The sequence below is a fragment of the Scyliorhinus torazame genome, chromosome 10 (assembly GCF_047496885.1).
Source record: "Scyliorhinus torazame isolate Kashiwa2021f chromosome 10, sScyTor2.1, whole genome shotgun sequence".
In the NCBI taxonomy this organism is placed as follows: Eukaryota; Metazoa; Chordata; class Chondrichthyes; order Carcharhiniformes; family Scyliorhinidae; genus Scyliorhinus; species Scyliorhinus torazame.
In genome coordinates, this window is record NC_092716.1 from 26,599,882 (window position 1) to 26,827,932 (window position 228,051).

The window sequence follows — 228,051 nt, forward strand, 5'->3', positions numbered from 1 at the left end:
TCATATTGCTGTGGGTCTGGAGACACATGTAGGCCAGACCTCCTTCCATAAAGGACATTCGTGGACTGGACGGGTTTTTACCACAATCACTGATAGTTTCATAGTCGCTATTATTGAGACTAGCTTTCAACTCCAGACTTGTTAACTGAATTTTGAATTCAAATTACTGCCGTGGGGTGAATTTCAACCCATGTCCCCAGAGTATGAGCCTATTGGATATTGGTCTGGTGACATTACCAGTCCACCACCATCTCTCATTAGAATTAACGTTTCAAACAATGAGAATAATCTTTATTATTGTCACAATTAGGCTTACATTAACACTGCAATGACGTTAGTGTGAAAATCCCCTAGTAGCCACACTCCAGCACCTGTCCGGGTACACTGAGGGAGAATTCAGAACGTCCAATTCACCTAACAAGCACGTCTTTCGGGACTTGAGGGAGGAAACCGGAGCACCCGTAGGAACCCCACGCAGACATGGGGAGAATGTGCAGACTCCGCACAGACAGTGACCCAAGTCAGGAATCGAACCTGGGTCCCTGGTACTGTGAAGCAACAGTACTAACCACTGTGCTATCAGAACATCTCTACAGTATGATACAAGATATATTTTCTGAGACGAATGTTGAGAAGTGGGTTTGAGGATTTTAAGGGTTATTCATAATGTTGCCTCAAGTCAGGGATGAATTTAGTGTTCCTTAAAATAGTGATTCAAGAGGTGAAGTGATAGGGAGAAAGGCATTGGAATGATCAAGCATGAAGTCTGGAACAAACATGCTTGATCTTGCCTTATCCCACTTTGAGTTTTGTTCAGGTCTTGTATGCTTATAGAAAGGCGGGAATATAACACCAAAGCAGTAGGTTTGCATTGATGCTGGAATAGTCTGGGAAAGGGGAGGAGGTCAAGGTCATTGTATAACTGGCCTATGGTCACTGGGTTGGAGACTTTGCTTGAGATTGGCATTATCCAAAGATTATGCTGATAGGCTTTGTTGAAAAGAAGTGGGAGGATATTTGTGCAAAGCATAAACTTCAGCACAGAAATAATGGGCTGCATAGCGTGTTGCTTTCAGATTATGTAAATTTTCAGAAATAATATAGTGTGTATGTGCGTGTGTGCTTGTTCCCCACTGATCACGTGTAAAACACATAACTGGCCGAAATCTCTGGTGACTTTAATGGATAGAAATGTATGTAGTTCCTGGAAATTTAAGATGCTTCATGCAGCCTTGGGTTTCAGTTCAATTTATCACGGTGGAAACAGCAAAAGTTAACTTGAATCTTGATTTGACATAAAAGTGCTTTTCTTTCAAAGTTATGAGCTATTGAAGGTCAATTTCAGGGTTTGCCAAAGAGGTAGGTTCTGTAAGTGGAGCAACTTCCCTCTCACCCTCAGTGAATTACCTCCTCTTTTACATGTCAGGCACTGACTGGACCATCGCATTGAGTAGAAGGAGCCAGCTCAATGTTTCAATACTCTTGTCTATGTCGTTAAGCAATCATTACCATATATTAGACACTGGACGGAAAGAATTACACACCCTGGCCAGTATGATCAGTCTATTCTTGCTCGTGTCAGTCTTCCTTTGCATCTATGTAGTAAAGAATCTGCTACAGGAAGACCCAGAGCCATTAAATGGAAGGTATTCTGTTCCAGGGAGATGGCATGCACTGAAAGAATTATTTTTTGTAATCCTATACCATATCAACAGGAGGAAAAATGGAACTGGTACTAAAACTGACCTGGAGAGAGAGAACATGGGGTTGGGTCACAATAGAGCAGAAGAATTCGGCATTGGAAAAGATGGAACAGAAAGTAGAGAGCCTGGAACATTTTTAGGATCTTCATCCAAAGAAATGGAATGTGTTCCAAATTTACTGAGCCACCCTCAGGTAAGGCTACTAATTTTTAATGTTGCATTAGTAAGTTTCACATTATCTGAACCAGCCTGCACTCTGAACCCTCGGAATATATGTTTCCAAACTGACCGTGTACTATATCTTCTAAAGAATAATGATTGTCTTTTGTAGAGATTGCAGGAGCCTTTAATTTCATAACAGTTTTATGTGAACGGTTTTACACAATTAGATATAGTTGTAATGGTCAACTAATGTATAGGTTAGACATGTTTAAACTTTGCTCATTGATTGGCCGATTGATATTTAGATCTTGGGTTTATAATTCAACAGTAAAATGCTGTTGAAGGTTGGCTTCAACTTTACCTTTTCATACTGATAGTATCCAAAGTTACTCTAGCCCATATCCAGCAATCTCCGCAGTTACATTATTCTATACCTACACTCTCCACAGAAATTCCACTTTCCTTGTTACCCAAACATTCCAGCGGTTATACTATTGGGGATTTACGACTTTTACATTTCTACCTACATTTTCTTTTAGTTAGATTATCCTACAGATCTGAATACAACTTAACTTATCACAATTGTGTTTCACAGACCAGATTCAAGTAAGGTTGAGAATGAGTTGAGGAAATTGCAAGAAAGCTATGAAATGCCATTGATACTGCTGTAAAATAAGGCAGGAACGTTTGGAACATTTAAAAAAATTGGCAAAAGATTATTTTGGAAAGGGAATAAACAATAGAAACAATTCAACCATTTTATTCACGGTGTAGTCTAAAGTTGTTATTTTAATTGTCAATAGTTTATGTTTATTACCTTCAGGCATGATGCATCCAAACACTATTGCCACGAGTGCCAATATTGCCACTATTGCTTCGAGACCAAGAATAACTTTCCTATGTTTGAAAGTTCTGTACTCAAACATGGTTGGTTTTTCAGCCCAAGATCATAATAAGGCTATAAGCTATGCTTAATCAGATCACGTGTATGGTCTTCAATGTAACATAGAAACATTTGTGGTCCAGAAGTAGACTGTTCAGTCCATCAAGTTCTCAGTTTTCAGAATTGTAACATAATCAATGTTGTTATAATAACTTCAAATAAATTCAGAGGCAGTGTATTCAAGTCTTTCTTACCTAAAGAGGAGAACACTGGAATACTGGAGCAGTTAAAGCAACGAGCATAACTGCCTTTAAGTGATAACTAAACAAGTACATGGGGAAGATATGTTGAATTTTTTCTGTAAAATCGTTGTATTGATACATACATATAAATAGTTTCAAATTTGGCACATATTCACAACAATAATGATTAAACCCTTTCTACTCGACATTTGTCCAGGCTATCAATTCAATTCACTTCATAGGATTCACGGAAACAGATAAAACCCTATTTGTACTACGTCTTTGCAGAAGACCAAATGGCCTGTGTGAAATCTGGCTGTTCCTCCGAGTTGAAGGCATTGGAAACTTTGAGGTAAAGAATTTTGATTCTAGGCTACAAATAATTGTAAAGTCTTTCAAATTGGTGTAATAATTCACTTTTATTAAACAATGCAATTTTACATGAATAATTGCATGTAATTGCACAACACTGACTTTAATATATCCGTTAACAATATGCATGTACCTTATTTATTGTTATCTTTCAACATTATTTCACAATGCCAAACCTCAGCATAACTAATCCTGTTATTGTAAATGCTTTGTTCCTGCTGAATGTTCATTTCAACGAGATCAGACCAAACCACGATTAAAAAAAGGATGGAAATTACTGATCTGCTTTCCTTTGATTTCACCAAAGAACTCCTAAAAATATTGTTTTTGTAACACTTGTACATCTTCGCAGGCAACAAATTCCTTTTGCAGTGTTAAATGGTCAAACACCACATACATCTGTGCATAGCAGAATCCTGTCAACTTGCAAATTATATCAATTACTGGATGATCTTTCTTTTTGATGATGATGGTTGAAGGCAGAATGTTGGCCTGGATGCCAGGAACTTCCCGTTTTTTTTGCATAATTAAGTTATACCTTCTATATTCGCCTGACAGGCAGATGTTGTGATTGTTTAATGGTAGCTCCTACATTGTAATACCACTCAGTACTATATTGGAGTGTCAGTCTGAATTACGTGCTGCAGTTACGGGGATTGCGGCTTTAACACCTCGCAGGGTTCAGAAATGAGAGTAGCACCAATGGTGCGAGCTGACACTTACGGGGGAGATTTGCATTAGCAGGCCATGAACAATAAAACTCCACTGTATCATATGAAGTAGGTTATTTTTAAGGACATTTGAGATGGAAGGAGTACACTCCCAAGCATATAGTCAAATTGTACCTTAATAGTGTACTGTGCGTCAGCGTAAATACTTCAAACTCAAATATATGAAGAACGTTAATGGAATTTGTCAGCAATTTGGGTTCTAATTCATTGAAATAATACTGAACTTTCAGAAATATGGGGCGGGATTCAGCAAACTTGAGTTGAACTCTGCTGAACTGTGCATTTAGCAGGGTGATTCTTAACATCTGTAGAGCCAAGATACACACCATTTCAACAGCACGTTGCTGTTTGTTTTGGACTTGGCGAGGAACTCACTGCCAAGGCCACTCTCCTGCATTGCGATTTCTACTCTGGGTGTAATTTATAGAGGCAGCCCTGACCTTTCGACACCGCTCTGCGCCCCCATCCGCAGCTTCAGGACCCCCCCACTTCACCCAACCTACCTCTTCTGGGGTCCTTGAACCACACACCCCCCCACCTCCTCTTCTGGGCATGGCCTGACCCCCTAGCATGGACAAACTGGCACATGGGCACCTTGACACTGCTAGCCTGGCAGTGCCATCTTAGCACCCCATCAGTGTCAGAGTGGCAGTGCCAGGGTGCCAGTGTGGAAGTGCCACGGTGCCAGGCTGTGAGTGCCAAGGTGCCCAGGTACTAGGGGGAGTGCCAGGTCACCACTCTGCCCAGTGCCCGACCACCCAAGGGTATCAACTCCGCAGCGAGACTCCCCGAGGGTGCCATCACGATTGATTCACGACTCTGCGAACCAGTACCAAACGGCGCCTGGTTGAGGCCTCGCTGGGGAGGCCGGAGAATCCCGGACCCTGGGTGAATTTGGCGAGCGCATATTTAAATGAGCCTAATGGCCCATTTAAATATGCACGCATGAATCTCACCCAGCAAGAGTGAGATCCTGATCGCAACATGCCGCGAGATTCCGTTGAAGCTCACGAGACATTTTGGTCGTTGCGATTCCCGATGAAGGCCAAGTCTGACGCGATGAGATCGTTGAATCGCACCCATGGTGATTCAGGGAATTCAAAAACGGCACATGGACCAAAGGAAAAAGGCTGAGACAAAGAAAAATTAGAAAAAAATGAAGTGCCCTATTGTAGTCAGGATATATTTTGTCAGGGCCTTCAAACTTTACCCTGTACTGTAATCCTCAATCAGAGCAGATGTAATTTGCATAATAAATTACTACACTGCTGCAATGCCTCAATTTATGAAGACTATGGTAATGGTATAGCTCTCAACCTTTCAGCATCCTGTCCACCCTGATGCAATCGTCCGCGAAGAGAGTGAGAAATGCTGGAGCGGAGGAGGTCTAAAACTGGAATGTCTTGAACCATATCAACGGTGGAGGATTTTCTTTAACGGGCTTCTGAGGTCAGTACTGGTTAAAACCTAACAGTTTTCAATAGTAACATAATGTTGTTCACGTTGCTGGAGATACTCAAATTGAATCTTTTACATCCAACTCAATAAGCTGATAGGAAAGGTTTTCCATTTGATTCGAAATAACTTGTGTGCTTTCCTATACAGATACATAAACATTTATTTGATATGGTTAGCAGTCAACTACACCACTTACTGAAAGTGTGATGATAACAGGCTTAATATAGGGAGCGATGTTAATGGCTGCCTGTTGTTCCGTTTATCTAATTTTATACTTTTGTTCTACAGAAAGGGGTCATGCAGACATGAATGGAGTGAAGAGGAAGGGGAACTTATCCATGTCAAGTTTGGATTTATGTATGTTAAATAAATCATGAACAAAATGATTTAAAGAGTATTCTTTATTTCTCTGCGATAATAAATAGTCATGGGGCTGGATTCTCCCATGGGCGGGATCCTCCGTTTCGCCTGCAGCGCACTCACGCCCGCGGATTTCCCAACAGCATGGGGGTGTCCACAATGGGAAACCATTGGAGGATCCCGCTGCTGGTAGGGGTGTACCGCACCAGAAAACATGTGCGGCAGGATGGAAAATCCCGCCCATTATATTTCTGATCTTGAAGCCTCATCTCCACTACTTTATTTTATAATGGGTTTCAGTGAGGACCATATTGAATCCTTTTTTAATGTTGAGATGGAGTTTAAATATTTCCGAACCTGAAGATCCCACCTACTATTTAGCAATAAACATAGCGCAGTAAATTGTGTTGAGAACAAGTGGCAGTGAAGCTTTGTCTGTACAGCAGCTATTAATTATCAAACAGAACTCAAATGGATATTGAGGGGATTTCCCCCCTGTCTTTGGTTGGCGGGAAAGCTGGTGAGGATGGAGAATCCAATGGGAGTCCCCAAATGCCTTTTACGCTAGCGGGAATTCCCCATTGAGATTGTCCCTAACCCACCAATGACGTAGTTGGGTTGCCACCATGAAAGATCGGAAACCCCATTACTTTTTATTTCAATATCATTTGCGGGCTTTGCCACTGTATTATTCCCCCCACGTAAGGATTTTCCTTACCGCCAGCATGACCATGTCGGTGGGGTTTCCATCAGTTTATGACGAATGAGGACCTGGTGGCTTGTCCCCGCCAGGGGCACACAGCTACGTACAGCCCGCAAGGGGAAAAGGTTCATGCCCTGGAAGTGCCCTGGCATTGCCTGCTGACAGTGCCTGAGCACTGCCCTCTGGCACTACCCCGTGGGGGCCATGCCTGGTTACTGGCATGGGGCAGTGCCAGGAGGGTTTCTGTTGGGGAGGTCCATGGGGGATGGTCCCGGGGGGAGGAGTGGGGGGGGGGGGGGGGGGAGGTCAGGGTCCATGGGGGAATTATTTTCTCAGGGTAAAACATAGGCTTGATGTCTAAAGCAATCCAGGAATTCTGAGGGCAAATTTGAAAAAATGGTGGCAGTGTCCCACGAGAGCAGCAGCAGGATTGAAGGGCGAGTAGTGGTGATTTAAACTAGCGGTTAACTTGTAGGCTAAATGCATGCACTATTAGAACCTGGAGAACTTAAACAGTGGAAGGGAATAGATTGGTGGAGAAAGGCAATGGATTGTTGGAGCCTGACCAAGAACAGAACAAGAAGGAGCCCCCGAGGGAGCTTCCACTGCCCAAGAAGCATCTTAAACTCTTTAAACATTCACTGGAAATGAGTTTCTCTCGACTTCGACCGCCCATGGCTTGTGACTTTAAGAACTGCCAAACCAACTTGGGTAGAGGACAAATTGCCTGAGTCATAGCAAAGGCATTTGCTTCTAATTTCATATACTAAAAAGGCTATTGCCTGTTTCCAGATGTATACTACTTAAATCCAGATCCACCTGATGGTCAGGGTGACCTGCAATCCAGCAGTAAGTTGTTGAGTTAACCTCCATGCAATTTGCCCTGGCCAATTCTCCATTTAAACCGATGAGGTAACGGGTCAAAAGTCGCCCTCAATGGTTAAACGATGAAATGGTTCAAAGCAACTTGGTCAGGTAATGTTTCCATACTAATAATAATCTTTTTTGCATAAAACAGACGTGCATTGCTTCACAACTTGATCTCAGTTTTTCCTTTGAAATTATACCTGAAACTTTGCCAGTTAACCCTCCATCTGAAATATGTACAGCTGTTAATATTAATTTTCAAAACATTGTAATGAAACCTTCAACACCCCATGAAATGTATCGGTTGGCAAATTAATTTTACTCCTTTTCTCCTCAGCTGGTCAGCTTTTAGCCGTGTGTTTGATTTTGAGACTGATATCCATCCTCGGGCACTTGCTCGGGCCATTGCAAAGGAGAAATGGAACAGAAGATTCATTGGAAACATGAATATGTGAGTACAGGTTATTAGAGGTATTTTGATACCAATGAATCAACCCTATTATGTGTTCAATGACTGTTCATACAATCACTCCTATATGCCCCACTTTAACTTCACCGTTTCACATGGTCTTTCTACTTCCAACATGTCAAGCGTCGATAAGATAATCTCCAACACTTTTCTTTTTAAATTCTTTATCATTTCTGATCCCCCTTGCCCCTCTGAAGACCACTTCATTCTGTATTCACGCCTGGTGAAAATTCAGTCAAATCACTTACAACTGCACTCTCAAGCTAATGACCCTCCATTCACCATGTTATTTCCACAGTTATTGATCTATTCAATCAAACCCTCTCCTCTGCCTCTGATGCCCTTGTCCGCACTAAAACCATTAATCATCCTCATCCTCGCATAGCCCTCATCTCCACTGCTTTAAGCTCAAGAAATGTTTATGGTGAACAACTTGTTTCACCATTCAGTGCTAGATCTGGTTGGATCAGATAAAGCAGGCATTGTCAAAGTCGGGGGCGCGACCCGCGGGTGGGTCGCGGGCGGGTGTCGGGAGGGTCCGCGGCGCTCCTGATCGCGCAAATTCGGGAGCAACAGCCGCAGCAGCCGGCTTTTAATAATGCCGGCTGCAAGTGGCCTTCAAAATGACCACGAACATATTAAAAAAAATGCGCCCGCACTGCGTATGTGTGTCCGCTTATCAGTGCACAAGCGCAGAGTTTTGTGCATGCGCACCAATGAGTGCCGCGTGTGCAGTGCGACCGCATTTTAAAAATCTGGTTGCAGCCTTTTTGAAGGCCGTTCGCAGCCGGTATTGCTAAAAGCCGGCTGCAAAAAGTTCGGGGAGAATGATGTGATTGGTTGCTTTCTGAGCTTTGATGCTGATGAAGTGGAAGTCTCTTACTCCAAGAATGGTGAGTGATCCAACGATGGTTTCACCGCAGCTGTAACTTCAACCGAGAGATGTCAACTTTTTTAATCTTGATTTTTAAACATTCCAAAACAAAGTGCCTGTAGGTCGTATTTGGAAGCTTTATCAATTAATTGATTTTTAAGTGTGTTTTTTTAAAATACATTTTTAATTGTAATGTTTAGGTGAAATGTGGTGAACCTCCAATTTCTAGAGGATGAAAACATTTTCAGTTTCTGCATTTTTTTCCTGTAAAATTTTATCAAATAAAACTCCTCCTGAACTTGTAAAAAAAAAGCCGGGTGCTGCGGCTTGGTGCCCGCGAATTTGCGCAATCGGAGATGCAGAAGATTTTTTTTAAAATTCTATGTAATCTTCCTGCCGAAAGGGAGGCAGAGAGCAGGTCACGCCCCCCGAAAATTGACATCACATGCTTTGGGCGCGATTGCGATTCCTCCATTTTGTCAGCAGCAAATAAGGTAAGAGAAAATGGTGGGTTGCGAAGGTCGGCCAGCGTGGGTCGCAAAGGTCGGCCGGCGTAGATCGGCCGGCGTGGGTCGCGAAGATCAGCCGGGTTGGGTCGCAAAGGTTGGCCGGTTGGTAAAAATGGGTCCCCGGAAGAAAAGTTTGAAAAACACTGCGATAAAGTACTATTGGGGCCTACTAACCTCAGCCAGGCTGCTCACTGTTCCAGGGTAATTTGGGAATGCCTTCAGCTGCATGGGCACTAAGCCCTGGAATTCCCTCCCCAAATTAATTTGCCTTTTATCTCTGTCCTTCAGGATGCTCCTGAAATCTCTCCCCATTATAACATCTATAGGAGAAAAGGATGCTAATTGGTTGGCAAGTGCACTCTGATTGGCAAAGCATTACCATGGAGAAACCAAACAGGAGCCAGACGCTCGCCTACACTTCTGGGCAATTCAAAAAGGCGCACGGCTTGAATATATAACTTTTGTTTGCAGAGAACGGGTCCCAGTGAATGAATGGATGTCGCATCTAGCAAACGTAAATGAGTCTCATTGTGAGCTCGACTGATTATCTAAAATTGTTGGTGTAGCTATTAGCACACTCAGGGTTGCCGCTAAATCACACAGAAGCCTGGTGAGCCTATAATACCGCATTGCTTTCCCCATGCCAATAAGACGGCAAATCAGAGACTTGCTTACCGTTTTCTCATGTAGCATAGATAGCTGTGACCGTTTGAAATTTGGCATTTTTACATTTTGTCCTGAATGATGAGTGCAAGATGTAAAGATTCAACAACATATCTCTCTTTTCAGTAATATCCAAGTTCTGTACTACCAACATAGAACATAGAACATTACAGCACAGTACAGACCCTTCGGCCCTCAATGTTGCACCGACCTGTGAAACCACTCTAAAGCCCATCTACACTATTCCCTGATCGTCCATATGTCTATCCAATGACCATTTGAATGCCCTTAGTGTTGGCGATTCCACTACTGTTGCAGGCAGGGCCATCCACGCCTTTACTACTCTCTGAGTAAAGAACCTACCTCTGACATCTGTCTTATATCTATCTCCCCTCAATTTAAAGCTATGTCCCCTCGTGCTAGACATCACCACCCGAGGAAAAAGGCTCTCACTGTCCACCCTATCCAATCCTCTGATCATCTTGTATGCCTCAATTAAGTCACCTCTTAACCTTCTTCTCTCTAACAAAAACAGCCTCAAGTCCCTCAGCCTTTCCTCATAAGATCTTCCCTCCATACCAGGCAACATTCTGGTAAATCTCCTCTGCACCCTTTCCAATGCTTCCACATCCTTCCTATAATGCGGCGACCAGAATTGCACGCAATGCTCCAAATGCGGCCGCACCAGAGTTTTGTACAGCTGCAACATGGCCTCATGGCTCCGAAACTCAATCCCTCTACCAATAAAAGCTAACACACCGTACGCATTCTTAACAACCGTCTCAACCTGGGTGGCAACTTTCGGGGATCTTTCAGGGGCAGGTTGCATAAATAGTTGGGTAGCTAGAGTGGGGGGAGGGTGGCGAAGGAGTTGGCAGCAAAGGCACGACAGTGGCTTTCAGCACCACTTTCTGCAGTGTACAAAATTATGAAGTACATCTAAAGGATAGATAATAAGAAACTGTTCCTCTTAGCAGAGGAGTCAATAACCAAGGGACATAGATTTAAAATCAGTGGCAGGAAAATTAGAGGAGATTTGAGTAAAAGCTCTTCAATGTTGTCAGGGTTCCTGTCTCTACCACCCTTTCAGGAAGTGAGATCCAGATTCCCACCGCCATCTGGGTGGCAAAGAAGGATTTAGATGAGCACTTGAGATGTCGTAGCATACAATGACACGGACCAAGAGCTGGAAAATGGGGTTAGGATAGATAGGCTCCTGATGGTCACATAATGGGCTGAAGGGCCTTTTTCTGTGCTGTAAAACTCAATGACCATTCAACTCCCTTCCTGATACGGGGTTCCTCGACTAAGTGCCTTTGAACAAGGAACCCCCCCCCCCCCCCCCAGCTCGCCCCTGGAGCCTGCAAGCACACAGGGTTTACTTGTTATTAAGTCTGTATGATGAGCCCCCTGCCCACTGTTGCTTTGGTACCAGCAGCGGCTGGATGAGGCCTAGCCAGCGACGCCCACTTTCTATCAATGAATTTTTAAAAACGCCCGTAGGTGGGCCTTACTTGCCCATTTAAGGGTCTCAATTGGCGGTGAGGTGTGAAGGACGTCCACCGAGCCTTTCTGCCACAGGCTTAATGGAGGTGGAGGTGGAGGGGGTCAATGGCGGGGTCCCGTCAAGGGGGGGGGGGGGGGCACACAAGATCACACGCAATGTTTCAGGTATGTCACCTTTCATCAGTTCCTTGAAATAACATTGAATCTAGTGCAATCGAGACAAACTGTGGATAACATTGCATGCTTTGAGATATCATCAGTCTACGAGAGACACAGGGAGATAAAAGATTTACAGCAAAGAAGGAAGTTATTTGGCCCACTGTGTCGGTGTCAGACAAACAGGTTATCCAGCCTAATTTCATTTTCCTGCTCTAAATCCATCACAGCAGTGAAGGTTACAGCATTTCATGTGCGTACCCACATATTATTTTTCAATCCAATGAGCGTTTCCGCCTTTATCACCCTTCCAGACAGAAAGCCTTTTGTTACAAAATTCCACCTGTGGAAAAAAAGATAAACTTTCAAACTTAATATCTAATTTCACCAGGTCAATTTGTATTGCCACGCAGGAGCGGAAATTCCTGCCCGATGTCAGGCGACCTTAGACTGGTCAGCGAAATTTCCCATCCCACTCACAACGATTGCCATCGCTGGCAGGAGCAAGACGCCCAGGCCAATGACAATGTTCTTTAACAACAAAATCAAGAAACACCTTTATCACAGAATTTACAGTGCAGAAGGAGGTCATTCGGCCCATCGAGTCAGCACTGGCCCTTGGAAAGAGCACCCAACTTAAGCCCACGCCTCCACCTCATCCCCGTAACCCACTAACCCCACCCAACCTTTTGGACACTAGGGGAAATTTATCATGGCCAATCCACCTAACCTGCACATCTTTGGACTGTGGGAGGAAACCCACACAGACACTGGGAGAACGTGCAGACTCCCCACAGACAGTGACCCAAGCCGGGAATCAAACCTGGGACCCGGAGCTGTGAAGCAACTGTGCTAACCACTGTGCTACCATGCTGCCCACGAGCAGCAGCTCACTTCATAGAATGGTTCTGGGACAAAATTTGACTTTGTACTACCTAAGGAGATATTTCTGCAAACATTGTTTTCATAAAACAAATCCTGTGAGATTCCGAAACGCTGTCTCTCTCTTCGAAGATGCTGTCTTTCCTGAAGGGTACTTCCAGCATTTTGTGCATTCAACGGTGGTACAGTGGTCAGCACTGCTGCCTCACAGCACCAGGGACCGGGGTTGAATTTCGGCATTGGGTCACTGTCTGTGTTGGGTTTGCACTTTCTCCCCGCGTCTGCGTGGGTTTCCTCCGGGTGCTCCGGCTTCCTCCCACAGTCCAAGGATGTGCAGGTTAGGTGGATTGGCCAAACTAAATTCGCTCTTAGTGTCCAAAGATGTGGAGCTACGAATAAGGGCGGGGGAGTGGGCCTCAGAAGGAAGCTCTTTCAGAGGGCCAGTGCAGACTCGATGGACTGAATGGTCACCTTTAGCACTGTAGAAATTCTATGGATTTCAGAATTCTAGCATTCACAGTATTTTCATTTTGTATTTAATGAATTGCCTGCAGGCTGCTGCCATAATTACATATATTGCAGGGTTCTGAAGTGTTTGTGTTAATCACAAATAACCATAATCTCTCTGGTTACTCCTTCTAAGAGGGTCTATCTGCTGTGGTTGTGGCTGATGACGCCACCTCAGACCAACGAGGAGACTTGCTACAATGATGTCCATGCTGCGACCAGGGCTTGATCGCTTTGGCACCTTGAAGATGCGGTTCAGGTCACAGGACCGCTCTGAAGGGGCCCTCCAGTATAGCGCTAGGAAGGTCTCCCACATCATGGTAGCCTGCTGCATCCTCCGCAACATCATGCAGCAGAGGGGTGATGTGCTGGAGGCGGGGGATGAACACCAGGCCTGGGTTGGCAGTAACAGCGGTTCAAGTTCATGGGGAGATCAGGTCCATGGGATGGAGGATGATGACGGGCCGCTCCACGATGAGCTTTGGTGCTCCGCGTCGTTCAACAACGTCTGACTCCTAACCACTGAGCACTTTCCACCGTCCACCTGGGTGATCCCTGCATGCAAGCTGGCCATTCCATCACACAGTCCCACCAAACCCTTGGGGTGGTGGAGGGGGGAGGACATGGTGCGGGGTGAGGGGGGGGGGAGGAAGAGTTGGGGTGAAGAGAGATGAGGACGGCCCACCTCCAACGTATTGCTGTGATTCCCGCGCTGTGACCTGGGTCTCCTTTGGCAGCCGTCTTCTGGAGCGACCGGGAATGGATGGCCGGCCAACGCTCAACAGTCCCAGTTGGCATGGTGCCAGTCTGTTATGCCGACTGCCATCAGATGGGCCAGGAACTGGAGGGGGTGAGTCCGAGGCGTTGTGATGTTCTGGCACCTCCCTTACAGGTGTCACTGGCATGGGCCTCATCACCTCCTCCTCCCTCGTGATGCCTAATGGCCCCCATGATACTCCATGGGACAGGGTTGCAACCAAGGCAAACTCCTGAGGGTCTCCCGCCACCTGCCATCATCAGTCCTGGAGGCCCGCTCTGGTCACGACCAGGATCTCGATGCTTACGGCCATGGAGCACAGGACTGGGCCACCATCCTCTGGGACTGTGCCATATCACTCAGGGACTGGATCAGGTCAGCCAGTGCCCAGGCAATGTCGACGATGCCCTTAGCCAGAACCCATTGCGACTGGGCCAAACTCCGGAGTGCCATGTCCATGTCCAGGTGGCCTTGGTACATAGCTGCCTGTGACAGGGCAGCCCTGTCCTGCGCCTCAGCCACCGCCCGCACAGAGTGCCCCAGGCCTTGGACATCCTGACCCGTGGCTGATGCTTTCACCCCCAAGGCCATCACTGCAGATGCCACACTATCAGTGTTGGCCTGGGTGGCACACAATGTTGGCACCGCCTCCTGCTCCTACAGATGGTTGGACGTCTCCGAATGCACCTGCAGACACTGGATGGTTGCTGACAACCGCTCATGTAGTCCGTGGCTCTGTTTTCCATCTACATTATCAATAGGACCACCCTTTCCAGAAGCCCGAGACCCGTCTGGGCGGTAGCTGGTTCCCGGTGTCAGGCCACCCTCAGATTGTCCACCTCCTCCGGAGTTACTGCCTCCACCTGATGTAACATCAGTCGCCCCCGGACTGGTGCTTTGGAGTGAGTTTTCAGGGGTCTCCTCGCTATCTGTCACCTCCTCGCCGCTGGGACTGCTTGGGGTTGGGGTCGGGGGACACCAGAAGGGCCTGCCTCATTGCCAAGCGATCCTGCAAGACACAAGACGCCTGATTGGATCATGGATCGGGGTGGTGGGTGGAAGTGAGGGGTGATGAGGGAGTAGTGGATGATAGTGAGGGGCTGATGATGGGTTGGTGAGGGGGTGGTGTGGGGAGGTGGGGTGGGGATGGTGACGGTGTGGTGTGGGGGGGGGGGGGTCATACCACCCATGACATGGGAAACTGAAAAGCAGCTGGGTCTCACTTGGTCGCCTGATGCTGACCTTTGCCTTGGCCCACAGCGAAAACAGCGCGAGAGGAGAGAGAGCCGAGACAGCGAAAACAGCGCGGGAGGAGAGAGACGGGAGATTTAAAAAGCGCGGGAGGAGAGAGCCAGGACAGCGAAAACAGCGCGAAAGGAGAGAGAGCCGGGACAGCGAAAACAGCGCGGGAGGAGAGAGCAGGGAGATTTTAAAAGCGCGGGAGGAGAGAGCCGGGACAGCGAAAACAGCGCGAGAGGAGAGAGAGCCGGGACAGCGAAAACAGCGCTGGAGGAGAGAGCCGAGAGATTTAAAAAGCGCGGGAGGAGAGAGCCGGGACAGTGCTGGGAGAGGTGAGTGCACAAAAGGTGTGGCAGGAGTGCCTTTAGACACGGAGTGCTGATTGGAACAGAGTGCATCTGAGTTTAGGTGAGTGAGTGAGTTCGGGTGAGTGGCGAGAGAGGGCTGTGTTTTTGTTGGTGTTCGGGTTTATCCTTGAGGTTATATTAAAAAAAAAAATTTAAATTATTATTTAAATTAATTAACTAATTGAATATGGCTGGACAGGTGATGTGCTTTTGCTGTATGATGATGGAACTGGTGGATCCCATTGAGACCGTCAGTGACCACATCTGCAGCAAGTGTTGGCTGCTCAAGGAACTTCGGCTCAGAATTGATGAGCTGGAGACAAAGCTGCACACACTGCGGCACATCAGGGAGGGGGAAAATTACCTGGACGCTTTGTTTCAGGAGGCAGTCACACCCGGTAGAATAAGTTCTGTTAATTCGGACAGTGGTCAGGGACAGAGTGGTGTGACTGCCAGGGAGGCAGGTAGGGGGATCCTGAGTTTAGGAGTTGAGGAGCCTCAGCCCTTGACCTTGTCCAACAGGTATGAGGTACTTGCTCCCTGTGTGGATGAGGAAGAGGGCTGTAGGGAGGATGCGTTGACTGACCACTGCACCGTGGTACAGGAAGCCATTCAAGAGGGAGGAGCAAAAAGACAAGTGGTAGTTGTAGGGGATTCTATAATTAGGGGGATTGATGACATCCTTTGTAAGCCAGATCGAGAGTCCCGCATGGTATGTTGCCTGCCCGGTGCCAGGGTGAGGGACATCTCTGATTGGCTTGTAAGGATATTGGAGAGGGAAGGGGAGGATCCAGTTGTTGTGGTCCACGTTGGGACTAACAACATAGGTAAGACTAGGAAAGAGGACCTGTTTGGGGATTATCAAACACTAGGGACTAAATTAAAGAACAGGTCCTCCAGGGTTATAATCTCTGGATTACTACCCGAGCCACGTGCCAATTGGCATAGGGTTGAGAAAATTAGGGAAGTTAACACGTGGCTAAAGGAGTGGTGCGGGAAAGAGGGATTCCATTTCATGGGGCATTGGCATCAGTACTGGGGCAGGAGGGACCTGTACCGTTGGGACGGTCTTCACCTGAACCATTCTGGGACCAGCGTTCTAGCGAATAGGATAAATAGGTTGGTCACAAGGACTTTAAACTAGCAAGTTGGGGGGGAAGGGAAGTGTAAAGCTATGGACAGTATAATGGTTAATGGAGATCAAGGCAGCAGGTTACGTGACAGGTTAGTATGTAGAGATATGGGTTCAAAAACAAGGAAAATTAGGAGAAAGGGTAAGAGGAAAAATAATCTGCGATAAGTTACTGATCAAGGTGTTAGGATTCATAACAAAGACATAAAAAACAGCATAAGTGTACTTTACCTGAATGCTCGTAGTATACGAAATAAGGTAAATGAGTTGATGGCGCAAATCATCGTGAATGACTATGATTTAGTGGCCATTACTGAAACGTGGTTAAAAGATGGTCACGACTGGGAGTTAAATATACAAGGGTACCAGACTATACAAAAGGATAGAATGGACGGTAAGGGCGGTGGGTGTAGCTTTGTTGTTTAAGGATGGCATCCGGGCAATAGTAAGGGATGATATTGGTGCTATGGAGGACAAGGTTGAATCAATTTGGGTGGAAATCAAGAATAGTAAGGCAAAAAGATCACTGATAGGAGTAGTCCATAGGCCACCAAATAGTGACAGGATGGTAGGGCAGGCAATAAGCAAAGAAATAATGGATGCATGTAGAAATGGTACAGCGGTTATCATGGGAGATTTTAATCTGCATATCGATTAGTTTAACCAGGTTGGTAAAGGCAGCCTTGAGGAGGAGTTTATAGAATGTGCCCGGGATAATTTCCTGAAACAGTATGTAATGGAACCTACAAGAGAACAAGCGGTCCTAGATCTGGTCCTGTGTAATGAGGCAGGATTGATTAATGATCTCATAGTTCGGGATCCTCTTGGAAGGAGCGACCACAATATGGTGGAATTTAAAATACAGTTCGAGGATGACAAGGTAAAATCAAACACTAGTGTTTTGTACTTAAACAAAGGCGATTACAATGGGATGAGAGCAGAACTAGCTAAGGTAGACTGGGAGCAAAGACTTCATGGTGAAGCAGTTGAGGAACAGTGGAGAACCTTCCGAGCGATCTTTCACAGTGTTCAGAAAAGTGTTCATACCGACAAAAAAGAAAGTCGGTAGAAAGGGGAAAAATCGACCGTGGATATCTAAGGAGGTGAGGGAGAGTATCAAATTGAAGGAAAAAACATACAAAGTGGCAAAAATTAGTGGGAGACTCGAGGACTGGGAAGTCTTTAGGGGACAACAGAAAGCTACTAAAAAAGCTATAAAGAAGAGTAAGGTAGACTATGAAAGTAAACTGGCTCAGAACATAAAAGCAGATAGTAAAAGCTTCTACAAATATATAAGACAAAAAAGAGTGGCTAAGGTAAATATTGGTCCTTTGGAAGATGAGAAGGGAGATTTAATAATAGGAGACGGGGAAATGGCTGAGGAGCTGAACAGGTTTTTTGGGTCAGTCTTCACAGTGGAGGACACAAATAACATGCCAGTGACTGATGGAAATAAATATATGATAAGTGAGGACCTTGAGATGATTGTAATCACTAAGGAGGCAGTATTGGGCAAGCTAATGGGGCTAAAGGTAGACAAGTCTCCTGGCCCTGATGGGTTGCATCCCAGAGTGTTAAAAGAGATGGCTAGGGAAATTGTAAACGCACTAGTGATAATTTATCAAAATTCACTCGACTCTGGGGTGGTCCCAGAGGATTGGAAAGTAGCAAAACGTGACACCACTGTTTAAAAAAGGAGGTCGGCAGAAAGCGGGTAATTATAGGCCGGTAAGCTTAACTTCGGTTGTAGGGAAAATGCTGGAATCTATCATTAAGGAGGAAATAGCGGGGCACCTGGAGGGAAATTGTCCCATTGGGCAGATGCAGCATGGGTTCACAAAGGGTAAGTCGTGTCTGACTAATTTGGTAGAATTGTTTGAGGACGTTACCAGTGCAGTAGATAATGGGGAGCCAATGGATGTGGTATATCTGGATTTCCAGAAAGCTTTTGACAAGGTGCCACACAAAAGGTTGCTGCATAAACTAAAGATGCATGGCATTGAGGGTAAAGTGGTAGCATGGGTAGAGGATTGGTTAACTAACAGAAAGCAGAGAGTGGGGATAAATGGGTGTTTCTCTGGTTGGCAACCTGTAACTAGTGGGGTCCCTCAAGGATCAGTGTTGGGCCCGCAGTTGTTCACAATTTACATAGACGATTTGGAGTTGGGGACCAAGTGCAATGTGTCAAAGTTTGCAGACGACACTAAGATGAGTGGTAAAGCAAAAAGGGCAGAGGATACCGGAAGTCTGCAGAAGGATTTGGATAGGTTAGGTGAATGGGCTAGGGTCTGGCAGATGGAATTCAATGTTGCCAAGTGTGAGGCTATCCATTTTGGGAGGAATAACAGCAGAATGGATTATTATTTAAACGGTAAGATGGTAAAACATGCTGCTGTGCAGAGGGACCTGGGTGTGCTGGTGCACGAGTCGCAAAAAGTTGGTGTGCAGGTGCAACAGGTGATTAAGAAGGCTAATCGAGTTTTGTCTTTCGTTGCTAGAGGGATGGAGTTCAAGACTAGGGAGGTTATGCTGCAATTGTATAGGGTGTTGGTGAGGCCGCATCTGGAGTATTGTGTTCAGTTTTGGTCTCCTTACCTGAGAAAGGACATATTGGCACTGGAGGGAGTGCAGAGGAGATTCACTAGGTTGATCCCAGAGTTGAGGGGATTAGATTATGACGAGAGGTTGAGTAGACTGGGACTGTACTCATTGGAGTTTAGAAGGATGCGGGGGGATCTTATTGAAACATATAAAATTATGAAGGGAATAGATAGGATAGATGCGGGCAGGTTGTTTCCACTGGTCGGGGAAAGCAGAACTAGGGGGCATAGCCTCAAAATAACGGGAAGTAGATTTAGGACCGAGTTTAGGAGGAACTTCTTCACCCAAAGGGTTGTGAATCTCTGAAATTCCTTGTCCAGTGAAGCAGTTGAGGCTCCTTCTTTAAATGTTTTTAAGATAAAGATAGATACCTTTCTAAAGAATAAAGGGATTCGGGGATATGGTGTACGGGCCGGAGAGTGGAGCTGAGTCCACAAAGATCAGCCATGATCTCATTGAATGGCGGAGCAGGCTCGAGGGGCCAGATGGCCTACTCCTGCTCCTAGTTCTTATGTTCTTATGACTGCCCTCTCTCCAGGCTCATTGACCAGGTCCAGTACCCGCTGCTCCACTTCGGTGAGAGGCCGCAGGTCCGACGGTCCCCCTCCAGTCTTCACTCTCTCACGATAGCTGTGGGTAGCCTTCTATTGCGGGGGTGGGGGTGGGGAACAGACAATGCGCAGTGTGAGACACGGGCAGCACAGGGGTTGGGACGTTGGTGGCCATTGTGGCCAGGACACCCAGCCATGGCAGCCGATATGGGTGCTGGCATGTGTTGGAGGGTGGGGAGTGAGCACACTGCCATTGGGTGGGGTTTGGTTGCCCTCCACGTAGGGGGGGGGGTTACAGGTGTGCAGGACGTGGTTTGGTGCCAAGGGCACAGTGCTGCCTACTGGTCGCCCTGAAGGGGTTGTGCAGCTTTTTCCGGCACTGCTGTCCGGTCCTTGCAGTGGGGCCCACGACCCTCAAGGCCTCTGCGACCAGTGCCAGACCCGGGGAAACGGCGGTGGGTGGCAGCCTCCTTCCCACCCAGAGGTACAGGGTGGCCCACCTCTCCTCCACGGCGTCCAGACGGCTCACAAGTTCACCGTCTGCAAACCGGGGTGCTGCTCTCCCTGCTGCCATCCTGTTGGCTGGGGTGAGAGTGAATGTGGGGGAAGGGGGTGGGGGGTGGGTGGGGGGGGGAGGGGGGGGGGGGGGTTGCGGTAGAGTGCTAATAGGTGGCTGCAGCTTGTCAGCCTCTTGAGCGGCAATCCTGACCCTGGTAATTCTGACACCATTTTTCTTTGGAATCCATCGTATTCCACGTGGCGCTGGTGCTGGCACATTACCGGATCTTGAATTTCTCCGGGACTGGCGGCAATTTAGTTGTCGTAGAAGTCCACCGATTCAGTCCCGGAATCAACACTTCGGCTGAATTCTCCGCCGTAGGGATTCTTCGTTTTGCTGGCAGCCTGGGGATTTCCTGAAATCGGGTGAAGGGGAAGAAGAAACCCGCCCTTAGTTTCTGAAACGGAGAATCCCGCTTCATGTTATAAGCCAGTTTTTAAACTCTCCATTTTTACAGTAATGTGCTGTACTACATTATAATTTGTTACACGTGCTTACTGTGTTCGTGATGCATTGTTCCTCGTCGCCTTTCTTGATCAAATCTATTGTCTTCACCATTCCATTTATTCTCTACACCCTTGTCCATCGCTCTCCCATCTCACTGTGGCAGGCTGAATAATAATTAGGGCGGCACAGTAGCATAGTGGTTAGCACTGTGGCTTCACAGTACCAAGGTCCCAGGTTTGATTCCCTGCTGGGTCACTGTCTGTGCGGATTCCGCACGTTCTCCCCGTGTCCACGTGGGTTTCCTCCGGGTGCTCCGGTTTCCTCCTACAGTCCAAAGACGTGCCGGTTAGGTGGATTGACTAAACTAAATTGCCCATAGTGTCCAAAAAGGTGAGGAGGGGTTATTGGGTTGTGGGGATAGGGTGGAAGTGAGGGCTTAAGTGGGCCGGTGCAGACTCGATGGGCTGAATGGCCTCCTTCTGCACTGTATGTTCTAAGACTTTCTATGATGTCACTTGGACACCAGACCATTACCCATTTCCGTACTTACCCATGCACAAGTGCTGCGCAAGCCCTCAGTTATGTCTTTGGCACTTTCAGATTCAATTATTCTAATGCTCTCCGGGAGGCGCCTAACCTCCTTGTCCAGAAACTTCACTTCATCCAAATTGCTGTTACTGGATCTCTTCTGTCTGCGATTCTTTCCACATCTTTAATATATCGACATTGGAAAATCATGAGCACTCAAGTCGTCTGACCTCACTGATGTATGGAGATCACCCACAACCTCATTCCACCCCACAAAGTCTTAACTTTAGCATATTCTTACTTGTGCTTAAATCCCATGTCATTGCCTATCTTGATAATTTGTTTAACCATCTAGGACTTTATGTGTATCACTTCCCTCTCTTTGCTCTGCAATTGTCAGTTACGTCCAGTTTCTAGTCTCTGAAATTCCCTCCCAAGCCCCTCCACTTCCTTCTGCTCCTTCATCGCCACGGCCGCAATTGAACCGGAAAAAATTTATCCGATTTAAGCCGATATCGATCGGCTTAGCGGGGTGTTTCTCGAAGGCTTCAGTGCAATGGCAATTTGCTATTTTTTTGGAGGCGCGGGGAGTTTCTCTCCACCAAGGCCCCATGTAGAGCCATTTCCCGATCTTCCTTCCCACTTCAGCACTCTTTTCCCCCCCCTCCCCCCCCCCATTTCTGACCGCCCCCCCCACCCCCCCCCGGCAATCTTGGGAAGGCACCAGGAACACCAACACACCCCACCTCCAACTGGTAAGGACCCCCCAGGCCCTATCCCTGGCAGTGCCAACTTGCCACCCGAACACCCCAGCACTGTCACTCTGCCATGCTGCCAGCCTGCCACCTTGGCAGTGCCATCTGGGTACCCTGTTAGGGTGCCACACTGGCAGTGCCAAGGTTCCCAGGTTCCAGAGAGAGTTCTAGAATGCCCCCCAGCTCTGTCCCCGACCACCTGGCGGTCTCCAGTGGCCTGGGAATTACCCCCAGCTGCCATTACAGCGGGTCTTACGGGGGGGTGTACGAAGCTTCCCTCCCAACAGGAATTCCTGTACCGGATTCAACTCTTTCGGAGCAACCAACACGTGCCGTCAAGTGGAAGCCGTACAATACCTGCAAGGGAATTGTGTGCGACCTTTTATTTCTTCCCTCCATTGCCAGAGAAAGTGTGTTCGACCACAGGATTGGGGTCACAGTGCTAGGAAGAGCCGACACTGAGGGCTTCCTCCGGAACCTGCCTGTTCCGGGGTTCACTATATTGCCACTGGGATTTTCCAAGTTAATAAAGGCGCCCTGTCGCGGTCTCATTGGGGAGGTAATTAGTCCCTAACGCAGGCGAGATCTTGCGAGGTTCAGTTCAAACTTGCAAGACGTCTCGAGCATCACAAATCCAGCGAGAGGCCTCTCGCGAGATTCAACGACCTCGTCGCGACATCAAGTCGGGGCGCGATGTACCCCATCTCTTTGACCAAATCATACCCCATCTCTTTGACCAAAGTCACTCTTCCTAAATTGTCTCGTGACTTGGCATCCATTATCCATCTGCCGCTGTGAAGCACCAGTGGATATTATTCCCCTTGCTCAATGATGAGGGAGATTCACAAATTGCTCACCAACCTTCTGCTGCCAGCCAGCTCCTTGTAAACCGGGTTTCAGATTTGTCAGTCAAATTAACATCTCTCAGATTTTCTGTGATAATAATAATAATCTTTATTAGTGTCACAAGTAGGCTTACATTAACACTGCAATTAAGTTACTGTGACAAGCCCCTAGTTGCCACACTCTGGCACCTGTTCGGGTACACAGAGGGAGAATTCAGAATGTCCAATTCACCTAACAAGCACATCTTTTGGGACTTGTGGGAGGAAACCGGAGCACCCGGAGGAAACCCACGCAGACACGGGGAAAGCGTGCAGACTCCGCACAGACAGTGACCGAAGTGGGAATCGAACCTGGGACCCTGGCGCTGTGAGCCCCCACTCCAGACTCGAGCAACACAGTCTGGGCTGTGACTCCAAGGAGTTTTGTGACAGGGATCAGAAAACAGCATTCGAAGTGTTGAAGAGGCAGGTGTGATTCAATTGGCTGTGCTACAATTTCTATCACTATGTAACTCACTGTACTTTTAGGTGTTGCCAACAATTGTCGCACCACGAACAGTGGGGTCAGTTTGTCGGGAAACTAGAAATTGAGGGGCATGACAGGAAGGAGCTTTTGCTGAGGGGGTTGAGGAGCCATTCTTCTGGTAAGAAAATGTAACTGTTTCATTACCCAATGCTTTAGGTTCAACATTTTAACGAATTGTATTGGTTGTTTAAAATCTGCTGAATTACATTTAAATTCTTCTGTAATTTTACTGGAAACATATGTCATATAAATGTAAAAACGCTGACCCTGAATATATGGTCTATTTTCACATAAATATTGTGCTTGGATTATTCATATTATGCCAAAACTTGATTTTAATATTAGATGCAATAATGATCTCATACGGCCTTGAAGAAACGTTTTCTGTGTCAATATGTTGAGACTTTAAAGTTGTTCCCAAAACGTCTTAGGTATTTGGAAGTGGACTGATATCTATCGCTACTCTGCGTTTATTGTACACTTTGAGGTAAGAGATTATAATTTTTAAATGGTTGGTTTTAGAGATAATTCAGAGAGCTGCTTCTCATTTCCATGTTGAGTTTAATTTCCGCCATTGTATAATTATTCCCTCTTATCATTATTTGTGCCTTGCATATTAAACTCTCATGTGCATAATTTAAACAGCCAATTACTTATTTTAAGTAAGGAAGTTAACAACTAATTTAAAATAACTGTGCTTATTGTAGGGATCAAAGGGATATAGGGGGAAGGGGGATCAGGGTATTTAACTTGATGATCAGCCATGATCACAATGAATAGCGGAGCAGACCCAAAGGGCCGAATGGCCTCCTCTTGCTTCTATTTTCTATGTATGGATTGCTCTGAGACTCTTATTCCTGCTGGGAACTACAGATATCGTCTGGTCTTACACCTGTCCAGCACCGGGGCAGCACGGTAGCACAGTGGTTAGCACAAATGCTTCACAGCTCCAGGGTCCCAAGTTCGATTCCCGGCTTGGGTCACTGTCTGTGCGGAGTCTGCACGTCCTCCCCGCGTGTGCGTGGGTTTCCTCCGGGTGCTCCGGTTTCCTCCCACATCCAAAGATGTGCAGGTTAGGTGGATTGGCCATGCTAAATTGCCCTTAGTGTCCAAATTGTCCTTAGTGTTAGGTGGGGTTACTGGGTTATGGGGATAGGGTGGCGGTGTGGGCTTGGGTAGGATGCCCTTTCCAAGCGCCGGTGCAGACTCGATGGGCCGAATGGCCTCCTTCTGCACTGTAAATTCCATGATACCATTACTCGCAGTCAAGCAGTAAAACGATTGAATTAGAAAACAAATTTAACATAGAAGTAGACTTCATACGAGCACTTTGAGACATTAATTATATTATTTAATCTTAATTATTAACAAGAACAAAATGATAATGAAGCAATAATAACCCGATTTGATTTAAGAGTTTACTCTCCTCTCATGTTGAAGAAATTATTTCAGTTAGGTTGCTCACCTAACGTAGGCTTGGGTGACAAATCAGGAAAATATAAAAAGTTTCACATCTCTGTTAACCACAAGAGTTAATTCGGTTCAGCTGAAGTCTGTGTTAGAATTTGTGTCTGCTCTGCTTTGCTGGTTTTCACTTACTCCCAATTGTTTCTGACTCCATTCACCCTTGAGAATGAACCCCTGTGCCACTTTTCATTAATTGGAGTGGACTGGCTCCTCAAACCGCTCCTGCTGCACTCCTCCCACCATCAGAGAACAGTGGGCAGCAGCGTCTACCATTTACAAGATGCTCTGCAGGAAATCACCAAAGGTCCCGAGACAGCACTTTCCAAACCTACGACCGCTACCATCGAGAAGCACAAGGGCAGCAGACTCATGAGAACACCACCCCCTAGGTTCTTGAACATTAACTGCGTGAAGGTTACCTTGCCTAATAACCTGAGATGCAATTCATTTATTTTAATGAAGATGTTTAACTGTTTAAAATACACAGGTTAACAACTATGTTCATGTACATATTGGGCAAAGAAGTTGGATCAGAGTGAATTAAGCATGAGCTACTTTACAGACAACACAATTTCAAAGCGCAAACCTTTCTAGAAGATTGTGAAGAATTTGAAGCATGTATATAATTTTACCTTTCCTGCAGCAGTACTTAATTCCAATTGAATCATAGAACCCTAAAGTGTAGAAGGCGACCATTCAGCACATTGAGCCTGCACTGACCCTCTCAAAGAGCACCCTACCTAGGCCCAATCCCCCACCCTATCCCTGCAACCCCATCTAGGAGCAATTTAGCTTGGCCAATCCACCTAACTTGCACATCTTTGGACTGTGGGAGGAAACCGGAGCACCTGGAGGAAACCCACGCAGACACGGGAAGGAAGTGCAAACTCCATCCAGACAGCCAAGGTCAGAATCGAACCCAGGTCCCTGGCGCTGTGAGGCAGCTGTGCTAACCACCGCGCTGCCCCCAATTGTTTAATATCCTTTCAAAACCGTGAGCATCTCAAATGTCCCTTTTCTCCAACATTCTTATGAAAACCTTGTTGTCACTTAATTTCTCTTATCATCTCTCCTGCCCTTTATAGCCCTTATGGTGTCCTGTGCTACAGTCACTTCACTTGGGACTCTGAACAGTAAAAGAACAAGCTATTTTTCTCTCCACAGACTGGGATATCAGTAAATTTGCTGTGCGTCTCCTTTCAAACAACCATCACACAGTAAGTATTAGACATACTCTAAAATATATCTTGTATTTCACTTCAAGGATCTGCATGAACCATGAAATTGGGAGCAGCTAATGGATCTTTAATGTTCGGCACGCTATTTTATTGCTGTTACATCTGTTGACAGTGATATTTTGATATTTATCAAAAGAGAACAGTTTGATTCTCCACTTCTACCTCCTTTAGGTTGACACATTTTTAAACAGATTCTCCCAACATTTTAAATTTTCCATCTTCTCACATTCTGAGGGAGAAGGAATATGTTAAGGGGTGTCAGTCTGACATTCCCAGGATTTGGCTTCAGTGTCTGCATAAGGTAGATCACAGCCGAAAGGATAATTATCTGGCAGTCTGAAGCGAGAAGATAAATTGTATGAATTGTCTGATTGGTGCCATTTGAACTTTGTTATGTTTAAGTTTGTTGTTTGATTCACTGTCGCTGTCTTCTATTCCGGCGTCGGACCCTGAGTAAGAGGCACTGGCCTATTGTTTCAGAAACCAAGGCTGAGGGTTTTGCCCCCATTGCCCCCCACCCCTCACCCACCAGGTGGTGTGTTTTGCCAAGGTGGCTTGTCATTGGTTGCCAGTAGGGTCTTCTGGCCCCACCGCTATTTACGGCGGTCTTGCGTGCTTCACCAATCCCACCGTTGGGTAACTCGCCATGGTGGGTGGGGTGGGGTGGGGGGTTCTGCCTTCAGCAGAACCAGAAGATCCCCCCTGTCTGGAAGAGCCAGAACATCCCTCCCCAAATCTTGATTAACATTCCTTTTCCAAGTCTCTTGACATTGATTAGTGTCAAGACATCGTGAAATCCTTCTGACTTCTCTTTTAACAGTGCAGATATACGTGTCGGGAATGACTTGCATTTTTTATAGTCCAGATAAACTTCAAAAGAGGATTGAACCCATTCAATGAGTAAATATCCGATGATGTTCTTCCAGTATGAATACAGGTTATGTGATGTTTCCAAATGGGAGGAAGGCCGGGATTGACTGGTCGGACGCCTCTTTAGCAGAAATCGCTGATGACGGAATCATTGACGACCTGTACAGAATCAGCTTCACAGCAGGTGAGAAGAGGAGGGTGGGATTCTCTAACCATGCGCTGGGTCGGAGAATCACCGCGGAGGGGGTGGGGGCGCGATTCACGCGACACGCTTTGCCGCCGGTCCGCCGATTCTCTTGCAATGATTCCACTCTACGCAGCCCCCCCCCCGGCGATTCTCCACGAGCGTTGGGCCGAGTGACTGTCGAGATAGGCCGAGGCCCGCCGGTGCCGTTCACGTGTGGTCCTACCCGGTGGGACCTCAGCGTTCATCCTGCGTGAGGTGGGGGGAGGGGGGATCCGACCCTGGCGGGGGGGGGGGGGGGGCGGGGGGGGGGTGATCCACCGTGGCCTGGGCCGCGATTGGGGCCTACCAATCGGCTGGCCTGCTTCTCCTTGTGGGGGCCTATGTTCCTCCACGCTGGCCCCTGTAACTCTCAGCCATGTTGCGCCGGGCCAGCACGGAGAAGGCAACTAGCGCGCATGCGCGCTTTCTCGCTGGTTGTAACGCACATGCGCGAATTTGTGGCGGCCGCAGCACGCATCCGCAGACCCGCGGCGCCCGTTTGACGCCAGTATCGGCAGCTGGAGCTGTACGAGTCGCTCCAGTGCCGTGCTGGCCCCTGTGAGGCGCAGGATCGCTGATCCTGGGGGCCTGTTGACGCCGTCGTAAAACGCGATGGTGTTTACGACGGCGTCAACACTTAGCCTCAGGATCAGAGAATTCCGCCCAAGACATATTGGCACTTGAATTCACTTGTAATTTTCAATAATTGAACAGCATTTTTGAGAATACAGAATTCATCCTTTCGAGACAACAACAACAATGTCCAAGTTTCTGTCATGTCTTCCTTTACCAAATTATTCCATCTTTTGTTTTCTATATTTCTAAAATGTGAATCGGCATTTATGGCTAAATTCATCAACGGGCTTTATTGAGCTGAATGATTTTCTCTTGTTCGTGAATTTCTAAATTCTGATGCGGAGAAAGTTGTTCGTTCACTTCACCCTTCCTAATATTCTGGACAGTTTAAGGCTGGGATGTTCCGCCTCGCTGCGACGGGTTCCGTCACAACGGATGTGGTGAGGTGAGCCAGTCGAAAGTCCATTCACTTCAGTCGGACCGGAAAATCCTGGACTTTCAGTTTCTAGGAACCAGTACCCATTTTTTAGGAAATGAAACCGAGTCCCGTCATTTAGCCGAGTATTCCTGGCACCAGCGGCGCCAAAAACAATCTCACTAACAAACGGGGTGCTGTTTCATTTCGGGGCATCGCCGAAGGATGCCCCGCCGAGGCCACACTCAGCCCCATTTTCTGCACCAACAAGGTCCGCGCGCCAGTGCAGGAAGTGATAAATGGTGCCCTGATTTTGAGATCCCCCGCCGCAGCCTCCGGACCTCCCCAAACTCACGCATAAGAGGGTCATCGTGCCCCCGCACCCCACCTCATAACGGCAGGGCACCCCCAGGACCGATCCCTAGTGCAGGCAAAATACCACTCAAGCACCTGGCATTGCCAGCCTGACACCCTGGCAGTGTCAGGCTGCCAGGGTAGCACCCTGCCCAGAGCCCAACCACCCAGGGGCCCTCGATTGCCTGGGAAAACCCCCCCAAATGCCGGTACGCCTGGTCGATGTTGGTAGAGATCTTGCGAGATGTCACGATCTGGATCTTGCCCTCACTGGGCAAGATCCAGATCTTCATTAGGCCATTGGAGACCCTGGGTGGTCAGGGACAGGGCAGGTGGCATCCTGGCTCTCTCTCTGGCACACAGGCAATTGGCAGCATCAGGCTGGCACCTCGGCACTGTAAACGTGCCCAGGTGGCACTGCCACTCTGGCAGGGGTGCCACCAAAATGCCATGGTGGCAGTGCCCTGGTGCCGGGGTGACACTACCAAGGGCCGGGGCCTGATGGAAGCCATGCCCATGAAAGGGGGATGAGGGGGATATGAAGGGGTGGGGGAGGGGGGGTGCTGAAGTGTGGGTATGAAGGGGCCTCTGAAAGATTGATGGGGTGAAAGTTGGGGTCTTGAAAGGGGGGGCTGAAAGGGGAGGTGGAGAGGCCTGAAAAGAGGGCCGCTAAGTGACCTCATAGTGGCTGTCCTCCCTTTGGGAGATGTGGGGTGATGCCCATGGGTGGGGGGTACCCACACGCTCACATGGAGACTAGGACACCTTTTCAAAATGGCGGCCCGGTCTCTGAGGGGCCGGTTTCACCAAGCAGTCCATCTCCCATTGCTGCAAAACATTCGCAGTGTGGGATGGACCGGGAAAAACTGACCAAGGCCCAAAAAATGATGAAGGATTAAACTGCTAGAAACTAGAAGCATGTCATCAGCTGGAGCCATTTTGAAAACTGTCCATTTTTAAAAGCGAGAAAAATAATAATTTTACGAAGTAGCAAGGCTGACAGAGTTTTGCATTTACTTTCCGTCCCATTTCGACCGGGATATTAACAACTAAAAAAAAAGTTCTTTGTCCAATGGCCTAGTGGGTAAAAGTGCTACCTAAGAGCTGATGGTTTCAGATTAACATCCCTGCCTGCGTTAGTCAAACAGCCGGTTAGTTGGGCACCAACTGGGTTTAATTGCTCTGGGTTATACAGTGAGAATGGGGACAGTACTTCCAGCTCCATATGACGAGCACAGAGTTGGGCCATTTTCCCAGAGGTGTGATTGACGTTTAAAGGGCTCACCTCATACAATCAGCAGGTAGCTAATAAAGACGATTCAAAGGCTATTTCAGATCTACTGTTTGAGGCTGACTGGAATTGCATTGAGCCTATGCTGCCCCCAACCCCCTGGCTGCTGAGTTGTCCTCAAGGGTGTCAACCATCCAGGAAATAAAGACATATCTATTGCACTGCTGCCTGTAAAACCATGGCCCAGGATCTTATGGCCCCTCCTGCCTGGTGGGATATTAGGGTCCCGCCGAAGTAAATGGTAATTTAAATGGCTTGCTGCATCCTCCGGGAGAGACACACTGAAATGGGGCCGTAAAATCCTGGCCACGAAGAAAGAAACTTAGAAGCTCTAAAATAAGGTGCTCTTCACAATTTTGCCACTTTTCATAGTTTCGTAATTACCGGAGATGGAGGATAAAAACAGCTTTGGATTAAGTCGAGCAGTCGGATTTGGGAGGTGTGGAGGACCAGCAAGGAGTCAAGCTAGAATTTGCAACCCTACATGGCTTCCTAGTGGCAGATTGATTGGGGAGTTAGGTGGAGGGTGGGTTGGGGGGCAGCTTTGCAGAAAGACTTTGAGGTGCTCCCCCTCTCTGTACCCCCGCCCCCTACACACAGCTCCTCATCGCACCTCCCCCCCCCCCCCCCATCCCCCCACACAGCTCCTCATCTGTATGGCCACAGAGTCCTGTGGAGGGGATTCTCCTCTATCATGGTGGCTTGGCTGCTAAATCCATTTTTAAACATTGAATTTTAAACAGTTGGAGACAGGGTGCTTCAAGATGGAAACAACCTCTCTCTTACTTTCATGAAATGTAAGCGCAATTACTTAATAATAATAACCTTTCATTGGCACAAGTATGAAGCTACTGTGAAAAGCCCCTAGTCGCCACATTCTGGCACCTGTTCGGGTAAGCTGGTATGGGAATTGAACCCGCACTGCTGGCTTTGTTCTGCATCACAAACCAGCTGTCTAGCCCCTGAGCTAAACCAGCCCATAAACCTCCAAGCTGGAGGGCCCACAATTTTTAATTGGGCAATAAGCCCATCACCTGGGTCACTCATTGGACAATTGAGGGAAGACCGCTGCCAGGCCCCTGTTTCCAAACAGTGCAAGCTGCTAATCCCTCCCAGAGCCTCGGCATTGGGGTCCTGACGCAAATGACAAAATCCTGCCCTTGATCTCTGTCCAACGTCCCACGGAAAGTGCACGTCCAAGCAGTATAACAGGTGACCACAGGAACTTCCTCTGGGCAAAAGGTATCCAAGGTTTAATTGCCAGGCAGCTCTGAAGTAGTCCATGTCAATAGGCAGCAAGAAAACATTCAAGCTTGGACTGATAAGTCGCGAGTTATATTCACAGGTAAAGACAAGAGCAAATCAACCATCTCTCCTTGACTTAGTGGCATTGCCATCATTGAATTACCACCCGCCCTCTCCCCCCCAACACCCTAATAACATCCTTGGGGGGTACCATTAAACAGAACTGAACTGGACTACCCATATGAATACCGCGGCGAAAAGAGAAGGTCAGAGACTGGGAATTCTACAGTGAGTAACTGACCTCCTGACCCCCCCCCCCCCCCCCCCCCCCACAAAGCCTGTTCTCCATCGACAAGGCTCAAATCAGTAGAGTGATGGAATACTCTCCACTTGCTTAAATGAGTGCAGCTCCAACAACACTGAAGAAGGTTGACAAGATCCAGGACACAGCGACCCACTTGAAGGGGACCACCTTAAACATCCGCTCCCTCCACCACTGATGCACAGTGACAGCAGTGTCTATCTCCTACAAGATGCACTGCAGCAACTCACCAACAACGGCGTCAGCATCTTCCAAACCACTACGATCTAAAAGGACAAGTCGCTCACCACCACCTTCCCAAAGGCAACTGGGATGGGTAATAAATGCTGACCTAGCCAGCAGTGCCCACATACTGTGAAAGGATATTTTTTTAAACTCTTCCTGACACTCAACTTCGAGATTCGCACGTGAAGAACAATCCGCTGAGCCAGGCGATGGGAGGGCTGCAGAATTTCAAACTGAGAAGAATCAATGCTGTCAGGAGAGAATGGATGCAAACTTTCCCAGAAATATATAATCAAAGGGTTGACTTTAACTCCACACAGCCAACCATTATGGGAAGACAAGAAGTTAAAATCACCAGACTTACCCGCCAGTAGTTGGAGGTTTCTGGTATTCACACACTCATGCCCAAAACGCGTACGGTTCCCTCTAACACCTGCATGTTGTGCCTCGATGATGATATGGGCACTCTGTTTGAAGGCCATTTTTAGCAGACAGGAGGGCATCAGTGATTTTCTTTCCACCAGGCCCAACCCATCATATGGAGTGGATCAGGACTAGAGTAAGCCCAAAAAAGACATGGGCACGATCTACTGGCCTCTTCGCCCCCAACTTGGGATGTGACGAGACCGTTAAATCTCGTGAGAGGCCTCTCGTGAAATTTACCAGCCTCGCCACACCTCGTAAGGCGTCGCGATCTCGATCCCGCCCATTGAGGTCAGGATCCAGATTTTCTCTGTAAGTGAACAGTTAGTCTCACTTGAATATTTCTACACTGGTTCTATCCTGTGCCTGGGACCTAACGGCCTCGCCTCAGAGACCCTGAGCCGGCCTCGTTTCGCACTGGTTTCCACAAACGTGGACCAGGTGTACCCGCGCTTTGGTGGGGGGGGGGGGGGGGGGGGGGGGGTGTCCGAGGTGATCAGGGCTCTTGGGTGGTCAGACTCCAGGCAGGGCGGTACCCTGGCACCCCGATTCCAGCTGGGGACTGCCAACCTGGCACCCTGACAGTGCCAAGGTGCCCAGATGGCATCTTGCCTGTGCCAGGGATCGGTCCAGGAGGTGCCCTACCCTTCTGCATTGGGCTGGCCCCTTATTGGTGAGTTGGGCGTTGGGCAGGTCCGGAGGCCAAGGTGGGGGGGGGAGCTCTAGAGATCGGGTATCATTTAAAAATGACACCCCCATCGCTTCCTGCACTGACGAGCAGGGCCCTTTCGTGCAGGAAATGGGACTAAATGTGACCTTGGCGGGGCGTTCCTTCCGAGGCCTGGAATTAAAGCAGTGCACTATTTAATAGCGGGGTAATTCTCGATGCCGCCAGAACTGAGAAACACTCGGCTAAATGCACCCGGCATGGGACTCTCGTTCATTTTCGTTATATCGCGCTCCATGTTTAATTTTGATACAAGGTTTAGTGTGGGTGCTGAAGGAAAGCATTGACTTTTCCTGCCTCAAACTCCGCAGCTAACCCAGCTACCATGGGACCCCGACAGGGATGGCCCAGCCACTGATCTGGCTCCCTCCCTACTTCCTGGGAGTGGCCCCAGGCCACAAAACCTGCCTCAGCTCAACATCGACTGCCTGCCTGGAACGGGTGGGAGATTAGCTGCTGCGATTTAAATGGGTCACAAGAGTAAAAATCAGAGATATCTGATCATCACGTGAAAACGGTCAAAATGTATATGACATGCTTACAATTTATAAGTGCAATGCATTTTTCAGACTTTGAAACATCAGTGCTAATGCACAAAAATGATGATTTGTTCCTGTGACAGATGGAATGCGTTTTAATCTGACAGTAAGAACTGACAAGAGTGCTTGTCCTGCGCTGTACAGTGGATTGGGCTGGGAAAGCAAAACCGTTGTCTGTGTGGCCAACTATCATTTGAACTTAACTACCCAAGGTTGGGGTTTAATTCAACTATATTACAGGTAAATTATTTCAGTAAACCAAAAGATGTGTACATTGTTCCTGCAAAGAATAATTCACCACTTTTGAATATTTAATATTTTCTTTGATTAGAAATGTAAGTGGCCGACAGGTTCCAGACGTCGTTCCGACTGGAAAGTTCCAGGAACCTGTGGTGCCGGAGTGCTTGAGGTTGGTGCTGGCACTCTCCGAGGAAATGTGCCAGTGCGCTGCATTAGTGGGCAGTAAAGGAGCTCAGCTGGCACAGCTGATAGAAATTCAGAAACGCTTTGGGTATCAGGTAGGTAATCAAATAAAACTCTTTGTTTCATCTTACGATGAAAATTTCTTGAGCGGTGTTAGCCAGGAATCACTGATAAATAACAGGTCACAACAGGGAACCCATTTCCCTCTTGTCCTGCAGTGTGGCGTATCCTGAAGAGAGGATGTCGCACTGGTAGGATTCATGACCAGGTTATACCAGCCAGTTGGCTCTGTGTGGCAGATGGGTTTTAGTGACCCAATAACCCATCCTGAAGGGAGGCAGCCATACACGCACACCAGAGACAAGTGCCTTGTTGGATAACCCAAAGCTGAGAGACAGAGCTCCAATATCTATCCATTTGCAGGGCCTGTCTGGAACAGATTTAAAGCCCTGCACCGACTGACTTGGAGGCTGACTGGTAACCATGGCCAGGATTTTCTTGATAAAGTGTCAACTCAGGCGGAAAAAGCGGTGTTTAGACCACCCACTCCTCTGCCGGCTTCCCTGCCCCCCCACCCCCTCACACTTCTTGACACTGGGTCAAAAAAATCCTGGAGGCGGGTCTAGTGCAACAGCCCACCCCACCCATATCGTCAGCCTTCAAGAGATCGGAAGGGCTTCCCAATACAAACAAAATAAAAATAACAGAGAAGCTCCTCCTTATGGACAGGGGGAACCCCCTCATGCCCACACCCTACTAAGGAAAGCCCACCCTCCCTGCCTCCACTGTGGGGGCACTGCCCAGGCATGTCCCTCTCCCCCATGGGGGTAGTACTTACCCGTTTGCCTACGGTGGGTTTTCTTTACCAGGTCCCCACTTGTCAAAAGTTGTGACCCCCACTGATGTGACGTCACCATCGGTGGGAGAGGGGAAATGCAAACATGGGGAAATAACAGAGTGGGGAAGCCCCTTAATGATATTAGAATGTAAAACCTTTCATGGCGGGAATCCCATTACATCATTGTCAGGGATTTGGGGCAATCAGAACGGGAAAATCTCGATGGCATAAAAGCTGTTTGGGGACTTCCATTGGATTCTTTGCTCCCACTGCCATTCCCAAGAAAAGAGTGGTGGAAAACCCCATCCCATGAGGCTACCTACTGCTTAGTTCTTCCCCAGAACTGTCCGGTGGGCTTTCCCCGATGTTTCCATCTACTCACCTTTCTGTGGTTTCCGTCAATATTCTCTCAATGTTAAGACAGCCACTTGGGACAATTCCTGAGGAAACACCTGCCGTACAAAAGAGCGGGAGTACTGAGAACCAGTACATGTCATGTGAAATGATATCCTGTCTGTTTGTCTTCCAGTTTTCTGTACCCTCTGGCCTTTGTGTCACCATTGCAGCTCTGAAATACCAGATGAAAATGAATGGCAGTCTCCAGGAAGTCGTGGCAGAGCTGAACAACGTGGTTTGGTATTGCCATTGTTTTACCACAAGTAGGAACTTACACTCGCATCGCAAAAAGAAACAGAAGATGGTCACAGTCAGTAGGATACTTTGTCAGGGCTAAAAGGGTCTACACATGAATTCCTCACGGGGAAACCTGACCACAGAAGCTGTGCAATGCAACTGGTAGCAAATATGATACTTACATTGAGGTCAATGACAAAGAAAATGGAGTCAGATAACATGGCAGCCATGTTGCTAATGTCACTTGCGCATCCGCACTGAAAATTAGGGGCTGGTTTAGCACACTGGGCTAAATCGCTGGCTTTTAAAGCAAACCAAGGCAGGCCAGCAGCACAGTTCGATTCCCGTACTAGCCTCACTGAACAGGCGCCGGAATGTGGCGACTAGGGGCTTTTCACAGTAACTTCATTTGAAGCCTACTTGTAACAATAAGCAATTTTCATTTCATTTTTCATTTCAAATGGATTTCACCTCCATTGACATCTGTTCATGCAGCAGAACTGGCTGACCGGCTCAATGGTTCCACCCTCTCTGCTTGTTTCACATTTTCTGCACCTGCGTTCCATTTCATTCTTTGTTCTGTCATATTTCCAAAGCACCACTCACGCCTAAGGAGGGGGATGCTTTCCTGAGAGGAGGTGCGCTGAAGTTGCCCTAGATTGACTCCGAGAATGAGAGGATTATCCTATAAAGAGAGTTTGAGTCGGATGGTACTATGCCCTCTGGGGTTTAGAAGAGTGGGGGTGGGGGGAATCTAATTGAAACATAAGATCCTGAGGAGGTTTGACAGAGTAATGGGCAATCTAATCCAGTGAGTGGGCCGCATGAATGGTCCTCCTTCACCTCAGTGGGCTGCAAGATTGAAATCAGGCATGTTTACTAACCATGACCATAAGATTGAATACATTCAATACATCTCAAATATTTCATAACAAGTTACAGAAAATGCTACGTCATGCATATATTACTACACCACATCAACATCAAGTGGTAAAAACAAAATAAATATGGCATGACTTGACTGAATGGTGGAGCTGGATCATGGCCAGACTCCTGCTCCTTTGTTTTACTGTTCTTACATCTCAAAACACTCACGGTTGATATTACTTATAAGATGCAGGCAGCAATTGTTAATCGGATGCCTAACAGCCAACTTGCACAGACCGAGGGCCTACAAACCTTAGATGATGGCTTAATCTATCTCACGTTGGTTGATGAAAAATCACAAACATTGAGGTAAAGGGGTCAAGTACAGGAGGATAAGAGTTCAGAAGAGTGGGAAATGCCAAAACAGCATCAGACGTCAAGGGAAGGAATGCTTCCCTTACTCACATTATAAGAGATTTTACATTTATTCCATTTTCTGTATTCATGTATTTCAACAGCAGAAGAAAGAAAGGAAACCTTCAGGACTTTTGCAAAAGGTAAAAAGAAAGCTAAATCAAGAAGGTTTTACCGCATGGTCACGGTTTATTTTACAACAAGCTGCTATCTCCATAATCGAAAATGTATCTTTGGAATTCTTTTGCATGTAAAGTTGTAGCAGGTCTTATTTTCTACCACCTACAAATATTTCCTTAAACAGCTGTCTGTAAAGCAGCAAGGTAAGTGCTGCATGGACAACTGTTATGAAAAAGGACTACATATTCAGCGCAATGTTCCCAAAAATGCCTGATGAGTGTTGTTTCGGCGTCTTTCACGGGATGATTCCCGCTGGGTGTTTGGGCACAATCCAGGGGTGAGATATAACGGAAATGAAACAGAGTCCCTCGTCAAGCGCGTTTTGCTGAGTGTTTCCTGGAGCTGGCAGTGCCAAGAACGATCCCGCTACCTTTTATTTCTGGGCCTTGGCGAGGAACGCCCTGCTGATGCTGCATGTCCCGTTTCCTGCACCAAAAAGCTCTGCTAGACTCCTACCGCAGCCTTCAGACCCCGCCAACATCCAACTCACCAATAAGGGGGTCATCGAGCCCCTGCAGCCCACCTCATAAGGGCAGGACACCCCTAGGCCCAATCCGCAGGGGGGTGCAGTCAGAGGAAAAAGGACACAAAGATGGTTTTCAGCACCCTCCACTGATGCCAGATTACTCAACTGGGCACGGTGCCTGATAGCAGGGGAATCCCCTTGGGGGGATGATGGGAAAGCTGACAAGATTTGTTGGTCAGCCATTGGGAGGTAGAGGAACTCCCATGTAAGTTTCATTTAATCCCCGAGTCACCGGGATAACGGGTGTCAATTGGCTCATTAATCAAGTTCAGTGACATCCCCCTGTTGTCAACCAGGAATCCTGTACCAGCCTCTTCTGTCCTTTGCCTTCTAATCATGGGAGGTTTTGGAACTACCAGGAGACTGAATGTGGTCTTTCCCATGATTAAATGGGCCTGGCGCCATGGTGCTCACCATGATGGACGGCATTAAATTCCACCCCTTATATTCATATCTGGTCACTAATATGATAGTTGAGGCCTTCTTTAACTTTGTTTCTAACAATTTGTTAGGCTAAAGACAACTGATCAGTCATATAAATGGATTGAAAAATACCGCACTATCAACATTGAGAAAAAGGGGCGATTCACGAATAGCCAGGAAGAGTTCTTGGAGGGCCTCACCTCTCATTGAACTCTAGAAAAATAATTTTGAAATCAAGTTGTCAGTTAACCAGGAGCCAATGCAAGTCAACAATATAAAATAAAAGCAAAATACTGCGGATGCTGTAAATCTGAACGAGAAACAGAAAATGCTGACTAAACTCAGCAGGTCCGGCAGCGTCTGACGAGAGAGAAACAGAGGGCTGGATTCTCTGTTGGCGGTATCCTCTGTTTCGCCAGCAGCACGCCCGCGGGTTTCCCGACGGTGTGGGGGTGACCACAATGGGAAACACATTGGGAGCGAAGAATACCACTGCCAGCGTGCCCTGTCAGAAAACCGGGCTGACGGGATGGAGAATCCCACCCAAAGTTAATGTTTGAAGTCCATATGACTCTTCTTTTGAGCAAATGTAAGCTTCAATTTGCAAGGATTAGGATATGAACAGCAGGATTTTGGATGAGCTCAAAATTAAGGAAGGTGGAAGATGGAAGATCCGGCAATAGAGATTGGAATAGCTACAGTATATGAAGATGCTCTGGTCAATGATGTTAATGGCTTAATCCACTACACAGTCCATCACAAGACACCTTCATGCAACATATATATGAGTAAGAGAAAGGGGTTGAAGGAAAGATAAAATTGAGAACCATGATTCAGCATGGAAGAATGGTATGGTAAGGGAAGTGGGATTCCAAATAATAGATCAAACTCCATCAGAAAACACCAAAAGACCTGTAAGGAAAATTGATTAACCGAAAGAGACTTTTTTTGAACCAAAAATCCACCTTTGAATGTCTCACCAATGCACTGCAAATTGTTGTGAGATTTGGCACATGACCTGCCTATTAATTCTTCTCTAGATGTGTTGAATTGTTCAGGAAAACCAAACTGGCTCCAGAGATAGAAAATGCCATTCATAATCAGCTTGAAGAGCTGAGGCTGCTGGGAGCAGAGGAACGATTGGCCGTCAGGTCCAGTGCAGTCTGGGAGGACACAGAGGACACGTCTGCTGCTGGGCAACTCGAGACTAAACTGGGATTGAAAGGCTTTGAGCAGGTAAGTGTAAAGTGCTCAGCCAAAACAATGATTTGCACTCTGGGAGGGGGGGAAGGGAAGGGCACACTTGATCCCATGCTAATCAGCTCATTTGATATGCATGCGCGAGGAGTACAGTGAATGTAACAGCGGGATGGGCATCAATATACCTTGACTTCTCTCCACCCGACCATGGTGAAGCCCATCCTGAAGGACTACAGCTGAGTTCTCCTCTCATTTATACATCCATGTGATGAATGAAGACTACAACATTGACCAGGGTAATGAAAGCCATGCCTGCGCACCCTGCCTCAAATATTATGGGCTTCCCTCCATCACTCTCGAAACACATTTGAGAGACCCTTGCCATGCCATCATAGATGTACCACTCACCCCATTATCAGCCATGACCATCTACCCGGGACACTCATGGTTCCAAACCAACATATGATTGTCGTCCCACAATTTGATTTGCTCCATGTGGCATCAAGAATCCTGAAAGCGCGAGATACAGCAAAAGGCTACGGGCCCTGACAATATCCCAGCAAAAGTACTGAAAACATGTGCTCCAGAACTTGCCACACCCCTAGCCAAGTTGTTCCAGTAGAGCTACAATATTGGCATCTACCTGGCAATGTGGAAAATTGCCCAGGTGTGTCCTGTACACAATAAACAGGACAAATCCAACCCAGCCAATTACCGCCCCATCGGTCTACTCTCCATCATCAGGAAAGTGGTGGAAGGAGTCAGCAACAGTGCTATCAAGCAGCACTCCGCAATAACCTGCTCACAGACACTCAGTTTGTGTTCTGCCAGGGTCACTCAGCTCCTGATTGCTGTGTTATATCACTACTGCTGGTAGCATGTTATATTATTTGGAGTAATATATGTTACTCATTTGTTTATGCTGAGAAGTTCTTAACTTTGATGATGATGAATACCCAAAGACGTCCAGTGATAACAAATAATTTATTGAGCAACTAATCAATTAACTTATGAGTTCGATTCTTTAATACTTTTGCGAGCTATAAAATTAAACAAGATAGAATTAGATTAAACTATGTATATTATACTTGCACTCTGAGCTAACTATACACTTCTGTTCTCTAGTCACAACACATCCAAAGAGAGCGGGAAACAGATTGAGCGTGTATTTAAACCCCCTAGCGTTGCCCTCTAGTGATCCTGTGACATTAACCCTTTATGTATATCCATATACAGAAGATCACTACACTGACCTCATTACAGCTTAGGTTCAAACATGGACAAAAGAGCTGAACTCCAGAGGTGAGGTGAGAGTGACTGCCCTTAACATCAAGGCAGCTTTTAACCAAACATGGCATCATGGAGCCCTAGCTAAACTGGATGCAATGGGAATCAGGGGGAAAGTTCACTGCTGGTTACCTAGCACGAAGGTAGATATTGTAGTGGTTGGAAGTCAATCATCTTCAGCTCCTTCATCAATTACCTTCCTTCCATCATAAGGTCAGAAGTGGAGATGTTCACTGATGACTGCACAAATGTTCAGCACCATTCATGACTCCTCAGATACTGAAGACGTCCATGAACAAATGTAGTAAGACCTGGACAGTATCCAGGGTTGGGCTGCTAAGTGGCAAGTAACATTCAAGCCACACAAGTTCCAGGCAATTACCATCTGCAACAAGAGAGGATCTAACTCTCGCCCCTTGAGATGCAATGGCATTACTATTGTTGGATCCACCACTATCAATATTCCAGGGGTTACCAATGACCAGAAGCTGAACTTGACTAGCCATTTCAACACTGTAGCTACAAGGGCAGGTCAGAGGTTAGGAATCCTGGGGCGAGTAACTCACCTCCTGATTCCCCAAAGTATGTCCATCATTTACACAAAGAAAGAGGATTCACGAGCAGGTCACCCTATCATCCCAGCCCATAATGCCAATGTTGAGTGACAGACTCTGCCATTTCAATGGCCTCAACCATCTTTTATCAACATTGCCACATAATGTGCAGATTAATATCTTTCTGATTTGAAGACAATGACAAAGTAGTCTTTGCTTATAATTTTCATGGTCACAGGATGAATCTTTGTTTCCACAGGTTTATGATGCTGTGAAGGAGTGCTGGGCCTCTCTCTACTCATTCCAGGCAGTACAATATCGCCACCAAAGGGGGCAACTAGTGCCATCAAGCATGGGTGTGGTAATCCAACAGATGGTATCAGCTCAGGCAGCAGGTAGGGTTTGCCACTTCTCCTCGGGCAGACATTGAAGTCGTAGCAACTTTAGGTGGCAAACTGGCAGAACAGATCATCCACACAATATGTCTCTGTAAACTACGCCTCTTTATTGCTCAAAGAGTGAAGGTGACAATTAGCCACCAAATATGTCAAAGTTAGCCCAGTTAGGACTTACCACCTTTAAACTGAATGTTTCTTCCATTGGATTCTTTCAAAAACTGAGAGGCACAGATTATATATGTATTTGATTTTCACAAGTAGTACCTGACTGGAGGACAGAGGTTGATAAGCCTCAAGCAAAGATAGAGAATAGAAATATTTCTCCCACAGTCTACACTATTTAGGATGCATTCAACTAAGCAAGTGGCAAGTGAAGCCGTTTTGACTTGCTCTTTGCACCAGCAGAATAAGTGTGAGGGTGGAGGTGGGGAAGGTCAGGTGAATCATAGAAATCTGCGGACGGATAAATATTCTGGAGTTTTCGCTTCATTATTTCAGGATCTGGAAGTATTTCAAGTGGGAAATTACGTAGAGTCAATAATAATATTGAGGGAATAATGAGAACCTAGTGGTGTAAGGGATGGAGCTGGTTTGGTAGCCTTTATCTGAAAGGTTTTTTCAGGTCATGATATGTACAGTTTTTCCTAGGCTGTTGAAGGAACAGACCTAAAGAGCTTCAGTCTCTAAACTTATCCATGCTTTCTTCTGTCGATATGTTGCATGAGGCTAAGTGCTGATTTGGCACATATAAATGTAATTAATTCCGGTTAAATCTCTAACCAGTTTAAGCATAACATCCTGATGTAGTTCAGTCACTTTCTAAATCCCCATTACTCGAAGGCCTAAGTTTATTACTGTGTTGAAATATGTACTGTTGTTCGAAGCAAGGCTTTTCCCCCAAAAAAAATCATACTTTACAACACAAGTGTAGGACTTTTGTTTGAAATGCTTTCTTGACAATATTGTTCCAGGTGTGTTATTTACCTGTGATCCTCTCACTGGCCACCCAGGAAGGCTGATTATCAATGCAAACTATGGACTCGGAGAGGTGAGACACTGCAACGTATGTTCTGACTTTGGAGCTCAATGTAATTAATTTTCTTTTATTTGTTCATGGGACATGGGCATAGCTGACTGGGCCAGCATTTCTTGCCCATCCCTTGAGGGGGCAGTTAAGAGTCAACCACATTGCTGTGGGTCTGGAGTAACATGTAGGCCAGACCAGGTAAGGATAGCAGAATCCTTTCCCTCAAGGAGATTAGTGAACCAGATAGGTTTTTACGACAATCGGCAAAGGTTTAAGTTAAGGGACAGCAGTATGACCCAGAGCTCTTTCTGTAAATCCAGACTGCCAGCATCCTGACCTGTGCATGTATTTCTAAATAACAACATACAACAGTCTGGTTTAGCTCAGGTGACTGGATGGTTGGTTCGTGATGCCAAGTGAGGCCAACAGCGTGGGTTCAGTTCCCGTACCAGCTGAGATTATTGATGAAGGCCCCCGCCTTCTCAACCTCACCTCGCGCCTGAGATGTGGTGACTCTCGGGTTGAATCACCACCAGTCAGCTCTCCCCCATCAAAGGGGAAAGCAGCGTATGGTCATTTGGGACTGCGGAAACGTTACTTACAACTGGGCGGAACGATAGCACCGTGGTTAGCACTGTTGCTTCACAGTGCCAGGGACCTGGATTCAATCCCTGGCTTGGGTCACTGTCTGTGCGGAGTCTGCACGTTCTCCCCGTGTCTGCGTGGGTTTCCTCCGGGTGCTCCGGTTTCCTCCCACAAGTCCCGAAAGACGTCCTTGTTAGGTAATTTGGACATTCTGAATTTTCCCTCTGTGTACTGAACAGGTGCCGGAATGTGGCGACTAGGGGATTTTCACAGTAACTTCATTGTAGTGTTAATGTAAGCCTACTTGTGACACTAATAAAGATTATTATTAATATCAGGAGTTCCTTCAATCCATTCAGTACTCTGTTTATAAGGTGCCTCTTCATTCACCTGAGGAAGGAGCAGCGCTCCGAAAGCTAGTGACATCGAAACAAACCTGTTGGACTTTAACCTGGTGTTGTAAAACTTCTTACTGTGCTCACCCCAGTCCAACGCCGGCATCTCCACATCATGGCTACCATCGACACCACAAACTGCCGGCTCAAAGTGGAGAGAATCTCCAGGAGGATTGCGCATATACACACTGACATTAAGTTTCTACAAAGATACAAGAATGCAGACAAGATCCCGAAAGGGCTACAGATCACAAACCCATTCAAGTTGACCTACAACACAGACTACGCTGAGAGACTCTGCCGTCGCACCTCTCTCACACTCCTCAACCACTTTGTACGCCAGCTCTACAGCAAACGACGCAACCTGGAAACCAAGATAGAGGCCATATTCTCAACTTGCGCTCAGGATGCAGCAGACCAGCCAAACAGATGAGACAACAATACTATGCCACCTATATGCATACTAAGAACAGGAAGCTTGAGAAACTCGGCATCACCACCAGCAGCAACCAAGCCACCCCCGGTGCCACAGTAGAAAACAATACAGGGAAATCTATTGTCAACTTGTCGGAACTACACCCTTCAACCAGACAAAATCGAAGTCCTCAGCAGAGGGCTCAATTTCTGCACCACCACCAAAATGGACCCCATCAGTCTCGCGGCAGACACGGAGGAATTCATCAGGCGAATGAGGCTCCGGGAATTCTTCCACAGAACCCAAGAGGCCAACAGCGAACCCAAGCAGACTATCAATGAACCAGAACAGCAGGCCGAGAGGTCTGTGGTGCGGCAACCGAAGAGGAAAGAGTCGAATTGGACCCCTCCGGAAGGCCGCTGCCCTAGACTCGACATGTATGCTCAAGCCGTCAGGAGTCGCGTCAATGCCAGATTCATCAGTCGCATTCACAAGACAGCCCTGAACGTCACCCAAGCACAAGGCAATGCCATCCGTGCTCTCAAGACCACCCACAGCATCATCATCAAACCAGCAGACAAAGGAGGGACCACTGTCATACTGAACAGAAAGGACTACTGCAAAGAAGTATACCGACAACTGAACAACCAAGAACACTACAGACAGATACCCGCAGATCTGACCAAGGAACACATATGCCAACTTAACAGACTAATCAAGACCTTGGATCCAGATCTTCAGAGCACCCTACGTGCTCTCATCCCACGTACTGCCAGCATTGGAGATCTCTACTGCCTACCGAAAATACACAAGGCCAACACACCAGGTCACCCTATCGTTTCAGGCAATGGGACCCTGTGTGAGAACCTCTCTGGCTACATCGAGGGCATCTTGAAACCCATCGTACAAGGTACGCCCAGCTTCTGTCGCGACACGACGGACTTCCTACAGAAACTCAGCACCCATGGACCAGTTGAACTAGGAACATTCCTCGTCACAATGGACATCTTGGCACTCCATAACAGCATCCCCCATGACGACGGCATTGCTGCAACAGCCTCGGTACTCAACACCGACAACTGCCAATCTCCAGACGCAATTCTGCAACTTATCCGCTTCATTCTGGATCACAACGTCTTCACCTTCGACAACAAGTTCTTCATCCAGACACACGGAACAGCCATGGGGACCACATTCTCACCCCAATACGCCAACATCTTCATGCACAAGTTTGAACAAAACCTACTCACCGCACAGGACCTTCAACCTACGTTATACACCAGATACATCGATGACACTTTTTTCCTCTGGACCCACGGCGAAGAATCACTGAAACGACTACATGATGACATCAATAAGTTCCATCCAACCATCAGACTCAGTGGACTACTCTCCAAAATCAGTTGCTTTCTTGGACACACTCATCTCCATCAAGGACGGTCACCTCAGCACTTCGCTTTACCGCAAACCCACGGATAACCTCACGATGCTCCACTTCTCCAGCTTCCACCCTAACCACATTAAAAAAGCCATCCCCTATGGACAAGCTCTCCGTATACACAGGATCTGCTCAGACGAGGAGGAGCGTTACAGACGTTGAAAGATGCCCTCGTACGAACGGGATATGGCGCTCGACTCATCGATCAACAGTTCCAACACGCCACAACAAAAAACCGCACCGACCTCCTCAGAAGACAAACATGGGACACAGCTGACAGAATACCCTTCGTCGTCCAGTACTTTCCCGGAGCGGAGAAACTACAACATCTTCTTCACAGCCTTCAACACGTCATCGATGAAGATGAACATCTTGCCAAGGTCATCCCCACACCCCCACTACTTGCCTTCAAACAACCGCGCAACCTCAAACAAACCATTGTTTGCAGCAAACTACCCAGTCTTCAGAACAGTGACCACGACACCACACAACCCTGCCATGACAATCTCTGCAAGACGTGCCAGATCATCGACATGGATACCACCATTACACGTGAGAACACCACCCACCAGGTACGTGGTACATACCCGTGCGACTCGGCAAATGTTGTCTACCTCATGCACTGCAGGAAAGGATGTCCCGAAGCGTGGTACATTGGCGAGACCATGCAGACGCTGCGACAACAAATGAACGGACATCGTGCAACAATCACCAGGCAGGAGTGTTCCCTTCCAGTCGGGGAACACTTCAGCAGTCAAGGGCATTCAGCCTCTGATCTCCGGGTAAGCGTTCTCCAAGGCGGCCTTCAGGACGTGCGACAACGCAGAATTTCCGAGCAGAAGCTTATAGCCAAGTTCCGCACACATGAGTGCGGCCTCAACCGGGACCTGGGATTCATGTCGCATTACATTCATCCCCCACCATCTGGCCTGCGAAATCCTACCAACTGTCCTGGCTTGACACAATTTACACCTCTTTAACCTGGGGTTACCCCATCTCTGGATCTGTAAAGATTTAATCACCTGCTAATGCTCGCATTCCAAGCATTGTCTGGCATCTTTGAATCTGTCTATCTATATGTTTCTGGAACATACCTCTTCATTCACCTGAGGAGGGAGCAGCGCTCCGAAAGCTAGTGACATCAAAACAAACTTGTTGGACTTTAACCTGGTGTTGTAAAACTTTCTTACTGTTTATAAGGGATTAAGCTTCAGCTAATGTGACAGGTTGGCTCGGTTGAAAGCTTTCAGGTTCTAGGTCAAAAGGTTGTGCTTCAAAGCCTCACTCCAGAACATGTAATCTGGGATTATACTTCAACACCATCGAAAAAAAATTACAGAAGAGAATTCTCTTGGTATCTGAGAAAGTGAGAGTGACTGCACTTGGCATAAAGGCTGCATTTGACAGAGTATGGCATCAAGGAGCCCAAGAACAACTGGGCTGGATTCTCAGTTTGGGAAAACCCTGGTGTCACTGTCGGTGGTGGACCAGAGCAGCGTAAATGGATCGGCCCCCTTTTCCCCGACATGGGATTCCCTTCTCATAGAATTTACAGTGCAGAAGGAGGCCACCCAACCCATCGAGTCTGCACCGGCCCCTACAAAGAGCACACCACTGAAACCCACATATCTACCCTATGCCCGTAACCCAATAACCCCCACCCAATATTTCTTTTTGGACACCAAGGACAATTTAGCATGGCCAATCCACCTAGCCCGCACATCTTTGGACTGTGGGAGGAAACCGGAGCACACGGAGGAAACTCACGCAGACACAGGGAGAACGTGCAGACTCCGCACAGACAGTGACCCAGCTGGGAATCGAACCTGGGACCCTGGAGTTGTGAAGCAATTGTGCTAACCACTATGCTACCGTGCTGCCCTGAGACTCCACTACCGACTATAGTCAATTGGAATCAGGGAGAAAATACTCACTGGTTGCAGTTACACCTTGCACAGAGGAAAATAGTTGTGCTTGTTGGAGGTCAATCATTTCAGTAGGACATCACTGCAGATGTTCCTCTTATGGGCAGCATGGTAACACAGGGATCAGCACTGCTGCCTCACAGCACCAGGGACCCAGGTTCGATTCCAACCTTGGGTGACTGTGTGGAGTTTGTACGTTCTCCCCGTATCTGCGTGGGTTTCCTCCTGGTGCTCCAGTTTCCTCCCACAGTCCAAAGATGTGCAGGTTAGATAGTTTGGCTGTGCTAAATTGCCCCTAATTGTCAAGGTTAGGTATGGTTATGGGGATGGGGCAGTGAGTGGGCCTAGGTAGGGAGCTCTTTCAGAGGGTCAGTGCAGACTCGATGGGCTGAACATCCTCCTTCTGCAACGTACCGATTCTATTCGATGAATACTCATGAAGCATGAGGACAACCAAGACAAAGCAGCCCACTTGGCACTTGCAACATCCAATCCCCTCATCACTGCCACACAGTGGCCGCCATGTGTAACATCTACAAGATACACTGCAGGAACTCACCAAGGCTCCTTAGGCAGCACCTTCAAACCCGTGTCCTCTACCACCTAGAACGTCAAGGGCAGCAGAAGCATGGGAGGTTCCCCATCCTGACCTGGAAATATATTGTAACTTTTTAAGTGTCACTGGATCAAAATCCTCTTTGCACCAGCAGAATAACACTGTGGGTGTACCTACATAACATGGGCTGCAGGTGTCCAAGAAGGCAGCTCACCACCAACTTCTCAAGGGCAATTAAGGATGGGCAATAAATGCTAGCCTAGCCAGTGACACCCATCCCATGAAGGAAGTTTTAAAAATGGATAAATATTATTGTCAAGTGCACCCATCAGCATTGAGCAGTCTCTCCCTCATATGGAAGATGCATACACAACATGAACATGCTCTGTAATGAGTAATCTAATCCAGTATTGTATCGTAAAATAAAGTCGCCATAGACCCAGATGACCAAAGGCTGCTTTCCCCTTTGAGGGGGAGAGCTGACTGGTGGTGATTTAACCTGAGGATCACCCCACCGAAGGCAGGGCCTTCACGACTAACCTTAGCCGGTATGGGAATTGAACCCACGCTGTTGGCCTCCTTCTACATCATGAACCAACTGTCCATCCAACTGAGCTAAGCCAGCTGCCAATATTTAAAATGACCCTGACAATAACCAGATCTTGGAGGAAGTGAAGTCGAAAAAATCTGAATTTATCTTCAGTGATTCACGACTTAATGAATTCTTTAGTTGCATTTTTCCATCTTACTGGATTTCAGGCTGTAGTCCAGGAATTGATAGTCCATTCCATGCCAATTTGGGCCTTCAGCAGAAGTCTTAATAATCAAATGGAACATTCCTGAAATCTAAGAATACTCCCAGAAGAGTACGCTCTGCTGAGTCATTCAATGTTGGAAAGCAAGTGTATTTGAAACAAATTATTAAATTGGGATACGCAGTTGGAAACTTTCAGGCTGTAATCCAAATGTGTTATTGATTAACCATAAGCTCAGTGGAAAAGAGGATGCAGGGAGAAAAATAAGTTATGAAATGTATTTACTTGAAATGACCATGATAGAAACATAGAAAATAGGAGCAGGAGTGGACCATTCGGCCCATTGCACCTGCTCCAGCACTCAATGTGACCCTGGCTGATCCTTTATTTCAATGCCATACTCCAGCACCGTCCCCATCTAGTCATGCCGTTCATGACTAGAAACATATCTATTTCTTTCTTAAGTACATTCAGTGATTTAACCTCCATAACCTTCTGTGATGGTGAATTCGACAGGTTCACCACCCCCTGAGAGAAGAAATTTCTCCTTATCTCAGTCCTAAATGGCTTACCCCCATATCCTGAGGCTGTGACCCTTTGTTCCAGACCCCACCCCCAAATGCCAGCCAGAGGAAACATCATCAGGGCATCTAATCCATCCAGCCATGTCTGAATTTTATATGTTTCGATGAGATCCCCTCTCATTCTTCTAAACTCCAGAGAATACAAGCCTAGTCCATCCAATCTCTCCTCAGTCCTGCCACCTCAGGAATCAGTCTTATGAACCATTGCCGCTCTCCCTCTATGGCAATTATAACATTTCTTAGGTAAGGAGACCAAAACTGCACACAATACTCAAGGTGTGGCCTCACCAAGAACAGCTGCAGTCAGATATCCTTGCTGCACTATTCAAATCCTCTTGCAACGATGGTCAACGTATCATTTATCTCCCTAACTACTGCATGCTTTCTTTCATTGACTGGCGTACATCGGCACCCAGGTCCCTTTGTACATCAACATTTCCCATCTATCAGTATTTAAGTGATACTCTACCATTCTGTTTTTCCTCCCAAAGTAGATGACTTCACACTTATCCACGTTATACTGAATCTGCCAAGTATTTGCCCATTCACTCAATTTGTCCAAATCCCCTTGAAGCCACTTTGCTTCCTCCTCACCGCTCACAATTCCACCTAGTTTTGTGCCAATTTGGAAATATAGGATGGGATTCTCCGGCCGTGTTCGCCCGGCGACCGGAGAATCTTGCTTCAGGCCAATGGAGTTCTCCATTGTACGCAGCTTGCCCGTGGCGTTCCTGCAGCGGGTAGAGTGGGAGAATCCAGCCCATAATATTTGATTGCCTCATCCAAATCGTTGATATGAGTTGTGAATAGCTAAGGCCCAAGCACTGATCCCTGTGCTGCTCCACTAGTCACTGTCTTCCAATCCGAAAAAGGCACATTTATTCCTACTCTCTGCTTCCGTTCAGCTCACAAATTCTCAGTCCATTCCAGTGCATGATCCCCAACCCCCATGTGCTTTAATGTTGCACGCTAACCTCTTTAAAAAAAAAAAAAAGTTATTGACAGATTATTGACTCTATTTTCATTATCCTTTTCTCAGTCAGTGGTGAGTGGCAGCGTAATGCCAGACACAATCACCCTCTCGCACAGTCGCAAAGGGCCATGCCAGATCATCAGGAAGGAAATGGGAACAAAGAAGCAGCAGATAAAGCAAGCAGGTGAGCAGAATTATCTATCAGAGTGCCCACGACTGACTTTCAAGAGCTGTAAGACTGAACCATGTTGAGGGAAATGTTGGTAGCCTGTCTGTAATGTTGCTTGATATTGGTGAAGTCTAAAATCTGCAATGTAGCTTTGTCGTGAAAATTGATGGGATTCATTCTCTTTAATTCTAGCTGAAGGTGGAATCGTGTATGAAGATATTTTAACGTTGCAAGCTGCGCAGTGCTGCATTAGTGAGGATATCATTCTGAGATTAGGACAAGTGGCTCTTCAGGTTTGTATTTCGTTACATTTAAATTCCGAAACTTCTTTTGATCTCTCTGCAGCAAATATTCAGGACTTAGAAAATTTGCGTCAAATCTATACTTGGAATGCCGCGAAGCAAAATACACTGGGCGGGCCTTTTCCAGCCCTTCCAGCCAGCGGGATCTTCCAGCGCCCCGCTGAAGGCGACCCCCAGCGACGGTTTCCCCGGCTGTGGGGCAGGCAAGCCCTGCAAAAACATCCTCGACATCAGCGGGACCGGAAGGCTGGAAAATCCCTTAAAATGCGTCACGATTAGAATTCCAGGTACAAGGGTGCAACGAGCAATACCTGTTCAGTTCAGAGGGTTTGGGGTGTATCATGACGACTATGCTCACAAAGACTACAGCAGCCTGTGATCAATCTTTCAGGTGTCATGTTCTGCAGACTGGCCGAAGTGAATGATGAACTACAGAACATCTAGTTTAAATAATGTTTTTATGGAACAACTGGTTGATAGGATAACTAGGATGAATAAAGTAATAAACTACCAACACTAATTAACTGTTGTAGAGCTACTGCAATATACGTCTATCCTCCAGCACAACCTACTCCCAAATCCCAGCCATGGGGGGGTTTACACTGCCACCTAGTGGTCAGAGGTCATGTGTTACATTATGTCCAAACTTGCTTTTTGCATATCATCACATAGGGCACTTGAGCCAAGGAACACCTACAAGGTTCACTGAATGCACATTCGAGGAACTGGTCAGAAAGACCACATGAGTGAGGAAGGGACGTGTATGGCCATCCATCAGATTAGGAGAAAATAGCATTAGCAGAGATGTGGCAGGACTGAGAGCTGAATGTTCCTGATTACAAAATATTCAGAAATGAGTTCAGTAGGCAAAATAGAGGTGGTGTATTAATGTTAATCACAGATTCTATCACAGCAATGGAAAATGGAGCTGAGATAGGCAATGGTGCAAAAGTAGAATAGAGTCAATGAGTAGCAAGGGAGCAGTTAATTTGATGGAGGCTTGTTATAAACTGCCAAGCTGTCGAAACTGTGGAAGAGCTGTGTATGACAAATTACTGACAAATGCAGAGATGGTCAGTTTAATTAGCCAAAAATAGGCTGGAGCAAAAGAAATATGAAAGGTCTGTGAAGAGGAATTTCTTATCTATTTGCATACTGGGACAAAAATAATCAAGGAGAAAAGCAAATCCCCTTGTAGAAAAAAAAAAGCAAACTTGCTATGTTAAACCTATAATTATGTTATGCCGTCATTTGCTTGATCTTTCATTCCCACCTACCGATCCTTGCTTATGAACATTTCTCCATAGAATCCGTACAGGACATAATTAAGCCATTCGGCCCATCGAGTCTGCAAGACCCTTCGAAAGAGCACCCTATCTCGGCCCACTCCCCACCCTATTCCACTAACCCCAATGAACCTGCACATCTTTGGACACTAAGGGGCAATTTATCATGGCCAGTCCACCTAACCTGTACATCTTTGGACTGTGGGAGGAAACCAGAGCACCCGGAGGAAACCCACCCAGACACAGGGAGAATAGACTAACTCCACGCAGACAGTCACCCAAGGCCGGAATTGAACCCGAGTCCCTGACGCTGCGAGGCAGCAGTGCTAACCACTGTGCCTCCATGTCGTGCTCATCATAGTAGCTCTGTTCTCAACTAATGAGATGTGCGCACAACTTTCATGGGATTACCTTGGTCCCAACAGATATGAGAGTACTAAAACATTACTGAAAGAGTACTTCTCCTCAATTTTACACATGAGCATGACAGTCAATTTTTAAATCGCACAAAATTGAAGGTCAGGATTTTTAGGATGGCAGGCAACTTCCCTACCCGACACCTGAAGAGTTAGTCGTGAATACATCGAGACAGATACTGGCTGCCTCGCAGCTATTTGAGGGTCCACAGGCATTTATTGACTGGAGATGGGCCTTCTACCCCTCAGTCAAGTGCAATCCTGCCTCGCAGAGCTGCCAGCCAAACTAATTGTTTGGCTGCTCTCTAGCCCCAGCAGCGCCTGAAGCTGCAGTGGACAGAACTGGAACTGCAAGCGGTCTCCACAGTATAAGTCCCAAGAGGAGCGATACTCAGGATGGAGTGAGAGGAAGTGAGGCCTGGGGGGAGGGGAGGGGAGGTGTTGATGGAGGAACCCACACCCCTTCCTTTCCATGGCCTGAGCAGGGTCACATTCCAGGCTCCCCCCAACCCCTTCCCCTTCTTTACCCTTTTTAAAAAATATATATTTTATTGAAGTTTTTCAAACAAAGATTTTCTGTTTTTACAACTTAATAAAGGAATATACATTAAACATTATTTAAATAATATATTAAACTAACAACAGATGGAAAAAGAAATAAACAAAAAGCCATTATCGACAACTAACTAAGAAAAAACAAGAACACGGAATAATCCGGGACGAACCTGTGGTTATTCCTTATCGGGGACCACACCGAGGCACTCGTCACTCCCCTATGTCGTCTCCACTGCCCCCAGACCTTCAAGGTCGCCACCACCACTGGGTTTGTGGTGTACCTTTTCGGGGAGAACGGTAGCGACGCCGTCGCCAGCGCTTTTAGGCTCGTTCCCTTACAGGACGCCATCTACAACCTTTTCCACGCCGCACCTTCTTCTTCCCTCATCCACTTACAGACCATCGACACATTGGCGGCCCAATAGTACTCGGCAGTGCCAATCCCCCTCTGTCCCTACTGCGCTGCAGGAACCCCGTCTTTACCCTCGGGGTCTTTCCCGCCCACACGAAGCTCATAATGTTCCTGTCCAGTTTTTTGAAGAAGGCCTTTGTAATCAGGTTGGGGAGGCACTGAAACATGAAAAGGAACCTCGGGAGGACCACCATTTTAACCGCCTGTACTCTGCCCGCCAATGACAGGGGCACCATATCCCACCTCTTAAAGTCCTCCTCCATCTGCTCTACCAGTCGCGTCAGGTTAAGTCTATGCAGGGTTCCCCAGTTCCTGGCCACCTGAATCCCCAGATATCGAAAATTCCTTGCTATTCTCCTCAGCGGCAGAGCATCTATCCCCCTGCCCTGTTCGCCGGGGTGCATCACAAAAAGTTCGCCCTTTCCCATATTTAATTTGTATCCCGAGAACTCTCCATACTCCCCGAGTATCTGCATCACCTCTGGCATCCCCTCTACCGGGTCCGCCACATATAGCAGCAAATCGTCTGCATAGAGTGACACTCGATGTTCCTCTCCCCCTCTAAGCACCCCCCTCCACTTCTTAGATTCCCTCAGCGCTATGGCCAATGGTTCAATTGCCAACGCGAACAGTAACGGGGGCAGGGGGCACCCTTGTCTTGTACCCCTATGTAATCGAAAGTATCCCGATCTTTGCCTGTTTGTAACAACGCTTGCCACCGGGGCCGCGTACAAGCGTCTGACCCATCTAATGAACCCCTCCCCGAACCCAAATCTCTTCAGCACCTCCACAAATAGTCCCACTCTGCCCTATCGAATGCCTTCTCTGCATCCATCGCCACCACTATCTCTGCCTCCCCCTCCGGTGGGGGCATCATCATCACCCCCAGCAACCTTCGTACATTGGCATTCAATGGTCTCCTCTTAACAAACCCTGACTGGTCATCATGTACCACCCCTGGGACACAATCCTCTATCCTTGTCGCCATCACTTTGGCCAGCAGTTTGGCGTCTACGTTTAGGAGGGAGATGGGCCTGTATGACCCGCACCGCAGCGGGTCTTTGTCTCGTTTCAGAATTAGCGATATCGTCGCCTCCGACATTTCCTTAGCCTCATTAAAGGTTCTCGCCAAAAGCGGGGCCAACAGGTCCATATACTTCCTATAAAATTCCACCGGGAACCCATCTGGTCCTGGGGCCTTCCCTGCTTGCATGTTCCCAATTCCTATGATCACCTCATCCACCTCAATCTGCACCCCCAGACCTGCCACCTCCTGCCCCTCCACCCTCGGGAACTCTAGCTGGTCCAAAAAGTGTATCATTCCCTCTTTCCCCTCCGGGGGTTGGGACTTGTACAGCCTCTCATAAAATGTCTTGAACACCTCGTTCACTTTCCCTACTCTCTGCTCCATCTTTCCCGTTTCGTCCCTAACTCCTCCGATCTCTCTCGCCGCTCCCCTCTTCCGAAGTTGTTGGGCCAGCAGCCGGCTCACCTTTTCCCCATATTCATACTGTATCCCCTGTGCCTTCCTCCACTGTGTCTCTGCCTTTCCCGTGGTCAGCAGGTCAAACTCCGTCTGTAATCTTCGTCTTTCCCTGTATAGCCCTTCGTCTGGGGCCTCCGCATACTTCCTATCCACCCTCAAAATTTCCCCTACTAATCTCTCTCTTTCTTTACCCTCTTGTTTCCCCTTGTGGGCTCTGATGGAAATCAGGTCTCCTCTAACCACCGCCTTCAGCGCTTCCCATACTACTCCCACCTGGACCTCCCCATCGTCATTGACCTCCAGGTATCTTTCGATACAGCCCCTCACGCTTCGGCATACCCCCTCGTCCGCCAGTAGTCCCATGTCTCATCGTAGGAGTGGGCGCTGGTCCCTTTCCTCTCCTAGTTCCAGCTCCACCCAATGCGGGGCGTGATCTGAAACGGCTATGGCCGAGTACTCCGTTCCTGCCACTTTCGGGATCAGTGCCCTTCCCAAAACAAAAAAGTCTATCCGGGAATATACCTTGTGGACGTGGGAGAAAAAGGAAAACTCTTTACCCATCGGTCTGGCGAATCTCCACAGATCTACTCCCCCCATTTGCGCCATGAATCCCTTAAGCACCTTGGCCGCTGACAGCCTTCTCCCGGTCCTGGATCTGGACCGGTCCAGCCCTGGGTCAAGCACTGTGTTAAAGTCCCCCCCCATTAACAAGTGTCCCACCTCCAGGTCCGGGATACGTCCCAGCATTTGCTTCATGAATCCCGCGTCATCCCAGTTCGGGGCATATACGTTCACCAGCACAACCGCCTCACCCTGCAATCTGCCACTCACCATCACATACCTGCCCCCACTATCCACCACTATGGTCTTAGCCTCGAACGATACACGTTTCCCCACCAGTATTGTCACCCCTCTGTTTTTCGCATCCAACCCTGAGTGGAATACCTGTCCCACCCATCCTTTCCTTAGTCCAACCTGATCCGCCAACTTCAGGTGCGTCTCCTGGAGCATAACTACGTCCGCCTTCAGTCTCTTTAAGTGCGCAAACACCCTTGCCCTCTTAATTGGCCCATTTAAACCTCTCACATTCCATGTGATCAGCCGGGTTGGGGGGCCATTTACCCCCCCCCCTCATTGACTAGCCATCCCCTTTTTTAAACCATCTCCTCACCCAGGTCTCACGCATCCGTCTGTCCCCCAGACGGCGCCCTCCCGTCCCGACCACCTCGTCTCGTATCAGCTCCCCCTTACTCTCAGCAGCAGCAACCCAGTTAATTCCCCCCCCCCCCTTAGATCCCCCTTTAGCTTGATTATTCCCCCCATATTGCTTCCGGTAGTCAGCTAACTCTGGCTGACCTCGGCTTCCCCCGTTCATCCTTTGACCTCCCTGCGTGTGAGGCTCCCTTCCTTCCTGCGCCCTTTTTCCCGCCATAGTTTCCATAGCGCGGGAGAATACCCGCGCCTTCCTCTCAGCCCTGCCCCTTCCTCTCGGCCCCGCCCCTAATGGCGCAGTTCCCTCATTCCCCTTCCCTGTCCCCTTTTCCACTGGAGCCCACATTTCTTCATGTCCCCCACATCGGGGGGGAGAAAAATTCCCCGTCCAACATTATTATACATTAGCCCTCCCCTCTCCCCACTTTACATTTCCGTGCCACCACCTCGCTACCCCTCTCTGGACATCAATTTCTCAAGTCTAGTCGAATTTCTCTTCCTGAATGAATGTCCATGCCTCCTCTGCCGTCTCGAAGTAGTGGTGTTTGCCCTGATGTGTGACCCACAATCTCGCCGGCTGCAGCATCCCGAATTTGACCTTCTTCCTATGGAGCACCGCCTTGGCCCGGTTGAAACTCACCTCCTTCTCGCCACCTCCGCACTCCAGTCTTGATACACGCGTATCACCGCGTTCTCCCACTTGCTACTCTGTGTCTTCTTAGCCCAGCTTAGAACCATCTCCCTGTCCCTGGAGCGATGGAACTTCACCACTATTGCTCTTGGTGTTTCCCCTGCCTTTGGTCTTCTCACGAGGACCCGGTACGCTCCCTCCACTTCCAGGGGGCCCGTTGGGGCCTCCGCTCCCATTAGTGTATGGAGCATCGTACTCACATACGCCCCAGCATCAGCTCCCTCTGTTCCTTCGGGGAGACCTAAAATCCGTAGGTTCTTCCTCCTCGAGCTGTTCTCCAGGGCTTTCAGCCTTTCTATGCACCTCTTGTGTAGTGCCTCGTGCGTCTCCGTTTTTACCACCAGACCCTGTATCTCGTCTTCGTTCTCAGCTGCCTTTGCCTTCACTCCACAGAGCTCCATCGCCTGGACCTTTTGTGTTTCCTTTAGTCCCTCGATTGCCAGTAACATCGGCGCCAGCACCTCTTTCTTGAGCTCCTCCACACATCGTCGGAGGAACTCCTGCTGTTCCGGGCCCCATACCATCTGGGCTCCCTCGGCCGCCATCTTGCTTCTCCCTTCTCTTCTCTGCCGTTGCTCCAAAGGATCCTCCGCAATCTGGCCACTACTGTCGCTCCTTTCCATCCACACCCGGGGGGGACTCCTTCCTTTGTCACCTCACACTGGGTTTGGCCGCAAAAAATTTCTGTTGGGGCTCCCGATAAGAGCCCAAAAGTCCGTTGAAACGGGAGGTGCCGAAACGTGCGGCTTAGCTGGTCATCGCCGCAACCGGAAGTTCCCCCCTTCTTTACCCTTGAACTCCTCCCGCCTTCCTGAAAATTGAGGCTGGATGGCAAATTGATTCTTAAGTGGTCATTGATTGGTCAGTTAAGGGTCTCAACTGAGGCAACAGTGGGTGGGCCAGCCCATCAATCCAACCACAGAATCGCAGAGATTGGGGCATGGTGGAGCGCGTCGGGAGGCTCGTGTGAGGAATTTTAGAGATCCCCCACTACCGCCCAGACCTGTAAACCCACTGATGTGGAAACATTGGGCTGAATTCTCCATCCCGCCGCGCCACATTTCTGTTTCACCGCGCCGGCGGGATGCTCCGTTACGCCAGCCAGTCAATGGGGTTTACCATTGTGGGGCAGCCCCACGCCGTCGCGAAGCCCCTGGGCGCCGGCAAAACGGAGCATCCCGCCGGCAGAGAATCCAGCCCAAAATTCTTCCCAAAAAGTGTATTTAATTGTGGAGAGCATTATAGGATACAGGCCTGATTAACATATTAGGTGAGTAGATGCCAAATTGAATTTAACGTGAAAGAATGTGAGCAGATAGAGTTTGTGAGAAGAAAAATAGGAGAAAATGTATACACTAAATTGTAAAAAATTTAGAATAAGTAAAGGGGCAGAGAAACTATTGGTTTCGAAGTGGGAGAACTATAAAAATGTATATGGTGCATTAGTCTTTATAAATAGGGGTGTAGTATGCAAAGGCAAATGGGTAAGGCTAAACTTACTAGTTAGGCGAAGATTAGAGTATTGTATCCAGTTTCAGGTTGTGAAATTTGTTTGAGACAATAAGGTCATATAAAGGCAACAAAGGAAAATCATTAAGATGATACCAGAGATGAGAAGTTTTAGTTGGTTTTAGTATTGAGGACAGAAACTATAGCTCCTTTTGTTAGACTAGAGAGGGATAACAGATTATCTAAGGTTTGGATAAAACAAGATCACGTTCTTCCCAAATAGGAAAAGAACAACATCTGCTGGCCAGCGAGCTGGTAATGAGAGGGTGTCAGTTTAAGATTGTTATAAACCCCAGAAGACCCACCGGGATGACCCGATTAATCTCAATAATCTCCCCGTGAGCCTCGTGGAGCACAAGCTCCCCCGCTGAGGGCCGGAGGCTCATTAATTCCACAGGAGAAAATCCAGCCCAGACAGGAGCTGAGCTACAGAGTAGTGCTGGCTGGGACCGAGACTGTTACTTGTAAATGTGGTGAAATGTATGTGCACAGTAATGTATATAGTTATCTATTAATGTATATAGTTATCTATACAACCTCCGACCATCAGGTGGTGTTAGAGATCCACCATGTGACTCCAGTGATCCGGCAGTTCAAAGTAAGTATTAGAGGACAGTCGCATTAGAAGTAGCTCCATGAGGATGCATTTATTCCTTACCGTTTGTATTATGATCCGTTCGTTATTTTTCCACGTGTTCATTTTGTTAATAAACTGTCTTACTAGTCAAAGAAAGATGTTCTAAGTGCATCTTTACCATGGCCACAACACACAACATAGCAGCAAATACTTTCCTTTTGGAATGAAACCATCTTTTGATTCTCCTTTCTGGACTCCACCTTGACGACCAAAACGATCATCACCAAAAGAATGAAAGGAGTCTTTTTTCTCATTCAAAAGGTTGTTAAGGCCCGGAATATTTGACCAGAATCAGAATCCATCATTGATTTTAAAGGAGAAGTGCCTGAACATCTGAAAGGTGAAGATACAGAAGGATAAGTAGAGAGAGTGGGAATAGTTATTTCAGAAAGGCATCACACGTTTGATGAGCTGATTGGTTCCCTTCTGTGCTTATGAAGTTTTGTGATTCTAAGATGGCCAGTTACGTAATACCTCATTTATAGTCTCACACTGTGTTATAACTCACACGAGACCTATGGGTCAATCAGCCTCCCCATGAGCCTCGTTGAATACAAGCTTCCTCAGCACGGTAGCACAGTGGTTAGCACTGTTGCTTCACAGCTCTAGGGCTCCAGGTTCGATTCCCAACTTGGGTCACTGTCAGTGTGGAGTCTGCACTTTCTCCCCGTGTCTGCGTGGGTTTCCTCCGGGTGCTCCGGTTTCCTCCCACAAGTCCCGAAAGACGTGCTGTTAGCTGAATTGGACATTCTGAATTCTCCCTCTGTGTACCCGAACAGGCGCCGGAATGTGGTGACCAGGGGCTTTTCACAGTAACTTCAGTGCAGTGTTAATGTAAGCCTTCGTGTGACATTAATAAAGATTCTTATAGATGGGATCCACGCCAGGTAGTTTCGACCGGGACCTGGAGAGTATGGGTAAATTGTTTGCATTGCAATAAAATAAGTTTCTTTACGTCTCTCCTTTTGGTTCCTCTGTGGCCACCAAATTGAAATTCAAAATTTGGCTCTTCAGGCAGCAAAGGACAATAAACCCACTGCCCACCCGAGGTAGGCGTCAACCCAGAGCCCACACTTTTCATTTGGAACAGCCCGATGACGAATGTATGCAGCTGAACTGCATTACGGCACCGAAGTTGCCCCCATTCAGAACACCGTTCGGGTAAACGGTCACCCTCCCGTAATGGAATTGGAACCTAGAGGCACAGTCTCGGTCATCATCAAACAAATGTTTGAGAAAATTCAGTCAGGCGTACAATGGTTGAACTTACAAGATACTGAGGCAAGACTGGTAAGTTACATGGGGGAACCACTTGCCATAACCAGGACCACGATGACCCGATTGGCAGTGAGTTTTTCAGACGGGCGCTGGAGGCCTTCATGAAGTATTGAGGAAATACCCAAAAGTTTTCAAAACTGGGCTGGGGAAAATCAAGGGAGCCATGGCTAAAGTACATGTCGACCCTGAAGTGTAGACTGTGGTGGTATTTATTAAGGGTAATACAGTGCACCATGAATGCCGAGGAGCCATTGGAGGACAGATGCTGGATCCCGATTGGATCCGTCGCCTACTGGGCTCCACCCAGATAGGCGGGGTATAAGAACCTGGGTTTAATCCCCGCAGCTGCATTCTGTGACTGAGCTGCTGGGGAACGAGTCTGAACAAGTCTGCTCAATAAAGCCTCGATTGACGTTCTTTACGTCTCGCCTCGTGTGTGATCGATGGTGCTACATAGACTAAATATTTTTGGGCCGCCCGGACCCCAGTGCACTTCAGGTGAAGGTTGAGGCAGAACTCAGCCAATTAGAGGGCCTTTGGATCATTCGCCAGTAGAATTCGCTGATTGGGTAGCACCGGTAGTCTCTGTCCTCAAACCGACAAAACTGATGGTGAATAGGGCCTTGTGATATCCAATGCCTCACATCGAAGATTTATATGCAAGATTGGCTGAAGGTCATGCGTTTACAAAACTTGATATGAGCCGTGGGCAGCACGGTAGCATTGTGGATAGCACAATTGCTTTACAGCTCCAGGGTCCCAGGTTCGATTCCCGGCTTGGGTCACTGTCTGTGCGGAGTCTGCACATTCTCCCCGTGTGTGCGTGGGTTTCCTCCGGGTGCTCCGGTTTCCTCCCACAGTCCAAAGATGTGCAGGTTAGGTGGATTGGCCATGATAAATTGCCCTTAGTGTCCAAACATTGCCCTTAGTGTTGGGTGGGGTTACTGGGTTATGGGGATAGGGTGGAGGTGTGAACCTGGGTAGGGTGCTCTTTCCAAGAGCCGGTGCAGACTCGATGGGCCGAATAGCCTCCTTCTGCACTGTAAAGTTCTATGTAAATCTATGCATACCTCCAACTGGAATTAGAACTGAGTCCAGACAATACGTAACTGTAAATACCCACAGGGGCCTTTATGAGTATACGATATTGTCATTCGATGTGTCGTCAGTCTGTGCCATTTTTCAACGCGTCATGGAAAACATTCTGAAGGGGCTGCCACATATGATTGTTTATTTGGAAGACGTGCTGATGATGGGGATGATGGAACGAGAACACTTGAGCAACCTGGACAAGGTGCTCTGCCGCTTTTCAGAGTTGGGCGTCCGCCTCAACAGAGACAAGTGTCCCTCCCTCACCAGAGAAGCCATTTGCCTGGGGTACCGTGTAGACCGGGATGGACTGCACCCGGCAGAAGAGAAGGTGCGAGCAATTCAACAGGCCTCCGTGCTGAAGAACACAACTGGGCTATGCTCTTTTCTGGGCTCATGAATAGATTTGGAGTATTCATTCCTGGATTCTCAACTTGCAAGCTCCCCTGCACGTCCTGATGGAAAAGAATCTACAATGGGCATAAAGAGCATCACAGGAAGAGGTGTTTAATTAAGTAAAAAGACAATTGACTTCATCCGGCCTGCTAATGCACTACAATCCCGCCAAACCACTGGTAGTCACATCCAATGCCTCATGGAATGGCATTGGTGCCGTGTGGTCACATCATATGGACGAGGCAAAGAAACGGCAATTGCATTCGCTCCAGGAAACTGGCAGAGAAAACTGTGCACCAATTGAAAAAGAAGAATTGCCCGTAGTTTGAGCAGTCAAAAGTTCCAACAGTACGTGCACCAACGTTGCTTTCCGAAACTAACGGATCCCAAACCGTTGCTGAAACTTTTAAAGGAGGCCAAGGCTATCCCACCTTTCACGTCCGTCCAGGTCCAGACATGTGCTCTCTTGTTGGTGCCGTATGAGTATACGTTCGAGCACCGACTGGGCACACAGATTGTGAATATAGATGCATTGACTAGACTTCTGCTGCTAACACGACCACCAACTCCCCCTAGAGCCAACAAAGTAGTAGCCACACTGAACTTCATGGATGCATCGCCAGTCACAGCAGCCCAATAACATGAGTGGATGCAAACCGATCCTTTATTGTCCCAGGTCCGGAAACGGCCTAACGGGTTAAAGGCATTTTCGAACAAGATAGCAGAATTCAACGTCAAAGGCGGCATCCGTCTATGGGGAACTTGCGTCATGGTCCCATACAAGGGGCAGGTCCTTGTACTGCGGGATGTACATAACGGGCACCCAGGCGTAACAAAAATGAAAATTCTCATCTGAAGTTAGGCTTGATGGTCAGGCCTGGATGTGGAGAGAGAGAGACTGGCTCATCAGTGAAACGTTTGCCAAGATCCCATGGGAGTGGTCCAGACGGCCCTGGGTGCGGCTTCATGCAGATCCTGCCAGTCCCTGCCTGGCCCCCATGTTTCTGATTATTGCAGATCACCATTCAAAGTGGCTGGAGGTCCACAGGACGTCGCCCACTACTTCGAAGGCGCCGATTGAGAAACCGCCTCTCGCATTTAGTGCACACGGTAGTCCAGAGGATTTGGCCACCAACAACGGCACGCCATTTACCAGCGAAGAGTTCTGGGGATTCATGAAGGTGAACGGGGCACATCCGCATAGTCCAGTGCCACCGGCTTCAAATGGGCTGGCCTAAAGGTTGGTGCAAACTTTTAAAAGACACTTAAAGTAGCAGACCTGGGGGTCTCTCGACACGCGGCTGGACAGATTTTTGTTTTGTTACCATATCACCCCACATGCCGCGACCGATGTGGTGCCGGCAGAAGGTTTAATGGGCAAAAGACTCCGGACCCGCCTCAGCTTTACATTCCCAGATATTGGCGGGAATGTACTCCTCAGTCAGGAACAGAGGGGCGTTGCCCAGACAGGTGCATGCAGACCAGATCGGTTCCGACCGGGTGACGCAGTTTCCAATCGAAACCTCGGTGATGGTTCCAAATGGGTCACAGGAACGGCAGTTCGACAGGGCCAATTTCGTACCAGGTTCGGGCACAGGTCTGAGTGCTGAAGAAGCACGCAGACCACCTCAGAAGCTCCATGCAAGACTCCTCCGAGGAACCAGTTTCTAATCAGTCAGCCCCTGCACCAGCGCATCCAAGGGTTTCGCTCCCTGGGGGACCCAACACAGAGATGCGGGAGGTCGAGGACACTGACTCCGATATGGAGATGCAGGCATCAGAGGTTTCTGATGGTGAACATGCCAGAGGGCAACCACCAGTAGTGGTCACCCCATGGCAATCAACAAGGAAACTGCATTTGCCGTCCAGATGTACGCCTCCTGATCGGCCCCATAGGTGCATGAAGTGCAGCTATGGGTGAGAAAGTGCAGGCGCCCTCCTACTCCACCTTCCTCGGAAGGGTCTTCAGACTTTGGGGGGGAAAGGGATGTTATAACCCACACAAGACCTACTGGGACGGACCAATTAGTCTCCCCGAGAACCTCTTTGAATACAAACTTACACGATGAGGGGTGGGGGCTACGAGCGGAGTAATGGACCCTAACATAAAAGCTAGCCCAGGTGAGAGTCGAGCATGAGTAGTTCTGGCTGGAACTTGGTGTGTACTGTGTAAATAGTTTGCTTTGCAATAAAATAAGTTTCTATACGCCTCTCATTTTGGACTCCTGTGCAGCCACTAAACACCGTCTTTAAATTGGCAGTCGAAACATAGCACAACCGTCTTCAGTTTCTGACTCTTAAATCTATAATCACAAGAGATGAATATAAAGTTCATTGTGTCTGCTTCGCACGTTCCGTACGGTAGCACAGTGGTTAGCACTGTTGCTTCACAGCGCCAGGGTCCCAGGTTTGAGTCACAGCTTGGGTCATTGTGTGGAGTCTGCATGTTTTCCCCGCGTATGCATGGGTCTCCTCCGGGTGCTCCAGTTTCCTCCAACAAGTGCCAAAAGACGTGTTTGTCAGGTGAATTGGACATTCTGAATTCTCCCTCGGTGTACCCGAACAGGCGCTGGAGTGTGGCGACTAGGGGATTTTCACAGTAACTTCATTGCAGTGTTAACGTAAGCCAACTTGTGACACTAATAAAGATTATTGTTATTGTTCAGTGTGGAGCATCTGCCACTATGAATGTTGCCTTTAATGAAATTGGTTTTTAGGAAGTTTTTGCAGGAAAAGTGATGGTTTAGGTGACCGTTTGTTGCACAGGGGACACAGTCCTGGTTCAGAAGTTTATGGAAATTTCCTCACTTTAATGAAAGAGTTGATTCCAAAAAAAGTTACAGAATAATGTTATTTTGCTTTTATCAACACTTGCAGGTCGATTGAATTCCTTTAGGAGGTGGTGCTGAGCTACTTAAAACTGAGTTCAGCTATCATTGCTGGTCTGGACTCGATACCAGTATGCATCCAAAACTATTTGTCTTGCAATGTTGAATTCATTCAGAATCCGTCCACTTACACAAAGTTGCAATCAGGCCCTTTGTGTATCTGGAATATGAAACAAAAAAACGGACTCAATAAAGAAACAGAAAAGCTCCAGGTCCTGCACCATTTAGTTCCGCCAGAGGCAGGGGCTGTGTAGGTGAAGGAATTATCATAGACTTATCATAGAATTTACAGTGCAGAAGGAGGTCATTCGGCCCATCGGGTCTGCACCAGCTCTTAGAAAGAGCACCCTACCCAAAGTCGACACCTCCACCCTATCCCCATAACCCAGTAACCCCACCCAACATTAAGGACAATTTTGGACACTAAGGGCAATTTATCATGGCCAATCCACCTAACCTGCACATCTTTGGACTGTGGGAGGAAACCGGAGCACCCGGAGGAAACCCACGCACACACGGGGAGGATGTGCAGACTCCGCACAGACAGTGACCCAAGATGGAATCGAACCTGGGACCCTGGAGCTGTGAAGCAATTGTGCTATCCACAATGCTATCGTGCTGCCCTAACCTGAATCTGAAGCAAAAGTGGAGTTTTGGTTTCTGTTCGGCCAACGGGGTATCATCCATTGGCCAAGAGCTGACGGCCAGTCAGAGGCCAGCAGCTGACCATTGCCGCTGATGTTGGTGGGACTGGTGGCAGTTGGCGGCAAAGCACCCATCAAAGGTCAGGGATCACCAAGGGGGACCCCAGACTAAAGGTGAATGAAGGCGGGATGGGGATTACTAAGTGTGAGTCGCAGGAAAGGGGTGTAGGAAGGTCGGAGGGGAGGGCAGGCGGAGTGGCTTTCAGCATCTTCCCGCCACCCACCTACTCGATGCGCCATCCCTCGACTTGTGCCCATCCACAAAGGACCCCCAGGCTCTACTGGGCAGTCATCCGAAGGCAGGGGGAAACTGCTGGACCTCCATTTAATTTCTGAGCCACCACTAAATTGTGGCGAGTTCATGGATAATAGGTGTCAATAGGCTCATTAATGAGCCTAATTGATATCCTGCTGCCCTGGACAGGAATCCCGTGTCAGCCCCTTCTGCACTCTGACCTAATTCGGTGCCGTTTTACCATCACTGGGCGAGTGACATGGGGTCTCTTCCATGATTAAGTGGATCCAGCAACCCACAGTGACAGGCCGTGTTAATTCCAGCCCAGTAGCTTTTCAGTATTCAAAATGTTCAGCAAGGCCCAGCTTTCATCTTTTGCATCCAAGTGTTGGATCAAGAACATGATTTTCATTCATTTAATTTAAACCCTTATTTTTATTGCAGTTGAATGTCTTGAATGATAAAATAATATTATTGGAATGAAACAAGTATGCATGAATTGAACACCAAATTAGCAACATATTTAAATCTGACTACATAATCTCTCAAAACAATTAAAAGCCATTTTGACTGAGACAATGTTGTTTTTATTCACCAGATACAGAAAGCATATGGGAACCCAAGGGATATTGAGTGGGCAATAAAAGACACAGATATTTATTTACTGCAGGTAAAAAAAAAACTGTATGTGATATGGAGGTTAAATCAGGCTAATCTATGTTATTTTTCATATATATATATATGCATTTTTCAAACTTTATTTGTCTACTAATGATTAGCATTTCCGAGGGTAGGATATTTCAGCGTCAATTGTCCCCACTTATTTCATGTATGTTCACTAAAGGTTCATGGAAAGTATGGAAACTTGGCGTCAATGGTGTCCATGACATTTTCCTGGGGTTTCTACATCCTTCTGCCCAAGTTATGGAGTTGAGCAGAGAGGGCATGTAATCGGCAAATTAACTTTAATATAAATATGTGTGAGGTGGTGTTTTTGGGCAGGAAGAATAAGGAGGTGACATATTCCTTGGAAAATACGAATCTCAATGGGGTAGCGGAGCAAGGGAATCTAGTGCTGCAGACACTCAAAATCACCAAAAGTAGTGACACGGGTCAATAAAGCTATTAGAAAAAGGCACACATAAGGTTTTATTGTGGAGGAGTAGAATGGAAAAGTAGGGAATTAAACCTGACTAGAACCATGGTCAGACCACACTTGATGTACTGTGAGAAGTTCTAGTCTCTGTATTATAAAACGGACATCGAAGCAAATAGTTGTTTGGTAGTGCAGAACTTGAGTATTGCTGGAAAAAAAACTTTTTTGTCAAAGTTTTAAATTTTGCACTCATCAGGACAGTTCACAAGAATACGAATCCAACAATTTTTCGATGTAAAAATAAACTGTTCAGGAAAAAGTTATTGTCTCCTTTGGATTTGTGTTCTTGGGAAATGTTCTGATGAGTGCATGACAAAAAGCTTCGACAAAACAACATCTCCTTTTTTTCAGCAGTACTGGTTAGAGAGGCACTAGAGAAATGCAAGAACACCAGAACTGCAATGGTGGGCGGGATTCTCCATTCCGGAGTCTAAGTTCTACCATCAATGGAGAATTGGGCCCGGTCTTCGCTGGCGCTAGGAGCGGCACGGAGGTGCGATTCACAGTCCTTAGCCATGCAAATTTATGCATGGTGGAGACCAGCCCTAATTTCATCTAATCCTTGGTATCAGGCCGTCATTTTGAGAGGGTGGTCCGACACCAGCGTCCAGCAGTAGGCCCCCGATCCCCACTACACAAATCTTGATGCCCCTGCTGACAAGAAGGGCACCCTGAACTCCTCATCAAGGACTGCTATCTCCCCACCCCCACCCCGCCCGCCCACACCACAGGAATAATGGGTCAGGCAGCTCACTGAAGAATAAATGCAGGAAGACTTTCCCTTTCGTAACATTTTTAAAAGAGCAGCTATTATAAGTGTCTGATGGCTTCTCGAAATCCCACAACACTTGAAAAGGCCTCAAATCCCCTGACACCCTTTGAAATGTTAAGCATCCATTCAATTTCACAGAGCAATACCTCAGTAGCCTGTGATTGACAACTTAATGGTTCAGACACAGCTGCTTAGGGGGTTTGCTTATTTATCTTCCTCTTCACGCTTGAATGCATCTAAAGTATACTGCTTTGATGCTAACCACAATGTTTATATTGACAGCTCCCACTTAGGTGCTTTGATGTGGTCAGATGAACAAGTGAATAATCCATTTCACCCTTTTGAATCCCAATCCCCTTGAGATAAAGACTAACATTCTATCAGTCTGCTTAATTACTTTTTGAACCTGAACATTATTTGGACTGATTTATCTACATATTCATCCAAATCCTTTTGCTTCTCCGCAGCTCCAGTATCTCAAAATTAAGAAAATATTCCAATTTGTCTTTCTAAGGTCCCTGAGGAACATGTGTTGTCACATGCTGTTAATCGGTGATTATTTTATCCCTAAACTCTGTCTCCTACCTCCCAAACAATTATCAGTGCACATCGCAAGGTTACCTCTGACACAGAAATTCTCTACAAATTATTCCAGCATTAATCACCAACTAGGAAATCTGTTCACAATCACAATGTTTTAATGTTTGAATATACAAAGAAATTACTGTCCTGAAATGATTATTCCGATGATTATTATGCTAAAGGCACAATATAAATGCAAGCTGCTGTCACATCATTATTTATTTTAATCAGGCGAGACCAGTGACGACCCTTGACATTGAATCCGAATTTGAGCTGATGCACGAGTTTGACTCCGCGTTGTGCACCAATTTTGTCTGGATGACGACCTCCAATGTGAGGTATGGAGCTGCTTCTTCATTCAAAATTTTTTTTCCAATTAAGGGGCAATTTAGCGTGGCCAATCCATCTACCCTGCACATCTTTGGGTTGTGGGGGTGAGACCCATGCAGACACGGGGAGAATGTGCAAACTCCACACGGACAGTGACCCAGAGATGGGATCGAACCCCGGTCCTCGGCGCCATGAGGCAGCAGTGCTAACCACTGTGCCAATGTGCCGCCCTGCTTCTTCATTTTATTGTTCAGCCACTCTTGCTTAATTAACTGCTGTAATTTTAATCTGGTAATTAAATGAAAATCACTTATTGTCACAAGTAGGCTTCAATGAAGTTACTGTGAAAAGCCCCTAGTCATCACATTCCGGCCTGTTCGGGGAGGCTGGTACGGGAATCGAACCGTGCTGCTGGCCTGCCTTGGTCTGCTTTTAAAGCTAGTGATTTAGCCCAGTGTGCTAAACCAGCCCGAGTTAATATCAAAGTGGAAAATCCAAACCTCAATGACTGGCCGCGATAGCTTTTGTGATTATCTACTTTCAAGTATAAAGGCCAGTTGTAATCAGAAGTAAATGAACTGGGATGCCTGCCTCAAAAGTAGAACATGCTGGACAATCTCAGCAGGTCTGGCAGCGTCTGTGGAGAGAGAAGGGAGCTAATGTTTCACGTCTGGATGACTCTTTGTCAAAGTTGACAAGGGATTGTTGGCGAATAGTTCCTGCATATTAGTGAACCTCATTTCGGCACCCCCCCCCCTCTGGTCTGCCATGTTTCACCCAAGGTTTCTGGCCTCTTTAGCAGTTTGGGCAAGTGTATGTGGGACACACACATGACAGAAAGCCTATTCCTCGTGGTTCGTCCTGCACATTTCAGCAGGGTTGTTGGGAACAAGAATGCGGGCCTATGAATTTTTAGGGCTTGTAACTCTGCATCCAGACCCTTTGTTGACAAACAGCAACACTATAAAAGATGAATTAGTGCCATACGTTGCTATATTGAGGTGGGACTATGACAATTGCAATCTAAATAAATGCTTTAATGGTGTAAAATACTGGTCTGATGTTTACCATAACAAAACCTTTGAGTGACGTATGAACGTTTTGGATGTTGCAGTGAAATGTTGCCAGGAGCTGTTACACCTCTAAGTATGAGCACCTTTATCCGTGCTGTCGACTATGCTCTTCAGGTGAGTTTAGTTGGTATGTGTAAAAGATTAGAAGCTCAATGGAATGCATTGGAAAATGTGATCAAATAAGGAAGGCCTGTTACCTAGTGTGGTTAAATATTGACTGAGTTGAAACATTTGGAAGTAAGTTATACAGTGGGTTCAGCATGGTGGAAGATAACAGCTTGGGATACTGCTCCAACAATACCTGCTGCAAAAGAAAATCTAAGAATTGAACTTTCGCCCAACACTTTAAGCTTGCGCTGAGGCAAAAGGCAGTTTCCATTCGGAGACCGATTCTCCTCCAAGAATCAATGCAATTTTTTTGAATAGACAGAACAGAATTGCGTATAATTGAATTAACATTTACAATGAGACTAGGATGTAATACTCTGGAGGCCAAGGGGGATTTCCGCAACATGACCCTGTCCACTCTTCATCGGAAGGATGATTCTAATGGGCCAGGAGTCCCATGCGACAGAGTTAAGGGGAACGAGATGGGAGGAGAAACAGAAAATAAACTGACAATTAAACATGGGCATGGTTGAGTTTTTTGTGCAAAGAAACGTTTGAACATACTTTTGTTAAGATTATTTCATGGGATGTAGTTGTTGCTGGCAAGATGAGCATTTGTTGCTCATTGTTAATTGTCCCTGGTTTGGAAAATGTTCTTCTCAAATAATATGTCACGTAGCATCAACCACAAAATGTAACAATGCAATGTTTTGTCCTGTATTATCCAACCAGGAAATAATGAGTAAATTTGGAACTGCACACCATGTATTCCCTTGTGGTTCTTCATTCATTATGACCTGCTGTGGCCATTTGTTCATCAACCTATTGGTAAGTTTTGAAGTGATAATGGGTAAAATTGTTTTTGTACTGTCCAATGCCATACTCAGTTTATGATCGTGGTTGGACTATCCAGATTCAGGGGTTGTCATTTTATGTGCATTACTGAGGAGTAATGTCAATTAACTGGAATTCCTCAATTGCATTTTTTTTCCAAATGGAAGTGTTTGTTGTGGTGATATATATCACTGTAAGTACACAAAGGGTTAATGTACATACACTACACCTAGCTAGACACTAGAGGGAACACCAGAGACATGACACACAGTCAACCAATAGGTCAGTAAGATAGGACACGACCAATGGGCAGTCACGATACACATAGAGGTGACACTACCACAGGAGGGCATTACACCAACCCATATAAAAGGACACATCACACATGCTCAGTCTCTTTCCAGTGGAAACTCTCAGTGAGTACAGACACAGGGTTGATTGAACATCACTCCCACCACATGGACTGTAGCAGACTGGTTCGTCAGTCTGAGTAGCAATAGCAGGATTAACAGTAGCGTCGAATCCAAGTAGGAGAATTGTTAATAGTTTAATAAACGTGTTAAAGCTATCTCCAAGTCTGAACCTTCCTTTGTCAGAGTGCACATCAAGGAAGCAGCTTATGCTACGTCAAGAGCATAACAAAACATTTGTCAATTCACTTCAATCGAAATTAATTGAATCAAAATTCTTTGTTACATTTTGAGATCGGAACTTTCTTACTGGATGCAAATTAAGTAAATGTAAACATTTGGCTGTAAGAAGGTTGGAGCAGCAGTTAGATTACAAACAGGAAACAATAGGTTAGGGTTAATGTGCATTGCTCAGACTGAAGAAGGGTTAACAGTGATTTATTCCAGAGGTCAAAACAGAGATTATTTTCCCTTGGATCATTTGGACCTGGGTGTAGGAAATACATTTCTGATAGTCTACGGATGACACAAAGGGAACAGGGAAACCATTCAAAAGCTTCTGGCCTGTGTTCTTGGTAGAGAGATGGAAGATGCACGAGGTAATGCATTTTGGAAGAAACATGGAATCATAGAATCCCTATAGTTCAGAAGGAGGCCATTTGGCCCCATGAATCTGCACTGGCCCACTGAAAGAACACCTCACCTAGGCCCCTCCCCTTCCCCATCCCCATAACCCCACCTAGCCTTTGGACACTCGGGGGCAATTTTATCATGGCCAATCCTCCTCACCTGCACGTCTTTGGATTGTGGGAAAAAACCGAGACCACCAAGAGGAAACCCACAGACGCAGGGAGAACGTGCAAACTCCACACAGATAGTCACGCAAGGCCTGAATGAAACCCAAGTCCCTGGCGCTGTGAGGCAGCAGTGCTAACTACTGTGCCACCCAAGTATAAACTCCGAAGAATGATCCTGAAGGATGTGAAGGAGCAAGGAGAAACTCAGTAAAACAATTAGTATAATGGGTCAGTATTCACCATTTGATCACCCATTTCCTCTCCTCTTATAGTATTACTTACCTGGAGGCAAATGAGAAGAAACAGCAAGAGGTTTGGTATCTACTGAAGCTATCCCCCCCCCCCCCCCCCCCCCCCCCCCCCGAAGCCCTTGTCAGCTTTTCCTCTATCACCGAGTAAATGTCTCCGCCTCCTCCGATCAAATAATTACTCCAGGACACAAAGAGATGCATCATAAACCGAACAACAACATCCTATAATATCATTCTTCATGCCAACTATTGTTTTCTCCGTTCATTCATCCACTGCTGATCACCGTGGTTCTAAGAGGCGCCGAGACGACCAGTTGGGATGGACTGCAATTCTCAACAAGCGACAGGACCACAGTTATATTCACCTGAGTAGGGAGATTAAAATAATTGGGTCGGCCAGGAAGCTTCATATTTGGGGTTCCAATTGACATAATGGTTTGCAGAAACGTGTATTTCTCTAGTTGCTTTAACTTAGCAAAACATGCCAAGGCAATTCAAGAGTTCCATGAAATTAAATTTGACTCTAAGCCACATGAAGTAAGTAATGGACAGGCACTGCTTGGATGCAGGCGATAGATTTTTTTTAAAATTGAAGTACCCAATTATTCACTTTTTTCCAATTAAGGGGCAATTTAGCGTGGCCAACTCGCCTAACCTGCACATCTTATGGGTTGTGGGGGTGAAACCCACGCAGACACGGGGAGAATGTGCAAACTCCACACGGACAGTGGCCCAGGGCCGGGATTCGAAGCTAGGTCCTCGGCGCCGCAGTCCCAGTGCTAACCATTGTGCCACCGTGCTACCCAGGTGTCAGATTTTAAGGGGCCACTTCAAGGAGGAATGGGAGGCATGGAGGTAGAAAGGTTCAGTGAGGGAATTCCAAAGCTTATGGCCAAAGAAGCTGGGAATCAGGGAAACGCTAGAGGCCGGAATTAGAGGGGTGTAGGTTCCTCAGAGCGTTGTGTGGCTGACGAGGTTAGAGAGAAAAGGGGGCAGGAGAGGGGGATGGGGTGGTGCCAAGGCCATGGGCAGCTTTTAAAGCAACAAGGAAAATGTTAAAATCGAGGCATCACCACACTGGGAGTTAATGTAGGTCAGAAAGCACAGGGTGATGGGCAAACCGGACATGGTGCAAATTGGAACAACACTTCCAATTACAAATGCATAAAATATACAATGAAAATAGCCTGAAGTGCTGCACTATTGAGAAAATGCTTTTTAGAAAACAAAATTTGCAATATTTTTTGGGTTCCCAGGATCCACCAATTTTGTCACTTCTGCTTTATCGTAGCTAGCGATATTTCACTAGATTTCAACTTGCTGTCACATTTCACTTCCATTAGAATATCAAGTTGAAAATCTACCTCAGGAATTACTGAAATGACATTAATACCATGTGGGTTCCCTATTGACTGTTGCTCTTTCTGAATGACAACTATTGGATCTGACTCGCAAACACCTTGAAGCGCTGATCCAGCAATACAGAAATAAGTGAAAATACTTCATAAGTGCAGGAAAGGCTGGCATGTCACCACATACTCTCTTTCTTCTGTGCCTATCCTAGAATGCCACCACCTGGAGGTTCCCCTCCAAGTCACTGACTTGGAAATATATCGCCGTTCCTTCACTGTCGCTGGGTCAAAATCCTGGAACTCCCTCCCTAACAGCATTGTGAGCGTACCTATACCACATGGGACTGCAGAGGTTCAAGACAGCAGCTCACCACCATCTTCCCAAGGGCCATTAGGGATGGGTAACAAATGCTGGCCCAGCCGGCAACATTAATTTCTTGTGAATGAACACAAAAAGCTCTTCAATACAGTCATAGAGGTCTGCAGCAATAAAAGGCCCTTCGGCCCATCACATCTGCGCCAGTCAAAATCAACCATCTAACTATTCTAATCCCATTTTCCAGCGCTTGGCCCATAGCCTTGTATGCCTTGGCGTCACAACTGCACATCTAAATGCTTCTTAAATGTTATGAGGGTCACTGTCTCCACCACCCTTTCAGGCAGCGAGTTCCAGACTCCTATTACTTTCTGGGTGAAAAAGCTTTTCTTCACGTCTCCTCTAAACCTTCTACCCCTTACCGAAAATCTGGTCATTGATCCCTCCACCAAGGGGAAAAGTCTCTTCCTGTCTACTCTATCTACGCCGCTCATAATTTTATACACCTCCAACAGGTCCATCCTCAGTCTCCTCTGCTCCAAGGAAAGCAGCCCCAGTCCATCCAATCTCTCTTCAGAATTAAAACTCCCAGGCGACATCCTGGTAAATCTCCTCTGTTCCCTTTCCAGTGCTATCACATCTCTCCTATAATGTGGATTCCAGGACTGAAACAATACTCCATGAATGCCCTGCCTTCTCAACCTTACTCCTCACCTGAGGTGTGGTGATCAAAGGGGAAAATGGCCTGTGGTCATCTGGGACTATGGCAGCTTTACTTACTTCCAGTTACTTCAGTGTGAAATCAGCAGTAGAACAACCCCATTAATGCATCATAATGCTGCCTTGAAAATTGCAATGTCACACAATATCCTCCATTAACAATCATTGTCCATGCACAATAAAGGCTCAAATGTAATTCATGGTAATATTGTTTTGTTCCCTAGACCAGCTATAAAGTAGTGGAGAGTCATCTGCTTACTGAGAAGAATGAATTTGACCTTTCTATACGGGGAAGTGTAAGTTTTGCATTACTGTAGTTTAAACTGATACTTCCGGTCACTTGTTAATGAACTGAAATGGATTTGTAGCATAACTTGTTCAAGTCATCAATAACAAAAAGCCGCTCAACTATTGAATTCAGACTTGATAAAACCTACCAGGAATCGGAAATTCAATAGAACAGCTGTTTATGACTAGCTTCCCAAATAAGATTGAACGTTTACTTTGAGAAAGAGCAAAATTTGATTGCTTTCTGTGTGATCCAGAAATGAACTGTTAATCTGTGTTGTTTTCAATACCCCATTTTCACCAGCTTTAATATTTGCTAGTGCAATTAATGCAGTATTATCTTCATTCACTAGGTGTTAAAAGAAGCCACTGTAGAAGATGCTATTTTCATTCATGGGCGAACATCCTTTTGGAGAAAAATGATGAATTCAGTGAAGGTTTTCAAGGTAGTTTGTACACATTATTGTATTTTACAGTGTCTAGCGCTGTACAGAGTAAAACCAAGTCAAGTCCCAATCCTTCATTGGAAACTACGATTGGAAGTGGTCCAGCCTGACAGATGTATCCGTTCCCTGGAACAGATTGCCAGGGTGCTTAAGTAGCTGCCTGCTGGTGATGGTGAAGCGCCAGTACAAGGTGATGAAGGCGGTATTGAAATCACCTTGACATACGGTGCTAATAGTGGAGGTCATGATGTCAGTTCACTGCGCACAATGGGATCTTTGCATGAAAGGGACTGCAAGGATGGGGTTGCATCAATGGCAGCACCAGCATGGACAAAGCATGGATGTTAATAGTGATATAACGGGTGTTCCGGTTTCCTCCCACAGTCCAAAGATGTACAGGTTAGGTGGATTGACCAAGCTAAATAACCCTTAATGTCCGAAAAAAAAGGTTAGGTGGGGGTTATGATGATAGATATGGGGCATGGGCCTTGGCGGGGGGCTCCTTCAGAGGGTTGGTGCAGACTTGATGGGCCAAATGGCCTCCTTCTGCACTGTAAAGATTCTATGATTATATGATTCGAGGAGAACTTGCCGGTGGTGGTGTTACCATGCACCTGCTGCTCTTGCCCTTCGAGATGGAAGAGGTCACTGGTACAGAAGGTGCTGTCGAAGCAGACTTGAGGAGCAGGAGCAGGTGCCAGAGTCAGAGACATCTTCACACAGTCTCACTCAAATCAGGGAGGAAAGTCACAATGCTGCTCCAGCAGACAGGAATGTGGAGCCTCACGTGTCACCTTTTGAGCCACAGTGTTTAGAGAATCAGCAGCTGAGGTGTGAACCTCTGGTGCAGTTCACTGAACCAGTGAGAGCTCTTGAATCGTGTTTCAAGGGGTCCATCACCATTGTGAGCTCCACGTTAACCCAGGGACTCAACCGCATCAGCTCTGACCATGAGAGATCGGCCAATCATGGAGAGTCATGCGCAAAAATACCGAGTGCGGATGCAAGAACATTGTGTTGGCCAAGAAAAGGAGCGAGCCTCCCTCAGTAACCTGGATCAGTCTATCCAGAGTATAAGTTCTGACATCCATGAATACATGAGGAGTTGTGTACTCTCAACAGGACAATGGCACTGCTGACCCAGTGGCTGCAGGTTTGCTGACTTCTACTCTTCCAGAAGCCAGCTACATCAACCCAACCTGAAGGTCAACCTACAGCTGTGCAAGGTCAGTGAGGAGGTCCTCAGCACCCTCATCTTCCTTCACATCCCCAACCCCTCCAACAGAGCCCTTGTCTGCTGCACGTGCCAGTGACCATACCTGCCCATGCTCCGCGCAGAGGTCACAGTCTGATGTCCCAACGGGTGCCTGCAAGACGAGGCCAGTCTTCATGCTCCTTATTGCCCTTTGGAGAGGGAAGTGGGCAGTGTCGTGTGAAGCACACTGAGATAACACGGGCTGCACCTGGATGCAGCTTTAACTGAAAGATACTCCAGACCTTGAAGTTAGTTCAATCTGATTTATTGAACCTGTCACACAGTTGGCACAGTTCTCTGTGAGTTCGACTCTCTGTTAACCTAAGTGTGATTACTCTGTCTGACTGAACCAGACTAGCTCTTAGCCACGTGCTGGAGGTGTTATGTGATATATACGCCCTGACTCACTCTGTAGATGTCCCCAGTGGAAAGAGGCGGAGTGTGAGTGCCTCCTGCCTTTTATGGTGGGAAACCACCCCCAAGTGTTCTGCCTGCTGATTGGTTATGTCCTGTTCTCTGTGTTCATTAGCTGCCTGTCTGTATCTCATTATGTGGATGTCTGCATATCATGACAGGCAGATGAGGGAGTTGGTAGCTCCTTACTATGAATGCAATTCTCAGTAGCTTCGTTCAAATTTCCAGGTGTTAATCACCTAAGCATTTATTCCATCATGGCGGAGTGCTGAAGGAGTGCTGTACTTCGGGAGCTACCACGTTTCAGATGTGATGTTGAACCAAGGCCCTGCCTGACATCTCTGGTCAATGTAAACAACTCCTATTAGGAAGAAGGGTTGGGGAGTTATTCCCAGAGATGCAGCCAATCTTTCCCTCTGGACCAACAACTGAAAGCAGATTACTGGTCATTATCACTTTGCTATTTGTGGGACCATCAGTGCTCGCAAAATTGGCTGCTGCTCCATTACAACAGGGACCACTCAAGAGAAGTACTTCATTAGCTGTGGGGCACTCAAGGAATTCCTGACATTCAGATCAGGATTTTTTTCTAAAAACCTTTTCCTTTTTAGTGTTCCCTAAACTGCTAGTTAGGCTGCACGGAGACCTTCGTACAATAGTCACTAGCTGCATAAATTCATACGTGTTGCAACTATTTCTGCCTGAAAAATAGATGGGGCTCAAAACAATTTCTGCCCCAACAGTCAGGAATAAATTTGACAGATTTCCCTGAAGTTAAAAGGTTGTGCATAATGCAGTTTTGGTCAGTTAAAAGATTCACACGTTTTATTCATAAACTGCACAAAATGCCCCAGAGATCAGATGGCGCGAAATAAAGTATCCCGATCAGGAAATGCTGAATTGCATGAATCTAAGAATGTAATCATTTATTACTACTTCCTAAAATGCTGGTAAATTATGTATATTACATTTACTTCAATCGCTGAGCTGCAATTTTCATATATCGCAAAATCAATTATTTGAAGTTAAATACCGTCAACTGTTGAATTATAACAATAAACCACTCCGGTCATTTTGACCAGTTGTTACTGAAGTTGTAAGTGTCACCGTATCTGCATTTCAATCGCTTCTAGTTTCTGCTAACGGGCAAAAGAAATGCCAGGTTTTTGGAGAAGAAACTGAAGATATATCAGGTTCCACCTGCAAACACAGCCAAATTATTTTACCGTAACATAGATCGAGAACTCCCCGAGTTTTATAAGGTAAGGGAATGTTTCTCAGTTAAATTCTTCAAATATGTGATGGAGATTGAGTGAAGACTCAATAATCCAAGCGGCGTACGAAAACTAAAGGCGAGATAAATGTGCCTGTTTGGTTTTGTTTCCTGTCGTGATAATATATTACATTTGACCATAGTTTGCACGTCATTCTTGTTAAGAAAATATATCAAGGTACAGGGGATTAAAGGAGGTAAAAGAGAATTGACTAGCAAAGCAGGCCTGAGGAGGTGCACAACCTGATTCTGTCCCTCTACTCTTATGTTCTTATCATAAATGTGGGGAACAAAGAATCTGTTGCTTTACAGGGTATTTTTTTGGAGGGAATACAGTTTGAGCACATCGAACTAGGCCAAAATACACCAATATATCTTGTTTGGACTTTCTGAATGGCCTTTATGTGGTGGAGCTTCTTTCTGTCTGCTCAAAACATGTCCATGAGAGCCAGGAGCTCCCAATCTGCAGGACTGCAGGGGGCGGCCAAGAGCAATCAGGCGCATCACCCTGCTGAACAGCAGATATAGGGCCCCACAGTGTGTGGGTGTGTGTGTGTCCGTCCAGATATTCCAGTTCAACCTGACCCACAAGGAAACAAAATAAGACGAAAATGACATAAAAACAGAAAATTCTGGAAAAATCGGCAGCTTTGGCAGCATATTTGGTGAGAGAAATGAGCGTGATTCAGCGGACTTGAAACAAAGTCAATTTGGGCCGCCTTCAGCCACCGAGTTTCAGCCCGCTATTCACTGGTACTATGCCGGATTTTGGGGCCTTGCAAAGTTTCTCCCTGCCAAGGCCACACTTTAGTCAATTTTCCTGCACCAGCAAGACTCGCCCCTTGCAGATCGGGGGGCTATTTGACCAGCAGCCCCAATTTCTGCAGCCGCCCCCCTCCCCCATTCAGGCCACTTCCACTTTCTGGACACCCTCCCTTCACTCCCCAGATTTCTTGAGGTCTCTGGGATCCCCCCTCACATGCCCTCTAATGGGCAAGGGACCCCCCCCCCCCAACCCCCCCCCCCATCCCAGGTCCGACCCCTAAAAGTACCAACCTGGCAGCCACGCACCTTGGCACTGCTAGCCTGGCACCATGGCAGAGCCTATGGCACCCTTGCAGTGACACTTGGGCACCCTGACCATGCTGGGGTGGCATTGCCAGGGTCCCATGCTGGCAGTGCCAAGGTGCCAAGGGAGTGCCAGGGTACTACCCTGCACTGTCCACAATAATCCAGGGATCTCTAATGGCCTGCAAGACCACCCCCCCCCCCCCCCCCACCCCACTCCCTCGAGATGCCAACATGCCTGGCCCAACTTTGTGGAAACCAGTACTAAACGGTCAAGCTCTCGTAGTTGCAACCGTTGACTCCCAGGCACTGGGTGAAAGTAGCTTCCAGGTATTCAAATGAATCTAATAGCTCATTTAAATATGCTGATCTCATATTCATGCAGATCACATCGAGCGGAGCGAGTCGGGTGACTCGCAATCGGCCCGGCGCGGAACCCGATTTGGGGAACACGTTGCACCTGGCTCCACACCGCTGGGTGAAACACGGTGGCTGAATTTCGCCCAAAGTTAACGTTTACAGTCTGATATGGCTCTACACCAAAACTCTTCAGGTGAAGGGCCATATTAAACTAGGAAACGTTGGGTGCGGTTTTCCCACCACATTACGCCTGACGCCTGCATGTTCCCCACTTAATGCAGGTGCCGTTTCATAGCCATTTGTTTCTCGGCGCTGCGAGCACTGGGAAACAGGCAGCTAAGCGTGCTCGCTATGGGACTTTGGTCCCTTTTAGTTGAACTGCGCCCAAGATTTTTATTAAAATTATTCTTGTCAAATCTCATTAGGTGGGATTATCTGTCAGCGGGATCCTCTGCTTCGCCGGCAACGCACTCATGCCGGCAGATATCCCGACTGCGTGGGGCTGCCCACAGTGGGAAACCCCATTGGCCGGCTGCCGGGATGGAGGATCCCGCTGCTGGCAGGGGCGTGTCGCACCAGAAATTGGATGCAGTGGGACGGAGAATCCCACCCATTGTGTTGCTTTTCCTTCTTCTGCAGCTACTGTGTCAAACTATTTCTGTTTGAGGTTTAGGGCTTGAGATTCTTAGCCATTATGACTCTACTTATCACATATTTTTAATTGCACTTGTTTTCTACATTCATTTGTTACAAGATCAGGGTCTTTGGTGAAAGCATCAACGGGCAATAGTGAACTGGCAACCTGCTTCATACCGTGACTGATAGTATTTATTTAGAATGGCATAGAGGTTACAGCACCGAAACAGGCCATTCTGGCCCTCAAGGCCTCTGCCATGTTTCTGCTCCACAAAAGACCATAAGACATAGGAGCAGAATTAGGTCACTCGGCCCATCGAGTCTGCTCCGCTATTCAACCATGGCTGATATTTTCTCATCCCCATTCTCCTGCCTTGTCCCATAACCCATGATCCCCTTATTAATCAAGAACCTATCTATCTCTGTCTTAAAGACACTCAGTGAATTGGCCTCCACAGCCTTCTGCGGCAAGGAGTTCCACAGATTCACCACCCTCTGGCTGAAGAAATTCCTCCTCATCTCTGTTTTAAAGGATCGCCCTTTAGTCTGAGATGGTGTCCTCTGGTTCTAGTTTTTCCTACAAGTGGAAACATCCTCTCCATGTCCACTCTATCCAGGCAATGCAGTATCTTGTAGTTCCAATAAGATACCCTCTCATCCTTCTAAACTCCAACGAGTACAGACCCAGAGTCATCAAACGTTCCTCATACGACAAGTTCTTCATTCCAGGGATCGTTATTGTGAACTTCCTCTGGACCCTTTCCAAGGCCAGCACATCCTTCCTTAGGTATGGGGTCCATAACTGCTCACAATACTCCAAATGGGGTCTGACCAGAGCCTTATACAGCCTCAGAAGTACATCACTGCTCTTGTATTCTAGCCCTCTTGACATGAATGCTAACCTTGCATTTGCCCTCTTAACTACTGACTGAACCTGCACATTAACCCAAAGAGAATCGTGAATAAGGATTCCCAAGTCTCTTTGTGCTTCTGCTTTCCGAAGCATTTCCCCATTTAGAAAATAGTCTATACCTAAATTCCTCCTTCCAAAGTGCATAACTTCACATTTTTCCACATTGTATTTCATTTGCCACTTCATTGCCCACTCTCCTAGCTTGTCCAAGTCCTTCTCCAGCCCCCTTACTTCCTCGATACTACCTGTCCCTCTACAGATCTTTGTATCATCTGCAAACTTCGCAACAGTGCCTTCAGTACCTTCTTCCAGATCATTAATATATATTGTTAAAAGTTGTGGTCCCAGCACAGACCCCTGAGGCACACCGCTAGTCACCGGCTGCCATCCTGAGAAAGACCCCTTTATCCCCACTCTCTGCCTTCTGCCAGTCAGCCAATCCTCTATCCATGCCAGGATCTCACCCTGAACACCATGGGCTTTTAACTTATTTAACAGTCTCCTATGCGGCACCTTGTCAAAGGCCTTCTGGAAATCTAAATAAATTACATCCACTGGTTCTCCTTTGTCTAACTTGCTTGTTACCTCTTCAAAAGCCTCCTCCCATTCTACTTTGATTTCTCTAACAGGAAATCCTTCTACTCTTTCTCTTTCTTGTACTTGTCTAACTTCATCTTAAATGCATTTGTGTTTTCTGCCTGAACCATTCCATGTGGCAGCAAGATCCACATTCTCACTATTCTCTGCACAAAGAGATTCCCCCTGAATTCCTTATTGGATTTATTGTCGATTATCTTATATTTATGACGCTGAGTTTTGGATTGCCTCACAAGAGGAAACATCTTCTCTATATCTACCTTATTAAACCCTGTCTAATTGTAAAGATCTTTATATAAATTAGGTATAATTTCTTTTTCATTGAAAGCAAGCGTGCTGCCAATTCACGATTGCTCATTCCATGCTTTCGCCCAAGACCAGTTTCACTCCAGACCCTATTCAATTTCTGCATAACTGAAGACTAATTACAATTCTGTTAGTGTTCTGTTGCTATTTGTGTGATTGTGACGACGCAGCCTTCTGATATCTTCTCAGGGTTGGATCACGTCAATCTCGGTATCAGCCAAATCTACAGTCTGGACGAATATCGTGATGCATTGTTTCCCAAAACAAAAACATAGTAAGATACAAACAAATACTTTGTCAATATGTGAGGATCTCTTGTGGTGCTGCTCAGAGATAACAGGGTCAAGGCAGAATTTCCTCTCTCGGGGAACCTGTGGTGGAAGTCCTGGAGAATTGTTCGAAATGTCAATTTTCAGATGTTTTTGCTGAAGTTGGGCAGGAGAGTGGGAGAGACCCTGTAAATTTTCCAGGCAGCATGTCATTCCCTGTGATTGCATTTTTTGTTTATTTCCCTTTCTCAATTGCCCTTTCTCCGTTACTGCTACATATATAAATATGCATATATACACATTTTTCCATTTGAATCCCACTATTTCTCACTTTCCACTGTCCACATGGCTGTCACATGCTTCTCTCATCTTTTTGTCTGGCTTTGATCTTCCTTGTCAACATTATTAACCAGGACAATGCTCATTAGCAACGCAGTTCTACTCCAACAAAGAGCCACGAGTATTTTATTCCCAGAAAGCTGCTCCACTCCCTTTAATATTCTTTCCTCGACCCATGTGGCTAACAGAGGAATATGTAGTCACTGCTTTATTCACTAACTCTGGCAGCACATTATACAACCTCAAAACTGGGCAAAATGTAATTCCTGTCCTACATCTATTACATTTACTGACCGTTGGGATTCTCTGTTACAGAATGCAGCACACCCTGCCTACGGGTTTCTCAGGAGGGTGGGGGGTCATCAATGGGAATTCCGGCGAACAGCACACCGCCTAGAAACCCATGGCTAGGGGACCGGAGAATGGTGCCCTTAATCTTTCTTGCTCCAGATTGCCCCACAATCACTGCGAGCATTCTGTTTCTATCTAGTCTTCACATCATAATTCTTGACACCCCAATCAAATCTGTTCAGAATCCAGCTTGTTCTAAAGAAGAACTGACCAACACCACCCTGAGCCAGGAAAATCTTGGGATTTGCTCAATTTAATCATACTGAGCAAGTTCAGGGAAATTTTAGATTTCCATCCTAGTTTGTGTAGCTCAATCATCATTGATTTAAACTGTGACTTGGACGTTTTACACGCCTCAGACACACATTTGTCTCGAAATTTGTTGACGCTACAGCTGATTTACAGGCAAAATCTTTGATGCCCTAACATGGTGCATCTGCGTTTTCCACACCAGAAGTGTGTGGCCCATCGTATGGCTGAAGCCTGAAGTATATTAGTGAGTAGCATTAGTCCCTTAACAAATGCAAACAGGGTATCTAACATCTGTCTCAAAACCAAAATTCTGAAATTGGCAAGTCCTAAATGCAGCTGGCACCAGGTTTCATTAAAAAAAAATACCAACCTAAACATGGAGATACAAGGGGCAGAAGTGTTTTGCCCAGCTCCACAGCAGTCCTGAAGACCATTGCTGGCCACCCACTTCTCGGATTGCTGCCGACCTATCTCCCAACCCCGAGGACCGACCTGAAGGTTCCTTAAAATTTACACCCTATCAGAGAAAGGAATAATGATGTAAAACCATTGCGTGTAATGAAAATGGTTCATCTAGAAAATGCAATGACATTCATTTCTGAGCACTATACTTCCACAGTGTACAACCCTGAAATGATGTTGGATCTCGCTGTGCTTTACAGCACATGTCCAGATGTTTTGTCTGCTGACATTCCAACATATCTGGAGGTAAGAAAAAACTATAAATAAGCAGAACCATATCAACAGCAACAAAGATTTTGAGAAAAGTGTCTGCAAGGAGCCTGAATGTCCAATCTTGAAACACATCTGTCAAGATGCCTGATATCAGGGGCTGGATTCCTCGGTTCCCCGGCTGTGTGTTTCTTGGATTCTTTACTCCCGCCGCCCGCTCGTCAATGGGATTTCCTATTGAAGCCATCCCACCGGGAATCCCAGGGGCTGGGATGCGCTGCCAGCGAGAGAAGTGAATTAAAATAGCCGGAGAATTCTGGGCCCGATTTAAAGAAAAGTGGCGAATGTGGAAATCTTAAATGTGAACAGAAAATGCACGCAGGAGTGTCAGCATTTGTTTATCATTACATCATAAGACTCCATTAGGTATATCAATGGGTTGCAATCCAATATATTTCCTGACCTGCTAACCCTATTCCGCCATCCTGGCTGTTGTAGGCAAATGGTCACGATTGTGACACGTGTTTTATTAAAAATTTCAAGAGCGAAGTTGCAGGATCTCTGCAAGTGCGCTGGGAAAATTACACCAACCAATCTGTCTGAGGAGTAGGTGATGTGCCTGCCGCACCTTCCAAGATGGCGCCGGAGCGAGGCGACTCTCTGCGAGCTCTCCCAAACAGATTCACTTTTTACTTAACCTATACTCGTTCTAATCTTTTAAATATTAACTCTAAAACTAACATTATTACTCCAGTGCTTATGTAGTTACATTGTATATGTTGTGTTGCCCTATTATGTATTTTCTTTTAGTCCCTTTTCTTCTCATGTACTTAATGATCTGTTGAGCTGCTCGCAGAAAAATACTTTTCACTGTACCTCGGTACACGTGACAATAAACAAATCCAATCCAATCCAATCCAATACATTGCGATTTTGAAAATGTTTGGAATGTTTGACGTAATTTCTGATGTACAATACACTTATCCATTAGAGCTCACAAATCTAAGACTATGTGAGCCAGGTGGTGGGGATGGGGAATAATAGGAGGGCATGTAAAAGTACAGGGAAAAATAGTTCCCTACCTGGAATATCCAGTGGCTCCGGCACTTACCTGAAGTAGCCCTATACGTTCTGGCGGGTAAGGATGGAAATCTTCTCCAAGGCCCTTTTTCACTCCTTTCAGCTTGTTCTCTATTGCCAGGTCTGAAGGAGGCAATGCAATTATTCATAGGAATCATCTGAGGGAAGTGAGAGGCAGCACATCACAGATAGAACAAAATAATAATAATCTTTATTGTCACAAGTAAGCTTCATTAACACTGCAATGAAGTTACTGTGAAAAGCCCCTAGTCGTCACATTCCGGTGCCTGTTCGGGTACACAGAGGGAGAATTCAGAATGTCCAAATTACCTAACAGCACATCTTTCGGGACTTGTGGGAGGAAACCGGAGCATCCGGAGGAAACCCACGCAGACACTGGGAGAACGTGCAGACTCCACACAGACAGTGACCAAAGAAAGAACTTGCATTACTATAACTCCCTTTCACGATCTCAGCACGTCCCAAAATATGGGCAGTATTTCAAAATTTGCAGACGACGCCAAACTTGCAGTATTCTTCAAGCGGCTATTAGATAGGTACATGGATTACGGTAGAATGATGGGGTGCAGATTAATTTGTTCTTAATCTCGGACAAACGTTCGGCACAACATCGTGGGCCGAAGGGCCTGTTCTGTGCTGTATTTTCTATGTTCTATGAACTGAGGTGAATGATGATAGGCTTCTACAGGGTATAGATAGGCTGGTGGAATGGGTAGATATATGACAGGTTAAATTTAATGCAGAAAATATGAAGTGATACATTTTTGTCACAAGAACAGGAGAGGCAATATAAAGTATAATTCTAAAATGGGTACCAGCAGTCACATGAACAGAGACCTGTAGAAGCATGTGAACACATCATTGAAGGAGGCACAGTGGTCAAAAAAGCACTTAATAAGGCATCCGGAATGCTGGGCTTCATAAATAGAGCACAAAAGGAGGAAGTTATGATGAATCTCTACAAAACACTAGTTTGCCCTCAACTAGAGGATGTGCATTTTGAGTTTGGGTAGTTTTTGAAGTTGCAATTCCTTCATTATGACTTAATTTTAACGTTTGCTGGCCTTGTTGTATTTAATTTAGGCTATTGTTGAACTGATCAAAACCCAAGGAAAGGTGAACACATTTCTGGAGATGGATACTCAGGTGAGAGACATTCATGTAGTTATGACAGACGGTCTAAGACTATACAATAATCCTGTTAATGCTTGGATGCTGACACATTCCTTTGCAGAATCAGGTCATTTCCAATGGCAACGTAAGTTTCGGGATTGATTTTATGAATTTGCACTCCAAGTCACAAATCAGGAGACCTATAAGGTGTCATGATATGCACTCATGTACAGAATGAGATACAGAAAGGCAGTGACAGACACCCAGTACAGCCAATCAACACACAGGACAGAACACAACCAATCACCAGGCAGAACACTAGAGGGTGGTCTCCACTATAAAACACACGAGGCATAAGCACTCTGCCTCTTTCCACTGATGACAACAGTGGTGGCAGTCAGGGTATATATATCAGTTAGCACCTTCTACACGTGGCTCAGAACTAGTTAGTTATAACAAGCACACTTAGATTAGTAGAGTGTCAAACCCACACCGAACTGTGTGCACTACTTAACAAGTTAAATAAGGTGTATTGAACCAACGTCACAGTTTGGAGTCTACTTTCAAGTACAACTGCATCCAGTTGCAGTCCGTGTTACCCCAGGGTGAATAACACGACATGATACCAGTAGTCTACTTTCTCTAAATCGCTTACCTCGAGTGAGTCCGTGACGACCAGCAAATGCCTTCCAGCGGCATGGAGAATATCCAGGCCCCTCCAAGCTACGGATCTCCAGCAATCTCGGCGCCAACTGGCAGGTCTTCAAGCAAAGGTTCCTTCTCTACATTGAGGCCGCAGGCTTCGAGGATGCGTCCGATGCCAGAAAGATTGCGCTGCTCCTATCAACTGCGGGGGACCAAGCCATACAGATTTTCAACTCGCTTAATTTTACCGACGGCCAGGACAAGACCAAATTCAAGACCGTTTTAGAGAAGTTCGACAGTCACTGTGAAGTCGAAACAAACGAAAGCTTTGAGCGCTATATCTTCCAGCAACGCCTTCAGGGTAAGGATGAACCTTTCCAATACTTTCTAACTCATCTCTGTATACTAGCGCAGTCCTGCAATTATGGTGACACCGCTGATTCCATCAGGGATCCGATCGTGTTTGGGGTGCACTCCGATTCCTTGCGGGAGCAACTCCTCAAAATTAAGCACATGACCCTGCCAGTCGCAATCGAGACGTGTATAGTGCATGAGCATGCAAGAAATCGGTACTCCCGTCTCAAATCGGCAGAATACGAAAAAAGTGCCTCCCACGAGACAGAGTGTGTACAGGCCATCGCCCGGATGCAGCGCCTCAGTATCGATGATAGCGGCCATTTCACGCGCTTTTCCCGGGGCACCACACATGCACAACACGAACGGGAGAACGAAGCGGCCGAAAACCAAACTGCGTAGGTGCGAACATCGGCTGACCGCCCTGCGCATGTGCGATGACGCACGGAGCGTAACGACGTCAACGTCATGACGTGCCCGAACTGCGGCACCGCCCACTTAAAGTGGCAATGCCCTGCAAAAGGCAGGCGATGGTTAAGTTGCGGGAAGCCTGGACATTATGCAGCCTTGTGCAGGTCAGCACCACATGTCAAGGGCCAGCGATCCCAATTTCAACGCAAGCGCGTTCGAAGTAACAGCAAGGTTTACTGGATTCTGATCCTGGTAGCACTATGGATCCAGAGGACGACTACCTGGTGTCCCCCTATCATGTGGGCATCATCACTACATGTGAGTATGCCTCCTCAAATTCAGCAAGACGCCTATCTATCCTCAATGTGGATTCCACGGACGAATGGCGTGCTGTCATACACTTAAATCAATGCGTGATTCAACAGTTCAAGCTGGACACTGGTGCTTCTGTCAATCTCATCTCTCAAGCTGATTTTGACCGCATTAAAAAGCAACCCAAAATTCTTCCGCCAGCCTGCCATGTCCTCGATTATAATGGCAATGCCATAACTGCACTAGGATCTTGTCATCTATTCGTCTCCAACAAGACCATCAATGCCACACTGCGATTCAAAATTGTCAAGCCTGATAAGGCATCCCTGCTTGGTGGCCATGCATGCCAGCTACTCAACCTCGTACAGTGAGTCCATGCCATGTCTTCTTCCAATGTGGATCTTCAGGCTGACATTGATGACATCCTTGCTCAATATCCGGATGTGTTTGATGAAATGGGTACTCTGCCATACTGCTACAAGATCCTACTCAGGCCTGATGCCACGCCTGTAATCCATGCACCACGCCGGGTGCCGGCTCCTCTGAAGGAACGTTTAAAGGCACAGCTACAGGAGCTCCAAGACCAGGGCATCATCTCCAAAGTGACAGAACCGACTGACTGGGTCAGCTCGATGGTCTGTGTGAAGAAGCCCTCAGGGGAGTTGCGGATATGCATAGATCCCAAAGATCTTAACCAGAACATAATGCGGGAACACTACCCGATCCCGAAGCGGGAGGAACTGACCAGTGAGATGGCACACGCCAAATTCTTCACGAAGCTAGATGCATCGCGTGGTTTCTGGCAGATACAACTGGACGAGTCCAGCAGGAAGCTCTGCACATTCAACACACCATTTGGCAGGTACTGTTATAACCATATGCCGTTCGCCATTGTCTCAACCTCTGAAATCTTCCACAGGATCATGGAGCAGATGATGGAGGGCATTGAGGGTGTGCGTGTCTACGTCGATGATGTAATCATATGGTCCACGACCCCCGAGGAACACATATCTCGTCTCAAACCAGTCTTTCGACGTGTCAAGCTGAACAAGGCCAAGTGCTCCTTTGGCATGTCATCCATTAAGTTCTTGGGCGACCAGATATCCCAGCAGGGTGTGTGACCAGGTTCGGTCAAGGTCAAGGCCATTAACACCATGAAGACCCAGGAAGACAAAAAGGCGGTACTACGCTTCCTCGGAATGGTGAACGTCTTGGGAAAATTCATTCCCAACATTGCCTCACACACCACGGCTCTCAAGCATCTGGTGAAGAAGTCCACTGCATTCCAGTGGCTACCCACACATCAAGCAGAGTGGCTCGAGTTAAAGGCAAAGCTCACCACTGCTCCGGTACTAGCGTTTTTTGACCCGGACAGGGAAACAAAAATCTCCACGGACGCAAGCCAGGACGGCATTGGTGCGGTGCTCCTCCAGAGAAATGACTCCTCGTCCTGGGCTCCAGTTGCTTATGCGTCAAGGGCCATGACTCCTACTGAACAGAGGTACGCCCAGATAGAAAAAGAGTGCCTGGGCCTCCTAACCGGCATTGTAAAGTTCCATGACTACGTCTACTGTCTACCAATCTTCACAGTGGAGACTGACCACAGACCCTTGGTCCATATCATTCATAAGGACTTGAATGACATGACGTCCAAGCTTCAGCGCATTCTCCTTCGACTCCGAAGGTACAATTTTGAGTTCGTATACACACCAAGCAAGGAGCGGATAATTGCGGATGCCCTGTCCCGCTCCATCACCTCGCCTTGTGAACAGGTTGACTTCATCCGCCAGATTGAGGCACAGGTGCAGCTGTGTGCCAGCAACCTCCTGGCCTCAGATGAAAGAGTGATCAGCATTCATGAAGAGACTGCTAAAGACCCTCTCCTGCAGCATGTAATGCACCACCTCGCAAATGGCTGGCCAAAAGGGCAATGCCCTCAGTTTTTAATGTGAAGAACGACCTGACAGTCGTCGAGGGGATCCTCCTCAAACTAGATCATATCGTTATTCCTCACAGCCTGCAGAGGTTAGTGCTCAAACAAATCCACGAGGGACACCTAGGTGTCAAAAAGTGTAGGCGCAGGACCTGGCAGGCTGTCTATTGGCCTGGAATCAGCCAGGACATATCCAACATGGTCCTCAATTGTGCGACCTGCCAGCGTTTCCAGCCTGCTCAAACAAAAGAAACACTCCAGCAACACGAGATCGTGACCTCTCCGTGGTCCAAGGTGGGAATCGACCTTTTTCACGCCAATGGACTTGACTATGTGCTCATTATAGACTTCTTCTCAAATTACCCGGAAGTTGTGAAGCTGTCAGACCTCACATCAAGGACAGTCATCAAGGCCTGCAAGGAGACATTTGCCAGGCATGGTATTCCACTCACTGTCATGAGTGACAATGGTCCCTGCTTCCACAGCCAAAAGTGGTCCACTTTCGCAAAGTCGTACCAATTCAACCACATTACCTCAAGCCACACTACCCGCAGTCCAACGGTAAGGTCAAGAGAGGAATCCATATAGTGAAGCAACTGCTCTGCAATGCTACGGACTCTGCTTCTGACTTCAACCTTGCGCTGTTGGCGTACAGGACAACCCCTCTGTCCACCGGTATGTCTCCGTCTCAACTCCTCATGAATAGAGGCCTGCGAACGACTGTTCCGGCCATACACTTACCAGACCTGGATCACCTCCCAGTGCTGCAAAAGGTGCAGTAACTCAGGAACCGGCAAAAGCTGACGTACGATGCTCCTGCTACCGATTTGCCTGTGCTATGTCCGGAAGAATCTGTTCGCATCAAGCTACCTGATGGAGGCTGGTCAGCTCCAGCTGTTGTTGTTCAACAGGCTGCTCCCAGATTGTTTGTAGTTCGTATGGCTGATGGCTCCATTGTCAGGTGCAACAGAAGGGCACTGCGCAAAGGTGCCTGCCTACCATCAGATCTTACTTTCCAGATGTTATGCCTCCTCCGGACACCTCGCACCATGAGGCCACCAATCTGGCAGTAATGCCGCCTGTCAAGGCACCGTCGTCCCCACCTCCACCTCTCAGGCGGTCGACAAGAATCCGCGCAAGCCCCAAAGATTGGACTTATAGACATTTATCTTATAAATTTTGTTCTGTATCTGCACGCTAGACACCTCTTATGTATATATTCATCCACTCGCCATTTAATGTAAATAGTCATATATGTAAATACAGTCGAATATGCTCCAAGCAACCAACATTTTTTTTTTAAAAGGGGGTGATGTCATGATATGCACTCATGTACATAATGAGATACAGACAGGCAGTGACAGACACCCAGTACAGCCAATCAAAACACAGGACAGAACACAACCAATCACCAGGCAGAACACTAGAGGGTGGTCTCCCACTATAAAACACACGAGATATCAGCACTCTGCCTCTTTCCACTGGTGACAACTGTAGTGACAGTCAGGGTGTATATATCAGTTAGCATCTTCTACATGTGGCTCCGAGCTAGTCTGGTCTAGTTAGTTATAACAAGCACGCTTAGATTAATAGAGTGTCAAACCCACACCGAACTGTGTGCACTGCTTAACAAGTTCAATAAAGCGTATTGAACCAACGTCACAGTTTGGAGTCTACTTTCAAGTACAACTGCATCCAGTTGCAGTCCGTGTTACCCCAGGGTGAATAACACGACATACGGCTTACTCCTAATCCTCACTCTGGTCAACTCTGTGTGGAGCAGCAGTCACAGGAACTTACACAACTGTAGCCCCTAGCTTTCTGTCAGTAGTTAGGTTAAAAATTGGGGGATGTTTATGATTTTTTGACCAGAACTTCTTGCTTTTTTATTTCCCACAAGGAATCATCCAAAGTAAGCGATGATGAACCTACTTCTGGTTTTATTCCTGAGATAGTGTAATAAGAAAGTGTAATGAGGTAGAACCACAGAACCATCGAAAAGATACAGTACAGAAGGGGGCCATTCGGCCCACCATGTCCATGCCAACCCAAAAACACCCAGGTGCCCTCTCTAATCCCATCTTCCTGCACACGGCCCAAAGCCCTGCCGCTTACAGCACTTATGGTGCAGATCCAGGTAGTTTTTTAAAAAGCTTAGGTTCTCTGTCTCAACACCAACTCAGGCAGATAATTCCAGACACCCACCACCCTCTCCTCACGTCCCCTCTAATCCTTCTGCCACTTAGCTTGAATCTATGACCCCTGGTGTTTGAACTCTCTGCCCAGGGAAACAGGTTCCTCCTGTCTACTCTATCTCTACCCCTCACAATTTTGTATACCTGAATCGTGTCACCCCTCCGCCTTCTCTGTTCCAAGGAAAACAATCCCAACCTCCCCACTCTCTCCTCGTAGCTCCAATTCTTCAGCCCATGCAACATTCTAGTAATCTTCTCTGCACTCTCTCCAGAGCAATTATGTCCTTACTGTAATGTGGTGACCAGAACTGCACACAATACTCCAGTTGTGGCCTCGCCGGTGTTTTGTACAGTTGCATCATTATGTCCCGATCTTTGTATTCTATATCTCTGCCAATGAAGGAGAGCATGTTGCTCCTCTCTTCCACCTCATTCAGCATCTTGGTGGAGGCTCCCTCTGAAAGCTTTGGGCTGGATTCCTGCGATCGCCCCTGGGGTCCTTCTCCCCCTTTTTGCTGAGATCAAGTGATGCCAGAGTGAGCGAATCAGAACCAGGCCACCGCGAGCACAGCGTGGAACCCGTGAAAACACTTTTTAAGGTGGTTGAAGATACGGCGACTTTTCTCACTGACAAATTCGGTGGGATTCTCGCCAGTTTTCTCGCTGAAACCAACACTAAACAAATCCGGAAGATTCCGCCCGTAGTTTCTGGGCGAATGACCCACTTTTGGAGAGCAATCTGTGCGAATGCACTGAGCCTGCACATATATTCCAGCTGTCATTTTAGGAAGGATTGTTATGCACTATTACTATATAGTATTACGCAGATAGTTGTTAACTGATGCACATTTTGAAGTTCAATATTAATTTTGAATGCAATTCGAGTGAAATATTTGAACCCTTTCTTCTTAATCAGAATGCAGTATCCTGGCTTTTGTCTCAACAAAGTGGAGTAATTGGTCAGAAGTTTCAAAAGTTCCTGGAAAAGCATGGCTATCGCTGTCTCAGAGAGGTAAGTTTATTGTTCTTTAATGGAGTTCATTCAAATGTTTTGAGATCCGACAGTGCAATTTAAAGTTGTCATAAATACATGGCTAAAAACGTTCCATTTTATTTTTATGTCCTGTGCTTAATTTTATGCTCATGTTTAATTACCTCCTCTACTGAAGGTGGGCGGAGATAATGCTTGTGCCCCTTTTGTTAGCCTGTTTGTCCATTTGCCTGGAAACAATACATCTCACAAAATGATTAGATGGATTTAAATGACGCTTAGTGCACGTTTAGGGTTTGGCACGAAGAACAACTGATCAGTTTTTTGGCACAGATGCAGATCTGGAACCTGGAATTTTTTAAACGATCAGTTCATATTGGGCGGATTGATATTTTTTTTAAAGAATGTTGTAGGCCACTTTATTTCAAATGTTTATGACCGATTTGTAAATTTGTGGATTCTCTCAGCTGCTGTGGTGCAATTTGTCATAGATATCAAAATATGAGCAGAGTTTTCAGAGCAGGTTGTTAGACGTGGATTTTTCTGAAGTCCCTTCAGTGAGTTGGAAGCTCTTAATAATTTTTTTCAGCTTTGTGGTGACAGAGCATCGACCAGGCAAGCAAAAGCCTCAAAGAAGAGCTGTGTCATTGTAATAACATTGAATTAACACTGTGTCATGCACAGTAAAGGCATGTCATACACATAAATTTACAAATGGACTGAAGTTGTGTGGAAATTTCTGTCACTGTATTTTATTTATTTAACATGGACACTGATGAATGTTGTGACGGCTGCCAAGGGGTCACGTGACATTTGCGTTACAACATAGGCAACAAAGCTTCCAGAATGTTCTAAAATAAATCACCCTAGGTGGGGATCTACTCCTGGAATGCACATGCGAAGACGAATGTCATCTGTGGAATTCATGCTGCCTGCATTGTCCAAAGCTTGCTCAAAACACAGAGTTAATGGACTTTGAGACTTTATGGGCTGGATTCTCTGTCCATTCACAGCAGTGGGATACTCCAGTCCCAGTGCAATGAATGGGAGATTTGGCTGAGGGGCACATTCTCCATCCTTGCTAGCAGTGGTAGTGGGACGCACTCACAATGGAGAATCCTAGCCTATGTCTCCAGGTTCATAATTCAATAAAGGATATCTGACTCGACTGGTAATCTACAAATGTGGAATACCACCAACCGTCGTCGCCTGTTGTATATCAATGGCCCTTTAACTTTAAGCCACCCTGAGTGAACAGCAACCACTGACTATGTGACCAGAACTGGCTTCTGACACTGAGAGACTTTATTAACCCAAGATCCAAACTTAAGCTGACATTTGGCAAGTTACATTTGTGCCACACAAATGCCAGGCAATGACAATCTCCTGCAAGAGAGGATCTAACCACATCCCCTTGACAGTCAATGGCATGACCACTGCTGAATCCCCCACAATTAACATCCCAGGGGTTACCATTGATCAGAAACTGAACTGGACTAGCCACATTAATACTGTGGCTACCAGGGCAGGTCAAAGGCTAGGAATCTTACAACGAGTAACTCACCTCCTGACCCCCCCAAAGCCTGTCCACCATCTACAAGGCACAAGTCAGGAGTGTAATGGAATACTCTCCACTTGCCTGGATGAGTGCAGCTCAAACAGCACTCAAGAAGCTCAACATCAGGCAGCACGGTGGCGCAGTGGGTAGCACTGCTGCCTCACGGCATCGAGGTTCCAGGTTTGATCCCAGCTCGGGGTCACTGTCCATGTGGAGTTTGCACATTCTCCCCGTGTTTGCGTGGGTTTCGCCCCCACAACCCAAAGATGTGCAGGGTAGGTGAATTGGCCACGCTAAATTGCCCCTTAATTGCTAAATTAAAGAAAAAAGAAGCTCAACATCATCCAGGACAAAGCAGCCCGCTTGGCTGCTCCTCCTTCCACAAACATTCAAACCCTCCACCACCGACGAACAGTGGCAGCCGTGTGTACCATCTACACTCACTGACAACACCTTCCAAACCCACGATACTTCAGGACAAGAGCAGCAGATACCTGGAAACCCCAACCACCTGGAGGTTCCCCTCAAACTCCCTCACCACCCTGACTTGGAAATATATCATTGTTCTTTCACTGTCGCTGGGGCAACGTCCTGGAACTCCCTCCCTAACAGCACAGTGAGTGTACCTACACCTTAAGGACTGCAGCGGTTCAAGATGGCAACTCACCACCACCTTCTGAAGGGCAACTAGGGATGGGCAATAAATCCTGCCTAACCAGCGATGCCCACGTCCCGCAAATGAATTTAAAATACCAGAAGAAAGCTGGGCAGATGCAGAAGAAGATCACGAAGGCAGCAACTGTACAGAACGTTTGTGCATATTTTCCTTATAAGGGCCAGCAGTTTAGGCCTGAGAACAAGACTCTGAAACTAGCTGAAATTCATCAAGCGGCCAAAGAAATTGACCGGTTCCAATTTCAAAGTTCAGTTGAGGAGCAACCTCCTAGATACTTGACTGCAAGAAACCCCACAACCTGCTGTGAACCCTTCCTCACTTCAACTTTAAATCATCAAATCTATTGTTATGAAGATGTGCATAAAATATTAACTTATAATGTAATTGACTTAACATCTATTGGCTGGATGTACATATATATGTATATATATTCAAATAATTAACATTTTATATCTAAAGAACACCTTTGCTGAACAAGACACTCGCCTACAACTATGTTCCATTTGTGAAGGACAATAACTGCTTTATTGTCGGCCTGGGTTTTCACCGTGCTGGGCTGACATTTGAAAATAGTGGGCAGATTCCTGACCTCATTCCTGGGCTGCTGATTTTTGGAAGTTCCTTTCAAGGGTGTGGGCAGGTTCCTGTCAGAAGCCCACACCCAGCACTCTTGACCTGGCTGACTCCATGCCCTACGTCTCCGCAATTTTCGTGGAGTTAGGTCAGGTTTTTAAAGAGTCGTGGTTCACAACCTTTGGAGTCTTAGTCTACATGAAGAGGCTTTTAAAAGGTAAGTTCAAAAGATTGCCCTCATGCCAAGTTATGCCCCCACCCACCTCCTCAGGCCCCTCATGCCACATGCTGAGCTCTGCCCCTTTGCCCACCGCCTATGTCCCCTCATGCCCCCTTATGGAAAACTCTAGCACGTGGCTGCCAATTGATTCACTGTACACTTTCTTGAACCAATATATTTTTTTAAAAAGCTTTGAAAAATGTTATCCATTGGTAACATTTTCCAATGCTTGAAATATAAGTCTGGACCAAGTCAACAAAATCATTCAGGCTTTTGGAAATTTCAACAACCATAAAGCACAAAGCCTTGGATCAACTTAACTTGTGAATGAACAGCGCACAATTTACCGCAGAGATCAGAAAGTCTGAGCTGTCAATCAAATAATGCTTCCTCTGGGGAGCAGTTGTTCTCATATTGCAGTAGCTGTCCAGGCTCTCAGCCAAGCCTCATTATGTATTCTTGGTTGAGATTGTGCCGTTGTATTAATTCGAGTTCGTGTATGAGAATAAATATCCGTGTTTAATTTAAACTCATGTAAGCTTGCGACCAAATTATTTAATTGGACGACACTCACGAGAAAAGACAGATCCCTTTCCATACAGAAAATGCTGATTACTGAAGGAAGTAAGAAAGCAAATGCATCCTGCCTGTACCAACTGCATGGTGGAGTTTTGTGTTCCATTGTGTGGCCTCTTCGCTTTAATTAATGGGCTGAATTTCTTGAGCTCAAAGGTGTTGTATTATGTGGGACATTACAAAACTGCACTGGGGGAAGCCCTTTGGATTTTCTCAGGTAAGGTATGCATGATAATTGCGCTGAAATGCAAACTTCCTCTGGGCAATTACCTTGCACGGGGAAACATTTGAAAATTAAATTTAAACTGTAAACTTCAGGTGGCTGCAGTAATAATCACCTGGAAAAAGACAGAAGAATTAAAATCTCTTCTAAGTTCTGAGCAACTGTTGTACAGACCCACACCGATGCCGCAACAACCCTCCCCCCCCCCCCCCCCCAAACATTCTTTCCATCATCTCCAAACCGCCTGGGATCTCTCCCCATACCCTCACGGTGTGTTTGTACCTCTTCACTCGTCCCTTGGAGAATAGTGTGAAATACTGGAAGGAATGGTAATAGACAATGGGCAGGATTCTCCATTCCCCAACGCCAAATTCTTAATCGGCGATTGGCTGGAGAATCCCTTTTTACGATAGAATCAGGGGCAGCGCCTGTTTCCGGATGCTCCACCCCCTCCAAAACGGCATCATCAAGGAGCACGCCGCCCACCATTGGGACGGCCTCCGCACACCATCGGGACGGCCTCAGGACATTATCTGAAGACCCACCCCCGATGCTCCGCCCCCGAGGGCCGAGTTCATGACGGGAGATGTGTGGTCTCAGCGAGCGGGAACCCGGCGTGGCAGCTGCGGACTGTGTCCAGCGCCGCCACAGTCGGACGGGAGCCATGCTGCTGGCCGGGGGGGGGGGCCTTCAGCGAGTGCCGGGGGGACTGGTGGGGGGTTGGAGGGGTGTGGCGAGCGGATGTCCAAGGGGGCACTATCTGGCAGGTCGGGTTCTCGCGCGGCCGGCGCCATGTTGACTGGTGCGACCGCTGCAGGTCGTCGCTGTACACCTACGCGGCCACGGACTCGGCAATTCTCCAGGCGTTAATTTCATGAAGGTCGGGCGTTTTGCGTGGCGCTGCTGCTAGCCCCTCATTGGTCAGAAGATTGGTGCTGGGGCGACGCTGATTCTTTTGACGTAAAACACCACGGATCCTCCAGCATAGCCTGGAAATCGGAGAATGCAGCCCAATGTACATGCACCTTCCATGGTTGTCACCATCTTCATACAATCTGATAGAGTGGTTCATCCCGAAAGGCTGCTTTATGTGCTCTTGCATATCATATTGTTAGTGGGACCATCAACACCCACCCAACATACAGTACCCCAATGTTAACAAAGGGTTAAGAGGTGGCACAGTGACACAATGGTTAGCACTGCTGCCTCATGGCCCCCGGGTCACTGTCCGTGTGGAGTTTGCACATTCTCCCCGTGTGTGCGTGGGTCTCACCCCCTCAACCCAAAGATGTGCGGGCTAGGTGGATTGACCACGCTAAATTGCCCCTTAATTGGAAAAGAATAATTGGGTTCTGTAAATTTATTGAAAAAAACAAAGGGTTAACACCTGTGCAAAAACTGTGGACAGGAGAAAGTCTTGAACATCCATCGGTTAATAACACCAACAGTAACTTCTAGGTAACAGGAAAGACAGCCATCTATTTTATAACATCTGCATAACATTGAAATTTGCAGGTGAATATTTACTTTTATGTTCACTTATAACCAGGATTGTTAATTAATAGGTTATAATAATTTAGGCATTGGACTCATGCATGCGATTATAAATTTACAGCTTTATTAAGGAAACATGCTTGCAAGCTTTTCTGGAAATACACTGAAAGGTTTAAGACAAAAATGTTTAAATTGGATCTACGAAGAGAAGTTAAAGAGAACATTTTCACTCATTGAATGGTTATTATCCAGCATATTCAGAGAGAATATTTCCACTTGTGGGGAATATCAAAACTAAAGGCCATCAATATAAGATAGTCACCAAGAAAGTAAATTGGTAATTCAGAAGAAGCATCTTTCCCAGAGAGTGAGGCATGTAATGAGATGTATAATGTAGGGAGTGTAAAGGGTTAACAAGATGATGTTCATGTATCTCAACACTAGATGACACCACAAAGTAGTCATATAAATATACTGTGACTCCTAGGATTCGGGAGAAGGTGTTAGTGAAGGGTTGAGATAGGATGTTAGTTGTATGGAGAGATATTATAGATTCTGTAGCATATATTTAATACTGTTATGTTCTTAGCTATTACTTAGTAAGGTGTGCAAATCATTTAAAGTAGTGTAAAGAAACTAGCTTTGTTTGAAATACATGATGGTCTTTCTCAGCACTACGACTTTTAACCATCTTGAGGGAATCAAGAAGGAATATCCCAACAAAGAGTATAGATGCTTTAAAGTGGAAGCTAAATATATGTCTGGTACAAAAGGGAATAATGTGTTATGTTACCAGACTTGGATGAGGAAAGGGGTTCAAGAGAAGCATAAATAATAATAATAATCTCTTATTGTCACGAGTAGGCTTCAATGAAGTTACTGTGAAAAGCCCCTAGTCGCCACATTCCGGCGCCTGTTCAGGGAGGCTGGTACGGGAATTTAACCAGTGCTGCTGGACTTGTTCTGCATTACAAGCCAGCTATTTAGCCCACTGTGCTAAACCAGCCTCTTATTGAACACGTTAGTCCAATTGCCCTTTGTCTGTGCTGAATTTGCTGTGTCATTCTGCTAAGTGCTTTTGAACATCCCAACAATCTAAAAGGTGCTACATTAATTGCAAGTTAATTATTTTTTTAAATTTAGAGGTAACTGGACATACCTGGAGTGAAAAAGGAAGGAGAAATATAAGAGTAATTTCAAATCTCTGTTTGTGTTGGAAGACCGTTTTAAACAAGGAGCATCATTTAGAGAATGTCTGTGACAAGGTTCTAACCTTATCCCCGATCCACATTTACTTTAGGCAAGGTGTCCCCACTGGGTCCAAGTGACCATAGAGTGACCTTCATACTGATCTATCAGAAAATGATGAACTTATTGCCTAAAATATTCCTAAAAATTCTGTGTTTCTTCTATGAGCCCCCAGCTTCTTGGTCCTTTCATTAAGATCGCCAGGTGAAGAGCCAATAGACATAGTGCAGAATGCCACCAAGAATGAAGGGGTAGGAGGGAAGACTGGGGAAAAAAACAAGAACTAGTATTTAGGAGACATCTGAACCGTTTTGAAGCTTCACTCTCTCTGTGTCTCTTATGCAAATCTTCTGATCACAATCATCTCGCACTTTCCCAATTGCCTTTTGTTTTTCCTCTGATAGGCTGAATTGCATGAGAAATCATGGGCAAGTGAACCAAGTAAAATCATTCCCGCCATTCAGGCAGCTTTACAGAAGAACAAACCCATTGCCAAAAAGATAAAGATGTCTTCAGACGATTCTATTGATTCCATCAAGTCACCACTTTCTGAAATCCAGAAGTATGTAAAACTACCATCTCCATTTCAGTAGAATATGAATGGTTGGAATATGGTGACAGAGCTCTCTTTCTGTTGTAGGTTGATCCTGCGCTTGGCTTTACCGAAGGCAAGGAATGCTGTTGCTACCAGAGAATTAGGAAAATCTATGGGAATCAAAATGACTGAAGTCTTTAAAAGAGCCTATTGGAAACTGGCCAATTTAATGGTACAAGAGGTGTGTATTAACGTTTACGTATTTATTTGTTCATGGGGTGTGGGCATCACTGGTGAGGTCAGCATTTATTGCCCATCCCTAATTGCCCTCTTGAGGGAGTGGTGATGAGCTACCCTCTTGAGCCACTGCGTTCCATGTGGTGAAGCTGTTCTCATCACGCTGTTAGACAGGAAATTGCAGGATTTTGATCCAGTGACAATGAAAGAATTACGATGGTGATACATTTCCAAGTGACTTGGTGGAAAACTTGCAGATGGTGATGTTCCTATGTGCCTGCTGCCTCTGTCCATCTGGACAGTAGAGATTGTAGCTCTGGGAGGCGTTGTTGGGAACACCTCAACGGGTTTCTGCAGTTCATCTGGGAGATGGCACACACTGCATCCACGATGCACCAGTGGTGAAGAGAATAATTTTTTTAAGAGGGTGAATGGGGTGTCAATTAAACGGGCTGCTCTGTCCTGGTGGAGTCCAGTGTTGCTGGAGGCGTATTTCATTCTAATACTGACCTACTAGGGTTCAGTGCAATGAATGAGTAATATTCTTTGTTGGAGAAGCATATTCCTAGCTGTTGGATCTCATTACCATGGGTTAATGGTTGCCAATAAAGCAATGTATTGGGCTGACCATTTCGTGAATTTTTCCGCTTTGATATCCACTACAATTCCGCAACTCATGCACTAATCATTTGTGCAGGACACATAGGAATAAACACTTATGGGACTTAATCGGACATAAAAGATGGGTGGAGGTCAGTGACCAGCAGATCTTCACTCATTTGGACATAAAGTCATAAGATTAGGTGGATTGGCCATGATAAATTGCCCTTAGTGACCAAAAAGGTTAGGAGGGGTTATTGGGTTACGGGGATAGGGTGGAAGTGAGGGCTTAAGTGGGTCGGTGCAGACTCGATGGGCCAAATGGCCTCCTTCTGCACTCTATGTAAGACCATAAGAAATAGGAGCAGGAGTAGACCATTTCGCCCATCGAACCTGCTCTGCTGTTCAATAAAATCATGGCTGATCTGATTGTGGTATTGATTCCACTTGCCCATCTGTCCCCCATAACCCGTGACTCCTTACCTCGACTTCTGTCTGTGGATGATGCTCCTCGGAGCAAAGAAATCCCTCCTCATCCCCAGCTTGATTGGGAGATTCCTTATTTTTAAACTGTGGCCCCTGGTTCTAGATTCCCCATGAGGGGAGACATCCATCGGGGCTGGTTTAGCACAGTGGGCTAAACAGCTGGCTTGTGATGCAGAACAAGGCCAGCAGCGCGGGTTCAATTTCCATACCAGCCTCCCCGAACAGGCGTCGGAATGTGGCGACTAGGGGCTTTTCATAGTAACTTCATTGAAGCCTACTTGTGACAATAAGTGATTATTATTATGATTATCCCTCAGGGTCCACCCTGTCAAACCCTCTCAGAATCTGAGTTCAATATGCTCACCTCTCATTCTTCTAAACTTCAGTGAGTATAGGCCCGACCCACTCAACCTTTCCTCAGAAGACAATCCTTTCATCCCAGGGATCAGACCATCGAACCTTCCCTGAATTGCTTCCAATACAAATATATCCCTCCTGAAGTAAGGAGACCAAAACTGTACACAGTACTCTCGGTGCGGTCTCACCAATATCCCACATATTTGTAATGTGGAGATGCCGGCGTTGGACTGGGGTGAGCACAGTAAGAAGTCTTGCAACACCAGATTAAAGTCCAACAGGTTTGTTTCAAATCACTAGCTTTTGGAGCACTGCTCCTTCCTCAGGCTACATATATTTGTTGCAAGACTTGCTTACTTTTATACTCCATTCCTCATGCAATAAAGGCTGATGTTCCATCTACCTCCTTAATTACTTGCTATAATAATAATTAATAATAATAGCTTATTGTCACAAGTAGGCTCCAATGAAGTTACCTATATGCTAACGTTTTATGATTCATGTGCAAGGAGATCCTAATCCCTTTATACCGCAACATTCTGCAGTCTCTCTCCATTCAAATAATATTCTGATTGTCTATTCTTCCTGTTAAACTGGCGAATCCCATGTCTAATAATAATAATAATATTCTCACATTGTACTACATCTGCCAATTTGTTCCCAGTCACCTAACCTATCTCTATCAATTTGCCGACTCTTTGTGGCTTCCTCACAATTTGCTCTTCTACCTCACTTTGTACCATCCGCAAATTTGGCTACAATGCAGTGGTCCCGTCATTAAATGTAGATTGTAAATAGTTGAGGCCCAGCACTGGCCTGTTTGCCAAGTTAAAGGTGATCCATTGGACAGGGCAGCATGGTGGCACAGTGGGTTAGCACTGCGGCCTCACGCCGCCGAGGTCCCAGGTTCGATCCCGGCTCTGGGTCACTGTCCGTGTGGAGTTTGCACATTCTCCCCGTGTTTGTGTGGGTTTCGCCCCCACAACCCAAAAATGTGCAAGCGAGGTGGATTGGCCATGCTAAAGTGCCCCTTAATTGGAAAAAATGAATTGAGTACTCAAAATTTTTTTTAAAAAGATGATCCATTGGACACTCTGTTTCCTGTTAGTTGACCAATCCTCTATCCATGCCATATCACCCCCAACACCATGAGCTCTTATCTTGTGCAGCAAACTTTAATGTGGCACCTTATCAAATGACTTTTGGAATCCAAACACACAATATTTACTGCTTCCCCTTTAACTACCTTGTCCGGTACAAAAAGCGAAGTACATTTTTGGGGGTTGGATGTTCTCGATGCCCACAAGAGACCCCCAAAGGAGGTATACCTTTCCTTCCCACCCTTTCGGCAACTTTGTTGAAAACGCTTTGTTGAAAAGCTTGCACACTCCGGCCTGCCTGCCAGCGTGCAGCATTTTATGCGAGTGTGGGCAGCTTGAGGTCCTTAAGTGCCTATTAATTGTCTTGGAATATCATAGAATTTACAGTGCAGAAGGAGGCCATTTGGCCCATTGAGTCTGCACCGGCCCTACCTAAGCCCACACCCCTACCCTATCCCCATAATCCAGTAACCCCACCCAACCCAACCTTTTTGGACATTACGGGCAATTGAGCATGGTCAATCCACCTAACCTTCACATTTTTGGACTGTGGGAGGAAACCGGAGCACCCGGAGGAAACCCAGGCAGACATGGGGAGAAAGTGAAAACTCCGCACAGATAGTCACCCAAGCCGGGAATCGAACTTGGGACCCTGGAGCTGTGAAGCAACTGTGCTAACCACTGTGTTACAGTGCCCCCCCCCCCACATAGAATCATAAAATTCACGGTGCAGAAGGAGGCCATTGGGCGCATCGAGTCCGCAACTGCCCTTGAAAAGAGCGCCCTACACAAGCCCACACCTCCACCCCATCCCCATAACCGAGTAACCCCACCCCACCTCTTTGGTCACATAAGGGCATCAATAGGCATAAGGGTGGGTGAACCAGTGGCCGCCTTACCCATCTCATGTATTATTGGGCGTGGGTGGGAAGGCAGTGGGCTAGCCACCTGTCAGCATTTACACGCCACCCTCCTCCACCAAAAATCCAACTGGCCCGGGGGGGTTGCCATGAAATCCAGTCCGGGATATATAATGGGTTATTCCATGGCTTTAACAATTGTTCTATGGTAGTAAGTAATTTAGATTTGTAATAGCAAGTAGTTGATTATTATATAAATAATTTGCTCATCAACTATTAATATTTCAGGGATTTCTGCCTGATGAGGACTTGCTTTTCTTTCTGACCCACTCAGAAATTGGAAAACTGCTTCTACACAGATCACCTGCCTTAATCTCCAGGTATGTGACACACGGCCGTCGAATGCATACTATTTATAAAGGAATTGAAATTAAAAAGTCACAGTATTGAGTTTTCCAGTGACTGGCCTTTATCATCCATGAACTAAACTGAAAAAAAAAATCAGTGTTTATCTTAATTTTGTCTCTCATGGCATTCAGGTGGGGGTGGGCAATGCATTTTAATGCATCAATTGTGATGCACAGGACATCGCAAAATATGCGAAAGGCTGCAAGGACCAATGAGTCTTTTTTTGTCTGCCACTGTTCACACGTTCATCCAATTAAGAGTTAATTGAATTTATTACTAAAAGTAATCAATATTGTTAGTTAATAAAATTGAAAACTATAACTGCAATTTAGCGGCTGCACTAGTCATGGGTGCAAATCCCATTAAATCTCACGAGTGGCCAAAAACGGGATTAGCGCTGGTGAGATTTCAGTTCAGCATCTTTCTCGTCCATACTGTGATGACGTGATCAGGTTGAAGCCCAAGAAGGGAGTGAGCCGGATTAGCATATATTAACATAGAATAAAGTATAATTAGCGGGCTCGACGCTAATTATACTACTTCTGCCCTCAACACATCTTCCCACCCTGCCGGTGTAATGTCACATTGGCGCTGGTTTAAAAAAATGAAAAACAGTCATGATGACCACACAAAGAGCGGTAAGTGTATTCCAAGCACTAAGTGCATTCCAATCACTCAAGCATGTGATTTCACTGCACTACCTCTCTTTGATGAGGTCAATGCTTACAAACATTGTGGTTTCACCACTTAGACCACTGTATCATGAAGGGAAATGAATGAATCAAACCTGCAGATGGTTTGTAGAAGCTGCCATTTCACGGACCATTACAGAAAGCTATGAATGGCTTGCAGCTAATGGATCTGTGGGAACCAGGCGCAGGTCACAGCTGGTCTCTTTTGATGAATGAACACATGGAGCTGCAAGGTAAGTATAACAGTTGGAATTCTTCTCACTGTCCCTGTCTGGACAGCTCGCTAGCTTACAGATAGGGGTCTCTTTTCTGGAGGGGTTGGGGTTTGTGTGTGTGTGGATGTCTGTTGGGGAATCCCTTTAGGCAGGGGGTCCCTGTGGTGGCTCCCCCTGTTTCAAGGGTCCCTGTGGGAGGTCTCCCTGTAACAGGTGTCCCTGTGGGGAGTCTCCCTATTACAGGGATTCCTGTGAGGATCTCCCTATTATGGGGTCCTTGTGGGGGTATGGGGGGGAGATCTGATAGAGGAGGCGTGGGCAGGCAGTGCATTATTTTTGGGGGTGGCCCTCAAAAGGGGTTGGATGGTCTCTACCAGCAAGCCCTGGGGTGGTGGACCTCACTATGGACCAAGGGGGCAATGTTACCCCCTTGGCTCTCCGCGACATCCAACCTGCCAGGGTCAAATGAGTAGAGACCACAAGTGATCTATGCCCACATGATTCCCGACTGTGGGGCTCAGAGACTCATGAAAGGCTGGAGTGTAGGGGCTAGGCCCGCTAAATGGATGAAAATGGGTCATTAAGACCCATTTGCATTTATTTACATGCTCCCGCTGGCGTGGGGAATGGACCTCGTTCCCACCAATGCTGCCCCCCCCCCCCCCCCATTTTGGAGCATCCCCATCGGGTCGTTATCCGGCATCAATCCCGATGTTGCCCAACACCCAATTCTCCAACCCATCGGGGAACGCAATCCGGCCGTCCCGGATGGAGAATCCCACCCAATAAAATAACATAAATGGGAACAAAGGGAAATCAAAAGGAAGGTCTCTAACACTGCACAAAGTGCCAGAGAATCTGGAGGGAAAACATGGCTGTGCAGTTGGAGAGCCAAATGCTGGTTTTCAGTCTGAAACTGACACTGACAAGTTTTGGGATGATTCCGTCCTATGAATAGATTCAGCAAAGTAAAATTTCCACAATATCGTGTATAAATTCAGGGAAAATTCCAAAGAAATGGCCAGAATCACCATTTCTGCTGCTTTCCCAAAAAATTCCACCAATCGTCTGCTGCTATGAAAAGGGTGTGGAGAAGATGAATTCAGAGAAATTGTGCAGAAATTCAAGGTGATGATTTTTAAAGTAATATTAATCCATTTTGAACCTAACTGGTCAAACTAGCACAAAATTCAGAGAATTTTAACAATGGCTGTCTTATGACGATAAATTGGACAGACTGGGCTTGTTCCCTCTAGCGTTTAGAAGAGCGAGGGGTGACTGGATGGAAGTATATAAGGTCCTGATTTGGTGTTGACAAGGTGGATGTGGAAAGAATGTTTCCTCCTGTGGGTGAGTCCAGAACGCAGGGAAATCAGTTTTAAAATTAGGGGTTGCTCTTTTAGGACAGAGATGAGGAGAAATTTGTGATTTCATCCAGCACCTCTCCCCCTTCCCAGTGACCCCCTCCCCTGCCACCAATGCACCCTGCTTCCCCCCCTCCCCCTCCGTCCTACCCTCACTCACCTTTGGCCTGGGATCCCTCAGTGATTCTAGGCCTTTGAAGGGTGCATTATTGACAGCTGTCTCCATTTCCACTGATATTAACAACAATTGTTTTTAATTTAAAATGCCCCGTTATTTTTTTTTCAATTAAGGGGCAAATTAGCATGGTCAATCCACCTACCTGCACATCTTTGGGTTGTGGGGGTGAGACCCATGCAGACACGAGGAGAATGTGCAAACTCCACATGGACTGTGACCCGACGCCGGGATCGAACGTGGGACCTCGGCGCCGTGAGGCAGTAGTGCTAACCACTGCGCCACCCAGCCGTCCTGATATAAACAACAATGATTGGCTGCCAGTTCTCTGAGCCGGTGGGAATAAAGATGCTGAATCCCGGGGCTGGCCAGTTAAGTGCCATATGGGTATTTAAGTCCCTCCGGCCTGCCTCAAAGGAGGCCACGCGGGGCTCCCGCTGGTTAAATTCTGCTCATTAAGTCTGTTCTCTCTGTAGATGCTGCCTATTCTGCCGAGTATTTCCAGCAATTTCTCTCTTTATACCAGATTTCCAGCATCTGTATTTGTATTAGTTGCTCTGAATTAAACAGTCCTCTCAAGGCACCTATCTCTTAACAGTTTCGACAAGGGGCCTTTGAGAGCTTGATTTCTGTATCACAGTTCTGTCTCCATTAAAAAGAAACGTAAAGTTTAAAAAAACACATCGGTATTCTTCCACATGCCATTGAAAAGATTAATAGTTCAGTATAATTTTAAGTCATTTCCAGTGATCTTAAATCAGGTTACTCACAGATGTGGAACTGGATATCCTGTTTTAAAATGCCTATCTTTGGTGATTTATCCTAATTTCAGCTGCATTAATAAACCAACACCAGGTTACCTGCGGGGAACCCGGACACAGCTGTGGTGCACCCCAATCAATGACTCAGATCATTGAAGACTGCCACCTGAAACAATTCAGTGGAACGCTCAATTAAGGAATACTTTTTAGTGGAAAGAATAAAACAGTTATGTTCTATCATACTGCCAATTATGACCATTCATGGAAGATTTTACATTTACGAAGATGTAAATGAATTATGGGAAATCTCAAACTGTGACCTAACCAGCACAATTCCCGACGTATTTTGACTCAATTTTCATAGGTCACTTATATTTTATTAAGTTAAAGGGTTTATACACAGTATTAACTTTCTGGACGAGTAAATCAAATCCTACAATGAGGCATCTATTGCCTAATAAATGTTCATGCTTTTTCAGAGCTCAGCGTCGAAAAAGACTGCTGGGGAAGCAAATGCTTTTAACATTTCTGGAGGTGAACAGCGGCAAACCTGTTCCTATTGACCATCATCAGAGTGGAACCATTGGGGACCATGAGGCCGGTCTCACACTGACAGGTAAGCAGATATCACCAAGTTTGGCAAAAGGTGCAATTACTGGAGAAGTTTCCTTTTAAAGATGGGAGAAATTGAAGGATAAGACTGAAATCACTCAGCACTTGGAAATGCACGGGTTAATCAAAAGCATCCACCATGGATCTGTTCCGTGAAAGTTGTGATTGATAGAGAAAGGGATACAATAGATGGAGCGCCAATGAACTTTCAGGAGAAAATGAATAACGTTCCTGGGAACGTGGGATAGAGGAGCAGCCGAGGCACTTAGCCCTTTGAGTCCACTGTGCCATTCAACCATTTTATAAGCTGATCTTACAAACACATATTTGAAACTTATTAAAAGTGGCAGCATGGATAGAAAGTTGGTTGACAGGTGAGCAAAGAAGCTTGTATGTGCCGTTTGGACACCCAATTATAGATGGTAGAAAGCGTCAAAGTCATGCTCACCAGGTGCTACGTCCATTGCTGTTTTCAGTGTATATCAGTGATTAAAATTTAGATTTGGGGAAAACAATCTCAAAATGAGCTGAATAGGAGGTTTGGAAAATGTTGAGGACTATCAAAAACTTCAGGGAGAAGAGACAGGCTATCAGAATTGCAAGCAGAATGTAGTGTGGTTAAGCCTAAAGTAATGAGAAAAACAATCAATGCGAGTTTACATTTGGTGGAAAGACATCAAAGACCAACCTATAAAATTAAACATGCAACTCCTATAACAACCCAAATGCAGATAACTAAACAGACACAATTGTCAAAAGAATATTGCCTTTTATAAATAGAAATTTAGAATTCAAGATTAAAGAAGTAGCTTGCAGGATTTAAAAAATTCATTCATGGGATGTGGACTTCACTGGCTGGGCCAGCATTTACTTCCCATCTCTAATTGCACCTTGTAGATGATGGACTGGCATTTGGGAGTCAGGAGGTGATAGTCAGGAGGCTGTCCATCATATCCTACTACAATCTGTATCCTCATGACCTGGCATTTCCCTCACCCTACCATTACCATCAAGCCAGGGGACCATCCCTGGTTTTATTGGGCATGCAAGAGAGTTTGCCAGGGCACCACCAGGGATAACTAAGAGATGTCAACTGGTGAGGCTACAACACAGGACGATGAACATGCTGAACAGCAGAAGCAGCACACTATAAACTGAGATCATCCCACAACCAACAGATCGGATCAATGCTCTGAGGCCCTGTCACATCCAGTTCTGAATGGTGGTGGATAATTAAATAACTAATAGAAGTAGGAAGTCCATGAATATTTCCATCCTCAATGATGGCAGAGTCCATCCCACGAGCGCAAAAGACAGGACAGGAACATTCGCAACAGTCTTCAGCCAGAAGTGCCGAGTGATGAGTGGATGACCTAATCCGTCTTCTCCTGAGATTTCCAACTTTACAGAAACCAGGGGCGAAATTCTCCGTTATCGGCGGAAAGTCCGCCGATCGGCGCAAAAAACGGCACAAATCCGACTTGCGTCACGTCGGAAAAATGGTTCGAAAGTCTCTGGCCCGAAATGGGCTAGCAGCGATGTAACGGGATCTGCGCTTGCGCAGTGGTTCACGCCGTGCAGCGTCATACGCGCTGCACGGCGTGACGGCTCATAAGGCCGCGCTGCTCCCCCCCACCCGACCGGAACACCCGACCGGAACACCCGACTGGATGGCTGGCCGCCGCTCAGCCCCGAGGTTCGAGTCACGGGATGTGGAGGCGCTCCTGGACGCGGTGGAGCAGAGGAGGGACGCCCTGTATCCTGGGCACGGCCGCAGAGTTGCCCCACGCCACAGCCGGCGTCTGTGGAGGGAAGTGGCAGAGGCCGTCACCGCTGCGGCCCTGACACCACGAACAGGCACCCAGTGCCACAAGAAGGTGAACGACCTCGTCGGAGCAGGCAGGGTGAGCCTCCCCATATCCCCCCTCCACCATATCCCCCCCTCCCCCATATCCCCCCCTCCCCCCATACCCCCCCTTCCCCCCTATCCTCCCTCCCCCATATCCCCCCTCCCCCATATCCCCCCTCCCCCATATCCCCCCATATCCCCCCCTCCCCCATATCCCCCCTCCCCCATATCCCCCCTCCCCCATATCCCCCCTCCCCCATATCCCCCCTCCCCCATATCCCCAAGTGAATCCAGCCCTAACCTTAACCTCTGCAATGCACGCGCAACCGATGGCGTGCATTCATATACCTGCCTAACACTGTTGCCTTTTACCCCTGCCACCCCCCCCCCCCCCCCCACAGGATAAGCGCGCACACAACAATAGGGAGCATGTGAGGACTGGAGGAGGCCCCGCTGATGAGAGGCCACTGACCGAACACGAGGAAAGGGCCCTGGAACTGGCAGGCGGACCTGACGACCGGGAGGTTGCTGGTGCAGAGGTCGGGGGCGTAGTAGCAAGTGAGCCACCGACAGCCCGTCCCCATATCCCCTCTCCCCTATATCCCCCTCCCCCATATCACCTGATCACTGCCTGATGTCTAACCATGCATGCTTCATTGTGTATCGCAGGACCAAACGTCCAGGCACTCATCCCCGCAGATGCAGGCCGCCCGCAGGATGCCCCTCAGAGGCCATGGGAGACGGAGAGACCCGCACCCTCCAGCATGCGACGCCCGCAGGATGCCCCTCGCACACCACGGGAGACGGAGAGACCCGCACCCTCCAGCATGCGACGCCCGCAGGATGCCCCTCGGAGGCCACGGGAGACGGAGAGACCCGGACCCTCCAGCATGCGACGCCCGCAGGATGCCCCTCGCACACCACGGGAGACGGAGAGACCTGGAGCAACAGGGAGGCGACACCCCCGTCACGTGCGGGAGCGACCACCCAGCGACGAGGGGGGCAGCCACAGGCCCCCGTCACATCTGAGCCAGGACACCACTACCCAGGACACCACTACCCGGGACACCACTACCCGGGACACCACTACCCGGGACACCACTACCCGGGACACCCCTACCCGGGGCACCCCTACCCGGGACACCCCTACCCGGGACACCCCTACCCGGGACAGCACTACCCGGGACAGCACTACCCAGGAAGACGAAATACCGGACAGTGACTCCAAGTGGATGGGTGGAGACGAACCCCCACCCCAAAGTGCCATGGACTCAGAGTGGGACGAAGAGCACGACACAACGCCACTGCTGTCACCAACACCCTCCACCATTGCAGAAACACTCACCACGGTTGGGCACTTTAGTGATGAGGCGTCTGGTACACTCACTGGTGCGCACAACACAGCCGTCCCGGTACAGCAGGTGGAGGTAGGAGCAGCAGAGGGGCCGGGCGGTCGGAGGGCAGCGCAGCCCAAGCGAACATCTGCCGCCCAGATGGATCCCGGGTTCCTGGAGTTACCACACCCACACATAGATCCGATGCAACCACCGACCCGGAGACGAGCGAAGAGGGTGACGGGCGGCTTGCGGCGGCTGCAGTCGCAGGTGGAGGAGTCCACCCGCGTCCAGGAGCTGGGAGTGGTCCCGGTCATGCGTGCCACCCAGGCCGACACCGCACGGGTGGCGTCCGCGGTGGAGGCAATGGGTGCGACAGTGTCAGACATGGAGAACGGTTTGCGAGGCCTGGGGCATTCCGTGCAGGCGGCGTCTGTGGCCCAGGACATGGCTGCCCTCTCACAGGAGGCCATGAGCCAGTGCCAGCGCCAGATGGCAGAGGCGCTCAACGCCATAGCCCAGTCTCTGCAGGCCATGGCCCAGTCTCAGCAGGCCATGGCCCAGTCTCTGCAGGCCATCGCTGAGGGCATCGGCGCCAGTGGCCATGTGCGAGCCGGCATCGCACTGTCACAGACAGGGTTTGCCAACCCCCTGGGCTCCATGGCTGCAAACCTGCAGACCCCTGTCGATACCAGCACGGGCCTCCAGGACTGGCAGCGCCAGATGTCGGGGGGGTGTCGGATGGCCAGTCCGTTCGCATCCCCCACCCATGTAGAGGCCTGGGGGCCACGGGCACCCCGAGGGAGGAGGAGGTGGTGTGGTCCGTCCCGGCTCACCCTGTAGGGGAGGTCCCGGTACACCGCGACACCTCGGACTCCCCCCCCCCCCCCTTCCGTCCCAGGTGCATCGGGTGGGCAACGGGCAGGACAGGCTGGCAGCTCGCTATCCCAGTCGCCCGGGCCGCAGCCTGGCCCATCTAGGCCAGGACGCCCCAGGAAACGGCCGCCAAAGGGATCCAGTGTCAGAGGGCAGGAATCACAGGAGTCCACCTCCAGTTCTGCTGTACCGTCTGGGGAACCACGTAGACGTAGTCAAAGGGCCCGTAAGGCCAAACAATTAGACACCGAGTAAGTTGGCACGGGTGCAGGGCACAGATGAGTTTTAGGGGCTAGGGCACGTGCATGAACTCCTTTGGTTATTAAAGTCAATGTTACACCTACAGAAGCTGCCTTTGTGCTCTGTCCAAAGCGTGCGGGGGTGTCATGTACGTTGAGCGCAAGTGTGTGTGTGAGGGGTGGTCTTACCTCAGCCCCAGGTGCGTCTGCCCCCTTCCCCCTGGGCCGCCATCAACATCCCCCGGGCAGAGGACGGGACCGTGCGCTGCAGTGTCACAGCCGCATGCAGGGATGGTCCGGGTGGATGGTGGTACTGTGGCCATGGGTCAGACATAGTCCAACGATGTGGAGCCAGGAGCTCACCGCAGGGCGGGTTGTCATCATCCTCCATGGCCTGCAATAGACACGCGTCCACCCGCAACTGTGTGAGCCCGGCCCGTTGTGCCGCAGGTGGATCGGCAATGGGGGGGGGGGTGGTGTGCATGCGGGTGGGGTGGTTGGGGAGGGGGGTGAGGGTGCTGGGTTGGTGGATGGGTGGGGGGTGTGGGTGGTCGGCTGTTGCCATGGTGTGCGGTCTGTGGCCATACTACCCGATTCCCACGCCCATCTAGTCAGTGAAGCGGGCGGCTATCAGTCTGTCCCGTGCCCGCTGGGCCAGCTGGTAACGGTGGACAGCCACCCGCCTGTGTCTACCCCGTCTGCCCTGACCATTGCCCCCATCCCCCTCATCTGGGGAGGACTGCGCCCCTTCCTGCTGCTCCTCCACTCCACCCTCCTCTGCCTGCGGCACATCGCCCCTCTGCTGGGCTATGTTGTGCAGGACGCAGCACACCACAATGATGCGGCCGACCCTATCTGACCGATACTGGAGGGCGCCCCAAGAGAGGTCCAGGCACCTGAAACGCATCTTCAGCACGCCAAAGCACCTCTCTATCACTCCCCTTGTCGCTACATGGGCATCATTGTAGCGGTTCTCCGCCTCATTGCGTGGCCTCCGTATAGGCGTCATCAGCCACGATCGCAATGGGTAGCCCCTGTCGCCCAGCAACCAGCCCCTCAGCCGGGGATGGTGTCTCTCGTACATGCCGGGGATGGATGACCGCGACAACACGTATGAGTCGTGTACACTGCCTGGGTAACGGGCGCAGACGTGCAGGATCATCATGCGGTGGTCGCAGACCACCTGTATGTTCATCGAATAGGTCCCCTTCCTATTGGTGAACACGGCCCTGTTATCTGCAGGTGGCCACACGGCGACGTGCATCCCATCGATCGCGCCCTGGACCATGGGGAACCCGGTCACGGCAGAGAAGCCCACGGCCCGGGCATCTTGGCTGGCCCGGTCCACGGGGAAGCGGATGTAGCGGTGCGCCATGGCATATAGGGCATCTGTCACTGCCCGGATGCACCGATGCACCGATGTTTGCGATATGCCGGACAGGTCCCCACTCGGTGCCTGGAATGACCCCATTGCATAAAAGTTCAGGGCCACCGTAACCTTGACGGACACGGGGAGAGGGTGTCCCCCGCGGGTGCCACGCGGTGACAGGTGTGCCAGCAGGTGGCAGATGTGTGCCACGGTTTCCTGCCTCATCCGGAGTCTCCTCCTGCATTCCCGGTCCGTGAGGTCCTGGTATGACTGCCGGGGCCGGAACACACGGGGCGCCCTCGGGTGCCTCCGTTGCCGTGGGGCCGCGACGTCCTCCTCCCCCGCCTCGTCCTGTCGGTCAGGTGTCCCTCCAGCCTGGGCGGCTGCCGCCTGTCCCTCTGCGGCAGCCTGCGCCGCCTCTCTGGCACGCTCCTCCTCCTCCTCATCCAGGGCAACATAGACATTAGCGGCTGCCGCCACGGCGGCCAACATCGCTGGATGATCGGAAAACATGACGGCCTGGTGGGGGGGAACGACGACATGTCATCATTGCCCATATCCCCTCCTCCCCCCAGCCAGGTAGCATGGACCGCATGGGTCCAACTGTTGGAGGCTGGCACCTGGCCAGGTGCACCAACTCACTTGCCCTCGCATCCCCCTCCCCGGCACGGACCCCCCCCCAACCTCCACCCCGGCACGGACCCCCCCCAACCTCCACCCCGGCACGGGCCCCCCATCCCCCTCCCCGGCACGGACACCCCCCAACCTCCACACCGGCATGGACCCCCCCAACCTCCACCCCGGCACGGACCCCCCCCCCCCCCAACCTCCACCCCGGCATGGACCCCCCATCCCCCTCCCCGGCACGGACCCCCCCCCCAACCTCCACCCCGGCACGGACCCCCCCCCAACCTCCACCCCAGCACGGACCCCCCATCCCCCTCCCCGGCACGGACCCCCCCCAACCTCCACCCCGGCACGGACCCCCCCCAACCTCCACCCCGGCACGGACCCCCCCCCCCCAACCTCCACCCCGGCACGGACCCCCCCAACCTCCACCCCGCCACGGACCCCCCATCCCCCTCCCCGGCATGGACCCCCCCCCCAACCTCCACCCCGGCACGGACCCCAACCTCCACCCCGGCATGGACCCCCCATCCCCCTCCCCGGCACGGACCCCCTCCCGGCACTCCCCCGGAGCCCAGCCCACTCTAACCGCCCCGCACCCCCCCGCCGCGCACACACACACACAACCTGAGACACACCTCTCCTCACGCATTCAGACTGCGGCCACGCCATCGCCTGCCCAGAGCCAACCCCCCAGGCCGTCACTCACCTCCACGCTGGTCGGCGTGAACCTGGAGCACAGGGCCACGTCGATGAAAAGGAGGTTTAATTTACGTCGACGTGAACGGTCATCACGTCGACGGGACTTCGGCCCATCCGGAAGGGAGAATATCGGCAGGCTGAAAATCGGCTGCCTTGCGCAGACCCGTGACATTCTCCGACGGCAGCGGCGACATTAACGCCCCGCCGACTTTTCTCCCTTCGGAGACTTCGGCAACCGGCGGGGGCGGGATTCACGGCAGCCAACGGCCATTCTCCGACCCTCTGGGGGGTCGGAGAATGACGCCCCAGTTTTCAGACAATTCAACTCACCCTATGTGATATCAAGAAATGGCTCAGTGCAGTGTAATACAACAAAGGCTATTGACCCGGGTAACATCCCAGCTCTAGTTCTGAAGACTGGTGCTCAAGCAGTGATGTTCAGTTTGGGTTCTGATACTTGGTTCCAAATCTCATTCTAACCTTGGTCACACATGAATAAAATGAATGCCAGAAATGAGAAGAGAGTGATAGCCTTTGACAACCATGCAGCTTTTAACCATGTGTAGCACCAAGGAGCCCGAGCAAAATGTAAGTCAGTGGAAATCAGGATGAAGCTCTCCACTGGTTGGAGTCATAGCTCAAAGGAAGATAGCTGTGTTTGTTGGAGGCCAGTCACCTCAGCCCCAAGACATTGCTGCGGGAGTTTCTCAGGGCAGTGACCGAGGCCCAACCATCTCACGCCATGTATTGAATGACCTTTCCTTCCATCATATAGTAAGAAGTGGGGATGTTCACTGATGATTACACAATGTTCAGCCCCATCCACAATTCTTCAACTAATGAAGCAGTCTGTGTTCAGGTACAGAACGAGCTGGACAATATTGAGGCTTGGGTTGATAAGTGGCAAGTGACATTTGTGCTATACAAATACCAAACAATGACCATCTCCAACAAGAGAGAATACAACCACTAAATCTTGACCAAATCTGTCACTATCGGCATTTTGGGGATTAGCATTTACCAGAAACATGGCTGAACCAGTTATACAGATGCTGTAGCTAAAAGAGCAGTTCAAGAGGTTGGACTTGGATTGGATTGGATTGGATTTGTTTATTGTCACGTGTACCGAGGTACAGTGAAAAGTATTTTTCTGCGAGCAGCTCAACAGATCATTAAGTACATGAGAAGAAAAGGGAATAAAAGAAAATACATAATAGGGCAACACAACATATACAATGTAACTACAAAATCACTGGCATCGGATGAAGCATACAGGGTGTAGTGTTAATGAAATCAGTCCATAAGAGGGTCATTTAGGAGTCTGGTGACAGTGGGGAAGAAGTTGTTTTTGAGTCTGTTCGTGCGTATTCTCAGACTTCTGTATCTCCTGCCCGATGGAAGAAGTTGGAAGAGTGAGTAAGCCGGGTGGGAGGGATCTTTGATTATACTGCCCGCTTTCCCCAGGCAGCGGGAGGTGTAGATGGAGTCAATGGATGGGAGGCAGGTTCGTGTGATGGACTCGGTGGTGGTCACGACTCTCTGAAGTTTCTTGCGGTCCTGGGCCGAGCAGTTGCCATACCAGGCTGTGATGCAGCCTGATAGGATGCTTTCTATGGTGCATCTGTAAAAGTTGGTAAGAGTCAATGTGGACATGCCGAATTTCCTTCGTTTCCTGAGGAAGTATAGGCGCTGTTGTGCTCTCTTGGTGGTAGTGTCGACGTGGGTGGACCAGGACAGATTTTTGGAGATGTGCACCCCAAGGAATTTGAAACTGCTAACCATCTCCACCTCGGCCCCGTTGATGCTGACAGGGGTGTGTACAGTACTTTGCTTCCTGAAGTCAATTACCAGCTCTTTAGTTTGACTGGCATTGAGGGAGAGATTGTTGTCGCTACACCACTCCACTAGGTTCTCTGTCTCCCTCCTGTATTCGGACTCATCGTTATTCGAGATCCGGCCCACTATGGTCGTATCGTCAGCAAACTTGTAGATGGAGTTGGAACCAAGTTTTGCCACGCAGTCGTGTGTGTACAGGGAGTAGAGTAGGGGGCTAAGTACGCAGCCTTGCGGGGCGCCGGTGTTGAGGACTATTGTGGAGGAGGTGTTGTTGTTCATTCTTACTGATTGTGGTCTGTTGGTCAGAAAATCGAGGATCCAGTTGCAGAGTGGGGAGCCAAGTCCTAGGTTTTGGAGCTTTGATATGAGCTTGGCTGGGATTATGGTGTTGAAGTCTGAGCTGTAGTCAATAAATAGGAGTTTAATGTAGGAGTCCTTGTTTTTGAGATGCTCTAGGGATGAGTGTAGGGCCAGGGAAATGGTGTCTGATGTGGACCGGTTGCAGCGGTATGCGAATTACAGTGGATCAAGGCGTTCTGGGAGTATGGAGGTGAAGCGCTTCATGATCAACCTCTCGAAGCACTTCATTACGACTGAAGTCAGGGCCACTGGTCGGTAGTCATTGAGGAACGTTGCCTGGTTCTTCTTTGGTACCGGTATGATGGTGGTCTTCTTGAAGCAGGTGGCGAACTCGGAGTGGAGTAAGGACAGGTTAAAGATGTCCGCGAATACCTCTGCCAGCTGGTCCGCGCAGGCTCTGAGTGCACGACCAGGGATCCCGTCTGGGCTCGTCGCCTTCCGAGGGTTCACTTTCAGGAAGGCCAATCTGACTTCGGAAGCTGTGATGGTGGGTATGGGTGAATTATGGGCTGCTGGGGCACTCGCCAGCGGATTGTTGGTTACCTGCTCGAACCGAGCATAGAATACATTGAGTTCATCGGGGAGTGGTGCGCTGCTGCCAGAGATACTGTTCGGCTTCGCTTTGTAGCCCGTTATGTTGTTTAGTCCTTGCCACAACCGCCGAGAGTCTGTCTGTGACTCTAGCTTGGTTTGATATTCTCTCTTGGCATTCCGGATGGCTTTGCGGAGGTCGTACCTGGATTTCTTGCATAGGTCAGGGTCGTCTACCTTGAACGCCTCAGAACTGTCCTTCTCACGATTGAGCCATGGTTTCCGGTTGGGGAACGCACGTACTGCTTTCTTTGGCACGCAGTCGTCCACACATTTGCTGATGAAGTCTGTGACGGTGGTGGCATACCCATTTAAGTTGGTCGCTGAGTTCTTAAATATGGACCAGTCCACTGTCTCTAAGCAGTCACGTAAGAGCTCTTCTGTCTCCTCGGACCAGCACTGCACAACCTTCTTCGCTGGATTCTCCCGCTTGAGTTTCTGCTTGTATGCCAGGGAATCATCTTTCTGCAAGGGAAGCATCTCTTGGCTCCTCAAAGCCTTTCCACCATGTGGAAAAGTGCAAGTTAGTAGTGTGCGCGAGTATGGTCCACCTGCCTGAATGAGTGCATCTCCAACAACACTCAAAGCTCACCACTATCTGGGACATAGCAGCCCTGCTTGATTGTCACACAATCCACTGCCTGAAATATTCAATCCCTCTACCAGTGAGCACTGTGATGGCTGTTTGTTCAATCTACAAGATGTAGTGCAGCAACTCCCCAAGTTTGACAACACCTCCAAAACCTGAGCACCTACTGCCTCGAAGGACAGGTGCTCTGATGCATGGAAACTCCACTAACTACAAGTTCCTCTCCAAGTCACACGCCATTTTGACTTCAAACTGGACCACCATTCCTTAGTTGTCGCTGGGTCAACCTCCTGGAACTCCCTGCTGAACAGCACTGTGGATATATCATCATCATATCGACTGTAGTGGTTGACAAAGGCATCTGAGCCTTTGCAAGAGCAATTCAGAATGGGTAATAAATGCTGGCTTTCCTCTCCAAGTCACACGCCATGAATGAATAAAATAAAATAAAATAAAAAATTGTTAACAGGATCAGGCTGTTTCCTTACAAAAGCAGGGGCGAGATTCTCCGACCCCCCCGCCGGGTCGGAGAATCGGCAGGGGCTGGCGTGAATCCCGCCCCCGCCGGTTGCCGAATTCTCCGGCACCGGATATTCGGCGGGGGCGGGAATCAGGCCGCGCCGGTTGGCGCCCCCCCCCTCCCCCAGCGATTCTCCGGCCCGGATGGGCCGCAGTCCCGCTGCTGGAATGCCTGTCCGGCCGGCGTGGATTAAACCACCTCTCTTATCGGCGGGACAAGGCGGCGCGGGTGGGCTCCGGGGTCCTGGGGGGGGTGCGGGGCGATCTGGCCCCAGGGGGTGCCCCCACGGTGGCCTGGCCCGCGATCGGGGCCCACCGATCCGCAAGGCGGGCCTGTGCCGTGGGGGCACTCTTTTCCTTCCGCCTTCACCACGGTCTCCACCATGGCGGAGGCGGAAGAGACCCCCTCCATTGTGCATGCGCGGGGATGCCGTGAGCGGCCGCTAACGCTCCCGCGCATGCGCCGCCCGGCAATGTCAGTTTCGCGGCAGCTGGCGGGGCACCAAAGGCCTTTTCCGCCAGCTGGCGGGGCGGAAATCAGTCCGGCGCGGGCCTAGCCCCTCAAGGTTAGGGCTTGGCCCCTCAAGATGCGGAGGATTCCGCACCTTTGGGGCGGTGCGATGCCGGACTGATTTGCGCCGTTTTTGGCGCCTGTCGGCCGACATCGCGCCGATTACGGAGAATTTCGCCCCAGGAGTGGCCAAGGGTATGAACCACATTCCACCCCCACCCCCGCCCCCATCTCAGATAAATGGCTCAAGGCTTTTTCCTTCACCATTTAAGTTTTGAACTTCCTATTCAGTTCTTTCAAAGCTAGAATGATCATATGAATCATATTAATCTGAGAAACCTACCACCCAGAAGGGAAGATCTGCAGGTACCAAAGTCTAAACTTATTTTTATTACAGGTTTAACCGTGAGCCAGGGGATTGTGAAGGGGACAGCGCGTGTTGTGAAAACAATCCTGGAGGCTGACTGCATCCAGCAGGGGGACATTTTAATTGTTACAAACACAGACATTGGCTGGAGCCCATACTTCCCTTTGTTAGGAGGACTAGTCACTGAGATTGGAGGATTAATCTCACATGGTAAGAAGCATAAACAAAGCTTTCTTCAATAGTTAAGACAAAAATAAATTACACTCTATTGTCTCAACTATAAAAAGAGACCCCACCTGTCACGTACTCCCCACTCTTCATGCCTTTCCATGTCATTTCATTTTCCCCACCCACCTATGGTCCCTCATACCCTCCATGCCAACCTATTGCCCTACACCTGATAAACCCCTGTGCCAAATTAATGCCAGCTCATGCTGTAATAGCCCTTATGGGGTCTACAGGGTGGGAATATGGCTTTTTCATCGTATGAGCTCCCCCATGGGGGTGGAGGACCTTTATTAACCTCTGTGTAAAAGGTTGGCCAGTAAGGCAGCGACCCAAACAGGAAGCCAGTAAGGATTTAACGTGCTGTAAATAAAAAGTGTCTTTATTTTACTCGGTGTGGACTCCCCGTGTCCTTATTAAGCATGCCCCTTCCATCCACCCTTTGCCTTTATACCCACCATGTCATCTCACCCAATATCTAGTGTAGATACACAGGACTCATGCTGAGATGAAACAAAATAAAGTTGTGTGAAGAGATCAGTTCAGTCCATAAGAGGGTCATTCAGGAGTCTGGTAACAGTGGGAAGAAGCTGTTACTGAACCTGTTAGTGCATATTCTCAGACTTTTGTGTCTCTTGCCCGATGGAAGAAGTTGGAAGAGATAATAACCCGGGTGGGAAGGATCTTTGATTATGTTGCCTGCTTTCCCAAGGCAGCGGGAGGTATAGACAGAGTCAATGAATGGGAGGTGGGTTCGCGTGGTGGACTGGGCTGTGTTCATGACTCTCTGTAGTTTCTTACAGTCTTGGGCCGAGCAATCGCCATACCAGGCTGTGATGCAGCCAGATAGGGTACTTTCTATAGTGCAGCTCTAAAAATTGGTAACAGTCAATGCGGACATAGCAGTAGAGGCGCTGTTGTGCTTTCTTGGTCGTAGCGTCGATGTGGGTATACCAGGACACATTGTTGGTGATGTGCACACCTAGGAATTTGAAGCTTTCGACCATCTCCACCTCGGCACCATTGATGCAGGCAGGGGTGTGTACAATACTTTGCTTCCTGAAGTCAATGACCAACTCCTTAGTTTTGCTGATGTTAAGGGAGAGATTGTTGTCGTTACCCATGCCACTAGGTTCTCCATCTCCCTCCTATACTCTGGCTCATCATTGTTTGAGATCCAACCCCCTACGGTCATGTCATCGGCATACTTGTAGATGGATTTGGAGCCAAATGTTGTCTTATCGGGCTAAGAACACTGCCTTGCAGGGCCCTAGTATTAAGGATTATCATAGAGGACGTGTTGTTGTTTATCTTTACTGATTGTGGTCTATGGGTCAGGATGTCGAGGATTCAGTTGCAGAGGGAGGAGCCAAGCCCTAGGTTTTGGAGTTATGATATGAGCTTGGCTGGGATTATGGTGTTGAACTTGTTGTCATGATACTCCAGGGATGAGTGTAGGGCCAGGGCTATGACGTCTGCTGCTGGCCTTTTGTGGTGATATGCAAATTGCAATGAATCAAGGCATTCTGGGAGTATGGAGTTGAGATGTCTTCTGAGCAACCTCTCAAAGCATTTGATAATGATAGATGTCAAGGCCACCACCAGACAGTAGTCGTTGAGGCACGTTGCCTGGTTCTTCTTTGGCTCCGGTATGATGGTGGTCCTCTTGAAGCAGATGGGAACTTCGGAACAGAGTAGGGAATGGTTGAAGATGTCCCTGAACACACCCGGCAGTTGATTCGTAGAGATTCTATAAATATATGTTTCCAGGACAAGGCTGTTGAGTTTTTGTTTCCAATGTCCATACTTGGCTATCTTTCTCTCCAGCTGTGATTCCTGACCTTGATCTCATCAACTCATTTGTCTTTCTTTCCATCCAGCTGATTCTCAGCAGCCTCCACCAAACCCACATTTTAAAAGCTGTTCTCCTCTCTCATCCTCTTTCTTCAGAGTTCAGCTTCTGCATCCAGAGAGTGCAACACTCCGTATTAGTGACTGGACCCAACATTTTTCAGTTTTTGAGCCAATGCTTTTGGACTTCCAGAGGCTACTTAAGTCACTGATCGTGCCTGCTGCCATAGCTCACCTAACCTGGAGTTCAATCTTAGATATAACATGGGTGCGAAAGTAACTTACAAACTTTCATGATCATCGTTTAGTCAGAGATCGATAACCAGTCTATGTAATACACGCTCACAGCATCTATTATGTTTAAAATATCAGACTGTCACAATGGAAATTTTGTAATCTGACCTAGATATGCTTGTAGTTATTTAATTTCTAAGTGCAGACAACTGTTTCCGCTGATTACTATGTTCTATTCTTCACAGGTGCTGTAGTTGCACGAGAATATGGATTACCATGTATCGTGAGCTGTGTGCATGCAACAAGCCTGTTCAGATCAGGTAAGTGCTTTACAACACTGAATAGTTCTATTTATTTACCAGCATGACATTGTCCCTATGGTTTACATTAATCCACATACTGGTCACAGTGAAGGTGTGCTTGTAGCTGCTCAGTGCTGCAATGCGTTTTAAGGCATTGTTACTGACAATGGTCCCTGGAGCCTGACTGGCATAACTGAGGCAGTCGGGTTAAATACACCTCATTCATACCACTAGCCTGAATATCCATTCTCCTTGCGAATTATTGCCCAATCTACAACTTTCCTTTCCTGTCCAAATTCATGAAATTTTTAATCGCCCAAATAACATGCCCAGCTTTCCTGGAATTACATGTCTGCATTCCTCCAATCAGGTTTCCACCTCTGCCATAGTAGTGAAAAAGCTCTTATCAGAGTCACAAATGTCATCCTATGAAACTAAAAGTAAACGTTTCCTCCTCGTTCTTCATAATCGTGGTTGACCACACCATTCTCTTCCAGTGCCCCTCCACTGTCATCCAGCTGGGTGGGACAGCATTTGGACATTATCCAAAATTCTGTTGCCCATGCCCTTACTTGTTCCAAGTTCCACAGAACACTCTGTCCTGGCAAGCAGGCTGATTTTTAAATTCAGTCTTCTTCTGAAAAGCCCATCCCAATTATGGGTGCACAGACTACAAATAATAAATTAAAATAAATGGGAACAAAGGAAATAACAGAAAGGACTCTTGAAATGAAATGAAATGAAAATCGCTTATTGTCACAAGTAGGCTTCAAATGAAGTTACTGTGAAAAGCCCCTAGTCGCCACATTCCGGCGCCTGTTCGGGGAGGCTGGTAAGGGACCTCCCGCCCGCTTACACCGCCCCTCCCTTTTTCACAGCTTACATTCAATCACATTTCTACCTCATTCCACTTCTGAAGAAGAGTCATTTGGACTTGTAATATTGGGCGACATTCTCCGCCTCGCACCACTGGTAGCGGAGTCCCCAGTGAGGTGGGGAATTCAGTGTTGGGAAGAAAACCACGCTGATCCGTTTTTGATGCTTTGGCTGCACCACTGACGCGGAATCGAGGTTCGCACGGCAGCGGGAGGATGCAAATTGATCATTAAGACCCATTTGCATCCACTTCTCAGGGAGAGCACCATATTCTCCGGGCCCGCATTATTCTCCAGTCCTCTGGGCCAGGAATCACAGGGGCAAGAATTACTACAGGTATTCACGAGCGTGACCCTGACATGCTGGACCTCGCTGTGGGCTAAAAGAATAACTCCTTAAGGGAGATGCCCCCAAAGTCCATCCAAGGGCCACCCTCCCCCCCCCCCCCCACAATGCAAGACCTGCCCACCCCATCTCTACCAGACCTCCTATGCCCCTCCTGTGATCTCCTAAATAAAGAAACCCTCCCAGATATCACCTAAATAGCAAGACCCTCCAGAGACCCCCAAAATAACAAGACCCCTGAGATCCCCTAAGTAAAGAGACCCCCTAAAAAAGGAGACCCCCAGAGACCCTCTAAAAAAGGTGACCCCCAGTGACCCCCTAAATAAAGAGACCCCCACAGTGGCCCCCTAAATAAGGAGGCCCCCTGAGACCCTCTAAATAGAGTCTCCCCCAGAGACCCCCTAAATAAAGAGAGCCCCCACACAGAACCCCTCCTCCCCCCAGAAAAGAGACCCCTGTTAGGAAGCCCCCTCCGAAAAGCAATGCCTGTCAAGAAGACCCCCCCCCCCCCCGCCCCACCAGAAAATAAATTCCTGTCTGGAAGCTAGAGAGCAGTCCAGGCAGAGGCAGAAAAAAATTACTGTTGTAACACTGACCTGGGCAATATACCTGCTGGCACTTACACAGGAAACACCACGTGTCAATTCCTGGAAAGGAAAAACCAGTCTGCTGGTTGAGCTGCAAGCCATTCATTCATTTCCCTTATTGAGGCTGTGATTGACAGCTTCCACACACACACAGCTGTCAGGTTTGCCCCATTCACCTTCCTTCACGGTTGAGTAACTCTAAAGTACTGTAACCACAATGTGTAGAAACATCAATCGTTGATTGACAGCTCCTGGACCACTTCAAACAGAATTAAGTGCTGTCAATTTCCAACCAACCATTTTAAAATCACTGAAGCGTGTGGTGTTAAGGGAAGTGATTGCGATGTGTGGGTGGGGAGTGGCCAGCTGCGAGACCTCGCTATCGGGCCACCATTTCGAATAGGTTGCCCGATAGCAGGAATCCCTCACAATCCTCGCCATGCAAATTTATGCTTCCTGATTTGTGCAAATCACATGCAACTCAATTCCGGCGGGAGAACACATAGGGCGCGATCTTCCCAAAAGGGAACAAAGTCCCCGAGCGAGTGCATATAGCCCCATGTTTCGTGGCACTCGCAGTGCTGAGAAGCACATGGCGATTCAACGCGACTCGCTTTGAATAAGGGGCCTGAACGGGGAACGCGCGGCCGAATAAAATTGACTTTATCAGCGGATTGTGAACATTTTTTCCCCCTTTTTATAGGTGACTTTGTGATTCTTAATGCAGAAAAAGGATTTGTTCAGAAAGTTGAAGCGACTGAAAATGCTTCTTGTGGCTAGAGGACGTGGCTTCACTTCTATCAGCTTCCAAAGGGTGCTACCAATTTTCATTCACATCGGTATAAGTTGGCAAAAGAACCGGAGGGAGATTAGGTTTTCTTTTTTCTGCAGCATATAATTGATCTGAAAGGATCTCCTGAAAGGGCGATGTAAGCAGATTCAGTAGTAGCTTTCTAATGAGAATTGCATATAAGATTGAAAAGTATTAATTTGGGGGGCCACTGGAGACGAGCAGGAAAGCGAAACAAATTGGATGAATCTTTCTCCGATTTGGCAAAGTTATGACAGGCCAAGTGCTTCCATTTGTGCTGTAAGTGTCCCAGCTATAAATACCCCAGAAATTAAATGATATTTATCTTCTTTAGCTTAAGGTGAATTTGCCACCTGAATGAATATGCAAGGATTATATAAAGCAGGTCTTAGTCCAATCATACCTATTAATTCATGAATCTCATAACCCTCTGATTTGATTCTTTTTTCATCATTCTTCAATTTAGGCGAAATAAGAATTAATGGAACTCTGTTTTACTCAATAAAGAGCTGTGCATTTTCTGTCACTCTTAATAAAGTATCATTAATGACCACGCCAAAATAGATTTTAAAATAAATCCACGTATGATTAGATTACAGTTTTTTCAGTTCCTATGATTTAAAAAATTTTTTTAGACATAAAATGAGGAAAAGAAATGTGAATAGACTTTAATTCTTATACTTCTTACAGTAATCTCTTGCAGATCTTGCTGCATTATATTTTTTGAATCATTTAATGCCGTGCTACTTTTTGTACTGTTTTTGCGTCCCCTCTGTCTTTTGTTAAATGGATTAGTATGCACTTGGCTATCCTAATATCAATGAGTGAGTAGCTAAGACTAATGGTTGGGCGCAACCCAGCATTAAGGATGGAAGGAAATGGGCATTGGGGGAAATGGTTCCAGTGAGTTAAGCTTAACTAACAGAAAGAAAGATGGTTGCTGGGAGCTAATCAATTTGGCACAGCCCATTCCCGCAGGCGTTCCTGAGACCAGCTCCGAGGACCAAATCTCTCCTGCTTCATCAATGGCACTGTCACCATCAGAAGGTCAGATGTGGGGCTGGACTCTTATGATTGTACAGCGTTCAGTTCCATTCACAGTTTTTCAGATAATGATGCAGTCCATGCTGGTATTCAGGAAAACCTTGACATTAGGCAAGGGAAAAAAACAGACTGTTTGATTGCAGCCTGCTCTACCCATCACCTTTTTTTCATCATTACTGAGTTAGAAGCTTGGGACTCATTACCTAACAGCATTACGAAACTATCTTCACCACAGGAACCACAGCTGCTCAAGAAGACAGATCACCTGGCCGGTAGCACAGTGGTTACCACAGTTGCTTCTCAGTTCCAGGGTCCCAGGTTCAATTCTGGCCTTGGGTGACTGTCTGTGTGGAGTTTGCACATTCCCCCCCCGTGACTATGTGGATTTCCCCTGGATGCTCCGGTTTCCTCCCACAGTCCACAGATGTGCAGGTTAGGTGGATTGGCCATGCTAAATTGCCCTTTGTGTCCAAAAAAAGGTTAGGTGCGGTTAATGGGTTTGGGGGATAGGGTGGAGTTGTGGCCTTAGGTGGGGTGCTCTTTCCAAGGGCAGGTGCAGACCCGATGGGCCGAATGGCCTCCTTCTGCATTGTGAATTCTATGATTCACCGAGAACCAGAGAAAAATTACAGCCGCAGAAAGAGGCCATTCAGCTCATCGTGTCTGTGCCGGCCAAGAAAGAGAAAAAAGAAATCAGCGGCTCATTTTAATGCCACTTTCCAGCGCCTGGTCCGTAGCTTTGAAGGTTACAGCACTTCAGATACAGATCCGGTATCTTTTAAATAAGTTGAGTGTTTCTGCTTCAACCACCCAAATTTGGCAGCGCATTCCAGATGCCAAACACCCTCTGCTGAAATGTTTTTCCTCATGTCCTCTCTAATCCTTCTACCAATCACCTTAAATCTATTTCCTGTTAACTGATCTCTCAGCTAAGGGAAACAATTTTAGGGGCCGGTTTAGTTCACTTGGCTAGACAGCTGGTTCGTGATGCAGAGCAAGGCCAGCAGCACGGGTTCAATTCCCGTACCGGCTGAGGTATATTTACGAAGGCCCGGCCTTCTCAAACTTGCCCATCGCCTGAGGTGCGGTGATCCTCACCACCAGTCAGCTCCCCACACCCTCAGGAAAGCAGCCTATGGTCATCTGAGACTATGGGGACTTTAACTTATCTTACTTAGGGGAGAAAAAGCAAACTCCATACAGACAGTCACCCAAGGTTGGAATTGCAAACCATTGTCCCACCGTGCCACATGGACAAGCAAATTAAAAGTACCAAACAATTGGGGTATACTAATTGAAGTTGTACAAAATACAGAATGTTGAAAATTATCAATAGGGCAGTCAGCACCTGAAAGACGAAGGTGGATTAGTGTTTCAGTTGAGATCCTTAATCAGAATTCAGTGGCAGCAGGACTTCAAACAGAAATCTAAGGTTAAGTTGGGTGGCAAGTTTCCTTTCAGGTTAGATGAACAGCCATTGAGAAAGTTCCTGATTTACAATTACAAGGAAAGTTTAAAATGTCTAACACAGGTAAATCATCAGGTAAATTGTTATTAACTGTAAGTATACAATGATGATATATATTCATGTTAATTTGTGTTGCATTCTCCAACAATAGATTTTGTAAAAGCTGTTGGGCCATGAGAAAAAGAATAAGTTTGATATTCAGAAATAAACACAAGATGCACTGTAGGAACTCACCAAGGACCTTGGGTAGCACCTTCCAAACCCACGATCACTAGTGCAAGGGCAAGAGCAGCAGATAGCTGGGAACACCAGCACCTGAAGATTCCCCTCCAAGTCACTCTTCATCCTGACTTGGAAATATATCGCCATTCCTTTACTGTCGCTGGGTTAGAATCCTGGAATTCCCTCCCGAACAGCATAGCGGGTGTACCTACACCACAGAGACTGCAGTGGTTCAGAAAGGCAGCTCACCACCATTTTTTCAAGGGCAATTAGGGATGGGCAATACATACTGGCCTAGCCAACGAAGCCCACATCCCACAAATGAATTTTAAACCAATAGCTGCGGAAATCTTTGGCGATTGATCTATTTATTTTTAGTTTAACTATAAGAAAACAGGAAGCTAGGAACAGTTCAGACAATTGAGGCTGTTCTGCCATTCAATTGGATCATAGCTGATCTTTACCTCCGCTCCATTCGTCCCCCTGTGTTCCTTACCCCTTGATTTTCTTAGCCGATAAAAATCTCGCAATCTCAGGTTTGAGATTTTAAATTCACCCCGTGCCCGCAATCTTTTTGGGGGTAGATGCCATATCTCCATCATCTTGTTTTGGGATGTGGCCATTTATTATCTATCCCAGAGGCTACTCTCCCCTTCGCGCGCGAGAGAGAGACCTGATCGGTGGTGATTTAACCTGAGGGTCACCACACCTCAGACGATAATATTAATCTTTATTGTCACAAGTAGGTTTACATTAACACTGTAATGGAGTTACTGTGAAAAGCCCCTGTTTTGCTAAACCAGTCTTATAAGCACTATAATACACTAGCTTGATGTTGCTGATACACATATCATGAGTTAATCCTAAGTGTAGTATGCTAATCTCATCAATTCATTTTCTGCTTTTACGCTTTGATTAATTGGACAATTTATTTATTGCAAGTGCAATTTGGCCATAACTCAAATGACTCTGGATAATCTAATTGAACATTCTTCTTTTGTTTCTGATTTTATGAGTCAGAAAATCACAGTTGACACAACAGGACCCTTTCCTGTTGTGAACAGTAAGTTCATGGATAAGTGAGAAAAATATTGTTATAGAAAATAAATCACAAGTCAGCTTACTAGAATTATAATAATAGGGAGCTCATCAGGTCTGTTTGTCCATCCCAATGCTACTCTGGTTATAATAAAATTCTAGCTCTTTTACAGGGCATTAGACTGGACAATTTGCATTGCTGGAAAGTGGTTATGCCTCAGAGGAACTCAAATCAGCTGCCTTCTTGTCATCTCAGAGGGCGGAATCTTACCAGAATTTGGCAAAGTGTCAGGCTCAGACAGAATACTGCCGTTTAACTCTCCAGTTGCACAGACCAGCGGCCGAATTCTCCGTCCTGAGACTGTTAACGCCGGGGCAGGATTTGTGGAGTTCCACGACACCAAAACTGGCGCCGCACTTGGTCTGATTCAGCGACCGTTGAGCGGCGAGCACCAGCGCCACATGGAACACAATGAATTCCCATGGGAAAATGGTGTTGGATTCACTGGGGTTGGGATTGACACTCAAGACGCTGACGCGCTGCAGCCGCATATTAGCACTCCACTCCCTGCACGCGCTCATCCCAGCCAACAAGATGGCACTGGTTGCGCCGGAGTACGTCCATCCTGTTGATGGGTCGGCTGCGGCCAGAGGGTACCTAGGAGGGGTGGCCTAGTGGTGGGGGGGGGGGTTGGGAGGCACTCATACGGCCCATGGCGCTAGATTAACAGTGGGCTGTCAGAGGCATGCATGGCCGTATGGCTGCCTGGCAGGCTGCGGCAATGGTGTTCTGTGCCCGTCCACCCCGACCCCATAGCCCACCTCCTGGCCGCCCCCCGCAACTCCAGCCGGCCCTGGCAGAAGCCCCCTGGACAGCGGCATAACTGTCAGCACACCGTGCTGATGTTGGACACTTTCCGCACTCACTCTCTCCCCCTCAGCAGCCACGACGCCTGTTTCACGATTTTTGAAAGCACAAGTGAACCTCTTGGTTCGCCGTCGGGAAATCCCCCCCGGTGGAGGTAGAGAATCGTGGAGGCCCCAGGGAATACCGGGTCAGGCCAGCTAATGATATGCCAATGGCGTTTACTGTACGTGCAGAGTGGAATGCATTGATGCTGCTATCGAGGCAGCGGAGAATTGCGATTTGGCCTGAACCTCGGCACTGGCCACGATTTTGGTGTCAAAACCGATTCTCCACCCCAATCGTGATTCCGGCGTTAGACAACGGTGAATTGCATTCCAGTTTTGACATGGAATCATGAGTCTCTTATGAAAAAAAAAATGAGTGCCCGTGGTTGACGCTGTCACTCTGACAGGGCGGAGCCTCATAGAACCAGGGAACCGGCACCAAAGACGTCAGCCCACCATCTTTAAAGGGCGCCCCGACCAGCACTGCAGCCCAACGGCCCCTAGCCCCCATCAAGGAGGCTGGGAGACCTCCCCCCCCCCCCCCCCCCACATGACTTCCCTCACTGGCATACCCCCCCTCCGCCGTAAATCTACAACCGCATTACAACCCCCCCCCCTCCACTAACACCGCAGAAATATAGCTGGTACTCCCCACCCCCCCTCCCTCAGTGTCTGTGCTCCCCCTGCCCACCACACATCAATGATTCACCCCATGGGTCTGCCCCAGTGCCAACCTGGCAGTGCCAACCGGTGCCAGGGGCAGTGCTGGGTGCAGTGCCAGGGCACTACCCAGGTATGCCCCTCTACCCCCCTCCCGGGGTATAAATGTTGTAAACCTCGCCGGTGTGATGTCACATCAGCGCGGTATGAATATTTATTGCGGGGGATCATTTGGTGGGGGTTGCTAATAACATTTAAATCAATTCAAATTTATTAAAATGAAGCGCATGCCTTTTGTGGGCGTGAATCTCATGAAGCCACTGGCCAGGGGCAGGGAACTCGGGAAATGCAAACTCTCCGGCGAGAATCGCGTTTCCCAATTTTCGCAAAATCTTTCCACTCGCGCCTCTGATCCTGCAGACGCCAAGCGTGCGCGCAAGATCGCGCCCTGAGTCTCATATTAGCATCTGTAGAAGTGATGGGCAATCTAGTCCAGTGAGTGGGCTGCATTAGTGGCCCTCTTTTACCTCAGTGGGCCGCAAGATTGAAATCGGGCATGTTCACTCACCATGACCCTTGAATAAGGTTGAACACATTTAATACACGCCAAATATTTCACAACGTGTTAGAGAAAATGCTCAATCATTCATATATTATAGAACTCTCATTGACTTCAAGTGACTAAAACAAAATAAATATTTGAGCTTGATTGGAAGCAGAGGGAGTGAACGACTCGCCCAGTCAATATTGTGAGCAATCAGTACCCACCTCACTTCCCTTGCCCTTGTTTAACATATGTATCACTTCAATCATACGGGCAGGAAACAAACAATGTGGATTGAAACCAGCAGGATGTGGCAACTCTGCACGTGGCAAACAGTCAACAAAATGTCTTGTGGGCTGCACTAAGAACCTTGATGGGCCGCATGTTGCCCACAACTGATCTGTAGAGAAGTGCTTTCACATGCGTACATCATTTTAATGTAAGGGCTGATTGTGGAATCAGCAGAGCACTGCCAGCGAGGACTGAGTGCAGAGGCAGTACCTTTCAATAAGTCTGGGAATTGCAATGTACTTTTCCACCCAGTCATTTAATACATCGGGAAATCTGAGATTGTGTGCATCTTAATGACCACAGCAGATGTTATTTGCTTTTAAAAAGAAAAACATTTAGAGTACCCAGTTCATTTTTTCCAAGTAAGGGGCAATTTAGCCAATCCACCTAGCTTGCACATTTCTCGGTTGTGGGGGCGAAACCCACGCAAACATGGGGAGAATGTGCAAACTCCAGGTGGACAGTGACCCAGAGCCGGGATCGAACCTGGGACCTCGGCACTGTGAGGCCACAATGCTAACCCACTGCATCACCGTGTTGCCCTAGCTGCTGCCCTAATGACCACAGCAGATGTTATTTGCTGAACAAGCCAGATCCCAGAGGGAAACCTGTCTTACTGATCATAACCCTTATTTTTGTATTTTAAAACAAGGAGGAAAAGCTACTGATCCCAGAAGCACAGAACACCATAATAACAACCTTTATTATTGTCACAAGTAGGCTTACATTAACACTGCAATGAAGTTACTGTGACAAACTCCTAGCCGCCACTCTCCGGCGCCTGTTCGGGTACACTGGAGGGAGTATTCAGAATGTCCAATTCACCGAACAAGCATGTCTTTCGGGACTTGCGGGAGGAAACCGGAGCGCCCGGAGGAAACCCACGCAGACACAGGGAGAACATGCAGACTAAGCACAGACAGTGAACCAAGCCAGGAATTGAAACCGGCTCCTTGGCGCTGTGAAGCAACCACTGTGCTCTTGTACTGCTCATGGTCCAGATGAGAGCATGAAGTGTTATTGATATAGTCATCGATGTAATGGAGGAAGAATTGTAGGAGAGGGCCTGAGTAAGACTGGGACAACGAAATGGGAAAACTTGGGCACTCCCAACACATGATCTTTTTTGTAGTCTCATCTTCACGTGACTCGATTTACAGTAATACCATCAGCTATCAAGGGATGGTGGTTAGATTCTCTTTTCCTCGGAGATCTTGTGCAAGCATCATTCAGCACAGGTCCCCACAAACAGGGACCGGACGTAACGGCACTCATGGGGGTCTCCCAGGGGATTGAAGGCCTCCAACGACATGTCCTACGGGCAGGGTATTGCCCTGCCATGGCTGGTGCCACCTTGGCAGTGCCAGCCTGATACCTTGGCAGTGCCTGCCTAGCAGTGCCACTTGGGTGTCAGCCTGGCACTGTCAAGGTTCCCAGATGGTACTTCCAGCTGGCATGGGCACTGCCAGGGTGCCAGGTTGGCACTGACAAGGTGCCAAGCTGGCAATTTCTGCATGCACAATTGGGCCGAGAATCTCCTGCGTGAGTGTTGGGGTGCACCCCCGGGAGACGCCCTCGGAAATTCAGCGAATGGAGCTCCCCAGTGTACAAAATGGGACTATGTGCAGCCTTGTCCACGCGTTCCCCGCTGAGGCCCCTTATACAACACAGGTTGCGTTGAATAGCCAGGGGTTTCTCGGCGCTGTGACCGCTGGGAAACACGCGGCTAAATGCGCTCACGATGGGACTTTGTTCCCATTTGGCTGAATTGAGCCCCAGGTTACCTCTTCGAAAAATGTAATCAATTTGGTCAGACATAACCTCCCCTTAGCAAACCCGTGCTGACTGTTCTTGATTAATCCTTGCCTCTCCAAATGCAGATCAATTCTGTCAGAATTGCTTCCAATAGTTATCCCACCACTGAGTTTAAACTGGCTGGCCTGTAGTTTCCTGGTTTATCAATTTCTCCCTTCTTGAATAATGACGCCACATTGTTTATCCTCCAGTCCGTCGGCATCTCTTTTGTGGACAGAGAGGAATTGGAAATATTGCCAGCGCCCTTGCTGCTTCCTCCTTGTCTCACTCAACAGCCTATAATACATTTCATCTGGCCCTGGAGATTTGTCTACTTTTATGCCTGCTAGATCGCTGAGAACCTTCTATGTTAATTTCTTTAATTTTCTCCCAGTTTCTATACCCACACTCTCCCTCTCACGAGTGAACTTTGACACAAAGTACTCATTTAGAACCCTACCTTCATCCTCCAGCTCCACACAAATTATCTCCCATTATCTGCCATTTATCTGCCATTATCCCTTCATGTCCCCATTTTGCCCTGCTAATTTCCTTTTTATGTTCCCTCTTGCACATTCTATACACTTCTTCTGCTGTTTTGAGCCCTCAATATCTGCCATAAGCCCCCTTCTTCTTTTTCTCTAATGACATATCTCTTGATATACAGGGTCCACTGGATTTGTTGGTCTCATCCTTTTTCTTTATTCGAACATTTCTGCCCTGTACTCTCCCTATTTCCTTCTTGACTGTGTTCCACTGTTCTGTCACAGATTTACCTAAAGGTGTTTGCCCCCAGTCCTCGTTGGCCAAATCATGACTGATCGTATTAAAATTGGTCTTCCCGCAGTTTAGAACTTTGATTTCAGATCCATCATTGTCCTATTCCGCATCAATCTTGAATCTGACGGAGTTATGATCGCTGTCTGCAAAATGCTCCCCCGTTGTTACTTCAACCATTTGCCCAGCTTTGTTACCTAAAATGAAGTCCAGGACCACCCTCTCTCTCGCAGCACCTTCTACGTAAAGAGTTCTCCTGGACGCATTTGACGAATTCCGCTCGATCTAAACTTTTCACATTATGACTATCCCAGTTACTGTTGGGGAAGTTGAAATCCCCACTATCATAGCCTATTACTTTTACCCTTCTCTGAAATTTGCCTACATAGCTGCTCTCCTATTTCTCTTGGACTTTTAGGGGGCCTATAGAACACTATAAGCAATCTGATTGCCCTTTTTTGGTTTTAAATTCTAGCCATAAGGCTTCATTTGAAGAGTCTTCTAAGATTTCATCCCTCCTTACTGCCCTAATTGATTCCCTGATCAACACTGTAATATCCCCCTGCTCTTTTGCTTCCTTCCCTGTTTCGCCTGAATAGCCTTGAATATTGAGCTGTCAATCATGCCCCTCTTTCACCCATGTCTCAGTTCCAGCAGGATATATCATACCCTCATGTTTTAATTTGTGCCCTCGACTGATCTGCCTCGTTCACCAGTCGCCTTGCATTAAAATAAATACCATCCGGTCTTGCCAAACTCCCTTGTGATTTAACTGGCCTATAAGTTCTATGACTTCCTGACTCACTTCTTTCTCTTCTAATTTTGGCTTTGCAATTCTCCCCCGGATGAAGCGTCTCTCAAGATCCCACTCCCTTGCCTAGTTAGTTTAAACCCTCCCCAACAGCACTAGCAAACCTCCCTGTAAGCACACGTTGGTCCCATTTCGGTTGCGGTATAACCCGTCCATCTTGTACAGGTCCCACCGTTTCCAAAAACAGTCCTGAAACTGAGATGATTGACCTCCAACCACCACAATCACCTTCCTTGTGCTAAGTATAACTCCAACCAGTGGAGAGGGTGCAGAAAAGATTCACAAGAATGGTTCCAGGGATGAGGAACTTTGGTTATGGAGGTAGATTGGAGAAGTGAGAACTATTTGTTTTGGAGAGGAAATTTGATAGAGGTATTCAAACACATGAGGGGTATAGAGACAGACTAAATATAGAGGCAGGAGGCATTTGGTCCTTCAAGTCTGCTCCGCCAATCATTATGATAATCAAGTTCAATACCCGACTCTGCCACCACCACCCCATATCCCTTGATCCCTTTAGCCCGGAGAGCGATATCTAATACCTTCTTGAAATCACACAACGTTTTGGCCTCAACTACTTTCTGTGGTAGCAAATTCCACGAAGTGCATTGGTCATTCCGAGAGCCCTGCAGACATAATAATAATCTTTATTGTCACAAGTCGGCTTACATTAACACTGCAATTAAGTTAATGTGAAACTCCCGTTGTCACCACATTCCGGCGCCTGTTCGGGTACACAGAGGGAGAATTCAGAATGTCCAATTCACCTAACAAGCACGTCTTTCGGGACTTGTGGGAGGAAATCGGAGCACCCGGAGGGAACCCACGTAGACACGGGAAGAACGTGCAGACTCCGCACAGACAGTGACCCAGCAGGGAATCGAACCTGGGACCCCAGCGCTGTGAAGCAACAATGCTAACCACTGTGCTACCCTGCTGCCCATGATGGGCAGAATGGCCTCCAGCTGCTCTCCCGGAACGGGTCTGTGAATCTGAGGCCAAACAACTCTCCCCAAGACACCCCTAATCCCTGTCCCCCAGAGTCCCTATTCCCGAGTCCCTGTTCCCGAGTCCGCCCGAGTCCCTGTTCCCGAGTCAGCCCGAGTCCCTGTTCCCGAGTCAGCCCGAGTCCCTGTTCCCGAGTCAGCCCGAGTCCCTGTTCCCGAGTCAGCCCGAGTCCCTGTTCCCGAGTCAGCCCGAGTCCCTGTTCCCGAGTCAGCCCGAGTCTCTGCTCCTGTTCTCGGGTCCGCCCTCTCCCCCCTCCCCGCCGCCCCCCCCCTCCCCGCCGCCCCTCCCCCCGCGCGCCGCCTCCCCCTCCCCCCCGCGCGCCGCCTCCCCTCCCCCCCTCCGCCCCTCCCCCCGCGCGCCGCCTCCCCTCCCCCTCCCCCCCGCGCGCCGCCTCCCCCTCCCCCCGAGTGCAGCCGAATGCTCCCGAGGCGCTTGCGGAAGTGCGGCGCTCGGTGTCGGGCTGGTCGCTGTGGCAGGAGCCGAGTCCCCTCCCTGGCGCGCGCCGAAAATGGGAAAGTGGCGGCCGGAGCCGGAGTAATTTCTTCTCGCTGGGTTTGCCCGCGGCTGCTCGGTAGGTGCAAGGTGTTAAGCGTTGTTTTTCCTGCCAAGGGGTTGCCTGTGTTGATTGCCACCCTGTGTCTCTCTGCATTGCCCTGTCCGGCCTGACCGCTCCTTCGCCGGGCATAGGCCACTGTCCTATCAAAGAGAAATCAAAGTTACCTTACTCCCATTCTTTAACCCCCCTCCTCAAACCCGCAGCGGTGCTGAACAGGGTCTTTTCTGGAGTGACTTGTATTAGAATTATTTTTTCAGAGCTCTCCTGAACCTTCAGTAATCCACTTCACTTGCATCCTTCCCTCCCTCCCTCTTATAAACTGTTGGTGCTTACAGCTCAAATCCTGGATCTGCTCTTAACATTGACCTGCCTGCAGGGAGAGAGAGAGCTGACCTGACCTTCCTCACATTCAGCAGCAAGCAGATGCAATATTTTCAGGTGCTCACCCTGTTGGGAGACGTCAGTTGAACCAGGGAAGGAAATTCTTCAGTTTTTGGAAATAAACATGGGCAAGGAGCAGTGATTCATAATTTGATGGATGTGTGTGTTAAGGTCTTATTTCTAGGGCTTTCACAATGCATATAAAACATCATCAATGAAAGCCAACCACTTTGGCTCGAGCGCTGCCAAAGTAAGTCTGAATTCTCAGTCAGCCATCTAATTACGTTCCGGGGTAAACCTGAGCATATTGCCTTTTGCAAATCAACCATAGGCAGTAACAATTGAGAATGCTGTATAGCTCAGTGGATTTACAGCAAGAATGAGCACTGGTGAACTGCCAGTCATTAATAATGTCAATCTTCTTGCGCGTTATCTGGGCAAAAATTAAAGTAATTCAGTAGCAAGCATTTGGAATCAGTAGGCATGTCTTGTTGGCCTGCCACGCTGCACATCCAAGATGGCATCTTAGAAGGAGATTATTGTATGTCGGATAAGCCGAAAGGGCATGAAGACATTGGTTTGAAAATGAACACCAGTGGTGAATAACCCTGAGGCAATTGAGGCAGCGAAGAGTTTGGAATGGTGACATTTGCTGTACAGTGCTCCCACACACTTCTGTTCCCTGGCTATGGTTCCATAGCCTTGACTTTGAGTTCTGTTTTCTGGAGTGTTGCACTAGATGTTAATCATTCAGAATCATAGAATTAACAGTGCAGAAGGAGGCCCATCGGGTTTGCACCGGCTCTTGGAAAGCGCACCCTACTTAAGCCCATGCTTCCACCCTATCCCTGTTACCCAGTAACCTGACCTAACCTTTTGGAAACGGTTTGGCCAATCCAGCTAACCCCTCATCTTTGGACTGTGGGAGGAAACCGGAGCCCCCGGAGGAAACCCACACAGACAAGGGGAGAACGTGCAGATTCTGGACCAAGGCCAGAATTGAACCTGGGACCCTGGAGCTGTGAGGCAGCAATGCTAACCACTGTGCCAAATCTGCCGCCAATTTGAATAGAACTCGCCAACATCTTTATTTCATTTCCTCTGCTACTCTTTTGAACGAAAGAAATGCCCATCATACACTCTGGTGCATTCACCTAGGTTTGTCATTTATAAACAGAGGGTCAGCACGTGCACAGCATGCTCATTGCTTCCTTCTGTGCTGTAAGCTTCTTTGATTTTGGTGGTGCTTGAACACATGAGGAAAAAAAGTTCTTCGTGTTCGGAATAATGATCAACTAAGCTGGCAGGTCAGAGGAGCCAAAAATATGTAGTGCGGTGCGTGGATGTGAAATCTGTGTTCAAGCTTCCCATTAGTGAGAAAGATGATCAGAAAAATAATTAAGGACTGGTTATTTAAAATGGTGTAGAGTTTTCGCTTTGGGCTTTATAAACGATCTTGGCCAAATTGTTGATAAGCCATCTCATTTTACACAGTCCTCAAGATCAAGGATGACTTGCTTCCACTCTAGTTCAGTGAGTTCTGCGATGGCTGATAAGACTCTGCCACATGCAAACTACTTGAAGGGTTCTGTAAACGGGTTGTTTGGAGGTCTGTTTGCTCCCTCTGATGCTTCCACTTTGTCTCGGCACATTCCCAGAAAGTGTCTAGATATGTTCAGTGCTTTCTCAAATGAACCTTCTCCACTTTATTCAGTCACAGGCCAGGAGGATTATTGACCTCTTTGAGGATGCTTTGATGACATCCCTAAAGCGTTTCCGCTCTCCTCCTGGGAGTCTCGTGCAGTGACCGAGTTCCCTGCCGGTCCTGCTGAGTTTTTCCAGCTTTTTCTGTTCTTCTAAGTAGAGCAGTTGCTTTGAGAATCTGATGTCCGGCGTATGAAGTACACCTTGCAGGGTTGGTTTTGAGTGACTTGCAGCTCAATGCTCAGCAAGTTGGGTTGGGACAAAACGGTGCTGTTGGACCACCTTCTTTGCCACCAGATTTGGAGAATCTTGCAAAGACACTGCTGGTGGTACATCTCCACTGCTTTGAGATACCTTCTGCAGGGTGAAGTCTCCGAAACATAAAGAAGTTTGGGGTTTGTCATATCCTGGGCCCAATGAAAACCTCCAAAGCCGGGGATCTGGTTTTCGCAGAAGCCTGCTAAAAGTGGAGGAGATTCAGAGGACTTCCATGGATAGCCAGCCGTCTCCGAATCAGCCGGCACTCATTCAGAGGAGTAACTTTTTCGAGAGTCTCTAACGAACTTCAAAAAACCTGTTTATTCTGCATCCCGATGTGGACTCCTTCCTTTGGAGGAGTTACAATCGGGATCACTGCTGCCCAGTAAACCATGACCGTATAATCTTGGGTTTGAGATCCTGGCTGTCAAATATTCTTTTCCTCAATTGACCGAAGGCTGAGCTGGCACATTGGAAGTGATGATGAATTTTGTGATCTTATATCTACCTTCGTCAAGAGGAGGCTCCCAAAATACAGAAAATAGTTAATATTTTCCAGGATCATACCATTGATCGATTTTGGTAAGCATTCCTCGCACCCAATTTCCCCTCATTCCTTCGTATTTTTCCTAATGCATAATCTACTATCAACCAGTGCAGTCGGGGAGTGTTTAAAAATGTAATTTTGACAAAAAGCTTTGAAATATATTCCTTGTTATAATTAAGGATGATAATTTGGTTAAGTAAAGTTTGATTAACACAGCTGATAATGGGTTTATCACTAAAATCAGGATTTTAAATCACAGCGGAAATTCATCACTTTGAGTAACCTGATATTAAATTACTGAAAATAATTTTACAAATTATATAAAGCTATCTTCTGGTTAGCTTGAGGTAAAGTAGTTCATTTCTTAGTAAATTAATAAAACATTCAAAACCTGTCAAGTTATATACTTAAAGTATCCTTGCATCCCAAACTTCCACTTTAATTTCTGGAGATTCCTCAAAGCCCCATGAATGAGTTCGCAGAGTGGAAAATCTCAATGGTGGGTAATTCATCCTGGTTATGTGGACAGTTTTGTGGGCAGGGCTGGCTCCTAGCGCAGTATGTTTAAAACTAGCACAAAAGTTCACATTAACTCGACTTATGTCAAGCACGATTTGTACATAAGATTCTGCAATCTTTTGCACCATTTATTCCAATATCGCTGGAATGAAACCTAGTGCGGTGGAGAAAATAGTCTGGGCCTATGGGCGGGACTTACCCACCAGCCCACTGAGTTTTTTGGTGGTGGATTCAGGACGTCAGCGGGATCTACCGGTCCCGCCATTGTCAACAGGATTTCCCCGTTGACTGCACCCCTCATTGCCAGGAAACCAATGTGGGACCGGAATATCCCGCCGACATGGACAGCTGGGAAATCCCTATATCTTTGCACGAAGGTTGATTTAAAAAGTATAATTCTCAGCCATACAATAAAGTGTAGTGTCTGTAAGTGGATTGCAGTTAAATAATTGTATAAAAGTGACAGATATTAAAGGGAATGGTAAACCGACAGGAGAATTAGATTAGAAGAACATCAGCACAGCCTATTTAACTGGTGTAGCATTTTGTAATTTTACCTTCAAGCACATTGCAGAGTAGATTTTTAAATGATAACCTTATGAATAGAGATCAGACGCACGGCAGCAGAGCGCAGGGCAGGATGAGCGGCGGCACTGACCAAGGCAGGGACCGAGCCAGCAGCAAGGACTGACCGACCCCCCCCCCCCCCCCCGGCAGCGACCACCACGAGGCAGGAACAAAGAGGGACTCCCGGCCAAAAGCCTCTCTCTCGACCCTGGATGAGTGAGGGAAAAGAAAAAATAACTTCCCATTTTGCAAAAACAAAACTTTGAAAAGAAAACTTTTAAAGAGAAAGAAATGTTATCACTTTTTTTTCCCATTAAAAAAAAAAAAATTCTCTTGAAAAGAATTTTATTTTTAAAAAAGTGGTAAAGGAGAGAAGGGAGGGGAAAAGAAAAAGGGTGAAAAAAAAGGGGGGAAAAGAAAGTGGGAAAAAAAAGGAGGGGGGAAAAATGCCAGAATGGAGCCAAAGCAGAGGGAGAAGGGGCACCAAAAGCAGACAGAGCAATGTGCGAGCCCGTTCAGATGAGCTAATCAGCGCACGAAGCGGCGGAACAGAAGGTTCGTCGCAACAAAAAGAACTGGGCAGACAGGAGCATTTCCTCCTGGGCCGGGGGGAACTGGAACTGGAAGGCAACCTTTGCCGAGCCGCTGAGGGAACATCAACAGGAAAACAAGGCAGAGGCTAGGGCAGACATAGAGGCCGCAGTGCAGACAGCAATGGCCAAGGCCCTGACGGAGGTGCAGCAAGCCCTGGGCAGAGCAGAGGCAAAACTTGTCATGATATTTAGATCAGCATATCATGGTGCAATCAAACACACACTGATGGACATGCAGTAGCACTAACCAACACATACACATTGCAGCCAATCACCAGTGAGAGCATACGCACTATAAAAACGGGACACTGCAGTTCCCGCGGATTCCAGCAGCAGCCAGCTCAGAGCACCGAGCTCAGAGCCTGCCACTCAGACATTCACCATGTGCTGAGTGCCTCACTCAGATAGTAATAGGACAGGGTTCACAGATTAGCTGGTAATGCATGTACCCAAGTTAGCAGTGTGCTGTTATAGTTAAGTAGTAAATAAAACTGAGTTACACCATCTCCAGCCGTGTTGGATCGTTTGTACACCAGAACACCCAACACGACATGATACCAGAAGTGGACGCAAGCCAGCGCCTGTGAGACCTACCTGCAACGTATCAGCAATCCGCCGTCCTGCACCATGGAGAACATCAACCTGCCGCCGCTGCTCTGAATTGCTGGCAATCTCCGGGTCAATTGGAAACTGGTCAAACAGCGCTTTCAACTCTTCCTCGAGGCCACAGACCGGGAGAATGCATCGGACACCAGGAAGATTGCCCTTCTCTCCACAGCGGGGCAACACGCCATCCACATCTTTAACTACGTTACATTTACGGACGGCGAGGACAAAACCAAATACAAGACGGTGCTCCTGAAGTTCGACGAACACTTCAGCGTTAAAGTAAACGAGAGCTTCGAGATGTACCTGTTCCAGCAGCGCCTGCAAGGTAAGGACGAACCTTTCCAGTCTTACTTAACACACCTCCGCATCCTCGCACTGTCCTGCGGCTTTGGGACCACCTCTGACTCCATGATACGTGACCAGATAGTTTTCGGAGTCATGTCGGACACCCTGCGCCAGCAGCTCCTTCGGGTCAAGCAACTCACCCTGGCGACTGCCGTCGAGACCTGCGACTCCATGAGAGCGCCACCAGCCGGTGCTCGCACATCTGGGCGGCCGAGGCGGCGCGGCACGGGCCGCATGAGGCGGAGCGGGTCCAGACAATCGAGTACCTCCCGGGCCGCGGCCTGGAGGAGTCCGGCCATTTTGCGCGCTTTCCGAGGGCTCCCGCGCTTGTACGCGCCAAAAGAGGGGACGCTGACGCAGAGGAACGCGATGCGCAGGCGCGCACTACGCAAGACCGCACCGCGCATGCGCGGTGGTGCAACGAACGCACTGCCATCACGACGTGCGGCAACTGTGGCTCCGCCCATTTAAAGCGGCAATGTCCTGCCAAAGCGCGCCAATGCCTACGCCCGGATGTGCAGGTTGGGCCACTACGCTGCCTGCTGTCGAGCAGCTCACCCTGCCAACTCGTACCCGCTTAACCAGCCTCGCAGAAACGTTCGGGCAATTCAACCCACGTTCACCGAGTCCGTTCCCGATGTCGCACAGACCAATGACACTGAGGACAGGCAGCCCTTCCGCGTTGCTGTCATCAACAAGAACAAGCAGTCCCCGAGTCGAATGCACCAGCCACTGTCAGTGCACAGCATTGATCCGGACGACGAGTGGTGTGCCACCCTGACGGTCAACCCGAATTCATCGCCCACCTGAGAGACTTAATTTATGAACCTTTTCATATTGGACTCTCTGACTTGTTCTGACATACTGTTTTTGACTTTTTGCCATACTGTTTAAGATTTTGTTATTGTTTGTTAATGACATTGATTTTGTTCTTGGTGTAACATAGTTAGTTTCTGCACCTGGCACCTTCCTGTGTACATAGTATAGCCACATGTACATATTGTTGTAAATATTGCACACACATGATTAGATGCACTCACCACACTTCTTTATTTATTATCATGTAGGCACATATTCTTTGCGAAAAGGGGGATGTCATGATATTTAGATCAGCATATCATGGTGCAATCATACACACACTGATGGACATGCAGTAGGACCAACCAACACACACACAACATCGCAGCCAATCACCAGTGAGAGCACACGCACTATAAAAACAGGGGACACTACAGTGCCCGCCCATTCCAGCAGCAGCCAGCTCAGAGCACCGAACTCAGAGCCTGCCACTCAGACATTCACCATGTACTGAGTGCCTCACCCAGATAGTAATAGGACAGGGTCCACAGATTAGCTGGTAATGCACGTACCCAAGTTAACAATGCGCTGTTATAGTTAAGTAGTAAATAAAACTGAGTTACACCATCTCCAGCCGTGTTGGATCCTTTGTACACCAGAACACCCAACACGACAAAACTGGAAGCCCAAGAGGAGAAACTGGAAGCCCAAGAGGTGACCATTAAGGAGCTGGAGGAAGCCGCGATTGACATGAGCGACCGGATCACGGCCCTGGAGAAGGAGGTGGCGAGACTGGGCGCAACACAGGGGAGCCTGAAGGGTAGAGTGGATGATCAGGAAAACCGCTCGAGAAGGCAAAATGTCAGGATCGTGAGCCTACCAGAGGGGATCGAGGGTAGAAACCCCACAGCATACGTGGCCAAGATGCTGGGCAACTTAGTGGGGAGGAAAACTTTCCCCAACCCACCAGAAATGGACAGAGCACAGCGGTCACTGTGTCCGAAGCCCAAGGCAGGGGACCACCCGAGAGCAGTTATAGCTAAACTGCACCGGTACCAAGACAGTCACTTTATGGAACAGATGGGAGCGGTGGACCCCTGGAGGTTCACCCACCCAGGGGAGAAGGAGTTCTCCCCTGTACATAACGTATGCACCAGAATTGACTTCTTTGTGGTGGGGAAAACGGTGCTTACGGGGATAGACAAAGTGGAATACTCAGCAATTGTGATATCAGACCACGCTCCACATTACATGGACGTGAGGCTGGAGACGGGTGTTGCTCTATTTGCTCTGTTTACGTCACCTTTGCTCATGAGTCGCCAGGTATCTTTATGATACCGCCACGTGGTTCAAGTTCAGGTTATGATTAATAACACACCACACCGCTTAGTAAGGATTAAAACAACGGTCATTTATTATATACAACAAGCAATATTAATACCCTAATACTACTTTCTATATAATAAACCTATCACTACTGGCCAATACTTAACTTAGGAAGAGCCCACCAGGTCAGGGAAACGAATGGCTTGTCCAATCAGTTCTGGCCCGCGGGATTCAAAAGGCTGCTACAGGTCGGTGGCTAGGTGTCTCTACCGGATAGCGATCGCTGGATTCAAACTTACAGTTGCCGGTGGCTGGTCTTGCGAAGGTCTCGAGCAGGCGAAGATGAGAGAGAGAGCGATCTGAACTTGGACCTTCACTTTTATAGGGCCCAGGGGCTTCCCGCCTCCCGGGGCGGCCCTTGACCCTGAGTCCCAAGTGATTGGATTCTGTCCCCAATCTCTGGGGTCGATGTGTCCAATGGTGAGGCGATTCCTCGATCGGGGGGTGGTCGCTCACCTGTCTTTGTTTCGGCCACTGCAGGTGCCGACAGGTCTGGCCCGGTATTCAATTGCTAATATGTTGCAATTGTTCCCGGGGATAGCCGATTTAACTGCGGATGTCTGGATAAATGGGCTGCAAACAGTCCTGAATGCAACTGCGGATACCTGGGTTGATGGGCTGTTGATAGCCCTGAGTATCGATCTGGGCTACCTTCCCAGAGCCGAATATGCAAAACTGTCTGCAGCTGCCTGCTTGTGTCTTCTTGGCTGCTTTTCCCAGCAGTCTTTCGGGTGAGCCGTTTTAAACTGGGTTTTGGCCAGATTAATCGGAACGCAGCCATTTTACATGGCTACACGGGCAGGGCCCAACGCCCCACGTGGAGGTTGGACATTGCCCTACTAGCTGACAAGGTCTTCAACGAAAAGATATCACCGTCCACAGCAGAGTACACGGAGAACAACCAGAACGGGGAGGTCTCACCCTCCACGTTGTGGGAAGCGCTAAAGGCCGTACTAAGAGGGGAAATCATCGCTTTCAAAGCACAAAGAGATAGGGAGCAGCTAGGCAGCAGCTGGTCGACTCCATACTGGAGGAAGACCGTAAATACTCCGAGGCCCCAACCGTAGAGCTCCTGGTGGAGAGGAAAGAGCTACAAAGGAACTTTGATCTGCTCTCCACCAGGAAAGCAGTGCACCAACTCCGCCTGGGACCCTATACGAACATGGAGACAAAGCCAGCCGCCTGTTGGCACACCAGCTGAGAAAGCAGGCAGTCACCAGAGAAATTGCACAAATCTGGGATACCAGAGGCACATTAGAAGCAGAACCAGAAAAGATCAACAAAACCTACAAGGCCATCTACAAAGGGCTGTACACCTCAGAGCCCCCAATAGGGGAGTCCGGGATGAAACGGTTCCTTGATGGACTGGGCATTCCAGTCATGGGGGAGGGCAGAAAACGGGGCCTGGAACCTGGAAGCACCACTAGCAGTGGGAGAGATCATGGACCGCATTAGCTCCATGCAGGCGGGGAAGGCGCCGGGACCAGACGGGTTCCCGGTGGACTTCTACAACAAATTTGCACCAGCACCGGCCTCGCACCTGCGGGAGCTGTTCACAGACTCGCTAGCTAGGGGCACACTGCCACCCACGCAAACACAGGCCTCAATCTCGCTGATACCTAAGAAAGACAAAATCCCAACGGAATGTGGGTGATACAGACCCATCTCACTGCTGAACGCAGATGCCAAAATACTGGCCAAAATCCTAGCCAAAAGGCTAGAAGACTGTGTACCAGAGGTGGTCGCAGAGGACCAGACGGGCTTTGTCCAAGGTAGACCGCTTACCTCAAACATCAGGCGCCTGTTGAACGTGATAATGACCCCCTCCGGGGAGAGAACACCAGAGGTGATCGTCTCCCTAGACGCAAAAAAGGCCTTTGACCGAGTCTAATGGAAATAATAGAGGTACTGGAGCGGTTTGGGCTTGGAACAGGGGTCACTTCCTGGATAAAGCTCCGATACAACGCTCCCACGGTGAGCGTATGGCCCAACACCACCAACTCCCGATACTTCCAGCTGCACAGGGGCACCAGACAAGGGTGCCCACTGTCCCCGCTGCTGTTCGCTCTAGCGATCGAACCACTAGCAATCGCGCTCACAGCAGCAAAAAGCTGGAGGTGGATCTGAAGGGGCGGCAGAGAGCAGTTTCACTCTGTGCAGATGACCTGCTCCTCTACATTTCGGACCCACAAAGCAGCATGGACGGAATCATCGCGCTCCTGAAAGAGTTTGGCGCCTTCTCGGGCTACAAACTCAACATGAGCAAAAGCGAGATCTTCCCTGTACACCCACAAGTAGGGGGGGGCAGCACTAACGGGACTGCCGTTTAAACAAGCCCGAGACAAATTCCGCTACCTGGGGATCCAAATAGCCCATGACTGGAAAAGGATCTACAAATGGAACCTCACCAGTCTGATGGAGGAAGTAAAAAAGGACCTGCAAAGATGGAACACACTCGCAGGGAGAGTCCAGATGATCAAAATGAACATACTGCCCAGGTACCTCTTCCTACTTAGTTCCATTCCGATCTACATCCCCAAGGCCTTTTTCAAAGCACTGGACAATCTAATCATGGCATTCGTATGGGGGGGGGAAAGAATGCTAGGATCCCAAAAAAGATCCTACAAAAAACAAAATCCAGGGGGGGGGCTACCCCTCCCAAACCTACAATTCTACCACTGGGCGGTATGGCCGAGCGAATAAGGGGATGGATCAAGGAGCCAGAAGCCAAATGGGTGCGCGCGGAAGAGGCCTCCTGCATGGGGACCTCCCTCCGGGCCCTCGCCACGGCGACAATCCCATCCCACCCAAAAAACACTCTAGCAGCCTGGTTGTGATAGCCATCCTCCAATCCTGGAACCAACTACGGCAACAATTTGGCCTGACAAAAGTGCTGGACAAAGCTCCTGTCTGCAACAACCATAGGTTCCCACCAGCACTGACTGATGCCACCTTCAAAAGGTGGGGGCAGGACGGAGGGACACTGACGAGTCAGGGACCTATACACAGAGGGCAGGATCGCAACACTGGACGAACTGACAGAGAAATTCCAGCTAGCCAGGGGGAACGAGCTAAGGTATCTACAACTCAAAAACTTCCGATGAAAGGAGACAAGGACGTACCCACAACCGCCAGACAGACATTACTGGAAGAGCTACTGGACGCAAGCATACTAGATAAAGGAATCTGTATCGACATGTATGACCGACTGGTATAGAGGGCCGGCACCGTACTGGACTCAACAAGAAAGAAATGGGAGGAGGACCTGGGGATTGAAATAGGGCGGGGTCTCGAGCGAAGCACTGCACAGGGTCAACACCACCTCCACGTGCGCAAGGCTCAGCCTGACGCAGCTAAAAGTGGTACATAGAGCCCACTTAGCAAGAACCCGAATGAGTAGTTTCTTCCTGGGGGTGGAGGATAGATGTGAATGGTGCCAAGGAGGCCCGGCCAACAACGCCCACATGTTCTGGGCTTGCCCCAGACTTGCAGGGTACTGGACAGCCTTCTTCGAGGCAATGTCCATAGTGGTGGGGATAAGGGTGGAGCCATGTCCGAAAGTGGCGGTCTTCGGGATTTCAGACCGGCCAGATCTATTCCTGGGGAGGAGGGTGGACGACCTTGCCTTTGTCTCCCTGATCGCCCGCCGTAGAATCCTGTTCGGCTGGCGGTCAGCAGCACCACCCAAAGCTGCAGACTGGCTGTCCGACCTCTCGGAATCTCTCCAAATGGAGAAAATCAAATTCGCCATCCGAGGGTCAGACAACGGTTTCCTCAGAACGTGGGAGCCATTCACCCAATTGTTCCGGGACCTGTTTGTGGCCAACGAACAAGCAGAAGAATAGCCAGGTAGCCAAGAATCAGGGGAAAGTAGCCAAAGCATGAGAGGGAGAGATAGACCGGGAGAGGAAGGGCGGGCGGGGGGGGACAGCTAAACCCAAGAGGAAAGAAAGGCGAACCACAGGAGGGGGGTGAGGGGGGAGGGGTGGGGGGGGAGAGGGTAGGGACAGGGAACAAGAGAGGAGAACCAGGGAGGTGAGGAGGAGGCAGGGAAATGACAGCCGGAAGGAGGGCACAGGATACGATAAAAAAACTTGGCATCTCTAGGAACAGAGAACAAGGAGAATCCAGGTGAAAGACTGGAGGAGCGGCTGAAGCCTACCAGTTATTCTATTTTATTTTTTTAATTTTATTTTTTATTATTACTTTTTTTTTGGTATGTTTGTGTGTGCCCTTTTCTTCTCTCTCTCAAATATACGGTAAATATACTTGTTCAAAAACCCAATAAAAACAATTTTTTTAAAAAATGAATAGAGATCAGTGTATTTCTATATATAATATCTTTATATAAATTCTTGTTGGTGATAAGTCTGCAATTGCTGTAGTTTAGCTGTAATAGATTGGGTTGTATTTGGGCTGGATGTTCATGGAGTCGGGGGAAACTCGGGGTTATGTGTAATTGACAGCTGGGACTCGATTCTGGGATTCTTGACCCCATTCCCGGGGTTTTCAATTTTCACTTGTGATATTTAAAGGCGAGGGCTCGTTCAGGTGGCGAGCCCTCACCCTGCACTACCGGCTTGGCTGGCTTTATCACTTGAGATGGTTTATTAAGTTAAGGATACTTTTTAAATTCAATTTATTGTTGCATTCAAATGCTAGTATAGGAAGATGATGTCGTAGTTTAATGTCAATGGAACTGGTGGTCCAAAAGTCCAGGCTGTTGCTGTGGGGACGCGGGTTCAAATCCCACCATGGCAGCTCGTGGAGTTTGATTTCCATTACTAAATGTGGAATATAATGCTAGTCTCGGTAATGATGACCATCTTTGACAAAGGGTCATCTGGACTCGAAACGTTAGCTCTTTTCTCTCCCTACAGATGCTGCCAGACCTGCTGAGATTTTCCAGCATTTTCTTTTTGGTTTCATGAAACCATTGTCCATTATCACAACAACCCACCTTCTTCACTTTAGGGAAGGAAACCTGCCACCCTTATGCAGTGTGGTCTACCTGTAACTCCAGACCCACAATCTGGTTGACTCTGAACTGCCCTCTGAAATGACCCAGAAAGCCACTTAGTTTCAAGGGTTGTTAGGGATGGGAAACAAATGCTGGCTGCACCAGCGACGGTCACACCCTGTGAATGAATAAAGAAAAAATACTCAATGCGTAACCTATGAATGCAGGCTTTATCCCAGTTATTCAGAAACATCCTTTAATAAACACTCCAGAAATGAGAAAGCTCTTTTCATTTTTTTTATCTGTCAGATACTGCTTCATTCTTTGATTCTAACAACAACAACATTTATTTATATAGCCCCTTTTACATAATGAAACATCCCAAGGTGCTTCGTGTGAGCATTATAAAGTATGACCGGGAGCCACAAGCAGATGTTATATCAGATGACCAATAGCTTGGACAGAGGTATCTTTTTATGGATGGTTTCAGGAGAAGAGCAAGGTAAAGAGGCAGAGAGCTTGCAGCTTTACTCCCTGGAGGCACAGTCACCAATGGTGGAGCAATTATAATTGCGAATGCAAAAAGGCTAGTATTAGAGAAGCATGAATATGTCAGAGGGTTGTGGGGCTGGAGGAAATTACAACGATCGGCGAGCAGGGCGAGGGGCAAGGCCATGGAGGGAATTAAAATTGGGATGAGAATTTTAAAATCATCGAGGCCTTGTTTGATCAGGAGCCAATGCAGCCCAGTGAGCACAGCTGATGTGTGAACAGGGCTTTCTGCGTCTTAAGATACGGTCAGCAGAGATTCGGATGATCTCAAGTTTACGGAGGATAGAATGTTGGAGAGCAGCCAGGAGTTCATTAGAATAATTGAGTCTTTAGGTAACAAAGGTATTTTTCAAAAAAAATAAAATTTATGAGTACCCAATTCATTTTTTCCAGTTAAGGGGCAATTTAGCCTGGCCAATCCACCTAACCTGCACATCTTTGGGTTGTGGGGGCGAAACCCATGCAGACAAGGGGAGAATGTGCAAACTCCACACGGACAGTGACCCAGAGCCGGGATCGAACCTGGGACCTCAGAACAAAGGCATTTCTGAGGGTTTACCCACCGCAACACTCATTGACCAGATGGTTTCACTTACTTCCCGGATGCATCGATTTTTATGCAGCCGCATCTTGTGTTATTTCAAATGTCCAAAGAGCAGAAAATTTCAGCTTCAGAAATAAACTTAAAAGCTAGTATAAGACAATGCAGCTTTACCTTATAGTTCCCCTATTATAGATAATAGTCAACATGTCTGTGTTCAATGAACAATGACAAACATGTATAACTTTGTGATTTGGGTGAAAGATATACAATATACGCTATTTCAAAGAGAATGTGGGTTGACAGAGGAACAACATTGCAGTGCTCAAAATGATATTCTTAAAGACTTTTGTCTCACTTGAAAGCCTAAGGTTCTTCTCTTGGGAGGAGCTCTCTTTAATTGGTTAGTTATTATTGCCTTCTGTTTCTGTAGAGGCAGACAGATATATTGCAGCTTTCTTGGCTGAATCTGTTGTGCAAGAACATTCTCTTGCCTGCAGCAAAAAGGTTGGGAGGGCTGGTGCTCACTTGAGTTTAACATCTGCCTGCTGGGTTTTTCTGGAAATGGTAAATGCAATGAAGCAGGTACAGACAGCCTGAGTTATGGAAATCTCTTTCTGTTGCTCATTTTTATTTCTAGGTGGTTTTTCATTTGGTGCGGTTGAGACAGTGGCAGGGCATGATAATATTGCTGGTCAGATGGCAAAGTTGCATCCGTGAATTAAAAAATCAAGCAGATATTGAATATTTGGATGTGGTTTTGAGACAGTGATCTAACTAAAGAGATAGGGGTGATTTTTTTAAAGTCAAAGAAAGAAGTTAAGGAGGTTTATAATTTTCATATCAACCCAAGGCAAAATGATAAATGTTTTTGCAGAGTAGCTTTTTTAACAGACATTGAACAAAAGTGACTTAAATATTTATTTTTGGAGATCCCTCACACTGAAGTGCACCCTTAATGTATATTGTTTCAAGGCTTAACCACGTTTTCTTACTTCTGTGCACTCAATACCAGCTACTTGACATGCCTGCAATGTCTCTCACTAAACCCATAAAGATGGAGCAATTGAAATTGGCAAAATAAGAATAAATTGTAATAGAATTAGTCATCCCTGTTGGACAAGTACAAAAAAGGGTTCATTACTCTTCACAGAATAATTTTGAGTACTGATATAAGTGTGCCCACCTGTAATATTTATGAATTATTCATTCTGCTACAGCTCATACATTTATTTTCTGCAAGTAATACTACCTTAATATTAATATAATATATAAGGAGTCACACTTTCTGATCTGTTATGATAGAATTTACAGTTTCAGCTTCATGCAGGGATTTTATTTTGCATTTAGTCTGTGAGCATCAGTAGGCTCCATCTCCTTGCCATTAGGTGACATTCATCGAAGGAGAATAATGATTGTGCTATTATTGCTCACCAGAGGTAACTGACAGCGATCCACTAAGATAATAAAGTATTAATTTGTATTAAAATGTATGTGTACACATGACTCTCTCCCTTGGATAGTCCCTCAGTCGAGGATGATTTGCTTCCACTCCGAGGAGGTGGGTTATGCGGTGGCTGACTAGTCCGGTCCTGGATCCACAGACTCTGCCACAGGTTTGGCAGGTAGTGCTTGATGAGATGGGTGGGTGGGATGCTCTGGATTCTGCAATCTCCTTCCGCTGTTTACACTTTGCCTCCGTGTGCTTCACCTTGTGTCTCAAGGTGATTGACGGATTTGCGGATGCATCGTCTCCTGATTGTGTGATCAAAGGCAAGCGATTCCCACGTGTCAGTGGGGATGTTGCATTTATGTAGGGAGGCTTTCAGAGTGCCCTTGCAGCGTTTCCGCTGCCCTCCTAGTGATTGCTTGTCATTGCGCAGCTTGGAGTAGAGCACTTGTTTTGGGAGTCTTGTGTCGAGCATGCGGGTAATGTGGCCAACACATTGAAGCTGTGACCAGTGCCTCGAAACTGGGGATATTGGCCTGGGAGAGGACGGTCACGTTGGTTGGTACGCCTATCCTGCCAATACATTTGCAGGATTTTGCAGAGGCAACATTGGTAATACCTCTCCATAGATTTGAGATGTCTGTTTACATTGTCCATGTTTCTGATGCATATTGAGGGTGGGGATCAGGGCTGCTCTACACCATGAGCTTGATGCTGGGTTTGAGGTCTCGGTCTTTGAATACTCTGGCATCCGAAGACAGCACTGGCACATTGGAGCCGATATTCGATTTTATTGTCAATGTCTGCTCACACAGAGGAGGCTCCCGAGATATAGAAAGTGATCCACATTGTCCAAGGGTTCACTGTACTGGGCTAATGGTAAGATTCTTGGCAGTGTGGATGAGCAGAGAGATCTCGGTGTCCATGTACGTAGATCCCTGAAAGTTGCCACCCAGGTTGAGAGGGTTGTTAAGAAGGCGTACGGTGTGTTAGCTTTTATTGGTAGAGGGATTGAGTTTCGGAGCCATGAGGTCATGTTGCAGCTGTACAAAACTCTGGTGCGGCCGCATTTGGAGTATTGCGTGCAATTCTGGTCGCCGCATTATAGGAAGGATGTGGAAGCATTGGAAAGATTTACCAGAATGTTGCCTGGTATGGAGGGAAGATCTTATGAGGAAAGGCTGAGGGACTTGAGACTGTTTTCGTTAGAGAGAAGGTTAAGAGGTGACTTAATTGTGTCATACGAGATGATTAGAGGATTGGATAGGGTGGACAGTGAGAGCCTTTTTCCTCGGATGGTGATGTCCAGCACGAGGGGACATAGCTTTAAATTGAGGGGAGATAGATATAGGACAGATGTTAGAGGTAGGTTCTTTACTCAGAGTAGTAAGGGTGTGGAATATGCTGCCTGCAACAGTAGTGGACTCGCCAACACTAAGGGCATTCAAATGGTCATTGGATAGACATATGGACGATAAAGGAATAATGTAGATGGGCTTTAGAGTGGTTTCACAGGTCGGCGCAACATCGAGGGCCGAAGGGCCTGTACTGCGCTGTTATGTTCTGTGGATCTTGATGTTTGGGAGGCAGTTTTGTGTGACAGGAGGGGGCAGGTCGAGAACCTGTGTTTTTCGGATGTTTAGTCTGAGTCTCACATGCCTCGGTGAATGCATCGACAATGGTTTGTAGCTCGACCCCTGAATGTGTGCATACACAGGCGTTGTTTGCGTATTGCAGCTGGATGACCGAGGTTGGGGTGGTCCTGATTCTGGCCTCGAGGTGTTGAAGTTTGAACAATTTCCTGCTTGTCTGACAGGTTAGCTCCATTCCAGCAGGGAGCTTCAGGATGATGGGGTGGAGTGTTGCTGTGAGGAAGATGGAGAAGAGCGTTGGTGCGATGTCGCAGCCCTGTTTGACCCCAGTTTGCACACATATTGGGTTTGTGATAGTTCCGTTGATGAGGAGCATAGCTTGCATGTCATCGTGGAGCAGAAGGAGCATGGTGACAAATTTCTGTGGGCAGCCAAATTTGAGGAGCTGACAGTCAAAGGCCATGTACAGAGGCTGATGTTGCTCGCTGCACTTTTCTTGGATTTGTCACGCTGAAGATCATGTCCATTGAGCCTCTTGATGGACGGAAGCCTCACTGAGACTCAGGGAGGAGCTCAGCCACTGGGAGGAGGCGGGTTGTGGAGTATTCGCGCGATGACCTTTCCCGTGGCGGAGAGTAGGAAAGTCCCTCTGTAATTTCAGCAGTCGGACCTGTTTTCTTTCTTGTAGATGGTCACAATTAAGGCATCTCTGAGATCATTTGGCATGCCCTTTTCCTTCCTGACAAGGGTGATAATGATTGTCGATTCTTGTCAAGAGTGAATCTCCGCCACATTTTAGTACTTCTGCAGGGATTCTTATCTGTGCCAGAGGCCTTGCTGTTCTTTAGCTGTCGGATGGCTTATTTGACCTCATGGCGAGGTCGCACTGAGATGGTGGCGGGTAGTGTGTTGTGGGATGGTGCCGAGAGTGCTTGTGGCGAAGGCTGTGTCTTGGTTGAGGAGGTCCTCGAAGTGCTCTCTCCACCAGGCGTTGACTGCCTCTCTGTCTTTGATGAGCGTCTCTCCATTTTTGGCTCCCAGTGGGGTGGGTCCCTGGGTACTCGGACCATAGATGGTTTTGATTGCGCTGAAGAAGCCGCGCACATCGTGGTTGTCGGCACGTTACTGAGCCTCCTGCCCTCTTTCTGCCCACCATCTGTTCATTCGGTCACAAATTCTTTGCTGCACCTCAGTCTTCAGATGCCTGTAGATTTGTTTCCTCTCACTCGAGTTTCAGTGGAGCTGCCAGTTCAAGAACTCCTTGCGCTTGGGGTCAAGCAGACCCTGGATCTCCTAATCGTTCTCGTCGAACCAGTTTTGCTGTTTCCTAGACGAGAGCCTGAACAGCTACAGACTATGATGGATTTTAAGGTGGACCAGGTGCTGTGGGTATTATGTGGCCCAGGTTCGTTGGTTGTCGCCAGGTTACCGGTGATGTGCCGACTGAGTAGCTCTTCTCGGGGTCTTTGAGTCCAGCAACATTGAGTCTCCTGCAGCAGAGTTTCTTCTGCATGGGGCCAGGGTGATGGAAATGTTATGGTATGAAATGTGTGTGTACACATGTATATGTGAATAGAATGTATGGCAAGATCCAAACTGGTCTGCGAACAACCAACGTTGAATGATGTGATCAACATGAACCATCAGTCATGTGATTAACCCTCTTGTAAGTTCAATTCATGAAATTATTTAATGTGTATCATTTTTTAAACTGGAAGGAGTGACTACTGGGAGATCTGAAGATTGATGTCGACAGATTTAAAGTAAATAAATGTAACGTAACTTTTGATCACGTGCACAAATCTTGTATTTTTTCCTTTTGAATAGATTGTGCATGATGTTTTAATTTATAGAATCATAGAATCGCTACATTGCAGAAGGAGGCCATTCAGCCCATCGAGTCTGCACTGACCCTCTGAAAGAGCACCTGCCCTATCATCGTAACCCCACATAGCCATTGGACACTAAGGGGCAATTTATCATAGCCAATCCACCTAACCTGCACATCATTGAACTGTGGGAGGAAACAGCAGCACCTGGAGGAAACCCACGCAGACATAGAACATAGAAAATACAGCACAGAACAGGCCCTTCGGCCCACGATGTTGTGCCGAACCTTTGTCCTCGATTAATCATAGATTATCATTGAATTTACAGTGCAGAAGGAGGCCATTCGGCCCCCTGAGTCTGCACCGGCTCTTGGAAAGAGCACCCCACCCAAACTCAACACCTCCACCCAACACCAAGGGCAATTTTGGACACTAAGGGCAATTTATCATGGCCAATCCACCTACCCTGCACATCTTTGGACTGTGGGAGGAAACCGGAGCACCCGGAGGAAACCCACGCAGACACGGGGAGGACGTGCAGACTCCGCACAGACAGTGACCCAAGCCGAGACGCGGGGAGAAAGTGCAAATTCCACACGGACAGTCACCCAAGGCAAGAATTGAACCCGGGTCCCTGTCGCTGTGAGGCAGCAGTGCTAACCAATGTAATAATTATATATAAATTAAAATATGACAGGCTTTGGGGGGTCAGACAATGAGTTACTCACCGTAAGATTCCTAGCCTTTGACCTGCCCTGGTTGCTACAGTATTAATATGGCTAGTCCAGTTCCGTTTCTGATCAATGGTAACCCCCAGGATGTTGATTGTGAGGGATTCAGTGATGGTAATGTCATTGAATGTCAAGGGACGGTGGTTAGATCTTCTCTTGTAGGAGATGGTCATTGCCTGGCACTTGTGTGGCGCGAATGTAATTTGCCACTTGTCAGCCCAAGCCTGGATATTGTCCAGATCGCGCTGCATTTGTACATGGACTGCTTCATTAACTGAGTCACGAATGGTGCTGAAAATTGTGCAGTAATCTGCAAACATCCCCACATCAGACCTTATGATGGAAGGGAGGTAATTGATGAAGCAGCTGAAAGTGGTTGGGCTTAGGGCACTACCCTGAGCAACTCCTGCAGTGATGCCCTGGAGTTGAGATGATCGACCTCCAGCCACCACAACCATCTTCCTTTGTGCCAGGTATGACTCCAACCAATGGAGAGTTTCCCCCCTGATTCCTGTTGACTCCAGTTTAGCTAGGGCTCCTTGATGCCATATTCGGTCAAATGCTGCTTTGATGTGAAGGGCAGTCACTCTCACCTCACTGTTGCCATTCAGCTCTTTTGTCCATGTTTGAACCAAGGCTGTAATGAAGTCAAGAGCTGAGTGACCCTGGCGGAACCCAAACTGAGCGTCCGTGAGCAGATTATTGCTGTGTAAGTGTCGCTTGATCTCACTATTGATTTAGAAATTATCATAGAATTTACAGCGCAGAAGGAGGCCATTCGGCCCATCGAGTCTGCACCGGCTCCTGGAAAGAGCACCCTACCCAAGGTCCACACCTCCACCTTATCCCCATAACCCAGTAACCGCACCCAACATTAAGGGCAATTTTGGACACTAAGGGCAATATATCATGGCCAATCCACCTAACCTGCACATCTTTGGACCGTGGGAGGAAACCGGAGCACCCGGAGAAAACCCACGCACACACTGGGAGGATGTGCAGACTCCGCACAGACAGTGACCCAAACCGGAATCGAACCTGGGACCCTGGAGCTGTGAAGCAATTGTGCTATCCACAATGCTACTGTGCTGCCCCTCCGTCACTTTGCTGATGATGGAGAGTAGACTGATAGGGTGCTAATTTACTGGGTTAGATTTGTCATGTTTCTTGTGTACAAGACACACCTGGGCAATTTTCCATATTGCCTGCTAGATGCCAGTGTTATAGCTGCATTGGAACAGCTTGGCTAGTGGTGCGGCAAGTTCTGGAGCACGTCTTTAGTACTATTGTTGGGACATTGTCAGGGCCCATAGCCTTTGCAGTATCCAGTGCCTTCAGCCGTTTCTTGGTATCACGTGGAGTGAATCGTATTAGCTGAAGGCTGACACCTGTAATGCTGGGGACCTCCGGAGGAGACCGAAATGGGTCATTCACTCGGCATTTCTGGCTGAAGATTGTTGTGAATACTTCAGCCTTGTCTTTTGCACCTATGTGCTGGGCTCCTCCATCATTGAGGATGGGGATATTTGTGGAGCCTCCTCCTCCAGTGAGTTGTTTAATTGTCCACCACCATTCACGGCTGGGTGTGACAGGACTACAGAGCTTGAATCTGATGAGCTTATTTTGGAATTGCTTAACTCTGTCTATTACTTGCTGCTTATGCTGTTTGGCACACAAGTAGTTCTGTGTTCTAGCTTCACCAGGTCGATATCTCATTTTTCGGTCTGCCTGATGTTGTTCCTGGCATGTTCTCCTGCACTCTTCATTGAACCAGGATTGATCCCTGGCTTGGTGATAATGGTAGAATGGGGGATATGCCAGGCCATGAGGTTGCAGATTGTGGTTGAATAGAATTCTGCTTCTGCTGATGACCCACAGTGCTTCATGGATGACCAGTCTTGAGTTGCTAGATCTGTTCAGTGGTAGTGCCACACAACACAATGGAGAGTATGCTCAATGTGAAGACGGGACATGAAGAAGTGCAGTGGTCACTTCTACTGATACTGCCATGGATAGATGTAGATTGGTGAGGATGAGGTCAAGTATGATTTTCCCTCTTATTGGTTCCCACCTGCTGCAGTCCCAGTCTAGCAGCTATGTCCTTTAGGACCCGGCCAGCTCAGTCTGTGGTGGTACTACGAGCCACTCCTGGTGATGGACATTGAAGTCCCCCACCCAGACATATTCTGCGCCCTTGCCACCCTAAGTGCTTCCTCCAAGTGGTGTTCAACATGGAGGAGTGCTGATTCATCAGCTGATGGTGGCCGGTACGTGGTAATCAGCAGCAGGGTTCCTTGCCCATGTTTGACATGAAGCCATGAGACTTCATGAGGTCCAGAGTTGATGTTGAGGACTCAGAGGGCAACTCCTTCCAAACTGTATACCACTGTGCCGCTACCTCTCTTGGGCCTGTCCTGTCGGTGATACAGTACATACCCAGGAATGGTGATAGTGGTGTCTGGGACATTGTCTGTAAAGTATGACTATGTCAGGCTGATGTTTAATTAGTCTGTGAGACAGCTCTCCCAACTTTGGCACAAGCCCCCAGATGTTAGTAAGGAGGGCTTTGCAGGGTCAGCAGGGCTGGGTTTGCCGTTGTCATTTCCGGTGCCTGGTTCGATGCTGGGGGTGGTGTCTCCAGTTTTATTCCTTTTTTGTGTTTTCATAGCATTTGAATACAACTGAGTGACTTGCTAGGCCGTTTCAAAGGGCATTTAAGGAACAACCATATTGCTGTGGTCTGGAGTCACATGTAGGGCAGACCAGGTAAGGATGGCAGATTTCCTTCCTTAAAGGGCATTAGTGAACCAGGTGGGCTTTTACAACAATCGCCAATCATTTCATGGTCATCGTTAGACTTTTAATTCCAGATATTTTGTTGAGTTTAAATTCCATCACCTGCCGTGGTGGGATTCGAACCCGGGTCCCCAGATCATTATCCTAGGTCTCTGTAATACTAGTGCAGTGACAATACCACTATGCCACTGTCTCCCCAGCTGGCCTCCAGGTACTCCGAGGTGTATGGGAACAGCGTACCTTCCTGGAAGTGACAGACTGGCGGGTGGGGGACAGTGCTCTGGGCAGGTGTAGCGACCCTGCCTGTTGCTTGGCTTCACCTACAGCCGCAGGCCGCCCTGTGCTGCAGTTCATGGCTCAGCTGCTGAGGGTTTTATTTTTATTTTACGTTTCTAGAAGTTGGCAAGCGGGCACCTGCCTCTCGGCCACCCGCTCCTCCACCTCACTGCAAAGGCGTCCTGCTGCTCCTCCAATGGTGAAGGGCCTCCTATTGGCCTTCCAGCTGCAAGAGCCCGGCGGTTATTCTGAATTCGCGGCAAGCCTTCCCGCTTGCCCATACTTTGCCAATTCGGGGAAAATTGCAGCTGGGAAGTATGCTGCTGACCCTCATTTGAGTTTGACTGTTGAGTTTGTACCTCAAGATGTCTCAATGTACTCACAATTAAGTATCATTGAAGCATAGTTACAGTGTAAGAAAATATGGCGGGCAATTTGTGCATAGCAAGGTCCCACAAACAATAATAATATGAGTTTTTTTACTGATGAGATTATATCGCCAAACCCTGGAGTGGGGCGTGAAACCTTGACCATCAAACTCTGAGGCAAGAGCACAACCAGCGGGCTGATCTATTCCTCAGAAGTGAAATCCTGAACCTCAAAGAAGGGGAAAAAAGCCCTTGCTTTTGAAAATCATTTGTGGTGTTCCTGTATGACAGAACCTTTTTCCAAAAACGCTATTTTACATTTAAATTAGTTGTCAATCGGAAAATCGCTACCTGATTTGAGCTACTTAGTCGGTGTCTGCTAAAGTTTTAGAAATAACAAAGAGCCCATTATATCTATCCCACACTGCCGATAAATATGTTCGAGCTGTAAGTCAACCAGGAGAAAGGTAGAAGTGAATACAAGATAGTAAGGTTATTGGAGTCCCAATCTCATCAAAGATCATCAATTGCGGATAGAGTTATTAGCTGCTACTTGAACCTTGAGATGAGCTCTGAAGTCATTGCTGGATATCCATTCCTTTAACAATCTATACAATGAAGTTCATGTGAATTTTTGTGATTTTGTTGGGGGGGAAAAAATGCCTGTGTTTAGGTAGCTCACTTCTATTGATGTGTGATAGTGCGCATATGGAAGGTTAAATGACTAAATATCGAGATGCATGTTTAAAAAAAAAAAACACGAATTGGCAGCAGCCGGCACCGCTTTCAGAAGAGAAGATCATACATTTAGAAAGAAACTGATGGAATTCTTTGAAGAGGTGACAGGTATGGCAGCTGGGAATGTGCGGCGGATGTACTGAACTTGGATTTTCAGAAAGCACTTCACAAGGAGGGTTTATTGGAGGAGATTAAAGGATACGGCGGTGGGGCAGGAAAGAAGGAATGGGTGTTAAAGGAAGCTTTTTTGGGGTGGTTGAAAGTGGATTATGATTTCCCACACAATCTGTTATGACAGTTGCCTCTCAATGTATACGTCACTGATTCTTGTACAGGGTGAGACTTGCAAACCATAGGAAGCAAAATGGCCCAAACCTTTCAGTCAGCAGCTCACTGCTGACCAGATTTCTGCAGAAAATTGCATATGTTTGGACGTCAGAAGTTGCTGTCAGTTTTGCACAATAATAACCTTGAGTTTTGACAGTTTTTATCATCTTTACAACTGGCATATTTTGTGCCAGTATATCATCTTGGGGAGCAAAGAGATCTGGACGAGGATATTGATAAGGTGGTGGAGGGAGGAAAATCTGTTAGATGGAATTTGATGTCAGTAAACATGAGATGATAAATTGTGGTTTTAAAGAGTAATAATCATACCGTGGACACTTTGGATGGGGGTGGCACAGTGGTTAGAACTATTGCCTCACAGCTCCAGAGACTGGTGTTCGATTCCAAACTCGGGTGACTGCATGTGTGGAGTTTGCACATTTTCCTTGTATCTGCGGGGTTTCCTCCGGGTGCTCCGGTTTCCTCCCACAGTCCAAAGATTGTAGGTTAGGTGGGGTTATGGGGATAGGGTAGGGGAGTGGGGATAGGGTAGGGGAGTGGGCCTAGGCAAAGGTTCAGTACAGACTCGAGTGCCTGATGGCCTCCTCCTGCAATGTAAGGATTCTATGATATGATGCTGTGAAACTTTGGGCTCCACTCTATATGATAGAGAGTACAGGCAAATGCAGTTGGATACAGTTCTGATCAATGGCCATTGATTTGAAACATTGGGCACAATTTACCATCTGCGTTGCACCTGGCGCGGAGATGCGCACGCCGGTTAAGTCGCAGGAGATACCGAAATCGGCATCCGCACCGGCCAGTCTAACTGGCCCGCTCCCATTGGCGGGTTCCGGATCCCGCCTAGACGTGCTGAGATGCCAATTGTCACCAATTAAGGGCAATCTCCATCTCATTAATGGGATTACCCCCTATCTAACGGCCTCCTGGGAATTAACCAGCTCCCCTGCAAGAGGACACATGGGCATCATTTAGCACTAGTCCACATAAACGTAGACCAGGCATAACAGCACCTGGGCTGGGGGGGGGGTGTCTCCCAGGCCATTGGACAGCCCTGGGTGGTAAGGAACAGTGCAGGGTGGCACCCTGGCTCTCCCTCTAGCACCTAGGCACCTTGGCACTGCCAAGAGCCGGGGCCTGAGGGGTCCATGCACATGAAATGGGGGATGAGGGGGCTAATGAAGGGTGGGGGTGTTGAAGGGCAGGCATGAAGGGACCTCCTAAAGGTTGGGGGGTGAAGAGCAGGGGTCCTGAAAGGGGAGTGCAAAAGGATGGATGGGGAGGCCTGAAAAGGGAGGGGCCCTCAGCAACTCTAAAGTGGGATGTCCTCACTTGGGGGCGGTGTGGGGCAATGCCCATGTGCTTGTGGGGTAACATTGCCTGTGGGTGGGAGGGTGGTCACTTAGAGATTGGGGCATCCTTTCAAAATGGCAGCCCGATCTCTGAGGAGCTGGTCTCACAGCGCGTTCAGCTCCCCATTGCTGAAAAGATTTTGAAGTGTGGGCTGGACCAGGGAGAAACTCCCCAAGGCCCAAAACATTGACTCTATGTGGGTAAATACCGGCGTGGATCTCACCGAAAATGCTGGCGGGGAACATCCAGTCAAACTGCCTGAAATGACACTTGGAAAGTTTTCCGTTAAATCGCGCCTATTGACTCTTGTTTCTCTATCCACAGAGACCGCCAGGCCATCTGATGGTTGCAGCATTTTCTCTTATTACTTCAGATTTCTGTCATCCACAGCATTTTGCTTTGACTAGGATGCTGCCTGGTATGAGGAAAACCAATCGGAAGGAAACATGGGGCTGTTTTCATTGAAACAGACGAGGTGATCTTTAGTGATGTTTAAAGTGACGGGGTGGAACACAGTAAATAGACATAGACTGTGTTCAACAATTGAGCATGACATTGTAATATCACAAGTAAGTGATTTATTGCAGAAATGGTAATACACATGCTTGTCAGGTTGTGAAGTGCAGTACTGGAATTAGTGTTTGAAGCAACAATTTAAGAATTGATTAGATAGATGCTTGAAGGAAAAGGAAGTGAAGGGACATCAAATGGAGTGAGCAACTGGGATTAGTATTATTGCTGGTGTGGAGCATAAACACTAATACGGACCAGCTGGATTGAATAGTTTATTTCTGTGTTGTAACTTTGATGTAATTCTATGTAGATTGTGTTTATGAGGCACTCGTGACTTGACCTTTGAATTGCTGTTTTAAATTACAGTGCTATTACTACATAATTTGGGATGCTTGAACAGTGATAGTACTCAACACTGTGATTACACATTTAGGCCTTTTAGCTTTCATTTGTGTCTAGAGAGATTGTTTGGAGCTGTATAACACTGGGGTATACTACGAGTGAACCATTGATGGTAGAAGTGGAAGCAACTTGAGCAAATGAATTCAGAGTATCACACAAGTATGTCACACAACATTAAAGCACGTCAACCTAGGAGTGATATGTATTTTCGCTCAAAGCTCATTAATTTTGTCCAGTAATGGCAACGGATGCATTGCATGCGTGTCCTGCAAGCTGGAGATAACTTTGCATCTTCACATTTCTGACAAAATCGGTTTGGCATAATTCTTCCACTTGCAATACACATCATAATTCACTGGCCATCAGCTTCATTAATGATGGCTTTTTCTCACCAGGTTCACTGGTGGAAATAATTATAATAATTCACAAATACTTTTTTTTTCACCTATTAACGTTTGAAAATATTGACGGATTCTGTTATCTCAAAACATGAAACCTCTTGGCAATGTGTGAGACTACACTGAAATGTCATGCCCACGTCAGCCCAGACAAATTAAGTACATTTATATTTTGATGCGCCAAGTAGAGTTGCCCCAAAGCCACCGAACAAGAATCAGCACAACTACCTCCGTGTGGGCACCGCTAACATAGAACACAAATATACCCTTCAAGCAAACTAAAAGAAGCCACAGCGTTAGCAAAATGGCTCCTGTGTTACCAGAAAGGAACAATACCCTTTATGGCAAGTGCCCCGGTGAACCACAAGTACAAAACAAACAAATATTAACTGTGCACGCTAAGTGGCAGTTCATGGAGGCATGCCCCCTCACCTTTCCCCACACTTGTGGAGTGGTGTCCCTCAAGCGTTTATAACCGACTGAGAGATGCTTTTGGTCATTTGTGGACTATAGCTTACAGTACAGTGACATACACAAATAACAATTAAATCATAATACCATGCCAGTGAGTGAACCTTGATGTCACAAAGTTTTGGTATAATAATTAATTGCCTGCTCTCCTATTGGATAAGCAGGCAACAGGACCCATTTGTTCATTCTCTCTGTACCACAAAGATATTACGTAGCTACCAATGGGGTTGTAAAGTCAAGGATCACTGTCGATGTGGATATTTATGTGAAACATTAATCTATGGCTGATTAAAACAAACCCGGAGTGTGCTATTACAATGAAAGTTCTTGGGACAACGCAGGAAACGGAGCTGCTTAGAATATCTAAAGGTGAATATTCTATCACTACATTCTTCTTGTTGGTCCCACTAAGCAATTGTTTGAGAATATAATATTCGATTTCAGTGCAGTTACTTGGAGTGGGATTCTCCTTTGCGAGTCCGCCTAGCTACTACTGCCAGCGAAGACGGAGAATTTGCCGCTCAGCCAAATATACATTCACTGCAGTCGGAACGGAGAATCAAAGTCTTTATTTTAATTTGTCCAAAGGTTGGATGACCATTGAATTGAAGCAACATCTTCAATATTATAGTATAAGCAGGTTATAATGACATGGCAAGCTTCAGATCCTATAAATACCTATATATTTCTAGCCAACAGAGCGCCTCCCTTTGCCCCCTCTGAACTTGATTCCCGCTTTCTGTTTATTCCTCATCTCCAAAATTTAAATGTCATTCCTGGAGTTAAACTAAGTATTTTGCGGTGTTTCTCATGATAACCAAGACAGTGATGGGTGTCCAATAGCAGCAGGCCATTGGAACTCGTGTCAATGTTTGTGATTTAAAAAAAATTTTTTTTTTTTTTTTTTACAGTACCCAATTCATTTTTTCCATTTAAGGGGCAATTTAGCGTGGCCAATCCACCTACCCTGCACATCTTTGGGTTGTGGGGGCGAAACCCATGCAAACACGGGGAAAATGTGCAAACTCCACATGGACAGTGACCCAGAGCCGCGATCGAACCTGGGACCTCGGCGCCGTGAGGCAGCAGTGCTGACCACTGCACCACCGTGCTGCCCTGATGTTTGTGATTTTGAACATCTTTTTTCACGCTGACTTTTCAGTAATAAAAGATTAAACAGATTAGGTTAATTTACATATATCTATGTTGCAATGCCCTTTATAATTTTATATCGCTCTCCAAGATGTTAATCACCAAGCAAAGCCACTAGGCTTCAATATTTTTTTTAAGAACATTTTTGAGTACGTTCGTAAATTGGTATATGTAATTCAAATAAGAAACTGCAGTATTCAGTGGCTAATGAAGCAGTACACCAGTGACTCATTGCACGGTGTCTTGATTATCTTTTAACTTTCCTCAAGTGAGGTAATTTAGAAAAAACCCCAACGACAAAGGCATAACTGAATTATCATTGTTTTTTGGATATTATCCATATCCTTGTTGAAAAAATATTTATTCAATATAGGAACACTGGACTGTGTAACAAGTGATAGATTCTTGTGATTGGATTTGATTTATTGTCACGTCTACCGAGGAGCAGTGAAAAGTATTGTTCTGTGTACAGTCCCGATAGATCATTCCATACATGAAAATCATAGGACATACATAAATACACATTGTAAATACATAGGCACAGGCATCAGGTGAAGCATACGGAGTGTAGTACTACTCATTAGAGAAGATGTGTGGAGAGATCAGTTCAGTCCATAAGAGGGTCATTCGGGAGTCTGGGAACAACAGGGAAGAAGCTGTTTTTGAACCTGTTAGCGCACGTTCTCAGACTTTTGTATCTTCTGCCCGATGGAAGAAGTTGGAAGAGAGAATAACTGGGGTGGGAGGGGTCTTTGATTATGCTGTCCATTTTCCCAAGGCAGTGGGGGGTGTAGACAGAGTCAATGGATGGGAGGCGGTTTCACAACTCTTGGCAGTTTCTTACGGTCTTGGGCCATACCAGGCTGTGATGCAGCATAATGCTTTCAATGGTGCATCTGCAAAAATTGGTGAGAGTCAATTGGACATGCCAAATTTCCTTAGTTTCCTGAGGAAGTACCTGATCATATGATCACAATTTATTCTGTTTATTTCATCATGATTAGAAATGATTATTTTCCCATTTAGAATAGGTCAGGGAACCACAATACAACTGAGACAGAGCAGCTACAGGCCCTGAAATGACCTGACATCTGAAAGCAACAGGAAACAAGACTGCGGGCCCTGTTGAATTTGTCAGTTTAGATCTACCAGCACAGTGGTTAGCACAGGTGCTTCACCGCTCCAGGGTCCAGGTTCGATTCCCGGCTTGGGTCACTCTGTGGGGAGTCTGCACCACCTTCCCGTGTCTGCGTGGGTTTCCTCCGGGTGCTCCGGTTTCCTCCCACAGTCCAAGTGCAGGTTAGGTGGATTGACTAAGCTAAATTGCCCCTAGTGTCCAAAAAAGTTTAGGTGGGGTTACGGGGATAGGGTGGAGGTGTGGGCTTAGGTAGGGCGCTCTTTCCAAGGGCCCATGCAGACTCGATGGGCCGAATGGCCTCCTTCTGCACTAAATTCTATCTATCTACCATTTATTGGTTACATAGGAAAAGGAGTAGGCCGTTTAATCTCTTGAGCCTTTTTTGTCATTCAGTTAGATTATGGCTGTGCCTCAACTTCATTTAATTACTATCACTCCATATCCTTGCTACCCTTACTATGCAAAAATCTTAAGGATTTTAATGTTTAAATTTCATTTGACCCAGTATCCTGCAGCATTATGGGGAAGCAAGTTCTAGATGCCACTCTCATTTGTGTGCAAAACCTCTTCCTGATTTCATTCCTAAATGACATTGTTCTAATTTTAAGAATATACCCTTTTGTTCTGGAGTTCCCCACTAGCGGAAATAGATACTTTGAATCTGCTCTGTCAAATCCCTTTATCATTTTGAGAACCTCACCAGATTACCTCTTGACTTTCTCAACTCCAGGGAACACAAGCCAAGTTTATGCAAACCTGTCTTCATAAGTTAAGGATTCTCATGTATCTGCACTGAACCTCATCCAAGGCCAGCATACCATTCCTGAGATTCAGTGTTCAAAGCTGATTCCAGTGCTCTGGATGGGGCCTACCCTCTTCTTGCAGCATGGACCCTGGGCGAGTTTTTGTTTACTGCACAGCATTCTATAGCAGGAGCAAAGTTGTTCAATTTTAGACAATGGCAATGTCTGTTACTTCATCACGAGTCATTTGAGGGCCGAATAATGCAATTATTAAAAAGGGCACTTATTACATGTCATAAACCTCTGTTATTTTGCTTGTCCTTCAAACGACTACCCAAAGACACCCTGACTACAGCCTGGACAGGAATATCTCTTGCCTTTTAGTGACATCATGAATGGAAACAGCAGTGGGCAACACTGAATTCATGACATCATTTGAAAGCAACAACAACAAAAACATGCATTTATCTCGCTCCTTAAATCTAGCAAAACGTTCCAAGTCGCATTGCAGGAATATTGTCAAACAAAATTTGACACTGAGTTACTCAAGATATTAGGGCTGATGACCCAAAGCTCGATCAAAGAGGTAGGTTTTAAGAAACCATTTTGAAGGAGAAAAGGAGAGCTATCAGGAGGGAGCTCCGGAGTTTAACATCTTGGCAGCTGAAGGCATGGCTGCCATTGGTGCAGCAATTAAAATGGAGTGTGGCTCAAGAGGCCAGAACTGGAGAATAGGTGTCCTCGAAGGTTAAAAACATAGAGCTGAAACTTGAGGTCTGGGCAAGTGTCTGCTGCTCACACCTCACCTCTCCGCATTACAAAGGTCAATTTCAAACTGACCATCTTTAAAGCAAGAAGCCTGCCCCACAGCTATAACCTGCTGGGGATGACCTAACTAAGCTCATGGTGGGACTTCCATCCCTCAAGCTAATTTGATTGGCCGGCAGCTCTAACAGTCACAGTAGCCAGACCTCCATAGTGGGCACAGGCCCAAGAACAAGAGTAGTGCTTCCTGGTCTAAGGCTTTTAGTGCGGGAACAGATCAGAGGGCCTAGGGATGCGGTTGAGGGGGATAGGTGGGTGGGCTTTGGAGACCAGGTGGGGAGGCTCAAAGCAGGAGCATAATTTTGGGGTGGGGGGGAGCCCAATGCACCCTAAAGGCCGTGCCCTCCTTTCCTTCCCACCTTTTAGCAGTGGTGTTGAAAAAAGGTTGCTCACTCCTGCCTTCCTGCCCATGTATTCTGGTGGGTGATTTGGATTGTTAACAAGCCCAAATACCAATTCATTTTTTAAAAAATGGCAGGTGTGCTGCCAATTTCAGCACATGCCCATTACCATATTATGGAGACTGGGTCAGGGGTGGGTGGGAAGGCGGTGAGCGAGCGGCACATCATAATTTATGTCCTCCCCACCCCCTGCTGAAAACATGCCCAGTGGGGTCCATAAGATCAGTCCTGAGAAACATAAAATATGTAGTATGGAAGATGGCCATTTGGCCCATTGTGACTTTGCCAGCCAGTAAAGATTTAGACCGTCAAACCCATTTTACAGCTCCTGGTCTACATGTAGTCTGTCCGTTATAGTGTTTAAAGAGCATATCCACGTATTTTTTTCAATGCAATGAGGTTTTCTACATCTACCACCCTTTTTTAAAATTCATTTAGTGGATGTGGGCGTCGCTGGTTAGGCCAGCATTTATTGCCCAGCCCTAGTTGCCCTTCAGAAGGTGGTGGTGAGTTGCCTTCTTGAACTGCTGCAGTCCTTCAGGTGTAGGTATCCACCGTGTTTAGGGGGGAGTTGCAGGATTTTTTCCCCAGCGACAGCGAAGGAATGGCGATATTTGATTTTTGATTTGATTTGATTTCTTGTCACATATACCGAAGGACAGTGAAAAGTATTCTTCTGCGGCCAAGGGACCGTACACAATATGTACACAGTAGACAAAAAGAGAATAATCGACAGAGTACATTGACCAATGGTACATCGACAAAGTGATTGTTACAGTGCGGAACAAAGCAAATACATGAGCAAGAGCAGCGTCGTGAATAGTGTTCTTACAGGGAACAGATCAGTCCGAGGGAGAGTCAATGAGGAGTCTGGTAGCTGTGGGGAAGAAGCTGTTCCTATGTCTGGGTGTGCGGTTCTTCAGACTTCTGTATCTTCTGCCTGATGGTAGGGTCTGGAAGAAGGCAAGGTCTGGGTGGGAGGGGTCTCTGATAATGTTGTCTGCCTCCTGAGGCAGCGGGAGGTGCAGACAGAATCAATGTGGGCGTGGCAAGCTTGTGTGATGCATTGGGCTGGGTTCACCACACTCTGCAGATTTCTGCGATCTTGGACCGAGCAGTTGCCATACCAGGTTGTGATGCAGCCGGATATGATGCTCTCTATTGCACATCTGTAGACGTTTGTGACAGTCGATGCAGACATGCCAAATTTCCTTAGCTTCCGTAGGAACTTGAGACGTTTGGCTTTCTTGACTGTTGCATCAACGTGAAAGGACCAGGACAGATTGTTGATGATGGTGACCCCCAGGAACTTAAAGCTATCGGCCATCTCCACTTCGGAGCCATTGATGCAGGTGGGGGGGTGTGTATATTTCCAAGTCAGGGTGGTGAGTGGCTTGGAGGTGAACCTCCAGGTGATGGGGTTCCCACGTATCCTCTGCTCTTGTCCTTCTAGATGGTAGTGGTCATGGATTTGGAAGGTGGCGTCTCAGTGAGTTACTGTAGTGCATCTTGTAGATGGTACACATGGCTGCCACTGTTCGTCGGTGGTGGAGGGTTTAAATGTTTGTGGAAGGAGGAGCAATGAAGCAGACTGCTTTGTCCTGGATGGTGTCAAGCTTCTTGAGTGATGTTGGAGCTGCACTCATCCAGGCCAGTGGAGAGTATTCCATTACACTCCTGATTTGTGCCTTGTAGATGGCCTTTAATCAACCCTACTGTGTCCTTAGTTCCTTATTGCTCTTTATATATTAATAATACTTTTTTTTTATATTACTTGCCAATATGTTTTCACATCCTCGTTTAGTCTTCCAGTTTCCTTATAAATTTCGTCCCAACTTTTCCTATTTTCCCCAGCTCTCTGCCGTATTGAACTCTTAGAATCTGACATAAACATCCACTTTTCCCCTCATCCTACTCTGTGTGGTCTTTGATATCCAGTGGGCATCTAGAGCTGGGAGTCCCATACTTTTTCTGTGTGGGAATATATTTGTTCTGAATCCTCTCCAGCTCTTCCTTGCATATCTCCCACTCGTTTGACACTGTTTTACCTTCAATTAGCTGTCCATGTTTGTAAAATCACATCTCAATTTCATAAAATTCGCCTTTCCCCAAATTAAAACTCTTGGTCTATCTTTATCCTTTTGCATAACTACACTAAATCTAACTAAATTAAGATCACTACCACCAAAACACACACCCACTTTCACCCTGCCCAACTTCATTTCCGAAGCTTCTATTTCATTTCCTTAGGCTCGGTCCAAAAGTGCCCATTCTTGTTGGGCTTGCTACCTACTGGTTTGGATGCCCTCAAATTTGCAGAGTGTATAATGTGGGAGGCAAGGCAAGTGTGCATTTAAATAATCTAGAGGTAACAAAGGCATTGGTGAACATTTCAGCAGTAGCCGAGCTAAGGCAGGGGTGGAACTGGATGATGTAACAAATGTGCAAATAGATGGGCTTGTGATGCATGGATATGTGGCCCGTAGTTCATTTCAGGATTAAATGTGACACCAAATGTGCAAACAATCTGGCTTAGCTTCAAATAGTTGCCAGAGAAAAGCCTGGATGGAGTCAGTGCGAGGGAATGCAGTTTTGGTTGGGACCAAAGACCGTAGTTAGTTGAAGGAGATTTCTGAACACCCAGTACGAGATGATGTTTGAGCATCCTGGCGGTCTAGGCTGAGAGAGGTGGTGGGTAGAACTGGTTGTTGTCAGTTTACATGTGTAAACCGATGCTGTGTTTGTGAATGATGTTGCAGAGGAGCAGACTATATGAGAAAAAGAAAGGGGCCAAGGATATATTCCTTGGAGGTTTCGATGCAGCAGTGGGAAAAGAAGCCTTTGCAAGTGATTCTGTGGCCATGATTCGATAGATAATAATCCTTTGAATCCTTACAGTGCAGAAAAAGGCCATTCAGCCCATTGATTCTGCACCGACCCTCCGGAAGAGCACTCTACCTGGGCCAACTTCCCCGCCCTATCTCTGTAACTGCACGCATTGATCAAGGCAAATCCATCTAACCTGCACATCCTTGGACTGTGGGCAGAAGCCGGAGCACCCGGAGGAAACGCATGCAGACACTGGGAGAACATGCAAACTCCACACAGACTGTCTTTCAAGGCCAGAATTGAACTTGTGCTAACCACTCTGCCACCGTGCCAGTTTATTCCACCCATTTTGATAGGCAGTTCCAGGACTATGGTGGGGGTGAGAAACCTGGTAGGTGGGATTCAAACATGGAGTTGTGAGAAATATGGGCATGAATTTGAGCGATGGCAGTGCAAAGAACATGGGAGAGGAAAGACAGGTTGAAGGTGGAGAGGAAATCAGCGAGGACATGAGCGATCAAGGATGGAAGAGGTTGATGACAGCAGGTTTGAAGGCACAGCAGTACCTAAGGAGAGGGAACCATTAGTAATGGCAGCCAACATGGGCACAGGAAGGGAGGTTAGGTGGCCAGCAGTTTGGCCAGAATAGGATTGAAGGGGCTGGAGGCCTCACAGACAAGTTGTGCGAATTAAGGCAGGAGGTGGGGTAGAAATGGAAAACAATGTCAGTTCAGGGCTCTGGAATTGGGGGAAATCTGGTCAGGTGGGCTAGGGGAAAGGCGGGAAGCAGCTGAGGCAGTTGAATGGATTATCTTGATCTTTGTGGCACAAAGGTCCATGAGCTCCTTGCACATGGTTGGAGTTGAGGCTTGAGCAGGTAGGAGGGGGAGATTTGTGAATGTGGTATTATGAATGGGTACTCATTGGGGTTTAGAAGAATGAGAGGTGACATTATTGAGATATATAGGATTCTCGGGACTTGACAGGGTAAATGCTGAGAGGTTGTTTCCCTTGAGGGAGATTGTAGGACTAGAGAACATAATCTCAGAATAAGAGGTCACCCATTTAAAACAGATGAGGAGGAATTTCTTCTCTCAGCGGGTGTGGAATTCTTTATCGCAGAGCGCTGTAGAGGCTGGATCGTTAAATATGTTCAAGGCTGAGATGGACAGATTTTTAATCAGTAAGGGAATCGAGGGTTATGGGGAAAAGGCAGCAAAGTGAAGTTGAGTATTATGTCAAATCAGCCATGATCACATTGAATGGCAGAGCAGACTCGATGGGCCGAGTGGCCTATTTCTCTCCTACGTCTTATGATTTGTGGTAGGGAAGAGAAGCTAGGGGCTTTTTGCATCCCTGGATGACCTTTGAATACTGAACAGTTTTAGCAATGGAGAACCTGATGGTGATTTATGCGGGCTGGTGTTGCTGAATGACAAACGGTTTGTCCACCAAACCTGTTCAAATCACTGTCCATTGGACTCGAGGAAGCGGAATGAGGGCTACAGTGGGGAAACAATTAGGGTGAGAGCGAGAGAGGAGTTATTTTCATGAGATCAAAGGCATCATAGATGGTGGTGAGGGTGTGCTGAGATTTAGCTGAATCTTAACAGCTGGAGGAAATAATGTGTTTACGCTGTCAAAAAAGGTAGGACATTTTGACAATATTTATAAAATAATGTTGCACCAGACTTGCAATAAATGCTCTTGGCATCTGCTAGCACCTTGTTCAAATCCTGCATCTAATGCGCATCCATAATGCTCTCGACTTTACACTTCAAGGTGTAATGTTGTTTTCATCAGTTCAAAAAAAATCTTGGAAGAGGGTAATTTAATAAAAAACAAAATACTGCGGATGCTGAAATCTGAAATAGAAATAGAAAATGCTGGATAAACTCTGCAGGTCCGGCCTTCTCCCCGGAAGGATCGGCTGCTGGATAGTGCCACTTGAAATTCCTCCCAGCGATAGATACTGGTTCTCATTTCTGCCCCAGTGCTTGATTTGTTTCCTTTTCGGCTCCCTACCATCACAACCCCTCCCCCGCCCATCCAGCTACTCCCCGAATCTGGGAGTGTAATGACAACGGGGACAGTGTTTTGCATCTTGGATTGGGACCGCTGCAGAACTGGATGCCGGTCCCAACTCTTGCATATCGCGGGAATAGTCACGTGGGATTAACTTTTCCTTGATTGGCCAATTAGTGAACAGAGGGTACACTCACTGTCCAATTAAGGATGGCAGCAGGCTCTCCAAGCTGGAGAGCCGGTAGTGGGCCCTCTAACATGAAGGGAAGGGCAGACCGCTGTTACAGGTAAGGGAGAAGGGTGCCTCCATCTTGAGGTGTCCTTTTAAGCATTTTTAAAAGATTTGAATAATGAAATAATCAGTAATGCACAATTATGCACCAGCCCACCTCCGTTGCCGCCCACCTTGATCGGCAGAAATCCTACCCTATGATACTGGACGAGTATTCTAGAGAGGTGGATTTATGACCCAGAGAACATTAGTGAGATCCCATGTCAATTTTAATTTAGGTTAAAGGAAGCTTGGAAATAAAAGATGGTACCAATAAAAGTCACCATGAGTTGTCAAAATTCAACTGGCTTACTAACATCCTTTAGGCAAGATAACCTGATAACGGGCCTCCCAAAGTTACTAGAATTGCATCTGTGATTACACTTCAAATGCACTTAATTGGCTTTCAAGCACTTTGGATCTCCTTACTCAGTGCGTCCTATCCATGACTCCAGCCTGTTAACAAATCAGTTTTCGGGGCAACTGTAAATGTGTCACAACTGCTGACCTTACCACCAACACTCTGTTGCCTTTTCTTTTAGTCTGTCTTTTCCTATGGCTCTGTTCCAATTATGGCAATCGGTGAGTTTGCCTTCCTTTCTTTTGATATCTATGTTCTAATGCTCAGAGTCACCAGGTATCAAATGATACCACCACAAGGTTCAACCTGCTATCGATCAAAGAGCCAAACACCAGTTAGTTAGTTCAAGGTCAAGGGTACTTTATTTACACACAATTAGTCATGCAACATAAACACTACTAGTTAACTACACCTATCGACTAAGACAACCTGTACTTAACTTCGGACACCCGGCTTAGGTCAGAGAAACGGTGGCCGCTGTTCGATTCTGGATCTATCGTCCAAAGCAGTAACTGCTGCTCAGCTAGGCTCATCCGTCTGGTAGCGGGCGTTGAACTTGGACTTGCTTCTGGTGGTGCTGCACTTGGAAACAGACGTAGCCGGGGCGCCAGATCCAAAAGAGGACGAACATATGGCGAACTCTTCTTCTTATTCTTGGGGGTTTTCGCGCTCTTTTGGGCGGTCCTTCAGTTTGGACCCTACTAATTGGGTGATCCCTGATCACTCTGTTCGATTCCTAACCAATAAGTGGGCGGGGATCTGGATAGCTGGCCGTGTCCCAAGCGGTCACTGACCCCGATGTTTAGGCTTCCCCTGAACAGGGAGTGGCGCCGAAATGTCTGGAACTGTACCGGTCGCTCGAGTACCAGTCCTTTGTTCTGGTGAAGATGGGCCATCAAATGCTTATCGGCCCATCAAAATGCTAATTGTTCGGAATTTCGATACCGTCTGGACTTCTTGGTTGCAAATATACATTTTCAGGCCCTGAACCTGCCTGAGTCTTGGCTTGTCCATTTTACCCACTCGGCTTTGCGAGTTTTTCTGTCCCTAGTTGGAAGTGGCCATCCCAGGTGGCTACAACTCGCATCCCGAGAATGAATGAAAGAATGAATAAAAAGTTAGCATTGGCCATGATATGTTTTAATAGATAGATTGGAAATGGGGCATTGTGTTAGAGTGAAAACGGTATTTGTAGTATTGGCTTTTGCGACCGACAGTGAAAACATACCATAAAACATGGGGGGGTTGGTTAGCTCAGTTGGCTGGAAGGCTGGTCAATGATGAGCAATGCCAATGGCATGATTTCCATTCCCGTACTGGCTGAGGTTATACATTGCCTTCTCAACCTTGTCCCTCCCCTGAGGTGTAATGACCTTCAAGTTAAATCACCACCAGTCAGATCTCAAAGGAGAGAGCTGCCTATGGTCCTCTAGGACTGTAGTGACCTTTACATTTACCATAGAACGTATAAACAGACAGCTTCAAAAGGGGGTAAACAATTGTACTGCTCACAGGAGTCATGAACTAAAATAGTTGTATACGCTTCATTATATCCTCATTTTTAGTCACCAGCTAATTTGTTGCAGAGGATGGTGGGTGCTCCAGGTAAACTGGAGGTGTGTGAAATTCTAAATTGGGTTAAATCTAATGTGATCCTCTTTTTGACTCCCTGGGCTGGATTCTCCGTTTCAGTGGCTAAGTGCCAGCTGAAATGGAGAATTCGTGGTCGTTTTACGATGCCAAAATTGGCGCCGAACCCTCACTGATTCCACGACCGGTGAGGGGTTAGCAGCGGCACCGGGTGAAACTCCCGACTCTCAGGCCGAAAACAGCCGGAGAATGGCCAGATCCCTGGCCAATGCCGCGTACGGTGACAACCTGCAGCGGTTGCGCTGTACAACATAGCGCCGGATGTCCGCGGGCCATTGGCGACCCCACAAGCCACCCCCTGGCCACCCCCCCACCAGTCCACTCCGCCCTCACGCAAGCCCCCACCGGCACGGCTCTCGGCCGAGTGTGACGGCGCTGAACACAGTGCGCAGCCGCCATGCCATGTTCCCGACCACTTGGACCACATGTCAACTGCGCGGTCGGAACTCGGCCTATCAGGGGCGGAGCATTGCAGGAGGGCCTGCCGACGACACAATGCTATTGCAAGGGCTGTGTGGCGCGTGATGCGATTACGCCACTTCCAAGGGAGTGGAGCATGGCTGACCGGCGCCAGCCCCGACTTGGGTGTCGGAATGGATCCTCTGCCTGATCGCCGATTATGATATCAGCGGAGAATCCCGCCTCCTATGTTTCATTTTTGGGAGTAAATGTGTTGAAGTCTAAAATTCATTAGTGTAGAATAATTGGTGAATTAATGACTTGAGTTTTTCTCCCAACATTCTCTAGTGGCTGAGGGCGAGATTGATTGGATAGGACGAACGGCGGTGAAGAGCGGTTTGGACGCTGCAAACAAAAGTGAACATGAGCATTAGCTGTCTATGATGCAGAATGATTTAAAAGTGAGTAGCTTACAGGAATATCTTTGCAGGTCTTGTATAATTTGATGTGAAGAATTTCAATTTGGAAATGGCATTGATATTATTGGGCAGCACGGTAGCATAGTGGTTAGCACAATTGCTTCACAGCTCCAGGGTCCCAGGTTCGATTCCTGGCTTGGGTCACTCTGTGTCGGAGTCTGCACGTTCTCCCCGTGTGTGCGTGGGTTTCCTCCGGGTGCTCCGGTTTCCTCCCGCAGTCCAAAGATGTGCAGTTTAGCCATGCTAAATTGCCCTTAGTGTCCAAAATTGCCCTTAGTGTTGGGTGGGGTTACTGGGTTATGGGGATAGGGTGGAGGTGTGGGCTTGGGTAGGGTGCTCTTTCAAAGAGCCGGTGCAGACTCGGTGGGCCGAATGGCCTCCTTCTGCTCTGTAAATTCTATGATGCTTATAAGTTGCAAGCAAACCCTTAGAAGTTCAGTAGAGCTACTCTATGTGCCTTAATATCTATTTATTTTTGTCTAAGAACTACGTGCGTGATCCTGCGAACCCAGTGCCACTGCTAGCCCCTCACCGTTCTTGGAATCGATGAGGGTTCGGCGCCGATTGTGTCATTCAGTTGTGTCTTGTTTGTGTATATGATGTCACTTCTCCAAATCAAGAATTTTGGATGAGAATATTTGGGAAATATTGCCAGGAAAATTACTGTCCTTAACAGTTTTGCACTTGTTTTGATAGTCACTATGTCCAGCATAAGGAAGTTGACAACAGATAACTTGTGCAACTGTATGTTTTAAACAAATGTCGGATTTTGTGGGCTGTAATGCTGAAAATGACATGCTTTGTCATATTCAATAATGCTGCACACAGTCCGAAAGGGGTTTTGGCCAGAGTAGATAGACTCTTTCAAGATATAAGAGTGCTGTGATCTATTGATTATGGTACTGGACAAAAAATCAAGAGGTCAAATCCCATTGTGGCTCATTGAATCCAATGGACCTGTTGAGTTGTGGACTAGCATCAGAGAAAATGGCTATAAAATCTGCTGGAACCAAATCAAACCCAGTGGTGCTTCACATGGAACATGACCAATTCCAATGAAAAACGGTGTCTGATTCACCGGGTCAATGATTGACTCTCAGGATGCTGACAGGCTGCAGTCGCATATGCGCATTTTATTCCCCACACACACTCCTCCCAGCACGGCTATCCCATTGGTGAGTCGGCTGGGGCCAGAGGGCACCTACTGGGGTGGCCTGGGGAGACACCCATATGACCCATGGCACTAAGTTCACAGTGAGCAGTCGACGATGTGTGCAACTGCATGGCTGCCTTGCAGGTTGCCACAGCCCACCTACTGACCATCCCCCTACTACCCCTCCCCCGGCCCTGGCAGAGGTCCCTGGCCAGTGGCACAAATGGTAGCACACTATGGTGATATTGGACACTTTCTGGACCCACTCTCTCCCCCTCAGCAGCCATGGCACCTGTTTCACAATTTTTAAAAGCACAAGTGAACCTTGCCATTGGGCATTCCCCCTGGCGGAGGCGGAGATTCGCAAATGCCCCAGAGAATACAGGGTCAGGTCTGCTAATGATATACGAACAGTATTTACTGTACGTGCGGAGTGGAACGCTATCGAGGCACAAGAGAATTGCAATTTGGCGTGAACCTGGCACTCGCCACAATTTCGGCATCAAAAAAATTCCGCCCAATCGCCTTTCCCGATTTCGGCGTCGACCAATGGAGAATCCCGCCCCATGTTCGCACGTAACATTTGAAGCCCACTTGAAGCCAGGCATTTAATTATCAAATCTATTTTATAGGACAGAGGTCAGAGGTAGGTTCTTTACGCAAAGAGTGGTGAGGCCGTGGAATGCCCTACCTGCAACAGTAGTGAACTCGCCAACATTGAGGGCATTTAAAAGTTTATTGGATAAGCATATGGATGATAATGGCATATTGTAGGTTAGTTGGCTTTTGTTTTTTGACTTCCATGTCGGTGCAACATCGTGGCCCGAAGGGCCTTTACTGCGCTGTATCGTTCTACGTTCTATGTTCTATATTGCTGATGGACATTTGAGGCCGGGAAACCAATATAGCCTTGTCCACATCGTGAGAGGCGACCTTACACACCTAAATTTATACCAGCTTCCCGATGACAGTAAACTTCAAAAAGATGCTTGGCAACCAACATTTAAACTTTTATTTTAACCTTGACAATTGGCATGAGGTCATATGTTCCATCAGCTATTTGCTAACATAAAAAATTTAGCCATTATTTGAACAGCGGATGGGGCACTGCACCTAAGCACATATATGCAGCTGCAATCTCTGCATTGCTGGTCAGAGAGCCAGAAAATTACTGTTTCAATGTTGAAAGTTTTTAGAATGGATACTAATTCTATCTGTATGAGATATAATGAGATCCATGTAACCGACCTAAACCTTGCAGCTTTCCAGCATTAATACAGACTTTAAATTGCATACAATCCAAATGAGACAGACATGAGGTTTAAAAGCAAGTTACTGCGGATGCTGGAATCTGAAACCAAAGAGAAAATGCTGGAACATCTCAGTAGGTCTGGCAGCATCTGTAGGGAGAGAAAAGAGCTAACGTTTCGAGTCCAACCAGATGACCCTTTGTCAAAGACATGAGGGTTGCAAGTTTACCTCCTTGCTCTGCTGTAGTTTTCATCCAACCAGGTTAAAGGGCATTGCAGGCTGCTTGCAAATAGCCAATGGTGGCAGATTGAACGTGAAGTGGCATCTGTTTTCCAAGCACAAAGGAAAACAAAAATCAATATTACTTTCCGCAGTGCATAGATGACTAATCGTATTGATTTCCTTCATTAGTGCCAGAGCATTCCACAACAGTATTCACATTCCATTTGAAGTTGATGTCCAAATCTGTTGTAACTTTCTTCTCACAGTTAGGACAGAGGGAAATTGGTTCTCTCTGACTTACGTTCACATGAGATGCCATCATATGCCATTATAATTCATGGTTATAGATGATAAGCTTTCTGTTATATGAATATAAGCACAAGAGTTTAAATGTTGGGGGCCTTTGTGGTAGGAATTGCATCACCTGAAATCAAATTAGCAGCTTATTTGGGAATGAGCAAATAATTAATATTAGAACAATTTTATGAAAGAATATAATGGGGGATAAATTGGATAGCCCTCGAAAATAATAATATTTTTTATTGTCACAAGTAGACTTATATTAACTCTGCAATGAAGTTACTGTGAAAATCCCCCAGTTGCCACACTATGGCATCTGTTCGGGTACACTGAGGGAGAATTCAGAATGTCCAAATCACCTAACAAGCACGTCTTTGGGACTTGTGGAAGAAAACCCATGCAGACACGTGAAAATGTGCGGACTCCATGCAGACAGTGATCCAAGCCGGAATCGATGAGCCTGGGATCATGATGCATGTTGACTGCAATGCATTCAGCCACTGATCTTTGTACTGCTTGTTCATTTGAGTGATCTCGGTCTCCAGCTAGTGGAAACTGCACTGCACTCTCACTGGAAGCATCAGCATGAGGTCAGTATTGAGTTGCTAATATCACTTAAAAGCTACCCTGCACCTCTTAAAGCAGAGGTGCTCGCAGTCTTTGTTGAAAAGGATGTGATGTGGGAAAGCGTGAATTCTGCCACAACAGAGGAAAGGGGTTTGTGCATGCTGCATCTGAGGTCCTGGTGGAAGAGGGGAGGAGAGATATCCCGTAGACGTAAGGGTTCAGGCTGCTCTTCAAATATATGCTGAGGAGGCAGTGGAAGCAGATAGCCATGGAGGTCAATGCTAGGAGTCAAACCGAAGGACTTGGATGCAGTGGTGCAAGAAATTCAGTGACCTCACATGAGTGGTCAAGGTCAATAAGTGTATCTTTAAATGTCATATCCTACCGACTCCACCTGCTTAATTCATCGCATCCCCATCATTGGCTGAACAACAACTTGCTTCATGCCTGACATTCATCGGTCTCACCCCATTCTCAAACAATTGCAACTGTTGCAATACACAAACCCACACGTCACAGTTTCACACAGTGCCAGCTATTCAACCGGGACTACCACAACAGCCAAACACACTCTTGTAGGAAAAGTTGCCACCCAAATGGGGCAGCAGGAGCCAAGCAGGCCCCAGGGGGAGGGGGGGGGGGGGAGAGCTATCCCTCATCCTGTGCAGTCTGATAATTTTCAAGCTACAAATGATGTAAACATGCACATCTTACTTCTCCGCTCCCAGCACTTAGCTTTGTAAGTTTTACTTTTTAGATACCTAAAAGGTGCTGTAACCTGGCCTGGCAGTGAAGCAACACCAAGACTGGAGTGATGATAAAGACATAGAACCATCACTTGGTTTGTCACTGCTCTCTCAAGGCTAGTTCAGAGGTGACTTTCCACCCCGTCCCCCAGTCAAACTGCGGATGGGAAGGGCTGAGAACAGACGTCAGGGCCTCATCATACCACTGCTGGAATTCTGCCAGAATTGAGCAGGGAAGGCATTATGTAGAACAACCACACAGCAAACCATGTTGGGTTAATCTGAATTCTAGTTGGGGAGGGGTCTCCTCATACACTGCATCGTTAAGGGGCCAACATCTGGAGGGAGGGGTGCACACAGGGAGCTAGTCCCCCCCCCGCGCGTTTGCTGGTTCTTCCCTCCCTGGGATCCCCGTCAAGGCTGCATATCTCTCTTCCATGTTGCCCCAGTGTCAATCTCTGGTGAAAGCCCAAGTAAACCAGGAGTGTTCATTGCTCCTGGTGGCACTGGCTGTACTGGAGAGCTGGCGGCCTCTGGCCAGAAGCTCTTGGGGGTGAGCTTTACTTCCACGGAAGGGCTGCCGTTGTTCAGTTAAGTGTCGCTGGTTTCAGGATATGTTCCCCTGCCACAACCATCAAATTCTGCCCTATGTGGATCTTACAGGTGGATCTTAGAGGTAGAACCTACATGTGGGAGACACCGGGCACCAGTGCACTACACCAGGGCAAGATTAAGAGATGACATTGGCTATAGTGGTGAGATCCAAAATGTCACTGGCTTGCTTCAAGTCAGTGTTATACACTGATTGACATTACTATCTGCTTAATCTGCAAACACACAGACATTCACTACACGAATATCGACTCCTACACCAATATGGCATCCTCTACAATTAAATCCACAGGAATGCATGCACCATGGATGTCATATGGAAGTTCTACAGGCATTCATAGTGCCCACAAAGCGAGTGCTAGCAAGGCCAGTTTCTCACGCTTTTGTTGAAATATATGGGGCAGGTTCTCCATTTTAGCGGCTAAGTGCCGGTGCCAGCATAGTATGTGTGGTCTTTTACAACCAAATAATCTGGGTGAAACCTTCACCGATTCCAGGATCGGTGAGGGACTAGCACCGGCGCCGGGTGAAACTCCCGGCTCCCGCCCCAGAAACAGCCAGAGATGGCTGGGTCCCAGGCCGCTCATGCGCACGGCTGACGACCTGCAGCGGTTATCCCGTACAACATGGCGCTGGCCGTGCGCGGAACCGACCAGCCATCCGCGACCCCACTGCCCACTCCACGCAGAAGCCCTGCACGGATCCTGGCCGAGTGCGGCGGCGCAGGGCACAGTTCGCAGTCGCCACGCCGGGTTCCCGCAGGCTGAGACCACACGTGTCCCGTGCCATCAGAACTCGGCCCATTGGGGGCAGAGCATCACGAGAGGGCCGGCCGATGATGCGCCAACGCCATGCGACACGATGAGGCCATCTCGGAGGCGGTGGAGCATGGCTGACCAGCGATGGTCCGATTTCGCCGCCGGAGCCTGTTCTCCGCCCGATCAGCGAATACGATTTTGGAGTCGGGCAACGGAGAATCCCGCCCATGGTATCACTCACTATTCATGGATAATTACTAGTTTCAATTTATCACACCCTGTGTGATCTATTTGATTAAATCAGATATAACACAGTAATACAGAAGAACCTTTCCTCTGCTGCTCTTATAGAGTTTCTTTCAAGCCCTTTAAAAACAATCCAACCTGTGACAGATTATGGTGCTGTTGGGAGAATTATAAGCGCTAGTTTTGGCTAGAATTCTCCAGCTGTTCTCTGGCAGAGGGATTTTCTGGTCCCCCTGGTAGTGCACCCCCACCCACTGGTTTCCCGATGGCATAGGGTGGCTTCAATGGGAAACCCCATTGACGAGCAGCGGGAGCAGAGAATCCCACCATCAGCAAATGGCGCAACGCCTCCAGCTGCCAAGAAACACACATCTCTTGGAAAGTGAACCCTGACCAGTGACAGCAAATGTCATGTCAGCTGAAAAAGATATACAAGGTAAAATTATACTCAAAATCTCTTGTGTGCAGGCTCTTAATTTTTAAGATTAAACCATGCTGATTGCTGACATGAAGAGGCAGCAGATGGAGCTGCTTTGCTGACAATCTGTTGTTAAGTTGCGTAGATCGTTGGTCAGACTCTAGCTGGAGTACGGTGTTCAGTTTTGGGCATCAAACATGAGGAAAGATATTGAAATACATGGGGCGCAATCCACCGGCTGTGCTGCGCTCTACCTTGACGGCTGTGCGGCCGGTGCATCCGGGGACAACCGTCTCGCGGGCATCCCGACAGTCTTCACGCCTCGCGGGATTCACCCAAGTTAATCGAGGCGTCGGAATCCGAATCCCGGCCATAAGAGTTTTAAACTGGCTTCGGTGAGCTTACCGAGCCTCCACTGGTCTCCCTCGATTCTCGTGCCTCCCCAGTGAGGCTGTAGCCGGGCGCCATTCAGCACTGGTCCACACAAACGTGGAACAGGTGAAATGGCACCAGGGCGGCCTCCTGGGCCATCTGAGATCCCTGGGTGGTCAGGGTAAGAGCAGGGTGGCTCCCTGGCCCTCTCCTAGAACACGGGCACCTCGACACTGCGAACCTGGCACTGCCAAGCTGGCAGGAGCACCGCCTGGGTAGCAGTGCAAGAGTGCCAGAGTGGCACTGCCAAGGGCCAGGGGCCAAGGGGGACCATGCCCATGAAATGAAGGTGATGGGGAGGGGTTTGAAAGGTGGAGGTGTGCAGGGCAGGTAAGTAGGGGCCTCCGAGAGAACATAGAACAATACAGCACAGGAACAGATCCTTCGGCCCTCCAAGCCTGTACCCGTCATACCAGAAGGTTGGGGGGGGGGGGGGGGTTCCTGGAAGGGAGGGGGTGCTGTAAGGGGACTTGGGGCCTGAAGAGGGGTGCCCCCATAGTGGGGTATCCTCACTTGGGGGTGTGGGGTAGTGCCCATGTGTGTGGGGGGGGTCACATTGCCTATGGGTGGGGTGACCTACATGCTCACTTCGAGATTGGGGCAGCCTTTCAAAATGGCTGCCCGACCTCTGAGTTCAGCTCCCCAGTGCTAAACAAAATTATGTGGGCTAAACCGGTGAGAAACTCCCCAGGGCCCCAAAAAATTACTAAGTGTCATTGAATAGCGATGGGGAACTTGCCGGCAGAGCCAGCGGGAAACTCCCTGAGAAACCCACCACAAATGAACTTAGAAATCTTTCCAGAGAATCGCGCCCTTAACTTCATCAGGTCAGGCAGCGGATAGGTTAGAATGGCTGAGTTTGTTTCCACTAGAATTTAGAAGACTGAAAGGTAACTTGAATGAAGTATATCAGATTATGAATGTGTACAGCATTAGTCTCTTTATTTAAGAAAAGATGTAAAGGCCTTTGAAGCAGTTCAGAGAAGTTTCACTGACTAATTCCAGGAGTGGGTGGGTTGCTTTAAGAGAAAAAGTTGGAGAGATTAGGTTTGTATCCATTATAGCTGAGAAGAGTAGAGGCGACTTGATTGAAAGGAAGCTTGGTGGTATGGATCGGGTAAAAGCGGGGCGGATGTTTCCTTTTCGGAGAATCTAGAAGGATCACTGCTTAAAAATAAGGGGCCGCTCATTTGAGACAGAGATGAGGAGAATTGTTTTCTCTGAAGTTCCTGAGTCTCTCGAACTTTCTTCCTCAAAAGGTGGTAGAAGCTGAGTCTTGAATATTTTTGAGGCAGAGCTTGATAGAATCTTGATTAACAAGGGGGTGAAAGGTTATCGGAAGGTAGGACTGTGAGGATGAGATTACAGTCGGATCAGCCATGATCTTATTGAAAGGTGGAGCAGGTTCGAGGGGCCGAGTGGTCTACTCCTAATTTGTATGTTCATATGTCTTGACAAGGTGGATATGGAAACGATAAGAACATAGAGCATACAGTGCAGAAGGAGGCCATTCGGCCCATCGAGTCTACACCGACCCACTTAAGCCCTCCCTTCCACCCTATCCCTGTAACCCAATAACCCCTCCTAACCTTTTTGGTCACTAAGGGCAATTTATCATGGCCAGTCCACCTAACCTGCATGTCTTTGGACTGTCGGAGGAAACCGGAGCACCCGGAGGAAACCCACGCAGACACGGGGAGAACGTGCAAACTCCGCACAGACAGTGACCTAGCGGGGAATCGAACCTGGGACCCTGGCGCTGTGAAGCCACAGTGCTAATCACTTGTGCTGCCCTTGTTTCCCCTTGTGTGTTAATCCAGAACAACAGAGCCCTGTTTTAATATTAGGAGTTGCCCTTGTAGGGCAGAGATGAGGAGAATTTCTTTCCCCTAAGGGTTGTGTGACTTTAGAACTCTGTCTGAGATGGCTGTGGAAGTGGGGTCATTCAATATTTTTAAGGCAAAGATAGATAGATTCTTGTTAGGGTAGGGAATCAAAAGTTATCAGGGGTAGATGGGAATGTGGAACTCAAAACACAAATGAATCAACTATGATCTTATTAAATGGCGTAGCTGGCTCAAGAGGGCTGAATGGCCTATTTTTGCTCTTATTTCATAGGTTTGTACATCCTCAGTCAATAACTCAAGATCCTAAGCTTGCGTCCGACATTAAGAAGGGCAAACTCTGTGGGTTAGATACAGGCTCTAAATGAAGGGGATATTTATGACCTTGAAGCTATCATCAATTGTTCTGGTTCACTGATATCCTTCAGAGAAGGACATCTGCCGTCCTTGCCTGGTCTGCTGTACACATTACTCCAGACCACAGCAATGTGGTTGACTCGTAATTGTCTTCTGAAATGGTCTGGCAAGCCACTCCGCTCAAAGACAATTGGGGATGGCAAATAATGCTGGTCTCGGTGACACCTGTATCCATGAAAGGATAAAGCAAAAAAAAGAGAGATCTGTTTTAGCCAGCCATGAAGAATAAATGTTCAATAATTGACGGTGAATTAGAAATCTGATCTATATTCTCTGCAGGTCTTTTAAGAATATTTCAGGAAAACATTTTTGATTCGGGAACAACTTCATGGAAAAACCTGAGGCATTTAGGTAAGAATTATTCTAAATGTGTTTACTTGCTGAACAGTCCTGAAAATGATCGAAATGCTCTATTTATATACTATTCTTTGACAATTTTAAAGCAGGTAAATGAAATTAGCGCGCGCAGATTTATTTCCAATGTAATCCTGTAAAACAAAATTTATAACATAGAAATAAATTAAACCCTTTGTTTTATTTAATATTTTGTACTTCTACTTAGTCTGGGATCTATTTTTTTTAATACATGAATCTAGTGTACTATGAGTAAAATGATATGTCCGTGCCGTGGTGAACCTAATTTGTGTTGTGCTTGCCATAGGTGTGCTTGATGCTAATAATGAGAGAAAAATATGGAGAAAATAAGATCGGTTTATTTAAACAGGAGTATCAATTGGCATACCTATGGTATGCAAAGGTGCAGCCATCTTAACTCGCATAAGTGCAACATATAATTAGCTTATAATATAGACTAGTTTTTTTCTTACATTTCTGGTGTATCAGGCATCAGTAGGACGCAGCTTTTATGAAAAGACACCACATTCATGTAAAAAAAAATTACCCCTCTCTACACTATATGTAAATGCTCTTCAAAATAGCTGGGCTTTTTTTTCATACACATGTTTTTGTTATTTGTTAGTCTTGGATGAGAGAAATGGTTGGGGGGTTGAGTTCAACAAAAGGGTATAAATCTCTTGTGTGAGGTGATGTAGGTATATATCAGTATTTCCTTTTGAAGGGATGGAGTTACTCTATTGACACCAGAATTGGTTGCAAATGTTTCTTTTCTCCAATCTCCCACTCGCTTCTGTCAAAAAGCAGAGGCCTCATGTACTTGATTACAAAAGCACATCCAAAAAGGATTTTGCATTCCACTATTGTACGCACTGTTCATTTCATCCGGAAAGATTTGATTAATTACTGCATTTAAGTAGATGCAATTATACTGCTTTCTTGGAATAATACTGCTGTGATTTACAGTTATTTCTGTTTCTATAAATGTTATGGGGCAACGTTTCTTAATTATTGGAAACACATCATAGTTAGATTTAGTTGCAAGTGTCTTGTTGCGTGACTAATATATGTACATAGCACAAGGGAGTTCATTGCATAAGAAGGTTGTTGAGCGAAAGAGAAAGTTTGCATTTTAATTATTATGAACAAATATTAGGATTTTATTTGACGCATGTTGTGTGATATTTCCATAAATTATAATTTTGTGAGTGGAAATCAAGTTTTAAGAAACAGTAACTTGATCTCACCAATACATTTTTAAATATGAAAATGCTAAATAACGTACCTGTCAAGTGGGAATAAGTGCTGATATTTACTCTGCTCTCGCATTTTTATGTGCACTTACATGGCTCTTTCACGACAGATGAGACTGACAGATCATGCAGTCGTCAGGGCACCGATTCCGGGATGTTGACCATCATCCTCTGCTGAGCTCCGAAGATGACTTTGAGTGCTCGTCTACCAATGTGGAAGTGGTGGATAGGATCTGGTTTATTCGTGATGGATGTGGAATGGTCTGCGCTGTCATAACTTGGCTACTGGTTTTATACGCAGACTTCGTTGTGACATTTGTAATGCTGTTGCCTTCCAAAAACTACTGGTACTCACTGATAAATGGCATTATATTTAACAGTCTGGCAGTACTGGCTCTTTCATCCCATATGAGAACAATGTTGACAGACCCAGTAAGTGCAAGCAGTAAAACATATTTTATGTTTAGTATCAAATAAACTCAGTTGAAACATCAACATTTACTGCTGTATTCAAAAACTTGGTGGTGGCATTTCGGTAAGGTGAATAATCTATAACGCTGAGCTGTACAGACTGAGAGGGTTGACCCTGACGTAGGTCGAGTTAATTGATGTCAGCTTCGAGAATAGTGAAGAGAAAATAAGTAACTTAGGTTTTTTTTTACAAATTTAGAGTACCCAATTCATTTTTTCCAATTAAGGGGCATTTTAGCGTGGCCAATCCACCTCGCTTGCACATTTTTGGGTTGTGGGGGCTAAACCCACGCAAACACGGGGAGACTGTGCAAACTCCACATGGAAAGTGACCTCGGCACCGTGAGGCAGCAGTGCTATCCATTGTGCTGCCCATAAGTAACTCAGTTAATCATTGCTGTCCATCTACCCTTCAGTTATTATATTACCCGACTTGTTGTCGGGCAGATTTCGAGTAGATCGCATGTGACCCCTTTATTCCTCTACTTTACTTTAAATTAAAAAGACAGTCCTGAAAATGACAATCTAATAATCTTTGTATTCATAATACTTTTCAAAGAAAAATGGTGCCAGTGCTTGGGATATAATGTAAATGTATCAGCGCAATATGAAAAAAGGAAATATAATGTAATTGAAATTAAATAAGACCAATGTTTTCCAGCAGTATTCATTCCAGTTGCAGTTGATTTGTCACTGTCTGTTGAATATAATAGGGGTATTGACACAATCATTGCTCTCAGTGGGGAGTGACTTCACAGGAAGTGTACTATGGGAAATGTCCTCCAATTTCCAACCAAATCAAGGAATCTACCCCCGTTCCCAAAGACCACCTTGATAATGACCTTTGGTGACCAGATGTTTTATTTTGTTGGCTGGTATGAACTGATGTGACTCATGTTTCAGTGTATCTGAAGCCATTCATCTCTCTATTTGAGCTGTCTATATGTTTACAACATTTATTGAACATGGAAAATCATTCTTCAAATGAATGATTTAGTTCCAGGCCAAGGTTATAATTGCTCATACAGCCTTTAACTGCACTCTATTATTTTTCCACTAATAAAGTCACTTGCATTTTATTGAATTTGAATCTGTCTAACCACCAGTCCTGGAAGTCAATTTTACATGGGAAAACTTTTATGTGATTCTAAAATTAACTTTTCAGGCCTAGGCTGAGTAATTGTCATGTACAAGAGTGCATTTTTAGTGTGAGTTTAAGAATATTTTGATACCAGTCACAAATAGAACATAGAACATACAGTGCAGAAGGAGGCCATTTGGCCCATCGAGTCTGCACCGACCCACTTAAGCTCTCACTTCCACCTATCCCCCTAACCCAGTATCCCGTCCTAACCTTTTTAGGACACTAAGGACAATTTAGCATGGCCAATCTATCTAACCTGCACGTCTTTGGACTGTGGGAGGAAACCGGAGCAGCCGGAGGAAACCCACGCAGACACAGGGAGAACGTGCAGACTCCGCACAGACAGTGACCCAGTAGGGAATCGAACCTGCGACCCTGGCGCTGTGAAGCCACAGTGCTAACCACTGTGCTACCGTGCTGCCCCCCAAATATTTATATAAAGGAACTCCAGTGAGTTTAATTCAGATCTATGAACCAGTAATTGCATTATTTTAACTGTTGTATTCTTGCTGTCTCAGAACACTTAACCAGTATTGACTATTGCAGAAAACATTGATGGCAGTATCAGATATTCTTTTCAAATAGAAAATAGTAATTGAGTTGCTGTAAAGAAAGTAAATTACAAGCACATAAACAGCATTTTGAGATAAAGATCACGGGCTAGTTTTTTGTTTGCGTATTTATCTTGATCAAGAGAAGGGAAAACTTGCTTTTCAATCATGACCTTTGAAGACTTGGAACTGGCTACCTGTTTATGCCAATGCTTTTAACTACAGTACAGTATTATTTCAAATTGAGATTTTAGGAGATTAGTCATGGAGCAGTCAAACATGTACAGAGCTCAGTTACCCTAGATTTAGGTTCTGCCTCAATGGGCACTGTCTTCAGGAATCTAGGATTAATGAATCTGGATTTCTTCTGTGTTAAAAGGGAGCAATTTGTTTGATTTATGGAATGGGAGCAGTCACAAAATGGCAGCAGCGAAGAATTCGTACCAGGGATGTCATAGACAATAAATCTGAACAATTTTGACACCGCACCAAATATCTATAATGAAAGGATGAGCTGAAAAGCCAAAAATCATTCAAAAAGACATTTATGGCTAGGTGATATCTGAAGAAAAAATACATTGTTTTATTCACACCATAACAATTAAATAGAAAATGGCATCCATTTGATAATAGTTATTCAGAAGGTGTCACACAGAGGCATGTTAGAACAATTGAAGAATATGGGATAAGTGTTGCGTCAATATGAATACAAACTTGGATGAGTTGAGTAAATGGGTAATGTTCATACTGAATAAGTGTGAGGTAATATCCTTTCATAGCAACAGCTTGTCTTCATATAGCATATAGGGTGGCAAGGTAGCACAGGTAACACATATATAGGGTAGCATGGTAACACAGCGATTAGCACTGTTGCTTCACAGCACCAGGGTCCCAGGTTCGATTTCTGGCTTGGGTCATTGTCTGTGCAGAGTCTGCACGTTTTCCCGTGTCTGCATGTGTTTTCTCCCACAAGTCCCAAAAGACGTGCTGTTAGGTAAATTGGATATTCTGAATTCTCCCTCCATGTACCCGAACAGGTGCCATAGTGCGGCGACTAGGGGATTTTCACAGTAACTTCATTGCAGTGTTAATGTAAGCCTACTTTTGACGATAATAAAGATTATTATTAGCACCCATTTGGAAACTAATTTTTGAATAGAAACGTCAATTCTTGAACTGTTTCTTCTGGAACCGAGACGGTTAAAAGAATATTTAATTGACATTTTTAAAGTTATGAAGGAATCTGATAGGAAATAGCTATTTCCTCGGGGAGTCATGTATTTAAAGCTGTTGCCAAGGATATTAGGAGACGGAGAGATGTAGAAATATAGAATGTTTAACACAAACAGCGGTTGGAACAGCAATCATTGGATTTTTCAGGGAAAATTCAACAAATGTTTGAAGCAGCAAAGGAAACGGGTTCTGGGGAGAAAGCGGGGTTAGTTCTAAATTGCTGTAACAACGAATTAGCACAAATGTGATGCGCTGAAGGCTGGCTTTTGTGTTTTATATGTAATTATATATGATTAATCTTTGTGGATAGTTGAAGAAGAAAAATCTATTTTGTTACCTGTAATTACAATAATGTGTATCCCATTGATAGACCGTGATAAGATGCACAATTGTGTTTAATTTGTTTGATGCTACAAGCTTGGAATAAACCTGAGAAATATTGCCTGGCTCACAGGATGTTTATATGTCTATTTGAGTCGTAAAGTAGTATAACACAAAAGGAGGCCATTTGGCCCTTGATTTTGTGCTAGCTTTTTCAAAGAACAATCAGTTAGTCCCACTTCCCCTTTCATTCCTCTATATCCGTGCAAGTGTTTAAGCATTTAAAGTACTTATTCAGTTCTCTTTTGAAGGCTACTAGTGCAACTGTATCAACCACCCAGTCAGGTAGTGCACAAAATGCTAAAAGCTTTGAGCAATTTTCTTTTTCTCTCCTGTTGCTTCAGGTTCTTTGGCAGTCACCTCAAACCTGCCCCTCTGTGATCTGTCCTTCAACCCTTGGAAACAGCTTCTCTTTATCTATTCCACCTGAACCCTTCATGATTTTAAATTACTAAAAATGAGGGAATGTCTATAATCAATGCTTGAGAATGTAGAGTTGTATAATTTGTTCCAGATGAAGATTGACAATAAACTACTGACTTTGAGTTACATTTCTGGTGTTAACTTAGTCTTGATGGTTTCTTTCTACAGGGTGCAGTGCCTAAAGGCAACGCCACAAAAGAATATATGGAGAGTCTACAGCTGAAACCAGGGGAGGTGATCTATAAGTGTCCAAAATGTTGCAGTATTAAGCCAGAGCGAGCTCACCATTGCAGGTATTGTATATTCTATACTTAAAAAGCATAGCTTTCAATACAGTATCACTAATGTACTAATCATTCTATTTATAATGGGTTCTCAATTTCAATAGGTATCTCTGTAGAACTGTAATGTTATTGACAAAAAGTTTAATAATTCTTGAACCATTAAAAATTTTGTTTCGCATTTAATTAGCTATCAATTGCCTTCAAAAATTCTGAGACTAGTTTTATTTTCCTGATATCAGGCATCTGCTCTGGGCTGGAGAGGAACTTGGGGTGGGAGGGGGAAGGATCCAGTGGTCGTGGTCCACGTAGGCACCAATGACATCAGTAGAATGAGGAAGGAGTTTCTGTGTAGGCAGTTTGGAGTTGGGCACCAAATTAAAGAACAAAACCTTCAAGGTTATAATCTCTGGAGCCACGTGCAAATTGGCAAAGGGTACATAAAATTAGAGAGATGAATATATGACTCAAAGACTGGTGTGGAAAAGTGGGTATTGATTTGTGGGACATTGCCATCAGTACTAGGGAAAGTGGGGACGGCCTACATCGAAACCATGCTGGGACCACATAAGGGAAGTAGAGAAGGCTTTAAACTAAACAGTGGGGGCGAGGGTTCAGTTGTTTGGAAAATTAGGAAGTCAAGGTTAAAGGTAGGAGTGCCCGTTAGCAATCAGTGTGAGTGTCAACAGAAAACAACAGGTAGGGAAAGATCATATGAACATTATATTGCACCAAGGACTAATACAGGAGCCCTGACTAGGAGTGGGGGTTCCAAGAACGGGAAGTTAAAAAAATCAGGGGTATATGAGGGAACGCTGGCACAGGATAGTGAGGAGGAACTTGACCGTCACAGTGTGACAGGCCGGGACATTAAACGTAAACAAAAATGTGCAACACAGAGCAAATCCAGTGTTGTAGGCAACTGTAAAAAATCACAGCTGAATGTTCTTTATCTGAATGCATGAAGCATTTACTACAAGACAGATTGCAACATGAGTATATGATGTGTTAGCTATTACTGAAATGTGGTTGCAGGGTACCAGGGCTAGGTGCTCAACATTCCAGGGTATTCAATGTTCCAAAAGAACAGGCCAAAGGGGAAAGGAGGTGGGGTAGCGTTGTTAATCAAGAAAGGTTTCAGAGCAGTGCTGAGTCCTGATATGAAGGCAGTGGATAGTGATGTAGAATCGGCCTGGCTGCAATCATGAAGGGGAAGGAAGTGGGAGTAGTCTATAGACTCCTAAAATGTGACCTATCAAGAGGTCAGCATAAATGGGGAAAAATCAAGGGCATGTTTGAAAGGAACTGCAATTATCATGGGAGATTGTGACCTGCATATTGATTGGACATACCAAACGGGCAAGAAGAAGATGAATTTGGGAAGTGCATCAGGGATTGTTTTGTAGAGCAGTTGTGAAACATACCTGGGATTCGGTTTTGTGAAATTAAAAAGGATTAATAAAGGATCTTGCTGTTGAGAATCCCCAAGAGGGTAGGGACCACACTATGATAGAATTCCAGATACAGTTTGAGGGTGAACGCCATAGGTCCACAACCAGTGCCTTCAACTTAAAGAAGGATAATTATAACGGTATGAGGGAGGAGTTGTCTAAAGTGAACTGGGTAAACAAGCTAAGATACAGGTCAGTAGATGAGCAGTGGCAGATATTCAAACAGCTGGTCCATAATGCTCAGCAGACATACTTATTAGGTGAATTCGATATTTTGACTTCCTCAGTGTACCTGAACAGGCACCAGAGTGTAGTGACTAGGGGATTTTCACAGTAACTTCATTGCAGTGTTAATGTAAGCCTACTTCTGATAATAATAAAAATTATTAGGAGTTTATCCCAATGAAAAAGTGGGATTCCACGAGGAAGAGTAAAAACCATGATTAAAAAAGAAGGTTAAGGATAATGTTAAATTGAAAAGCAGGATATATAAAGTGGCAAGGGATAGTGGTAAACCAGAGGACTAATTCAGAATGTCCAATTCACCTAACAAGCACGTCTTTCAGCAACAAAAGACTAAAAAGCTCATAAGAGAAAAAATTTGTTTTGAGAGAAAACTTGCATGCTGTATAAAAACAAACAGTAAGAGTTTTTATGGATATATAAATAGGAAGCAGGCAGCCAAGGTAAATGTGAGACATCAGCTTAACAAATCTGGTGAATTAATAACATCAAACAAAGAAATGGCGGATATGCTAAATCATGTTTGCCAAATTTACTCGTTACTTTGAGGATGTAACAGGGAGTAGATAGAGGGGAGCCTGTAGATGTAGTGTATTTAAATTACCAAAAAGCATTTGGCAAGGCATAAGAGGTTGGTGAATAAATAATAATCTTTATTAGTGTCACAAGTAGGCTCACTGCAATGAAGGTACTGTGAAATTTCCCTAGCCGCCATATTCCGGCGCCTGTTATGGTACGCTGAGGGAGAATTCAGAATGCCCAATTCACCTAACAAGCACATCTTTCAGGACTTGTGGGAGGAAACTGGAGCACCCGGCGGAAACCCAAGTAGACACGAGGTGAACGTGCAGACTCCGCACAGATTGTGACCTAAGTCGGGAATCGAACCCGGATCCCTTGTGCTGTGAAGTAACAGTGCTACCCATTGTGCCACCATGCCGCCCAAATAAAAGCCCATGGAATTGGAGGAAGTGTGTTAGAACAGATTGAAAACTGTCTGTCACATAGAAAACAGAGAGTTGGAATAAATGGATCATTTTCAGAGTGGAAAGATTTGACTAGCGGAGTACTACAGGGATCAGTTCTTGGGCCGCAATTGTTTACTATTTACATTAATGACCTGGAGGAAGGAACAGAATATAAGGTTTCCAAATTTGCCGATGATATGAAAATAGGTGGAAGAGTATGTTGTGATGAGGATATTGTAATTCTGCATTGGGATATAGATATATTGGGTGACAGGTCGAAGACCTGGCAAATGGAGTTTAACGTGGGGAAGTGTGAGATCATGCGCTTCGGTAGGAGGACTCAAAAGGCACGGTAGGAGGACTCAAAAGGCAGATTATTATCTAAATGGAGAGAGATTGCAGTTGAGTGAAGTACAGAGGGATCTAGATGTTCTTGTCCATGAACCACAAAAGAGCTAGCAGGTAGGTCCAACAAGCAATTAAGAAGGCAAAATGGAATTTTGGCCTTTATTGCAAAGAGGTTGGAGTTTACAAAATAGTGAGTGATGCAATTGTACAGGGTATTGGCGAGGCCTCACCTGGAATGCGGCATACAGTTTTGGTCCCCTTACCTATAAAAGGATATAATAACATTGGAGGTAGTCCAAAGGAGATTTACCAGGGTCATTCCTGTGGCGAGAGGGTTGTCCGATCAAGAGACTGAATAATCTGGGCCTGTATTCTTTGGAGTTTAGGAGAGTGAGGGTTGACCTTATTCAAACATATAAGATCCTGAGGGGGTTTGACAGGGTAGATAGTGAGATGTTTTCACTAGTGAGAGAGTCTCGAACAAGGAGATATAGCTACATTTCAAACTGAGGTGTGTAGAAATGTCTTCTCGCAGAGGATGGTGAATCTCTGGAATTCTCTGCCTCAGAGGGTGGTGCCTGGATCATTAGAAGTATTTAAATGGCGATGGATAAATATTTGACAGATCGAGGAATAGAGGGCTTTGGGGAAATGGCACAGAAAGGAGTTGAGGTTGGCATAGATCTGCCATGGTCGTATTAAATGGTGGGATAGATTTGAAGGGCCCAATGGCCTACTCCTGTTTCTATTTCTTGTGTTCTTGTGATCTAGTTTTGCAATCAAAATTTAAAACATTTTTTACAGCAAGTGGGACAGCCAGAGTAATCAAATGATGTGACAATTCCATTATATTTACTTGTTTAAGATTATTGCTAGTTATTATCCACCATTACTGTAGTGTCCATATAGCAGAAATACACTTAGAAGGGAATCCAGGTTTATTGTTGCTTGAAATGAAAGGATAACAAAGTAAATTACAAATTGCAACCCCTCAAAATGTTGAAATAATGTAAAGCACAACAGCTTGGTTCACTTGATTTGTAAGAACCATGTAATCTGCTGTATTCTCACCCGGGAATGATGCACATCAATTTGAAGGGAAAATATTCAACACCATACATTGCATAAATAGGTCAGCTGTTCTCCACTTTATCTGTGATCTGGTGAAGAGTGGAATTTTTACCAGGGAAAAAGAAAGAAGTGGAGAGAAAATTGCCCAGATAGACTCTTGAGAATATCTTCATGGTTCTTTGTTCTTTTCTTGACAAATACATGAAAAGGATGTGAATAGAGGGATACGGACCCAGGAAGTGTAGAAGATTGTAGTATAGTCGGGCAGCATGGTCGGCACGGGCATGGAGGGCCGAAGGGCCTGTTCCTGTGCTGTACATTTCTTTGTTCTTTGTTCTTTGTTAATTGTAAGCCTATGCCCTCTAGTCTTAGACACCTCTGCCATGGGGAAAAGATTCTTATGATCAACCTTATCTATGCCTCATGATTTTGTATGCCTCGATCAGATCCCCCCTCAGCCTCTTCTGCTCCAGGGAAAACAAACTCAGCTTATCCAGCCTCTCCTCATAGCTGAAACTTTCCACCCCAGCCAACATCCTGGTGAATCTCCTCTGCACCCCTCCAGTGCAATCACGTCCTTTCAATAGTGTGGTGACCAGAACTCTACACAATGTACCAATGTTTTATAAAATGTTATCAAGGTCTTCCTGCTCCGATATTCTGTGCCCTGGCTAATGAAGGCAAACATTCTGTATGCCTTCTTCAACACCCTTTCTACCTGTGCTGCCCTCTGCAGGGATCCATGGACTTGTGCACCAAGGTCCCTTTGTTCGTCAATACTCCCTCCAGACTGACCATTCATTGTGTATATCCTACCCTTATTAGACCTCCCAAAATGCATCACTGCATACTTATCAGGATTAGATTCCATCTGCCATTGCTCTGCCCAACTTATCAGCTGAACAACATCGGTCTGTAGCCTAAGACTATCCTCACTATCAACAACACCACCAATTTTTGTGTCATCTGCGAACTTACTAATTATACCGTCTACATTGATATCCAAGTCGTTAATGCATATAACAAACAGCAAGAGTCCCAGCACCGATCCCTGTGGCACACTGCTGGTCACAAAAGCAACCCTCCACCATCACCCTTTCCCTCCGATTGACAAGCTAATTTTTGGATCCAATTGTCAACTTGCCATGGATCACATGGCAAGCTCTAAGCTTTTGGACTAGACTTCTATGTGGGACATTGTCAAAGGCTTTATTGAAGCCCATGTAAACCACATCAACTGCGCTACTCTCATCAATATATTTAGTTACCTTTTCAAAAATTTTAATTAAATTAGTTTGATGGGATCTCCCACCAACAAATCCGTGCTGACTGCCTCTGATCAATCCCCGCCTTTCCAAGTGTTGATAAATCCTGTTCCTCAGAATCTTTTCTAATAATTTGCCTAAATTCAGCTAAAGATGCACCAACTGGCTAAGTGTTCCAAAGTATTTTGTACGTGTCTCTCTTTAGACAGCATATATAAAATAGATATTTTATGGGCCTTTTCCATAGAATTTACAGTGCAGTAAAAGTACTTTCCACGCTGTTCTTTCCAAATATTGATTTCCTTAATATATTTTAGAACACGGAAGAAATGTGTAAAGTGATGGAAGGTATTGTTGACAGTGCAATCAAGCACACTTTGATGCTCAGTTTGAGTTCTGCCAGGGCCACTCAACTCCTGACCTCATGAGAGCCGTGGTCCAAACATGGACAAACGTACTGGGGCGGGATTCTCCGTTCCCCGATGCTGATATCGTAATCAGCGATCGGGTAGAGAATCCCTTTTTACGATGGAATCGGGGGTGGCGCCTGTTTTCACAAACTCCGCCCCCTCCAAAACGGCATAATCGAGGAGAGCGCCGCCCACCGTTGGGACAGCCTCAGGACGTCACCTGAAGACCCTCTCCCGATGGGCCGAATTCCAGACTGCGCGGTTGACTCATGGTCTCAGCGGTTGGGAACCCGACAGGGCTGCGGACAGTGTCACGAGGGCTGGGGGGGGGGGGGACTCGTAGGGCATGGCGAGGGGGGTGTCCAGGGCACACTATCTGGCAGCTCGCGTCCGCGCACGGCCGTGCCATGTTGTATGATCCGACCGCTGCAGGTCGTCGCCATGCGCGGCCACGGTCATGACAATTCTCTGGCCTTTATTTCGTGGCGGCTGGGCATTTTACGTGGCACGGGTGCTAGCCCCTCACCAATTGGAGGATGGGTGCTGGGGCGGTGCCGATCTTTCCCATATAAAACGGCACGGATCCTCCAGACATAGCCTCCAAACCGGAGAATCCAGCCCCTGAACTCCAGAGCTGAGGTTAGAGTGACAGCCTTGACATCAAGGCAGTTTTTGACCGATTGTGGCATTAAGCAGCCCGAGCGGAACTGATGTCAATGGGAATCAGGGAGAAAACTCTCCACTGGTTGCTGTCATACCCAGCACAAACAAAGGAAAGATGGTTGTGGTTTTTGGAGGTCATCATTTCAGTCCTGGGACATCGCCACAGCAGTTTTGATGAAGAGTCATCCAGACTTGAAACGTTAGCTCTGTTGTTTCTCCACAGATGCTGTCAGACCTGCTGAGATTTTCCAGAATTTTTCTATTTTTGTGTCATCAGCTACAACATCAGTGACCTTCCCCCCATCAAAAGGTCAGAAATGGGAATGTTCACTGATGATTGCACAATGTTCAGTACCATTCATGACTCCTCAGACAGTCTGTCCATATGCATCAAAAACTAGACAATATTAAGGCTTGGGCTGATAAGTGGCAAGTAATGATGTGCCACACAAGTGTTAGGCAATGATCATCTCTAACGAGAGAGAATCTAACCATCTCTCCTTGACATTCAATGGCATTGCCATCGCTGAATCCACCACCATCAACATCCTGGGGGTTACCATTGACATGAAGCTGAACTGGACCAGCCTGATAAATACCATGGCGACGAGCAGGTCAGAGGCTGGGAATCCTTGTGAAGAGTAACTCACCTCCTGACTCCCCAAATCCTGTCCACCATCTACAAGGCACAAGTCAGGAGTGTAATGAAATACTCTCCAGTTGCCTGGACGATTACAGCTCCACCAAACCACAAGAAGCTCAACACCATCCAGAACAAAACAGCCCGTTTAATTGGCACCTCACCCACCAACTTCAACATCCATTCCTCTCACCACCGACGAGCAGTGGGCAGCAGTATGAAGCATCTACAAGAGGCACTGCAGCAACTTGTCAAGGCTCCTTCATCAGCACCTTCCAAACCAGCAACCTATATCACCCAGAAGATCAAGGGCAGAAGATGCATGGGAACACCACCACCTGTAAATTCTCCTCCAAGCCACACACCATCCTGACTTGGAACTAAATCACTGTTTCTTCATTACCGGTGGATCAAAATCCTGGAATTCCCTCCCTTACAGCACTGTGGGTATACCGATACCAAATGGACTGCAGGTGTTCAAAGGGCAGCTCACTGGCACCTTTCCAAGGGCAGTTAGGAATGGGAAATAGGTGCTGGCCGAGCCAGCAAGACCCACATCCCATGAAAGAATACATTTCAAACATTCATAGAATCCCTACCGTGCAGAGGGCGGCCATCCGGCGCATCGGGTCTGCATCGAGCCTCTGAAAGAGCACTCTACCTAGGCCCATTCCCCCATCCTATCCTCATAACCCCACCTAACCTTTTATTTGGACACTTGAGGGGCAATTTAGCATGGCCAATCCACCTAACCTGCACATCTTTGTTGGATTTTTGCTCTGACATTGAGAGAACGCGCACCATAATAGCATACAAAGCAATCGTGATTCAAAAATTGGGAAATAGTAAAGTTCTAAGTCAATTGCAAATTTATACTGGCACAGAAAATCAGTGTTACAGTTAATAACTGACAGAATTCTTTTGTAAATAAGTATGAATTGGGAAGAAGATATGTTTTAACCAGTCAAAGTGTGGGTACATCGTTAATTACAAAACCAAAGAAAATTTGAGAAGAAGATTCTTCATGTAGATTTAATTTTTAGTTATGAGATTGCTGAAAGAAAAATTGTGACCCATTCACAAATATTTACTGTACAAGTTTCAGTAGGATTCAGGCAGATCATGCATTTCTTTTCAGATTTGCTGTGTGTGCTTTCTTGAAAAGAATGCAGTACAAATCCATTGCAATGCAAATAGAATGACACAAGTATAATGAGATTTACGAATGACGCATTCATTTTTGTGAAGGAGTAAAATGATTATTAGACTTGTCATGGAGGAAGAAAAAATATACCACACCATGAACTCACTGTGAAGGTGATGTGACTGGAGGAAACAAGCTCCTGTGTCTGATATTACTCATATTACTTTCTAAATGGTGTGAATATGACTCGTATGTTACGAAGATCACTTTCAGCAGTCAGTCTGTGTGCTGTTTACATCAATTTATAAAGGACGTTCTCCACTTTTACCTCTACTCTGCTTCACTGGATTGCATACTTACTGCAGTTGCTTCTAGAAAATGTACTGTGTAGTTTCTCCAGATAGAGCTCCGCTGTGGTTTTGAATTAAGTTCAGACAGCATACCGTATCTATTGAGCATCAGTTTTGTGTCAATACCAACTCTTTAAACCCATTCTCAAACAAGAGGTCATAATCTTGGAATAAGAGGTAGCAAATTTGAAACCGATTTGAGGAGAAACTGCTTCTCGCAAAGGGTTGTGAATCTGTGGAATTCGCCACCCCAGAGCGCGGTGGATGTTGGGACAATGAGTAAATTTGAGGAGGAGTTAGACAGATTTTTAATTGGTAATGGGATGAAGGGTTATGGACAACGGGCAGGAAGGTGGAGTTGAGGCCAGGATGGGATCAGCCATGATCAAATTGAAGGTGATTAGGCTCGGGAGGCTAAATTGCCTACTCGTGCTCCTAGGTCCTGTGTTCTAGGGAGGAGATGCTCTGGCTGATTCACTATCCAGCTCTTGGGCTTAAGGGCTGGTTCAGCACAGGGCTAAAGAGCTGGCTTTTAAAGCAGACCAAGGCAGGCCAGCAGCACGGTTCAATTCCCGTACTGGCCTCCCCGAACAGGCGCCGGAATGTGGCAACTAGGGGCTTTTCACAGTAACTTCATTTGAAGCCTACTTGTGATAATAAGCGATTTTCATTTCACTTTTAACTTTTTCACTTGATCGGTAGCATTGTAGATAGCAGATGAGGAACATATCAGCCATGATTGAATGGCGGAGCAGACTCGATTAGCCGAATGGCCTAATTCTGCTCTTGTATCTTATGAGCTTAAGAATTAAGTAACTAATGTTTTTGCTTGCCATTGGGATCAGTAATTGTGAAATTTTTAAAAATTGTTTCAAGTTAATATATAAAGGATTTAAGTGTGTCTTTGAAATTTGCAATTCAGTTAAGTCTTAACAGTTCACTACTTTGGTCTGATTTTATTTGGGATATGGACTTCAATGGCCAGGCTGCCATTTATTTCCCATCTGTAGAGGCCCTGAGAAAATGGCGGTCTTGCCTTCTGGAACCACTGCAGTCAGTATATATTCTAGTTTGTAGTGGTTGATACAACAAGTGGCTTACAAGGCTACTTTAACGCAATAGTGAGGAAAGATCCATAAAATCCCTACAGTGCAGAAGGAGGCCATTCAATAATCGAGTGCACCGACTCTCCGAAAGAACACTGCGTAGGCCCACTCCCTCGCCCTATCCCCGTAAAGCCACACATTGATCATGGTTCATCAACCTAATCTGCACATCTTTGGACACCAAGGGGCAATTTGGCACGGGCAATCCACCTAACCTACACATAGTTGGACTGTGGGAGGAAACCAACACAGTCACCCAAGGCCAGAATTGAACCCGAGTCCCAGGTGCTGGGAGGCATCAGAGTGCACTTTGGGGGTCCATTGAGAGTCAACCACATTATCATGGGACTGGAGTTGCATATTGGCTAGACTGGGTAAGGGTATCAAATTTGCATCCCCAAAGGGCAATATTAAATTAGATTTAACAATAAAGCTTCATGGCCATTTCCACTGATATCTCTCTTTGTGATTCCCTCCACAACATGAAAATCTTCAAATAATTTGATTAAAGATGCAATAATTACGATAGGATGAAATATGCAGGTTTGTTTGATTAAAAATTAGTTATTTCAATTATTTTATTTTCAATTTATACTTATTTTGTGCTGCAAATGAAAAATGCCACACGTCCTTACATGGAAGCAAAACATAGTAAGCAGGATACAGGAAGTCTATCTTACAGGGCCAAATGGCCATAAGATGTAGTCCATTCAGCCCATCGAGACTGCTTTGCCATTCAATGTGACCATGACTGGTCTGATATGATAACCCTCTGTCCATCTTAACCTTGAACATATTTAACGACCCAGCCTTGACAGCCCTCTGCAATAAAGAATTCCACAGATTTACTACCCTCTGAGAGAAGAACTTCCTCCTCCTCTCTGTCTTAAATAGGCAAACTCTTACTCTGAGATTATGTCTTCTGGTCCTGGACTTTCCCACAAGGGGGAACAACTTCTCAGTATCTATCTTGTCAAGCCCTCTGAGAATCCTATATGTCTTAATAATGTTGCCTCTCATTCTTCGAAGCTCCAATAAGTACGGGCCCAACCTACTCAACCTTTCCTAAGAACATAGAGCATAGAACATACAGTGCAGAAGGAGGCCATTCGGCCAATCGAGTCTGTACCGACCCACTTAAGCCCTCACTTCCACCCTATCCCTGTAACCCAGTAACCCCTCCAAACCTTTTTGGTCACTTTATCATGGCCAATCCACCTAACCTACACGTCTTTGAACTGTGGGAGGAAACCGGAGTACCCGGAGGAAACCCACGCAGACACGGGGAGAATGTGCAAACTCTGCACAGACAGTGACCCAGCGGGCAATCGAACCTGGGACTCTGGCGCTGTGAAGCCACAGTGCTATCCACTTGTGCTACCTTGCTGCCCAAAGATTCTCCTCATAAGAGAATCTTTCCTTGCCCGGGATCAAAGTACTGGACCTTCTCTGGACTGCCTTCAATGCCAGTATATCTTTCCTTGGATAAGGGGACCAAAAATGTTTGCAGTATTCCTAGTGTGGTCTAACTACTGCCTTGTATAGTTTTAGCAAGACTTCCCTATTTTAATACTCCATTCTCATGAAATAAAGGCCAACATTCCATTTACCTTCCCGATTACCTGCTGAACTTGCATGCTAGCTTTTTGTGATTTATGCACGAGGACCCCAAAGCCCAGTGCTGCAGCCTTTTGCAGTCTTTCCCCATTTACATAATATTCAGCTCCATTCCTACCAAAGTGCATAACTTCACATTTTACAACAGTATATTACATCTGCCAAGTTTTTGCCCACTCACTTAACCAGCCGATATACCTCTGGACACTCTCCGTATCATCCTCACCACTTGCTTTCCCACCTATTTTTGTGTCATCCACAAACTTGGCAATAATTATTAATGCATATTGTAAATAACCGTGGCCCAGCGCTGGTCTCTGAGGCTCTCCACTAGTTACAGGTTACCATCCTGAAAATACCCCTCTAATCCCAGCTCTCTGTCTTCTATCAGTTAGCCAATCCGCTGTTCTTCATAATTTACAACTTTGCAGTATTTAGTTACCTCATGTTTAGAGTGACCCTAAAAGAATTTCAGTTTGAGCCGATTCTACTTGAATCAATGACCTTCCAGGACCAAGTTTACAAGGACAGTGTTGTGAGAGCAGAGATTAAAGCAAATTATGCATTTTCTATTGTTTTTCTCCATTCATCAAGCTGTTTTGCATTCAGTGATTTGGTGGAAAAATACAATTAATTGATTTTTTCGTTAAGTATGTGAAAAACCTGCCAATGCAAACGTCTTGATTTTGGCAGTCTATGCTTAATGGTGTCACCATCAATCCGTACTTTATAAAAATGATTTTACCATTGTGTGACGTTTTCTTGATTTGACTTTAATTTCAGTAAAAATAAAATGATCCAGCTTGCCTTGTGAGTGACGCTCCTAATTTGAAATTAATTAGGCCGAGTTTCATGGCTGGCTCATTATTTCAAATGTTAATTTGCATTGGTTTACAGTTGGGAAATAGACATATTCATTATCTGTTGTTGTGCATGTGTTATAAATATTTATTTCTGGCCTCCGCTACTAATCTGGAGTTTCGTATTGAGGTGCAATTTTCAGTTTTTATCTCCACTGTGGTTACTGGTATTCACAACCGGACTCCATATGCTGGCTAAGAATATTTCCTCACCCACACACAATCATTGCAGTGGAAAGTTTGTGAAAGTCAGTTTCTTCTGAAAGCAACAAGGAATTGTTTCTGTCAAAAACATTTTAAAGAGCCTGGAGACTGATTCAATCTTTATTGCTTTCCATGTATTTATGCATGTGCTGTTTAAATATCTATCTTCTGAATAAATCTGGCCATTAATTACATGGCAGTCTGCCAGTCTTTTATAATGAATAAAAAAGTGGTCATCCCATGTGAGGTCCAGTGTATCAAACTGTAATTGTTGAGTAGACTGTGGCATGTTGTGTCATTCATTAAATGCCTATAAGTGTAGGGTTCAGTTCATCTGAACCCAGTCTGGTTTTCTGATGGAAGCTGCCCTTCCGCTGTGAGCACACTTTTCAAGGAGAAAGCCTAAATCATAACAGTAGTTATCAAAAATTCAAATTAGCTGCTCTTTATAAATGTTGATTCATCTCCCTTTCGCTGGCTTAATGTCAGTCGCACTGATCATTCTACCAGAAAATAAATGAATAGTTCTCTTGTGGCTCAATTATTAGAAGTACAGGAAAAACATATTAAATGACCAAGAAAAATGTTTAATCTTTGAATTGACTTACATGAAGGTTGATTGGAAATTCCTTTGCCTCATGCCATTAATTGTACAAGGCCCTTGTACTGTTTGCCAGTTATCAAAATCATGTTTTCTTTATTTATAGATCATATTTTGCAGTGTTTCTTTTTTGTCTCAAGTATCCTTGATGATTAAAAACATGGACACATTGATTCTTTAATTTCTTTAATTTAATTTGTGCATCCTCATGTGCCATATGGGTAAAATTAGTGGGCCCAATTATGTGAATTTTGCAAAATTTTATCAAATATCAGCTAAAACTGACTCTGGGATATTCCACTTCATTTAAAAAACATGAGATCATCAATTTTGAACATAGCTATAAAAACTTACACTGGCAAATGTTAGTTCGTCATTCTGAAATCTTCTGGAACAAAACCTGAAGTGCACTTTGAAACGTTGCTAACGTTAATATATTCTTGAACCAGGCTGTATTTATGAATGTTAAATACATTTACTTTACAGCAAAAAAATTGAATGTCTTCTTAAGCAGGAGTTTGACACTCTGCCCTCAATCACAATTGCCACTTGCAGCAAAGCCAAACAGTTCCTGATGGGAGAAGTTGCTTTTGGTCCTTCATGTGGAGTCTGAGCATTCACGTGCTGACCTCTTGGCCATTTTGTATGGTATTTAGCATTGCTAGCCAATGTGGAACTAGCATTGAGATTGGCATGATATCACCAGGTTAATGGTACGAATTTTTAAAGTATTTGTTTGTGGGCCATGAATTTTGCTGGCAAGGCCAACATTTATTGTCATCCCTTCTTGAGGGGGTGGTGGAATGGTGTCTTTCAACCACTGCAGTCCACCTGGTGTAGGAACGCCCAAAGTGCTTTTTGGAAGGGAGTTCCAGGATTTCGACCCAGACACATTGAAGGAATGGTGATGCAGTTCCAAGTCAGGATGGTGTATGACCTGGAGGGGAAACTGGAACTGATGGAGTTCTGGTACATATGTTCCTCTCATTCTTTTGGCTGATAAAAGGCTGCAGATTTGTAAGATGCTGCCAAAGAGGTCTTTGCAAGTTGCTGCAATGCATCTTTCGTATGGCACCACACTGCTGCCACTGTGCATCAGTGGTGGAGGGAGTAAATGTTTAAGGCAGATGGAGTGCCAATGAAGCGAGCTGCTTTGTCCTGGAAAATGTAGAGCTTGAGTCTTCGACCTGTATTCATCAGGGAAAATTGAAGGTATTCCATCATACTCACGACTTGTGCTTGTAGCCGGTGAACAGGCTTTGGGTATCAGGATGTGAGTTCCCCGCTGCAGAATTCTCATCCTGTGTCCTGCTCCAGGAGCCACGGTATTTATACAGCTGCTCCATTCAAGTGATAGGCAATTCAGCGATAGTGATCCTGTTGAACATCAAAGGAATTCTCTTTTTTTGGAGATGGTCATTGCCTGGCATTTACATGGCATGAATGTTACCTGCCACTTATCAGATCAGAATGCTGTCCAGGTCTAACTGCATGCAGGCATGGACTCTTCAGTATCTGATGAGTTGTGGATGGTACTGATCATTGTGAAATCATCAGAGAACAGTCCTCCTCCTGACCTTCTAAAGGTCTTATTGGCATACCAAAGGATAGCTGAACCAAGGGTACCATCATGAGGGATGTCACAAATGTGAGGTGATTGATCTCCAACAACAGCAACAATCATCTTCCTTTGTGCTATGTATGACTCCAACCACTGGAGAGTTTTCCTCCTGAGTTCCATTGACTTCAGTGTTCAGCTAGGGCTCCTTGATGTCGCACTCTGTCAAATTCTGCCTTGATATGAAGTGCTGTCACTCGCACCTCACCTTTTCGAAGTGAGCGCTTTTGTCTATGTCTCGACCAAGGCTGCAATGAGGTCTGAAGCTAAGTGACTCTTCCAGAACCCAAACTGCATTGATAAGTACTCTTTTACTGAGTAAGTGTGCACTGTCAACAGCACCTTCCATGACTTTGCTGATGATTGAGAGTATACTGATTGGGTGGTCATTGGCCAGATTGGGTTTGCACTGCATTTTGTGGACAGGACATATCTGGGCAATTATAAGATTGCTGCCAGTGTTGTTGTTGTACTGGAACAGTTTGGCTGGGGGGGGGGGGGGGGGGGGGGGGGGGGCATGGTTAGTTCTGAAGCACAAGTCTTGGTACTGCAGCTGGGATGTTGGCAGTGCCCATTGCCTTTGCTGTATCCAATGCATTCAGTTGTTTCTTCATTATTGGAGCGAATTAAATTGGCTGAAGACTGGCATCTTTAATGCTAAAAGCCTCAGGAGGAGATCAAGATGGATCATTGGCTCATCACCTTTGGCTAAAAACAGTTGCAAATGCTTCACAGCCTTCTCTTTCACATTGATGTACTGTGCTCCTCTTTTATTCAGAATGGGGATGTTTGTAGGGCCTGCTCCTCCAGTCAGTTTAATTGTCCACCTCAATTCTTCACTGCAGTGGCAGGCTGCAGCTCCTTCCATACTGGAGGACTATCTATTAGCCCACCAGAGCCTGCCGTTGTCCTTAATTGGGCGGTGAGCCCTCCCTCTGGCCACTAATAAGCCAATCCAGAAAAAAAATTGGAATAAATTTATAATATTGGAATTCTCATTCCAAAGGTTTTCACTAAATAATTTCTGTGAGACACAAGAAGAAGAAAATCTCCTCATTTGGCAACATCCATAATGTGTGGAAGGTCAATTACAAAGGTTGGCAAATACCGATAAGGGACAAAGCAAAAGATATCTTGACTGCTATGGTCAGTAAAGTCCCAGGCATTCTTGAATGTAAGATTATTAAGAGATGAGGAGGAATTTCTTCAGCCAGAGGGTGGTGAATCTGTGGAACACTTCGCCAGGGTTGGCTGTGGAGTCCAAATCACTGAGTGTCTTAAAGACAGATAGATAGGTTCTTGATTAATAAGGGGATCAGGGGAATGGGGATGAGAAATATATCGGCCACGATCAAATGGTGGGGCAGACTCGATGGGCCGAATGCTGTAATCCTACTCCTATGTCTTTTGGTCTTATTATTTGTATTTTGAAAAATGATGGAGGCATATGATTAAATATAATTGTGTGTATGTTTGAAAATTAGTATAGCATTTCTTATGAAAGAGATATTTTTCTTTCTTCCCAAAAACAGTATTTGTAAAAGGTGCATCCGGAAGATGGACCACCATTGTCCTTGGGTGAACAACTGTGTTGGAGAGAACAATCAAAAATTCTTTGTACTCTTTACTGTAAGTACATATATGTGTTTACCTCCAATTTTAGACTATTAAAATTATACGACAGCAAACAAATTAGAACTAACATTTAGAATTCTCCCGAATTAATCTTGAAAGCAAGCCACAATATTATTGATGGCATGAAACGAGGAACTGAGTCACCACGGTTATGGTTCCATTAAATAGTATTAATTTCACAATGTGTGACAAAGCATTTTGTTTTAATGTATCCTGTTACTGGCTGGCACAGGATTTACATTTTCAGTGTATTTTTGCTCAGAGGTGGCGATACAAGAGATTGGCCATTGAATCGGCCTCATCCAGTGATTCATTTTTAAACAATCTTGGCGAGCAGACCCAGGGTGTGAGTGCTTCTCAACTACGACCAGCTGTTAAAATAACCAGTTTGAATCTTAATTAACTATGAGTTAGGGAGATTGCGCTAGAACACCATAATTTAAAACACAATGCTGATTAACTCAAAACAGCGGACTAAAGAGAAACCAACTACAGACGTTGCATTGTCAGGGAGAATGCTGTTAACGGCCCAGGTTTTTTGTTGTGTAGCCATCCCTCATCCTTTTTAGAGTTCCACCTTCCTGCTTTGTATGAATCAACAGGAATACTTTTATTGACTTCCGGTTGCGGCTATGCGGACCTAAACCGCACGATTCGGCAGCTCCCACGAACACGGACTTTCAGGCTCGATAGAAGAGCCCCAACGGAACCTTTTTCACAGACAACCCGTGGGGAAGAGAGGAGAGAGGTCCCCTACTAACTTGTATGGACCGGACCCGCAGCGAAACGGCCAAAAAAGTGGCACTGGAGCAGCGGGAGAAGAGCGGGAAAACAAGCAAAATGGTGGCGGCCGGGGACAAAGAGGAGATGCAGGAATTCATCAAGCGCTGCTTCGAGGAGCTGCGTAAGGAGATGGTGGCGCCTATGTTGGCAATAATTGAAGGACTGGGGGCAACCCAGAAAGCCCACGAGGTGAAGATCCAGGACAAAGTGAGTGAGAATGAGGACGAGCTCTTGGGCCTGGCGGTGAAAGTGGAGCGGCACGAGGTGCTACACAAGACGTGGGCGGGAAGACTCGGAGACCTGGAGAACAGGTCGAGGAGGAATAATCTGAGGATCCTGGGTCTCCCAGAAGGAGTGGAGGGGGCTGACGCCGCGGCATATGCGGGCACAATGATCGGGGCGCGGAGGCCCCCCCGAGATTGCTGGAGCTGGAAGGGGCGCACCGAGTGCTGGCGAGGAAGCCCAAGGCAAATAAGCCGCCAAGGGCGATGGTGGTGATATTTCACCGGTTTATGGACAGAGAGAGGATCCTGAAATGGGCGAAGAAGGAGCGGAGCAGCAAGTGGGACAACGCAGAGATCAGAATATACCCGGACTGGAGCACGGAGGTCGCTAAGCGGAGAGTGGGTTTCAACCAGGCCAAAGCGGTGCTGCATCGGAAAGGAGTGAAATTTGGAATGTTGCAGCCAGCGCGACTGTGGGTTACACATAATGGCCAACACCACTACTTCGAAACGCCCGAAGAGGCGTGGACCTTTATACTAACTGAAAAGTTGGACTCTAATTGAGGGTTTGTGAGGGTGTGGGGTGTTTGAGGGTTGAAGTATGATGGTTGCTGTATATAGGGGGTCAATCACGCGCAGGGAATGTTATATGGGCTGGGGGAGAGAGACAAGGCCGCGACAGGAGCTGCGCCAGAGGGGGCGGGGCAGGCTTTGGGAAGCGCGGGGTTCTTTTCCCGCATGCGGGAAGGGGAACAAAGGAACGTATATTGATGGGGAGACTCCCACACGGGGGGGGTCAAAGGGATGGCGGAGGAAGCCGGGGTCAGCAGGTGTCACCTGACTTACGGGAGTGATATGGGGGGGGAGCAAAAAAACTAGACAGGGATTAGCGGGGGGGAGGGGAGGGAGGGAAGGGGGGGGAGGGGGAAAAAGGGTTGCTGCTGCACTGGCCGAAAGGGAATGGGACACAGAAGAGGTGGTCGGGACTGTGGTCCCCCGGCTGGGGGACTGGAGGGTGAGGGAGACGCAGACACGGGATTGGCCCAGAAAAGGAGATGGTTAGTCGTGGGGGGGGGGGGTTGAGAGCCCCTCCAATCCGGCTGATAACGTGTAACGTGAGGGGCCTGAATGGGCCGGTGAAGAGGGCTCGAGTGTTCGCGCACTTGAAGGGACTGAAGGCGGATGTGGCCATGCTCCAAGAGACACACCTGAAGGTGGCGGACCAGGTTAGGTTAAGAAGGGGATGGGTAGGACAGGTGTTTCACTCGGGACTGGACGCGAAAAATAGAGGGGTGGCAATTCTGGTGGGAAAGCATGTGTCATTTGAGGCCAAGACTATCGTAGTGGATAATGGAGGGAGATATGTGATGGTGAGTGGTAGGTTGCAAGGGACGTGGGTGGTGTTGGTAAATGTATACGCCCCGAACTGGGATGATGCTGGATTCATGAAGCGCATGTTGGGGCGCATTCCGGACCTGGAGGGAGGAGGGCTGATAATGGGAGGGGACTTCAAATCGGTGCTGGACCCAGCACTGGACCGCTCCAGATCAAGGACGGGAAAGAGGCCGGCGGCGGCCAAGGTGCTCGGGGTTTATGGATCAGATGGGGGGAGTGGACCCATGGAGGTTTGCAAGACCGCAGGCCAGGGAATTTTATTTCTTTTCCCACGTGCACAAGGCCTACTCCCGGATAGATTTCTTTGTTCTGGGCAGGGCGCTCATTCCGAGGGTGGAGGGGACGGAGTATTCGGCCATAGCCGTTTCGGACCATGCCCCACACTGGGTGGAAATGGGGCTGGGCGAGGAGAGGGACCAACGCCCACTGTGGTGGCTGGACGGGGGACTGCTGGCAGATGAGGTGGTGTGTGGGAAGGTGAGGGGGTGTATCGAAAGGTACTTGGAGGCCAACGACAACGGGGAGGTGCGAGTGGGGGTGGTATGGGTCCCTCTGAAGGCGGTGATCAGGGGAGAGCTAATCTCCATCAGGGCTCATAGGGAGAAGACAGAGGGCATGGAAAGGGAGAGGTTAGTGGGGGAGATTTTGCGAGTGGACAGGAGATACGCAGAGGCCCCGGAGGAGAGATTACTTGGGGAAAGGCGACGGCTCCAGACGGAGTTTGACCTGTTAACCACTGGGAAGGCGGAGGCACAGTGGAGGAAGGCGCAGGGGGCGACCTACGAGTACGGGGAAAAGGCCAGTCGGATGCTGGCACACCAGCTCCGTAAGAGGACGGCAGCGAGGGAAATAGGGGGAATCAAAGATGGAGGGGGAGCCACGGTTCAGAGTGCAACGAAAATAAACAAGGTATTCAAGGCCTTCCGTGAAGAGCTGTACAGATCCCAGCCCCCAGTGGGGGAAGAGGGGATGAGACGATTCCTAGACCAACTGCGGTTCCCGAGGGTGGAGGAGCAAGAGGCGGCTGGTTTGGGGGCACCAATTGGGTTGGAGGAGCTGAGTAAGGGTCTGTGGAGTATGCAGGCGGGGAAGGCCCCGGGGCCGGACGGGTTCTCGGTGGAGTTCTATAGAAAGTATGTGGACCTACTGGCCCCGCTACTAGTGAGGACCTTTAACGAGGCAAGAGAGGAGGGGACCCTGCCCCCGACAATGTCGGAGGCGACAATTTCCTTGATTCTGAAGTGAGACAAGGACCCACTGCAATGTGGATCGTACAGGCCAATTTCGCTCCTCGATGTGGACGCTAAGTTACTGGCAAAACTGCTGGCCACAAGGATTGAGGACTGTGTCCTGGGGGTGATACATGAGGACCAGACGGGATTCGTAAAGGGCAGGCAATTAAACACTAACGTGCGGCGGCTCTTAAACGTGATAATGATGACGTCGGAGGAGGGAGAGGTGGAGATAGTGGCAGCTATGGACGCGGAAAAGGCCTTTGACTGAGTAAAGTGGGAGTACCTCTGGGAGGTGTTGCGTATGTTTGGGTTCGGGGGAGGGTTTATTAGCTGGGTTAAGCTCCTTTACAGTGCCCCGGTGGCGAGTGTGGTGACGAACCGGCGGAGGTCGGAGTACTTTCGGCTGTACCGAGGAACGAGGCAGGGGTGCCCCCTGTTGTTTGCATTGGCGATCGAACCCTTGGCCATAGCACTGAGGGAGTCTAATAAATGGAGGGGGGTGGTCCGCGGGGGAGAAGAGCATCGGGTGTCGCTATACGCGGATGATTTGCTGCTGTACGTGGCGGACCCAATGGAGGGGATGGTGGAGGTCATGCAGACTCTGAGGGAGTTTGGGGAGTTCTCGGGCTATAAGCTCAATGTAGGGAAGAGTGAGCTTTTTGTATTACAGGCAGGGGACCAAGAAAGAGGGATAGGGGACCTACCGCTGAGGAGGGCGACGGGGAGTTTTCGGTATCTGGGGATCCAGATAGCCAGGAGTTGGGGGGCCCTACACAAATTGAATCTGACGAGGTTGGTGGACCAAATGGAGGTGGACTTCAAAAGATGGGATATGTTGCCGCTTTCGATGGCAGTTAGAGTGCAATCGGTCAAAATGGTGGTCCTTCCGAGGTTTTTGTTCGTGTTTCAGTGCTTCCCATCGTGATCACCAAAGGCTTTTTCAAGAGAGTAGGTAGGAGTATTATGGGATTTGTGTGGGCGAATAAGACCCCAAGGGTAAGGAGAGGATTCCTGGAACGCAGTAGGGACCGAGGAGGGCTGGCGCTGCCAAACCTAGGGAGCTACTACTGGGCAGCAAATGTGGCGATGATCCGCAAGTGGGTTATGGAGGGAGAGGGGGCGGCATGGAAGAGGATGGAGATGGCGTCCTGTAAAGGAACGAGCCTGGGGGCGTTGGTGACGGCACCGCTGCCGTTCTCGCCATCAAAGTATACCACGAGCCCAGTGGTGGCGGCAACGTTAAGGATCTGGGGCCAGCGGAGAAGGCACAGGGGTGCAGTGGGAGCCTCGGTTTGGCCCCCGATCAGGGGTAACCACCTGTTTGTCCCGGGGAAGATGGACGGGGGGTTCCAGGGCTGGCATCGGGCGGGGATTAGAGGAATGGGGCACCTGTTCATTGACGGGACATTTGCGAGCCTAGGGGCACTGGAGGAGAAGTTCAACTTACCCCCGGGAAATGCCTTTAGATATATGCAGGTGAGAGCTTTTGTGAGGCGACAGGTGAGGGAATTCCTGTTGCTCCCGGCACAAGAAGTTCAAGATAGGGTGATCTCGGGTGTATGGGCCGGGGAGGGCAAGGTGACGGAAATACACCAGGAGTTGAAAGAAGAGGGGGAAGCGCTGGTAGAAGAGTTGAAGGGTAAATGGGAGGAGGAGCTGGGGGAGGAGATTGAGGAAGATCTGTGGGCGAATGCCCTAGGTAGGGTTAATTCCTCCTCCTCGTGTGCCAGGCTCAGCCTGATACAATTTAAGGTGGTCCACAGAGCGCACTTGACGGGGGCGAGGTTGAGTAGGTTCTTTGGGGCAGAGGACAGATGTGGAAGGTGTTCAGGGAGTCCGGCGAACCATGTCCACATGTTTTGGTCATGCCCGGCACTGGAGGGGTTCTGGAGAGGAGTGGCGGGAGCAATATCTCAGGTGGTGAAAGTCCGGGTCAAGCCAAGCTGGGGGCTCGCAATATTCGGAGTAGCCGATGAGCCGGGAGTGCAGGAGGCGAAAGAGGCCGGAATTCTGGCCTTTGCGTCCCTAGTAGCCCGGTGAAGGATCTTGCTATTGTGGAAGGAGGCGAAGCCCCCTAGCCTGGAGGCCTGGATAAACGACATGGCCGGGTTCATTAAGCTGGAGAGGATTACATTTGCCTTGAGAGGGTCTGCGCAGGGGTTCTACAGGCGGTGGCAACCGTTCCTAGACTACCTCACGGAGCGTTAGAAGAAGGCCGGTCAGCAGCAGCCGCAATAATTATGCTTATGAGCCCAGTTCATCATGTTTCATTGAACCTGGGCCGTTTACAGCATCCTCCCTGACAATGCAACTTCTGTAGTTGGTGTCTCTTTAGCCCACTGTTTTGATTTAATCAGCATTGTGTTTTAAATTATGGTGTTCTACCTCAATCTCCCTAACTTGTAGTGAATTCCGGTTGCCTCCCTGTTGTCGAGGTTCTGTTGGGAATTTCACTATAAAGTAATTCATACTGTTTTTTAAAAAGAAAATCAGAAAGGTTTGAAGAAATCTATATTTCCTTATATTTTGCAAACTCTATTAAAAGAATGGCATTTTCAGTAGTGAGGATATCAAATTATATTCACCTTCATCTTTGTTTTTTGGTAAGGATATGTAATTTTCAAAATGTCAACAATTTGCATCAATTATTTAAAGCTTAAGCATTTCTATTGCAGCACAATCAATCCAGTCATGAATATCCGCTGGCCAGCTCAGTGACTTTAAATTGGTAGCTTCATAGGAACTTCCTCTTATCAAAGGCTGAGTAACTTTGGAACTTTAACATGATGGGAAGTGCATATATATTGTTCTCAGATTTCTGCCGTTAATGCTCTGAGTTTTCATTTTGGGGACAGTCATGTGGAAAATCTCAAAGTCTCCTGTCTCTTCAAAGTTCTTTCCTGGGCCCTTCAGAAATTAACCTCCCTTCATTATGTTTAGAATTGATTATTTCAGCATAATCCTGGTCAGCCTGCCATATTCTACCATCCATAAACGTGGCATCATCCAAAACTCTGCTGCCATCTCCTAACTCTGACCAAGTCCCATTCATCCATCACCTCTGACCTCACTGACTTATATTGGGTCTTGGTTAGTCAATGACTCGATTTTTAAAATTCTCACCTTTGTTTTCAGATTCATCATCTTTCCCTCCCCATCTCTGTAATCTCCAGCCCCACAACCCTGTGAGATATCAGTGCTAAGGTGCTAAGATCTGGAACTCCCTCCATAACCTAGTAATCTCTCTACCTGCTCTCCTTAAAACCCACTTCTGTGACCTAACTTTTGATCATCTGTTCTAATAGCTCGGTGTAAAAACTTTCTTTATAATACTCCTGTGAAGCGCTTTGGGATGTTTATTATGTTAAATGTGCCAAATAATATGGAAGACTGAGCATTATCAAATCATCCATATATCAGTTGCTCCAACAGAAATCTGACACCGAAACGGTAGATGCAATGGCCTGTGCTGTAAATATCTATTTTTATTTTTGCATGAACAGTAATTCAACGCATAATGACAACAAGTAAAAAAGAATTTCCATTCACCTGCATTTTGGCCCTTAAGTATGCTATAAATTGTATGTAAATATGTAGTTCTATACCTAAGCACCAAAGTTCGGGAGAGTCAATGTAAGTCAACTAGGACAGGGGTGATGGGTGACTGCGGCTTGGTGGGAGTTAGGGCACTGGCAGCAATGTTCTGGATGTTGCAAGACACCAGAGCCCGGGCTTCTCCAAGTGGCTGCAATGTAGTACAATGAAGGCAACGCACATGCACCTGGTAACAAGATGGAATTGCAATGTACGGCCGGCCGCCTGAATCTACGCAGGCATGAGTGATGTCCTGTCTGGCTTGGCAGTGCAAGACGTACATTAATTTGTCAGCTGGGAGGAGGCAGTGAGAGGGGTGGAGAGAGTAGATGGTGGTGGTGGTGGCAAAGACAGCAGCAAAGAGTGTGTCAGTGAGGGAAAGCCAGAAGCAAAGATGGTAAATTATTCCTCAGCTGAGTCCGAAGGGATTCCATCTGGGCTCCTTTTGTATTTAAATTTATGCTTCAAGGCTGCAATATTAGGATTGACATCCGTCTGAATGACCAGTTCACCTGACTTTATTACATTTATTGTCAGATACATATTCCTAGCAGGTGCTAAGGGCATATCTCAGATGGCCACCACATCAAAGGAGGTAGACAAAGCGGCCAATAACTTTCCACTTATGTGGTCACCAGTAATGAATGTATTTTTTTTATTGGCAGGCCCTGAACTGGATTGCATTCTTGTTTGGATTGACGAATGGCAGTGCAGAATCCAGGTTAAGATACTTCTGAAAGCTAGGAGGTTGACTCACTTCCATGCATTCAGCATACCAAGTGTTCACCCGGGTGATCCCAGGTTGAGGATAAGAATACACCCAGCTTTCAAGCCCCCTCCCTGGCTATGCAGTTTCTGCACAGCACAGATTTTCATTGATTCGTCATAATAAATGGACTCCAGGTACTTGGAAATCCAAACAACTGAAAACAGTATTAAATCATTTCAGAGTTGAAATCCAGTTCAGACCAAGCTCTTTGTACTCACTCCGCTACATTTATGGTTTTATTTTAATGTGACTTTGCTTTTCCCTCGAGCCTGTAACCTTGAAGATAACGAAAAACCATGATACGTTTGTACTAAGTTAGGTTGAGGACCCGGTTTTCAATCGGCTAGTTTTAAAAACTTAATTATTATAATTTGATTAAAAAATGACTGCCAAGATAAATCTAGACAAAATATAAATGCCTGCTACCACTCCCTTAGTACATTAACTCTCCTATTAGAACATCTAATTGTACTTTGAAAAACCCTAATTAATTTTAACTGATCTTAATCTGTTTGGTAGACTGTCCTGTTCATCACTCTTTAAAAACAATGTAACTTGTTTCCTTTAGATTTGCTTGTAGTTAATTTCTATTTTATGTCCTCTAATTCTTCTTTCTTAGCATGCATCGCAGTAACGATCTGGGTGCACCATTCCCATAGTAAATAATATGTTGCATACTTCAATGAGGCATCCCCTTTAATCTTTTCTTTCTGAACTGCAAAACATAAGCCTCCTCATAGCATATTCGCTCTGTGCTGATCCATCAGTCAGTGAGCACAGCCTTTGTAGAGCAGTTTTGATTAGCGCAATGAGCTTGCTAATGACCCCTCACTCTTCTGTCGGGTTTTCCCTTCCCATCAATTTGTTCCAGCAAAGATTATTAAGAGTGAGAGTGTGGGCGAGAGAGAACCGCTGCCTCACTGCGCGGAGTACCCGGCTTCGATCCCAGCCCTGGGTCACTGTCCGTGTGGAGTTTGCACATTCTCCCCAAGTCTGCGTGGGCCTCACCCGCACAACTCATAAGAAGTGCCTGGTAGGTGGATTGCCCACACTACATTACCCCTTCATTGAAAAAAAATTGGGCAAACCCTGTTAAAGGTGGTCTTTGAGGGCCACTGGTGAAAACAATTAGCCGATTTTTTTCCGAGTGATAGAAGATATAAAGCACTATAATCTGCCCATGCATTAGGGATAATTCACAATGACATGTGCTGAGGGGAAACAGGTTTAAAGAGAAGAATGTTCTGGTCCATGTCCAACCTTTATTCTTGCAAAATTGTGCGTTACAATTAAATCCAGACTCATAGAATCATAGAATTTATAGTGCAGAAGGAGGCCATTTGGGTCATAGAGTCTTCACCGGCCTGTGGAAAGAGCACCCCATGCCTCCACCCTATCCCTGTAACCCAGTAACCTCACCTAACATTAGTGTTGTCACCATATCCTAAGAAAAGTTGCATTTCGTACCTTTCTCTTTGAGTACAAATTAATCTATGTAAGTTGTACCATTAGCAACAGTTTTTGCTTTTGCTTTAAGGTTCAGCAGTAACGTGTGAAATCAGGTGTAGGCCAGTTGACATCTTAACAATGAGGAATATGGGTGCAAATGGTGGCACGGCCGGTAGATGCCGGGAGATTCATCTTCCAGGATCTACCATGCTTGCTACGGCTCGCGAGCTGCAACGTGATCTGAATCCCGCCCACATCTGGTAAATATGCATATCTACCAAGGCCCTGGGATGGAACTGCAAACAGGGATCAGATGGAACGGCACTTGGGTGGGTCTTCCAGGGGATCGGTGGCTCTCAGGTGATTGCCCTCTCGGCAGAATGGAACCCTGGCATTGTCAGCATGGCACCCTGCCACTGCCACCTGGGTTCCAGCCTGTCACTGCCAAGGTGCCCAGGTGGCACTGTCAGCTGGCAAAGGCATTGCTAGGGTGTCAGGCTGGCATCTTTCCTGTACCAGGAATAGGGCCTGGGGCTGCCCTGCCCATGAGGGGGGGGGGGGGGGGGGGGGGGGGAGGGCGGGGGGGGGGGGGGCCCTGAGGACCTCCTTATAGGTGATTTGGGGTGGCTCGGGGATTGTGTTGGGGGGGTGTCGAGAGATCGGGGCACCATTTAAAAATGGCATTCTGATCACTTCCTCCACTGAGTTCCAATGAGTGGAGGAGGAAACAGGACTAAGTACGGCCTCGGCAGGGCCTTCCCCACTGAGGCCCCAAATTGCAACAAAGTCCCGATAGATAACATGGGGCTGGATTCTCCGTTTCAGCGGCTAAGTGCAGGCTCGAACGGAGAATTCACGGGAGGTTTACAACCAAAAAATCGGCACAGACCCCACACTGATTCTGGGACCAATGAGGGGCCAGCAGCGGTGCCGGGTGAAACACCTGGCTCGCGTGCCGAAATCGGCCGGAAAATGTCAGGGTTCCTGGCGGCGCCTGCGAATGGCTGATGGCCTGAATCAGTCGTGTCTTACAACATGGCGCCAGTTGTGCGCGGAACCGACTCGCCATCCGCAACCCCACAGGCCATCCCCCACCAGTCCCCCTAGTCCTTGCGGGTCCCCCCCTCCGGCCAGCGGCACGGATCCCGGCCGAATGTGGTGGTGCTGGACACAGTCTGCAGCCAACACGCCGGGTTCCCGACCTCTTGCGACCACACGTGTGCTGCGTCATCGGGAAGTCGGCCCATCGGGGGCCGAGCATCACGGGAGGGCCTGCCGATGATGCGCCAACGGCGCACGGTGCGATTACGCCATTTCCAAGGGGACGGAGCATGTCGGAGTCGTTTCTCCGCCCGATCACCGATTGCGATATCGGCGTCAGGCAACGGAGAATCCAGCCCAAGGTGTTTCTTGGCGCTACGAGCGCCGGGAAACATCTGGCTTAAAGTGCCCGTGGCGAGACTCTGTTCCAATTTGGCTAGATCGTGCCCTATGCATACGTCACAAAACGTTTTTACCATTTTCTAGCAATTACAAAAATATTTCTGTGTACTATAACAAATAAACCCTTCTTTACTGTCACAGAGCAGTCCAACATGTTTAACTAATATATAGACAGTAAGCTAATTCTTACAAATTATGTCACTAAACCACCTAAGGAACCAAATTAGAAGCTTTGCGGATGTGCATACAGTTTTAACCTTGGAGTGTATTGAATTAATCTGATCCTGTCTTTGCTGACTTATCGTGCTCGATAATAAAGCTAATTGTAATAGACATAATGCAATAATACTTCTCTCCATCCATTTACAGTTGTATATAGCACTGATTTCAGTCCATGCGCTGATACTGTGTTGCTTCCAATTTTACTTCTGTATCAGAGAGCAGTGGAGTGGTGAGTAATCGCACTTATTCAGAAAGATACATTGTACTTATGAAAATTGTTTTGATAACAGCAGCAGGTTGATAAATGAATGATTTAATACTTTTCCTCCAGAAATGGCTAAATTTACAACGTCATCTTGTCAGGATGATCAGATTTGTTTCCTGTTTGTGCTTAACCTTGTGCCTATGTATTATTTTGAATAACTTTGAATATCTGACTGAGTTTTTGCTCTTAACTTTGAGGAGGTTGTGTTTACTCCGCAGACAGCAGAGGGGCTGATTTAGCGCAGTGGGCTAAGACAGCTGGCTTGTAATGCAGAACAAGACCAGCAGCGCGGGTTCAATTCCTGTTCCAGCCTCCCCGAACAGGCGCCGGAATGTGGCGACTAGGGGCTTTTCACTAACTTCATTGAAGCCTACTTGTGACAAGAAGTGATTATATTACATAGATACTCATGCAGTGTAAAGATTCTGGGCTGAATTCTCCGTTTAGGAGACAATGTTCTCCTGCCTCAGATTAATCACCTCTGATTTGCGCACTCGCTAGAAGCAGGAATCCAGAGGCGATTCACTATCCCTTGCCATGCAAATTAATGCATGGCGGGGATTGCGAAAAACTCCCTCACGAATCCCGCTATTGGACTGCCATTTTGAGCAGGTGGCCCGATAGTGAGGTCTGGCAGCTACCCCAACCCCCCACAATGCTATTCCGCCCTCCCCACCATGGTATTTGCAGAGTCACCCCCCCCCCATCCCAGACAGTACAAGGGTGATCTGACTCCAACAAGAAAATCCCCACATTACAGAGTTTTCCCCCACCACCAGTGATCCCACCCAATGAGAGAGACCCCCCCCCCCCCCACCCAATAAAAGTGACACCCACCAGAAACCCCCCAATTACAGAGACCTCCACCCATTACAGAGACCCCTGCCTGGAAGCTAGAGAGTAGTCCAAACAACGACACTGCTTTAAAACTCACCTGTTCCCTGCTTCTGCTGCCTCAGGCAGAGAAAGCAGCAGCTCTAAATTCCTAGAAAACAAAGACCACATCAGCTGGATTTAAACCCTTGAGATCTTTAATCTGCAAGTCTTTCATTCACATCAATGGGAAATTGGTTCTACTTGGCTGTGATTGACAACTTGTACACAGCCAGCTGTCTGGATTGTTTAACTTCATTTCCCTTCACATTTGAATAGATCTCAAGTACCCAGCTGTGAAACTAACCACAATTTTTATAAACATCTAGTTATGATTGATAGTTCTTGTACCAGATGAAAAGGAGTTAAGTGCTTTCTGCAGAGAAAAAGAGGACCGGATAATCACGCAGGCTTGGAGAATCCGGTGTCCAGCCCATTAATCAGGGAATTTGGGCCATTTATATCCTCCCGGTGGTGGGGCAGCAGAGAATCCAGCCCTATATCTGATCTTTGCAGTGGTATAGAGTAAATGGGAGGAACACGTGATCAGAGTTAAAAGATATTCTAGACCATTCAAATGCCTGTACCTGTTTAATCTGGAATGATAATTATGCTTCATATTTTTGTTTGGCTGAAATTTTCCAACCAAATCTTGCTTTTAATTAATCCTTGCCATTGTCTCTTATTAAATGATGCTATTCCAAGTAAGATTTAAAATGGTTGGTTTTAAGAAGAGTCTGAAAGAAGGAGATGGTGTGGCAGGAGAGGGATTTATGGAGCAAATTCCAAAACATGGGACGTAAACAGTTAAAGGTGTGAGCACCAATGGTGTGGCAAAGAGAAGTAGAGAAGCATGATAAAGCAGTCAGGAACGGAGAGTTCCGGAAGAGGTTTTTAAATTACGGGATGTGGGCTCGCTGGTTAGGCCAGCATTTATTGTATGTAGCTGTCTGATGCACTTTAGATGCTTTTAAATTGTTAATTTATTGTAACTTTAGTTGAGTTAAAACAGAGGATTGCCCAAATTGACACACAACCTTTTGAAATAGTGAAATTACAGGATGTCTCATAAACAATCGTATATACACGTAACTCTTCTATATCTTCTCTGTAATGAGTATCTTTAAATGGGTATGTGATATCTTCGGCGCAATCCACCAGGCGCATTGTGCATCCGTTCGAACGCGGTGCGGCCAGTAGATGATGGGCGAGTCCTCCTGCTGGTTTCTTGGCAGCCGTCACGTCCTGTGCGATCTACCAACGTCCTGCGAGGCATCAAATTCAGAACCCTGCCAAAAGTGTGGGAGCAAACGGCGCACGCCGAAGTCGGTTTAAAACCGACTTGGCGAACTTAGCCAGGAGCTACTGGCCTCCCCAGCGAGGCCGCAGACGGGCGCCTTTCAACACGGCCCATGCAAACATGGACCAGGTGGAACGGTACCCGGGGGTTCTTTCGGGCTATCAGAGATCCCTGGGTGGTCAGGATAGTGCCAAGTGGCCCCCTGGCTCTCCCACTGGAATGCAGGCACCTTGGCACTGCCACTCTGGCACTGCCAAGGTGCCCAGGTGACACTGCCTAGCTGGCAGGAGCACTGCCAGGATGGCGGTGCAACAGTGCCCGAGAGCCAGGGTGGCACTGTCGAGGCTCAGGGTGGTTGGGGGTGAGGTGACGGGTGGGGGTCCTGGAAGGGTGTGGGGTTGTGAGGGCCTGAAAAGGGGTTTCCCAGGGACCCTCTAGCGGGGTGTCCTCACTTGGGGGGGACTAGCACCCATGTGTGAGTGGGGGGGGGGGGGGGGGTGACATTTCCAATGGGTGGGAGGTATGGAGGACCTACTAACTCACGTAGAGATTGGGGCACCCTTTCAAAATGGCAGCCTGATCTCTGAGTTCAGTTCACCAGTGCTGTAAAAAATTGTAAGTGTGGGCTAAACCGGTGAGAAACTCCCAGGGCCCCAAAAAAGTGACGAAGTGCCATTGGCTAGAGATGGGGTACTTACCGACAGAGCTGGCGGGAACCCCCTGAAAAAGCCACCACAAATGAACTTAGAAATTTTTCAGTTGAATCACGCCCCTTGACTCAAATTGTGTAAGGTGTACTTCAAGATGAATTAATTAAATATGTATATTTCGATCCTCTCGAACATTGAAGCTGGGATCACTTGGGCTTCATTGTTCATTTAGAGGGTGGTATGCCGTTTCTCCCAGCATTTAGTTCACATAAATTTGTTGAACACTGACTGAACTATTTTCAGAATAAAAATATGTTCTTGGAAGAAGTCACCAAGTAATCGTCTGGTAGTACAGAGCTTGAGTATTGTTGAAAAATGAGACATATTATCAAAGTTTTTTTGTCTTGCATTCATTAGGACAGCTATGAAAGATAAACCAACACTGAAGAAAACAACAGCAATTTATATTGCATGAGAAGAGAGTGCTGATTGGTTGGCAAGTGGACTCTGATTAGCAAAGGTGTTGCCATGGAGAATGCTGCAAAGAACAATTAACTTGTCTTTCAAATTCAAATCAGGCAGGTCCTTGCATTATGTCTTTTTCAACTGAACAAAAGCTTGGGGCAAGCCATTCCCTGGTTCATTCCTCATGGTAATGCCTTGACCAACCTGCCTGGTTTCAATTTGAAACAAAAGCTTGGCAGTTAACAACTGTTTTCTGCTGCATTTTCCGTGGCAACCCCTCTACCAACCAGGGTCCACTGCACTCTCCTCAAGCAGTATAAATTGTTGTTCCCTTTGCTGTTGTTTTATTTTGCTTAGCTGCCTTGATGAGTACAAGGCAAAAAACTTTGATAGTTTGTTTCTTTTTTCAGCAATACTTAAGTCAACAAGTGGTAAATCATTTTCTACAAATAGATATCTGACTTTTCATTGTGCCAATATATCAAATAAACTTGATTTCTGCCCATTGAATGCCAGCTATGCACCTATTGAAACCTTGATTTCAAATTAAAGCATTGGGACCATGTTCAGCAGTGCTCTGAGCCTACTTAATTGTGAATTCCACAGCAAAATTGGCATGTGTGACCCATTAGCTTCAAAGGAGTAATATTAACAGGAGAGTGGAGCAAACATCTGCTAGTTGACAAACTATCATTCGTAAACACTAACAAGGACCCTTGAGTATGCAGTTATGACCAAATCAAAGTCATTAATTTCCGGTAACCCAGAGACAGCCACTTAAATACAAACCTTTTCCTTTTAATAACTAATGAGATTCAATATCACGGTCAATTTGAATTCGATACAGTCCGACGACAGATTTTTTGTTCTCAAGTTTTATCAAGATTAATTTGCCAACCCAAATAATACCGCTATGAAAAATATGTGCTGTGAATTTTAAACTTTTTCAAGTTGTGGCTAAGGTTTAGTAGACTATTCCATTCCATTAGATTCCTAAATGCTAACTACAAGACACCACCTGATATTTCAGAGACTCTGGGAGAATAAAATAAAACTATAGAAAATAAATCTTTGATAAACCTTCTCCGTACAGGGGAGAAAGTTCCAGTGGCCTTTTAATGCTGACATCTTGGCAAAAATAAGGTTGAACAACTAGAGAGCTTCGGAATTTATGAGCGCAACCACTTGGGTTGTTCCTTTACTTTTCTCCATGTGAAAGTTATTATTTAAAGCTTTTGTGAATCACTGCTGATTAATTGTGTGAAAAAAAAAATGATTACACATTGAACCCACTGTTATTGTATCATTTGCAGGCTATTTTGATAATGAGATGTTTTCCTCCACAGAATGCAGTGGCTTCTCGCCTCCTGTAACAGTAATCCTAATCATCTTTTTGTGCCTTGAGGGAGTTCTGTTTGTCACATTCACCTCGGTAATGTTTGGCACGCAGCTTCACTCAATTTGCAATGACGAGACGGTATGTTTTTTTCATAGTCACAGAAATTTGTGCATATGATATTTTTTTGATTCCGCAAAGGTAGTTCGAAGAGCACCAAGTTAAGCATCAGCAGGAAAAGCATTTGTGCTCTCTGCTCCTGTTGCATTCCTTAAAAAGTGATTTTTATTTGCATGGTTCAGGTGTAAAATATTTTTCTCCTTCGCTTTGCTATTTCAATTTTGGTTCGCAATGTATTTTGCTACTCTCCTGATGTGTAAATTCACTGCTTGTAGAACTGAAACGCGCAATCTAGGGAGATTCCAGTTTCGCTCCTGTCTGCCAGGAGTTGGCACCTTTGGCAGTACAAATACGAGAATTAATATTGTAGCCCCCAAGTATAGGTCGAAGAAAAACAAATTACCCATCATAATTCAGCAAACAATGATGGGAGGTACAGGTGTGAGAATAAAGTTGAGTTTCTCTGTTATGCTGTACCAGAGTCTGATATGGTGCTGACATATTTCAGGGTTAAAGCTCCAATAAAGATTTTAAAAACTCAAATGTGTATTGTTATATAGTTGGAATGCCAAAGATTAATTCTAAAATCAACTAAGAGGACAAATAAAAATCTTAACTGAGGGTGCGATTTAACAGGGAAAAAACAGAGTCCTGTTTGGGCGCGTTTAGCAGGGTGTTTCTTGGTGCCTTCAGTGCCCGGGAGGTAACAGGAGTGCCAGTGTATCACCCAGCCCAGAGTCCGACAACCCGGGGACCTCCAATGGCCTGGGAGACCCCCCCCCCACCTTCTCCAAGATGCCATTACACCTGGGGGACCAGTACGAAACAACACCATGGCGAGGTCTCCGGGCACGGGTGTTTGATCCCGGGCCTTGGGAGACTCTGGTGCAGGCGTATTTAAGTGAGCAGTTAAATATGCAAACCTGGATCCTGCCCAGTGAGGCCTCTCGCGAGATTTAATAGCCGTGTTGCGTCCCAGGTCAGGCACAATGAGGTTATTCCATCGCGCCATGAATAAAACAAATTGCCTTAGTACTGTTGCTAAGTCTGAGTTGCCCCTGAGTCAGAAAGCTGTGGTTGGAAGACCCATTCCGAGACCTATGCATATAATCTAGGCTGACATTTCAATATAGGATATGGAGCAAGTGCAGCACCTACAACAGAGAGCTGTAAGCATTAATCTGAGGCGCCACCTGCACTCCTAGGTGAACACAAGTTGCCCATGGTACCACTGAAGAAAAGCAGTATCTGCTTTCTCTGAAAAGAATCCGTGTGATCTAATTTGCTTTGAATACTTAATCTTGTAGTCAATTCGATGGAACAGAATCTCAAGACTACAAAGTAAAGTACTATATTCATGCTAGAATGCATAATGCTGTTGAGCAAGATCAACTACGAGTGACCTCCTTCAGCAGTTACTGGGCTTAAACTAAAATCTTACAGGGCTGTAAGTAGCAATGTTTTATTTGTCAGCCAGACTCTTTTGTTTGGAAATCCACAGCAGCCCCATCAGTTAAGATAGTGAATACTTAGCAGACGGTGTAAAACGATCCTAGGTCTAATCCCCAGACTGCGCTGAGACAGCTGATCTTAGCCAAGCGATAGCACAATTATCTTGAGCGTCCCTGTTCCTTAGGAGCAAGGTCAGGCAAGATTTCACGCATTACTCAGCACTTTGCAGTTTCACTCAAGTGATGAAACTGCTGTACCATCATTTCTTCTCTCAATACGGTCAAAATGAAAACATTCCACTACGTAGCTATTCTTTGAATTTTGAGCAATTATGCTCCACCCAGAGAAACTTAACAGCCTCAACCATCATTTGTTTCCTATAGGATCAGGACCCAAAGCAAAATGTTGATGGATAGAAAAATAGTTGCAAGGCAAATGCTTCATGTTAAAATACAGCGCTATTTTCCCCCTCCTCACCTAATGCCCTCTCCCTGTCCTCTGAAGAAAGAAGCTCAGGGGAACAATTCAAAACTTAATGCATACGTTCCTTGGCTATTTCCCGAGCATCTCTCAGTCAGTTTCTAATTGCCACTACATACAAGCCACCACGTAGAGCAATCCTGATGTGTTACTGAAATGAGAGACGGATAAAACTTTTCATCCTTTACTCATCAGGACAAACAGGAGAATGCCAAATTTCAAACAACCACAACAGTTTATATTACAGGAGAAAAGGGACGGTGATTGGTTGACAATTCGACTCTGGCTGAGGCATTGCCATGTAGAAAGCAATGGGGAAACAAAATCTATGTTGTTCGAAAAAGGCAGAAGGCTTGATCATATTTCTTTTATTTGCAGGGAATGGGTTCCTGCGTTTGAATGTATGTCGCTTCAGGAAGTCATGTTATGAACTTGACTGATTATCTTAAATTGGTTGTTAGTGTAGCTATGAGCGCACTCAATCCTGATGTGTTTATGCAGCATTAGAGTGTAGGAACGCCCTCTGCAGTGAGCAGCAGGATCTTCTAGTCCCGCTGCTGTTCGTGGGATTTCCTAGGGTTCACCGTCCGTGGGAATAGCCAGAAAATCCTGCACTAGGTTTAACTTCACAGGGCATGGCATTGATCTTGGCAGATCAATCCCAACAGCTGGGTACTATGCTGCGGGTCCACCACCCGTCTAAATTAATGCCAGTTGGGTATATTTCTGTCATGCACGGAGAATACTGAATGAAGAGGAATGATAGGCGCTTGATGACCGGCGCAGGCATGGTGGGCCGAAGGGCCTCTTTTTGTGCTGTAACACTCTATGATTATACAACATAATTTGAAGGAACTTAATTTTTCTGGTGCTAATAGTAAGGAAAAAGTAGATTGCAGCATAGTTTCAAGGCAAAACAAATTGATCCATTGATATGGATCATGATGGTTTGTACGGTGCAATGCTGTGCCGTGTTTTTCAAATGCTAAGAACTAGGAACAGGAGTAGGCCATCTGGCCCCTCGAGCCTGCTCCGCCATTCAGTGGCTGATCTTTGTGGACTCAGCTCCACTCTCCGGCCCGTACACCATATCCCTGAATCCCTTTATTCTTTAGAAAGGTATCTATCTTTTTCTTAAAAACGTTTAAAGAAGGAGCCTCAACTGCTTCACTGGGCAAGGAATTCCAGAGATTCACAACCCTTTGGGTGAAGAAGTTCCTCCTAAACACGGTCCTAAATCTACTTCCCCTTATTTTGAGGCTATGCCCCCTAGTTCTGCTTTCCCCGACCAGTGGAAACAACCTGCCCGCATCTATCCTATCTATTCTCTATGGCTAAGCCATATTTCTTTGATATTTAGAGGATAGAAATCATTAAAGAGTGCAAAAAACAAATGAATCCAATTTGGTTATCACTCTTTCTCAGGTCAAACTTTCACTGGGGTCCAAAATTTCAATAGAAACAAGGACCATTGAGAAAACATCAGTACACTCCAATATCCCATCTCCATCCTAAACAAATAGATTGACTCCCCCATTAAATACAGGTCAAGGGCAGCGGGTCTGGATTAATGGGCGGCACGGTAGCACAGTGATTAGCACTCTTGCTTCTCAGCACCAGGGTCCCAGGTTCGATCCCCCTGTGCAGAGTCAGCATGTTCTCCCTGTGTCTGCGTGGGTTTCCTCCGGGTGTTCCGGTTTCCTCCCACAAGTCCCAAAAGACATGCTGTTAAGTGAATTGGACATTCTGAATTCTCCCTCAATGTACCCGAACAGGCGCCGGAGTGTGGCGACTAGGGGATTTTCACAGTAACTTCATTGCAGTATTAATATAAGCCTACTTGTGACAATAATAAAGATTATATTATTGTTGTATATAAAGCTGGGTTCTAAGTTGGAGTATTTGTCTATCGGTAATCATACTAATCGCTGCAACTTTTGTTTATCATGCAGGAAATTGAACGATTAAAAAATGAAAAACCAACTTGGGAAAGAAAGCTACGATGGGAGGGAATGAAGAATGTTTTTGGAGGACAACCCTCATTTCTATGGATTAATCCTTTCTCAGGCGTTAGAATTAGACGACTCATTCCTAGAAGAATGAAGGGAGGAGCAGAATTTGCTGTTTGACTCTGAGGAAGAACATTTTTGAAAAGTAATCTTTCTAATAATAAAATAAAATTAGCACAAGACTTAGTCCCTTTCTACGTACTGCCGACTAAGGTACTATGGATTAAATAAACGCTGCCTCTAAAATTGAACATAGCAACCTAATTATGAGCAAATTTCCTGAAGTCTGGAACGGGTGAACTGACAGAAATCTCCATCAGCCATCAAAAACTAGCTTGAACAGGCAGTTATGCATCCTAATTCTCTATTGTATAAACCACTGCATAGTTGCTCATCCTGCAGTATCGCATCAATGTACCATTTGTGACATGATCCCAAATACTTGGACGTAAACCGCAATGCAATAGATGTTAATTTAGTGGCATTGGTTGGGAATGTTTTTTTAACATAAAATTTGTAGTCCATTTCATTAAATCCTTTGCACCCCGTTTGAACAATGAGTTCAGGCATTGTATTTACAAATTGTTACATATGATGAACTGTATAAGTTAGAATTGAATAATTTCTTTAATCTGTTTTTATATTTTTTTATATATATATATAAAAGGGAACTCTAAAGAAGGGGAAACTTTATTTTTTCAGTTTATGTATATTTTTTTTTTATTTCAGGAAAATGTTCTTTCCCTCTGTCTGTGGTATGGGTGGGTGTGCACTGTTTTTTCAATAATACAAAGTTTACCCTGAACGTAATCACATTTTAAACATTTTATTTATTGTTTTGTTCAAATGCACAGATGAATTGTAAGTGTAATATTGTTGATGGCTGTTTCTAAAATTGATATAAAATATCTTCACAACAGATCTCCCGTCCAGTTTAATATAGAATGATTGTTCAGTGTACGGTTACAGCAAGTTTTACTCATTGTTTCCAATCAACTGAAACATAAAACAAAAGTTGAAAACTAACCCAGATGCAATGATTTAATTTTTCATTGTTTGTGAAGCCTTAGTGTTCCTATATGGTTCAAGTATAACAAGAACATGCTCTGTTTTGCCGGGTAATGTTTGTGATCTGACAAATGAAATCTCCATTCTGGAATCTATATCAAAAAGTCTTCTTCGGCGATCCCTCGCTATCGAGTATGATTGTCCACCTTAGAAACTCCGTGTTACTGGTTATGAATTCTGTGGGTCCTTGCATGGCTGATAAGCCCGAACGTGCAGCCACATCTTCGACCTCACACCTGGAGGTGGGATCAGTCCTTGGACTCTCGACCCCTGATATCCCTTTTTCAGGCTACTTTTCTGGGCCTTCCCGTACCATTGGGTGCTCTCGAAGAATTGTGTCCCTTCAATCAGGAGGTTCCTCTGAGTAAGTCTCCTGAGCAAGGATCTCCCAGGCATTAACATTGATGTTGCATTTCTTGAGGTTAGCCTCCAGGCTGTCTTTGAAGTGCTCTATTTGTCCTCATCTTGTTCGGGAGCCTTTCTTGAGCTGGGCAAAAAATATTTGCTTTGGCAGTCGGGACTCTGACATCCTAAGCACATGACTGGCCCAGCAGAGTTGGTTTTAGATAATCAGGCCTCGTGGCTGGTGCTCTTGGCTCCTTCAAGGACGCTGATGTTCAAACGCCTGCACTTCATGATGATGCAGAGAATCCATCTCAGGCAATTTTGATGGAACCTCTCCAGGGCCTTGAGGTGGCATCTGTACATAGTCCAAGTTTCTGAGCTGTACAGAAGATTTGGGAGGGCGACAGCCTTTTGAATGACTATCTCAGTGTTAGCACGGATGTCATGGTCATCAAAGTCTTGTCTTTAGGTGTGCGATAGAGGTGCTCACGGATTAGATCTGAGGCGGGTTGGTAAAAGACTCGAGTCTTCTTGAAGGTGAGCTGAGGAGGTCACACCTTCCGGAAAGGTGTCAAGCATGGCTTGGCGACTGAGAGGAGATGACGATGTCATCCGCATACTGCAGTTCCACGAGCGATGTCAGTGTCGTTTCCTTCTTGAATTTGATGGGTGAGATTGAAAGGTTTTCCGTTCATTCTGTAAACTCTGTCCATTTCACTGGGAAGCTTGTTGAAAAGGTGAAGGATGGTGGCGTTGAAGATGGAGAAATGAGTGGGGGCGATGACACACCCCTGCTTCATTCCAGTCTTGACCTTGAAGATT

The 228,051-nt window shown here is 46.8% G+C and overlaps 2 protein-coding genes across 5 annotated transcripts; both read left to right on the forward strand.

The window, feature by feature from the left end:
• The first annotated feature begins 1,488 nt into the window (after nt 1-1,488).
• Nucleotides 1,489-124,625, forward strand: LOC140384791 (rifampicin phosphotransferase-like). The gene is made up of 37 exons (XM_072466781.1): nt 1,489-1,896; nt 3,208-3,342; nt 5,418-5,542; nt 5,840-5,908; nt 7,819-7,932; nt 23,337-23,452; nt 23,766-23,821; nt 25,966-26,018; nt 26,966-27,093; nt 33,336-33,492; nt 33,584-33,770; nt 35,043-35,149; nt 35,939-35,944; nt 36,535-36,570; nt 38,597-38,792; nt 40,857-40,992; nt 41,967-42,043; nt 49,715-49,832; nt 50,010-50,110; nt 65,512-65,583; nt 67,655-67,761; nt 68,868-68,940; nt 69,667-69,762; nt 73,839-73,910; nt 74,256-74,348; nt 77,151-77,279; nt 81,360-81,444; nt 83,001-83,089; nt 85,238-85,300; nt 92,034-92,129; nt 99,081-99,238; nt 99,317-99,452; nt 103,140-103,231; nt 106,946-107,082; nt 118,878-119,057; nt 121,403-121,477; nt 123,971-124,625. Exons 1-37 carry the CDS (start codon nt 1,489-1,491, stop codon nt 124,045-124,047), a joined length of 4,155 nt encoding a protein of 1,384 aa, XP_072322882.1. The 3' UTR covers nt 124,048-124,625.
• A 10,437-nt stretch (nt 124,626-135,062) lies between these two features.
• On the forward strand, nt 135,063-226,842 carry zdhhc7 (zDHHC palmitoyltransferase 7). 4 transcript variants are annotated; one of them, XM_072517888.1, is made up of 9 exons: nt 135,063-135,218; nt 174,371-174,483; nt 183,747-183,818; nt 185,185-185,506; nt 189,446-189,570; nt 205,650-205,746; nt 217,014-217,095; nt 221,766-221,896; nt 225,760-226,842. In XM_072517888.1, exons 4-9 carry the CDS (start codon nt 185,201-185,203, stop codon nt 225,934-225,936), a joined length of 918 nt encoding a protein of 305 aa, XP_072373989.1. In that variant the 5' UTR covers nt 135,063-135,218; nt 174,371-174,483; nt 183,747-183,818; nt 185,185-185,200; the 3' UTR covers nt 225,937-226,842. The 4 variants fall into 4 exon arrangements, with proteins under 4 accessions (XP_072373989.1, XP_072373992.1, XP_072373990.1 ...); XM_072517889.1 differs by lacking the exon at nt 135,063-135,218 and adding an exon at nt 160,784-160,919; XM_072517890.1 differs by lacking the exon at nt 135,063-135,218 and adding an exon at nt 162,488-162,597.
• Nucleotides 226,843-228,051: the final 1,209 nt, after the last annotated feature.

Excerpts from the sequence above, each read along its gene's own strand:
- LOC140384791 (XM_072466781.1), top strand. The coding sequence starts at position 1,489 with ATGTCGTTAAGCAATCATTACCATATATTAGACACTGGACGGAAAGAA. Across the intron at positions 36,571-38,596 it reads CTTCAGGACTTTTGCAAAAG|ATGTGTTGAATTGTTCAGGA; the intron begins GTAAAAAGAAAG and ends ATTCTTCTCTAG. Across the intron at positions 83,090-85,237 it reads ACATTCCAACATATCTGGAG|GCTATTGTTGAACTGATCAA; the intron begins GTAAGAAAAAAC and ends TATTTAATTTAG.
- zdhhc7 (XM_072517888.1), top strand. The coding sequence starts at position 185,201 with ATGCAGTCGTCAGGGCACCGATTCCGGGATGTTGACCATCATCCTCTG. Across the intron at positions 205,747-217,013 it reads AATTCTTTGTACTCTTTACT|TTGTATATAGCACTGATTTC; the intron begins GTAAGTACATAT and ends ATCCATTTACAG. Across the intron at positions 217,096-221,765 it reads TATCAGAGAGCAGTGGAGTG|AATGCAGTGGCTTCTCGCCT; the intron begins GTGAGTAATCGC and ends TTTCCTCCACAG.